Genomic DNA, 288,358 nt, shown 5'->3' with positions numbered 1-288,358 from the left:
GTAGGGTTTTGAGCGTTGGGGAAGTTGATATCTGGGGTGTTGAGGGAAAATGACAGGTTTGCCAGATTTTGAAACTAATCAAGTCCTTCCTGGAATTTCAACAGTTTCTGTTCAAGTTGTGGCACATTCTGGTTAGGAACCCGAATACCCTGGCCATCAATGGCCTCTACCCGTTCAGCTGTGTTCTCCTTCCTGATGTTGTTTAAATCTTCAATTTTATACTTGCCTTTGCTCTTGCCTTTAGAGGGACTAAGAAGAGGAGTGGGTGGAGGGCCCTTGGATCTTTTGAAATAAGATGATGATGCCAGAGTGCACGAACTAACCTTTGGGGAGGGTAATAATAAAAACAAAAATAAAACAAAAGGTAATCAAGTAGTGAGGGTTATAAAAAGTATTGCAACCAAGCGATGTGATCATCCCAGGCCCTTCGCTGAAATTCTTGTTGGTATTCGCCCTTTTGGAGATGTTCCATGAGTCAAAGCTGAAGTAGTAGATTGCAGCCTTCGAAGTGTATCGCTCCTTGTTGACACTTCTCTAAGGCTCGGTATATGTCTGAAATGATCATGGGTACAATGCTGAATGTCTGCCTACCAATCCCCTCCATTAGGGTCTTGGTTACCATAGCTAGCCTAGTATGGATTCTCCCTTTCTTCATTGGAAACACGATCAGACCCAGGAAGCAAAACATGAAAACGAATACCCTATGATGGATATGTCCCAAGGACATGATGGCAAACTCGTCATAGTAGGTATGGTATGATTTGCTGTGACCGTACCTTTCATAGAGGTAGTCAAAAGGAATGTACGATTCCTTTAGGCATACCAATTCTGCATTCTTCTTCAAACCCATCATTTTTAGGAAACCCTTGCATGTGCGGTTCTCAGGCATAAGCAAACCCAGGGTTTCCCACACTAGACCGCCCAATCCTCCTATCTCCTCTAGCAAAGGTGTCATTTCGATGTCCCCAAAGTGGAACACGACCCTTTCACAATCCCAAAATAAAGTAACAACTTATATTATCATGTTATTAGGCTGGATCTCCAAGAGGGATGGTAAATTACCCAGATATTTTCTGACGAGGGTTTTGTCACTAGAATGTAAATCTTCCCACCAACTTAGCAATCTTGGGTGGATATTGGTGACCATGCCGAATCTGGGAACTTCGTGCCTCATATTTCTGCAAGTCAAACAAGGTTAGGCCCTTACCCCCACCAGACTCAACTATTTAACATCAACAATTAGCATGAAGCATTTAGTTCTCCAATTAAATGCATAGAACGTGATGATGTCCGTTTGGGTTTAGGGAAACCCAGTGGACTTTTGGACAAGGCTATCTTAAAGGATCATTATGTGAACAACGTAACTGACCCATCTAGGTTTGACCATGATGCATGCGCAATTTAAACAGAGTAAGGTTTCTATGGGGTTTTAGACTGGTACTCTTGAGCGGACAACTCAAATGGGAATGCACAGAATTGTCGACTGCACCGCTGATCGACTAGTTTTACCGCAAATAAGCCTTTCCGAATTTATGGGGGTAATGAAATAGGAAAGGTGCAACCACTCATCAAGCGTTGCTATAGTATTTGTTTGGCACAAGTGGAGTATGATGTTGAGCATGATTATGCAATAATTAAAAACATGTTGACATGTGTCCGCACGTTTAAAAAGTGATAAGTACAATTGTTTTATAATTTAAAGCAGTTATAAAGGAAGGAAACAAGAAAGATATGTCAGTTTTGCTTTTGAAGAAGAAATTAAACGCTTAAAGGAATTAAACAAATAATTGAACATAGCGGGGGTACAAATTCTAAAAAAAGGTATGAAATGGTAAAAGCCTCTACACACAATACACATAAACAACATGGCTCATACACAATTAAGGTCAAAATTCAGATCCTAAGCATGATATCTAAGTGATAACATCAGAGTCAGATTTATTACATGACTCAAAGAAGAAGTCCTAATCAAGCTTGCCTACTAATTTTAACATGCTGACAGTTAAACATTAATCACAAAGACGGTTTTGGTTTTTATTTTTAAGTTGATTACCTAAGACTTGCCTAAGCGTAAAATAATATTCAGCAATTACCAAAATTATTAAAAACAGTTTGGAAGTTATTTTACCTAAAGCATGTTGTTCTAAATGTTGCAAAGACATGCAGGGGTTGTGACCAGTTTCACTTAAACAGGATAATCAAACATGAGATTATTTTATGTCCTTTTTCATGCATCATTAGTTTAACTAGGTGTGACTGAGCGAGTGTGAACAAGATCCTAAAACAGGGTATCTAACGTACACATAAGAAAATACATAATGATTGCAGAATTCCTAAAACATGATTTCTAAATGCCCAAAGAGTTACAACATGACTTCAAGACGTGCAGGAGCAACAATTTTATGTTAATCCTGTTATTTAGCCTAAAACAGGATTTTTAAGTGGTAAAGTGATGCCAAATGAGATGCTAAAACAGTAAACCTAAGAACATGGTATCTAATGCATGACATGCTTTGAATGGGTTGATCTTACACATGGATTCTAATGCACATATAGGAAATGTAAACCTAAGACATGGTTTCTACCCATTGATGTTGATATAATATATAACTACCCTCCCCTTTTCACTAGCCAGCCCCAATACTTGTTTACAACAGATTATTACAGATCAATACTGAAATGAATTACATAAGTAGAAAATAAAAATAACAAGTTACACTATAGAGAGCCTGAAAACAGGCCCAGATTTTCAGCACCTGACTAGGACTTCCTCCCTGAGTTATGTAATAAATCTAACTCCAACACCTCAAATGCCAAGATTGTTTCATAGCCTTTCTCAAATCCGGGTGTGTCAGAGTTCCCTAAGGACCTCAAGGGATCACGGGAGTGCTCACACCCATATTTCATAGCCAAGATAGAGTAAGAGCAGTGTGGAAAGGCTAGCTTTTGTGTGTCCAAGTTCAGAGGGAGCTCAAGGGTCCAAAGGCAAGGCTCACCCAAAAGGGGTAGAACTTAGTGGTCTAAAAGTAGAGTGAAAGTGCTTGACATAGTTTTGAAGAGATTTAAGCATGAAAATAGTTTTAAAAAAAGACTTGTTTGAAATAGTTTTGTAAAGCAATAGGGGGAGTTGTTCAATAGGACAGTTTTGCAAAGAGAGTAGAGTAACAAGAAACAGTCCAAACACAACACCCAATACTGGTTTACCCATAATCAAGGAACATAGGACCAAGGCATGTTCAGCAGTCACCAATAGGGGTAGTGCGATTTGTGGACACATAGATCACATAAGTAAACACATAGTTACAGGAGTACTTAAGTATAGATCAGCAATTTGCTGAGGAGTTAGAGAACACAGAATCATGTAACTTGAGGATAGCCAACTATTTTTGCACGGAGAGGATCATGCTAGAAATCAAAGCAAACACAAGTAAAGAAGGGCTACATTGTGGTATATTAGGAAGGGGAATAACAATTTTATAAACATGATGAGTCTAAGGGAGGGGAGACATTCAAAAGCATGTTGATGAAGTGATGAAGTAAACATATCAATTACAAGTTGAATCAACAGAACCATAAGTGAAAACATACTAGAAACACGATGAAATGAAGCAGTAAAAGAAACACATTATTTTGAAACTTGAATTTAAATCAGAACATACCAGTAAAGAAGTAAACACAAAGTGAGGGGGCAAGAGAGTAGAGTAATCAACCTTGGCTTCCAGCCGGCTGACTTAGAACAATAGCAAATTACCAGAGAAAGAGAGAGCAGAAGAATGTTTTCTTTTTGTGTGAGAGAGTGTTTTTGAACTACTGTGTTCGTGTTTGTAATAAAAAGAGAAGAAGGTATATATAATAGTTTGAAAGTCAGGTCAATAAGGCAAGAAGCAATTATAGAACTACAGAATCAATTAAGAATCGAAAATCAGCCAAGTTTCCCTTAATTAAGAGAATCAATTCAAATGGTAAGAACATGTAGCAAATAAGGAAAGAAATCAGTATGTAACTGGAGCATAACAGATAGGGAAATAATTCAAACATAGCAGGTACAGAGTAAACAATTAGGGCTAGGTTCATAAGGCTCTAATTAAGGAAATAATATAAGAATCAATTAACAATATAGTCAACCATGTAATAAGGCAAGAAGTAAACTAAAGGTTAGAAATTAGTAAAGAATCTTACCATAGGTAATCAAGTAAAGGGTATCAATCACAGAAAATTAGGGATTCAACTAGAAATAGTCCTGATTAGTGGAAATTACCACAAATTTCTGTCAATAAATAAAGTAAACATAATATAGGCGGGAGAAGCAAAATCAGAAACCCTAATAAGCACAATAGGGTAAAAAATATAGAAATGTAGAACATATGCATGAGAAACAGACATACGCAGAAATTAGACGAGCAAATAAGCAAAGATAGTATCATAACCCAGGATTATAACAAAACAAATTAGGGTTCTTAGCATGATAAATCAGATAAAAGAGAAAAACTTAAATAACCGTTTAAACATAGTAAGAATGATAGAATAATACCAAAAAATCAGAGGAAAAGTCATTTTGAGAAGGGGTTAAGAAACCCTAGTTTGAAGATGAAACGACGTTTTTGAAAAGTCGGAGAGATTCTTAAGAAAACAGTAAAGACAACTTCGAAAACTCTTAGATCTGTTACAGATCTAAGAAGTCAAGAGCTAAAATTAGGGTTTCAGAGAGAGATAACCCAGATATAGAGAGATTCAGGTTTAGAAGCCATAGATCTAGACGGAAAATAGAAAATTTTTATTCAGACAGGCCAAGGTGACCGAAGAACGACATAGAATCCATGGGAGGTGTGTGAAACGTCTTATGGTTCCCTTGAGGGACTCAAGGTAGCAAGAATCTGACATGTGAGGAGCCATGGAGGCTAGGGGTGGTGGTGGAACCACCATTGATACTGGCGAACCAATGGTTGGCGAATAGAAGCCATGGTTATGCAGAGAGCTTGAGAGAGAATGAGAAAGTGTAACGGCGAAGTGAAGAGAGGAAATGAGGGTTTTGGGGGGCAGTCTATTAGGTTAAATTAGGAAGGAATTATCCTGGACCGTTGATAATAAATGATCAACGGCCAGGATTTGGGCGAAACTGGGTCAGCTAGGATTTAGGTTTTGGGCATAGGGTATTGGGCTGGTTTGATTTAGGTTATAATTGAAATAAAAATGGGGCTATTTGTTAAATACCCAATTAAATTGAATAAAATAATTTATAAATTGGCTAATAATTATACAAAAATGAATTTTATGCATAGAAAATAGTTAAAAATGATTACTTAGTATTTAAAATACAAATGATAAATTTTCAGTCAAAAATAGTATAAAATCATAGGATTGGGCTATAATTGCAAAGTTATTGCAATTATAGTCAAAAGGTGCCAATTTGGCTAATTATGAAATAATTTGGTTTAAATAGGACCATAAATAATAAATTAAATCAAGAGATGCTTTTGAAATCATTTTCAATGCCATTTTGTAATTATTTATTGGGAATAAAATTCTAGATAAATTAATAAGAATATTGAAAAAATATAGAAAAATACCAATTGCTATTAATGCATGATTTTGAAGGTATATATGTAATTTCAAAATATTTCGGGGAAAAATTGGGTATCAACAGTAGTCAAAGTTGTCTTGATCTTCTGAAAGCTCGCCTCACAACCATCGGACCAACGGAACAGAGCACCCTTCTGAGTCAATCTAGTCAAAGGTGCTGCAATGGACGAAAAGCCCTGCACAAACCGACGATAATAACCTGCTAATCCCAGGAAACTCGTGATCTCAGTCACCAAAGAAGGACGTGGCCAACTCTGAACTGCCTCAATGTTCTTGGGATCCACTTAATACCCTCTCCTGATACAACATTCCCCAAGAATGCCACAAACTCTAGACAAAACTCACACTTGGAGAACTTAGCATATAGCTTATGTTCTCGCAACGTCTGAAGCACCACTCTCAAATGCTGCTCGTGCTCCCCCATGCTACGTGAGTAAATCAAGATGTCATCAAAGAAGACGATAACAAAAGAATCAATATAAGGCCTGAACACCGGGTTCATCAAATCCATAAACGCCGCTGGGGCATTAGTCAAGCCGAAGGACATCACTAGAAACTCATAATGGCCATATCTAGTACGGAAAGCAGTCTTCAGATCATCTGAGTCCCGAATCTCAACTGATGGTATCCCGATCTCAAGTCGATCTTAGAAAACACCCTAGTACCCTGCAACTGGTCAAACAAATCACCGATACGCAGCAACAAGTACTTGTTCTTGATGGTAACTTTGTTCAACTGGCGGTAATCAATGCACTTCCGCATAGTCCCATCTTTCTTCTTCACAAATAACACTGGTGCACCCCAAGGTGACACACTTGGTCTGATAAACCCTTTGCTAATAACTCCTCAATCTGCTCCTTCAGCTCCTTCAACTCTTTCGGAGCCATACGGTACGACGGGATAGATATAGGCTGGGTACCTATAGCAAAATTAGTACAATAATTAATATCACAATCAGGAGGCATGTCGGGAAGGTTAGAAGGAAAGACATCGGCAAATTCCCCAACTACTGGCACTAAATCAATCGTCGAAGAATCTACGGTAGTGTCCCGAACATATGCTAGATATGCCAAAAAACCCTTCTCGACCAGATGTCGAGCCTTTAGAAAAGAGATAACCTGACTAGATGTACTAATGGAGGAACCCTTCTACTCCAATCTCGGCAACTCTGGCATCACTAAAGTAACAATCTTGGCATGACAATCAAGAATGGCGTGATATGGGGATAACCAATCCATGCCTAGGATGACCTCAAAGTCAATCATATCAAATAACAGGAGGTCTGATCTAGCCTCGTAACCATAGAATATAACCACACATGACTAGTAGATCCAATCCACAACCCTAGAATCGCCCATAGGAGTGGACACATAAACAGGAGTACCCAAAGACTCACGAGTAATATCCAAGAAATGAGCAAACAAAGATGACACATATGAATAGGTAGACCCTGGATCAAATAATACTGAAGCATCCCTACCACATATAGAAATAATACTTGTGATCACAGCATCTGAGGCCATTACATCTGGTCTAGGCGGGAAAACATAGAATCAAGCTGGAGCGCCGGCTGGCTGACCTCCTCCTGCCCAGCCTCTACCTCTAGGACGGCCCCTACCTTCCTGCCCTCCGCCTCTAAGAGGCCGGACGACTGGTGCTGTAATTATAGGATGATGACCCTACTGTACTGCCTTGCCTGAAGTCTGGGACAAAATCTCTTCATGTGACCAGGATCCACACACTCGTAACAACCCCGTGGTGTTATGGAATGTTGTCCCGAAGCCTGACCCTAATGGCCTGAATACCCACTAGAAGGACCTTGGATAGCTAGTGGGCGATATGAACCCTCTTGCATGGCACTGAAATAGGCAGTAGAGGAACCCTGATGAATTGGTGGGCAATAAGAACTCTCCAACATAGCACTAAAATAGGGTCGTGCTGGAGCACCCCGAGGAGGTAGTGAGGTGTTAGATATATTGACCTGCTAGGCTGACCTCTCCCAAACTGACCTCTTCCCGTAGCCGGGGCACCTCTAAACTTTCCAGAGAATCGGGTCCTCTTGTCCTGCTGTATCTGCTCTCTACCTCTTTGGTGGTAGCCCTCAATCCTTCGAGCAATCTCCACCACTAGCTGATAATTTGTACCCATTTCAACCTCTCGGGACATGCTAGCCCGAGTACCGGAGTGCAACCCTGCAAAAAATCTCTGCACTCTCTCTACGTCCATAGGAAGTATCATAATTGCATGGCGAGACAACTCAGAAAATCTAGCCTCATAATCGGTCATAGACATCTGACCCTGCTCAAGCTGCTCAAACTGACACCACAACACTTCCCTCTGAGAGGGTGGAATACACCTGTCCAATAGGAGTCGTGTAAATTAATCCCATGTCATGGGAGGAGAACCCACCGGTCTGCCAAGAAGGTAAGACTACCACCATCTATGAGCCTGCCCTCTAGCTGGAAAGCGGTGAAATCTACTCCATGGGACTCCAATATCCTCATGTTGTGTAGTATGTCCCTACACCGATCAATAAAGTCCTGTGGGTCCTCATGCCACTCACCCCTAAAGATAGGTGGGTATAGCCTAGTCCATCTGTCTGGTATCTTTTGTGGATCGCCTTCTGCAGCTGGTCTAGGCTCAGGTGCCGTTGTGGCAACTATCTAGGCCCCGCCCACAGGTAGTGTACCCGAAGTCTGATATACTATAGCCGCATGCCCAGGAGCCTGAGCAGTAGGGGTATGTGCTTCACCTACTGCCTGAGATGTGGCTGGGTCTGCTGGAAATAAATCAGCCTGAGTTATAGTGTCCATGAACTGTATACGGCCCATGACCTCCTGAAAGCCCGGTCCTGTCATGAAATCTAGCGGGGATGGCTCAGGAATAGGCACCTCTCCCTACTCCTTGATGACGGGATCCTCCACTTGATCCTCTGGTTGTTACATCTCGCCTTTTTTTCCTACGTTAAAGTTTCATCTTCAGTAAATTGACGTAAACTCGGGAATGATATTATCTGGAGGTTAGCATAATTATGCCATTTGTAACAAGCAAAAAATGATGCACGAATTAGAGAAAATGAGTTTCGTTGAAAATGGCCAATTAGGGATAAAATACGGATCAAGTAATAATACATGATAATTATAAACTAGTACCATGCGAGGTACCATATGACCACGATAGTATAATGTATAAAGTATATTAAATATAAGTAGAATTTTAAGTAATTTGTGGTAATTTTTTAATTATGCGGGTAATTGATTAATTACCGGGTAACATAATATTACCCGGTTAACTAATAAATGGATAAAAATTTTACAAAATCACACCCCAAGAAAACGTGGTAGCCCCCCCCCCCCCCCGCTTTTAGTTAAGGTGACTAACTTCTCACCTTTACATGTGTCATAAGAAGGTTAAAGGAACTAAAGTACAAGTCTTAAGACTTGTGTGAAGCATTATCCAAATAAGGTTAGACAACATTCAATTTAGGAGTTGGTCATTCATTCTGCCTTGGATTTTAAAATCCAAGATCTTGGAAATAGAAGTTCTTTCGTCCAAATTCCTTATCCAAATCTCGATTGGAAATTCAAAGATAAACAACAATCTTGTTCAATCCAAGCGTAGGTTCGTTCGTATTTCGCAAGAAGCAGAAAGCTTCATTTTGTTCAAATAATTCCAGGAACAGGTATTTTAAGGCTAAGCTCTTCTTTCATTTGACATGATCTCATCATTACACAAGTTTGATAACGAAGTATAAAGAAATATTCATATCCCAGAATTTACGTATATTGTGCTAGTCTCACAAGTTGCATATATTTTCCTAGCTTTGTAAGTTACAATATTCTCCTTACCGGGACTTCATATTCAATTAAGTATTTTATTATTCCAGTCAAGAGAGCAAAGAATTTATATATACAGTATTTTCATTACCATCGAGTTATAATCGATGGGCAGGCCCCTATTGGGCAACCTCTAATCAGATGGTAAGTTATATACTGAGCATGCTATGGCCGAGCGCCTATGAGCGAGCCCAGTTGGACGAGATACAGAGCCTAGTATGACCGATACTTATGAGCGAGCCTACTACAGCAGAGCAGATATATATGTATACCGAGCCTTATAGAGTCGGACAACTATTTTACTCACTATAGTGATAGAGTTGAGTCATGAGTCAGTATCAGTTGATGAGCATCTCTTCAGATTATCTTTAATCCCTAGTTGCTTTCAGTTATTATATTATCAGTTCAGTTTCAGTTTTAGTATATTGCCTTACATACTCGGTACATTATTTCGTACTGCGTCCCTTCCTGGGGGCGCTGCATTTCATGCGTGCAGGTTCAGATAGACAGACGGGTAGACCTCCTCAGTAGGTGTTGCCCGAGTTCAGCTTTATCGGTAAGCTCCCCTTCTCCGGAGATGCCGGGTCTAGTAGTGTGGTTGATATCTTGTGTATATATGTAGATAGGTTATGGGTAGGTTGGGTCCCTGTTCCGATCACAATACTTCTATCAGTAGACGCTTGTAGATATATCATGTCGGTTAGTGCAGTTTGTTGAGCCTGTAGGCCCTGTATGTATATTTTGTTGGCTTGTCAATTGTAGTAATTATGATGGCCTTGCCGGCCCAGCCTTATGTTGACATTTAGTCAGTGTTAGTTTCTATTTAGTTTTATATTTTGCATCGCACATTATCGTAATGTGGCCCATGTCCAAAGTATGACATTTTATGTTCAGAGACTCTTAGTCGCAAGTAATACGCAAGGATAGTTGAGGCAATGAGTGCCGGTCTCACCCCTAGGCTTGGAGCGTGACAAAAGTGGTGTCAGAGCAGTTCTGTCCTAGGGAGTCTACAAGTCGTGTCTAGTAGGGTCTTGTTTATAGATGTGTGATGCATCGCATTATATAAGCAGGAGACTACATAGGATTTAGGAGTTGGTTACCCTTCTTTCAAATCTAAATCGTGTTATAGCACTGAATTATAGGAAATTTGAGTTAAAATTACATGTTGATGTCTGCATGTATAGATGACGGTAACTAGGAAGACTACGTCTAACCAAAGGAGAGAAACAACAGTAGGTGAGGGGACTCAGGGTACCCTCAACAGATGGGGCCCAATCGGAGTCACAAGGAGAGACCCATACCCAGCGATTACTAACTCCTCCGCCACCTGAGGAGATTCCTAGGGAGGCCGCACATCTAGTTCCTCCTCTGCTTCTAACATATCAGGACTTGAGGAGTGCGGTACATTTGTTGGCACAGTTGGTAGCTACCAAACAACAGGCTAGGGCATCTTCTAGTGTAGGACCTTCTGAGGGATCTAGGAGTTCAAGGGTCCGATAGTATATTACTTTGAATCCCCCAGAGTTCACGGGGACAGATCAGAGGGAGGACCCGCAGTATTTCATAGATTAGTTTCATAGGATTTTTCGAGTTATGCATGCCACGGAGAAAGAGGCAGTTGAATTAGCAGCTTTTCGACTCCGAGATAACCATCCTTTCGTATGAGGGATGGGAAAGGTCCAGGGGACGTGATGCACCTCCTTCTATTTGGGAGAATTTTTCAGATGCCTTCATTGACCAGTACTTACCACAAAAGATCCGACAGGCCCGACTCGATTAGTTTCTAGCCCTCAAGAAGGGCAATATGAGTGTTCAAGAATATAGTCTCCGTTTTGACTCATTGGCCAGATATGCACCATCTATAGTTGCTACTATACGGGATAGAATCCATAGGTTTATAGCAGGGTTGGCCCCAGAGTTGACTGAGGCATGTGCCACCGCTGCATTATAGGGTAGTATGGATATCTCGCAGATTTAGGCATTTGCCCAGAATATAGAGAGGGGCAGGCATCAGCATCAGAGTACGGAGAGGACTGAGTCAGGGCAGCATAAGAGGATGAGATTTGCCAGGTCTTAGGAGCAGTCTCAGAGTAGTTACAGGCCCCAGTACTTTGAACGGACACCTAGACCTTTCGCCACCTCAGTTACAGGGTTACAGATATGATCGCTATACTCATTCAAAACCAGGTGAGAGCTCCCAGACATCAAATTTTCAGCGATAACGAGGTGGTAACCAGAATCATATCTATATGCTAGTAGGTCGACAAGACCAAGAGTCCTCACCAGACGTTGTGACAGGTATGTTGACCATTTGTTATCACGATGTTTATGCCTTGATAGACCCAGGATCTACTTTATCATGTGTTACCCCATTCGTCGCGTGGAAGTTTGGTATAGTGCCTGAAATACTAAGTGATCCTTTTGTGGTATCCACACTGGTCAGAGAATCTATTATCGCCAGATGCATTTATCGAGGTTGTATAGTATCAGTTTGTGGTTTTCAGACCTCAGCCGACCTAGTTGAACTACAGATGTTAGATTTCGATGCTATCATGGGCATGGACTGGTTGGAAGCTTGTTATGCCACAGTTGATTGTCAAGCAAAGACAGCTAGATTTCATTTTTTGGGTGAGCCAGTCCTTGAATGGGTAGGTAATACAGTGACACCCAAAGGTAGGTTTATTTCCTATCTAAAGGATAGGAAAATGATCGCAAAAGGGTGCATTTATCATATAGTGCGAGTTAAAGATGCAGATGTTGATATACCTACATTTCAGTTTATTCCAGTAGTAAAGGAGTATGCGAATGTATTTCCAGATGAACTTCCAGGTATTCCTCCAGAGCGAGAGATTGATTTTGGCATCGATTTGCATCCGGGAACGCAACCAATATCCATCCCTCCATATAGAATGGCACCTGCCGAATTGAAGGAGTTGAAGGAGCAGTTAAAAGATTTACTGGAGAAGGGTTTCATCAGACCCAGTACCTCAACCTGGGGTGCACCGGTACTATTTGTACGGAAGAAAGACGGCTCGCTGAGGATGCGTATCGATTATAGTCAGCTGAACAAGGTAACTATTAAGAATAAATATCCATTTCCAAGGATAGATGACTTGTTTGATCAGTTGCAGGGAGCTAGATGCTTTTCAAAAATAGATTTGAGGTCAGGGTACCACTAGGTCAGAGTTCGGGAGAAAGATATTCCCAAGACAGCCTTCAGGACCCCATATGGCCACTTCGAGTTCCTTGTCATGTCTTTCGGGTTGACGAATGCACCTGCCATATTTATGGACTTGATGAATAGATTATTCTGGCCATATTTGGATCTATTCGTGATAGTCTTTATTGATGATATTCTGGTTTATTCACGTTCAGAGGATGAGCATGTGGATCACCTGCGAGCGGTACTCCAAAACCTCCGTGATAATAAATTGTATGCTAAGTTTTCTAAGTGTGAGTTCTGGTTGAAGTCAGTAGCATTCTTGGGGCACATTATATCCGACGAAGGTATAAAGGTAGACACTCAGAAGATTGAGGCTGTGAAATCCTGGCCTAGACCTACCACTCCGACAGAGATTCGTAGATTTCTAGGCTTAGCAGGATATTACCGGAGGTTCGTAGAGGATTTTTCTTCTCTTTCAGCACCATTAACAAAGCTGACGCAGAAGGTGACTAAGTTTCAATGGACAGAGGCCTATGAGCAGAGTTTCCAAGAGCTTAAGAATAGGTTGACCTAAGCGCCAGTTCTAGCACTTCCAGAATGTCCAGATGGTTATGCAATGTATTGTGATGCCTCAGGTGTCGGGTTAGGATGTGTCCTAATGCAACATGGGAAAGTAATCGTGTATGCTTCATGGCAGTTAAAGAAGCATGAGCAGAATTATCCGACCCACGACCTCGAATTAGTTGCGGTTGTCCATGCACTTAAGATATGGCGACATTATTTATATGGTATTCATGTTGATGTGTTCACAGATCATAAAAGCATGCAATATATCTTCAAGAAAAAAGATTTGAATTTGCAACAAAGGTGATGGCTTGAGTTATTGAAAGATTATGATGTTAACATTCTCTACTATCCAAGTAAAGCTAATGTTGTAGTAGATGCCTTAAGTCGTTGATCTATGGGTAGCTTAGCACATGTAGAGGCCGAGAAACGACAATTAACCAGAGAGATTCATCAATTGGCTTATTTGGGGGTTCGGTTAGTAGACTCTGGTAATGGAGAAGTTGTACTCCAAAATACTGCAAAATCATCTCTCATAGCTGAAGTAAAGGAGAGGCAATACGAGAATCCAAAGTTAGTCAAGTTGAGAGAGCGGGTTTCACAACAGAAGAAGCCATTGTTAAAACTCAAAGGAGATGGGGTTCTCAGATACAGGGGGTGTTTGTGTGTTCCAGATATAGTAGGGCTACGGGATAAGATTATGTCAGAGGCACATAATTCATGGTATTCCATTCACCCTGGGTCGACAAAGATGTATCATAACATTAATGATGTGTATTGGTAGAACGATATGAAAAAGGACATTGCTGAGTATATCACTCAATGCAGTAGTTGCCAATAAGTGAAAATAGAGCACCAAAAGCTCGGAGGGCTAATGCAGACTATAGAAATCCTGACATGGAAATAGGAGATGATAAACATGGACTTTATCATGGGTTTACCTCGTTCTCATCATAAATTCGATTCCATATGGGTGATAGTCGATAGACTCACAAAATTAGCTCATTTCCTACCGGTTAGATCTATATATACAACAGAAGATTGTGCAAAGTTATATATTAAAGAGATAGTGCGACTACACGGAGTGTCAATATCTATAATATCTGATAGTGGTGCCCAGTTTACAGCACATTTTTGGAGGTCTTTTCAGAAAGGTCTAGGGACTCAGGTGAATCTCAACACAGCTTTTCATCCACAAACTGATGTGCAAGCCGAGCGCACAATTTAGACGCTCAAGGATATGTTACGAGCATGTGTGCTGGATTTTAAAAGAAGTTGGGATGAATATCTACCTCTTATCGAGTTTGCATTTAATAACAGTTACCACTCCAGTATCCAGATGGCTCCATATGAGGCTTTGTATTGGCGTAAGTGCAGATCTCTTGTAGGGTGGTTTGATGTTGGAGAATCTGGGTTTCATGGTGCAGACCTAGTTTAGCAGGCCATAGAAAAGGTAAAGCTTATCCAGGAGTGACTGTTGATAGCTCAGAGTCGTCAAAAGTCATATTCTGACGTGCGACAAGGAGATTTAAAGTTCAGGGTTGATGACTGGGTATTCTTAAAGGTATCACCTATGAAAGGTGTAATAAGGTTTGGCAAGAAAGGAAAACTTAACCCACGGTATAACCTTATAGGATCATTCGGAGAGAGGGCCAAGTAGGTTATGAGTTAGAATTTCCCTAGAAATTGGAGTCTGTTCATCCAGCTTTTCACATATCTATGTTACGAAAGTGCATTGGCGATCCTACCCAAGTAGTGCCCACAGATGATGAACAAATTATAGAGGACTTGTCATACGAGGAAATTCTGGTTGCCATCCTAGACTGACAAATTCGCAAGCTACGAAATGAGGAGATAGCATCCGTGAAGGTTTTATGGAGAAGTAAGAAGGTGGAAGAGATGACGTGGGAAGCAGAAGATGAAATCAAATCTAAATACCCCCACTTATTTCAAACTGAAGATATGACTCGAGCGTATAAACTCTTAGGCCAGTAGGTCATCAGGTAAACTATCATTTTTAACTCTCAGAATTTATAATGGACAGTTGTGCGGAGCCAAGTGTGGCTATTTATAGACAGTGGCCATGTGTGGCATGTATAGTAAGTTTTCTGGCTGCGTACAGGTTGGTTTCAGTCAGATGTACGGAAGAGACTCTGGCAAAAGTGTTCCCAAAGTATCTAAGAATGGACATTCGAGGATGAATGTTTCTAAGGGGGGAAGGATGTTACATCTCGCATTTTTTTCGTACGTTAAAGTTTCGTCTTAAGTAAATTGACGTAAACTCGGGGATGATAATATCTGTATGTTATCATAATTATGCTATTTGTAACAAGTGATAAATAAGTATCATGAAGGATAAAGTATGCACGAATTAGAAAAAATGAGTTTCGTTGAAAATGGCCAATTTGGGATAAAATATGGATCAAGTAATAATATTCGATAATTATAAACTAGTACCATGAGAGGTACCATATGACCACGGTATTATAATATATAAAGTATATTAAAAATAAGTATAATTTTAAGTAATTTATGGTAATTTTTAAATTATGTGAGTAATTGAGTAATTACCGAGTAACATAACATCACTCGGTTAACTAATAAGTGGATAAAAATTTTAAAAAATACACCCCAAGAAAACGTGGACCCCCCTCGTTTTAGTTAAGGTGACTAACTACTCACCTTTACATGTGTCATAAGAAGCTTAAAGGAACTAAATTACAAGTCTCAAGACTTGTGTGAAGCATTATCCAAATAAGGTTAGACAGCTTTCAATTTAGGAGTTGGTCATTCATTCTGCCTTGGATTTTAAAATCCAAGAACTTGGAAACAGAAGTACTTTTGTCCAAATTTCTTAGCCAAATCTCGATTGGAAATTCAAAGATAAACAACAATCTTGTTCAATCCAAGCTTAGGTTCGTTCGTATTTCGCAAGAAGCAGAAAGCTTCATTTTGTTCAAATAATTCCAGGAACAGGTATGTTAAGGCTAAGCTCTTCTTTTATTTGGCATGATCTCGTCATTACACAAGTTTGATAACAGAGTATAAAGAAACATACAAATCCCGGAATTTACGTATATTGTGCTAGTTTCGCAAGTTGCGTATATTTTCCTAGTTTTGTAAGTTACAATATTCTCCTTACCGAGACTTCATATTCAATTAAGTATTTTCTTATTCCAGTCAAGAGAGAAAATAATTTATATATACAGTATTTTCATTACCATCGAGCTATAATCGATAGGCAGGCCCCTATTGGGCAACCTCTGATCAGATGGTAAGTTATATAATGAGCATGTTGTGGCCGAGCGCTTATGAGCGAGCCCTGTTGGTTGAGATACAGAGCCTAGTATGGCCGATCGCTTATATGCAAGCCTACTATAGCAGAGCATATATTTGTATACCAAGCCCTATAGGGCCGGACATCTATTTTACTCACTATATTGAGAGAGTTGAGTCATGAGTCAGTATTAGCTGATGAGCATCTCTTCAGATTATCTTTGATCCCTAGTTGCTTTCAGTTATTATATTATCAGTTCAGTTTCAGTTTCAGTATATTGCCTTACATACTCGGTACATTATTTCGTACTGCGTCCCTTTCTGGGGACGCTGCATTTCATGCGTGCAGGTTTAGATAGACAGACGGGTAGACCTCCTCAGTAGGTGTTGCCCAAGTTCAGCTTTATCGGTAATCTCCCCTTCTTTCGGAGTTGCCGGGGCTAGTAGTGTGGTTGATATCTTGTGTATATATGTAGATAGGTTATGGGTAGGTCGGGTCCCTGTTCCGATCACAATACTTCTATCAGTAGACACTTGTAGATATATCCTGTCGGTTAGTGCAGTATGTTGGGCATGTAGACCCTGTATGTATATTTTGTTGGCTTGTCAGTTGTAGTGATTATGACGGCCTTGCCGGCCCAGCCTTATGTTGACATTTAGTCAGCGTTAGTCTCCATTTAGTTTTATATTTTGCATCGCACATTGTCGTAATGTGGCCCATGTCCAAAGTATGACATTTCATGTTCAGAGACTCTTAGTCGCAAGTGATACGCAAGGATAGTTGAGGCACTGAGTGCGGTCTCATCCCTAGGCTTGGGGCGTGACACTGGTGGTGCTACTGGGGCAGCTCTAGGACGCCCTCGTTCCCTACCTGGGGCCGGTGCCCTCCCGTGGCCTCTACCTCAGCCTCTAGCAATGGGGAGCAGCTCCTCCTGGGTCTGGAACGTCCTCCATACGCGTCCTCACCATCTTTGAGAGAATGGAAGAAGGAGATTTAGTATACCATTAACTGCACGATAGGAGATGAATAAAGAGTAGTTTCCTAACCCCTATAGCCTCTCGAAAATAAGTACAGACGTCTCTGTACTGCCCATAACTTGTGAGACCTACGTGAATCTAGTGCTTTGATACCATGTTGTCATGACCCAAATTCCATTATAGGTCGTGGTGGCGCCCAACACCGTTTTTAGGCAAGCTGGCACTGATAAACTAGTGAATTCCCATTTTAAATAATTATTAAGTGATAGCTTCCCCATATTTGATTAAAATTTAGGAGTTCAAAATTTAAACATAAATAAATGGAATCAATAAATACTAATCGTAATCATGTAACTAAACTAAAATCATAAGTCTACTAGTGTGTGTGTGCCAAGACCCGGTGTCAGAAGTATGTGGGCAATCTAGTAGAATATACAAAACCATACTATCCTACCGTATGAAAAGAAATAGATAGGAAAATAAACACATAGGAGAGACTCCAGCTGCTGTAGAACGGCTCAAAGGGGCAGCTCACCGGTAAGTCTTGCTGGGGAGTCAAGTCTATGCGCCAGACTGATGGCGATATGCACCTACCTCAAATGCTCTACAATCAAGTACAGAAGTGTAGCGTGAGTACATAACAATATGTACCCAGTAAGTATCTTGTCTAACCTCGAAGAAGTAGTGACGAGGGGTCGACTCCGACACTTACTAGGGCCAACAATATAATAATATGAAGTTCAAATTGTAAATCATGATGTATGTAGATAACAACAAGCTCAAAACAAGAATAATAACTGGAAAATTATTCCATCATGTTTAAGAAGTCAATGCACTTTCTTCATTGAAAACAAGTGACCTTTCAAGCAACAAAGCATACGAACTATAAAGTGTTCCAGTTCTATTATTATACACAAATTCCATTGAGAACGTTCGACCCGATCTAACATAAAAGAAAACTATGCACTGTCGAGGGTCGAACGACGTGAACCATAGATGCATCTATTAACCTGCCAAGGAGAACGACCCGCTCCAATGAGAGTAGTGGAAATAGTCACCCCGCTCGCGGAATATACTTGCGACGCGGTTAAATATAAATATAACGTAATTTTCCTCAATTCTTTTCAAAATAATAATTTACTTGAAACCTTTGAAACCTTTAGATAATGGTAGCCACAAAGCATGGTGTAATCCTAGAACCACCCGGACTTAACAAGAATAGTAGCTACGTATGAAATCTCGTAACTTCATACGTACGTAGCCCCACAATTAATCATATATTAATTAAGTTCACATATGGGGAAATTTCCCTCTTACAAGGTTATAAAAGAGAATTACTTTGTCTCAAGCCTACTTTCAAATTCGAGAACGTGCCCAAATCTCCAAATTTGACGCCGAACGACTAGAGGCTACTCAAATATTACATAAACTAATCAATCTATGCTCAAAAATTCACAATTCCACCATTTAATTGATTACCCAACCTAAATTGCAAGATTCTTAAAATTTACCCGCGGGCCCACATGCTCGGATTCCGAAAAAATTTAAAGGAACTTGTTATCCATAACCTTAGAAATATAAATATATGATTTCTACTAAATTCCATAATAAATTTCGTGGTTAAATCTCATTTTTAGGAAAACCCTAGGTTTTCACCTTAACCCATGATTTTCACTAATTTACATGTTATAACCTACCCATAAACTATGTATTTAACTCACATTGTGTAGAATTTACTCACCTCAAAATTTTAAGTCGAAATCTCCTTTTTGAGAGCTCCCCAATCGCCTAAATGAGTAAAGAATGAGAGAAAAATGCCTAACTCTTATATTTAATGAAGTGCACTGCCCCGACGATTTTTGCACTTGCGGTGCATTGAACGCACATGCGGTCCCACATTTGCGGACGAGAGTCCGCTTCTGCGGAGTTGGGCTGGGCCGGCAGGAGCTGCACCTGCGGACGGATACCCGCTTCTGTGAAAAGAGAGCCGCCTCTGCGGAACCTGGGCTCCTCTCCTTGGGCCGCATCTGCTAGGCTCCAACTGCACCTGTGAGCTCGCACCTGCGGCTGACCAACCGCAAGTGCGGTTATGACAGCTGTTGGAGCTTTAGCTCTTGCTCAAATTTTCAACTTAGTCTGAGCCTCGTCCGATTGACGCTCAGGGCACCTGGGGCCCCGACCGAACATACCAACAAGTTTGGAATCATAAAACGGACTCGCTCGAAACCTCGGAATGCCCGAAACAACATTAAAACTAAGAATCACACCTTAAATACCAATTGAATCAAACTTATGAACTTCAAGTTCTTCAATCTACTTCCAATGCGCCGAAACGTACTTATACTACTCGGAATAACACGAAATTTTGCGTGCCAGTCTTAAATGATATAACAGAACTATTCCCGATCTCGATATCCCGTTTGGACCTCGATATCATCAAAATCTGCTCTAAACCAAGTTTAAAGAACTTCAAAGTTCTTCAAGAACTCATTTTCACTATTTGGCGCCAAAACGCTCTCGGGTCGTCCAAAACCCAATCCAAATGTACGTCAAAGTCCGAAATCATCATATGAACCTATTGGAACCGTCAAATCTCGATTCTGAGGTCGTTTACTTAAAATGTTGACCGAAGTCAAACTTGGCCTTTTAAGCCAACCGTAAGGAACCAAGTGTTCCGATTTCAACCCAAACTCTTCCAAATCTCGAACCAACCATCCCCGTAAGTCATAAATCAATAAAAGTAAGTACGGAAAGTCTTATTTAGGGGAACGAGGTTGTAAAAAGTAAAACGACTAGTCGGGTCATTATAGGAGTAGCACAAGTCCTAATTAGTTGGGTGCATATATTTTGAATGCCAAAAGCATAAGGAAAAGAAAAATAAAATATGGTTGTTCCAGTTTGAATATTGCATTTAGTTACCATAGGTTTTGGAGAGGACAATATATATGACATGCATATTGCTGGCAAGTAAAACCATTTGCGCTAAAGTTATGGATGAATTTCTAAAGTTGGAGGACATCGACAGTAATAAACTCATTTACTCATAAGAACTGGCCCGGGTGAACAAAATGGTCAGTAAATTTTTCTTGTGGCAGCTTGCTTTCTCCAAATTTTCTCTAGTCTCCCAATTTTGGAGAAAAAGGGATCTAAGGCTTTAATAACCTTCCCGCTAACTAAGACACAAACATTTTGTGTAACAACCCAACCCCTTATTTTATGCGTTTATACTCCATTAGTTGATTTGGGACTTTCTATATATTCATATCATGTATTTGGACTTGTATGCATGTTTGGTTTGAACCTCGAAAGGCTCTGAATGAGTTCGACACCATTGAATATAACTAGTAAGCTTAAGAATTTCATAAGTTGACTTTAACCCTCGATTTGAGTAGTTATGCCGATTCATGTTTCGAGATCTTGGATAAAAAGAAAAATTCGAATTAAGTCCATAATAGGAAGCCCCGTTAATTGGGATGTTCAAAATGGATACACAGATTTTTCCTTGTAACTTGACTCTCTGATTGTAGCCAACATGCTGAAAGAGAAAAGGGCCAACAATTATTAAATGAATAACATCATTGAAAGTACCTCTCAGATGTTAAGAGGAAGTAAATATCAACATATTGCATTGCTATCGAGAGGCAAATCAAGTGACGGACTACCTTGCTAAACTAGCATCCACATCTACTATAGAGTCATACTTCTTTACTTTTCAGCAACTTCCTAAAGGAGCTAAAGGACCTTTTAAGTTGGATAAGATTCAAATGCCTAACGTTAGAACTAAGCTTGATAAGGCCAACTTTTTTGTTAGCTAATTTATTTCTCTGTATGGGGTATGGGATGCACAAGAATTGCTCACCATGCCCCCCTTTTTTTTTTGTGAAGAATAGCCTATTATCCTTTTGGTTGTATTTTGGATTTTTGAGGTCAATGGTATATCCCCTCTTGTATTCCTTTGCTATGATGAAATATATACAACTCCCAATTAATCTGGGAAATTGAATAAAAAGAACGACTAGATGGAGAGATATACATACCTATTTTTCCTGCTTGGATCATGAGAGCCCTTGAATTCCATTAGCAATAAATTCCTAGTGGTCCAAGTTGTGGCTTCTTCATTGAAGTAAGATGTAGTCATCTTACATATTACACGAGATTTAGCCCATGCAAGTCGTTCTCTTGACTTGTCGACTTCAAATATACTTGCAGCAGCTAAGAAATAAGAAACTAAGAGGTACTTTTTGCTTATTCCAAATTGTTGAAAGTTGCACTTTTCAAACCACCTATTCATGTTATGAACGCAAATTAATAAAGAAGATAAAAAAGCTAAATATTTTGATTGTTTATAAAGTTTAGTAGTATATAAGAAAGTTTCAAGTGCATACTGTTGCATAATCAGCCATTCAAATCGATGTAATCTAATTTTGCAGCTTGTAAATAAACATTGTTGCTGACATCGGGCATTCTACATTAGCAAAAGATAAACAAATTTACTGTTAGACAACCGTATACTTTGTGGTCTTTGAACTCTTAGTTTTCACCACTTGATTCATAGATGACATGGTCAAATAATTAAACATAGTATTAAAGAAAGCAAAGATCCTAAATTCAAGTCTTACTGTCACCCGTTATCAAAAAACATTACATGCTTGGTCGTTGGAAAAAAAATCAAGTTTACACGTGAGGTGCCTATTGATTAAAGGAAAATTAAGTAGACAAAATTATTCTCTTTGACGAATTAAACTTTTAGATGAGATAATCAAACACTTCAATAAACATAACCTTTTAGTCTCCATAAAGGAATTGTCATAACATTATTTATTTGTTTGAAGTACCCAAGAAATAAGATTGGTAGGATTAGAATTTTGTAGTTTTAGCAAATTAAATGCTCTTTTAACTTTAATTTTCTTTTAACTACACTTATGTACAGGAAAACCAAATGAAAACTAATATAGGAACAGTTTTATTGACTATAAATATATAATATGCTATATTAATTCCAGAGAAATTAAACTTTGAGAACATATTTAAAGAGCTACCTGTATAATGTCTTGCCAATCCAAATATCATCTGCTCCACCATATTGTTCTATGTATAGCCTAGATTGCACCCGAGGTAAGCTCGCATACCATGGAAATTTTAGTGCATATCGTATCTATGAACAAATGTTGTCCAACATTCTTAGCAAATTGTAACAGGTAGTTGATTTCCCGTATTTTTCAAGTTGCTAATCGCATTTTCTACGGACAATTATACGTAGTTAACTTATAAAATTTATTTTACATTGCAGTATGTAGAAATTAAAATATTTGTTCATTATTTACCTCTCCGGGGATGTCCTTAGCTATGGCCCATTTGTCTAAGCATTGGTTGTTTGCTAGACATTGCTGTAAGAAGTTGTAAGTGAAATTCTTTGCCTCTTCAAGAATCTTTTCTCCTGGGGATAAAGCTTGGGAACATCTATAAAGATTAAACATAGTTGTTGGTGACTTGTTCAGTTCACCTCTTAGGCAAAAGAATTGATCACCATCTTTGAACTTGTTTAGCACATCTGTGACAAATAAGATTTCGGATTAACTGAACAGTTGCAAAATTTTGTGAGCTTTACAAAAAGACTAAGTTTTTACAAACAATGGTTGTAAAGAAGTGGTAGTTAACTACTCAATATTCCTTTATCTTTAACCAGAAGTTTTGGGTCCGAGCTTTGGGCAAGGAGTCATCTTTGTTTTAGGGAGCGGTTTACCTTCCAATGTGGCCTCAATACGGCACCGGACATCGAATGAGAAACCAAAAAAAAGGTACTAACTTTCCATTAACTTGCATTGATTATACTAGATATTGATGATAATAATGTACTGGGATGTGATGATTATAACTCTTATTTCTTCAAGAAGACATGTCACATATTGGGTAATGAGGTTACTGCAGCAGTAATGGTGTTCTTTGAAAGTGCTGAAATGTGCAACGCCATGATGTGCACCACTATTACTTTGATACCTAAAGTCAAGAATCCATCTAACATTAAGGAATTCAGGCCTATTTCTTACTGCACAGAGCTGTACAAGATAATATCAAAAGTCCTAACACCAAGATTACAGGAAGTTATGACAGACCTAATAGATAACTTCCAAACATCCTTTGTGCCAAGTAAAATGATTACTGATAACATAATTATGAGTCATGAATTGGTAAAAGGCTATGGGAGGAAGAACATATCCCCAAGATGCATGGTCAAAATAGATATGCAGAAAGCCTATAATTTTGTAGAATGGGTATGCATTGATCAGGTGATGAAGCTACTGGGATTCTCTGAAAAATTTGTGAAGTGGATAATGGCATGTCTTAGTACAGTTGCCTACTCTATAACAATTAATGGTGAGCCAACTAAACCATTTGAGGCAAGGAAAGGACTCAGGGAGGGGAATCCCGTATCACCAGTATTATTTGTGATGGCCATGAAGTTTCTTAGCAGACTACTAAAGCCATTGAAGGAAAACAAGAAATTTAAATTCCACCCAAAATATGCCAAAGTCAACTTGATGCAATTGGGATTTGCTGATGATCTACTTCTTTCCTGTAGAGGGGACATACAATCAGTCAAGATACTCCATCAACAATTTTAAGTATTTTCTGCATCCTCGGGACTAATTGCAAATCCTAACAAAAGTTGTATTTACTTTGGAGGAATGAACAACATGACTCAGCAGCATATTATGGACATGCTAGGATACACTAAAGATGAACTACCTTTCAGATACCTAGATATCCCATTAAGCACTAAGAGGTTATCAGCTATCCAATGTGAACCTCTAATTGATAGAATTTTAAGCAGGATCCAATGTTGGACAACAAATATTTTGTCATATGCAAGCAGAGCAATACTAATCAAGAGTGTTCTAGCTGCAATTCAAACATTTTGGGCTCAGATTTTCATTATGCCAAAGAAAATCATTCAGTTCATAGAAATAATATGCAGGAGATTCTTATGGTCAGGAACTGCTGAACCTATCAAAAGGCATTGATTGCTTGGGATTAACTGTGTGCTCGAAAGGTAGCAGGAAGACTAAACTTCATCAATGTGGGGCTGTGGAACAAAGAAGCTATTTGCAAACTCTTATGGAATATTTGTACAAAGAAGGAAAAGTTGTGGATGCAGTGGATTCATGCATACTACATAAAGGGGAACACTATATGGAATACAGAACCAAAGAGTGCATCGTGGATCATCCAAAAGATCATATTCAAAGCAAGAAACTACTTTGAGGTTGCTGGATATACAGAAGAGGAGGTAAATATGATGGAGAGATTTTTTGTAAGAACACATATACAAAGCTATGCAAGGGGAGTTTCAGAAGGTACCATGGAGGAAACTAGTATGTAATAATCAAAGACTACCAAATTAAAGTGGATCTTCATACTAAAACTGGCAATACAAGATAGGTTATCTACAAAAGAAAAGCTAGCAAGATGGGGGATTATTGCAGACAAAACATGCTCACTCTGTCAAAGAGAAAATGAGACCTTACAACACTTATTCTTTGACTGTGAAGTATCAGCAACTATACGTCAGTAGCTTCTAAACTGGCAAGACATTTAGAGAACAAAGGGAGATTGGCAGGAAGAGCTGAAGTGGATAGAAAAGGTGGCCAAAGGTAAAAGTGGGGCAGCAGTATGCAGAATGTCATTAGCAGCAACCGTTTATCATATTTGGCAAGAGAGGAACAATGTTATTTTCTAGAAGAAGAAGAGATCTGCTAATTCTATCCTTCGACTAATCATTCAAGAAATACACGTTAGAGCCAAAATATTTCTTAGGTTAGATAGAATCACGAATACACTAAATTGGTATCCTCATATAGTTTAGATAATAAAAGAAATAGGAGAGGGATTGTATCAAGGCTAGATAACTCCCAGCTGGGGCTTCATGTCCAGCAAGAGCTATGATAGAAAACTAGTCTCGATTTGTTAGATTGTATACTTGATTTTAATTACCAAAAAAACTTGCCTGGACTAACATCAAATCCATGTAGCCTTAAAAACCTAGCCATGCATGTATCATCAACATCACAAACGTTTGAATTCCTTCCACCAAAAATTCCAATGTCCTTGTTCCAATATCTGTAGTTCAATAAATTAGACTTGTCACGTGTAAAAATTGCTCAAGTTGGATATTTCATGATATTAATTAGGCGTAATACATACGGAGATACCTAAAGTTGGCACGATCTTTCACTTAAACACTTAAACTAGACCTCTTTGCAATTAGACACGTTTCTGAGGCAATTCTCATACCAATTAGACACATTTTTTGCTGGTGGCATATAGCGTGACTTCAAACCTATTTAGGCCGGTGAAGAATTCCAATAAGTGATTTTTCCTTTCCTAATTAGACACATAATGGTAACATGGATTGTCAATTTTTTTTAAACCCTAATCCCTTTCCCAATTCTTAAAAAACCTATTTGTTTGCTTCTCTTCTTCTCAGATTTCTCCAGTAATTCTCCTTCTATTCTTTTCTTCTCTTCTCTTCTTTATCTCGTTTTTGTTCTCTTCTTGGTATCAATTAATTTATTCTCTTCCCTTCTTGGTATCAATTAATTTATTCTCTTCTCTTCTTCCTCTCATTTCTGTTGTTGTCGTGTTTATTAATGTCGAACTTCTCGGAATCGACGAACTCGTCAATGTCACCTTGCGTTGCTGCTCGAATCTGTAAGTGTGGTGTTTCTCCAAAGTTGAATACTTCTTGGACCCAATTAAACCCAGGTCGTAGGTTTTTTGCTTGCAAAATCGGAAAGGTAAATTGTTTGTTCATAATTTGTAAATTCTGTTTTATGAATTATTTTCTTTTATAAAAGTTTATTAAAAGTATTTTGTGATATTTGTAGAAAAAGGGTGGATGTGATTATTTCTGCTGGTATGACGATGAGATGCCTACTCAAGCGAAGAATATAATTTGGAGTTTACTAAAGAGAGTCAAATCTTTTGAAGAGGAGAAAGTTCGAGCAAAAAGAAGACGGATCTTTTTGACGATTGTTGTTGTATTATTGGTCGTTTTATGGAAACTATATGACTGATGTAGTTTGTTTGTTTCAGGTGTTGTTGATTAATATGTAATGTTGGTGATGTTGCTTTAAACTTCTGTTTTGAAACTGTTGTTGTAATATTCAGATGTTGTATAAATACAACTGAATTTTGTTATAAACTTTTGAATTTTAAATCTGTTGTTGTAATATACAGCTGTTGAATTTTGAAAGTGCTGTAATATACAACTTTTATACAAGGCATAGAACCATAAGATGCAGTTTCAAAATGCAGAACATATAGACTGAAGTTGCTGCTATATAGACTAATTATTCAGAACATAGAATAACTATTCTGCCAAAACAAACAAAATAAGGTTGAAGTTGCTGTTACATAACATATATCCAAAACAGAACAGTAAGATTATACGACTGAATACAACCATTAAAGTTTAGTTCTTTCAAAAACTAGATCCCAAAATATAATAGGTTGCTGCTACATAACATATAGAGAAAATAAGTTCCTAAGATACTACTTCTTGCTGAAGTTTGCCTTCATCTGCTGCAACTGGGAAGTTGTGACAACATCTTGACCCTTCCACCTTAAGCCTCTAGCTTTAAAACCAAGGTCAATTCTTGTTGGAGCTGCAGTCTTATAAGTTGAACCACTTGCCATAACTCGTTGGCTTGATGTTCCAGGCTGCAGTTTGCCAAATAATGAACCACAATCAGTAAGTTATTTCTAAGTCATATTATAGATGAAATATGTATGAATATATTCATTTAGTGTTTGAGTTCCACTTGCAGCTGTGTAGATGCCAAATCCAACATTTTTGGACTTTTTTGTGCTCCTTTTTCAGCATCTTCTTTACTTGCACCCCTTCCTCTCTTTTGGCTGGTAGTTGCTTTACCCTTTGGAGGAAGTTGACTACCTAATCCTCTTCTAGCAGGCCTGCTCGAATCTGCTGAACTTGGTGTTAGTTGGCTTGAGCTTCTAGCTTCATTATCCCTTCTAACCCTTGTTGTATCAAAACACACAGAGTTTGTAGGTTGGCTTGAGCTTCCAACTGCATTAGGTTGGATAGAACCTTGTGAGCTTTGGCTACCTTGCTGTGAAAGCATCCAATTTTCAGCCTACATAACATTGAGCAACAGATTACATAACAGTGATGGAAACAGATTACTAGATTCATATGAACAATAGGAAACATGTGATGGCAACAGGAAATATTTGACAAGAAACATTTACCTTACAATATCTTTTGTTATGTCTTTGTTGATGGCACTTGGAACATGTCATTTTCACTCCACACTTGGACAACTTTCCATATTTCTTTTTTGGTTCATCTTTGCCTTTTCTTCTGTTCCTATGAGGTCTACCAGGCATGGGTTTAGGTTTGGGAGGCTCTATCTTAGGATTTTTGGTTTCAGGCCACATCTTCATATTTGTCATAGGCTGGATGAAATACTTGTATGCTTTTAAGAAGGTATCCCTCTTATACCAATGCTCCACTGCCTGTTCAGGTTGTTCATTTATGTGATAGTATGCAAGAACAACATGTTGACATGGAATACCCCTCAACTTCCAAGCTCTACAAGTGCAAATCTTATTAGTCAGATTAACTACATGCTTATGCAGCCCTTCTCTAATCTCAAATCCAACATCAGCATTCCAAAAGACAGTACATTTTCTATCAAGCTCTTTGCTATCCTCTAACAATAGCCTTGCCATAAGTGATATATCAGATATCCAAGTATCAACAAATTTCAACATATGCACTTGCCTAGTCATTATTTTCCTTCTAATCTCCTCCAACATAGTTATAATTGATTTATGCCTAGAATCTAAAATCCATGAATTAAAGGTCTCACACATATTATTTTCAACAATATCACACTTGGAATGCACTTCAAAATAAGCTCTAACCTATGACTTTTTTGGATAATATAACAAATCCCTACAAATATCCTTACCAAGTTTGTCCATTTTCTCAAGCTCCTCTTTAAACTAAACTTCATAACTAGATTTAGAGCACCTCAAAAACTGTTTTCTCCTTTCCTCTCCTTTCCATTTCTTATGCCAATTAGACCATATATTCCTGGCACACATCCTAAATTCAGCATTAGGTAAAACTTCATTCAAAGCTGCAGCAAATCCCTACACAATAATTAATTCAAATTGCAGTAGCGTATTACTACACATAACAGAATACTTAGCAGCAGCAGAATACTAATGAACAGCTAATTACTACAACAGCTAGTTACTTAACAAAATAACAAAATACTTAATTACTTAACAAAATAACAGAATACTTAAGTACTTAACAATTGAACATATCACATTAATTAACATCAAATACCGAAATTACTTAATAGACTACTTAAGAGACAACAGAACATAATACTTACCTTTTGCATATCTGCCATCACAGTCAATACTTCTCCAGTTCCCAATTGCAAATCATCTTTCAAGTAGTTGATGAAAAAACTCCAGCTATGTTTTGTCTCCTGGTCCAGAACTGCCCATGCTATAGGAAACATTTGCTGATTTCCATTCTTGCCAACAACAACTAGAAGCTCACCTTTACAAGCACCCTTTAAGAAACAACCATCAAAACCTATGATTCTCCTATATCCTTCTAACCAACCTTTCTTCAATGCATCAAAGCACACATAAAAGTAAATAAAGAGATTTTTTCCTAGCTCAGTTTCACTGTCCATCCTTACCCAACATGAGCTACCTGGATTGGTCTATTTTATCATATCAGCATAATCACATAATCTTGCAAACTCCATATTCCAATCACCCATGAACTCTCTAAGAACACGCAGTTTAGCCCTATAACAAATTTTCTTGCCAACATACAATCCTAGTTTGTCCCTACACAACTCCTGTATTTCCCATATCCTTATGTGGGTCTGCTTAGTTATTTCATCTTTGAATTTCTTTGCAACAAACTTTGAAGTGAACAACTTATTCTTGTTTGAAGTATCACATTTGTGTACTGGGTAGTAGTTCTTTACTTTAAAATCACTTGAATCTCTATCAATACAAGCATAACACACCCATTTGCATCTCTTTAATTTGCACTTAGCCCCCACCCTATGTGGTTCATTTGGTCTCAATTTAATCTGCACCTTGTACTCAATTGCATAATTTGCTAATGCTTTCCGAAACTCTAGCATTCTCAAAAATCATCCCAAGTTCAAATATAGCAACTTCACAATCAGGATCATACCTGACTTTTGTACTCCTCCTTCTTGCTGGTATATCAATACCAAGAATAGCTTCAGGATCTAACTCTTCTGTGCTATCTTCACTATCAACCTCTGAACTATCAATAAACTGCTCATCACCACCTAATTTACCTGCATATCTTGAAGTCTTGTTTCTTTCAATATCCTCAAATCCTGTGTCAATACCTGCTTCTCCTAGTGGTATCTCATCTGTTGCAATTGGTTTTTTCCTCTGCTTACCCTGCCTCTTACTCCTCCTTTCAGCCCTTAGAGATCTTAATTCATCATCAACATTTGAATCATCTTCTTCAGGAAGAACATCTTCTTCTGATTCACTACTCTCAACATCTGATTGCACTCCATCTTCATTAACATTATGGTCTGGTGGTTCATCTCCATCAACAACATTTAGAGTTGGTTCAGAAGAATTGTGAGTTGGTTCAGCATCATTCAAAGTTGGTTCAATAGGAGGCTCAATAGGTGGTTCAGCAGCATTGTGAGTTGGTTCAGTAGGCGGCTCAATAGGTTCTTCAGTATTTGTATTACTCCCAGGTGTTGCCCTAGCTTTAAATTGGTCATTACCACCCCTACCTACTTTTGCCCCACATAAAAGACCAACATTTTCTTCAACTACTTCACGCTGACTCACCCCATGACGCAAATAAACATCCAAAATATCACCATGTTTTAAATCTTTCACAAATTCATATAACTGAATATTAGAAAAGACTTTGATAAAATCATCATCTTTTTCCTTTTGACAATAAAACCCTTCGACAACTGCATACCCAAGGTCTTTAGCATAAATAGACAACTCGACAACACTAAAATGGTCTTTATCGATAGCAACAGCAAAAACATCTAATTCCCCTTTGTATATTGGGACAAATTGCTCGATAAATGTACCCCCGTGGTGAAAGCGAGTTAAAAAATAGTCATCCTCCATAATATTCCCTTACATAAGACGACAAGGGACCAGCACAAAGGAAAACCCCAAAAAAACCTTAGCTTTATCAATAACTTACAAATAAAAAGCCCTAGCTGTAGCAATAGAAAATAAGGAGAGATTGGACCTTGAAGCGTTGTAAATACGGTGAGAAATCAGTGGAAATACTAGATTCCAACACCATTGACCAAAAGAAGAAGAAACTTAACAGTGGTAGGACCTTTCTTCGTTTTCATCGATGGTAAAAGGAACACTGGTAATATGTTTAGATCGTTTGTTTAGGGCTAGTTATTTGTATTTTAGTGGAAATAACACTATATAGATGAGGTGGACAGTGAGGTGGACAAAAAAATGATGTGGCACGATTTATAATGGTTACTTTTGCCACGTAGACGGAGATTGCAGAACACGCGCTTGGTTAATTAATAAGCCAGCAAAAAACGTGTCTAATTTATATGAGAATTGCCTAAGAAACGTGTCTAATTGGAAAAAGGTCTAGTTTAAGTGTCTAAGTGAAAGACTGTGCTAACTTTAAGTGTCTCCTTATGTATTACGTGAAGCAAATGAAGAAGATTTATGTTGCTCGTTGTTTACCTGAAAACGTGATTTAAGAGTTCTTTCAACTCTTCCGCAAAATAATAAGAGATTCCAAGGCGCTGTAATCGATCAATCGCCCAAAGTCTTGCTTGCATGTCAACTGGGTAACTATGTGGCACTAAACATATCGCATTTGCAAGATATTATTTGTTTATTTTCTATAGTTAGACTTGCAACTCTCACGACCTTATTACTCTCTGTGTTTTAATTTATGTAGAAAAGTTTGATTGAGCAAGAAAGTTTAAGAAATATTAGAGTTTTAAAACTTGTAATCTTCAATATTCTATAATATTTATGCGACCATAAAACTTGTCATTATAAGGGTAGCAAATGGGCATGTCGAGTCGGGTTGGATATGGCAAAACGAGTAATGTAAAAACAGATCATTTTCCCGACCCGAATCACATTTACTACAGATAGAAAATGAGTTAATCGTCAGATAATGTGGATATTCATATTATCTATAGCTTTTTGAATATGATCACTTTTGGGTGAATTCGTAGTCTCCCAAACTTGAGTTTTTGCAAATATAAAAGTTAAGCCCATTGGTTATCCCTCGGTTATCCATTTTGTAAAAGGATCTATAATATGGATCTTATCTATATTTGACCCATTTTTAAAAAGTTTATTATCCAATCCATTGTTTAGTGGATAATATGGATTGATAACTATTTTTTTTAAATCTATTTTACCACTACTAGTCATTAAGGATAAACGGAAAAGTTTAAGTTAAATTGTTTCTAAATTTAGAAAGTTACCATTCTTTTTAGAGGAAATGTTGTATTCATAAATTGAAACGAAAACAGTACAATTTTTTGAAACGGAAACGGATCAAAAATACCCTCCAAATATTGAAAATGGAGCATATATACCGTCCGTTTGAGTTTGGGTGCAAAATTACCCTCACCGTTACACCCTAGGATCAATAATACCCCTGGCTAACGGAAAAGTAAAAGAAAATTCGGCAAAGGGCTAAATATACCCCTCTACTTTCAAATATTGTTTACCTGTACCCCTCGTTATACTATTGGGTTATCTATACCCCTATTGTCATACTTTAAAACAAAAATACCTCTATTTTGGATGGAGTGACACGTGACAACACCAGATTAAAACGACCCATTTCTTTTTTTTACCCGACCCATTTTTAAAAAAACCCACAACCCGCCCCCTATTTTTATTTTTTTCCAGTTTTTTTAAAAATTTCAGTTTTTAAAAAACGAAAATATTTTGTTAAAAACATTTTTTTTTTCTGTTTTTACAAATTAGTTTTTCTAGTTTTTACAAAACAAAATTCTTTTAAAAAACTGAAAAAATGAAAAAAAAAATATTTTTCAAAAACGAAAATATTTTGTTGAAAATAATTTTTTTAGTCTTTAAAAAACGAAAATATTTTTTTTCTGTTTTTACAAAGAAAATTCAGTTTATACAAATTTTTTTTCAGTTTTTACAAAAAGAAAATCTTTAAAAAACTGAAAAAAATATTTTTCAAAAATTTTACAATTTTTTAAAGTTTTTACAAATATGTTTTTACAGTTTTTACAAAAAAAAAAATATTTTCTTAAAAAACTGATTTTTTTAGTTTTTACAATTTGTTTTGCAAAATCTTTTCAGTATCTACTCAGTTTAAAAAAATAAAAATATTTTGCAATTTTTTTTAAGTTTTACAAAAAGAAAATTCTTTTAAAAAACTGAAAAATATGTTTCGAGTTGTGGGTTTTTTATAAAATGGGTTAGGTAAAAAAAGAAATGAGTCATTTTAATCTGGTGCTGCCATGTGGTACTCCATCCAAAATAGGGGTATTTTTGTTTTAAAGTATGACGGTAGGGGTATGAATAGCAAAAAATATAACGAATGGTACAAGTAAATAACATTTGAAAGTAGAGGCGTATATTTGGCCCTTTGGGAAGAAAATTTAAAGGTTGACTTTTCTTTCTTCTTCCCCTCCCAATTCTCTCTCCATGCCTTTTATTCTGCTCGCGTCTCCTTTTTCTTTTCTATCTTTCTTTTTCTTTTTTTTTGCCCCTTAATTCAAATCAATACAAGAAAAAACCTCTAGAATTCTATTTTTCTTCACACAAAAATCTAACCCATTTTTCTTTATATGCGCACACAAGTTCCATCCACCAGCACCACCTGTTGTATAAAAAAGGTTTTTTTTTTTTTTTTCTCAAAGCAAATATATCAAGAACTTGTAGAATTTTGACATGGACAGGCGAAAATGCTAAACTCAAATTAAGACATCTCATTGACAAGAGCAAATATGTATCGAATCAAAGGATATGTACAAATCTTGAGTACTCTTGTCAAAAAGTCTAAATAATGTACTCCTTAATTCGACCGCCACTGCACAAAGTAGGTGCAAACTCAGTTTGACATATGCACTGCACTAATTGTTCTAGCTGGAAAAATTTTGCTCTTGGTATCACTCATACACGCTAGTTTTTGTTGGTTAACAGTATATGCCCCAACAATCTCCCACTTAGACTCATAACCATGCATCTACAATTTTCTCAGGCATTCTTTTACATGATTATTAAAAGTCTTCACCAAATAAGGTTTTGTTAAAGAATCTTGCCAAGTTATATCTGATGCAATATTTGTCCAGAAGTACTTTGTCGTAATTATCTAGTTTGGTATTAAACTCTTTAGGGATCATGTTACCGAAACTATCCTAAGAATGAACACCGAACTATGATTTTCTTTAGCTTTCTCCCACTACGACGAAGTACTACTAATATTACCTTCGTTACCTCACGACATTGAAATATTAGTGACTTCTTACTATAGTGTTCAATGTTCAGACATCACTCCCACTCGATAAAGGCATATCATATCTATTAATATTCTCCCACTACTTAAATGCAATGGAACGTCAATTCTGATGTATGAGTTTTGATGTTCTTGAACATCTAGTTATTTTTTTGCCCAGTTCCTTTAAAATTGTTTACTTCTCGGAACATGTTTTATTAAACATTCCTTATCTAGAAAAATGCATTTGTTTTAACAATTGCCTTATTTTCTTTAGGACAATAAAATAAAACTTCATTCGTTTTCTTGGATATTCGATAAACATGCACCTATCCATCCTTAGTTCCAACTTACATATCTGTTTTCCCTTTTTGCACATATGCGGGACAATCCTATATCTGAACATGCCACAGACCAAACTTACATTCAGTCCACAGTTCTATAGATGTCCCAGTACTAACTTAGAAGGAACTAAATTCATAATGTAATTTGCAGTTTCCAGGAAATATTCCAAAAACAAATAAGGCAAATATGAATAACACGTCATTAGTCTATCCATATCCAAAAGAGACTTATTTGTTCTTTCTACTACACCACTCTATTATGGAGTTTACGGTGTAGTCAATTGAGATGTAATCCCTTATTCTGATATGTAACTAAAAAACTCTTTAGAGAGGTGCTCGCCACTACAATCAAATTGTAGTAACTTAATATATTTCTTTGGTGCTTCTCTGTTTCAAGTCTTAAAAACCTTGAGTTACTTAATTCATTAAGACTTACAGTGCATCAAATAAAAATATTAATATTTTGAGTGATCATTTATGAACGTCACAAAATACTCAAAATCTATCTCTTACGAGTATGTTCATTTAACCATACAAATCAGAAAGGATTCATTCTAGCTTATCACTAGTTTTATTTCCTTTTAAACGGAAACATCTTTTAGTCAAATTTCCTTCCAAACAGGATCCACAAGTTGGTAGTGCCTCTACTTTCAATAAACCTTATGGTCCATCCTTGACCAACTTGAAATCCTATCCAGATTAATATGACTTAGACAAAAGTGCACAGATAAGTTTTACTCAATTTTGAAGAATATATTCTCTTATGAGGTAGACTAATATTGTTCTGTTCAGGAGAGACATCAATATACAATAACAAAGTCATGCATTCATGTACCACAAGAGAAAATGTTTATTAAGCTCAATAACTCAAGAGTTATTCGAAAAATAAAACAAATATCCATCTCTTATTTTGCCCAGAAACCGGAATTAAATTCCTTCTAACAAAAGTACATATATTGCATCCTTAAAATTAATGCCTTATCACTAAAAGAAAATATTAACAAGTAATACGACCAATTGCATAAAATCATTGTGGAGTTGAGATAAAAACATTAAATAGATCATAATAAGTCAAAACACTGAATAGTAAAATTCAGACTGCATTCAATATTTATATACATACATGCATCTGGAATAATAAATTTCGATGGGAAAAGAATCACTCATGCAAAGTATATTATATAATGCAAGAATTATACAATCCAAAAATAAATAGAACCAAATCAGATGGAGAGCATACTATTATTTTCAGTCAATTGTATATAACTTTTTAATACAAAAATTTTAAACACACTACACATATATGTCATGCATCTTGAATAGCAATTTTGATGGGAAAAGAACTACTCATGCAACATACATATGCAATTCCAGATTATTCACTCCAATAATTAAAACAGACCCAACTCAGATGGAGAGTATACTGTTAATTTAAGTCAAGTGAACATCATTTTTAATAGCTCTAGTTCCATTGATTCAACATGTATACTCAGATGGAGAGTAAGTACAGGATATCAATTACTAGTATTTCACCTAATGAGCTTACAATAAATTTATCCGATATGGAGGAAGACCTAAAGTCAACGCGTAAATTTATTACTCACTTGAAATTAATAGTGAAAGACCATAGAAATATAATTCTATCACCATTTAATCATGATTGTATTTTAGTTATAAAATTGATTCAACCCTTAAACTCAGATAGAGAGATAATACAGGTTATCAATAACTAGTAACTATATCCAGTGAGTTCATAATAAAGTTATCCGATATGGAGGAAGACCTAATGTCAACACGTAAATTTACTATCTCACTATAAATAAAAAAATGAAGATCATAGGGGTTAATTCCTATCACCACTTTATCACAACCACGAACATTTCTCTGAGGATTAAGTTCCATAATTTAAAAGAAATACTCAATACCCCATTTAAACAGTCTTAAAATACTAAAATTATTATTTTACATTGCATAGCAGTGATTATTGTTCACTGGACTGTTTCTGATAAATCTACCAAACTTCATATCAATCGGAGATCGTTAAAATCACAATCTCCAAAAATTGCGACCAAATTTGGAAAATTATCATTTTAAGCATTTTTTAAGAATTTAAAATATGACCTACATTTTTATCATATACCAATTCATGTCAAATCAACATGTGTTATCATGTTCCAGATTAGACATAAATAAATGATAGAAAGAATGACTTTTCGTATGTAAATCGCATTTTAATCCGTCAAACCTCCAAAAAACTCATCTAAACGATCCCAAATCGTCAAAATACGATGTGATTCACTGCATAGCAATGAGTTCTTCTTTAATGATCGTTTCCAATGATCCTATCGAATTTCAGGTCATTCGGAGATCGTGGAATTCATGATCGCCAAAACTAGACCAAATTCGAATAAATTATTTTTGGATAGTTAGGATTAAATCCATGTGATTTGCATTCTTCATATATATCATATCAAGTTAAATCACATGATTCAGATTTAACACAAATATAGCCGATATATAAAGAATAATTTTTCATATTTATAACAAATTAAATTTAATAAACTGCTTGAAAATCTATCTAAACGACCTCAAAATGCCAAAAAACAACATGATTCACTGCATAGCAGTGAGTATTTCTCACTAGATCGTTTTTTATGAACCCACCAAGTTTCAGGTCAATTGGAGTCCGTCAAATTCATGACCACCAGCCTGTAACCAAACTCAGAGAATAACCGTTTTAAGTAGTTTCATGAATTAAAATAAATATGATATTGATTTCCATTCTCCTTATAATTACACTATGAGCTCAAGGCAAATATTATGTTCTTCCTATTTCTAGGATATATAATATATTCTTTTGCAATAAATTATTCTTTTATTAAATACACAAGAACCTGAAATATTATATTTTCTCCCGTTCCGCGAAAAACTTAATATCTCTTCTCATGGTGGAGTTGGTATCACTAGTACCCAAAGATAAAACTCTTTTTCTAGTTAAGAACCTCCACCACTAATGTAGGTTTATCAAGGATAATTTTCACATGGTACATTAAGCAGATTTTAATGACTCAAATAAATAGGCCATTTTGTGGATCCTACTTATTAATCATAATGCTCAATCCATGAATAGACACAATTTCACATGTACAAATTTATTAAGAATTTTTCATTTGTTCATATAAACAAACCACTTCAGTGGTAACTATTTATTACTCATAAAATTCTCAATTTATAAGTGAATATATATGTAGCTCATAAAATTATTTTATGGCAGAATATGGACCACAGCTTAAAAGCCATACCAATAATATAATACTCATACAAAATACCGTCATATTTCACTTAATTAGAACCTCCAATCAGAGAACAAAAAATTCTTCATAGAAAATCCAAAACTAATAATCACGTAGGGCATGAAAACATAAACTTAAATTTGAGAAATTTTTTATGCACAAATATGCCAAACGCTCCAATCATTAGTCATCCAGGATATGAAATAGAGAATTTTACTTTCTTACAAAATAATTATATCATCACACAATATCAATTATACCTTGCAAGACCTAGTCAATAAAATCCTATACCTCTATTATTGAATTTAATACAACAACACGTCTATTTGCCAATAGCCAATGTGTAAACCTATTATATGACTAGTATTTAATCATGGGGACCATGGGGAGTCACCCCACCACCATTGAATTAAAAAGGAATTAAAATTATTAAGAAATAATTTTCAGAAAATAGAAAAACGTCTAAAACACAGTCCAAACGACCTCAAAACGCCGAAAATACCAAGATTCATTGCTAAAGCAGTGCGTTTTTCTCACCACGTCGTTTCCGATGGACCCACCAAATTTCAGCTTAATCGGAGTCCGTCAAGTTCGCTGACCTCCGAAAATACCAGCTACTCGGTCAAAAACAAGTTTTGCGTTTTTCTAGGGTTTACCCCAAAAATTTTAGATAATCTTAATCAAATATCAATAAGAAAACAGATCTCTCATGATTACAAGAATAATCCAAAAATTTTGCACAGTTAATTCATAAAACAGCAGTGCAGTTTTTCAGAAAACCACATATATATGTAATTCAAAAAACGCACATAAATACCATATTCTTGTTTCACGAAAAACTTAGTTATCTAATTAGATGTGAGTGTTCTCTGACACCAATTGATGAATTATAATAAGCAGCGGAAGCAATCCCAGTATCAAAATCACATGTAATCTAGACAACTAGTATATACGGGGTTTCACGGGTTACCTTTTGAAGCGTGAACATATCTCTTCTATCACGTGAACCTTCAGTTCCATAACTTCTCAATGGAATCTCCATTACCCGCACAATCATGATCCTCGAACGTTCCACGGTCTTCTACTGTGTTACCCAAATAATACCGGAAATAGAAATTTCGTGTGGGCGAAATTTCTAGGAAAACTTGGCTGAAAATTTCAGCCACCATGTACTACCCCTTCTTGGTGGACCCACGGTCTTTTTATGTATTTATAGCACAAGTTTTAAGGGTTAAGACCCTTTTTCCAAAACCTGTTGGGTTTTCTTTACCACCAGAAAAATGATTCCTTTATTTCCTATTATTTAGACATAGTAGGGACCACAGAATTTAATTAACAAGGCTTCAATTATGGAATTAATTTCTAATTTTTGAAATTAATATCTACCATAATTAATTACGAATTATTCCACTAAAAATCCATAATTGCACTCCTTATCCAATTTCGAAATTCATCCATTAAATCTTATTTAACTCCACATATTAAGATTCAGATACGAATCAAGTAAATTAAATTACTGACGATTTAATTTATTGATTATTTCCTTTAGATTTTCGCTTAACTTATTTCATGTGTCGGATACAAAATACACCGGCCGGGTTGACACATGAAAACTTATAAGCTTTCATAAAGGTGTATCATCAATCTCTAAACCGAGACATGGATTCCATCAACTAGCTATTACTTCACCAATGTACATTATTATTATCCAATTTACCAGGCATATTGACCCACGAAAGAATCTCGCCTTTTAATAAATCAAAATAATAATAATATACACAACTAATAATAATTATATCAAGATTAAGAGTATAAGTACATTTAATGGCTAGAGAGTTTATTTTATTAAATCAGTATAAAATACTTATCTCTACCTGGTCCGTTCAATACATACAAAATGTATTAGCACAAGAAGTTGGAATTAAACCATTCCCATAATCAAGATAAATTATATTTAATCTTGTGCTACAATCATTCCTGATGGTTTGTCCAATTCCATCATTAGATTGTGAACTCAAACTTTATACTTATAAGAACCGATGATTTAATCTTCCGTATATAAGCTAAACTCTATACACTAAATCATCTACTATATAAGCAAAGGACACGAACTAATATATGATCTATTTAAAACTTTATTAAAACTGAATAAACAATTGTTTCGTAATAAATACTATATCTAAATCAAACTCATGGTTAATAGTATATATCCCAACAGTTGCTTTAATTAGAAGGATTTGGTATTGAATTTTAAGCAACTTGTACGCGGTACAATAAATTTTTTGAAAGGTTGCAATTTATCTTGATGGTTATGTTGCCACTTAGCTTGCTGAAGAATAATACTTAAAGGACATTAAAACTAGACAGCCAAAACCAAAATTCGTTCAGAGTAGCTAGTTCGTTTTGTAATAAGAAATGACTTGTATACAAATTCATTTACTTGACAACCTAATATGTCATCAGCGCACTCCGCAATAGTATACACATTAGTTAATGGCTGGGTTTTTTTGGGATACAACCGGTGGTCGTGGGTGAAACTTGAGTGTAGATAAAGCATAATGGGGTTAATTTTCTGTGAAGAAAGATAGGATTTCTAATCGATTTTTAAAAGTCAACCGTTTCTTATTTTAAAAGTTTTTTGAATCATGTTTTTTCACTTTTCTGTAAGTGAGGGGTATTATTGATCCTATTGTGTGGGGGTGAGGATATTTTTGCACCCAAACTCAAACGGAGGGTATATCTGAAAGTACAAGGGGGACGAATTGTTTATTTTTAAACTTAATTCAATACAACATTTTAGGCTTACAATCACACTAATTTAGGCACGCTCAAAAAGTGTTGCCAAGAGTATATGTAGGAACACTTTTTAGGCGTGACCTTTGAGTAGAGTCTTTGGCCATGGGTTTTAAGTTAACACTTATAAAGCGTTCCGTTTAATTGTAAAGACAACATTTTCTAAGTGTTGCCTAAATATAAAACTTTTGGCCACGCTTTTAAATTATATTGCAACGTTTTTGGACGGTTGCTATATTATCATACTAAATACCACCCTTTACAAGCGTATCCTAAAAATTCCTTATAAAAAAATTCCCAAAAAATTTCCCACCAAAATTACACTTCATATTCCGCCAATTCTCATAAGTCCAATATCAAATAGTACTTGGAAAACCCTATAGGAATACATAGCAAAAATAGTACTTGGAAAACCCTACAAGAATAAGTAGCAAATCAGTTTAAACGCCATCGCTGCTCCAATCCCTCAATTGCTGCTTCTATTTCTATGTTTGCTTCATCCTTGGTTGCTGCTCTTCTATTGATTTTAGAATTGTAAGTTCTCAAGCTTTTAGAAATAGTTATATTATACCAATCTCTATTTTCTTTAATTTTCTAATTCCAAGAAAGAAAGAATTGAACAAGCCTCTACAAAATTAATTTAGATAAAACCCATCTCATTAAAAAGTCTCTAATTTTTATTTATTTTTTAAAATTCCACTAGGCAAAGTGCTTTTGATCCCATTGGGTAAGAGTAATACATATTTCCTATAACCAAATTTGAGTAAGTGATACTCAAACTTAGTCGTACAATTTGATCTAACCAAGTAGTATACGTCGAATGTATTTATGTAGTAATTGTCATGTATTTGAGTTGGTTCCATGCTTTTGTTATTTTTGTTGAGATTCCATCTTCCTGAATGTACTCGATTAGCTTGGTGATAGAGCCTTTGTTGTCCAAAAATAGAGTACAAACAGTTGGCGTCGCACACAAAATTCAGTGTCCTGGCCTGTTGTTTGCTCCTGTAGCCGATTGGATTCCCTTTAAGTTGACAAACCATTGTATGAATCGAATTCTTATTATGTTGAAGTAGTTGGATGTATTTGGATTTCCTTGCTAATAGCATTCACTACTTTTATCAGTTGTTTTCAAACTATAGTACCTTGCCAAATTCCCATCTTAAAGTTTTGGTATTCCAAAAAACAATTCTGCTCCAGAACTTTTGGTTACCCGTCATGTACATGTAATTGCCTATTTGTTTCACTGTACTCGTGATGACCTCTGTATCTGGACATAAACACCAATGAGGGCTGCACAGTCTCGATGTCCATGTTGTAAGTTTGGACTCTCATCCTTCTTGTATTGACAGTGATGTATGGATGACTCCAGTTTTTCTCGCATTGCCGTAACCTCCTCCATGATGTTCTTTCCCGTTCTTTTTAATGGTCTTTCTCCATTGTAATGAAAACTTGGGTGTATAACCAACCATTGGTACAGGAAGTGTATACTGCATAATAGTATATAATTTGCAATTTATAGAAGTTTTCTTATTGAGTTTTAGAGATAATGATTATTAACTCAAGTTGGTTCTCTTGTTTGAGATTTTTTTGAAGACGTTAACAAGAATATTGGCAAAAAGGAATTTGACACTACTATTTGATCACTTCCTGAAATATGAATATTGTTAAATAGGAATTTGATACTAGTGTTTTCTCACTTTCTGTTTTTTTTTTTGATTTCATTGTTCTTATTCTTTTGATACTAGTAGTGGAATTTTTGTGATCTTGATTCTCAAAGAAGTCAATTTAACATGTGAGCTTTGGACTAATAAGTATGTATTCAGTTGAGTAATATCCTGTATCCCTACCAAAAGAATATCTTGTTGATTTATCTTCTTGTTGTGTGGATCCTATTAATTTTACTTTTTTTCTCCCTAAACAAAAGTCAACACTCAGGAAGATTCCCCAACTTAAAACATTAAAGGCACAAAGCAATTCCATATCAAGCTGAATAGTACCACCGACACTATTCACTCCTCACAACTCCGGTGTCCGGCAAGGTAACATCACAAGATTGGTCTCAAAAGAACCCCCTTCTCTTTGCGAACACTCCCCAGTTGGTTTCATCCTTAAAATCATTTCCATTCGTAACAAATCTTGATTTTAAATCTAGCGTTACTGTAGCATCCAGTTTTCCAGATTTACATCGCTTCTTCTGTTTTCTTCGTCTTTTGCCATTTTGATGGAGTGCTGAAGAACCATGGATGCATCGTCCTCTCCCCAGCCTTTGGCTGTGGGAGAGATGAATTCAAATCCTAATCCAAAACAAACTTATGCTGCGCAACTTCAGTCCAAACAATCTTCCACAATTGCGTCAAAGCTGAAATTGTTTCCTGTTAGTGTCGTTCATGGATAACTAGTGATTGAATTCACTATGGATCAAGTTAATGAATTTACAAGGGAAGAAGGACTCCATCAAGCTGTCGTTGTGAAGTTCTCTTATTGAAAGCCTGAATTACAGGAGATTAGAACAAACTTTTCTACGCAATTCGACGTACATGGTCGCTGCAACATTGGACAACTTGAATATCGTCATCTGTTGGTTAGATTCAACCTTTATAATGATTATGTTCAGTTCTTGTCAAAGACAACTGGATATATTAAATCTAAAGGTGATGAATTCTTTTTTAGAACTTTTCCATGGACGTTGGGATTTAATCCGAAGGAGGATAACGTCCATGGCAATCGTGTGGATTTCCTTTCCAGGTTTGCCGCCTAATTTCTTCGCTAAGAGGTCGTAATGTCTATCGCTTCAGCTGTTGGTAAGTCTATTGTTGTAGATAAGGCGACGCAAGAACGAGCACGACCTAGTGCTGCTAGGGTCAAGGTAATTCTTGATTTGCTAGACAAACATCCTAAGAAGGTAAAGCTACAGATTGTGGACAGAATTTCGGGTAAAATAATTGTGCACTATCAGGAGGTGGTGTATGACAACCTTCCTAAATATTTCACATATTGCAAGCATCAAGGACATGATGAAAAGGTGTGTCGAATTAAGAAGGAACAAGCTGGAACAGATGTGTTGACAGAGGAAGTAACGGGGGCAGCAGATCACGATGGTCATGTTTTGGTCGAGGCAGATGGTCCAGTTATGGAAAAACTACAAGGTGATGCAAGAGATTATTTAATTGCTAAAAGAGCTGGATAAATTGGTAATGGTTTATCAGAAAAGGATGGTAAACAAATAGGCGATGCAGCAAAAGAAATCGTGGATGATCAACAGGTTGTGCAAATTGAAGAAGGGAAACAAAGTGGTTATGTGATCAATCAGGATGTGATGAATGGAGCAGTGAATGATTTTTCTGTAGGTGATGTTTCAAATATTGTTGGTCATCAGGTGTTGCAAACACTCGAACCAGTAAATCCAGCTGTGAAATCAAGTGCTAAGTTGCATTCAGCTAATAATGCAACTGTTGCATCAATTGCAGCAGTTTAAATAGGGATGTTGATGCAGCTGGTGAGTCTAGGCAATTTCAATGTAATGATCGAGGAGATATGGGGCAGAGTACAAGTGCTAAGGCTCCACAGATTGTAACTTAAGGTGAGGTCCAAAAACTAGGCACTGAATTAACTGGCTAATTGCAGCACCATTGGTCTGTAATAATAGCGAGACCCAGGACTTTGGAGGAGAAAAGGGAAGACATAAGGGTGAATTATTGAAAGATAAGGCTGGATATGCAAAGAATGATGATAAGGGGAAGGATCAAAACAAAAAAGGAGAAGCTTGGAATGTGGTAACCAGCAAAAAGTCTCCTACAAAAAAGAACTCTCACCAAAACGACAGGTCCAAGGTGTTCGACAAAATGACAATAGCTTGGAGGCCAATCCAAATGTTTTTCACGCACTGGCAGCTATAGAGGATGAGCAAATGGATTCAACATGTCTAAAAGATGATATCATGGCCAAGCAAATAGTTCCATGCCATAGTAATGGAAAAAAAGCTCAAGCCAATGAACATTTGGCTATGGAAATTGGTGTTCGACAGCGAGCTTCAAAGAAAAATGGGCTGGAGGAACCAAGTGTTAAAGCACAAAGCACGAACATCCCTACTTTGCATTTTTCTAGCCCTCATGTTGAACAAATCATCAAAGACGCCCAAAATGCAATGATGATGCATACTAACATGGTTATACAACCAAGGGTCACATTGAACACCTCAGTTTATGAGGTGCCATCACAGTCTTTGGAATCTTGTAGTGAACATGGAGGTGAGTTGATGTTGTCATCTGGAAATAACATTGAAGTTGTAAAGGCAAATTTGAGGGAGATGGCAATCAAATCTAAACTATGGGCAAACCAACGCGAGTATGAGGATGATGAACATTATGATGATGTATATGGTGGGTATTCGAGTGAGGATGGTGATCGAGAGAGTGAAGAGGAAGGCTTACTCTCAGTTGGTTCACCATCCTTCCCAAAAAAAAAGCAGCCCTGCAATGGCAATTTCCAGCAGAACTCTTAATACAAAAGCACCAGTGTTTGTGCCTAAAAATGGACAGCAAAAACGTGGAACAGGTACAGCAGGAGATGCACTAAGAAAAATTGCAGCACATGGTAGGTCCAACCAACAGGAGAATGTTATAATCACACAAGCGGTTACCTGTGTGGAGGAACAAAATACAGGAACCATAACAACTTTAGAACAACAACAACAAACTGCAATCGCAACAAATGCTGTAATTTCCAATGTTGTGCAGCAGCACCAGCGAATAACAACAGCAATGCCAAGTGTTAGTCAGGAACAATCAGCTGCACAGTCAAATGCCAATAACCAGCAACAAAAACTTAATGCTGTTGGTCGACAAGCAACAACAATGCAAAATTCTGGACAGCAACAACATTTTAGTCCAAACACGTTGGGTGCCAGTCTTACTGAAGCAACAACAACATTACAAGCTGGGCAGCAGCAACAACAACCTATTCTGAACACTGTAGCTATAGATAGGTCAGAAGCAGCAGTTGCAGGTACAACTTATGAACAGGAGCAGCAGCAGAATGCACGCATTGTAGGAGCTGCTATAACACCTTCAACTGTGGGACAACAACAATTAGCTATAAGGGCAACTGCAATCACACTGGAGGACCGAAATCTACTTGATGTGATGGAAAATACCAAGCCACATACTCTCTAACTACACCTCAGGTTGCTAGCACTGGAAGGGTAAATAGATCTAGCAATAAAAGGCAAGGCAAGGCAGCATTGGTCAATAAAGAAGATGGAACAACTTTGATGTCTCAAGATCTTCTTCAAGAGATGCCAAATCCTAAAAATTTGGGAAGAGATATTTATGAAGAAGGCGAGGAAGATGCAATGCTACAACAATGCCGGGCAGAGGCAATAAGGAAAGGTGGTTTATCACCTATGCACAGTGGACAAAACAAGAAGCTCACACAAGAAATCACAGTTGGGACGGCAAGGTGAGTGAAAAAGCAATTGTTAGGCGACTTCCAATGAGAGTTGCCAAACAAAAGCAGGCTGCCCCAACTACATCAACGAGGTCCAACCGTTCAAAAAAGAAGTCATGAATTTTGAAGACATTTTGAAGAATTGTGACGATGACGACAAAGAATTACAAATTGAAGAATTTACAAGTTTGGGCATGAAGGGACAACAATTTATTTCCATCTACATTTTATTCTACCATTATGCTAGTATACTCATTTGTAATATCATCACAGAGTATGTTATAAATTCTGTGATGATTATTGAATATTTGGTCTGTTCAAGTTCTTATTTTTTACATGCTTGTTAGTAGGTGAGGTCTTTTCTTTGCCTCAATAGGATTAGTAAGGTAAGGTTTAGCCCGGTTTGTGTTGCCTTGGTCCTATGCCTTTGGAAAAATATCCACACGGCTATAAGATTATATGCCCTCGTGAGAACTTGCCGGCAGCTACACCATGAATCCTCTACATGAGGCTACCATCATAAGGCAATGTGAGGCGCATAGGAGTGATTATATAGCCAAGGCATATGGGTAACAATACCGATGCTATTTTCCCCCTTATTTGTACTTTTCCTAATTGTTGTATTTTTCTTTTCTGTTATTAATAAAAAACTAGCCCTAGGCGCTTGCCTAGCGGATTGCCAAAAAAAAACACTCAGGAAGATCTATATATGAAGTTGGGTTTAGCTTAACATAAGTGTCATGACTAGGTAAGATATTCTTATCATCTTACATTACATATGATTTTGAAAACCTACTCATGACTTTTAGGATTTATTTGTAATGTATATATAATACTTAAATGATTATATATTTGATGGTCCCGTTGTATAAGAATAAAGGCGATATCCAGATCTGTAACAACTATAGAGGTATTAAATTACTAAGCCATACCATGAAAGTCTGGGAGAGAGTGGTAGAAATGAGAGTGCGAAGGACGGTGTCTATTTCAGACAACCAGTTCGGGTTCATGCCGGGGCAATCTACCACAGAAGCTATCCACCTTATTAGGAGGATGGTGGAACAATACAGGGATAAGAAGAAGGATCTCCACATGGTGTTTATCGATCTAGAGAAAGCGTACGACAGGGTTCCTAGGGAGGTCTTATGGAGATGCTTAGAGGCTAAAGGGGTCCCGGTTGCCTACATTAGGGCGATTAAGGACATGTATGATGGAGCTAAGACTCGGGTTAGGACAGCAGGAGGCGATTCAGATTATTTTCCGGTTATTACGGGGTTGCACCAAGGGTCTGCATTCAGCCCTTTCTTATTTGCCCTGGTGATGGATGCTATAACGCATCATATTTAGGGGGAGGTGCCATGGTGCATGCTATTTGCTGATGACATAGTCCTAATCGACGAGACACGACGCGACGTCAGTGAGAGGTTAGAGGTTTGGAGGCATACCCTTGAGTCCAAAGGTTTCAGGTTGAGTAGGATGAAGACGAAATACCTTGAGTGCAAATTTGGGGCAGAGCCGACGGAAGCGGGAGTGTAAGTGAGGCTTGATTCTCAAGTCATCCCTAAGAGGGGTAGTTTCAAGTACCTGGGGTCGTTTATTCAGGGGTTCGGGGAGATCGACGAGGATGTCACACACCGTATAGTGGTGGGGTGGATGAAATGGAGGTTAGCGACGGGAGTCCTGTGTGACAAGAAAGTGCCACTGTTACTGAAAGGTAAATTTTATAGGGCAGTGGTTAGGCCTGCTATATTGTATGGGACCGAGTGTTGGCCGGTGAAGATCTCACACATCCAGAGGATGAAAGTTGCAGAGATGAGGATGTTGAGGTGGATGTGCGGGCATACAAGGAAGGATAAGATTAGAAATGAAGATATTCGAGAGAAGGTGGGGGTGGCCCCCATGGAGGACAAGATGCGGGAAGCAAGACTCAGATGGTTCGGGCACATTCAGAGGAGGAACACTGATGCACCGGTGAGAAGGTGTGAACGACTGGCGGTGGTGGGTACGAGGAGAGGTAGAGGGAGACCTAAGAAATATTGGGGAGAGGTGATCAGGCAGGATATGGCGCGACTTAGTGTTACTGAGGACATGGCCCTAAACAGGGAATTGTGGAGATCGAGCATTAAGGTTGTAGGTTAGGGGAAATTGTGATGTCTTTTTTACAGCGCACTAGAGTGAGACTAGCCAGTTAGAAATTAGTCTTAGAATGCTATTGATCAACTACTGATGATGTGCTTTATCTTCTGTGTATTAATACCTTACATCTTTCTCGTATTTCCTATATCTCTTATATTGCTGTTACTTTATTTTTTATGGTATTTATGTTATGTTATGGTTTTTATGGTATTTTATGTTGTTTTATTATGAGTATATTGATAGTACTAATATAGTGTCTCTTGTTGCCTCTTCGAGCCGAGGGTCTCCTGGAAACAGCCTCTCTGCCCCTCGGGGTAGAGGTAAGGTCTGCGTACATATTACCCTCCCCAGACCCCACTTGTGGGATTACACTAGGTTGTTGTTGTTGGTATTAATATCTCATTTTTAGGGTTTCAAATGTTCCATCCAAGGATTGGATGGATTTACCAAGGTATAGCAAAGAGTATATTGATGGGGTACAATCTTTCTTAGAATTTGCTTACCTTTATGGAGATCCTCAAGGTGAGGAAATTCAATGCCCATGTGCAAAGTGTTGTAATATTTGTTTGACTCAAAAGAATGTAATATATGATCATCTAATATGATATGGATTTGTTCAAGGTTATACAAGATGGATTAATCACGGGGAATGGGAAATTTCTATGAATGTTGATGGTGACATAAGTGATGAAACTAACTCGTATGATGATATTAATGGATTATTGAATGATCAATTTAGAGATATTGCACAATCCGTAGGACTTTATGAAGGTCCAAATGAAGATGCCAAAAAATTTTATAACTTAGTTGATGAGGCAAGCCAAGAACTATATTCTGGTTGTAAAGGATTCTCTAGATTATCATTCACAATTCGTCTATATTTGTTGAAGTGTCTACATGGATGGAGCAATGCGTCATTCACTTCTCTGTTAGAGTTATTGAAAGAGGCGATGTCCGAGTTGAACATTCCTTTATCCTACAATAATGCCAAGTCTATGGTTAAGGATCTTGGTCTTGATTATGAAAAAATCGATGCATCTCCCAATGATTGCATGCTATTTAGGAATGAACATAAGGCTGGTGAATATTGTCATGTTTATGGAGCTTCCAGATATATTAAATATCTTGAAGCAGATAGCGAGGTTGAGTGTTCTAAAAAAGCTCATCGCGTTTCAGCAAAAACTTTGAGACACTTTCCATTAATTCCTAGACTCAAAAGGCTATTCATGTGCTCAAAGACAGCGAATACATTAAGGTGGCATGACGAGGAGCATTCTAAAGATGGAAAGTTAAGGCATCTTGCTGATGCCCAAGCATGGAAAGACTTTGATAGCTTTCATCCGGATTTTGCAAAAAATTCTCGCAATTTGAGACTTGTCTTGGCAAGTGATGGGTTCAATCCATTTCGAACCATGAGCATATCTCATAGCACATGGCCAGTTATCTTAGTGATGTATAATTTGCCTCCTTGGATGTGCATGAAGCCAGAATATTGTATGCTTTCTTTGCTTATACCTGGGCCGCGGTTACCTGAAAATGACATTGACATTTATTTACAACCATTAATAGAAGAGTTAAATGTGTTGTGGGAGTCTGGGGTGGAAACATATGATGCTTCAAGAAATCAAACCTTTCAAATACGAGTAGCTCTTTTGTGGACAATCAGTGACTTCCCTGCATATACTATGTTATTTGGTTGGAGTACAAAAGGGAAATTGGCTTGCCCTTGTTGTAATTATGGCACTAATTCTCGCTATCTTAAACATAGTCAAAAAATGTGTTATATGAATCATCATGTTTTTCTACCAATGGATCATCTATGGAGATCCAACAAAAGGTCTTTCAATGGGAAAACTGAATTTAGGCTTCCTCCGCCTTTGTTAAAGGGAACTGATGTGCTTAATGACTTACAAAATATTAATAATGTCTTTGGGAAAAAGAGGAAAAGAACAAGTGATGGCCCATGGAAGAAAAAGTCAATTTTTTTGAATAACCTTATTGGCAGCACAATTCATTACGTCACAATCTTGACATAATGCACATAGAGAAAAATATAGTTGATAACGTAATTGGAACTCTTTTGGATATTCTTGCCAAGACAAAATATCATGCAAATGCTCGTTATGATCTAAAAGAGATGGGCATTAGAAAGAACCTTCAACCAAAAGATACAAAGGATGGCAAGAGAACAAAGTTTGCAAAAGGCGTGCTTCTCAATGGCTAATAGAGAGAAATCAGTTTTTTGTGGTGTTCTAAAGACAGCAAAGCTACCTGATGGTAGTGCTTCCAATATATCTAGGTGTGTGCAACTAGATGATCAAGTGCCGAATTGGCGAAAAAAATTCAAACTAAGAGAGAAAATCTTGCAAGTAATCACAAGGATAAAGCTGTGAAAGAGCAGGCATCACTTAGATTTAAAAGAAAGAATAATATGCCTACAACAACAGAAAGACAAAGAAGACAGAGGTTAACTCAATCCGATGAGTCGGTTCAAAAGTTAGGAATGAGTAAATTGCCTTTATACAAATCAATGATCCAATCGCCTTTCAGGGAAGATCTGAACACTTCACATAACATTGCAATAAGAGAACAAAGTAAACAGATGTTAGTTCAATTGGAGGAGCAAATTCAAAAGCAAGGAATGAATAAATTACATGTGCACACATCCATGCTCCAGGCATCTTCAAAGAAAGATCTTAACACTTTACGTATGAGCGGAAGAAAATAAGGTGCAGGAGATAAACAACTTGATATTCAGGAGCGACAAAACTCTAAAAAAGTAAAGACAAACTTGGTCCTACCGTCGATGAGTCTAAATCAATTTCTAAAAAAATATGGGATACACGTTGGTGGTGAAAATTCTCCTAATGTCCACCCAATAGATGAAGCCAGATTTATGTCATCCCTTGTTGTTGATGAGAATGAAATAGAAACGGATAATTTTGATGCACAAGCAGGAATTAGTGACAACGCGTTTGTTAGAGATGAGGATGTAAACATTGATAGTGTTGCAGATGGTATGTCTTAAAATTTGTAATTCTTTTACATATCGTAACTTTTTCCTTATGTCATGTTGTTACATTAACCCAGGGATATCAGAGAAGAAAAGAGTTCGAGGGTAAACGACATGTAAGAATATTCATGCAAGACATTTTGAAGAAAGAGATGAGGTGACATTTGACAAAGGACAAGCAGTGGGACCAACTGATAAGAGAGTGTCTGATTTGATCAACTTTATACGAACAATTGCAAGAAATCAAAGATTTATCACCTTGGTGCATACTAGTTGGCATGTTGTGTCACAAGATATTAAGCAACGAATGTGAGAATATGTCAACGTAAGAACAATCAATTTTTTTAAATGTATACCTTTTTGTATATTTTCTACTAAGTGAAGATAAATATACGTTATTTTGCATAGTCCAAATTCATAATTCCAGCGGAAGGAGAGAAGTAGGTAATGACTAGTCTTCATGATGCTTGGAGGCGACACAAGAGAAATATTAAGATGAAATATTTCAATAAGAATGCTATTGATGAAGATATGCTACAAAATTGTCTGAATGAGATATCAGAAGTTCAATTCCGCCAATTGATTGAGTATTGGAATTATTCAGATGTCCAAGTGAGATTAAATTGTGCATTTCTGCACTTAAACATATTGTTGCATTATATCTTTTTTTTTTTTGATTTATTGACTAATGTACTTCTTTTGGTGCTAGGCCATGTGCCAATTAAATTCTGAAAACAGAAAAAAACAAAAGTGGAGGCATCGAATTGGACCTATTAATTTTGGAAGAATACGCGTAACATTGGTAGCATTTACTCGACAATTTATGAAAATTTTGACTTTCATTTTCTTTTTCGGAACACACTAATGTTTATTTTTTACTTTCTTTTGATTTAATTTGTAGCGTGCAACCAAAGAGAACAACGAGGAACCATCAAAGTCCAAAATGTTTATTACAACTCGTACAAAGAAAGGAAAAGAAGTCCATGCAGATAATCAAGTTGCAATAGTAAGTCATGATAAAAGTTAAGATCTCGTTATTATATATCCCCTCTCGTTAACTGAATGTGTGTCTGTTAAAGTTTCAGCTTTTTAATTAAAACCATGTATTTCTAATAAATGCAATTTTTTATATGTGTCTGGTGCTTATATCTTGTACTAATTGAATGACAAATTAGTGAAATTATAGTTTCATTAGGAGATAACTCCATCTTGTATTACTTTTTCGTGTTAGCTTACTTGCAAGTGATATGTGTAAGGTTATTGAGAATTACTTGAAACAAAAGCTCAAAAAAGATACTATTATTAAGAGCTCTTGGATCTTTACTAAAAAATAAGACAAGTTGAAGTTTCTCAAAAGAATTCATAGTTGGGAAAGAAACTTGATTTACCATGACCAAGAAATAATTTTCCAAATTGAAACTAAATCACATTCCTCTTTATAAGTGTTGCTTTTAATAGCTTCCAGTGGAACATTCATTTACAGCAACCCCTGAAAATATTTCATGTCTTTTGTAGGAAAAATAAAAGCTAGTTTAAGTTATTTTAGTATTCAATCTATCTTGACTTGTAAGTGATGTGCAGTAATATTGTTTTTACAGTCTGAACTTCAGAATCGTCAAAGTTCCGGAGAAACAGCAAATGATATATTTAAGGCTGTGTTTGAAAAGGAGCAGGCTGGTCGGGTTAGATGCTATGGTAGATCGGTGACGACAAGCTCTCTGAAAAAAGATGAAGAAATCACCAAGCTTAAACAAAAGCATGCCAATGAAATGACTTCTCTGAAAGAAGAAATGAAGGAAATGTTGAGAGAAAAAATGCGATCTTTTTTTAGTCAAGTGGTGCAAAACAACCATGAACTAAATTTTCATGATATACAAGGGTGTGCTGGATCTAATATTCCTTCATCGGTTGATGCAAGTAGTGCACGAGCTATAAGAGACCAAAATCTATCACATTCTTCTAGCTCAACTCATGCTCGAATCTTGAAAAGGTATTTATATTTCACACTTCCAAAAAACTACCTCAATCTTAACTTATAAAATCATGTTTTACCAAATTATTTACTTTTGATGGTTCTGTTATATGATAATGCTAGTACAAAAAGAATTCTAGCGGCAATAAATATTCGATTTAGCGGCAATAATAATGGCTGCAAAATAAGTTCATTTTCCTCTTATTAAAAGAAAAGGACACGTGATTCTTTGTTAACAAAGCATCAATTGGTGCCAAATTTTACCACACGAAACTATTAGCTCTTTTCAGTAAAACACGATCTAGTTAAGGTATTTGGTTATGGAAAGAATTCAACTTTGGTTAGCGAGCTTCTGTTTGATATCTACCATCAATGTAATTTCTCTTCATTTCCTTCACACACACATACCTCATACTTGCAAAAGCTCTGGAGTTGTACAATTTTGAAACAGAGGTAAAAGAATATGCAGAGATGGAAATATTGCGAGCTTCAAGAATGTGAGTGATGGATATTACACAGGGTAGACTAGTGGGATCTTCTGCACTTTCAATCATGAAATTGATGACCCAGGAGGACAGTCTGATTTTGAGTTTGGTCACAAGACAATAGACCAGAAAAGTGTCTCGTAGTGAGAAGGTTGAAAAAAAGCTAGTATGAGGAAGCAGAGTGGTTGCCACAATGTGGGCTAAGACACAAGTTTCAAAACTAACATCACTAGGGCCTAGCTAGTTTGGAAGGGATTCATATGGACACTCAGCAAAACATCTTTTGGCTTGATCAAAGGAAATTTCAAAATCATCGGGCCAGGAATTTTTAAAGAGCATAGGGAAACTAGAACACTTGCACTGAAAAATCGAATCAAACATGGCACAGTCAAGAACAATACGCTTTTCTATTACTAAGGACTTCAACTTATCAGACCTACTAGAACGAAGATTATCATAGAACATTCTCACTAGGGGTTCATAGACTTTAGGCGGGGGAACATAGAAGAACTTCAACCACCCTTGATAAACGAAAAGGTCCTTTACCTTACAATTTAGGACTTCCATGTCATCAAGGTCGACTATCCTCCCATGAGCAATAGGCTTTTCTTTTAGGGAAAGAAAGAAGTCCCTATTTGGAGAATCCCAAAAATTGAGTTTCGACTCAAGAGAACCGGAAAGGTCGATTTTTGATTTCTTTGGAGTGGAGGAGACAGGGGGTTCTTCCATGGGTCTTTTACCTAGGGCTTTTTATCCTAAGGGTTGAGAATGATCAGAGAAGTCCGCCTAAGAATAGGCAAACCCCTCAGAATGATCGGATCCTAGGTTTACTTGTTCAGGGGGCTGAGAAGGGGCTTTTGCCCTGGAGCGGGTGCTCTTTCTAGTGGAGGCAGAGGGATTTTTGGATTTCTTAGCCACTGAAGGAGGTTGGTGGTTGAGCAATATTTCGGAGAGGGTTTTGAAGGAAATATAGATTATGGAGATTGATAAGAGAGTTTAGCATAAAAAGGGGTTTTCTGACGGTTGAGTATAGAAAAGGAAAAGGCGTTAGTTAATCTGACGCGATGATTAGTTTTCCTTATTTGAACTCTGTGACTGATGTGAAAAGAGAGGAAAAAGGAGGGAAAACAGAGGCGTAATTAATGAGTAAAAAAAGATATGGAATATTTTACATAAAATTAAATAATGGCACATAGGTCCTAATTTTGACTATTAATGCAAATAATGCCAATTAATTTTCTTAGTGAACAAAATCTCTCTTCTAACAAAGGCTTGGTAAAAATATCCGCTAATTGATCAGTTGTTCCAAAAAAAGATATTACTATATTTTCCTTAAGAACATGATCTCTAATGAAGTGATGCTTGATATCTATATGCTTTGCCCTAGAATGATGAACAAGATTTTTAGAGAGACATATAGCACTAGAATTATCATAGAAAATTGGTATAGGTTTAAAAGAAAGTCCATAGTCACCAAGTTAATGGGACATCCACAATAATTATGCACAGCATTGTCCAATAGCGATGTATTCAGCTTCAGTGGTAGATAATGCAACTGATGCTTGTTTTTTACTGTTCCAGGATATCAATGCTTTTCCAAGTAATTGACATGTACCACTTGTGCTTTTTCTATCTTCCTTATCACTTGCAAGATCATCATCTGAAAAACCTTCCAATTTAAAAGAGTTAGATCGAGGATACTATAGTCCATGAGAGACAGTTCCAATAAGATATTGAATGATTCTAGTTATTGCAGTCAGATGTGATTCCTAAGGAGCTGACTGAAACCTAGCACATTTACAGACACTAAACATAATATCCGGTCGACTGACAGTTAGATAAAGAAATAAGCCAATCATTACATGATACTTAGTTTCATCAACAGGGATTCCCTATTCATCTTTGTCGAGACTCGTTTAGGACTCATTGGTGTGCCAATGGCTTTAGCATTGCTCATGCCAAATATTTGAATCAGTTCCTTTATATATTTGGTCTGACATATAAACGTTCCTTCATAAGATTGTTGGATTTGAAGTCCAAGGAAAAATGTTAGCTCTCCCATCATGCTCATTTCGAATTTGCTTTGCATACGATTTGAAAATTCCTTGCACATAAGAGGTTTAGCACTACCAAATATAATATTGTTTACCGCGAAAAAGGTAATAACAATTAAATTTGATTTTGTGGTTCTAAAAATACGTGATCTATTTTTATGCTAGTTGTTAAGCAGTTGATGCTACGTGAAAGACTTAGAAACGAGATAAGAGCTTGAGAGCAAGGTGATAACCAAACTGAATGATTAATAATCAGGACCTCGGGCTTGCCTATTCGAGGGTCTCGGGGTCGAGTCTGGAGCTCGGCTGGGAACTATCGAGGGTAATCGATGGGTGACTAACAGTATGAATAAATCAATAATGGCTCTTTATGGCCAATAATAAGCAATAAAGGATGTACAATAAATAGAACACAATAAATATAAGCAATAAATGAAGCAATGAGATCAAGAGAATATATTAGAGAGTAGAGAGAATATTCTTGTGTATTTAGTATGGAGCAACAAATGCTTACAAACTAACAAGGATCCCCTTTATATATGAGGAGAATCATAACATAGTACAAGTGCATTTATTACAATTGTATATGGGGATGGGACAGCTAGTTGACGCCATGATTCAGATCTGAACTTAGCTCACTATACTTTGTCAGCCCTAGTTGTGCACCTTGGGAGCTCCCCACTTTCTCCTCGTAACCGTCGGTCCGTACTGCTCTGAAGTCGAGCGTCGAGGTCCCTCAAGGGATGAAAGTCGACCGTGGTTTTGAGCTTTCGAGATGTCGTAATGATGGCAAATTGGACCCTCATATTTTACCGTATACAGATAGTCCCTGCGTTTCTTATAGTACAATGATAAGAAATGACCTTGATAATCATTTCTCCGAATTTCCCGCGATGATGCCATACTGATGATGCAAGCCTCCGTAATAATCGATATGTCACATAGTTTCATCTTTCCAGAATCATTCAATGCACTGCCAATTCTTATTTTTCAAAGCAACAATGTCGTTGCCGGTTCAGATCCAGAAAACACATTGATTGCGTCTGCCGGTACGTCTTTCAAAGACATTGAAGGCACCGTCGGTTACGCTACCACTCTTTCTATAAATGGGAGCCTCTTGGAATCAATTCTTCATTCAATTGTTATTCAGTCAGCCTTTCACCCATTCTTCTCTCCATCCTCATCCATTGGCATTTCCCATGTCTGAGGCTCGTGGCCTCAAAGTTGCATGGTGGCGTTCTCGTCAGTTATGCCATGGCCTTTTTCCGGGGCTCATCCTTACCGAGCGAGGTTACACCAACTTCTTCTTCTTGTTGTTGTTGTTGTTACTACTACTATCGTTGTTGGCTCGAGACAAGGAGATAAGGGGGCTGATTTCTTCTGACTTAGGAAAATGTTTGGACTCTACACCGCTGCTCATGAGGGTGTTCAAACTTTACACCGCTGCTTACATCCCCCAACTACCCGGTGCGGTGCCTCACACCTTTTGCTTTCCGTGGAGTGAGGTGGTACTATCTACTAACAATTGCATCCCGCACCGGTGTAATGTCTCAAGAAGTGGATTTACAATAGTATTGCTGGCGAAATCCATACTAGCTAGATTTTTCACCTAGCTACCTCTTCATCCCTTTCTGCTTCTTATGCGTCACTTTCCTCTTCTTCATCTTCGACCTCGGAGATATCATTCTGGAGGACCGAGATGATACCCCCGAGAAGGTGGTGATCGAAGACACTACCGCCGAGGATGTACCCCCAAGAATAGATTAGGCTCTCGGCTTTTACTATATATATACTTTTTCGCTTCTTTGTTTCTGTGTAAGGACCCCTCGTGGGTTTCTGTAATCATATGTAAGGACCCTTTGTGGGCTTTTGTAATCACAAGCTTATGAATAAAAAGATGTTTCTTCAAGATGATTCCTCAATTTGCCTCTGATTTATGTAATATCTCTTTTTATCTGCGTTTGTGGAGAATCTGAATGCACAACTTTGCCGATGGGTGCGAATATTGAGCCCGGGTGCGAGCCTTTCCTTTGTCTTTTGATTGATTAAATTGATTCCTTATAGAACCCTTTGTCGTACCTTAGACCGAACCCGGATTGGTTTGATAAACTTGGGTCGTCGGGATCCCCGACTTCAAGTTGAACGGGAGTAGGGTTTCGAAATTTCGGTACGATATTTAACCTTTTAGACCCCATGATAGTCTTCGATGGGGGAATTCGCTCGAATGCCCAACAATAAAGATAGCGTTCAGGCTTTTGGGAGCAGTCCCCGAATAAGGGTTTGCTCGAGCTCGGGCTACCTGGAAACTTGTTTTGAACTTAGTATAAATAGCCTTAAGGCATTCTACCTGGAGACTTGTTTTCTCCTTGGGAGAAGCCCTCGAGATCGGGTACCATCTCGGGACTTGCAATGATGCCGATGGCTTCCTGGAGCCTGTTTTCTTTTTCATGGTGGTCCTCAAGATCGGGTACAATCTCAGGACTTGTAATGATGCTAATGGGTTCCTGGAGCCTATCTTCTTTTGATTGAGGCCTTCGAGATCAGGTACCATCTCGGGACTTGGTTGATGCGGGGTATTCAACCATGAAATGTCATATGGCGACATCAAGTGTATGATACAGTTACGAAATGACCGAGGCAATTCCGTCAGCGTATTTTTCCAAAGCGATAAAAGCTTTAGCCAATATTTTTAGTCATCCTTTGAGGCAGGCAGGTGGTTGCCCTTTCCCCATATATAAGGTTGACTTCGCCCTCTTGGAGATTCCACTATTCTAAGTGGTTATCCTCTTTCATAGAGTTCTCCTCTCTTGCGCCAATTTTCCTTTAGTTCAAAGCTTTCGCCCAAGTCTTCATTTTCCCTTTCTTTGTTTTACCATAACCATGGCTGCTATGCCCGAATCTGCTTGGCAAGGAGAAGGAAGCCTCATCTCTAGGCACTTTGCTTCGGGAGGGAATCTCCTGTCAGAAAAGACTCCTAATGTTTGAGGTTATCAGGAATATACCTCTAAGTTCATTTCTTTAATAGGAGAGAAGTACCTTGAGTTGGAGAGGAAGGAGTGTGGATGGGGAGAAAAGGTGGCATTGGGAGTACCTTCCTCGGAGGAGAGAATTATGGACCATGCCGAGGGTTTTTTGAATATGTACACATACCTCTTTACGTTGGCCCCCTTGATGGGGTTGTGTTAGACTTCTGTTGAAAATACCGGGTTACCTTGGCACAGATTTCACCTGTCATTTTGGCGGATAGTATTGATGATGAGGTTCTTTGCGGAAGGCACAAGTCTTGAATTCACTCTTAATCACCTTATCAGGCTGTATCGGGCCTTTCATCATCGAGTCCTGCTGACTCTGCGATGTCGATCCACTTCGCCTTTCATTGTTGACGATGAAGAAGATAGGGATCGGGGGTGGATGAGTAGATTCGTCCGGATACGGACTATCGATATTATTCCAGTGGAGTTTCTGCCATTTCCTGAGGAATGAAATTTTACACGTAAGTGGTACACTCATGCCTTCTTAGTTTTGTTTATGGTGAAGGTTGGCTACGTAAATACGCCTTCTTCGTTTTTTCTGCATCGATTTCATAGATGTCGGGCGAGGTTCCCGATCTGCCGGATTGGGTTCGAAAGTTGGCGACCCACTCGACTTACAATGAGCGTAAGTGGCGAGCTTTATCTAAGGATAGGTGGGAGGCAAAACACCACAGTACGTGCTATGTGATCCCCCCCCCCCCCCCTTTGTCTCGGAAGGGCGCTTTTTCTTTCTATGTACTTACTCTATCATCGTAGGCATTGGGGAGTCCCTCAAAGTGGGGTCATGCTCTTTAGGAGTGGGAGAAAGATTTCCAGTTTTCGGGCTAAAGAATGATAACAACAAGCAAGAAATACCATTGTAGGGCGACGGTGCTCAAAGCAAGACTAGCCCAGACCGGGGGCTCGGAGTGGATGTATTCACTGAGCCTGCTTCACCGCAATTTTTGGTTTTTGAAAGGCAGTTTCTCCTCCGTTGCCGTCTTATTTTTCCGTCGAAGGTATTTCGAGGGATACTCAAAACCTAGGATCGTATACACCGAGAGACTGCATCCCAACTGGGGTCGCCTCTTCTGGGGCTAAGGGAGCCATACTAGCAGATGTGCACTCGACCTTCGAGGAAGCTCAGCGTCTTCACTCTGTGGTGATTTTAGGCACATGCCCTTTTTAGTTTTGCGCCTTCCCTTTCTTATTGAGTTTTCTTTTGTAGGCCTTTGACAAGCTTAAGTCTAAGTTGCTTCGACGTGAGGACAGACTGCAGAAGGCTTTGGATGGGGAGAAATACCTTTAGGCTCCTTTGCAGCGAATGGGAAGTCGAGTTAGCACACTTACGGTATGAGGTGAGTCAGAGCTTGAATTATGAGAGCTACCTAAAGGGGCAAGTAGTTTTTGTTCCGAGGGAGTGTGTGTTCCTTCTTCTAGCTCCAGAGTCTCATGTTTCGTTTATTTCAGTTGAAGAAAAAGACGGAGCACCTGGAGCACCTTCAGAATGAAGTTGGCTGAGCCAAGTGCGAGTATGATAAGTTTAAGGCTCGGGCGGACGCTTAGGCTTCGGCGGAGAAGGGTGCTCTGGCTAAATCTTCCTCCCTTGAGTTTCAACTTTGCTTAGCTTGTGATAATATCTTGGTTCGAATAGATATGATTACAAAGATTGAGTTTGAGCTTTTGAAGATAAAGGCCAAGGTTATGGATGCCCGGGATGAAGCTGTAATGAGCCGAACTAAGGCTGACCATAAAGTGGCGATCTATTTGAAGGACGTCGCCGATGCTCAAACTGAGCTAATAAGGACTCTTGACCACGAGGGCGGAGCAAGGAATATGCTCGGTGTAAGTCTCAAAGGGAAACCTTCGATGAGATCCATGCTAGGGTCTTTGACCTCTCAGAAGAGGTGAAATGGGCGAGGGCGGACGAACGTGGTGCTAAGTCACTTCTGTTTGACGCCGAGGATAGAGAGGATGAGGCCGACGGGCCATAATCCCCAAAGTAGATGTAGATTTCCTTTTCCGATTCTGTATGTAGTACTATCGAAGTATGTTGTAAATGGAGCTTGTATTTTTCACATGTATGTATAAAGATGAAACCTCGCGGTTTTGTTTCTCTCGCATTTCTTTTTGCCTTGATTTTAGCTAGATGAACTGGTCTTTGAGTTGAGAGGAATACTTATATTCGCGGTATGGTCCTGGGGCTCATTTGGATGGCCTGTAGGCTCTTACGCGCATGGTCGATATGACTTTTTAGTGTAAGTCGGTATTCGAGCTCTTATGCTTGTGCTTTTAGGCATATTTAGTTAACTATTTTGGGTTCAGTCTCTGAGTCGAGTATCGACTCGAGCTTATTCAACCCTCAAGTTTTTGAATTTGGAGCTGGCTCTTAGGCTCTTACGCATTGGGTCGGTACGACCTTTTGTATGTGCTGGTGATAGTGGCTCTGATGCATTGGGTCGGTACGTCCTTTTGTAGGTGTTGGCGATAGTGGATCTTACGAATTGGGACGATACGACCTTTTGTAGGTGCTGGCGACAGTGGCTCTTACACATTTTCTCTTTGGTATATTTAGTTAGTTGTTTTGGGTTTAGTCTCCGAATCAAGTTTTGACTCGAGCTCATTCGACCCTCAAGTTTTTGAATTGCAAGCTGGCCCTTAGGCTCTTACGTGTTAGGTCGGTGCGGCCTTTTGTGTTGACTGGCAACAATGGCTCTTACACCTTGGGTCGATGTGACCTTTTATGTGGGCTGGCGACAATGGCTCTTACACCTTGGGTTGATGCGACCTTTTATGTTAGCTGGCAATAGTGGCTCTTACGCCTTGGGTTGATGCGACCTCTAATATAGGCTTTATTTTTCCCTCGTTAAGGACTTTTGAAATAATATTTGCCTGACTCTTCGATGATTCAATAAAAAACCTCGATTGTGAGTCGTTATATGGCGATGATCGAGCACCTCAGGAGGTTTGTCTCGGAGGCTGAGTATCTCGAAGCTACTGTTTAGGAGCTGACATGGTAGAAGCTCTTTTGCCTATGTCGAGGGTAGCCTGTTTAACTAGTTCTTTTCGAAGTATATTCGAAGTAATTGAAATCCTGTGATTTTATAGCGATGGTCGGGAGTCCCCGAGTCGCATTAGTTTGGCTGGTACAGCCTTGTGACCGTAGTCATTTGTCTTTGGCCGGAGCCTTTAAGTCCCGAGTGAAGTAGTTTCGACATCTATATCAAGGGTATGCCTTTTTATGGGTCTTACAAGTTCGATATATAGCCTAAACTTTGAGATTGGGTTTATGCCTTTGGTAAGGTCTTACAAGTATTACATGCCTTTGAGGTCTTACAGTTTTGGACACTTGGTACAAATATGGCTCATGACTTGCTTGAGGTCTTACAGATATTGTTGTTGCCTTATATAGGTCTTACAAAATCGAGGATGCCTGCATGTGGTCTTATGGCCTCGGGTTTTGATAAGTCGATAGAGATGACAATTGATGGTAGTCCCCGAGTTGTCGAGGATTTCTCAGCTCAGGAGCCATTACTTGCAAACTTGGTATTGCCTTTTATATATGAAGGGAATCCTAACATAGTACAAGTGCATTTATTACAAAGATATATGGATGGGAAAGCTAGTTGATGCCATGATTCGGATTTGAACTTAGCTCACTAGACATTGTCAGCCCTAGTTGTGTGCCTTGGGAAATTCCCACTTTCTCCCCGTAATCGTCGGTCCGTACTTCTCTGAGGTCGAGCGTCGATGGCTCTCGAGGGATGAAACTCGACCGTGGTTTTGAGCCTTCGAGATGTCGTAATGATGGCAAATTGGACCCTCCAATTTTACCGTATACAAATATCATCAACATAAATCTGAATAATGAGATTACCTTATGATGATCTTTTAATAAATAGATTAGTGTCTACTTTACCTCTTATAAAACCATGATCAATAAGAAATGAACTAAGTCTATCATACCATGCTCGTGGAGCTTGCTTTAGTCCATATAGTGCTTTGGTTAGCTTATATACATGGTAGGGAAACATTGAATCTACAAACCCAAGAGGTTGCTTCAGGTATACTTCTTCCTCAATGAATCCATTCAAGAAAGCACTTTTGATGTCCATTTGAAACATCCTGAATCCCTTAAACGATGCATATGCCAGAAGGATTCGTATAGACTCAAGTCGAGCTACTGGAGCAAATGTTTTGTCATGGTCGATTCCTTCCTGTTGTGAATATCCTTGAGCAACTAATCTGGCTTTGTTCCTTACAACCTTTCCAACCTCATTCAATTTATTTTTGAAAACCCACTTTGTTCCAATTACAGAAATATTTTCAGGTTTGGTTATCAGTTTACATACTTGATTTTTGCCAAATTGATCTAACTCTTCATGCATTGCTTGTATCCAACTTGAGTCTTTTAAAGCTTCCTCTATCTTCTTTGGTTCAACCTGAGAGATTAATGTCGTGCTTGCTTTCTTTTTGAGAGCTCCGCTGGTATTCATTCCTTTATTTGGATCCCCTACGATAAATTTTTTAGGATATTCAGGTTCACTTCCCCATTCATTTGGATGAACTGCATGAATAGTTAACTCCTTCAGATGATCTGGTACACTGTTGCTGATTTAATTAGTTCATTCTATCGTAGCATCAGATTTATCAGTTGACTTTTGAGATTTGCTTGTCTCCTGAATTTCTTGAGCTTGATCTTCATCACCTACAGTAATTTCTTTCTCGGATGAGGGGTTATTTTCATTGAATATAACATGTAGAGATTCTTCCACACATAATGTGCGTTTATTATAGACTCTAAAAGATCTACTATTTAATGAGTAGCCAAGAAAAATACCTTCATCACTTCTTGGATCGAATTTTCCAAGATTGTCCTTACCATTATTCTGAATAAAAGAATTACTTCCAAAGGGATGAAAGTAACTGATATTAGGACGTTTACTTTTCCATGGTTCATAAGGAGTCTTCTTCAGAATGGGCCTTATGAGACATCGGTTGAGAATGTGACATGTTGTACTTACACCTTCTGCCTAAAAATGATTTGGCAGTGAATGATCTAGTAACATGGTTCTTGCCATATCTTGGAGGGTTCTATTTTTCCTTTCAAGAACTCCATTTTGTTGAGGTGATCGTGGTGCAGAGAAGTTATGAGTATATCCCTAGATTCTTGCAATCAGATATCCTTTTTCTCTTTCAACCTTTTTGCAGAAGATCTCAAAATTTTTCAATACTTCATCTTTATGAGATAAGAAAATCACCCAAGTGAAACGTGAATGATTACAATAACAAAAGCATATCTTTTTCCTCCTATACTAGCAGTTCTAGTAGGCCCAAATAAATCCTTGTGAAGCAATTGCAAAGGTTTAGAAATAGATACAATATCTTTATTTTTAAAAGAGTTTCTAGTTTGTTTTCCTATTTGACAGGCATCACAGATATGTGTTCTAGAAAAAATTAGTATGGGTAGACCAATAATCAACTCATGCTTGGAAAAATTTTCTATCAAATGCATGCTTTCATGACCAAGTTTCCTATGCCATAATCATGGATCATCAGACATGGATGTTAAACAAATATATTTTCAAAACCATCAAGAATATAAACATTTTCATACCTTTTACCTGGGAGGATTATTTTACATGTCTCATCTTCAATAGCACAACCTGTTTTCTTAAAGTTTACCCCATATCCTGAGTTGCATAGCTGACTTATACTGAGGAGATTGGAGTTAAGTCCATCGACGAGATAAACTTCAGTAATATCGCAGTTGTTATTGAAAGGAATTGTTCCAGTACCGATTATCTTTCCTTTTGAGTAATCTCCAAACTTAATGCTTCCTCTATCAATTTTTGTAACTTCTTCGAACAGGTTTTTTCACCTGCCATGTGACTGGAACACGCACTGTCTAAATATCATTTTACTTTATGGCTTCTTATGTGGTGTTCCTGCAAGACATAGTGATTACTTTCTTTTAGGTATCCAAGCTTGCTTGGGTCCTGAAGGGTTAGTACTACTAGGTCCAAAATTTTTTTTGGGATTCCAAATCCATCCTGAAATATTTGTTTTACGAAAGCGACAAATAATATTTATTTCCACTTTTATTAAAGAAGTGACATGTAACTCCTGACCAATTTTTAGGTCTTTCATTAGTGTTAGTACTAGTGGACTCTGTTCTAATTGGTCCTTCTCCAGTTGACTTATAAGCTTCCTGGTTTGACCTGATAGAACTATGACCGGTGGATTGCGTATGCCATTGAGTTGCATTTGCAATTCTTCAAACTCTTCTTGAAGTACTTCTTTTTCAGTTTCACATACTTCATATTTGAGCTTCCAGTCTTTTACTTCTTTATTGAGTCTCTTAAGCTCATTCATCATTTTTTGGGACACTTTCAAAGTTAAATCAAGAATATCCTGCAATTCATTGCATCTTTCACAGTTATAAGATCTTACCTCACTTGTTTTACCTCTTGCCATGAAACTGTTCTCATTGTTTTCTTTGCATTTGTCATCTGAAGTGTCCTCGCCTGTCCAGCATCCTAAAGATTTATTCATCTCGTTTTCCAGAATTGTCATGAAGTAAAGATTTGATATCTCTTCGTGTTCTGAACTGTTTTCATCACTCCAACTTCCAAATGATTTATTCTTGTTAAAGCCTCTGGAAATTTTTCTTTTTAGAACTGGGCACTCAGCTTGAACGTGTCCAAATCTTCCACACTCATAGCATTTTTCATCATTCTTGTCCTGTTCGTTGTATTTCCTGGATCGCCTAGCTGGAATCCTTCCTCTTCTCGTATTCCTGAATCTTCTCATTAAACCATCCATGTTTCTTGAAATCATAGCAATTTCTTCTTCAAGAGCTTCAGGATCATCATCGATATCATTTTTAGCTATTTCAGTTGTGTCCTTGAATGCAACTGTTTACTTTTTTTCTTCTTGATTTGTTTTCTTGAAATGTGTCTGTCACACTTCCTTTTTCCCCCCCCCCCCCGAAAGGGATATAAGGGAGTTTTTCCAATTTAAGTGACATTATTCGAAATGAGATTATTTATTTGATTCAGAGTCGCCACTTGGGATAATTTAATTGGTGTCCCAAGTCACCGGTTTATTTTAAATCCCAAATCGAGGAAATTTTGATTTTCCTTTAGAAGTCTGCGAACCAGAAATTCTAGATAAGGAATTCTGTTAACCTGGGAGAAGGTGTTATGCATTCCCGGGTTCCGTGGTTCTAGCACGGTCGCTTAGCAATTTATACTTGGCTTAATTGTTCAATTACTCATTTTTTAAGACCTATGTGCATTTACCTTTTAACCGCTTTTAATCACTTGATTTATTCGTAATTAAATAACTGAGTTACGCGTACGTATACTCTTTTCTTTTTGGCGTGTCAAAAATCATGTCACGCGAACGTGTCCACAATTAATAACGCTTTGTTTATTTTATTAAGAAAATTTGGTTGAAGTTGCGTGAACGCATACCTCGAGTCTTTTAAGAATTTAATTTGCAATTATGTTACGCGAACGTATACATAATTGCAATACTAATCTAAATCGGGCCTAGAGTAAACTACGATTATTCAATTTTTTTTTTTAAAAAAAGCAATATTTGTGAGGGCCATGGAAGTATGGATACATAATTATTGTGAAAGAAGGTTGTAGTTTGGCTATCATTATCATTAAAGCATAATCTATACCTTGAATTTATTCAGACGTTTCAACTTAATATATTGCTAACATTCAATACTTAGATCATTTTGGGAGAATCGATGGTTAACGGGCACACTTACTGCCACAACGCTGATCCAGTAATTCAAACATCAAGATATTAGCCACCTTGTCATATGAAACAAATGTGTGCGTTTCAACTTTTAAGAGAATGTCCTAATAAATTATCTTCACCCTTATTAACCAATCCAATCAAATGGGATGGTTCACTTGCTTTTTCGTCCATGTGAATCATCAATACTAAAGAAATCTCTAAAAAAATCTGAAGTTTATCATTTTACATTCCACAAAAATGACTCATAAAGGAGACGACAAAATATTTTTAAAACAACACATGAACTCATTCAAATCTAGTTACCGGCAATACAGAGGAGCAAACATAACTTGTTGACATTTAATAGCTATACAAATTGACATTTTTACGTGCGGTCGTTCATGTAGAGAAAACAGAACAGCATATTAGGTAACGAAATAGCCACAAATCCATAAAGAGAAGAAAGAAAGTCCTTTGCTACAGATTTATCTAACAATGGCCAAATCTGCCTCCTTTGTAACAGGCTACGATTTATTTTAAAAGGAACTGACCCAAAGAAGCTTGTTCATCTCAAACCAGGTTGTTTCTTTTTAGTTCAAAATATAGGTATATTCATGAAGTTGAAGGTTTATTTATACATATAAAAGAAGAATCAAAGTAAAGGGATAACAAAAGACTAAGATTTGAACAACTCCAATGACTCACGTTGATTAATATGCAACTTGAACTGAAATTCTGAAAAGTTGACCACAAACAGACCTTGCAAAGATTTTCAGCAGTAAATAAACCAAAATGCAACAGCTTTTGCCATGATACTATCATAAAATCTCCATTAAAATACCTCTAAAACAGCCATGGAATCCCTATAAATCCAACATAAAAAAATACCCTCTCAGACCACGAATCACCTCTAAAACTCCAGCAACATTATCCATCTAAAAAGAAATCAAACAACCTTCCAGAACCTCACCATTTTTAGCTCAAAATTCCAGCAATCAATTCTACTACAGCAAAAGCTTAATAGTGCTCAACTTAAATAAACAAATACAATCAAGTACGTCATCCCAAAAGTAAAGAAAAAGGAAAAGATAAGAAATCCAGCATTTGACATTAGAAATGTGTAAAAGTAGGCAGAGTCATGGCATTAAGAATTCAACTTGTCATTTCAAAAAAAAAAAAAAGATAGTTGCAGAGTAAGTTCTACATAACTAATATCAGTATACTAACCAACAAATGACCAAATAAAGCTTCTTAACAACAGCACCACAACAGAGTGAAATCAACACCTCAAAAGCAGCAATGCAACCCAGGATATGCAGCGACAGACCCAGAAACAGCTTAACTGAAACACTGCCGAAATTTGAGCTCCAAAAACAAAGTCGACCACAACTCGAAATTTTAAAATCGAGTTTTCTTGAGAAAACAGAACCTCAAAAGAACTCGAACCAGTGAGTTTTTCCTTTGAAAATTTTGACCCAGCTACTGAAGATTTTTTCTTTCGATCTTTTCTCTATGATTTTTTCCTTTGATTTTCTTTATATTTTCCTTCAAACTTTGAAAAAGAAGACTTACCACCTATATATAATCCTCGAAAATTCTCGAATCTTCTGCTCAACATATCCGAAATCTTTCGATTTTTGAACAATTTTTGGGACAAATGGAAGGCGTGGATCGATTTACATCTATCCACGGCTCCCACTCGTCCAACAATTATCCTTTTGAATCCGAAATCATGCTATTTGGGAGAGAAAATTTGTACTCCCCACTGACAAAAAACCGTTGGGAATCAAATGACGTGGAGGGGAGACCATTTTGAGTGAACTCGGGTGAATTAATGGTGAGTTGAGGGCTAGTTGAGAGTTGGGGAAGATGAACAGTATAAAGGGGCGCCGCATCTCTGACTTTTTAGGTTTAGGGTTCAAATGGGGGAAATTATAAAGGGAATTTTATATTAAGGGCAAACGGGCGGGTTGTTTTGGTGGGTCAGGTCCGATTTTCTTTGGGTTGGGGCTCTAGAGGGAAATGTTTGGGCTGGTGGTTAATTGGTTTTGAGGGGGGGAAGCCATTGGCCGAATTGGGGTGCTTAAATTGGCCCAAAACCAAATAAAAACCCTTGTCTTTAATTAACCTCTTTTATTCTTTTCTTTCTTCTTTCTTCTTTTTTTTTAATTAAAGATCCTAAAATTAAAAGTCCTAAATTATCTAAAATGTGAAATTAAAGTACTTAGATAATTATATTTATAAACAACACTTAATTCTATATTAAGAGTAAAAATCAATAAACAAAAGATTAAAAGACAAAAAATGTAAAAATGAGCTATTTTTTGTGATTTTCGAATTTCTATAAAACAAATAATTAATGATTAATTTTAAAAATATAAAAACAAATCCTAAATGCAATGCATGATATTTTTGTATTTTTTCATGATTAAAATAAAAATTAAACGTGCACAAAAATGCAAACAATTAATAAAAAATCCTACAAAATCTTGATTTAAATAAAAATTAAACAAGCACGGAAAATGTAAACCATTAATAATCCTAAAATGACAAATAATTAAAAACAAAATATATTTTCTTAGATTTTGTAGGAGTATTTCATGTATGGCAAAAATCACGTGCTCACAGCTGCCCCTCTTTGCCCGGAAACACGAAGAGTTTTCGTGCAAAGATAAGTGAGCGGATACGAGCAATTTTTGCCCGTTTGAATACTCCGTGGGAAGCATTTTGGAAAGATTTGAGCGCACCCTGCTTCCGAGGTTGCCTACATATCCTTGGCTAAAAATGAATCAGGTCAGTATAGTTCGAAAATGTCTGGTAGCTGGGACTACCATGAAGCTGTGATTTTACTGCTGCTGCTGCTCACTGAACCCCTTCTTACACCGTGTCAAAAATAAAAGAAGTTAGACTAGACTATGATCTATGCTTTACAAAATCCTATCTTGATCTTCAAACTTGATCTTGTGTTTCTTGTTGCCTTGTTGTCTTGTATTCTCTTGGTAAAATTCCTTTTTTGCCGTCTTGAATTGTAAACTGAGATGCTAACCTTTCTCTAGGCGTATGCCTAACTGCTGAACTTGATATGTATTCCAATGTTATCCAGGCGGGCTCCTGACTTCAAAACGTGACTGTATTCTCATGCTATCCAGGCGGGCTCCTGACTGCTAATCTGAAAGTGTTCCCTGCTTTTCAGGCGGGCTCCTGACTGCTAATTTGAAAGTACTCCCTGCTCTCCAGGCGGGCTCCTGACTTTAACAAAGAATTCGACAGCTAAAATTTAAATTGTACTCCCTTGTTCTCTAGGTGGGCTCCTGATTGTTACGCTTGAAAGTATTCCCTGCTCTCCAGGAGGACTCCTGACTTCAACTTGAAATGTATTCCCTGCTCTCCAGGCGGGCTCCTGACTGCTAATTTGAATGTACTCCCTGCTCTCCAGGCGGGCTCCTGAGTTCAACAAAGAATTCGACAGCTAAAATTTAAATTGTTCTCCCGTGTTCTCCAGGCGGGCTCCTGATTGCTACGCTTGAAAGTATTCCCTTCTCTTCAGACGGGCTCCTAACTGCTAAACTTGAAAGTATTCCCTACTTTCCAGGCGGGCTCCTAACTTCAACATTTTAAAGTATTCCCTACTCTCCAGGCGGGCTCCTGACTTCAAAATAGACAAAATAAAGAAAATTTTCCTGCCCCTGTTTGGTGGCTGGGCACAGATCTGAGTGTAAAACTAAATCATATTACCAAGTATTACTAAGAATTGAAAGCTAGATCCCGTTATTCAGGAGGTCCTAACAACTCTTAACTAAACGACAATTTTTAAAGCCTAAGTTATGTCCTCTACAGGTATGATTTCTGCTAAATCTTGTAATATAAGAGGGTCTTAAACTACTCCCCATTATCCACGAGGGTCCTGAAAATCAAATTATACTTAAGAGTGACAACTTTCATAGCTAAATTATACTACCCTACAGCAGAGTTTACGCTAAACTGTTGTTATCTAATCGAAATCTTAAAGTTATGTCCCATTATTCAGGAGGGTCCTGGAAACTTCTAATTGAATCCTATCTCGAATATGCAAACTTCTAAGCTAACTTATATTCTTTTGGTATACATTTATGCTAGATTATGTTATTTCTGAACTTTAAACTAGGTCCCATTTTCCATAAGGGTCCTGAAAGTTTACGGTCAAACCTGTTTTGATGTTTGCTCTTTCCCCTATGGAGAGTTTCTCCGAAGCAAACGAGTTTTCTGCCTCTGTTTCAATCAAAGAAATTTTTTTCAGTTTAAAGTGGTGGTTAGCTGATGGCATTCTTGCTGAAGATCTTTCCACTGCATTATTTTGTTCTAAATGACTTTCCCGAACTAGCCCTGAACCGCTTTGACTGTCTGACTGACTTTCAAATCCCATGGCCTTTGACGAACCGAGTGTTCTATACCCATGTTGTTGTTTCACACCTTTGACCCTTTTATCTGAACCTTTGCATCTCCCATGACATACCAAATCATTCCACCGGTGAAACTTCTGGTGATTCCCCGTATCCCACCTTACATCATGCTGTCTTTAGTATGCCCTGACCACGTTATGATTTGTAATTTTGGAAGTTGGTAATGAGCTTTGAAATTCTTTCCCACTTATTTGGGACAAGACTGACATTAAAACATCTTAGACAAATAAACCCAAAATAAAATGAAATGCAATGACTTTGCGGGTTAAGGATAAGAAGAATCCGAAACTGGATGACTGCTACAAAGGGAAAAAGAAAAAGAAACTTATCTGAGTGGAACAGCTGGTACCAATGATCATGCCATGCGTTTCGGATTAATCGGCCCAATCTGTCCAACCGATCCACTTTCAGTTGCCGTACTTCGTCACCTCAGCATTTCCATGACCTGATTACTTTACTCAAACCTTGACCTTGTTCATCCTGCGGTGCCTTAAAATAGTTTTCCACCAACAGACCATTCTCACTTGTTGACTTTTCAACTCACTTTCGCCTCAAGGTGCCCGTGAGGGTTTTCACCAATAAGACTCTCTCATTTTAATTTCTCTCAACTTCCGTCGCCTTACGGTGCCTGTGAAGGTTTTCACCAATAAGACTCTCTCATTTTTATTTTTCCTGCTTGAACCAGAGTGTTGCCCTTGACATGAAATTACCTTTACCTGCTCGACTTGACATTTCTCAAAGACTGATCAAAAGGTCTTTTTTTGGACCGTGATGTGGACTTTTGGACAGGGTTAGAAAGAAAAAGCATAAAAGGCTCAAAACGATTCAAATGGGTTAAAATTACAACTTTCGGAATCAGATTTTTCAAAACAACCACGACTTCTTCTCCAGTTTCTTGCTTGGGGCTTTTGGATTTTTGTTTGATGAGACCGAACCGTGAGGCTGCCTACGTATCCTTAAAATAAATCAGGTCGGACGTAGTTCATGTCATAGAAATTACTTTGTTGTTGTGATTTTTCTTTTCTCTTTCTTCTTCTCTTCTTTTTTTTCTCTTTTGCTTTTCTCTTTTTTTCTTTTTATTGTTTTTCTTCTTCTTTTCTCTTTTCCTTTTTCTTTTCCTTCTTTTTTTCTTTTCTTTCTCTCTCCTTTCTTTCTCTTTTTCTTTTCTTCCTTTTCTTATCTTTCACACTTGTGTTTCTGATATTCACTATCGATTTCGAAAGAAGGGTAAGAAAGAAAATAAATAAGGCTCAAAAGGGGTGACGAGGGATCAAGTATTTAGATAGCAGAACAAAACGCCTTCTTCATTTCAATCTTCAAAATATGCCAAATACAAACAAGTACAATCAAACAAAGAAATCATACATAGTATCTTTTGACTGCATCGAAATTGATAGCCATTTCCACAGATTTCCCTTCTACATCTGTCAAATATAACGCGTCATTGGACAACACTCTAATTACGACAAATGGCCCCTGCCAGTTTGGGGCGAACTTTCCTTTTGCTTCAGCCTGATGAAGCAAGATACGTCTCAACACTAACTGACCCACTTCGAACTTTCGTGGACGTACCTTCTTGTTATATGCTCTCGCTATTCTCTGTTGGTACAATTGGCCGTGACATACTGCTGCCAATCTCTTTTCATCAATCAGACTTAATTGCTCCAAGCGGGTTTTGACCCATTCAATGTCATCAATTTCTGCCTTAGTGACAATCCGAAGGGATGGGATTTCAATTTCTGTGGGTATTACAGCCTCCGTGCCATACACCAACAAATAAGGAGTGGCCCCTACTGAAGTGCGAACAGTAGTGCGATAACCCAACAATGCGAAAGGTAACTTCTCATGCCACTGTCTAGAACCTTCCACCATTTTTCGAAGTATTTTCTTTATATTCTTGTTGGCTGCCTCGACTGATCCATTCGCCTTAGGGTAGTATGGGTGGAATTGTGATGTATAATCTTAAACTCCTGACATGTCTCTATCATCAGATAACTGTTGAGATTAGCGCCATTGTCCGTGATGATTACCTTCGGAATCCCAAACCGACAGATGATATTTGAATGCACAAAATCGACCACTGCTTTCTTGATCACAGATTTGAAAGTTTTCGCTTCAACCCACTTGGTAAAATAATCAATGGCTACCAGGATAAACCTATGTCCATTTGATGTTGCTGGCTCGATTGGCCCAATGACATCCATGCCCCAAGAAACAAAGGGCCATGGCGCCGACATGGTATGCAGTTCAGATGGTGGAGAATGAATCAAATCTCCATGCACTTGGCAATGATGACACTTACGCACAAAACTGATGCAATCTCGCTCCATAGTGAGCTAGTAATAACCTGCTCGGAGAATCTTCTTTGCCAGAACGTACCCACTCATATGCGGTCCACAAACTCCGGAGTGTACCTCAGTCTTGATAACTGTGGCCTATCTGGCATCTATGCATCTTAGCAATCTAAGATCTGGAGTTCTTTTGTATAACACCCCTCCACTGAAGAAAAATCTGCTTTCCAATCGTCGAATTGTTCTTTTATGATCGCATGTGGCCTGTACCGGATATACCCCTATCCGGAGGTATTCTTTGATATCGTGGAACCATGGCTCCCCATCAAGTTATTCTTCTACCATATTACAGTAAGCATGCTGATCACGGACCTGAATCTGCAAAGGGTCCACATAAGCCTTATCTGGAATATATAACATTGACGCCAGAGTAGCCAAAGCATCAGGGACTTCATTATGGATCCTTGGGATATGCCTAAATTCTATTGACTGAAACCGTTGACAAAGATCATGCAAACATTGTCTGTATGGTATGAGTTTCAAATCCCGTGTTTCCCATTCTCCCTGAATTTGGTGCACCAGGAGGTCCGAGTCACCCAAGACCAAGACTTCCTGGACACCCATATCCACAGCTAACCTCAAACCCAGAATACATGCCTCGTACTCAGCCATGTTGTTGGTATAGTAAAAACAAAGCTAAGCCGTAACAGGGTAGTGCTGCCCTGTTTCAGAAATAAGTACCGCTCATATCCCCACGCCCTTCATGTTTGCAGCCCCATCAAAGAAAAGTTTCCATCCCGGCTTCTCAACTTGCTCCAACTCATCAATGTACATCACATATTCATCAGGGAAATAAGTTTTCAAAGGTTCATAATCTTTATCAACCGGGTTCTCGGCCAAATGGTCCGCCAAGGCCTGTGCCTTCATTGCAGTTTTAGTCACGTAGACAATGTCAAACTCTGTGAGCAGGATCTGCCACTTGGCAAGCCTCCCTATGGGCATAGGCCTTTGAGAGATATACTTCAATGGATCCAAGCGAGATATGAGGTAAGTAGTATAAGAGGACAAATAATGTTTCAACTTCTGTGCCACCCAAGTTAGGGCGTAACATGTCCTCTCAAGATGAGTATACTTAACCTCGTACGACATGAATTTTTTGTTGAGGTAATAGATGACTTGCTCCTTCATGCCATTGATATCATGTTGACCCAATACACAGCCGAATGAATTGTCCAAAACCATCAAATATAGAATCAAAGGTCGCCCTGGTTCTGGCGGGACCAACACGGGTGGATTTGACAAATACCCCTTTATCTTATCAAACGCCTCCTGACATTTATCTGTCTATTTGACCGCAGCATCTTTCTTTAACAGTTTGAAGATAGGCTCGCAAGTTGTCGTGAGATGAGCGATGAACCTGCTGATATAATTCAATCTCCCCAACAAACTCATCACCTCGGTCTTGTTCCTCGGAGGTGGAAATTCCTGGATGGCCTTGACTTTCGATGGATCCAGTTCAATGCCCCGGCAGCTGACTACGAACCCCAACAACTTTCCAGACAGCACCCCAAAAGCGCACTTTGCAGGATTAAGCTTTAGATTGTACCTGCGAAGCCTTTGGAAGAACTTTCTCAGATCCCTGACATAGTCAGACTGCTTTCTAGACTTCACGATCACATCATCCACGTACACCTCGATTTCCTGGTGTATCATATCATGGAATATTGTTGCCATCGCCCTCATGTAGGTTGCCCCAGCATTATTCAAGCAAAATGGCATTACCCAATAGTAGTACGTTCCTTACGGCGTGATGAATGCCGTCTTTTCTGCATCTTCCTCGTCCATTAAGATCTGATGATAACCCGCGTAACAATCCACAAAAGAACCAATCTCATGTTTGGCGCAATTATCAATCAAGATATGGATGTTAGGAAATGGGAAATTGTCTTTTGGACTCGCCCTGTTGAGATCCCGATAATCAACACACACTCTGGTCTTCCCACCTTCTTCGGTACAGGCACAACATTGGCTAGCCAGGTGGGATACTGAGTAACCCGAATAACTTTGGCATCGAACTGCTTGGTGACCTCTTCTTTGATCTTTACACTCATATCCGTTTTGAACTTTCTCAGCTTCTGTTTGACAGGAAGGAATGCCGGGTCAGTGGGCAACTTGTGAACCACTAAATCAGTGCTTAGACCCGGCATGTCGTCATAGGATCATGAAAAAACATCTTTGTATTCAAAAAGTGCTTTAATTATCTCCTCCCTGAGTTGAGGTTCTAGATGGACACTTATTTTAGTTTCAGGGACATTATATTGGTCCCCTAGATTAACTGCTTCTGTATCGTTAAAATTAGGTTTGGGCTTTTCCTCAAATGACTTAGTTCCTTACTAATTTCTTCATAGGTCTCATCATCATCGAATTCCAACTCGTCATCACACTCAATTTCTTGTATTATTATTTCAGAGTTAGATTGGCTTTTAAAACTGGGTCAAAAATTCCTCATGCATGTCATGTCATTGATATCAGCATAAAACGAACTGTACAAAAAAAGAAAACAAAACAAAATTAGAAGAAATGAAGGAAAAGGAACAATTGCATTTCATTGAATTTAAAGATAACAGGGCTTTAACACATCCAACTGGACGGAACATAATATCTGAATTATAGACCTTGGAATAATCCATACAGCTAAAAGAAAATCAAAACCCACTACCAAGACTCCCTCCGGGTAGGAAGAGGAGTAGCTTCCCAGTTGTTGACTTTTGCACGTGGTCCCACGAATTGCACATCTGCCTTGCTGGACCCTTCCCGAGCCTCAACCATGTTAACCTCGGCGAATAACCTTTCGAATCCCTTCTCCAAGTCCGCATCAGCACCAATCAGCGATCCAGGAACCTTTGACATCAGTTGCTTTCTGCTACCCGGCCTGACGAATGATCTGGACAGACACGAGATTGGCTTTGGCAATGCCCATGCTTTCTATTTCATTTTCCTGGCTCTTCTCACATCCGCAACTATGGGCTTGAACCATAGGCCAAAAGTATCCAGATTCCTTGGAAGAGAAACTGGCTGCATAATACCTTACAAAGATGCACCCAAACCCTTGCCCGGTACGAAACCATTTTTCAACATTTCAACGGCTAACATGACTGATGCAATAGCTACCTTTGGAGTTGGAATGCACTTCCCTTCTGGAATTTTCTCTACCAATACTGTGTCAAAAACTTGATAAACCCATGGCCTCTTGTCGTCTTCAACCTCTATGAGCGGAACAATGGCATCATTGGGCACACACAAATTATCCTCGCCGTGTACGACAATTTCCTGTCGATTCCATTCAAACTTGACAATTTGAGGCAGAGTAGACGGGACCGCTTTGGCAGCATGAATCCAAGGTCGTCCCAATAGCAGATTGTACGAAACAGCCACATCTAGCACCTGAAATTCCATAGTAAATTCAACTGGCCCTATTGTGAGCTCAAGCACTATGTCCCTGACTGAATCTTTCCCTCCACCGTCGAATCCCCGAACGCAAATATTGTTCTTGTGAATTCTTTCATCCTCCACTTGCAGCTTGTTCAATGTGGAGAGAGGACAAATGTTCGCGCTAGACCCATTGTCAACCAGTACCCGAGTAACCACGGAATCTTCGCATTTCACCGTCAGATAGAGGGCTCTATTGTGCTCGATACCCTCCACGGGCAATCATCATCAGAAAAAGTGACTCTGTTTACCTCAAATATCTTATTAGCTATCTTTTCCAAGTGGTTTATTGATATTTTGTTAGGAACGTGAGCCTCGTTCAAGATCTTCATCAAAGCACGACGGTGCTTGTCTGAATGGATCAATAATGACAAGAGCGAAATTTGAGCTGGTGTCTTCCTTAACTGTTCCACAATGGAATAGTCTTACACTTTCATCTTTCTCAGAAATTCTTCTGCTTCTTCCTCAGTCACTGCTTTCTTCACCAACACTGGATTATCTTTTGAGGTCTTAGCTTTTCTCAGCTCTTCGGGGGAAAAGCATCTCCCCGATCGAGTCAAACCATGAGTTTCACACACTTCTTCTTTAACCTCTTTCCCTTTGTAAGTCACGGTCACTCGTTCTTAATTCCATAGGACTGCCTTGCTGTCAACTATCGGTAATTGAGTTACCGGTTTGATAACGACAGGATCTGTGGGGGCGCCCTTCACAATTACCACGGGCTTGTTCATCACTCCCGGCACAACCACTTTTGCTTTTTCATGTTTTCCTGCAACGTCACTTGAGGACCCCCTCTTGACCTCTACAGATGGTTCATTATTTGCCATATTCAACTTGATCACAGACTTCTCACTGGTTGACTTTTCAAATGGCCTAGCTTCACTAGCCCGAATCATCATGATGGTTTGCGAAGTCTTATTAGGCTCCCCTCCCTTATGCACTATCTCAATCATATTTGTTTCATGATGGGCTGGCAAGGGATTCTGATTGATATTGTGCGCCTCCGGAGCTTGGACCTCAATCCGATTGGTGTCAATGAGTTCTTGAATGGTTGTTTTCAATTTCCAGCATTTCTCTGTATCATGTCCCGAGGCCCCTGAACAATACTCACAATTCACCGAGCGGTCAAGATTTCTGGGAGGGGGATTCGGCAATTTAGCCTTGATCGGATTCAACATACCCAACTGTCTTAGTCTGTGGAATAGGCTAGCATACGATTCTCCCAATGGAGTAAAAATCTTTTGCTTCTGCAACCTCTTATTCTTAAAGGCTTGGTTGGGTTGAAAACACGTTCCAGGAGGATTCTGTAGGCTTTTGGGGGTGGATAGTTATTTTGTGGAGCTTGGTATGGGTTTTATGGAGCTGGCGCACGCCATTGTGCATGAGCGGGAGGTTGGGTATAGGTTTGTGCGTGATGGACAGAAAAATGGGGATCTGGTGGTGGGTAATAGTGTCGCGATGGGTTATATAGAGTGTGGGGGTAAGTTTGGGGATAAGGTCGCGACTGGTTGTAGTAATGGGGAAGGTTCCTGGATCCAACCCAAGCTCCCGACTCAATTGTCGCAACATCCTCCTTCTTCTTCTTCCTGAGCACACCCCCAGTACAATTTTGAATAGCCTTAGTGGTCGCTTTGATTGCTGAATAACTCATGATCTTGTTGGACTTGAGTCACTCTTCAACCATGCCTCCCATTTTCACGACTTCATTAAAGGACTTTCCTACTGCTGACACCAAGTGACCGAAATAAGTAGGTTCCAAAGCCTGCAGGAAATAATCAACCATCTCGCTTTCTTTCATCAGAGGATCCACCCTCGCTGCTTGCTCTCTCCAACGGAATCCATATTCCCTAAAACTCTCACCGGGCTTCTTCTCAAGCTTTTTCAACGACAGACGGTCTGGGATAATTTCGAGGTTGTACTGAAAATGGCAAGCAAAGGCTTGGGCCAAATCGTCCAATGTGTACCACCTGTTGTGATCTTGTCTGGTGTACCATTCTAAGGCCGATCCACTTAAACTTTGGCTGAAATATGCCATCAGCAATTCATCTCTTCCACCTACTCCTCTCATTTTGCTACAAAATCCTCTTAAGTGTGCTATTAGGTCACCATGCCCATCGTATAGATCAAACTTGGGCATTTTGAACCCTGCTGGCAACTGAACATCTGGGAACAGACATAAATCCTTATAGGCCATAGTCACTTGACCTCTCAGCCCCCTCATATCTCGGAACGATTGCTCTAAGCTTTTGACCTTTCTGATCATCTCTTCGTGCTCGGGATTTTTGGGCAGTTTCTCGGTCTCTGTCGGGATATCAAGATGAGGGGTGTAAGGATATGAGGAACTTTGAAGGTGGGTTCAGGGGGATAGTACTGGTTGTTATGAGTTTGGAACAGGGGTTCACTGGAAGATCGGTGTAATATAGCAGGTGGAGGTGCCACAAAAATAGGTGTAATTGGTAGGGGAGGGTATGGGACTTGTTTGGGTGGTGGAGCTTGAGAAGTATGGGAAGTGGCGCCATGGCATTGTTGGTAGAGGGGAAAGGCTGGAGATGAGTTTACAGTGGGAGGCTCCGGGGGTTGTGCTGATGGTGGGATATAAGCAGGGTTTGCGGTAGGGCTGTGCACGGATCGGATCGGATCGGATTTAGCATATTTCAGATTGCGAATTTCGAATTTCGGATTATAGAAAATGCAATCCGAATCTGATCCGAATTATATCAGATCGGATCGGATTTTAAAGTTTGGATCGGATCGGATATCGGATCGGATTATTATGCCTCAAAGTTAAACTAATATGTATATTTTCTTTGTAAAAGAGGCAATACATTAAGAAAAATTCATGTTTATGCAATTATGAGAGTACTATGGTGCCAATTTAGCTAAATCTAGCAAATCTAAAGAAAGTACTAATTATCCGAATTAAAGTTTAGAATTTATACATGCCCTAATAATTTTGGATTTCGGATCGGATCGTATTAAAATTATATCAATTCGAATCCGATCCGAAATCCGAAATTTTAATAAACATAATCTGAAATCCGATCCAATCCGAAATTCGAAATTCAAAATTGAATGGATCGGTTCAGATTTCGGATATCCGATCCGAATGAACAGCCCTAGTTGGCGGGATAAACTGGTGGTGGATGCCCCTTCGCCCAGGCTTGGTACATTTCAACCATCTGCTGCTTCAGCTTATACATTTCTTCCCTCATCGCATTAATGTCCACTTCTTCCACCTCTTTTGATGGGTCGACAATACTTGTTTCCGGTTCCTGGTTGACCATATTCAGCCTGTCTTTCGATCGGGTGTTGTAGGAGTGAGTTGCCAGAATGCCAGTCAACTAACCACCTGCCTGGACTTAATACATCAAACAACAACCTTGTTAGCGATTAGGCTTTAACAGATTGGTAACCGCACAATGGTCATGAATGCACCTAAATAGTTAACCGTCCCTATTATGTGTTTGATCGGTTGCATGTGTCATTCCAGCCTTATCTTACTTTCGATTGCAAACCTCCCCCTTTTCTTTCTTTTCCTTTTCATTCCTTTCGTTCTCTCTTTGTTTTTATTCTCTCTTGATTTTTATTTTCTCTCTTTTCTTTCTTGTTTTTCCGCTCTTTCTTTCTCTCTTTTATTTGGTTATGGTCGAATCCTATGGAAATTTTCCTACGTATCATGACCCCACATGAATCAGACCAAGCGTAGTTCTTGGGGATAAGTGTGAAATAAAGTAAAAACATTTTGGGATTTTCAGTTTTCATATATATATATATATATAAAATGTATATATATAAATGCTATTACAAAGACTGAAACTAACAGACTCGAAAGAAGCTAACAAACTCTGATAAAAGAACGAGATACAAACTCAAAAACAAACAACCCACATACTCTGATAACAGAAATACCGACTCCAAAACAACTGGCAGACTTTAACGGAAAGAAAATACAGACTGAAGAAATCACGAATACATCAATGACTCAATTATCCCCGGGACCCGCGGGGCATCATTTGGCCTTACTGCGGGCCGACTCGCCAAATCCCCCTGAAGGTGGTAGAGATCTTCCATTACCCGGCGAACAAAAGTCATCATAGTAGCGAAGAACATAGATCTCGTCATATCCTCACAGCTACTGCACTTCATTGCGATATAGTTGGTGACCTTTTTGACTCGCTCTCTTATGACGCCCTTCTCTTGCAACAAACGCCCAATTTGTTCGGTCCTGGCTTCCAAAGTTTGTTTGGCTACCTGGTTCTGCTCTTGGAGTTGTTGCAAGTCCCTTTCTAGCGGTTCCATAAAGGCGTAACAATGTTCTCTTTCAGCCTTAAATTTCTTGGCTTGTTTAGCCATTTCACCCTCGATGTTGCCAATTGCCTTTTCCCAACCTGGGACCCCTTTTTCATATTTTTCCTTCATCTGTTGAACGAAAGCTACCCTCCCTTCGGCATTTTTAGCCAATCTTGCCCGTGTTTTTTCTAGTTCAGACTCAACTTTCTGCAGGTCATCTTCATAGTCACGTACCTTTTGAGTAAGGTTATAAATGAGCCTTTCATCTTTCTTGCTTCGGCTTGGGTTCTCGGCTTCAAGTTTCAACTGTCGAACCTAAGCTCTGAGGGCTTCATTTTCTCGCACCAATCTTCTCTTTTCACCTTCGCCCTCTTGTGCCTCCAAATCATTGTTGAAGGTGACATTTCTCAATTCTTCTCGTAGACCATGTATGATGGCCTTATATTCCTTTTCCTTCTTCCCCCAAGCTAACCTCTCTTGAATTTTATCATCAAAGGCTTGAACGTGAGGCCTTTTGGCGGGCCTTTCGGGCTCTGGTTCGTTGTTTACATAAGACATTTTCTCAAACCAAGTAGCATAATTTGGATCCACTTCCTCCTTGGTGATGTCTGGTACCTGGGTGCCATTTTTTAGATACCGGCAGCTATTCCAATCCTGCTGAACTACAGACTTAGGCAATGCAGCTTTTGGATGCAACTCTATGACCTGGGTGCTTAGATCTTCATCTTCAGGCACAATCTGATACCTTCCCAATTGCCTCAAGACCCTCTGCGGTGCATATGGCTGAATACTCCTTACGCCCATTATCCTCAGGTATCCTTTGGTAGTAGTCATATAGATGGCCACAGTCTTCGGAAGCCATCTATAGTCCACTCGACCTGTCCTGCGTTAAGAACTTTCAACTGAGAAACTCATGCTTCAAATCCTTCTGGTGTGTTGTAATCTTTTATCCTTCCGCATAACTAATGATGAAGTTATTTGGGCTCGAACCGTAACTCATGAATCTGGGATGATGGCGAAGGTGCTCGATCAGCCACATTTGCAGAATGATGCTGCAACCTTCAAAAAATTGAGCCCCTGCTTTGCATAAAGTCAATGCTCGATAGATATCTGACAGCACCAACGGGGCAAGTGTGTGATCTTCCTTGGTAGTGAGGATTTGTGCAATTCTAGCCATACGAATATCCACCGTCCCTTTCTCATTTGGAAAAACCATGATCCCCAAGAACGCCACAATAAATGTGAACCGGCGATGAACTTGACAAAGGCCCTTGTTATGTTTATTGCTTAGACCCTTTTCATGCGTTTCAAAACCAACAGAATGCCCGAACCTGAAGTATAAGAAATGGAAAGCACAGCACACGTTGCTCACACGTTCCTTATTTGTCTGTTTACTAATATTCAGGAGGTCAAAGAACTTGTGCACCGATGGAGCCCTTGGAAATATAAGTTGTTGCTTCCTCAAATCCCGTCAGAATTCAATGTACCCGGCTATCTCCTCCAAAGTAGGGGTGATCTCAAAATCCGAGAAACGAAAGATATTGTGGACAGGATCCTAGAAATTTACCAAAGCTTTGACCAGATCTTCCTGCGGTTTGATTTCAAAGATGTCTATAAGAGCACCCAAGTGCTTTTTCACCCATTTCTGACCATCTTCGTCTAGATCATTCCACCACATACGCAAGTGTAGCCGAGCCTATTCCCTGACCACTTCTGGCAGTTCCTGAATGGTATTCATTGGTTCATGTGGAAGATTAAGGTTAGGGTTGACTCGAGTTGACCCTTTTGTAAACAGTTTTTTGAAGAAGAAAAGAAAAATAAAAGAGAAAAGAAAAGAAGAAAAGAACCATAATTTCTTCCCCTATATGCCAACTTTAACCAAATGGTTGTTTTTGCAAATGCGGGCCCTTCCCAATTTTGCACGAATTTTGAGACCGGGGGTAATTATTTTATGACCCCTCACAAACTTGTCCATTCTTTTACGGAAATAGCCTTTCAACAACTAAAACAATACTCTGAGGCTATCTTGGCAAGAACGGTTTAAGACATTGCCGAAGCTGGATCGGCTTATTTTGACCAAAAAATCAAGATTGCATTCACTCGACCACCAACTCTCTTTTCTTGTTTTTCTTTTCTTCTCTTTTTTTCAAAAATAAGACCGAAACTTATGTAGGTTGCCTACGTATCCCACATCCGGTGAGAATCAGACCTGCGTAGTTCGGTCAGTTTTGACACATTTGAAAGGACACAATGTTTGGCTCTTTTGAAATAACTTTTTTTTGAAACATTTTGGCAGAGTTTCTGGACGCTTTTCAAATATCGGGATGTTTAGAACCGGGTTTTATTTCCTTTCCTATATCACTCTTGGTTTTCCCCTTTTTCGCTTTATTTTTCCTGGCCGGTCAGCATGCAAGCCAAAATAAATGTTCACATAGCACGTAGAATGCATCAGGATGGTCTGTTATTTCGGGCATATCTGTCCTAGACGGACCCAACCCCTGTGTTGAGTCCCCTAAGTCAAATGCACATGATGCAAACAAACGTTCCTACTAGGGATCCGACATGAGGCTGGGTTTTTCTAGGTTTAAATCTTGGGGTTTTGGTCTAGACTTGAGGTACCCGAGCGGACAACTAGGGCCGAGGAGGGGGCGACGTACCGGGAGCACTGAAGTTTACCCGGCCTTGTCGCTTGCCCAGCCTCGTTCTATTTGGTATAATTTCTACAGAAAAAGCGGGCTACGCGAACGTATGCACCATTTTCAGAAGACTCAGATGGATGGCGTAAGAAGACAGTTATATACAATTCAAATAATATTAAAGTGGTAAACAGATAGCATTTAGCACAAAATATTCACAGAATACAGTAATATTAACAATAAAGCCAAACAAAATCATATTAACAAGCTCAAATTCTTGAACCTTGAACCAAAGATTCTAGCTTTGATCCCCAGCAGAATCGCCAGAACTGTCACACCTCCTTTTCACACCCCCTGAAAGGGATATAAGGGAGTTTTTCCAATTTAAGTGATATTATTCGAAATGGGATTATTTATTTGATTTCAGAGTCGCCACTTGGGATAATTTAATTGGTGTCCCAAGTCACCGGTTTATTTTAAATCTCAAATCGAGGAAATTTCGACTTTCCTTTTGAAGCCTGCGAACCAGAAATTCTAGATAAGGAATTCTGTTAACCCGGGAGAAGGTGTTAGGCATTCCCGGGTTCCGTGGTTCTAGCACGGTCGCTTAGAAATTTATGCTTGGCTTAATTGTTCAACTACTCTTTTTTTAAAACCTTTGTGCATTTACCTTTTAACCGCTTTTAATCACTTGATTTATTCGTAATTAAAGAATTGAGTTACGCGTACGTATACTCTTTTCTTTTTGGCGTGTCAAAAATCATGTCACGTGAACGTGTCTACAATTAATAACGCTTTGTTTATTTTATTAAGAAAATTTGGTTGAAGTTGCGAGAACGCATACCTCGAGTCTTTTAAGAATTTAATTTGCAATTATGTTACGCGAACGTATACATAATTGCAATACTAATCTAAATCGGGCCTAGAGTAAACTACGATTATTCAATTTTTTTTTAAAAAAAAAAATGCAATATTTGTGAGGGCCATGGAAGTATGGATACATAATTATTGTGAAAGAAGGTTGTAGTTTGGCTATCATTATCATTAAAGCATAATCTATACCTTGAATTTATTCAGACGTTTCAACTTAACATAGTGCTAACATTCAATACTTAGATCATTTTGGGAGAATCAATGGTTAAAGGGCACACTTACTGCCACAATGTTGATCTAGTAATTCAAACATCAAGATATTAGCCACCTTGTCATAGGAAACAAATGTATGCGTTTCAACTTTTAAGAGAATGTCCTAATAAATTATCTTCACCCTTATTAACCAATCCAATCACATGGGATGGTTCACTTGCTTTTTCGTCCATGTGAATCATCAATACTAAAGAAATCTCTAAAAAAATCTGAAGTTTATCATTTTACATTCCACAAAAACGACTCATAAAGGAGATGACAAAATATTATTAAAACAACACATGAACTCATTCAAATCTAGTTACCGGCAATACAGAGGAGCAAACATAACTTGTTGACATTTAATAGCTATACAAATTGACATTTTTATGTGCGGTCATTCATGTAGAGAAAACAGAACAACATATTAGGTAACGAAATAGCCACTAATCCATAAAGAGAAGAAAGAAAGTCCTTTGCTACAGATTTATCTAACAGTGGCCAAATCTGCCTCCTTTGTAACAGGCTACGATTTATTTTAAAAGGAACTATCCAAAGAAGCTTGTTCTTCTGAAACCAGGTTGTTTTGTTTTGGTTCAAAATATAGGTATATTCATGAAGTTGAGGTTTTATTTATACATATAAAAGAAGAATCAAAGTAAAGGAATAACAAGTAAAGGGATAACAAAAGACTAAGATTTGAACAACTCCAACGACTCAAGTTGATTAATATGCAACTTGAATTGAAATTGTGAAAAGTTGACCACAAACAGACCTTGCAAAGATTTTCAACAGTAAATAAACCAAAATGCAACAGCATTTTGCCATGATACTACCATAAAATCTCCATTAAAATACCTCTAAAACAGCCATGGAATCCCTATAAATCCAACATAAAAAAAACTCTTTAAAAAAAATCCCCTCTCAGACCACGAATCACCTCTAAAACTCCAGCAACATTATCTATCTAAAAAGAAATCAAACAACCTTCCAGAACCTTACCATTTTTAGCTCAAAATTCCAGCAATCAATTCTACTATAGCAAAAGCTTAATAGTGCTCAACTTAAATAAACAAATACAATCAGGTACGTCATCCCAAAAGTAAAGAAAAAAAAAAAGATAAGAAATCCAGCATTTGACATTAGAAATGTGTAAAAGTAGGCAGAGTCATGGCATTAAGAATTCAACTTGTCATTTAAAAAAAAGAAAAAAAAAGAAGATAGTTGCAAAGTAAGTTCCACATACCTAATATCAGTATAATAACCAACAAATGAGCAAATAAAGCTTCTTAACAGCAGCACCACAACAGAGTGAAATCAACACCTCAAAAGCAGCAATGCAACCCAGGATATGCAGCGACAGACCCAGAAACAGCTTAACTGAAACACTGCCGAAATTTGAGCTCCAAAAACAAAGTCGACCATAACTTGAAATTTTAAAATCGAGTTTTCTTGAGAAAACAGAACCTCAAAAGAACTCGAACCAGTGAGTTTTTCCTTAGAAAATTTTGACCCAGCTACTGAAGATTTTTTCTTTCGATCTTTTCTCTATGATTTTTTCCTTTGATTTTCTTTATATTTTCCTTCAAACTTTGAAAAAGAAGACTTACCACCTATATATAATCCTCGAAAATTCTCGAATCTTCTGCTCAACATATCCGAAATCTTTCGATTTTTGAACAATTTTTGGGACAAATGGAAGGCGTGGATCGATTTACATCTATCCACGGCTCCCACTCGTCCAACAATTATCCTTTTGAATCCGAAATCATGCTATTTGGGAGAGAAAATTCGTACTCCTACCGACAAAAAACCGTTGGGAATCAAATGACGTGGAGGGGGGACCATTTTGAGTGAACTCGGGTGAACTAATGGTGAGTTGAGGACGAGTTGAGAGTTGGGGAAGATGAAAGGGGTGCCGCATCTCTGACTTCTTAGGTTTGGGGTTCAAATGGGGGAAAAATTATAAAGGGAATTTTATATTAAGGGCAAACGGGCGGGTTGTTTTGGTGGGTCAAGTCCGATTTTCTTTGGGCTGGGGCTCTAGAGGGAAATGTTTGGGCTGGTGGTTAATTGGTTTTGAGGGGGGGGGGAAGCCATTGGCCGAATTGGGGTGTTTAAATTGGCCCAAAACCAAATAAAAGCCCTTGTCTTTAATTAACCTCTTTTATTCTTTTCTTTCTTCTTTCTTCTTTTTTTTTTAATTAAAGATCCTAAAATTAAAAGTCCTAAATTATCTAAAATGTGAAATCAAACTACTTAGATAATTATAAAAATTATAAACAACACTTAATTCTATATTAAAAGTAAAAAATCAATAAACAAAAGATTAAAAGACAAAAAATGTAAAAATAAGCTATTTGTTTTGTGATTTTCAAAAAAAATTATAAGCAAATGATTATGATTAATTTTAAAAATGTAAAAACAAATCCTAAACGCAATGCATGATATATATATTAGTATTTATTTTTTTTCTTTTTTTCATGATTTAAATAAAAATTAAACAAGCAAGGAAAATGTAAACCATTAATAATTCCTAAAATGACAGATAATTAAAAAAAAATCTATTTTCTTAGATTTTGTAGGAGTATTTCATGTATGGCAAAAATCACATGCTCACAGTGTCTTTTCAAAGGCTATGAGTTCTCCTCGTAGCTCATCATAGGATAAATTATTTAGATCCTGAGATTCAAGTGTGACTACTTTGGTCTGCCAAGTAGTTGGTAGGCTTCTGAAAATATTTCTAACTTGATCACCACTTGTATATGGTTTGCCAAAGGCTTTTAGATCGCAAATTATTTTGCTGAATCTGGAAAACATCTCTTCAATAGATTCTCCTTCTTTCATTTGGAAGAGTTCGTAATTATGAAAAAACATGTTGATATGTATTTTCTTTACCTTGTTGGTTCCTTCGTATGTAACTTCAAGCTTGTCCCACATCTCTTTGGTTGTGTCACAGCTAGAGATCTCATACTCTTTACCACTTATAGCATTATAAAACAAGTTTCTCGCCTTATTGTTGACTTGTACCACTGACATTTGCTCGTTTGTATATGAATCTATATCTTCAGGATCAGCAAGTGGTTGAGCGGCAGCAGGCAGAGGATAATTTTCCTTTTTGATGACTCTCCAAACTTTAACGTCATATGCCTTTGCATATATCTCCATACGCACTTTCCAGTAGGAGAAATATTATCCATTGAAGTATGGTGGCCTTACTTGCGAAGTTCCTTCCTGGAAGAGTGCTCCTACGATAACTTGATTTGCCATGACCGCGACCAAGATGTATTTGTTTCCACAAGTAATTCATAAAGGGACCCATGAAGTCCATTGAAAGTACAAGAGGGGGGTGAATTGTTTATTTTTAAACTTAATTGTTGTTAGTTGACTAGTTTTTCAATTAGTCGACTAGATGTAATAAGTTAACAGGAGTAACAACAGAATATAAGATACTGAAATTAAATGCAGGAATTAAAGATACCAGAATTTTTATACTAGTTCGGATTCAATGTGAATCATAGTCCAGTCCCCTTGGGTTGCAAGGGAGTTCTTTTCAGTGAATGAATTTCTTCGAGTACAAGGAGAATGGTGTGATAGCTCAGTTCCTATATCACTCGTCTCTTTTGACACAATGTCTCACCAGTGTTGTTCTCTCTTTCTTCTCTAACTTGTTACACAAAGTCTTAGAGAGCTACAATGTTTTGTTTGCAATAGAACAAAGAGAGAGTGTTTGGTTCGATCAAAGTATATGTGCTAAGGTGTGATTACAAGTTTAAATACTTTGAGAGAGGCTTGAATTCTTGAAAGATTTGTCAACCCAAGAGATTTGATCCTTGGAAAGAGATTGATTCTTTCCAAGAATAAAGTTATTCTTTAACGGCTCTTTTGAACAAGAGGCTGTAAAGATTTTCCTTGTGTGTGAGCCCAAAATCTTGATCCTCCATATTGAGACGCTTAATTGAATACTCGGCAAGATCTTTAATATACGTGATTTATTTATTTCCTTTAGTTTAGCCTTGATTGATCCCGTCATAATCATCTGATTTATTTCTTCTTCCTTTAATCGCGTCTCTTTTCCTTGATGCCCTCTGATATATTCCGTCAATCTTGTATATCAATCCATACGTTCCTTGATAATTGCAGATTGATTTCGCCAATCTTGAATGCTATCCAAAAGTTCCTATACAAAGAGCAAATATATTATTATCATCATTAAAATTAGATCTAAAAATATCCGCTCCATTTTCAATAGTAGGAGGGTATTTTTGGCCCTTCGAATTGTATATGTAAGTATGTAACATTATTAGACAGAGGAAGCATTCGATACCTCCTCATTGTCACACCTCCTTTTTGCGCGCCTACCCCAAAGGATAAATGTGCGAGGGAGTTTTTCCAATTTAAGTGACAATGTTCGAAATGAGATTATTTATTTAATTCAGAGTCGCCACTTGGGAAAGGTTTGGCTTTTGGTGTCCCAAGTCACCGGTTTATCTTGAATCCCAAATCGAGGAAATTTTCGACTTTCCAAATGAAGTCTGCGAACCAGAAATTCTAAGTAAGGAATTCTGTTGACCCGAGGGAAGGTGTTAGGCACCCCCGAATCCCGTGGTTCTAGCACGGTCGCTTAAATTGTTATAATGGCTAAATATCTAATTTAAATACATGTTATGACTTATGTGCTTTTATTAAGTTTAAACCGCTTTTATTATTATCATTTATTTTTATAGAATTGCAACGTCGTGAAAATGCATCGCGAACCACGTCGCAATCAATGCACCCGTGGTTGTTAATACATTCCGACTCCGCTGAGATTTGAATTTGGGTCACATAAATGCACACCCGAATTTAAGAAGGTATTTTAAATTAAAATCGCGCCTAAAGAGTCTAACGCGTAATTATCTTTGGGGAAGGCAGTGAAATTCACTAAACAGTCCATCCCAAATTCTAAGTATTTTTATTTTTTGATAAATTATTGAGGGCCCCGCAATTTGCATTTTTTTTTGCGAGGCTCGTCTCATTTTTTGAAAGGATAAACCTACAGCGACTACATTTTTCTATTATGTTTGTCTCTAAAGATGGAAGAAAGAAAATACATGCTAATTAAATTACATGCTTGGCCAGCTCCGGATTCTTATTAATTATCGGATTAATTATTTACGATGCGGGGAATTGTTTCGTGCCTTATTCCATGAGCGAACATTCTTTTAATTTGATAAAGAAAATTGCATACAAGATTAATAAAAATGCTAAATTCACGCTAAACATTCTTCAAGTTGAATTTAAACTAACTCATTTAAACGGGGTTAATGGAATTAATTACTAGAAGATGCTACTAATGGGATTCAAACCTTGTCCTATAAACTGCCTAACGGAGTCCGATAAAGTTAGACCTCAAAAAAATTAAAGCTACGTTGCATTTGGCAAGGTTAAAAGCCACCCGCCCTATATGTACAAAACATGACTGGAGATGAAGTCTAATTATCAATATACTAACTACTTGTACATTCCACGAATTACATGGCTATATCATGTATACTACTAAACAGACTATATATCACAGTATTAAACAAACTAAGTTTCAATTAAGTACAAACTACCTAATGCATTTTCCGTTGACTTATAACCTTAAAGAATCATACAATCTACTAACACTTTACAAGACTTATAGTTACAAAACCAAGCGATTAAAAATTCTTCGCTTCTATCATTTCATATTCATTGTCACTGCTACATCAGTGTGAAATTTGAGTGTGTACCTGGATATTGAAACACAACAAGAAGAAGAAAGTAGAAAAATCAGCAGCAGCAAAAGAATGGCAGCAGCAAAAAATGGTCGCAGCAACAGCAGCAGGTTCAAACCAACAGCAATACCAATTCCAAACCAGAAACAACACTCCAACGAAGCTTGAAATGATTTGTAAACCCAACAGCAAAAATCAACACCCAAAAAGACTCAACTGAACTTTGAATTAAACCAAAACTGGACCAATACATCTCAGAAGAAGTTCCAGCAAATTGAAATCAAACTGGAATGTCAACTTCAACTACTAAACTCGAAACTGAACAGAAAAATTCAATGGAAGAGTCTCTCTGTTGTTTTGGATGTCAACTCTTTTAAAAAAACTCTTTTAAGTCTCATATGATGTCTCTACTCTATCTCCTTTTTTTTCTAATTCTTTATGTTGCTGAAAACTAAAGGGAGATAGATTTTTACGGAGGTTTTTGATGGCTGAAACTCTCTGTTTTCAGGGGTGTCCTCTTTCTTTCTTTTTGATCTTTTTGTCTGCCCTTATCAATGGAAACTTTCTGTTTTTTTATAGCCAGGAATCCCACCTATTTCCAGCCTGTTCGTGTCCCCTTCCCAACTGAACTCCTCCCATGTTCTCTTCTCTGTCTTTCCAACTCACAAATTAAAGAAAGGTAACCCCCCCCCCATGAGATTCCCCTGACAACCCCCTTTTTATTGCTAAAGTGGCATGTCCCTTATTAAATTAACAAGTATGGGCAGCATGAATATGCCCTAACAGCACATGATGTCCATTCTACTCTATTTCATTAACAACTGACAAAACACATGCTGTCCAAGGTCAAAAGTGAGTAAACATGCCACCAAATCAAACTAAATTCTGAAATCTATACTAGACTGCAGCTATAAACCAATCCTTAAATGATTTCTGATTCAAACTGAACAAACTATAAACAACTATACTCAATTCGTAGTTGGATTCAAACAATGCCATAGTGAGAACTAAACAGCACAAGTCAGATTAATTTCCATTCCAAACTGAATCCAATTGACGATATATATCGAATCGACTACGCGAATTACAACACATTCAATCAATACCCAATGAATCAGAATCGAAACAGTATTAACAGGGGGTGCAACTTGTACTGTCAAAACAAAGTTAACCCCGAAACTAATTAATCGACCAAATTTATTTTCAATCGATTTTATAGTTTACACACATACACTCAATCAGTTAATAAAGAAAAACTCGACCAAATAAAAGGTCCGGGCAAGATGGACAGAATAGTCGACACAAAAAATACAAAATAAATCAACTAAACATTTGGACGCATGAACAAACATTTAATCATAACAAGCAACATGAACTGACAAGGAAAAGAAAAAGAAATACCTTAAAGAATTGAAAATCAGACTGCCCTGTCTCGGATTTTGAATCGAACCTCTTTTAGGGGTTGAACGGACTTTAATCGAAGTATTCTCAACTGAGAACACTTCGATTAAGGTCTATTAGATCCCAACCTTCTTGTTTAATTGGACAAAAAACTCAGATTCCGGATTTCTAGGGTTCTTAGGAGGGATTTGGGACTCGGGGTTTTCTGGTTAGATTCGGACCAAACCAAGCTTGGTTTGGTCACGAGGGAGGTCAGGGGGACACCTGGTATGGATTTGGGGGGGGGTTTGGCACAGGTTGTGGTCCGGCTCGAATCTTCAAACGAAGATTCGAGATGGTGGGGGAAGATTCGAGACCCATGGCTTGTGGATCCGTGTTCAGGGGCTCGAGGTGTACTAGGGGTGTTGGCCTGGTGGTCACCGGCATCGTTGCCACCGGGTTTCAGGTGGGGGAATGGGGGCGGCGCTAGGGTTCTTAGGGTTTGGGTTCAGTGAGGGAGACGACTCGAGGGAGGGGGGTCTGGCTTAGGGCGCGGGGTGAGAGGGGCAGACTTATATATGGGGTGAGTGAATGAATCTGAGCCGTTAGATCTAATGAGATCAACGGTTTGGATCACTTTAACTATATGAAACGGGGTCGTTTTGGTCTCTGTGGGGATTGCGTCGTGGATGGTGCTGGGTCGGGTTGGCTGAGATGGGTTAGGGTTTGTGATCTTGGCCGTTGATCATTCTGAGATCAACGGCCCAGATCAAGCATAATCAAGACGACGTCGTTTGGACGTCCCTGAGGCCAACTGATCTGGACCGGGCAAAACAAATGCTTTGGGCCAAATTTTGGGTCCAATTTGAAATGGCCCAATCCCAATTTTATCCAATTCAACTTATTTCTTTTCCTTTCCCATAAAAATCCGAATTTACAAAAGTCTAAAAAATATTATAAGAAATATAAAAAATTAAAATTATATCACAAGACACCAATTGATTTTTAGTAATAATTAACACATAATATCATATATTAATTAAACAAAAATCAAATATTTTTGTGATTTTTTATTCATTCAAAACCAAATATGACTTTAATTAATTCCTAATAGTAGCACAAGATCCCAACTTTATGCGCGACATACATTTTTATATTTTCAATTGATAAAACTAAACAATCACAGATAAAAACTACAAAAAATGCCAAGCAAATTCACAAAAATTTGTACAAAAAACCCATTTGTTTTATTTTTCGATTTTCTTTTGGAATAATTGTCGCGTAAACAAAAATCACGTGCTCACAGCTGCCCCTCTTTGCCCGAAAACATGCGAGGTTTTTGTGCAAAGATAAAGTGAGTGGATATGAACGATTTTTGCCCATTGGACTACTCCGTGTGAAGCACATTTTTGAAAGATTTGACCGAACCTTTGCTTCAAAGATTTCCTACATATCCTGGGCTAAACAGGAATCAGGTCAATGTAGTTCGGGAAACTTTAGTAGCTGGGACTGCCATGGGATTGCAATGCTTGTTGTTACTGATGCTGCTGTTGCCGCCACTGATTTACTGACCTCCTTATTACAACCAAAGGAAATTGAAACTGAACTAACTACTTATGCCTGTCAACCGCTAGTTACAAGATTCCTATCTATAACTCTTTTGCAACTTGATCTTGGGTCTTAGCTGATTCTGCTTGTAGACTTTGATCCGAATCTTGATGCTCGCAAGTTGTAGACGCTTGTTTATTTCTGCAGTATTGAGTGAAACGGGGTTGGCGGAGCTCGGGAATTTGATCAAATTTTGAGTGACCTGCCCTTTGTTTGTTCCAATATTTGGGAACATCTTCTTTTTGTTCTTTTCTTCTTTTCTTTATTCTGGATTAAGACTCATCCCGTAGGTCATCTCGATCCATGCGCCTTGAGGTCAGACCTGCTGAAACAACAAAACACGAACGAACAAAATTTTCTGCCCCAGTTTCACTAGGAAAATTTCGTGAGTTAATTCCCATGAAAATTTACAGAATTGATGAGGGGATTGGAAAACTCTAGTCTACAAAGCGCAACTCAGGGATTGGATCCCTAATGTCGCAAAAGGTAAAAATGCGCAACTCAGGGATTGGAGCCCTAATGCTGGCTTAAAGAAAAATTGCTCAACTCAGGGATTGGAGCCCTAATGCTGGCTAAAGGAAAAACGCTTAACTCAGGGATTGGAGCCCTAATGTCGGTTTAAAAGCGAACTGCTCAACTCAGGGATTGGAGCCCTAATGCTGGCTAAAGGAAAAACGCTCGACTCGGGGATTGGAGCCCTAATGTCGGCTAAAAGTAAATTGCTCAACTCAGGGATTGGAGCCCTAATGTCGGCTAAAGGAAAAACGCTCAACTCAGGGATTGGAGCCCTAATGTCGGCTAAAGGAAAAACGTTCAACTCAGGGATTGGAGCCCTAATGCTGGCTAAAGGAAAAACGCTCAACTCAGGGATTGGAGCCCTAATGTCGGCTAAAAGGAAAAACGCTCAACTCAGGGATTGGAGCCCTAATGCTGGCTAAAGGAAAAACACTCAACTCAGGGATTGGAGCCCTAATGTCGGTTAAAGGAAAACGCTCAACTCAGGGATTGGAACCTTAATGTTGGCTAAAAGGAAAATCGCTCAACTCAGGGATTGGAGCCCTAATGTCGGCTAAAAAGACAATGCTCAACTCAGGGATTGGAGCCCTAATGTTGGCTAAAAAAAAGGGAAATCGCTCAACCTAGGGATTGGAGCCCTAAATTGGGAGGATTGCCAGGTTATGCCGGAAAACTGACCGGGTTATGCCGGGAGAAAAGGAGAATGGGCTCCTAGGTTATGCCAGGGAGGTTCACGGGTTATGCCGTGAAGAAAAGAGGTCTTCAGGTTATGCCGGGGAGGAAAGAAAAAGGGGCCCTGGGTTATGCCAGGGAGGTCCATGGGTCCTGCCGGGAAATCATCGAGTTATGCCGGGGAGATCATCGGGTTATGCCGGAAAAGGTCCATGGGTTATGCCGGAAAAGGTCCACGGGTTATGCCGGGAAGGTCCACGGTTTTTGGCCGGGATTTTGAGAGAAAAAGCTCCGCGGTTGTTTTGGCCGGGAGATCCTCGGTTTTTAGCCGGGACTTGGATAGAAAAAGCTCCTTGAATTATGCCAGGGAGATCCGCGGTTTATACCGGGATAGTTGGATAGAAAAAGCTCCTTAGGTTATGCCAGAGAGATCCGCGGTTTATACCGGGATAGTTGAGGAATGAGGTCCTATGCTACCATGATTTGTTTTTCTTTTGGGATTTTCATTTTTATTTCTTGTCTTCTTTCTTTTCTTTGGTTTTCCTTTTATATTTCCTTTTATTTATCAAAATGCATGAAAGAATTCTGGGGAAACTTCCTTTTTGGTCGTTTTCCTGCTGCAAAGCTGTTTCTTGTACTTTTGCATTTCTTTTCCGTTTGGGCGGCACCTGCTTTTTGCACGGTTGCTTTGGATCGTACCTGTTTCAATTTTCCAAACAAAGAAAAATTGTCAGTTTGAAATGGTGGTTGGTTCGGTGGCCTTGATCGTTCCAATTGCTTGGTCCCGGCTTCATTCCTGTTGAGAAAACTCCGTTATTGATTGGATTCACAGGCGAACCCTTTTTAAACTGATCAGACTCGCATTTCTGGATTTTGTGATGATTCGCCCGTGTAAGGCTTTGGTTCTTTCATTTCATTCTGCTTGGGGATTTTTACCGAGGCAGACTCAGTGGGGATTTTTATTGGGGTAGACTCGTTGGGGATTTTTACAAGGAAAACTTGTTGGGGATTTGCTGGGGCAGACTCTTTGGGGATTTTTACAAGGGGAGACTCTGTGGGGATTTGCCGGATATTTTGTTTTTTTTTTAGTGTCTTTACTTCGAAAGCAGTCAACATCATGATCAGTCGGGATTGGACTGACGTATCACTGAAGCGGGGTATTTTCTTCACTTCTTACTAAACGGAGTTCCGTGAAACCAGTCCTGCCAACTTTTCTTTCCAGCACATTTTGGAATTTAGGGTTAAAACTAAAGGGATTCAAAGAAAGGTAAAACAAAGAGCGGAGAAAACGAATTTGAAAAGAGAAGTGTCCCTTTCGGGACAAGAAAGACTTATCTGAGGCAACATGCTGACTTTAAATTGACATGACATGCTTCTTGGACTGGATGCCCGACCCGCCCAAACTCCAGTTTCTCATGAACCTATTGATCCGTGTTTCCAAACCAGAGAACCTTGCCAGGACTTTTAGTGATGAAGTATCCTCTTTTCGGCCGACAACGCCCTTTGCGGGTTTTCGCTAATCGACCTCTCTCATTTCTCTTCTTACCGCCGCCCGATAGTGCTCTTTACGAGTTTTTACCAAACGGACTCTCTCATTTTTGATTTCTCTACTCTCGTCGCCTCGTGGTGCCTGAAGGTTTTCACCGATAAGACTCTCTCATTTTATTTCTCTCAATTTGACTTGTATCAGATTCCAACAATGACGTTTTCCACTTTCCTGTCTTTGCTAATTGATCAGAAGGACTTGGACGAGGTCTTTGGGGTAAAATGATTTTGGGCGGAACTACAACTTTGGAACCTTTTCGGCGGTCTCATGGCCCAACCATTATATCATCTGCTCCAGTTTCAATCTTTGGAGGAATTAGGATTTTTCTTTTGGTGTGACTGAACCTCAGAGAGAGGCTGCCTACGTATCCTTTCGGAATCAAGTCAAACGTAGTTCAGGCAATAATTTTTGTTTTGTTTTTGTTTCCATTTCATTTTTTTCTTTTTCTTTTCTTTCTTTTCTTTTCCTTTTTGTACTTCCGGGTTCCAAAGAGGGTAATCAAAGAAAGATAATTGGCTCAAAAGGGTTTCCGAAGGATCGATGGTGTTTGGATAGCGGGAATAAAAGCCTTCGTCATCTCAACTGTGCAAAGACATCGCCGGAGCGAATTAGACATAGTACTGCATCTGCATTCATAGCTGTGTCGGGGTCATTTCTTTCGATGTTACCCAGATACAATGCTCCTCTTGGCAATATTTTCCAATGATGTATGGACCCTTCCGATTAGGAGCAAACTTTCCTTTTGCTTCCTGGTGATGAGGAAGAATACGCTTCAACACCAGTTGCCCTACTTCAAAATTTATAGGCGCGGGCCATTCTTTGTTGGTACAATTGCCCGTGACAAACTGCAGTCATCCGTTTCAAATAAGGTCAACATTCCATATGAGTCTAGACCCACTCACTGTCCTCAAATTCTGCTTCAGTGACGGACATTTCCCAAACCCTAAGCCAATTTTCTTTAGTTGTTCCTATTTTTTTCTCTTAATTTTCTTAACTTCTCTATGTTTCAATTTTTGATTCATCACTTCGAAGTCTGACAGAGTTCTTGGGAGCTGGGCACGAAGTCCGCAAGCATGTCATGTTATTTAAAGTTGCATTATTAGAATTGAAGAGAGCTAAAAGAAAACATAGCAAAACTCTGAAAAATAAAGAAAGTGAACGATGAAATATGATTTCATTTCTTGGAATTGGGAAGATAACAGGGTTGACATTCAGGAAATTAAAACAGGAAACTTAAAGAAAACATCTGAGTTATACCCTGGGATAGCTCGCGATGCAGAAAAAGTGGCAGGACAGGTCTACTAAGACTCCCACCCGATCAGGAATGGCGTAGCCTTCCAGTGTTGGCGCTTGGTCCCATGTATGATACCTCAGCGGTGCTAGTGCCCTCTCCTGGCTGGACCATGTGCATTTCGCATAGCATTTTCCTCATTGCCTCGCGTATTCCCTCACTCTCTTCAGCCGTGAACACCTCATCATCTTTCTCTTTACCGTACTTTGGCTTCTCTGGTATGCGTCCAATAACCACTGGCTCATTCAGCCGAGGTGGTTTGATCGTCCCCCATACCATATAGGCCTGCTTGGATACATCAATTTTCTTTGCCGGTTCAGTCTCGGTGATTTTGCCTTTCTCTTGCTTCGGGGTTGCCTTGGGCTTCCTTTCTGCATTAGAAATAGCAATTATGGCCTTAAGCGCCGGATCAAATTCTTTGCCTTCACAAATCATCCCGATTATCGGCCCGTTGTTGTGAGCGGGCAGCGGATTATTGGTCACATTTGGGACATCCTCATCTTTCAACACAATTTTCCCTTGCTCTAACAAGTTCTCTACTGCTTGTTTCAATGTCCAACAGTTGTTTGTATCGTTCCCTTCTACCCCTGAATGGTATGCACACCTGACACCCCGCTGATATGATGGTGATTCCGGGTTTTGCCTGTTTGGGGGTATGGGCTGCAGCAAATTCATCGGGACAAGCTTAGGGAACAGGGTGGAGTAGGGTTCACCGATTGGTGTATAGTTGGGTCTCCTGGGTGGTTCCCGAGGACGGAAGTTATTCTGGGAAGGTCGAGGATTATAGTGGTTTTGGTGAGGAGGCTGGTTTCTTTGGAATGGAGGTTGATTTCTGTTAGCCTGTTGTTGCGGTCGGCTGAAATGTTGAACATTCATAACCGCATAAAGTGGTGGAGCATAGACCATATCTGAATGAGGATAGTAGTGTTGAGGGGTTATTTCAGAGAACACAGGTCTAGGGGCCCGGTATCTTCTTCCCCCTGATGTTGCCATGGTTGTTTCTTCTCTTGTCCTATTCTTTGCCATTCCTCCAGAACCGCCTTGGATGGCTTGGGAGGTTTCTCTGATAGATGCCTGACTCGTTTTCAAACCGTGTTCTACCATGTTACCAATTTTGATGGCCTCTGCAAAAGGTTTTCCCATGGACGACATCATATTCTGAAAGTAATCGGGCTCTTGGGCTTGCAGGAAGACAGTGACCATTTCTATCTCATCCATTGGAGGTTTCACTCTTGAGGCTTGTTCGCGCCACTTAATTGCATACTCTCTGAAATTTTCTGAGGGTTTCTTCTTTAGATTTGTCAGAGAGTTCCTATTTGGAGCAATATCAATGTTGTACTGGAACTGCCTGACGAAATCTCTAGCAAGATCATCCCAACGTACCAGCGAGACATATCCTGGTCCATGTACCACTCAGATGCGATGCCAACCAGACTTTCTCCGAAATAGGCCATGAGTAGTTCTTCCTTTCCACCGGCTCCCCGCAGCTGATTGCAATATCTTTTGAGATGAGCAATAGGATCACCATGCCCATCGTACTTCTCGAATTTTGGGGTTTTGAATCCCAATGGCAGGTGCACATGAGGGAACATGCATAAATCGGCATAGGATACACTTTTCTGTCCGCTCAAGCCTTGTATGCTTTTGAGACTCTGTTCCATACTCCTCATCTTCCTCACAATCTCTTCTCGCTCGTGAGTTTTGGTGGTCTTTTCTTGTCCCGCCGCGAACTCAAATTGCGGTGGTTGAGGATAAGTGCTGGTGGTAAACCGAGTTGGTTCCAGTGAGAAGGATGGTGCTTGAAATGTGAATGAGGACGAGTCAGAATTAGGCCTGTGTGTAGCGGGTTGTGCCATGATTGGACAGGGCAGTACGGTGAATGTGTTTGTAGCTACATCTATCGTTGACATCCGGGGATAAGAATCAGAGGGTGATCCAGCAGAGTGGGCTGAAATGACCGGGTACCCGAACGGGGTAGTTGGATAACTTATGGGGACGTTGGAAGTCCCACTTGTCCTAGAGAACAACTCGGGGAATCCAGGGATTACACTTGGCGACTCTTTTCTGTTGTTCCAGTAGTCCAACATTTCCAACATGCGGAGCCGCAAGATTCTATTTTCCTCAGCAGTTGCTGACTCGGGAGTTGGGATGGCCGAGATTGAACTCTCCTCGGAGGCAGGAATTGTCGGCAAAGGAATTTCTGAAGACATCTCTATACTTCCCTTTGATCTCGTGAAGTAAGTGTGAATACTCCCTCTCGACTTAACGACGGGCAATTGAACACTTCCTTTCGACCTCGTGAAGTACGAATGTGAGGCCAGACCTCCACCAAACAAACCACCTTTTCTAAAAACCTGGACTTAGCCGCAAGCAAACGGTTAGTTTGGAACAAATAACAGACATGTAATCTCACGTTGGGGCGTGATGCACCTATACAGTTAAGTGAATTTCTACATGTTTGCAACGATGACATGCGTCATTCCGGCTTCTCTTTAGGCTTCCCTTTATTTATCATACATTTTTGTGTTTTTTATATATTTTTTATTATTATTATTTTCATTATTTGCAGTTAAAATATGACCGGATCCGATGAGGATTGCCTACGTATCACGATGCCGCGTGAATCAGATCATTGCGTAGTTCAAAACAAACAAGTGAAATAAAGAAACAAGTGTTCGTTTTGCATTGCGCGCATCCTGCACATTTTATTAAGGTGATTTAAGCAAAAATGATTTGACTCAAAAATGATCTGACTATATTTTAAAAAAAAAAAGATCCGATTTTCGAATACGGCCTTTCAACACTTCGGGGATGAAGATTTTAAGGTCGTGAGGGTCAACCTGATCAAAACTCTAAAAGATGAATCGAAAGTGGCCGTTTATGCAAAGTCAGCCTTCCGCCGTCCCTTTCGGGAACATTTGGCTATGTTTGACAAAAACAATCACTTGATTTATTTATGACTTTTTTTATATTTTTTTTAGAATGGTGACCCGACATTGGGAACATGGCCTCGCGAGCCTCGGGGATGAGGATCCTAAGGCCATTGGGCAATTTGTCACAAAAATAAAAATGACCAAAATGGTTGTTTATGCAAAGTCAGTCTTCCGGCGTCTCTTTCGGGAACATTCGGCTATTCTTGACAAAACAGCATCACCCGACTCATTTATGACGAAATTAAAATTCTAACATTTTGGCTTTTTTGAAAAAGGGGAGGTTGAACCTGATGAAGGTTGCCTACGTATCTCACGCCCTGCGAGAATCAAACCGGCGTAGTTCGGGCCGATCAGGAATAGGAAAATAAACTAAACCCCTTTTTGAATACAATCTTTTAAGGAAAAGGAGAAAATATTTTTTCTGGATTTTTATATTTTTGTTTTTTATTTTTTGAAAAAGAGATGAAGACTAAAGAAATATTTTTTGTTTGAACTTTTTTTTTTTACTTTTTTTTTTTGAAATTTCGAAAAATACTTTAAGGAAGTATTTGGATTATTAGTCTGAATTTAATGAAAGAGGTACTACAAAAAGAAAAAATATTTTTTTGAATTTTGTTTTATTTATTTTTAAAAACAAATACTTCTTTTTTTTGGATTTTGGAAGTGATTAAAAATGTTTTTTTTTAATAAATCAAACTAAAAGACGAATTTTGTTTTCATTTCTTTTTTTTTTAAGAAAATTTGGGCAAGGTTTCGACACTACCTGGACATTGGTTTTATTTTTCCAAAATAAGTAATTATTTCCCTACGCTGCTATTTTTTTTTTGATTTCTTTTGAATTTTTTTTAGAAACCGATCAGCATGCAGATCTGAAGCAAATAAATGCGCAAAACAAACGGGATGCAGCAGGATGGTCTTTTCATTTCAGGTTGCCTGTCCTAGACAGACCCAACCCCTGTGTTGAGTCCCCTATGTCAAATGCAACATGATGCAAATAAGTGTTCCTACTAGGGATCCGGCAAGAGGTTTAGTTATTCTAGGTTCAGAACCTGGGTATTTGTTCTAGACCTGGCTTACCCGAGCAGACAGCTCGAGCCGAGGGGGGGGCAGCGTACTGGGAATACAGAAGCTTCACCGGCTTAGCAACTTGTCCGAACCTCGTTCTAAATTTGGATTGACTCTAAACAGAAAAGAAGTCCCACGAAGTGCACCCTTCTTCATGATTTAGAAGACTCAGAGAGGATATGGGTTTCGGTATACAGTTCACAAAATATCAAAGCGGTAAAAGTAGTTAGTTAGCACATTATGCACAGAACATGTAACAAAATGAGATAAAACCAAATATAACAATTTATCTAAGCTCGAATTTCTAACCATGAACTAGTGGTTCTGGGTTATTGTTCCCCAGCAGAGTCGCTAGAGCTGTCACACCTCCTTTTTGCGCGCCTATCCCAAAGGATAAATGTGCGAGGGAGTTTTTCCAATTTAAGTGACAATGTTCGAAATGAGATTATTTATTTCATTCAGAGTCGCCACTTGGGAAAGGTTTGGCTTTTGGTGTCCCAAGTCACCGGTTTATCTTGAATCCCAAATCGAGGAAATTTTCGACTTTCCAAATGAAGTCTGCGAACCAGAAATTCTAAGTAAGGAATTCTGTTGACCCGAGGGAAGGTGTTAGGCAACCCCGAATCCCGTGGTTCTAGCACGGTCGCTTAAATTGTAATAATGGCTAAATATCTGATTTAAATACATGTTATGACTTATGTGCTTTTATTAAGTTTAAACCGCTTTTATTATCATTTTTTTATAGAACTGCAACGTCGTGAAAATGCATCTCGAACCACGTCGCAATCAATGCACCCGTGGTTGTTAATACATTCCGACTCCGCTGAGATTTGAATTTGGGTCACATAAATGCACACCCGAATTTAAGAAGGTATTTTAAATTAAAATCGCGCCTAAAGAGTCTAACGCGTAATTATCTTTGGGGAAGGCAGTGAAATTCACTAAACAGTCCATCCCAAATTCTAAGTATTTTTATTTTTTGACCAATTATTGAGGGCCCCGCAATTTGCATTTTTTATTTTTGGCGAGGCTCGTCTCATTTTTTGAAAGGATAAACCTACAGCGACTATATTTTTCTATTATGTTTGTCTCAAAAAATGGAAGAAAGAAAATACATGCTAATTAAATTACATGCTTGGCCAGCTCCGGATTCTTACTAATTATTTACGATGCGGGGAATTGTTTCGTGCCTTATTCCATGAGCGAACATGCTTTTAATTTGATAAAGAAAATTGCATACAAGATTAATAAAAATGTTAAATTCACGCTAAACATTCTTCAAGTTGAATTTAAACTAACTCATTTAAATGGGGTTAATGGAATTAATTACTAGAAGATGCTACTAATGGGATTCAAACTTTGTCCTATAAACTGCCTAACGGAGTCCGATAAAGTTAGAACTCAAAAAAAAATTAAAGCTACGTTGCATTTGGTAAGGTTAAAAGCCACCCGCCCTATATGTACAAAACATAACTGGAGATGAAGTCTAATTATCAATATACTAACTACTTGTACATTCCACGAATTACATGGCTATATCATGTATACTACTAAACAGACTATATATCACAGTATTAAACAAACTAAGTTTCAATTAAGTACAAACTACCTAATGCATTTTCCGTTGACTTATAACCTTAAAGAATCATACAATCTACTAACACTTTACAAGACTTATAGTTACAAAACCAAGCGATTAAAAATTCTTCGCTTCTATCATTTCATATTCATTGTTACTGCTACATCAGTGTGAAATTTGAGTGTGTACCTGGATATTGAAATACAACAAGAAGAAGAAAGTAGAAAAATCAGCAGCAGCAAAAGAATGGCGCAGCAAAAAATGGCCGCAGCAACAGCAGCAGGTTCAAACCAACAGCAATACCAATTCCAAACCAGAAACAACACTCCAACGAAGCCTGAAATGATTTGTAAACCCAACAGCAAAAATCAACACCCAAAAAGACTCAACTGAACTTTGAATTAAACCAAAACTGGACCAATAGATCTCAGAAGAAGTTCCAGCAAATTGAAATCAAACTGGAATGTCAACTTCAACTACTAAACTCGAAACTGAACAGAAAAATTCAATGGAAGAGTCTCTCTGTTGTTTTGGATGTCAACTCTTTTAAAAAAACTCTTTTAAGTCTCATATGATGTCTCTATTCTATCTCCTTTTTTTCTGATTCTTTATGTTGCTGAAAACTAAAGAGAGATAGATTTTTAGGGAGGTTTTGGGTGTCCTCTTTCTTTCTTTTTGATCTTTTTGTCTGCCCTTATCAATGGAAACTTTCTGTTTTTTATAGCCAGGAATCCCACCTAATTCCAGCCTGTTCGTGTCCCCTTCTTAACTGAACTCCTCCCATGTTCTTTTTTCTGTCTTTCCAACTCACAAATTAAAGAAAGGTAACCCCCCATGAGATTCCCCTGACATCCCCCTTTTTATTGCTAAAGTGGCCTGTCCCTTACTAAATTAACAAGTATGGGCAGCATGAATATGCCTTGACAGCACATGCTGTCCATTCTACTCTAATTCATTAACAACTGATAAAACACATGCTGCCCAAGGTCAAAAGTGAGTAAACATACCACCAAATCAAACTAAATTCTGAAATCTATACTAGACTGCAGCTATAAACCAATCCTTAAATTATTTCTGATTCAAACTGAACAAACTATAAACAGCTATACTCAATTCGTAGTTGGATTCAAACAATGCCATAGTGAGAACTAAACAGCACAAGTCAGATTAATTTCCATTCCAAACTGAAACCAATTGACGACATATATCGAATCGACTACGCGAATTACAACACATTCAATCAATACCCAATGAATCAGAATCGAAACAGTAATAACAGGGGGTGCAACTTGTACTGTCAAAACAAAGTTAACCCCGAAACTAATTAATCGACCAAATTTATTTTCAATCGATTATATAGTTTACACACATACACTCAATCAGTTAATAGAGAAAAACTCAACCAAATAAAAGGTCCGGGCAAGATGGACAGAATAGTCGACAAAAAAAATACAAAATAAATCAACTAAACATTTGGACGCATGAACAAACATTTAATCATAAAAAGCAACATGAACTGACAAGGAAAAGAAAAAGAAATACCTTAAAGAATTGAAAATCAGACTGCCCTGTCTCGAATTTTGAATCGAACCTCTTTTAGGAGTTGAACGGACTTTAATCGAAGTATTCTCAACTGAGAACACTTCGATTAAGGTCTATTAGATCTCAACCTTCTTGTTTAATTGGACAAAAAACTCAGATTCCGGATTTCTAGAGTTCTTAGGAGGGATTTAGGACTCGGGATTTTTTGGTTAGATTCGGACCAAACCAAGCTTGGTTTGGTCACGAGGGAGGTCAGGGGGACACCTGGTATGGATTTGGGGGGGTTTGGCACAGGTTGGGGTCCGGCTCGAATCTTCAAACGAAGATTCGAGACGGTGGGGAAGATTCGAGACCCATGGCTTGTGGATCCGTGTTCAGGGGTTCGAGGTGTACTAGGGGTGTTGGCCTGGTGGTCACCGGCATCGTTGCCGCCGGGTTTCAGGTGGGGGAATGGGGGGCGGCGCTAGGGTTCTAAGGGTTTGGGTTCAGTGAGGGAGACGACTCGAGGGAGGGGGGTCTGGCTTAGGGCGCGGAGTGAGAGGGGCAGGCTTATATACGGGGTGAGTGAATGAATCCGAGCCGTTAGATCTAATGAGATCAACGGTTTGGATCACTTTAACTATATGAAACGGGGTCGTTTTGGTCTCTGTGGGGATTGCGTCGTGGATGGTGCTGGGTCGGGTTGGCTGAGATGGGTTAGGGTTTGTGATCTTGGCCGTTGATCATTCTGAGATCAACGGCCCAGATCAAGCATAATCAAGACGACGTCGTTTGGACGTCCCTGAGGCCAACTGATCTGGACCGGGCAAAACAAATGCTTTGGGCCAAATTTTGGGTCCAATTTGAAATGGCTCAATCCCAATTTTATCCAATTCAACTTATTTCTTTTCCTTTCCCATAAAAATCCGAATTTACAAAATTCTAAAAAATATTATAAGAAATATAAAAAATCAAAATTATATCACAAGACACCAATTGATTTTTAGTAATAATTAACACATAATATCATATATTAATTAAACAAAAATCAACCTTAATGATAAAACGAAAAAATTAACAAGGCAAATATTTTTGTGATTTTTTATTCATTCAAAACCAAATATGACTTTCATTAATTCCTAATAGTAGCACAAGATCCCAACTTTATGCGCGACATACATTTTTGTATTTTCAATTGATAAAACTAAACAATCACAGATAAAAACTACAAAAAAATGCCAAGCAAATTCACAAAAATTTGTACAACAAAACCATTTGTTTTATTTTTCGATTTTCTTTTGGAGTAATTGTCGCATAAACAAAAATCACGTGCTCACACTCATTACACTTTTGGACAACGTTTTGAAGATATGCCAAACACTTTTTATCATTTGTTTCCATGAATACAAATGCAGTGGAAGCAGGGGATGTTAAGAATGAACCATCATTCATTTGAAGCTTCAATAGCCTTTGCCAGTCCAAGTCGTCCCTTAATCCTTCTAATGAAAACAATACTGTTGTCGGAATCGTATGGATAACATCTTTAGGGATTCTGCAAAATAGATCTGTGAAATTTTTATCTTCACTAGCAATTGGTCTTCATGTCTTTGCTTCTATATATCTCAAAATTATCGCAGATTTATTATAATAAATTTTGCTATTTGAAAGTAACTTTATAATTATTCATGAAGGAGTATTACTTTAAATTATAAAAGTAATAAAGTTAATTGATTAATTACTTTTATGGAGGTAAAATATTTAGTTTAATAATATTCTTAAGAAATTATAATTTTTAATTATTATTTGAAAGTTAAGATATTATAGTTGGTTTTTATCATATAACAACATTTAAATTATTGCATTATTTATACTTATAAAGATATGCTAGATATATTTTTTCTATGAGTTTAGTAATATCTTTTTTTTTTAAATCGAACTTTTAATGCAATTTTTATATTTTTATGTTATTATAATAATTTATTAATTTATAAATTAAAAAGTAAAAGATCCCTAGGGTTTATGCTCCATGTCTCGAAATTTACTTCTCATCCCGTATCAAGTAATATACGATACACCTTACGCTCCCGCCTTTTAAAACGCTGCATATAAGCAATTGGTACAATTAGAGGTGTTAAACGGGTTGGGCCAGCCCAATGACAATCTGGTTCAACCTGGTTCAGCCCGGGTAAGCCTGGTCCGCTAAGGGGTGGAATGGGTTGATTAGGGTTAGAGGGTTGTGCCGGACATGGGCGGGCCATTTTTGCTAACCGGTGCCCCGAAAGCTGTCTTGCCCGATAACCCGTTCAAGGATTTTAACCATGTTCCAACCCGGTCTAGCCCGATTTAAGTTGTAATTTAAAAAAAAAAAATTGGTCGTTGCCAACGGTCAAAATAAAAAATGATCGTTGGACAACCGTCATTTTTTGCACTTTTAGCCATTTCGGCCTATCCCTTTACTAAAATAGCCCATCTACCCTAATAATTGATAAATTATATTTTAGCCTTTTAAAAACTATAAATAGGCTCAATCTTCTTCATTTTTTCTCACAATTTACTCTCTTCTTCTACTCTAATTCTCTCTCAATTCCCTCTTGATTATTGAATTGCTTATCACTCTCAAGTTCTCAATTAATTAATATTTCAAGTTTTATCAATTATTCCACTACAAAATTACAACTATCAAGTGAAGTGTGGTTACCATTTTTGTTAGGTTCAAGTTAAATCATGCCTCCGTGCTTCTAGAGTGCACTCACATGTTTGGAAACACTTTGAGGTGTTAGAAGAAAATGAAGAAGCTCGCAAAGTAGAGTGCAAGAAATGTGGTCGAGTCTTTAATGTTCGTCGAAAGTGGGAGGGCACAACTGGTTTAAGTAGTCATATCAAGGGTCGTCTTGAGCATCCTCCAAGAATTTGTATTTAAGTTGATTCGAGACAATTTGTGTTATTTTGAATTTGTTAGACTTATTTAAGCTTAATGTGTTAGTTTATTACAACAACAACAACAACAACAACAACAACAACCCAGTATAATCCCATTTAGTGGGGTCTGGGGAGGGTAGTGTGTAAGCAGACCTTACCCCTACCCTGGGGTAGAGAGGCTGTTTCCAAATAGACCCTCGACATTCTTTCCTCCAAGAACTTCCCACCTTGCTCTTGGGGAGACTCGAACTCACAACCTCTTGGTTATAATGTGTTAGTTTATTAGACAAGTTAATTTGACGTATTATTATGTACTGAAAATATGAAATGAAAGCCTTTGAAGTTTGATCCTTACATATTGGTATTGTTAAATAATTTTATGTAGCCACTTAATTTCAATTTTCAAATTTAAAACTTTAAGCTTTAAATTTAAAAAGTTTTATGTTACGCCTTAAAATACTTATTTTATTATTTAAAAGTTTGCAAACAGCTAAATATCAATTACATTGAACAAGGAAACATAATACACTAAAAAGGTTAAAATAGCATGAGCTAGCTAGTTTTCGGACTGGTCATTGAAAAATAGCCAGCATTTGCAAAATCATTGAAAAATAGCCACTATTTTGCTGCAACAGGGACCGATCCAGCATAATATACTGGAGATTGATGCACCAGTATATGAACTTCCAGCATATTATACTGGACCGGTATATTATACTGGAACTCCAGTATATTATGATGGAGTTACAATATACTTTTGTTGGATCTCCATTATAATATGCTGGAGTTCTAGTATGCTTATGCTTGAACTCCATTATAATATGCTGGAGTTCCAGTATACTTATGTTGGAACTCCAGTGTATTATGCTGGAGTATTTTTTGAATTTTGAACAATATTTTAGTTCAGATTTATCTTTACATAAAAAGTGGCTAAATTTCGATTACTTTTGAAACTGTGGCTATTTTTGAATGACCACTTGTAAAATCTGGCTATTTTTGAATTTCTCCCACTAAAAAGTAAAAAAATCGGCCAGGTCCGGAACCGCTAAGCCCGAATCGGATGGGCCCAATTTAACCCGGAAAATCCCAACCCCTATCAGCCTGGTACCCAACCCGCCCTACAAACCGAATGTGTTATTTTTTTCATGTTTAACACGGACCAGCCCGTCTGGTTAACACCTATATGTACAACAGTGAACAGTGCATAGCCAATCTTTTTAAGTTCATTCCTTCGAATTCAAATTCATAGCACTTTAATTATTAATATGTTTTCCTTATACTTTTATTTTCTGTATTCCTGGTACAAGTCAAGTTGCATATACAACAAAAAAAAAAGAATTCAGGATTAGAAGTCTTTAAATCCATAAATTCAATACGGATTAATGACGAAACCAAACCCTAAATTTGAGACTTTGATGCGGGAAAGACATTTCGATCTTGTGGTGTATTTGTTTGTAGTGAGTAGCAGGAGCGGATTCAGAATTTAAACCCTATGGGTTTAACTTTTAAAATTTTTAGATTGAATTCATTATATTTTTAAACTTACGGGTTCATATCTACTATTTAGTGCAATATTAACGAATTTTTACGTATAAATTTTTACGCTACGTCGAAAGTTATGGATTCAATCGAACTCATCGAATATACCCTACATCCGCCTCTGCTGAGTAGGACCTCTTTCTCGTTGATCAATTCGCCGCGCTCTATTAAAAATTCAAAATTCCTACTGTTTTGTCAACGAATGTATCTCGGGCGGGATATACTACTTTTCATATACTATAGTTTATTGCTTCTTTGCGCATATCTATCTATACAGATAAAGATATTCATACGTTTTTTTCTATGTGACAATTATTCTGACATTCTTTTGTTTAAATTCTTTTTATGATTCTTTATAAATAATAACCAATCATTTTTTTACAGAATATCATCTAGTTAATTAGCTAGGTTCGATCAGGAACCGCGTTTTGATGGATCTTAAAGGTTGCCTAACTCTTTTTCTTTAGGATAACTTGAACCCTACTTAGAATCTCAAAAGTTTCGCTGATCATATACGGAGTTAATATAACATTTTTAGGTGTCCTAGAACGTTAATCAACCTTGTAGAATGCCATCTATTGTGTTCTGTTTTAACCAGTATAAACTTATAGAGTGCAACACCTTCATATATCGTATTTGAGATATTCAAAAAAGTTGACATTAAAATTAAAATAATTTTGAAAGTATCACCTTAACACTCTAAATTTGCATACGCAATAATAAATTTCGGCTTTTACATGTTATAAGGGATGTTTTAAAATGACAATGACACTTAATAAGTATAAGAAATTAAAGAGTGAAAGCACCATGTTATTTCAGAATTATTGTCAGCTACAAACATAAAAATGTTACTGGACTTGCTGAAAAAGCACCTTGGATATGTGAAAGTTGATTATTTCCTCACTAACATGTGCACTGTAATAGAAAGTCTTAACAACTCCAAAAAATGTTTGCTTAATATCTTGGTTGATGTTGCTTGTGGTGTTACCAAATACTAACTTTACAAGAGCTTGCATGTCGAGGTCAATGCTGGTGTTCTTTGAGCTGCCAGTCATCTAACAATTTTTTAGATTTAACTATAGGAATTAGAAAGCTCAAATAAAAAGAATTGTTCAATTTCACATATTTAATCCACCAAAATCATAGAATTAATTTCTTAAATGGAGAAATAACTCAAAATCCTGCTTATATATCACAAAAACTAGAAAAATACAAGAAACTACTAAATTTGGTCCCATAAAAATTAAATAAGCTGCCACTTATGCACGCCTTATAATATCAACGTTACACCATCTAATATTTTTATGAAAACCATTTGCAAGTCTAACTTAAAACCCGTTGACTCACACCATGAGACACATCATGACTTTTATAGAGTGGGTTAAAAAATATTTAATTTTCGATTATTAATTAATTGTAAGTTGTGTATTGATAGATATTATGGTAGGTAAGTTTTTGAAGTTGCAACCTACTTATGTTTTTGGGATCGAATTTGACATAATTTTCTAGCATTTTTTATTTTTGGTCATGCATTGACATAGGGTGTGTTTGGTATGAATAAAAATATTTTCCAACAGAAAATTTTTTATGAAAATAAATCTCTCAAAAAATAAGTGATTTTCTAATTTATGTTTTGATGTTTGGTAAATAAACAAAAACTATTGCCCAAAAATATTTGTTTATAATCTTGAAAAACACTATAAAGGTAGGGGGTAATGGGGCGCCTGGTAGGGTGGAGTGTTCTTGGGGGCAGGGGAGAGAGCATCCCAAAATTAGAGCCGGGAAAGTGTCTATTTTTGCTTAGATTTTGGTGCAAAAGGGTAGTGCCAACTGGATGCCTGTGTTTTTTATTTTTTATTTTTTTTTGGGGGGGGGGGGGGGGGGGGGGGGGGGAGGCAATCAACATAGAGTGCCACTTATCTAACTTGTTTTCGCTACTCGGCATCAGGAAAATATTTTCCTAGAGAAAATACTTTTCAAAATATTTTGAAGAACCAAACATATTCATAACAAACATATCCATAATTGGTTTATATTCCAATTACAAAGAAGACTTTATGACTTTGGTACAATGAACTGAAAATAATTTATTATTCGAGTAATTACTCCAAAATAAAATAATTAAAAGATGATTATTATGGTTTCTAACCTGGCCATTTTGGAGCTCATTAAGCATGCGGCAAACTTTATTGGCAAGGTTGGACAGATTCTTGTAGTCCACATCGAATAGTATCTCATCATGTGTCATATGGCCAGCCGAGAGATTAATTGTGCGCACTAGCAATTCTGCTTCTTCTTGGCATGTATTCTTTTCCTCCCTCAAGAATACCAACCACATTTCCCACTACACTCCGAAAAGTAGCATCATTGATTTGTCTTAAGGTTGAAGTTCTGTTTCAATATGCGAATTTAAAATTTGGAATCAGTAATTTCAGAATGAATCTATGGCTTTATTACACATAAATTCTTTTATTTTCTTAGCAAAGTTCAGTTGAAAACATAACTCATCCTAAATCTATTTGTCTGTTTGAGTTATTTTGGTAATTCAAAGGATAGAGTGAATGATGAATATAATCATTAGCTAGTAATACCGCTGCCTTTTATTTTATAGGTTTAAAGTTTGATTTTGACGAAACCTTTCCTTTCTCCTTCCCTACCTCCAAGTCTCTTTCACCACCCCAAAAACTTGAGAAAGAAAATATGATTGAGAACTAATTGGTAAAGTAAGTACTATTTGTGATTTATCATGTTTTTGTGTCATTTTCTTGTATAATTCTTTACCATAATAGTAAATGTACCATATTAGAGTTTTCCCCTCCTGGATAAAGGGGACCCCAATCATGTGTAAAGTGTTAGAATATACTATAAGTCATGCGTATTGTTATAGTATTCTTTATGAATAATTATTTATTTACTTGTTTAAATTCAATAAAGTTTCATTTTAAATAGATCATGTGTTGGTTTGTGCGTCCATTGCTTACATAGTAGATGATTTAGTGTATAGAGTTTAGCTTATACACGGAAGATTAAATCATCGGTTCTTGTAAGACATAAAAGTTAATGTTCACAATCTAATGATGGAATTGGACAAATCATCGGAATGATTGTAGCACAAGATTAAATATAATTTATCTTGATTATGGGAATGGTTTAATTCCAACTTCTTGTGCTAGTACATTTTGTATGTATTGAACGGATCAAGTAGAGATGAGTATTTTATACTGACTTTATAAAATAATTTCTCTAGTCCATTTAATGTACTTATACTCTTAATCCTGATATAATTATTATTAGCTGTGTATGTCACTTGTTGTTTTGATTTATTAAAAGGCGAGATTCTTTCGCGAGTCAATAAGCCTGGTAAATTGGATAACAATGATATACATTGGCGAAGTAATAATTAGTTGATGGAATCCATGTCTCGATTTTGAGATTGATGATACTCCTTTATGAAAGCTTATAAGTTTTCATGTGTAAACCCGACCGGTGGATTTTGTATCCGACACATGAAATAAGTTAAGTGTAAGTCTAAAGGAAGTAATCAATAAATTAAATAGTCAGTAATTTAATTTGATTGATTAGTATCTGAATCTTAACATGGGGAGTTAAATAAGGTTTTATGGAAGAATTTCGAAATTGAACTAAGGAGTGCAATTACGAATTTTTAGTGGAATAATTCGTAATTTATTATGATGGAAATTAATTTCAGAATTTCGAAATTAATATCATAATAGGAAGCCTTGTTAATTAAATTATGTGGTCCCTACTGTGCCTAAATAATAGAAAATAGTGGAAACGGTTACTTAATGGGAAAGAAAACATGGAAACCGTCCCTTAGTGGAAGAAGGAAACCTAACAGGTTTTGAAAACGGTTTTGACCTAAAAACGCAGCTATATATATGGATATAAGGGCTAGACATTTGAGAGGATGATTCTGACTACGGTTTCTACTAGAATTTTGCCCACCCAAAATTCTCTATTTTCGGTTATTGTTTGGGTAACACAGTAGAAGACTGTGGAAAGCTGCTGGTGTGTAGTATCAACTGAGGAACTGGAGAACGACATAGATTTGTTGTGTTTACGCTTCAAGAGGTAATCCTAAAATCTCCATACGTGCTAGTTGTTTAGATTACACGAGAATAAGATTCTGCTATTGCTTCCGCTGTGGTATATATTCCAATAATTGGTATCAGAGCTTACTCACGTCTAATTAAATAATTAGGATAAACCATAATGATTAATATCATGTTCTATATGCAAGTTTTGAATTACATGCAAAGTTTGTTTTTTCTGAAAACCTGCATTGTTTTTTGGTGTGATTATCTGTTATGGGTTGTGTTGATTATTCTGAAAACTTGATGTATCCTTTTAATATTGGTGATGTTGAGTGAGAATAATCTGAAAGTTAAATTTTATCATGTAAAACGACAAAACAAGTTTTGCCGAATTAGGGCAGAAAATCGGAGGTCAAAAAGTTGACGGACTCCGATTGACCTGAAACTTGGTAGGTCCATGCAAAACGGCCCAGTGAGCAATACTCATGGATTTTATGCGTGACTAAAGTCGTTTTTTGGGCTTTCGGGGTCGTTTAAATGGTGTTTTTGCTGTTTTTCTAAAATTCTAAATTTGTTTTAGTTGTTTTTAATTCCAGTAATTGTGGGGATCAATTCCCTTGGTACCCGGGCTTAAAAAATCAGTAATAAAATATTTTTTACACGTTGACGTAGGTCTTCTTTCATATCGGATAAAAAATATTATGAATAATCACCATGTTATACTAGTCATTGATTATTTATTTACTCTCCATCTGAGTATGCATGTTGGTTCAATGGGACTAATATATGTTGAATGTTGATATTCACTTGGCTTAAATTAACAGTTTACTCTCCATCTGAGTATGACCTGTTTAAGTTTATGGAGTGAAAATCTGTCATTATATATGTATATTGCAAGAATAGCTTCTTTCCCATCGAAATTTGTTGTTCAAGGTGCATAGATTGTATATATATAATGTGTTTTGAATTTTAATGTTCATAAAACAAACTGATTTGATCTATTTAAATATTTAATGTCTCCCAGATTGACAATGATTGCTTTCAATTCCCTTACTGCCATTCTTACCCAAAACAAACTTGAGGGTCCAAATTATGTTGATTGGAAACGAAATTTGGATATTGTTCTAATTGCTGAACAGTACAAATTTTTGCTCGATGAGGTGTGCCCAGAAAAATCTAGAGATGATGTCACAGATGATGAGCAGAAGGCTTACCATAAATGGATTAAGGCTGATGAGATGGCGCGGTGTTACATTTTGGCATCCATGTCGAATGTTCTGCAACATCAGCATCAGTCGATAGAGTCTGTTTATGACATTCTGGAAATCTCAAAGAAATGTTCTGAGATCAGAATCGTGCGGCTAAGCAGACTGCCATGAAAGCCCTTCTGAATACCAAAATGGTTGAAGGTTCATCGGTCAGGGACCATGTTCTGAAGATGATGAGTCTTCTGAATGAACTGGAGGTCCTTGGAGCTAACATTGATAAGGACACGCAGGTTGAAATGATCCTGCAGACTTTGCCTGACAGTTTTCAGCAATTTCGCCTGAATTATAACATGAACAAAATGGATTTGTCCCTTGCGAAATTGTTGAATGAGCTGCAGTCGGCAGAGACTATTATCAAGTCCCAAGCTCCTCCCGTGGCATTGAATTTTGAGGCAGGTTCTTCTTCTAAGCCGAGAGGCGGGCAGAAAAAGAAAAAGGCTCAAAAACCCTCTGTTGGTGGCGCGACTGCTGGTGTGAAAAAGGCTAAGGGCAAGTGTTATCACTGCAAGCAGCCCGGGCATCATAAGAAGCAGTGTCCAACTTATCTGGCCAAGCTGAAAAATAAACCAGGTGATTTACATCTACTTGTCGTTGAAACATTTTTAGCGGCTGTTTCTACCATGTCATGGTGTGTAGATTCGGGAGCCACTAATCATATCTGCACTTATTTGCAGGGGTTTCAGATAACGCGACGACTAAGTAGAGGAGAAATCAATGTTTATCAAGCAGACGGTTTAGCAGCCCCAGCTTTAGCATTAGGAAATATTAGTATTTCGTTTGGTAGTGGTAGAGTTTAAGCTTTAAAAGACACATTATATGTACATTCCGTTAGAAGGAATTTAATTTCGGTTTCTAGCTCTATGAGAGATGATTATGATTTTAATTGTCATGACGTTGATAAATGTATTGTATTATTACTCATAATAAGCGTTATCTCTCTTCGGCTACATTGATTAATGGTCTTTTTGTTGTTGACTTTATTCCTAAACCGTTACCACTTAAAGAACTGAATAATGCTGATTTACCAAGTCAGAGAAAACGTTCTTCTGAATTGAGTGAAACATATTTATGGCACTTGCGTTTTGGTCATATAAATCTAAACAGAATTTCCAGGTTGGTCAAGGATGGACCTTTAAGTTCATTGAAAGTAGAGGCACTACCAACTTGTGAATCTTGTTTAGAAGGAAAAATGACAAAACGAAATTTCCCATTAAAAGGAAATTGGGCAAGTGATAAATTAGAGTTAATTCATTCTGATTTGTGTGGTCCAATGAATGTCCAAGCAAGAGGTGGTTTTGAGTATTTTGTGACTTTCACAGATGATTACTCAAAATATGGATATATTTATTTGTTGCGTCGAAAGTCTGAATGTTTTGAAAAGTTCAAAGAATTCAAGACTGAGACTGAAAAGCGACATAATAAACATATCAAGACACTACGATCTGATCGTGGTGAGGAGTACCTCTCTACGGACTTCATTGGTTATTTATCAGAATGTGGAATTACATCTCAATTATCTGCACCTGGAACTCCACAACAAAATGTGTAGCTGAAAGAAGAAATAGGACTCTTATGGAAATGGTTAGATCAATGATGAGTTATTCCGATTTGCCTTCGTCTTTTTAGGGACATGCCTTAGAAACGGCGAATTATGTTCTGAACTTAGTTCCTTCAAAGTCAGTACCCTTGACCCCTACAGAATTGTGGACTGGTCGCAAGCCTAGTCTGCGACATATTCGAGTTTGGGGTTGTCCGGCACATGTGCTAAAGGGGAAAACGGATAAATTGGAGGCAAGAACGGATGCATGCGTGTTTATAGGTTATCCAAAAAGGACGAAAGGTAGTTTATTCTATTGTCCTAAAGAGAAAAAGGTAATTGTTAGCACAAATGCCAAGTTTCTAGAAGAGGACTATTTGATGAACCATGTTCCTAGAAGTAAACTCGTTTTACAGGAACTTAGCAAAGGAATGGAAACTCAGTCATCTGAAAATCAAAACGACCATATCCAAACCCCAGAAGTGGATTTTGACATACCATTGCACTTTAGTAGTGGGAGAAATGTCAATAGACTTAATGTCCCACAAGAACAAGTGCCCGCAGTCATACTACCACAAATAGTGGGAGTCATGTTGAGCAAACAACACAACAGGAAGAAGTCGTTGATATCCCTGAGGATAACATGGAGACTCAGGTTCCTGATGATGTTGTGGTTCAACCACAAAATCAAAGTGATGTAGTTGCAACTGATGTAGTGCGTAGTCGTAGTGGGAGAGAAATAAGACAGCCAATTCGTTATATGCTCTTGGGAGAATCATATGATAGTATCCCTGAGGAGCCTACCTCCGAACTTGTCAATTACGACCAAGTACTACATGATAAGGATGCCGATAAGTGGGTTGTTGTTATGAAATCAGAGATGGAGTCTATGTACTCTAATTAGGTCTGGGATCTTATAGAACCAACTGATGGGGTTAAACCCATTGGAAGCAAGTGGATCTATAAGAAAAAGAGAGGTGTAGACCGAAAAGTACAAACTTTTAAAGGAAGGCTTGTAGCGAAAGGGTTTACTCAAAGAAGGGATCGACTTTGAGGAAACCTTCCCACCGGTAGCCATGCTTAAGTCTATAAGGATTCTCTTATCCATTGCTGCTCATTATGATTATGAAATTTGGCAAATGGATGTCAAGACAGCTTTCCTTAATGGAAGTCTTGATGAGTGCATCTATATGAGGCAACGAGACGGTTTTATGGAAGGTGGCAAATAGCACATGTTGTGTAAGCTTAAAAGGTCCATTTATGGAATAAAACAGGCATCTAGGGAATGGAACACTTGTTTTGATAAGGCGATTAAAACTTTTGGTTTTGATCAGTGTCTTAACGAATCTTGTGTATACAAAAAGTGGGATGGGGACAAAGTGGCATTTTTGATCTTATATGTAGATGACATACTGCTCATAGGAAATAATGTGGGCATGTTGAATTCAGTTAAGCAGTGGTTGTCCACATATTTTGATATGAAATATTTGGGAGAAGTGGCTCATATCCTTGGGATCAAGCCCTTGCGAGATCGCAAGAAAAAGATATTAGGCTTGTCCCAAGGTCTTTATATTGATACAATACTCTCCAGGTTTAGCATGCATGATTCCAAGAAAGGATTTCTTTCTTTCAGACATGGAATTTCTATATCTAAATATCAGTCTCCTAAGACTGATGAAGAGATAGAAAAGATGAAGGCGGTCCCTTATGCATCAGTTGTGGGGAGCCTCATGTATGCTATGTTATGCACTAGGCCTGATATCTGCTTTGCCGTTGGCGTTGTTAGCAGATTTCAGTCTAATCCTGGGAAAGAGCATTGGACGGCGGTTAAACATATAATCAAGTACCTGAAAAGGACTAGGGATTACATGTTGATCTACCATTCGGATGACCTGGTACCTATTGGGTATACTGATTCGGATTTCCAATCAGACAGAGATTCTAGAAAGTCTACCTCAGGTAATGTGTTTACTCTTGGAGGTGGAGCCATAAGTTGGAGGAGTATCAAGCAAACTTGTGTTGCTGATTCCACCATGGAAGCCGAATATGTGGCAGCCTCTGAGGCAGCCAAAGAGGCAGTTTGGCTCGGTAACTTCCTGAGAGAGTTGGGTATGGTTCCCTCGATTCAAGCGCCAATCACGCTTTACTGTGATAATAGTGGTGCGGTTGCAAATTCAAAGGAGCCACGAAGCCATAAGAGGGCAAAGCACATTAAGCGTAAATATCATTTAATTCGTGATATAGTGCAGAGAGGGGATGTAGTGGTCACCAAGATTGCGTTAGAGAACAACTTGGCAGATCCGTTTACTAAGAGCTTACCACAGAAGACTTTTGATAAGCATGTAGAAGGAATGAGTGTCAAAATTGTAGACGCATGGTTATTAGTCTAAGTGGGAGATTGTTAGAATATACTATAAGCCATGCGTATTGTTATAGTATTCTTTATGAACAATTATTTATTTACTTGTTTAAATTCAATAAAGTTTCATTTTAAATAGATCATGTGTTGGTTTGTGCGTCCATTGCTTACATAGTAGATGATTTAGTATATAGAGTTTAGCTTATACACAGAAGATTAAATCATCGGTTCTTGTAAGACATAAAAGTTAATGTTCACAATCTAATGATGGAATTGGACAAATCATCGGAATGATTGTAGCACAAGATTAAATATAATTTATCTTGATTATGAGAATGGTTTAATTCTAACTTCTTGTGCTAGTACATTTTATATGTATTGAACGGATCAAGTAGAGATGAGTATTTTATACTGACTTTATAAAATAATTTCTCTAGTCCATTTAATGTACTTATACTCTTAATCCTGATATAATTATTATTAGCTGTGTATGTCACTTGTTGTTTTAATTTATTGAAAGGCGAGATTCTTTCGCTAGTCAATAAGCCTGGTAAATTGGATAACAATGATATACATTGGCGAAGTAATAATTAGTTGATGGAATCCATGTCTCGATTTTGAGATTTATGATACTCCTTTATGAAAGCTTATAAGTTTTCATGTGTAAACCCGGCCGGTGAATTTTGTATCCGACACATGAAATAAGTTAAGTGTAAGTCTAAAGGAAGTAATCAATAAATTAAATAGTCAGTAATTTAATTTGATTGATTAGTATCTGAATCATAACATGGAGAGTTAAATAAGGTTTTATGGAAGAATTTCGAAATTAAACTAATGAGTACAATTACGAATTTTTAGTGGAATAATTCGTAATTTATTATGATAGAAATTAATTTCAGAATTTTGAAATTAATATCATAATAGGAAGCCTTGTTAATTAAATTATGTGGTCCCTACTGTGACTAAATAAAAGAAAATAGTGGAAATTATTACTTAGTGGGAAAGAAAGCATGGAAACCGTCCCTTAGTAGGAGAAGGAAACCTAATAGGTTTTGAAAATGGTTTTGACCTAAAAATGCAGCTATATATATGGATATAAGGACTGGACGTTTGAGAGGATGATTCTGACTGCGGTTTCTACTAGAATTTTGCTCACCCAAAATTCTCTATTTTCGGTTATTGTTTGGGTAACACAGTAGAAGACTGTGGAAAGCTGCTGGTGTGTGGTATCAACTGAGGAACTGGAGAACGACATAGATTTGTTGTGTTTACACTTCAAGAGGTAATCCTAAAATCTCCATACCTGCTAGTTGTTTAGATTACACGTGAATAAGATTCTGCTATTGCTTCTGCTGTGTTATATATTCCAACAATTGGTATCAGAGCTTACTCACGTCTAATTAAATAATTAGAATAAACCATAAGGATTAATATCAAATTCTATATGCAAGTTTTGAATTACATGCAAAGTTTGTTTTTTCTGAAAACCTGCACTGTTTTTTGGTGTGATTATCTGCTATGGGTAGTATTGATTATTCTGAAAACTTGATGTATCATTTTAATATTGGTGATGTTGAGTGAGAATAATCTGAAAGTTGAATTTTATCATGTAAAACGACAAAACAGGTTTTGCCGAATTAGGGCAGAAAATCGGAGGTCAAAAATTTGACGGACTCCGATTGACCTGAAACTTGGCAGGTCCATGCGAAACGGCCCAGTGAGCAATACTCATGGATTTTATGCATGACTGAAGTCATTTTTTGGGCTTTCAGGGTCGTTTAGATGGTGTTTTTGCTGTTTTTCTAAAATTCGGAAATTTGTTTTAGTTGTTTTTAATTCCAGTAATTGTGGGGATCAATTCCCTTGGTCCCCGGGCTTAAAATATCAGTGATATAAAATTTTTACATGTTGACGTAGGTCTTCTTTCATATCGGATAAAAAATATTATGAATAATCACCATGTTATACTAGTCATTGATTATTTATTTACTCTCCATCTGAGTATGCATGTTGGTTCAATGGGACTAATATATGTTGAATGTTGATATTCACTTGGCTTAAATTAACAGTTTACTCTCCATCTGAGTATGACCTGTTTAAGTTTATGGAGTGAAAATCTGTCATTATATATGTATATTGCAAGAGTAGCTTCTTTCCCATCGAAATTTGTTGTTCAAGGTGCATATATTGTATATATATAATGTGTTTGGAATTTTAATGTTCATAAAACAAACTGATTTGATCTATTTAAATATTTAATGTCTCCCAGATTGACAATGACTGCTTTCATTCCCCTTACTGCCATTCTTACCCAAAACAAACTTGAGCGTCTAAATTATATTGATTGGAAACGAAATTTGGATATTGTACTAATTGCTAAAGAGTACAAATTTGTGCTCGATGAGGTGTGTCCAGAAAAACCTGGAGATGATGCCACAGATGATGAACAGAAGGCTTACCAGAAATGGATTAAGGCTGATGAGATGGCGCGATGTTACATTTTGGCATCCATATCGAATGTTCTGCAACATCAGCATCAGTCGATAGAGTCTGCTTATGACATTCTGGAAAATCTCAAAGAAATGTTCGAAGATCAGAATCGTGCAGCTAAGTAGACTGCCATGAAAGCCCTTCTGAATACCAAAATAGTTGAAGGTTCATCGGTCATGGGACCATGTTCTGAAGATGATGAGTCTTCTGAATGAACTGGAGGTCCTTGGAGCTAACATTGATAAGGACACGCAGGTTGAAATGATCCTGCAGACTTTGCCTGACAGTTTTCAGCAGTTTCGCCTGAATTGTAACATGAACAAAATGGATTTGTCCCTTGCGAAATTGTTGAATGAGCTGCAGTCGGCAGAGACTATTATCAAGTCCCAAGCTCCTCCCGTGGCATTGAATTTTGAGGCAGGTTCTTCTTCTAAGCCGAGAGGCAGGCAGAAAAAGAAAAAAGCTCAAAAACCCTCTGTTGGTGGCGCGACTGCTGGTGTGAAAAAAGCTAAGGGCAAGTGTTATCATTGTAAGCAGCCCGGGCATCATAAGAAGCAGTGTCCAACTTATCTGGCCAAGCTGAAAAATAAACCAGGTGATTTACATCTACTTGTCGTTGAAACATTTTTAGCGACTGTTTCTACCATGTCATGGTATGTAGATTCGGTAGCCACTAATCATATCGACACTTATTTGCAGGGGTTTCAGATAACGCGGCGGCTAAGTAGAGGAGAAATCAATGTTTATCAAGCAAACGGTTCAGCAGCCCCAACTTTAGCATTAGGAAATATTAGTATTTCGTTTGGTAGTGGTAGAGTTTTAGCTTTAAAAGAAACATTATATGTACCTTCCGTTAGAAGGAATTTAATTTCGGTTTCTAGCACAATGAGAGATGGTTATGATTTTAATTGTCATGACGTTGATAAATGTGTTATTACTCATAATAAGCGTTATCTCTCTTCGGCTACATTGATTAATGGTCTTTTTGTTGTTGACTCTATTCCTAAACCGTTACCACTTAAAGAACTGAATAATGTTGATTTACCAAGTAAGAGAAAACGTTCTTCTGAATTGAGTGAAGCATATTTATGGCACTTGCGTTTGGGTCATATAAATCTAAACATAATTTCCAGGTTGGTCAAAGATGGACCTTTAAGTTCATTGAAAGTAGAGGCACTACCAACTTGTGAATCTTGTTTAGAAGGAAAAATGACAAAACGAAATTTCCCCTCAAAAGAAAATCGGGCAAGTGATAAATTAGAGTTAATTCATTCTGATTTGTGTGGTCGAATGAATGTCCAAGCAAGAGGTGGTTTTGAGTATTTTGTGACTTTCACAGATGAATACTCAAAATATGGATATATTTATTTGTTGCGTCGAAAGTCTGAATGTTTTGAAAAGTTCAAAGAATTCAAGACTGAGACTGAAAAGCGACATAATAAACATATCAAGACACTACGATCTGATCGTGGTGGGGAGTACCTCTCTACGGACTTCATTGGTTATTTATCAGAATGTGGAATTACATCTCAATTATCTGCACCTGGAACTCTACAACAAAATGGTGTAGCTGAAAGAAGAAATAGGACTCTTATGGAAATGGTTAGATAAATGATGAGTTATTCCGATTTGACTTCGTCTTTTTGGGGACATGCCTTAGAAACGGCGAATTATGTTCTGAATTTAGTTCCTTCAAAGTCAGTACCCTTGACCCCTACAGTATTGTGGACTGGTCGCGAGCCTAGTTTGCGGCATATTCGAGTTTGGGGTTGTCCGGCACATGTGCTAAAGGGGAAAACGGATAAATTGGAGGCAAAAACGGATGTATGCGTGTTTATAGGTTATCCAAAAGGGATGAAATGTGGTTTATTCTATTGTCCTAAAAAGAAAAAGGTAATTGTTAGCACAAATGCCAAGTTTCTAGAAGAGGACTATTTGATGAACCATGTTCCTAGAAGTAAACTCGTTTTACAGGAACTTAGCAAAGGAATGGAAACTAAGTCATCTGAAAATCAAAATGACCATATCCAAACCACGGAAGTCGATTTTGACATACCATTGCACTTTAATAGTGGGAGAAATGTCAATAGACTTAATGTCCCACAAGAACAAGTTCCCGCAGTCATACTACCACAAAGTAGTGGGAGTCATGTTGAGCAGACTGCACAATAGGAAGAAGTCGTTGATATCCCTGAGGATAGCATGGAGACTTAGGTTCCTGATAATGTTGTTGTTCAACCACAAAATCAAAGTGATGTAGTTGCAACTGATGTAGTGCATAGTCGTAGTGGGAGAGAAATAAGATAGCCAGTTCGTTATACGCTCTTGGGAGAATCATATGATAGGATCCCTGAGGAGCCTACCTCCGATCCTGTCAATTACGACCAAGCACTACATGATAAGGATGCCGATAAGTGGGTTGTTGCTATGAAATCAGAGATGGAGTCTATGTACTCTAATCAGGTCTGGGATCTTGTAGAACCAACTGATGGGGTTAAACCCATTAGATGCAAGTGGATCTATAAGAAAAAGAGAGGTGTAGAAGGAAAAGTACAAACTTTTAAAGCAAGGCTTGTAGCGAAAGGGTTTACTTAGAAAGAAGGGATCGACTATGAGGAAACCTTCTCGCCGGTAGCCATGCTTAAGTCTATAAGGATTCTCTTATCCATTGCTACTCATTATGATTATGAGATTTGGCAAATGGATGTCAAGACAACTTTCCTTAATGGAAGTCTTGATGAGTGCATCTATATGAGGCAACCAGACGGTTTTATGGAAAGTGGCAAAGAGCACATATTGTGTAAGCTTAAAAGGTCCATTTATGGACTAAAACAGGCATCTAGGGCATGGAACACTTGTTTTGATAAGGCGATTAAAACTTTTGGTTTTGATAAGTATTTTAACGAATCTTGTGTATACAAAAAGTGGGATGGGGACAAAGTGGCGTTTTTGATCTTATATGTAGATGACATACTGCTCATAGGAAATAATGTGGGCATGTTGAATTCAGTTAAGCAGTGGTTGTCTACACATTTTGATATGAAATATTTGGGAGAAGCGGCTCATATCCTTGGGATCAAGACCTTGCGAGATCGCAAGAAAAGGATATTAGGCTTGTCCCAAGGTCTTTACATTGATACAATACTCTCCAAGTTTATCATGCATGATTCCAAGAAAGGATTTCTTCCTTTCAGACATGGAATTTCTCTATCTAAAGATCATTCTCCTAAGACTGATGAAGATATAGAAAAGATGAAGGCGGTCCCATATGCATCAGCTGTGGGGAGCCTCATGTATGCTATGTTATGCACTAGGCCTGATATCTGCATTGCCGTTGGCGTTAGCAGATTTCAGTCTAATCCTGGGAAAGAGCATTAGATGGCGGTTAAACATATAATCAAGTACATGAAAAGGACTAGGGATTACATATTGATCTATCATTCGGATGACCTGGTACCTATTGGGTATACTGATTCGGATTTCCAATCAGTCAGAGATTCTAGAAAGTCTACCTCAGGTAATGTGTTTACTCTTGGAGGTGGAGCCATAAGTTGGAGAAGTATCAAGCAAACTTGTGTTGCTGATTCCACCATGGAAGTCGAATATGTGGCAGCCTCTGAGGCAGCCAAAGAGGCAGTTTGGCTCGGTAACTTCCTGAGAGAGTTGGGTATGGTTCCCTCGATTCAAGCGCCAATTACGCTTTACTGTGATAATAGTGGTGCGGTTGCAAATTCAAAGGAGCCACGAAGCCATAAGAGGGCAAAGCACATTGAGCGTAAATTTCATTTAATTCGTGATATAGTGCAGAGAGGGGATGTAGTGGTCACCATGATTGCGTTAGAGAACAACTTGGAAGATCCGTTTACTAAGAGCTTACCACAGAAGACTTTTGATAAGCATGTAGAAGGAATGAGTGTCAAAATTGACGCATGGTTATTAGTCTACGTGGGAGATTGTTAGAATATACTATAAGTCATGCGTATTGTTATAGTATTCTTTATGAACAATTATTTATTTACTTGTTTAAATTCAATAAAGTTTCATTTTAAATAGATCATGTGTTGGTTTGTGCGTCCATTGCTTACATAGTAGATGATTTAGTGTATAGAGTTTAGCTTATATACGGAAGATTAAATCATCGGTTCTTGTAAGACATAAAAGTTAATGTTCACAATCTAATGATGGAATTGGACAAATCATCGGAATGATTGTAGCACAAGATTAAATATAATTTATCTTGATTATGGGAATGGTTTAATTCCAACTTCTTGTGCTAGTACATTTTGTATGTATTGAACGGATCAAGTAGAGATGCGTATTTTACACTGACTTTATAAAATAATTTTTCTAGTCCATTTAATGTACTTATACTCTTAATCCTGATATAATTATTATTAGATGTGTATGTCACTTGTTGTTTTGATTTATTGAAAGACGAGATTCTTTCGCGAGTCAATAAGCCTGGTAAATTGGATAACAATGATATACATTGGCGAAGTAATAATTAGTTGATGGAATCCATGTCTCGATTTTGAGATTGATGATACTCCTTTATGAAAGCTTATAAGTTTTCATGTGTAAACCCGACCGGTGGATTTTGTATCCGACACATGAAATAAGTTAAGTGTAAGTCTAAAGGAAGTAATCAATAAATTAAATAGTCAGTAATTTAATTTGATTGATTAGTATCTGAATCATAACATGGAGAGTTAAATAAGGTTTTATGGAAGAATTTCGAAATTGAACTAAGAAGTGCAATTACGAATTTTTAGTGGAATAATTCGTAATTTATTATGATGGAAATTGATTTCAGAATTTCGAAATTAATATCATAATAGGAAGCCTTGTTAATTAAATTATGTGGTCCCTACTGTACCTAAATAAAAGAAAATAGTGGAAACTGTTACATAGTGGGAAAGAAAACATGGAAACCGTTCCTTAGTGGGAGAAGGAAACCTAACAGGTTTTGAAAATGGTTTTGACCTAAAAACACAGCTATATATATGGATATAAGGGCTGGACGTTTGAGAGGATGATTCTGAGTGCGGTTTCTACTAGAATTTTGCCCACCTAAAATTCTCTATTTTCGGTTATTGTTTGGGTAACACAGTAGAAGACTGTGGAAATCTGCTGGTGTGTGGTATCAACTGAGGAACTGGAGAATGACATAGATTTGTTATATTTACGCTTCAAGAGGTAATCCTAAAATCTCCATACATGCTAATTGTTTAGATTACACGTGAATAAGATTCTGCTATTGTTTCCGCTTCCGCTGTGGTATATATTCCAACATTCAAAAGTCTCTTTCAAGAGTTGGTGAAAAACTGATGAAGATTGTTGAGAACTATGATCTCTTTTGTTTCATTACTGCAACAGAGGAAAAAAAAGCAAAATAACTTATGTAAATCTAAAAACCGAAGTACCACTTAAATATTTGTTGTGAGAACTGAGAATGTGTGCAACTTGCCATGTATATTTTATAAATTTGTTTCCAATTAATTGTTGCGAGAGATATAGGAATATCTTCATACATAAGCTAACATTTTATATATACTTACCCATTTTTTCTGCTCGGATAATCCTTGAATTCCATCAACAATGAATTCCTAGCGTTCCAAGTTGTGGCTTCTTTATTGTAGTAAGATGTAATCATCTTACATATTATACGAGATTTAGCCCATGCAAGTCGTTCTCTTGACTTCTCGACTTCAAATATTGTTGCAGCAGCTAAGAAATAAGAAACTAAGAGGTACTTTTTACTTATTCCAAATTGTTGAAAGTTGCACTTCTCGAACCACTATTCATGTGTTGAAGCAATATTAAGAAGATAAAAAAAACTTGATGATTTATTGTTTATAGAGATTTAAAAAAAAAAAAAAGAGGTTCAAGTGCATACTCTTGCATAATCAGCCATTCAAATCGATGTTGACTTTGACATCTATTGTAATCCGATTTTGCAGCTTGTAAATAAACATTATTGCTGATATCGGCATTCTGCATGGGCAAAAGATTAACAAATTTCCAATTAGGCAACCACATACTTTGGGCTTTTCGGACTTTATGCTAGCCGTTTGTGAGTGGCAGGGCCAGATCTTTCGATCGATGTAAATATAAATTTTGCGTAGAATGGCGACAAAGAGTAAACATAATCCCATAATTTTAAATATACAAATTGGCACTTAAGACATGATTAAACAAATATTGGCATTGACGGCGTGATTGGAAAATTTTGAGTGTATTATGTCTAATTACATGATTTTTTTTAATGATATGATCATACAATTGAACATAGCATCATAACATGCAAAGATCCTAAATCTGAATCTCACTATCACCTGTTATTGAAGAAAAATTCCACGTGCATGGCCATAAGAAAAATCATGTCCGCTGGTGAGGTGAGTAGTAGTGAATTAATTAGACAAATTACAACAACAACAACAACAACAACGACCCAGTATAATCCCACAAGTGGGGTATGGGGAGGGTAATATGTACGCAGACCTTACCCCTACCCCGAAGGGTAGAGAGGTTGTTTCCAGGAGACCCTCGGCTCAAAAAAGCAACAGGAGCCGCTATATTAGTACCATAAAAATGCATAATAAAATACCAGCAATATAATACAGAAGGGGAGGGTAATATGTACGCAGACCTTACCCCTACCCCGAAGGGTAGAGAGGCTGTTTCCAGGAGACCCTCGGCTCAAAAAAGCAACAGGAGTCGATATATTAGTACCATAAAAATGCATAATAAAATACCAGCAATATAAGAGATATGAAATACAGAATACGAAATACGAAATAGATGGTTGGTATAGTACAACTAGCAGGTAAAGCCCTGCATCAATAGACGACCAATGACATTCTTAGTCTAACTCCTAACTGGCTAGTCTCACTCTATTGTGCTGTAGAAATATTCACAAGTTTCCCCTAACCTACAACCTTAATGCTCGACCTCCATAATTCCCTGTCAAGGGCCATGTCCTCAGTAATCCTAAGTCGCGTCATGTCATGTTTGATCACCTCTCCCCAATACTTCTTAGGTCGCCCTCTACCTCTCCGCGTGCCCACTACAGCCAGTCGCTCACACCTCCTCACCGGTGCATCAATGCTCCTCCTCTGAATGTGCCCGAACCATCTGAGTCTTACTTCCCGCATCTTGTCCTCCATGGGGGCCACGCCCACCTTCTCTCGAATATCTTCATTCCTAATCTTATCCATCCTTGTATGCCCGCACATCCACCTCAACATCCAGAGGTGAATTAATTAGACAAATTAAGTGAATAAATTTGTGGTCACTAGCAAATTGAAATTTTAGATGAGATAATCACACACTCCAACTTAAGTCTTCGAGAGGCTATTATGATAACATTTATTTGTTTAAAGTAGCAAGAGACCAGAGTTGTTTAGACTATAATTTGAGTCTATTACTCAAATGGTCACTCAACTATCCCAAATTATCTCATAGAGTCACTTTTTTTTCGTTTGTAACAACAAAACGACTGAACTATGCATATTGCACTCAGAAAGTCATTCAACTAGATTTTTCAAATTTTGGATTGCCAAATACCTATTTTACCCTCTAAACTATAAACATTTATCTTCTTTTTATTTTATTTTTAACTTTTTAATATTATGATTTTTCCCTTTTAGTTTACATTATGGACTTACCTATAGAATAAATAAATATTATTTATAAATTAAAAAACAAAAAGTATTTAAGCATATATAATGCTGGTATAACAAAATAATGAGCATAATAAAAAAATTAATTAGAATAACTTGTTAGTGATAATAATTTTAGTTTAACAACAAAAATTCAAAAGTTTATTTACACAATTCAGAATGAAAGAAAATAAAGGCTGTAAAATATATATTCCATGCACGTAAATATTTAATTATTTAAATGAAGGTACTTAAATTATGCTTAATTATATTATATATATTCCATGCACGACTTAGCATATCATATTTTACCCTATACAGATAGTCCTCATGCTTTTCGGTGACATAATTTGTGTCGTCGGAAAGTTGGTAGAAACATAATAATATAATTGAGCATAATTTTCAAGAATATATAATGTATATTATAAAAATGCTTTATTTAAATAATTATTTTTATATTACGTGTATGGAATATATATTTTACAATCTTTATTTTCTTTCATTCTGAAACTACTGTGTGCCTATTTTCCGCTTTTCACAGTCAAAGTCAAAGGTTTGTTGGTGGCAAGATCAATAAATTTTTGAAATTTTGTTGTTAATACTAAAAAGTTTTAAAAAATAAAAAAAGACAAATGTTTATAATTTAGAGGGTAAAATAGGTATTTGGCAATCCAAAATTTGGAAAATCTAGTTGAGTGACCTTCTGAGTGCAATTGGCATAGTTCAGTGACTTTGTTGTAACAAACGAAAGAAAAGTGACTTTAGAGATAATTTGGGAAAGTTGAGTGACCATTTGAGTAATTGACTCATTATAATTTTATAGTTTTACCAAGTTATATTCTCTCTTAATTTTAACTTTCTTGTGACTACTTATGTACGGTAAAACCAAATAAAAACTAACATAAAACAGTTTATTGACTAGAAAATAAAAGTGTTACCTGAATAGCGTCTTGCCAATCCAAAGATCATCTGCTCCACCATACTGTTCTATGTAAAGCCTAGCTTCCACCCGAGGTAAGCTAGCATACCATGGAAATTCCAGAGCATACCTTATCTATAAATAAATGTTTTACAACATATTTAGTAAATTATGCAAAGTAAAATTTCTTTTACACTGGTATTTAGAAATTAAAATATTTGTTCATTATTTACCTCTCCGGGGATGTCCTTAGCTTTGACCCATTTGTCTAAGCATTGATTGTTTGCTAGACATTGCTGTAAGAAGTTGTAAGTAAAATTCTTTGCCTCTTCAAGAATTTTTTCTCCGGGGAATAAAACTTGGGAAACATCTATAGAGATTAAACATGTGTTGCTGACCCGTCCACTTCACCTCTTTGGCAAAAGAATTGATCACCATCTTTGAAATTGTTTAGCGCATCTGTGACAGATAATTAAAAATTAGATTAAGCCACCAGCAAATGCTATTGTATGTGGCAGAAGTTCGAATTTCGAGAGTCAGATGAGTTTTTCTTTTACGTGATTTTTTCATATGCTTTTTAGATATTTTGAATTGCGAAATCACTGAGGAACTCATTTGCTCCTTGTTTACCTGAACACATGATTCAAAAGTTCCTTGAACTCTTCCGCAAAATAATAAGAGATTCCAAGGCGTTGTAATCGATCAATCGCCCATAGTCGTGTTACTATGTCAAGTGGGTATTGTCGCACTAAACATATTGCATGTAAGGATGTAAACGTTATTTAAAACTTGTGGTCTTATCATGCCATTTGTATTGCTTAAACGTTATTTATGTTGCTTAAAAGCTTGTAATTAGAGATAAAATAAAAAGTTTTAATCAAATTATTTCCAGATTTAAAAAGCATTTTGAAATAGACTAAAAGGAATGCTTTCACATAAATTGAAACAAAAGAAGTATAATTTTTCGATTCTTCATGTTATGTAACATTATTTGATAAAGGAAGATTCTAGGTACCTCCCCCATTACACTTTTCAACAACGTTCTGAAGATATGCCAAACACTTTTCATCATTTGTTTCCATGAATGCAAAGGCAGTGGAAGCAGGGGATGTTAAGAATGAACCATCAGCCATTTGAAGCTTTAAAAGTCTTTGCCAGTCCAAGTCATCCCTTAATCCTTCTAATGAAAACAATACTGTTGTCGGAATGATATGGATAACATCTTTAGGAATTCTGCAAAATAGAAATGTATGAATAAATTCACAGGAGGAAAGAATCGTTGACCAATGGGTTTAACAACTGAATATTGTTTTATATGAAGTATAAATATATATGTGATAAATTACTATAAGTTCGATAAATATTACATTCTGAATTCATAACGTAAAAAGTACAATGGCTTGATGCTGAAAATGCTATAGATTAAACCGCTAAATTAAAATCTTGGATCTACTTTCGTGTCAACCGAAGATATTGAGAAAATGCTAAAATGACAAAAGAGTAGTCAATTTACCTTGTAATCTTTACTTCTCTCCTTGCATAAATATCCTTTAAGACAGGAGAATCATAGGGAATGTCAATATCTAATTGTTGAGCTTTCTCAAGGAGGGCAGGAAATACAATTTCAAATCCACAAGTCATGTGTTCAACTTCCCTTGTCTCTAGCTTGCTTAAGTTTTCTTTGATAAACGTCACACCTAGGAAACAATAAGGGCCCATTGTAAGCATGCAAGTATTGGATCAAGAATAAAGTATTAACAGGATTAGATAATAAATGCTAAGGAGCTTAAGAAACTAGTAAAATTTTGTAAGTACTCGATATTTATACCAGAATAAATTATTTGATTTGGTGTAAATATCGAGTGCAGATAAGTATTGAAAAGTTATTTAGGTCATTCAATCCTTTACCATTTCTACAAAGTTCTCGACAAATTAATGTTTATCATGAAAAATTCCTCATAAATACTTGAGCGATTTGATTGTGTAAATATGTTGGACAAAATGTGAAATTATATATAAGTTTTAAGTTCACCTTTGTTTCTCTTATGAAGGCATATGTTCCATAGTGTCAATGCAACAACACATGCTAGTGTGTTCAAGAGTCGATCATATATGCAGAATAGAATCTCTTCTCCCCATGAACCATCAGTAAGTTGATTGTCTATAATCCATTGAAGACAAGATGGAAACATAGGTCTCTGATTATTAGTGTCACACCTCCTTTTTCCGCCCCCGCGAGGGGCGCAGGGAGTTTTTCCAATTAAAGGACAGTCGAAACGGGATTTGTTTATTTATTTCAGAGTCGCCACTTGGGAGATTTAAGGTGTCCCAAGTCACCAATTTTAATCCCGAATTGAGGAAAAGAATGACTCTGTATTACAGTCTGCGCACCAGAAATCCGGATAAGGAATTCTGTTAACCCGGGAGAAGGTGTTAGGCATTCTCGAGTTTCGTGGTTCTAGTACAGTCGCTCAACTGCCATATTTGGCATAAATATCTTATACAATTATGAGCTCATGTGCAAATTTTATCTTTTTACCGTTTTTATCATTATATTTTTTTTTTAAAAAATGGGAACATCGTTTAAAAATATGTCTTTGGATTGCGTCACATAAAATGCACCCGCGATCCGGAACGTATTTTTATTCAATGTTTTGGGATTTTAATTTGGGTCGCATAAAATGCACACCCGAATTTAAGAAAGTAAGCTTATTAAAATGCGCGCCTAAAGCAATTAGCGTGTTATTATTTCTGGGTAAGGCCGTGGAATTTTGCTAAACGGCTCATACCAAAGTCTAATTAATTTTAATTAAACGTTTTATGAGGGCCTCACAATCTATACATTTTATTAAGCGAGGCTCGTCTCATTTTATTTTTAAAAGGACAGTCCTAAAATACCTACATTTTTCTATTGAAATCTGTCTCTACAAAATAAAAGAAAAAATATCTTAATTTATTTACATGCTTGAGTTGTTATAGATGAATTTTGAATATGATTCATAAAATCTAAAAATGATGCAAACATGACAGTCCGTTGTCACTGCAGGCCCAGGCCCAACGTGTATGACATAAAACTAAATCTGGGCTGTCTTATTCACATGTTATTACCTAATTACATTATACTAGGCAGGCTATCAGTTTGTCAAATTAAAAAAAACTTAGCAATCTAATTTTAATCCTAGACCATTTACATGCTGAAATTAACCAATATTATTTAACTAAACAATATTTCTACCAGGCCTATTCGTTTGATTTTTACTTGACGGAGTTACTACACCATTTATTTATTTTTTGGCAATATATAGATAGTTCAATCGTTAAGCTATCGTCGGATGTTCTACTATATGTATTAAATAGCTACACGATTCTGATTTTTTGCAAACTAAATAAATTATACATACAAATAAAATTCAGAATATAATTAAAGCTAATTCAGAATTTCAACTCTTCATTTTTCGTATTCATGCTTCATATTCGGATTACAATAACCAGCGTGTCAGATGTGTACCTGATATTGGAAGCAAAAGAAAATGAAGATGAGAATCAGCAAGCAGTAATAACAGTACAACACAGCAACAACAGCCCAGCAACAGTAACAACCCAGTAACAGACCGGTGGAGTAGTAATCCCAAAACAAATGCTTCCAACTTTTATGAAACAACAACAATTAATGCTGATTTCAAACAATGAAAGAAAGCAGAAGATTTTTTAGTTTTTTTTATTTGAAAGTTTGAATATTTTTTCGGAATTTTTCCCTCTCTTAAATATTCAGCCCTTTTTTCTCTCCCTTTGTGTTTTTCTGTTCTGTCTCTTTTTATTCTCTTATTTCAGATTCCTTTTTTCTCTTCTGTCTGTGTGATCAAGACTTCCTATATATAATCCCAACCCTTTAATCAATTAAAATCCATCACTTTCTCCTACCAAACCCATTATCTTCCCACTCACCCCCATTACATTAAATAAATATATCACCTCACTCCATTATATTTTGTCTCTCATGCCTAATATAAACAAATACAAGATTCCCCCACACTAAAATTTGTCTTGTCCCCCCTTTATATTAAACAACCATATCACAACCTACCCCATTACATTTTGTCCCCCATGCTTCACATAAAAAATTACAAAATGTACAATTCCTAAACTACCCCTCCGACCTTATTGAATTACCAAACTACCCCTGAACGTATTGCAAATTACCAAACTACCCCATCAGCTATAACAAATCAATTAATCACACTCAACCAAAATATAGCCAATATGACCAATTTCTACATAAATTCAAACAACAAATCTTATGAACATGATTTCTTAACCAATTCAGCAATAATATCACATGAACACAAATTGAACAACAAAGAACAACTAAAATTTGATTGAACAATATTTTTAGCAACAAACAATCCTATTTCCAGATTCAATCAACAACAACAAACAAGTATATTTAGATTTCTAAATTCAATCATATTGAACTTAAAATTAACTCTAACAACATTACAACCAACAATTCCTATATTAAACTTAAACAAGATTATGAGACAAACTCAAGAAATAATCATAAATGATAAACAAGAAATCAAACTATACAAATTTCGGATTCAAGATCAACCAAACAAAGTATGAACATGAATGAATCTATTTTTAAAACAACAAACATGACGGATTAAATGACTCAAACAACATTAATAATTTCTGGAAAATATATAACAACATGAAACAAATTGAAGAAATAATCAATTAAATTTTAATTTGAATCTAACAAACATCAAACTAACAAATTCTTACCTAAACAATAAAACAAACATTAAATAAACATGAAAAACCACTAATTAACTTTCCATTTGAAATCTGAAAATTAATTCAATCAAAACACATGAACACACTAGAAAATTATTTCAACGATGAACAAAACAAGAATCAAATATTTAACGATTTTAACTTCGAGAAATATAAATACGAAATATGGACAAAAATAAAACTCAAAAACAACTAACCGGAGATGAATCAACGACGAACTCGATTGTAAACAAATCTGTCCGAGCTTCGACTCAACGAAAGACCTTCGAACGAGACGAAGAAGATGAAGCAACGTGAAGCAGGAGCAACTGCTACAACGAGCAGCAGCATCAGTCCGTCGAGTGAGGAAGAAGAAGCAGCATGAAGCAGTAGCAGCTGGAAGGAGGAAGGAAAGCAGTCGCGACGCAACAGGAGAAAGACGATGAAGCAGCGGCGATGGTGGCTTTGGACGGGAAGCAGCGGACGAGGCAGCAGAAGCAGCGATGGAGTTGGGCTTCGATGAAGAAGAAACAACGGCGTCCATGGCGACGTGAAGCTGGTTGACGAAGCAGTGGCGATGCAGCAATGGCAGACGCAGCTGAAGCGAGCTTCGCGTTGGGTTGTTCATGGTTTTTGAGGTCATTCATGGGAGGGCAGCTTGGAGACGACGTGCGTGTGTGTGCTTGCGTTGCTGTGTGTGTGTGTGTGTAAGTATGTGTTTGTTGTGTGTGTTGGAGAAGGAGAAGGAGGGCAGCCATTGATGGAGCTTGGTGAAGCTTGAGGAAGAAGAAGAAGATAGGAGGGGGGAGGGGCGGATGACTTAGCTTGTTTAGGGTTTTCTTCTCCTTTTTTTTTTGTTTTTGTGTTGTTTGTAAGATAATAGGGGTGTTGGGTTATGGACTGGGTCGACCCAGTTCGAAATGGACTGGGTCGTTTGGGAAGATTGGGTGTTTTTTGGGCTTGTAGCTTGAATTTGAAGAAGAGGCCCAATTCCGACTTTCTTTATTTTTTGCTCTCTTTTCTTCTTTTATTTTTATAAAACTAAATTATAAAAATACTTAAACTATTATTAAGAACTAAATTAAGTTAATAAACGCAAATTAACTCCCAATAACAATTAACGCATAATTAAGTAATAATTAAGCATAAAATTGTATATTTGGACATTAAATGCTAAAAATGCAAACGATGCCTATTTTTTGTAATTTTTATTTTTTGTAAAACAAACTTAGTTACTAACAATTGTATAATTAAATCCTACATGCGAAATGCGACATATTTTTGTATTTTTAATAATTTAACAAATAAACATGCACAGACCAATACAAATAATTATTCAAATATCACAAAATATCACAAAATTGCACACCAAGGAAAATTATTTTATTTTTGAATTTTTTGGGAGTAATTCTCATATAGGGCAAAAATCACGTGCTTACAGCTTCCCCTCTTTGCCCGAAGACACGAAGGGTTTTCGTGCAAAGATAAAGCGAGCGATTTTTGCCCATCCGAGTACTCCGTGTGAAGCATTTTTTGAAAAAGATTTGACCGAACCTTTGCTTCAAAGGTTTCCTACATATCCTGGGCTAAACAGGAATCAGGTCAATGTAGTTCGGGAAGTTTTGGTAGTTGGGACTACCGTGGGACTGCAATGTTACTGTTGTTGCATGCTATTACTACTGCTTACCGATCTCCTTGTTATACCGTGCTTAAAAGAAAACAAGAAGCTAGGCTAGACTGCAATTTGTTCTTGTTGCCTTGCTTTCTTGTCTGCTTGCATTTCTTCCGGTGCTTTTCTTCTTTTTGACACATGCACTTGAGTTTGTGCTGGGACCTCTTGTTGCAACCTTCTGCTTCCCGGTGCTGGGGATTTTTATTGTTTCCTGCTGGGGATTCCTATTGTAACCCTCTGTTTTATTGTCCTCTGACTTGATCTTGAAATGTATGCCTCTGTTGTATGGGCGGGCTCCCAACTTCAATACTTGAAAATTAAAGACTGAAATGTATGCCTCTGTTATCTGGGCGGGCTCCCAACTTCAACGCTTGAAATGTAAAGACTAAAATGTATGCCTCTGTTATCTGGCCGGGCTCCCAACTTTAATGCTCGAAATATAAAGACTGAAATGTATGCCTCTGTTATCTGGGCGGGCTCCCAACTTCAATGCTTGACATGTAAAGACTGAAATGTATGCCTCTGTTATCTGGGCGGGCTCCCAACTTCAACGCTTGAAATGTAAAGACTGAAATATGTGCCTCTATTATCTGGGCGGGCTCCCAACTTCAATGCTTGAAATGTAAAGACTGAAATGTATGCCTCTGTTATCTGGGCGGGCTCCCAACTTCAACGCTTGAAATATAAAGACTGAAATGTAAGCCTCTGTTATCTGGGCGGGCTCCCAACTTCAACAACAACTTTAAAAATAAACGTCATTCCTCTCTTCAGGCGGGCTCCTGACTTCAACAACTTCTAAAATAAAATGTCTTTCCTCTCTTCAGGCGGGCTCCTGACTTCAACCAATAAATTGTCATTCTGTTCTTCAGGGGGGGCTCCTGACTTCAACCAACAAATTGCCATTCTGTTCTTCAGGGGGGCTCCTGACTTCAACAACTTTTCAAAAAATGTCATTCCTTTCTTTGGATGGCGAGATTTCAACAACCCCTTTTTTAAAAACGCCTTTCCTTTCTTCAGGCGGGCTCCTGACTTCAAACAATAAATCGCCATTCTGTTCTTCAGGGGGCTCCTGATTTCAACCAATAAATCGCCATTCTATTCTTCAGGGGGCTCCTGATTTCAACCAATAAATCGCCATTCTATTCTTCAGGGGGGCTCCTGATTTCAACCAATACATCGCCATTCTGTTCTTCAGGGAGGCTCCTGACTTCAACCGATAAATCGTCATTCTGTTCTTCAGGGGGCTCCTGACTTCAACAACTTTTCAAAAAATGCCATTCCTTTCTTTGGATGGCGAGATTTCAACAACCCTTTTTTTAAAAACGACTTTCCTTTCTTCAGGAGGGCTCCTGACTTCAAACAATAAATCGCCATTCTATTCTTCAGGGGGGCTCCTGATTTCAACCAATAAATCGCCATTCTATTCTTCAGGGGGCTCCTGATTTCAATTTTAAAAATAAAATGTCATTCCTTTCTTTAGGTTGGCGAGATTTCAACAACTCTTTTTTTTTCAAATTCAAACTTTTTTTTTTAAATTATCCTATTCGAGGGCGGATGAACCCAAAATATCCTATTCGAGGGCGGACGAACCCAAAATATCCTATTCGAGGGCGGACGAACCCAAAATATCCTATTCGAGGGCGGACGAACCCAAAATATCCTATTCGAGGGCGGACGAACCCAAAATATCCTATTCGAGGGCGGACGAACCCAAAATATCCTATTCGAGGGCGGACGAACCCAAAATATCCTATTCGAGGGCGGACGAACCCAAAATATCCTATTCGAGGGCAGACGAACCCAAAATATCCTATTCGAGGGCGGACGAACCCAAAATATCCTATTCGAGGGCGGACGAACCCAAAATATCCTATTCGAGGGCGGACGAACCCAAAATATCCTATTCGAGGGCGGATGGTCCCATTTTCAAAATCTTGGAATTGTCTTACCTCCGACTGTTTTTCTTCGAATCGTGTTGTCTTGATATCTCTTAAAACTTGAATTGATTTCCTCGTTCCTCCGAGAAAATTTTCGACAATGGCAGAAAATCCTCTGCCCCAGTTTTGGTGCTTTTCCTTGTTCTCCAGGTGGACGCCTGACTTCTGATATTTCAACTGTTCTTCCTTGTCCTCTAGGTGGACGCCTGATTGCTAAGGATAATACCACTAAGGGAGTCTCCTTTCTTCCCCTCCTTCAATTTTTTTTTCCTCTCAACACTGCTGAGATAAAAGTGTTATCTTCTTGGGATAACGTTGTTGAGAATAACGTTGCTGGGGAATTTTATCCCTTCAAATCGATGATTCATTCTCCTGGAAGCTGCTGGGGATGATAATGGGTTTTGCTTTTTCTAAACACCAATTTCATCTCTTTGGTTCTATCTGCTGGGGATACAACTCCTTTTATTAAGACTTGTTGTGCTGGGGGTAAAACTGGTTCAAAGACCACTTCCCTTGAGGCTGATGTTATCTTTATTCTTCCTCGAATGGGTACCTGACTTTCAGAAAATTTTTCTAAATGAAAGGAAAATTTTTTGCCCCAGTTTGACAATCTTTATCATGCATTTCCGTTATAAATGCTATTTCTTTTACCTGTTTCAAATCAAACAATATTTTGTTAGTTTAAAACGCGGTGGTTGGTTGTGATACTCCTACTGGGATGGCTTTTCCCTTTCTCCTTCCTTGCTCTGCGTCCCACAACTTGTTGGGGATGATATTATTTGCTGGGGATAATCCTTTTCTGGTGGGGATATCCCTCTTCTTTCGTGGCATGGCTCGGAAACTTGCATTTTCCCGACCTTTTAGTCTCATATAAATTTCCCAAATCATGCTCATTGCTCTCCTTGATTTGTCCACGGGCCTTGGCCTTGAGGTTTTAATAACCTTTGATTTTGGCAAGTATATCCCTCTTGACACTCGTCAATCCTTTTGTTGGGGATATCTTTCTTGTCACTGGCCTCGCGCTTGTTCCTTCCTGACTATACCACTTGGATGTACTAGTCAGATCTTATCTTGGAAAGCTGATGGCCTATTTTGAAGTCATTTCCCTTGGTTCTGAACAAACAGACTCTACTGGGAAATTTTCTATGAAAGGAGAAAGATAAAAAGGAACAGAATAAAAGACAAAGGAAAAAATGACTCTTTAACAAAAGAATTATAAATAAAAACCTATCAAACGCAGACACCAACTCTAATGGTCATGACATGCATATGTGTCCTATCCTCCGTCGTCAATCGTCTTTCAAGATCTTCAATTGACAATTCCCCATCTGATTCCCAATCTTATTCGACTTGTAGTGCCCGAAGGGTTTTCACTATCAAGCCTCTCTCATTTTGGTTTTTCTCTCAGCTTTTATCGCCTTATGGTGTCCGTGAAGATTTTCACCGATAAGACTCGCTCATTTGTATCACTTTCCAGCTGGGGATTTGGAGTGTTGCCGGTATGACTCTCTCTACTGGAGATTAGAGTCCTTTCTGTTGTGGAATAGAGTGTTATGTTCACCGGTAAGACTCTCATTTGTCTGACTTGGCATCTTTTGCAGACTGATCAGAATGTCTTTCTTTGGACCGTAATGTGGGTTTTTGGATAGGCTAGAAAGAAAGGGTATTAAAGGCTCAAAAACAAAATAAATTTGGGGTTTAAAAATTACAACCTTCAGAACCATATTTGTTTACCACAAGCGCAACCCTTGCCCCAGTTTCTTGCTTGGGGATTATTTATTTATAATTAAAATTTTATTTATTTATTTTTTTAATTTTTTTTTATTACACCAGGCACACTGTGACCATTGTGGCCACTATGCACCTTATGACCGACCCGTGAAGCGCCTACGTATCCTCTTTGAGGAATCAGGTCAAACGTAATTCCCAATTCATCTTTTTTCATTTGACTTTCTTTTGTTTTTTGTTATCATTTTTCTTTTCTTTTCCTTTTTTTCGTTTTTTTTGTTGATTTTTGTTCTCTTTACCTTCCAGGCTCGTATTTCCTAGTCGTTGCTATTGATTCCGAACGAGGGGTATGAAAGAAAATAAATAAGGCTCAAAAGGGGTAACGAAGGATAAAGTGTTTAGGTAGCAGAACAAAATGCCTTCGTCATTCCAGTCTTCAAAACATGCCAAGTGCAAACAACACATTTGAACATAGATCTATAGTCTCTTCCGATGGTGCTGGACTTGACAATTATGTTAAACACTTGCTTTTTTCATTTGTCATTTCTAAAGCACTGCTGGGCGACACTCTCACTCTCATGAACGACCCTCATGCCAATTCGGCGAATCTTGCATTTAACGGTTTTCTTTGTGTTTTACTTGCCCCAGTTCCACATGACTCGGGCTTCAAATAATCTCAAACCGTTCTTATTTCCTTTAAATGCTTTGATCACCTTCCCAGGGTTTTATGATTAACTTTTAAGATTAGGCTCAAACTGCGTGCGCATGTCATGTCACTAGAATCGGTGCTGAATAAAAATGATAAAAGGACTAAACAAAAAGGAAACTGGAAATCATAAAAGACCGGCTTTTGTATTAGACTACCGGCGAAATGGTTTGAATAATAAAACAAACAAAACAACCAGAATAAAATCCTAACACAGCCTTTACAAAACTTAAACAAACTGATATGACAAACTGGAAAGATAAGAAGGTTTGACACAAGACAATATTCGGATTACAACCCTAAGAATAATCCGGACAACAGAAATGACAACAAAATAAGCCACCAAAAACTTCTCTCCTACTAACCAAGGAACAGAGCGTCCTCCCATTTTATCAAAACTGGCATCTCAGCCACTGAGCTTCGCATCAGTATTGCCCAGACCATTGCCAACTTCAATATCATCAACTTTAGTCAACAAGTCCCAATAGGATTCGAGTGCTTCTGTTATCAGGCCTGATCCCCGCAAAGTGTGCTTCTGGGTCTTGTATTTCCGGCTTGCCACAAACCAACTACCTTAACTTTTTTTGTGATTCAAAGTGAAACAGGTTAGAATGGACTCCGTCGGTCCCCATTATTAATAACATCTTTCTTTTTTTCTTCTTTTTTCGATTTTTTTTTCATTCATTTTTTTTTCATTTTTTTTCTTCATTCTTTTTCATCATTTTTTTTTGTCGTGGTCGAATATTATGGAGATTGCCTACGTATCATGACCCCGCATGAATCAGACCTTGCGTAGTTCGGACCAATAAAAGATAAACAATACTAATCATTTTTTTTCAATTTTCATATTAAAATAAACTGGGTTTCAAAGGTTTGAAGATGACCTACAAACTCGAAAATCAAACAACCCACATATTCTAATTAAAGATTTATAACCTCGAAACAAACAGGCCAGCTTCCTTTCCCCATTTGACAAATGCAACCAAACGGCTATTTTTGCAAATGTGGCCCCTTCCAAAGCTCACATGAATTTTGAGGTCGGGGAGATTATTTTATGACACTTTACAAACTTGTCCATTCTTTTACGAAAATAGCCTTTCGACAACTGAAAGATACTCTAAGGCTATTTCGGCAAGAATGGTTTAAGACGCGGTCGAAGCTGGCTCGGCTTATTTTGACCAAACATCCAAACGGTATTTACCTGACCGTTGACTCTTTTTTTTTTAAATTGCAATAAAAACTGGGTGTTGCAAACACGGCCCTTCAGCGCCTCGGGGACGAAGATTTTTAAGGTTGTGTGGGTCAACTGGACCAAAAATCCTAAACATGACCCAAAAGGTGGCTGTTTATGCAAAGTCAGCCTTCCGGCGTCTCTTTCGGGAACATTCGGCTATGTCTTGATAAAACAACGTCACCCGACTTCTTTATGACAAAATTAAAATTTGACATATTTTTTTTTGGCTATTTTTTAGCAGAAGGGGAGGTTGGACACCACCCGACTTATTTATGACAAAATTAAAATTTTGGCACGTTTTTTTATTTATATTTATTTGTTTTTGACTATTTTAGCAAAAAGGGGGGTTGGACCCGATGAGGGTTGCCTACGTATCTCACATCCGGTGAGAATCAAACCCGCATAGTTCGGGCCAACTAACCGAACTATTTTAAAACAGGATTTTTTTTCTTTTTCAGCAATAAATAACAAAGCCACTTTCAAAGCACGACTCTTTTCATTTTCATTTTGAATTTTTCAGAAACGAATAAAAAAACTATTTTAAAAGTAAGACTCTTTTTCATTGTCATTTTCGGGGGAAGACAAACTATTTTCCTTTTTATATATTTTTTTTGTTATTTTTTTTTGAAAAATAAGATAGAACAACGTTTTTTTTTCTTTCTATTTTTTCTTTGCTTTTAATAAAACAAACTAATAAAACATTTTTTTTTCATTTTCTCAAAATTTCGGCAGAGTTTTGACAGTATTTGGGCATTTGTTTTTTTTTTCAAAAATAAACAGTCAATTCCCTAACCGCTATTTCTTTTTTTTTTCAATTTTAAAATATTATTCCTGATATTCAAAAGTCAGTCAACACACAAGTCCGAATCAAATAAATGCGCAAGTAGCAGCAAGTAAGATGCATCAGGATGGTCATTTTCATTTTTTGGTACACCTGTCCTAGACAGACCCAACCCCTGTGTTGAGCCTCCAAAGTCAAATGCACGTGATGCAAACAAACGTTCCTACTAGGGATCCGGCATGAAGCTGAGTTATTCTAAGTGAAAAACCTGAGGCATATTGTTCTAGCCCTGGCTTACCCAAGTGGACAGCTTGAGCCGAAGTGGGGGCAACGTACCGGGAGCACGAAAGTCTACCCGGCCTAGTTACTTGTCCCAACTTCATTTTATTTGGTATGACTTCTAACAGAAAGGTGGGCCACGCGCACGTGTACACCATAAATTCAGAAGACTCAGAAAGAAGAAGGGTTTCGTAGCAGTTTTATATACACAATTCAGATAATATTAAAGCGGTAAAAACATCATTTAGCACATTAGGCATATATCATGTAAAAATCAGATAATAAATAAAGCCAACTATAACAGTTATTTTAAGCTCGAATTCTTGAACCCTGAACCAGTGGTTCTGGGTTCCTTATCCACAGCAGAGTCGCCAGAGCTGTCACACCTCCTTTTTCCGCCCCCGCGAGGGGCGTAGGGAGTTTTTCCAATTAAAGGACAGTCGAAACGGGATTTGTTTATTTATTTCAGAGTCGCCACTTGGGAGATTTAAGGTGTCCCAAGTCACCAATTTTAATCCCGAATTGAGGAAAAGAATGACTCTGTATTACAGTCTGCGCACCAGAAATTCGGATAAGGAATTCTGTTAACTCGGGAGAAGGTGTTAGGCATTCCCGAGTTCCGTGGTTCTAGCACGGTCGCTCAACTGTCATATTTGGCTTAAATATCTGAGTTTTATACAATTATGAGCTCATGTGCAAATTTTATCTTTTTACCTCTTTTATCATTATATTTTTTTTAAAAAAAAATGGGAACATCGTTTAAAAATATGTCTTTGGATTGCGTCACATAAAATGCACTCGCGATCCGGAACGTATTTTTATTCAATGTTTTGGGATTTGGATTTGGGTCGCATAAAATGCACACCCGAATTTAAGAAAGTAAGCTTATTAAAATGCGCGCCTAAAGCAATTAGCGTGTTATTATTTCTGGGTAAGGCCGTGGAATTTTGCTAAACGGCTCATCTCAAAGTCTAATTAATTTTAATTAAACATTTTATGAGGGCCCCACAATCTATACATTTTATTAAGCGAGACTCGTCTCATTTTATTTTTAAAAGGACAGTCCTAAAATACCTACATTTTTCTATTGAAATCTGTCTCTACAAAATAAAAGAAAAAATATCTTAATTTACTTACATGCTTGAGTTGTTATAGATGAATTTTGAATATGATTCATAAAATCTGAAAATGATGCAAACATGACAGTCCGTTGTCACTGCAGGCCCAGACCCAACGTGTATGACATAAAACTAAACCTGGGTCGTCTTATTCACATGTTATTACCTAATTACATTATACTAGGCATTCTATCAGTTTGTCAAATTAAAAAAAAAACTTAGCAATCTAATTTTAATCCTAGACCATTTACATGCTGAAATTAACCAATATTATTTAACTAAACAATATTTCTACCAAGTTCCTACTAGATGGCCTATTCGTTTGATTTTTACTTGACGGAGTTACTACACCATTTATTTATTTTTTGGCAATATATAGATAGTTCAATCGTTAAGCTATCGTCGGATGTTCTACTATATGTATTAAATAGCTACACGATTCTGATTTTTTGCAAACTAAATAAATTATACATATAAATAAAATTCAGAATATAATTAAAGCTAATTCAGAATTTCAACTCTTCATTTTTCGTATTCATGCTTCATATTCGGATTACAATAACCAGCGTGTCAGATGTGTACCTGATATTAGAAGCAAAAGAAAATGAAGATGAGAATCAGCAGTAGTAATAACAGTACAACACAGCAACAACAGCCCAGCAACAGTAACAACCCAGTAACAGACCGGTGCAGTAGTAATCCCAAAACAAATGCTTCCAACTTTTATGAAACAACAACAATTAATGCTGATTTCAAACAATGAAAGAAAGCAGAAGATTTTTTAGTTTTTTTTTATTTGAAAGTTTGAATATTTTTTCGGAATTTTTCTCTCTCTTAAATATTCAGCCCTTTTTTCTCTCCCTTTGTGTTTTTCTGTTCTGTCTCTTTTTATTCTCTTATTTCAGATTCCTTTTTTCTCTTCTGTCTGTGTGATCAAGACTTCCTATATATAATCCCAACTCTTTAATCAATTAAAATCCATCACTTTCTCCTACCAAACCCATTATCTTCCCACTCACCCCCATTACATTAAATAAATATATCACCCCCACCCCATTATATTTTGTCCCACATGCCTAATATAAACAGATACAAGATTCCCCCACACTAAAATTTGTCTTGTCCCCCCTTTATATTAAACAACCATATCACAACCCACCCCATTACATTTTGTCCTCCATGCTTCACATAAAAAATTACAAAATGTACAATTCCTAAACTACCCCTCCGGCCTTATTGAAATTACCAAACTACCCCTGAACGTATTGCAAATTACCAAACTACCCCATCAGCTATAACAAATCAATTAATCACACTCAACCAAAATATAGCCAATATGACCAATTTCTACATAAATTCAAACAACAAATCTTATGAACATGATTTCTTAACCCATTCAACAATAATATCACATGAACACAAATTGAACAACAAAGAACAACTAAAATTTGATTGAACAATATTTTTAGCAACAAACAATCCTCTTTTCAGATTCAATCAACAACAACAAACAAGTATATTTAGATTTCTAAATTCAATCATATTGAACTTAAAATTAACTCTAATAACATTACAACCAACAATTCCTATATTAAACTTAAACAAGATTATGAGACAAATTCAAGAAATAATCATAAATGATAAACAAGAAATCAAACTATACAAATTTCGGATTCAAGATCAACCAAACAAAGTATGAACATGAATGAATCTATTTTTTAAAACAACAAACATGACGGATTAAATGACTCAAACAACATTAATAATTTCTGAAAAATATATAATAACATGAAACAAATTGAAGAAATAATCAATTAAATTTCAATTTGAATATAACAAACATCAAACTAACAAATTCTTACCTAAACAATAAAACAAACATGAAATAAACATGAAAAACCACTAATTAACTTTCCATTTGAAATCTGAAAATTAATTCAATCAAAACACATGAACACACTAGAAAATTATTTCAACGATGAACAAAACAAAAATCAAATATTTAACGATTTTAACTTCGAGAAATATAAATATGAAATATGGACAAAAATAAAACTCAAAAACAACTAACCGTATATGAATCAACGACGAACTCGATTGTAAACAAATCTGTCCGAGCTTCGACTCAACGAAAGACCTTCGAACGAGACGAAGAAGATGAAGCAACGTGAAGCAGGAGCAACTGCTGCGATGAGCAGCAACAGCAGTCCGTCGAGTGAGGAAGAAGAAGCAGCATGAAGCAGTAGCAGCTGGAAGGAGGAAGGAAAGCAGCCGCGACGCAGCAGGAGAAAGACGATGAAGCAGCGGCGATGGTGGCTTCGGACGGGAAGCAGCGGACGAGGCAGCAGAAGCAGCGATGGAGTTGGGCTTCGATGAAGAAGAAACAACGGCGTCCATGGCGATGTGAAGCTGGTTGACGAAGCAGTGGCGATGCAGCAATGGCAGACGCAGCTGAAGCGAGCTTCGCGTTGGGTTGTTTATGGTTTTTGAGGTCGTTCATGGGAGGGCAGCTTGGAGACGACGTGCGCGTGTGTGCTTGCGTTGCTGTGTGTGTGTGTAAGTATGTGTTTGCTGTGTGTGTTGGAGAAGGAGAAGGAGGGCAGCCATTGATGGAGCTTGGTGAAACTTGAGGAAGAAGAAGAAGATAGGAGGGGGGATAGGCGGATGACTTAGCTTGTTTATTGTTTTCTTTTCCTTTTTTTTTGTTTTTGTGTTGTTTGTAAGATAATAGGGGTGTTGGGTTATGAACTGGGTCGACCCAGTTCGAAATGGACTGGGTCGTTTGGGAAGATTGAGTATTTTTTGGGCTTGTAGCTTGAATTTGAAGAAGAGGCCCAATTCCGACTTTCTTTATTTTTTGCTCTCTTTTCTTCTTTTATTTTTATAAAACTAAATTATAAAAATACTTAAACTATTATTAAGAACTAAATTAAGTTAAAAAATGCAAATTAACTCCCAATAACAATTAACGCATAATTAAGTAATAATTAAGCATAAAATTGTATATTTGGACATTAAATGCTAAAAATGCAAACGATGCCTATTTTTTGTAATTTTTATTTTTTGTAAAACAAACTTAGTTACTAACAATTGTATAATTAAATCCTACATGCGAAATGCGACATATTTTTGTATTTTTAATAATTTAACAAATAAATATGCACAGACCAATACAAATAATTATTCAAAATATCACAAAATTGCACAAAATTGCACACCAAGGAAAATTATTTTATTTTTTGAATTTTTTGGGAGTAATTATCATATAGGGCAAAAATCACGTGCTTACAATTAGTACTATTCGGAATAAAGGAAACCCAAGCTGTGTCATAGGCTAAGACACTTGACCTTCCATCCTCCATCGAATTCAACATATGTTTGATCTCTTCTGTCAAACTTTTGATCTGTATTGTTCTGCTTACCTATTGAGGCAAACAATCCAGCTACAATTTTATTTAACAAAAAAGAAATATACTAGCCTTGTTTCAATTTATAATTTATGTGGCATAGTTTGACTAGGTACGAAATATAAAAAAAATAAAAATTAAAGACTATTCAAATATACCATAAGATTTATGTGGCTATAGAAATATGTGATTAAGGGTAAATAAAAAGTTTAAAATTATTTTCAAATATAAAAAGGTATCATTGTTTTTATCCAAATAATTTTTTTTAAAATAATATTTTCACCTATCAATCAAACACGGAAAAATATTTTTCAAAAGTATATTTGCCCCTTAAAGTAACAATTTAGTCACAAATTTGAGAGAAGTCAAGCTAAGGCAAATAATTTTCTTTTCACCTGAATATCCTTTTCTTCGGAGTTTTTTGAGCGATTAGATTCTAAGTACTCATTCACATTACCTGCAAAAAGTGTAGCTGATTTATCAAACTTTCTTTGTGGTTGTAAACAATTCCTTATATTAGGCAATTGTTTAATGTATTATATATCTTGCACAGTTGAAATGATCATACCAAGATAACTTGCATCGCTAGGTGCACAATTGAGACGAAGTGGTTTATATAGAAGTGAGCCTTCAGTTTGGAAAAACCAATTTCCTGTAAATATATCAAGACGGCATAGTAATTGTCACACCCCCTTTCTCCCTCCAAAGATATGGGTATGGGTCAAAGAGTTTTTTCAATTAAAGTGACAAAATTTGAATATGGATTATTTTATTTACAGAGTCGCCACTTGGAATTGATTTTTGTCGGTGTTCCAAGTCACCTTTTATTTGAATCCCAATTCAAAGGAAGGTTTGACTCTATTATTATTGGTTCACGAAAACAAAGTCCAGATAAGGAATTCTGTTGACCGGAGAGAAGGTGTAAGGCATTCCCCGAGTCCCGTGGTTCTAGCACGGTCGCTTTATTGACTACATTTGGCTTGAATTAAACTTGGATAAACTGTGATTTATTTTATTTTTATGCTTTTCTTATGTCCGCTTTTACTTATTTGATTATTAAAAAAAATAATAAAATGTCATAATCACACTACGCTAACGAATGTGTAATCTAGACAAAATTTATTGGCTTAGTCATAACAGCACTACGCAAGCGAATCCGCAGTAATGATAAAGAATTATTAACACGTTATTACTTTCAAAAAAATTACTATATTTGTGCATTGAGAAAATTATTTATTAAGAGTTACTATCGCACTACGCAAGCGAATCCGCGAGTTTAGCAAAAGGTTTATTAAATTAGAAACTAATTAAAGCTAGTAGAAATAGTATGAGATTATTGAATTAAAATATTAAGAGTTAATATCATGCTACGCAAGCGAGTCCGTGAAATAATAGTAATAAAAAAGTTAAAACGGGCTTACTAGTTGCCTAGCATTTAAATTAATTAAAGGTACTTAAGTTATTGGATTATTATTACACATCATGAAAATTAACTAATTCTTAATAAGTTTATTCAACTAATCTAGTAAGTATTATTTTGAAGATGGATCATATTATTTATTGAGAAAGTGAGCCAATTTGCTTATTTAGTTATGGCATTAGGCCAACATCTATGAAATAAATGGACAAAATATTTATAGACTTCTTAAAGGCATTGGGCATATTGGACAGAATCTGCCTTGGCCAATTATTGGGCTTCGAAAATGGGCACAAGCTGAAAGCCCAATAGATTTCAAATGCTGGTTTACTAAGACAACCCACCTGGGCTAAATTGCGAGTCTGACCTCTTTTGCTCTAAGCCATTAACCCTTATTTTTAACTAGCAATTTCAAACACCGATTTAGGATCTAGCCACTTTCTACCCAAAAAAAATCTAAAATCCTAGCAGAGATGGTCACATATAAAATCTGTATTTTATCAAAATAAATAAAGATTTCAAGCATGGCTCTTTTGTTATTTTTCATAAACTGGCCAGAACTGCAAAGGGGCAAAAAGAGTTTTTAAGCACATTGCAACCTACTTGGAACATTTCATTTTTATATGCATCAAAACTATAATAGATAGTAAAGACAAATAACACATGAATAAAGAGTGTTTGATCAACTAAGGATTTATTTTACATATGAACTACAACAAGATATATTTAAACAATAAAGAAATTTAGCTAACCACTCATTTATTTAAATGGACATGCTCCCAACAATCAAGATGAGTTCTCTTGTTAATGTGAAAATATCTGCAACATAAGATTAAAGAGTTACCTGAGTCGCAGAATAATAAATACAGCAACGAAGAATGGAAGCTCAGCAACTAAAGCAACATAAAAATAGCAGCACAACAGCAGCAAATCCGTGTTAAAACAACTCGAAAACTCAGAGAAGAAACCCAGAAACAAACTCTAAAGAGGACTTATACTTTTCAAAAAAAGATTTGCACTTTAAGATTTACAATTTCAGCTTACTAAAGGATGCTTCAGTTGCTAATTTTTTTTTTTTGTATGTTCAAAGCAGAAATAATAATGCCCCCCTTCTTCGAAGTGTGATGGAGTCCCCTCTATATATATCAAAACAAACAGCTATTTCAAAAAATTAAAAATCAATCTTTTTGACAGATCTTTCTACAAAATCTGCTCAAAAATTCAAAAAAGCAAGACTTTCTGGTTCAAATCTTGTCAAGTATTTCAAACAAAATCTACTCTCAACTATTCAAAGATAGACTTTTATTCAAACAATGTCCAAATGTCTACATTTTCTTACCAAACAATTTGACTTTTGAGTGTTGTACTCAAAGCGTCTTGAAGTAGTAAACAAACAACCAAACAAGTACCATATACTATTAAGTATTTTTCACTACCTCACGTTTATCAATACAAAACTATTTTACTACTTCAACAAGTGCAAAAACAGAAAATTTAACATTTCAAACTTCAAAAACTAATGCTAAAATAATTAATAATAGACAAAAATAAAATCTGAAATAAAAAATCAGCCACAAAAAATACTAAGATTTTACCATTTTATAATTCAAGTGGCCGAAAAAATGGTGGTATGCCAAAAGAGCGTGTTCGGGGAGGTTGCCGGAATTTGGCCGAATTTTGATCGTCGCATTTTCAGGGTGAAATTGGCATCAATAGCTAGGTCTTGAGGGGCTCTATCCATTGATGTAAGTATTGTGGGGTGGTAGTGGTTGGAGCTTCAAGAATTTGGGCAAAACAATGACGGAAAAATTTCCTAGATCTAAGATTCAAGGAGTTTGAGGGATTTTTGAAGGATTTGGTTTGGAGATATGGAAGAAGTTGTGGAGATTACATGGTGTGAATTTGGAGGTGTTTGGAGGTGGTCCGCCGGCGGCGGCGATTTCCGGCCGGCGGCGGTGGGCGGAGCTGGGGCGACGTAGAGAGAGTGAAGAGAGAGAGAAGAGAGAAGAAGGAGAAAAGAATTATGGGTGAAAATGAGGACAATTTTTCAGATTTTTGAGGCTTTAAATACCTAAGCCAAGAGTGAATGAGATCCATTGGATCAAGATGGAATGGATGGGTATGATTTGATCTTGTTTCATTAGTGAAACGACGTAGTTTTGAGGCAAAACTACGTAGTTTCAGACTCTTTCAATGGCAGCCCTTTATCTTGCACTCTTGGACACTTTTTCTTTCAAATTTGGCCAAATTTCTTCCTTAATCCTACTTATTAAACTAATTTTACACAAATAAATTAATTAAATAACTTATTCTAATGATCAATTAACTAGATTAATTCACCAACTGAACAACTAGTTAATTCTTAAAATGCACAAATGAAGAAAGAACTATTTTTTTAGTATTTTATGATAGGAAATATGCAATTAAAGTCACAAAAATTGAGAAAAATAATTAAAATAATAAAACACTAATAACTTTAGGAGGTGTTAAATAATGCAAAAATTAGGTGTTCACAGCTTCCCCTCTTTGCTCGAGAACATGAAGAGTTTTCGTGCAAAGAAAAGTGAATTCCATAGCTAATTTTTGCTCACATGTCACTCCAATGGAAGCAATTTTTTTTTTGAAAAAAAGGTGACCGAACCTTGCTTCCGAGGCTGCCTACATATCCTTGGCTATAAAGGAATCAGGTCAGTGTAGTTCTGGAAAAATTTGGTCACTGGGACTACCGGACACTAGAGTTAAGACTGTTGCTGCTGTTGCTGTCGCTGTTGCTATTGCTGTTACTCGCTTCTTACATCGAAAAAGAAAAAGAGAAGAGTACTATATATGTCTGCAAACTAAGAGTACAAAATTCTTATCTATACGTCTTCTGGAGTCAAATCTTGATTCTTGACCTGCTCGCTTGCGTTTACCTTAGATTGGATTTTGATACTCTTTGAAGAAACGATTATGGCTCAATTTTAGTTGCTTGTTTTCCTGATCTGAAATTGAGAAGATGAATCTTGAGAAGCTGGGTTACTGACACATTGTCAAAGTTAACTCCAACTATCCTGTGATCGAAAGACTTCTTCCTTCTAATGAAAAACTGAAACTGCAAGCTTTAATCTTCACTTGTGCTATATGGCCGAGCCTGCAAAACCATCAAAGACAAAAAAAACGAACAAAAACATTTTTGCCCCAGTCTGGCACTAGAAATATTTTGTGAGTTATTAGAGAAATCTGTAAATTATCTAATTTATTGAAAAGCCAGACAAAAATAGTAGTATAAACTAGCTAAAAAAGGTAAAATTTGGTAACGAATGATTGTGTAACCAGGGATCGGTATCCCGTACTACTGAAAGGAAATGTAATCAGGGGCTGGTACCTTCTCTTACTAGAAGGAAATAGAATCGGGTCTTAGCACCATGTATTATTGATAAAGTGTTGAATCCCTCTAGGTGAAAAAGGTTATACCTGAGTTAAACTGTATTAAACAACCTGAGCGAAGATTACTTCTAAACGGAACTATGAGTTGGATCCCTCCAGGCGAAACAATTCTACGTGAGTTAGGCTACATAAAACACCCTGAGCGAAGAGTACTTCTACCCGGAACTATGAGCAGGATCCCCCTAGGAAAAACAATTCTACCTGAGTTAAGCTGCATAAAACAAACTGAGCGAAGAGTACTTTTACCTGAAAATATGAGCTGAATCCCCAAGGCGAAAGGATTCTACCTGCGTTAAACTTGCGTAAAACACCCTGAGTGAAGAGTACTTCTACCCGAAAATATGAGCTGGATCCCTCTAGGCAAAACGGTTCTACCTGATTTAAGCTCCGTAAAATACCCTGAGCGAAGAGTACTTCTACCCGGAACTATGAGCTGGATCCCCCTAGGCGAAATGGTTCTTCCTGAGTTAAGCTGCGCAAAACAACCTGAGCGAAGAGTAGTTCTACCCGAAACGATGAGCTGGATCCCCCTAGGCGAAAGGATTCTACCTGAGTTAAGCTACGGAAAACACCCTAAGCGAAGAGTACTTCTACCCGGATATATAAGCTGGATCCCCCTAGGCGAAATAGTTCTGCCTGAGTTAAGCTACGTAAAACTACCTGAGCGAAGAGTACTTCTATCCGGAACTATGAGCTGGATCCCCCTAAGCGAAACAGTTCTACCTGAGTTAAGCTGCGCAAAACAACCTGAGCGAAGAGTACTTCTAACCGGAACTATGAGCTGGATCCCCCTAGGCAAAACGGTTCTACCTAAGTTAAGCTACGTAACTGGGAGGTGTGAACAATAGTGATGCCTGATGAAAAAAAAAGAAAAAAAATAGAGATTTTAAGGAGCTTACGTTTGGTGACGTTCGTTCTTTTAGGATCGACATTCTGCACTACTTTGTTCCTGCTTCAAACAAAGAAATATTTATGAGTTTTCAAAGTGGTGGTTGGTTTGTGGCCTTGATGCCCTGAGTAGTTTGATTCACGACCACTGCTGTCGAAGAAGTGATTTTGTCAGCGTGGTACATAGATGCTCGGCTGCTCTGTATCATTTTTTGGAGACCTTGGCTTTCCAATGTTGCCCCCAACCGTTTCATACCCAGATGTCCATGGTATCTCTACCCTTGTCTCTAAGGCAACACAATTTTTCCTTAAAATCAAACTCAATTGTCTTGCATCCAGTATCGGTTTGTGTCTGTAGTGCTTATCAACTTTTCTCATGAAGCAGGTCTTACTCATGCGACTTTCCAGTTTCTTTGAAACACTTTGTTCGCCTTGTCAAATGATATCTCAGATGGATTCGTGCCTTCGTCAATGCCATATATGCCCTAAACTGTGCTTGATATTACGGGGAAACTGTAGCTAGTTTTGCAGCCATTTCTTTGCTTCGCTTTTGATGCAGGGTTAGACTGAAAGGGACTCAAAGAAAAATATGGGTAAAAACAGAATAATAATTGAAAGTGAAAAAGAACTGTGCTTAAATGAAAGGTGTCCCTTTCGGGGAAAGGAATAGGGATATCTGGAGGTATGTGCCGACTTCAATGAATCATGACACGCATTTTGGACTAGACGCCTGATCCGTCTAAGCTGTCTAATTCTCAAAATCCGCCGCAAATGTTCATCTTGAACTTGTCTTGGTTGTGCTCATGCCGGAGAATCAAATACCCTCATTCGGCTAGTAGCGCCCTTTGCAGGTTTTCGCTAACTAACCTCTCTCATTTCTCTACTAACTGTCACCTTATGGTACCCATCTGGGTTTTCGCCAATAAGACTCTCTCATTTCTCTGCTCACGGTCGCCTTATAGTGCCCGTACGGGTTTTCACCTATAAAATTCTCTCATTTTTTCTTTTTTCTTTTTTTTATTTTTTTTTTCTTTTTTTCTCTCTTTGTTTTTGACTAAGATACTGCATGAGGGAGGTTACCCAACGCCTTTGGCATGGGGACTTCAAACATTCTCAAAAAAACAACGATAAGAAGTTCTTGAAAGGTAAAAAAGGCAAAATGAACCTTGAACTGAATTACAAATTTTGGAACCATTTTTACAGAAAAACCGTGAAATAAAATAAACTTCTGCCCTAGTTTTGGAGTATTGGGAATATGGATTTTTTTAATGGGACCGAACCCAGGGTAAGGCTGCCTACGTATCCTTTCGGAATCAGGTCGGACGTAGTTCAATGACTCAGGGATTTGTTGTTTGGCTTTTCTTTTTCTTTTTATTTACAAGTACACAGGTTCCAGAAATAAATAAGACAAATACATCTCAAAAGAGTTAACAAAAGGGTGACACCTATTCGGAATAGCGAGCAAATGATAGCCTTCGTCATCTCGATCTGAGAAAATCGGTGTGTGAAAATTCTACAGTGGGTACATATCAGACATAATATCTTTTGACTGCATCTGCGTTAATAGTCATGTATAGTACCCGTCCCTCTTCATCTACCAAGTGCAAGGCCCCTTTTGGTAACACTTTCTTGATGATGTAGGGTCCTTGCCAGTTCGGGGAGAACTTTCCTTTAGCTTCTACCTAGTGCGGAAGGATGCGTTTCAAAACCAGCTGGCCTACCTCAAACTGCCTTGGGCGCACTTTCTTATTGTAAGCGCGTGCCATTCTTTGCTAGTATAATTGGCCGAAACACACTGCCGCTAGCCGTTTGTCATCGATCAACATCAGTTGTTCTAATCGGGTCTTGACCCACTCGATGTCTTCAATCTCTGATTCCACAATAATTCGGAGAGAGGGAACTTCGACTTCAGCGGGTATTACAGCTTCGGTTCCATATACAAGCACATACGAAGTTGCACCAACAGATGTGCGAATAGTCGTGCGGTATCCCAAAAGAGCAAAAGGCAACTTTTCATGACATTGCCTGGAACCTTGGATCATCTTCATAAGAATCTTCTTGATGTTCTTGTTCGCCTCTTCAATGGCTCCATTGGCTTTTGGCCGGTAAGGGGTAGAATGGCGATGCATGATTTCAAATTGTTCGCATACCTCCTTCATCAAATGACTATTTAGATTGGCTGCATTGTCAGTGATAATGGTCATTGGGATACCAAAGCGACAGATGATTTCGGAATGAACAAAGTCTACCACTACTTTCTTGGTGACTGCTTTGAAAGTGACGGCCTCCACCCACTTGGTGAAGTAATCAACTGCAACCAAAATGAATCTATGCCTATTTGAATCCTTTGGCTCGATCAGCCCAATGACATCCATTCCCTAAGCAACGAAAGGCCAAGGAGAGGACATGGGATGCAACTCCGAAGGAGGCGAGTGAATCAGGTCACCATGAATCTGGCATTGGTGACACTTGCGAACAAATCTGAAGCAATCTCGCTCCATAGTAAGCCAATAATACCCTGCCCACAGAATCTTCTTCCCCAAAACATATCCATTCATGTGAGGTCCGCATACCCCCGAATGCACTTCACTCATGATCCGCTCTGCTTCTGTAGCATCTATGCATCTCAACAAGTTTAAATCTGGGGTCCTCTTGTACAGAATTTCCCCATTCAGGAAGAAACCACTGGCGAGCCGCCTTATAGTTCTTTTTTGATCTCCTTTAGCATGCTCTGGATATTCTCTTGTTTTTAGGAATCGTTTTATGTCATGATACCATGGTTCACCATCTGGTTCTGTCTCAATTGTATTGCAGTAACTGTGTTGATTCCGAACTTGGATTTCTAGTGGATCAATATGAGTGTTGCCTGGATAAGGGAGCATTGAGGCTAAAGTAGCCAAGGCACGACTAGCTTATTGTGAAACCTGAGAATGTACCTGAACTCGATGGATTTGAATCTTTTGCTCAAGTCTTGAACACATTGTCTGTACGGAATAATCTTGATATGTCGAGTCTCCCATTCGCCTTGGGCTTGCCGGATAAGCAAGTCAGAATCTCCCATAACCAATAGTTCATTCACATCCAGATCGATGGACATTTTCAAACCCATGATACAAGCTTCGTATTCTGTCATATTATTGGTACAGAAGAACCAAAGTTGGACCATTGCGGGGTAATGATGTCCAATAGGTGAGATGAGGATTGCCTCGATCCCAACTCCTCTAATATTGACAGCCCCATCAAAATACATTTTCCGTATAGGGTGATCATCTGGAACCACTTCCTCTATTGAGTTGACCTTTTCGTCTGAAAAGTATGTGCTAAGTGGCATGTACTCATCATCAACTGGATTTTCTGCCAAATGATCTACCAAAGCCTGCGCTTTCATCACGGTGCGAGTGACATAGACGATGTCAAACTCTGTGAGCAGGATTTTCCATTTTGCGAGCCTGCCAGTGGGCATTGGCTTTTGGAAGATGTACTTCAAAGGATCCATTCTGGATATGAGGTAAGTAGTGTAGGCCAAAAGATAATGTCTCAGCTTCTGAGCGACCCAAGTCAAGGCACAACATGTCCTTTCTAAAAGGGTGTACTTAACCTCATAATTGGTGAACTTCTTGCTCAAATAATAGATTGCTTGTTCCTTTTTGCCTGTTGCATCATGTTGCCCCAGAACGCATTCGAAGGAATTATCCATCACCGATAAATATAAAAATAAAGGCATACCAGGTTCAGGTGGGACCAGTACAGGGGGTTTTGACAGATAATCTTTGATTCTGTCAAAAGCTTTTTGGCAATCGTCCGTCCACTTGATAGCGACATCTTTTTTCAGCAACTTAAAGATGGGCTCACACGTGGTTGTGAGATGAGCAATGAACCTACTGATGTAGTTCAACCTCCCGAGCAAACTCATGACTTCCTTTTTGTTCTTCGGGGGTGGCAGATCTCGAATGGACTTTATCTTAGATGGATCCAGTTCAATTCCTCTCCGGCTGACTATAAAACCGAGGAGTTTCCCAGATGGAACCCCAAATGCACACTTGGCTAGATTAAGCTTAAGGTCATACCTTCGAAGCCGTTCGAAGAACTTTTTCAAATCGCACACGTGATCAACCTGTGTCTTTGATTTTATGATGGCATCATCGACATATACTTCAATCTCTTTGTGAATCATGTCGTGAAAAATGGTGGTCATAGCCCTCATGTAAGTTGCCCTTGCATTCTTTAAACCGAAAAACATGACCCTGTAACAATAAGTACCCCATGGAGTGGTGAAAGCGGTCTTTTCTACATCATCCTCATCTATTAGAATTTGGTGGTACCCAACATAGCAATCCACGAATGATTGTATCTCATGCTTTGCGCAATTATCTACAAGAATCTGGATATTTGGTAAAGGAAAATTATCTTTTGGACTTGCTTTGTTCAGGTCCCTGTAGTCAACACAGACTCTGGTCTTTCCATCCTTCTTCGGCATAGGCACAACATTCGCCACCCAAGTGGTGTATCAGACAGCTCTGACCACATTGGTGCTTAGTTGCTTCATTATTTCCTCTTTGATTTTGTCACTCACGTCTGTTTTAAATTTTCGGTGCTTTTGTTGGACTGGTGGAAAATCAGGATACGTAGGAAGCTTATGAACCACTAGATCAGCACTTAAACCCAGCATATTATCGTAAGACCAAGCAAACACGTCTCTGTATCCAAATAAAAGTTGAATCAAGGCATCTCTGGTTTTTTGTTCAGTGTGAATGCTTATCTTCGTTTCTTTGACTTCTTCATGACTTCCGATATTAATCGGCTCAGTTTCATTGAGGTTAGGCTTAGGCTTGTTTTCAAATTGTTCCAACTCTCTTTTTATTTCCTCAACAACCTCATCTTCATCATATTCAACCTCTTGATGCATTATTTCGATATTAGACAGCTTTTAAAGATCTGGGCGTGAATTTCGCATGCATGTCATGTTATTAAAGCTGACATTAACAAAACTGAAATGGAAATAAAATGACAAGAATTAGAAAAAAGAAAAGATACGAAACTTAATAGGAAACTGAACTGCATTTCATTGAATTGGAAAGGATAGAAGGGTTAACATCAAAACAGAACAATCATACTAAGATGTTTGGATTACAACCTTGAAAGTAACCCAAAATACAAAAAAGAAGCTGCAAAGGCAAACTATCAAGACTCCTTCCTTGTGTGGAGAAGAGTTGCTTCCCAGTTGGTGAGCATGGTGTCTGGGTCAATTAGTTGCATATCAGCACGACTAGTGCCTTCACCAGCCTAGATCATATTCACTTTAGAAAACATCTGGCTGAGGCCATGGCAAATTTCATCAATGTTTGCATGCGCCGAGTAATTTTGACCCTCTTGGAGTCGTGGCTTGACAAAAGTGTAGAAAATGTGAGGGATAGGTTGTTGCAAGACCCATCCATGATTTTTGCGGTGTTTGGCTTTGTTTTTTTCTGCTTGTGTTGGCCTGAAGCCTAAGCCAAAAGTACCCTGGTTACTGAATGGAGAAATAGGCTCCGAAATTCCTTGCAATGATGCCCCCAATCCTTTTCCTGGCTCATAACCTTGTCTCAACATAATTGCAGCCACCATTACAGATGTGGTGGAAAGACGAGGATGCAGAATGGGCTTTCCTTCATCAACATGGTCCACAACAACCACTTCAAAAGCTGATAGACAATGGACTCACACCCTTCCTTGGCCTCAATACAGGGGATTAACGGGTCTTTATAAATGGAAGACTCATCTTCCCCATGAACAATAATTTCTTGCCTGTCATGTTCAAATTTGAGCATCTGATGCAAGGTGGATGGCACAACTCGGGCCGTATGGATCCATGGCCTTTCAAGAAAATTATAAGAAGTGGCCATGTCCACTACTTGGAAGACAATCTCAAAGTCAACTGGACCAATCGTCATGGTGAGGTTGATCTCCCCAATGGTATCTCTTGCTGAGCCATCAAAAGCCCGGATGCGAACATTGTTGGGTCGTATTCTGTCTGTATTGATCTTCATGCTTTGCAAGGTAGAGAGAGGGAATACATCTACACTTGAGCCTCCATCAACCATGACTCGCTTTACATAATGCCCCTCACATTTGACCATCAAGTTGCCCTATTGTGCCCCGCTCCCTCCTTGGGAAGTTCATCATCAGTAAAGGAGATTCGGTTCACCTCAAAAAATCTGTTGGCCATCTTCTCTAACTGATTCATTGTGGTCTCCTCTGAGATATGTGCCTCGTTCAGGACCTTGATTAGTACACGGGCATGCTCTTTGGAATGTATGAGCAGAGATAGTAGAGAGATTTGGGCAGGAGTCTTTCTTAGCTGGTCAATGATTGAGTACTCCTGAACTTTCATCTTTTTCAAAAACTCTTCTGCCTCTGCTTCAGTGACTAGTTTCTTTATTGGCAATTGGCCTTCTCTGATTTGTTTGGCCTTCCTCAGCTCTTCTGGAGAGTAACACCTCCCCGATCGAGTCAAACCTCCAGTTTCCCTCACTTCCTCTATGATTTCCTTGCCTTTGTAGGTCATCACGGTTTTGTTGTAGTTCCAAGGAGTGGTTTTTGTGTTAGTCACAAGGGGTTGCATGACAGGTTTGATTATGATCGGCTCTGTTATACCTTTCGTACCTCCCTGCTTCTGCCTTGTGACGGGGTGGCCTCCAAGTACATATAACCTTGGGCTTAGAACACTGGAGTGAACTTCCAACCTTGAGATTTTTGGAACAAATAAAATTGCCTTATTTGAGCTTTGGGCACCTTTCACAATCAATGGCACATCTCGGCTGGGACTTACTTCCAGACCTGTTCCTTCTTGGATTGCACCCACTGTCATTTCTGCTCGACTGATCGGCTTGTATTCTTGATCTTGACCAGTCATTCCCACAAAATGAACATCATTATGTGCTGACGACGGGTTGTTTGTCACATTAGGAGGGTCCTCGCCATTCGTTACTATAATCAATTTTTCAGAAATGAGCCTATCTACGGCTCTTTTCAGAGTCCAACAGTCAGCAGTGCTATGCCCCATGGCGCCTGAATGATATTCACATCTAGCATTCGCTTGAAATCCATGCGAATCAGGATGCATATGGTGGGGAGCTATGGGTCCAATCACGCCCATTTGCTTCAGTTTCTGGAATAGACTAGAGTATGATTCAGCCAATGGAGTGAATTTTTCTGCTGGCCTCTGCTCTCGACCATAATCCTGCCTAGGACGAGCATTGTAGGGTGCCCAAAAATTTTGCTGCTGAGGTCGGGGGCCCTTAGAGTTGGTGCCCGTACTTGCTGATTGTGAGGCCGAGCATATGATTGAGCATTGAACATTGTATATTGTGGTGGGCCCATAGGGTATTGAGGAATAGGAATTGGCGGGGGATAGTAATGTTGAGGGTAGCTGGAGTGCCCCTGCTGAGCTTGCACATAAGGGTGTGATGCCCCTCTTTGAACTTCCCTGGATCCCGAAGTCATCATGGACCCTTCATCTCTCTTCTTTCTATTTGCCAAACTTCCCGACCCATTTTGGATAGCTTGGGTGGTGTCTTTGAGAGCAGCATGACTTACAATTCTGCCAGTCTTGAGGCCATTTTCGACCATCTCCCCTATTTTGATTGCTTCTGCAAAAGGTCTACCCATTGCGGACATCATGTTCTGGAAGTAATCAGGCTCTTGAGCCTCCAGAAAAACAGTGATCAACTCGTGGTTATCCATGGGTGGTTTAACTCTAGCCGCTTGCTCCCTCCACTTGATGGAATACTCCCTAAAATTTTCGGTCGGCTTTTTCTTCATATTGGACAAGGAATTACGATCCGACGCAATATCAATGTTGTACTGAAATTGTTTAACGAAGGCCTGGGCCATGTCATCCCAAACATGCGAGTGAGAGATATCTTGGTCAATGAACCATTCAGAAGCTACCCCCACAAGACTTTCTCCAAAATAAGCCATCAGCAACTCTTTTTTTCCTCCTGCACCCCTCAGCTGGTTGCATTACCTTTTCAAGTGGGTGATAGGGTCGCCGTGTCCATCATATTTCTCAAATTTTGGGGTCTTGATCCCTCGTGGTAAATGGATGTGAGGGAACATGCATAGATCACTGAATGAAACACTTTTGTGACCACCTAGTCCTTGTATATTCTTTATATTCTGTTCAAGACTTTTCATTTTCCTGGCCATCTCATCTGGCTCAACCGTCGTGGCAAGTTTTTCATTTTCCACTGGTGACTCGTACTGAGGAGTCTGATTATATGGGGCCGAGACCTTGAAAGCCATATTTGGAGGGTAGTATTGGCCATCATAAGCATGAGATGTTGGCTCATTTTTTGGCCTCATCACAGGAGGTGGTGGCGGGATTGTATATACCGGTGCGCCAGACACGATGAGAGGGGTGTTCCTGACTGGTGCGATTGGAGGTCGCATGTTAGAGGTACCGGGGGCAGCATGGAGGCTTTAGTTCAGCACATACCCTGGTGGTAGAATATGATCGCTCGTTGCATGGAGAGGTGTTTGAGTAGCCTGAGGTATGGTGGAAGTTCCCTCTGAAGGACCCTGGGGTGAAGGTCGACCGGAAACCCAAGCTTGATATACATATGACAGTTGTTGTCTTAATTTTCTTATCTCCTCCGACTCTTGCTCAACTGACTGACCCTGCGGATTGTCACTAACCAACTCGATTTCATCACTATTATCCATTGCCACTGCTCCCTTAGATCTTGTGAAGTAAAGATGTGTTGCCAGTTTCACCACAAACCAACCACCTTAAGCTTACTAGATAAGAGGTAATAAAGGTGTTAGGGTTAAGAATTTTATAGATAGGAATCACACGTAGATATGCTATGCTCCTAAAATATTACAATCTCTAACATGCTTTTGGAAGACTTCATGTTTCATTCTGGCTTATCAGCTTGTTGCTTATTGACATTGTTATTTCATTCTCTTTTTTTCCGTTTTTTTTTCTTCGCCTTATTTTGATCCCTTACTTTAGAGTCATTAAAAAAATATTTGATCGAACCTTTTGTGGGTTGCCTACGTATCATGTCGCCTTATGAATCAGATCATTACGTAGTTCAGGTACATGTCCTTTTTTTAACCAATATCTTTTTGGTTCATTTTAGAATATTTCTAACCAAAATCTTTTTCATTGATTTTCAATATAAAAATAATAATTTTTTTGATACAAAACTCAAAAAGCAAGAGTTACATAAAGATAAACAAGACCAAACCTGACTTAAACAGACTTTTTAGGATAAAAGGTAAAACAACAAGACTCAAAACACCAAAAGACTCTTACAGACTCAAAAACAACAAAAGCATAATGAAAAAGGTCTGATAACTAAAAGAAGACTTTGATCTCTACAACAGAATCCACCAGCATCACTGTAATCAAGGCTCTTGTTCCCGTGGATACCCGCCAACATTGCGGTATATCATCTCCAAGTCTGCAGATATATGACGAGCAACGTTCAATGATACTTCTGCAAACCGCTCGGGCGTCATTCCCTGGCAACTCCTGCATGATCTTGAGGTATATGTGGCTACCTCGAGGATCTTTCCCTTAATGTATTCCTGAGCCACATGCAACTCTTGATTTTTTCTGACCACATGTCTCAGCTAGATCCAGCGCATCACGCTCACGGTCCAAGGCCATATCTTTCTAGCGCCGAACTTTTAGCGACTCCGCTTTTAACTGATTGATCACCTTTTGGTAGTGGTGTCTTTCTATTTCAAACTCCGCGATCTGGCTCTCCTTACTTGACTCAACTCCCCCTATTTAATCCCTCAGACCTTGGATTAATGGAGCAAAACCTCTACACTCATGATCACGGAATACCCTGAATCGGGCTTCTTTCTCTTCTTGTTGCTGAGCGGTTGTGACTATGTTCTTATTTCGAATTTGGGCTTTGAGTGCTTGCTTCTCTCGTGCCCACTAAGCGTTTTCTCACTCGAAATCAGCCTGTTATATGTCCATGGCTGTCTCCAGAATGCCCTTATCTTCTTGTAAAGTGTCAATACGAGATTGGAACTCTTGTGCCACCTCCCTTCTGGTTTCTCTAAATCTGGCCTTGATTTCCTTCTCCTAATCAAATGCATGCCGTATGGATCTTTCTGGCCTTTGCTCGGGGATATCCTGGTTATGAAACCACTCAAGTTATGCGAGGCTTACCTCCCCCCATTCACGATCAGCTACCATCTCGTCCAAATCAGAAAATCAACTACCAAACCAAACCTTTTGCGCATATGACTCCCTTGGAGGTTCCTCTCCCTTGAATTCCCACACGAACGGGCGCATGTCCTCAATCAGGGGCCTCTTTTGCTCTCTCCCTAGCTGGCGCATGACGCGTAGATATGCATAAGGTTGAAAACCTCTGAAACACATGAGTATGAAGAACGGGCAATACATTAACATATGCATGACTTTAGCAGAAGGGAACTAGTAATAGTTCCAAGTGATTCTATCAGCACTCAATGAACCAAGTAATGTCCGCCAAGCCCTCACCCCCTCTGGAAGATTACAACTCGCAACTCTGTCTAGGTGACATCCAATGTAATTCAACCAATCATCATTGAAATTTACTACTATTGGATGATGATAAAGGTGCTCTATGAACCACATCTGCAACAGAATGTTGCATCTCTCAAAGTAATCTTCACCTTCTTGACAACGGGTCAAAACCCAAAAAATATCTCCCAAAATCATAGGAAGAATGGTATGATCCTTACTACTTTGCAAATACGAGACTACCGCAACCAATCGAATTCTGATGCGCCCACCATGCTCTGGAAAGACCATGATCCCTAGAAATGATATCATGAACGCGAAGATTCTTAACTCCCTCCAAGCGTCGTAACTCAACTGGTTGACGAATTCTGTGCCTGAGAAGTTCTCAAACCCTTTCTCGTCCCCAAATCTATCATAAAAATATTCCGACGAAACCCAACCTTCGTTTAAGCAAACCATTGGAATTCGACGAAGGCATAACTTCTTTAAAAAGTTGTTCACACCAACTTTTCTCGGAGCAACAGGCTTTTTCCCACGAAGGTCTCTTCCCAATCTGGTGAACCCACCTAATTCTTCCAATGTGGGCGTCATTTCACAATCTTTGAACCTGAAGACATTATTCGCGGGGTCCCAAAACCCCACTAGAACCTAGATTAAATCTCTGTTAGGCTTAATTCCCATGATGTTGGTGAGGAACTTGAGGTGCTTAAGTACTCGATTCTGTTCCCATATAGCAAAACTAGCCCACCAATTACAGAGATTACTCGGGGTCTTATCTCTGATCAAGAACATAGGAGGTGTCTCATCCCTTACCTTTTTCTGACTACTTCTTTGTGGAGAACTCATGATGATCCTAAGAATAAGATAAAAAGGGTTAAGACTTACCTTAACCTATATGCAAATCATGATCATTATGTTTTTTTTTCTCTCTTTTTTTTTTGTCAATTTAGGACTTGATCTATTTTTATTTATTTATTATTATTATTATAATCTATATTTTGAAATTACCGGACACAAAAGTTGATATGATAAAAACGGAAAAAATGGCTACTATTACAAAGACGGTCCTTTAATACTTCCATAGAAGGCATAAAGGATGTCTCGGCAAAACAGCCAAACAGAGGAACAAAATGATAAAACATAGACAAAATAATAAATAGTTTTTTAAAAAAAAAAACTATTTTTACGAAAATGACCATTTGCTCCTCCAAGAGGAGTTCAAAAGATGTCTCAGCAAATATAACCGGACAAAACTAGATCAAATGACTACTTTTGCGAAAACAGCCTTTCGGTACTTCCGGAAAGGTTTAAAGCTGCTTTGACAAAATGGCTAGACATGAGGGTAAAATGGTAAAAGGTGACCAAAATAGGCTCTCTTTTTTTTTCGAGAATTTTATGCTCCTTTTTTTTTAAGATTGTGGGCCAAACCCGATGGAGGTTGCCTACGTATTTCACATCCGGTGAGAATCAAACCCGCGTAGTTCGGTAAAACTGGGTACTTTTTCCTTCTTTTTTTTAATGAAAATTAATCTTTACAACTCACACCAGACTACTAATCTTAACAACTCACACTAGACTATTTTTTTTAAAGGTTTATTTGCACTAAACGAGGAGAATTATTCCTTTTTTTTCTTTTTTCATTTTCAATAATTACACTAACTATTTTTTTTTAACCGGTCGACAATGCAAGTAAGCCTTCCAAATAATGTATCAAGTAGCACATACGTGAACATGATGGTCTCAAAGGGGATACCTGTCTTATACGGACCCGGCCCCTGTGCCGAGTTTCGCTAAGTCAAATGCACGTGATGCAAATACAACGAACCTACTAGGGATATCCAGCATGAGGTTTGTTCTTCTAGGTTTAAATCTTATTGGAGAAGGTATCTAGACTGGCTTACTCGAGCGGACAACTCGAGCCGAGGAGGGTCAGTGTACCGGTAGCATTGCTTTTCGGCTTAATTGGTGGTTCTCCCCGCCTAAAACATGTGTGACTAAAATCATTCACCGGGTGACAAGCACCTCGGCTATCTTAAAGAAAGCGGGCTATGTCAAGCAAATGCCCAATTTTTAATTTCAAGAAGACTTAGAGGGGTGCGTGAGAAGACAGTTTATATGTACATTTCAACAATATCGAAGCAGTATAAAGCGAACAGGTAGCACATTAGGCACAAATAAATCACAATATATACAAAATTAATAAAGCCAAATAAAAGTCAAAATGTACAAGCTCGAATTCTGGTTGTTCCCCAGCAGAGTCGTCAGAGCTGTCATACCTATTTTCTCCCTCCAAAGATATGGGTATGGGTCAAAGAGTTTTTCCAATTAAAGTGACAAAATTTGAATAGGGATTATTTTATTTACAGAGTCGCCACTTGGAATTGATTTTTGTCGGTGTTCCAAGTCACCTTTTATTTGAATCCCAATTCAAAGGAAGGTTTGACTCTATTATTATTGGTCCATGAAAACAAAGTCCGGATAAGGAATTCTGTTGATCGGGGAGAAGGTGTAAGGCATTCCCCGAGTCCCGTGGTTCTAGCATGGTCACTTTATTGACTACATTTGGCTTGAATTAAACTTGGATAAACTGTGATTTATTTTATTTTTATGCTTTTCTTATGTCCGCTTTTACTTATTTGATTATTAAAAAAATAATAAAATGTCATAATCACACTACGCTAACGAATGTGTAATCTAGACAGAATTTATTAGCTTAGTCATAACAGCACTACGCAAGCGAATCCACAGTCATGACAAAGAATTATTAACACGTTAGTACTTTCAAAAAAAATTACTATATTTGTGCATTGAGAAAATTATTTATTAAGAGTTACTATCGCACTACGCAAGCGAATCCGCGAGTTTAGCAAAGGGTTTGTTAAATTAGAAACTAATTAAAGCTAGTAGAAATAGTATGAGATTATTGAATTAAAATTTTAAGAGTTAATATCACGCTACACAAGCGAGTCCGTGAAATAATAATAATAAAAAAATTAAAACGGGCTTACTAGTTGCATAGCGTTTAAATTAATTAAAGGTACTTAAGTTATTGGATTATTATTACATACCATGAAAATTAACTAATTCTTAATAAGTTTATTCAACTAATCTAGTAAGTATTATTTTGAAGATGGATCATATTATTTATTGAGAAAGTGAGCCAATTTGCTTATTTAGTTATGGCATTGGGCCAACATCTATGAAATAAATAGACAAAATATTTATAGACTTCTTAAAGGCATTGGGCCTATTGGACAGAATCTGCCTTGGCCAATTATTGGGCTCCGAAAATGGGCACAAGCTGAAAGCCCAATAGATTTCAAATGCTGGTTTACTAAGACAGCCGACCTGGGCTAAATTGTGAGTCTGGCCTCTTTTGCTCTAAGCCATTAACCCTTAGCAATTTCAAACACCTATTTAGGATCTAGCCACTTTCTACCAGAAAATTCTAAAATCCTAGTAGAGATGGTCACAGATAAAATCTATATTTTATCAAAATAATAAAGGTTTTAAGCATGGCTCTTTTGTTATTTTTCATAAACTGCCCAGAACTGCAAAGGTGCAAAAGGAGTCTTTAAGCACATTGCAACTTACTAGGAACATCTCATTTTTATATGCATCAAAACTATAATAGATAGTAAAGACAAATAACACATGAATAAAGAGTGTTTGATCAACCAAGGATTTATTTTACATATGAACTACAACAAGATATATTTAAACAATAAAGAAATTTAGCTAAGCACTCATTTATTTAAATGGACATGCTCCGAACAATCAAGATGAGTTCTCTTGTTAATGTGAAAATATCTGCAACATAAGATTAAAGAGTTACCTGAGTCGCAGAATAATAAATACAGCAACGAAGAATGGAAGCTCAACAACTAAAGCAGCATAAAAATAGCAGCACAACAGCAGCAAACCAGCAGCAAAATCATGTTAAAACAACTCGAAAACTCAGAGAAGAAACCCAGAAACAAACTCTAAAGAGGACTTATACTTTTCAAAAAAAGGTTTGCACTTTAAGATTCACTCTTAAGACTTACAATTTCAGCTTACTAAAGGATGCTTCAACTGCTAATTTTTTTTGTTTTTGTTTTTTGTATGTTCAAAGCAGAAATAATAATGCCCCCTTCTTCGAAGTGTGATGGAGTCCCCTCTATATATCAAAACAAACAGCTATTTCAAAAAATTAAAAATCAATCTTTTTGACAGATTTTTCTACAAAATCTGCTCTTAAATTCAAAAAAGCAAGACTTTCTGGTTCAAATCTTGTCAAGTATTTCAAACAAAATCTACTCTCCACTATTCAAAGATAGACTTTTATTCAAACAATGTCCAAAGGTCTACATTTACTTATCAAACAATTTAACTTTTGAGTATTGTATTCAAAGAGTCTTGAAGTAGTAAACAAACAACCAAACAAGTACCATATACTCTTAAGTATTTTTCACTACATCACTTTTATCAATCCAAAACTATTTTACTACTTCAACAAGTGCAAAAACAGAAAATTTAACATTTCAAACTTCAAAAACTAATGCTAAAATAATTAATAATAAACAAAAATAAAATCTGAAAAAAATAAAAATAAAATAAAAAATCAGCCACGAAAAATAATAGGATTTTTACCATTTTATAATTCAAGTGGCCGAAAAAATGGTGGTATGCCAAAAGAGGGTGTTCGGGGAGGTCGCCGGAATTTGGCCGTATTTTGATCGCCGGATTTTCAGGGTGAAATTGGCATCAATAGTTAGGTCTTTAGGGGCTCTATCCATTGATGTAAGTATTGTGGGGTGGTCGTGGTTGGAGCTTCAAGAATTTGGGCAAAAAAATGACGAGAAAATTTCTTAGATCTAAGATTCAAGGAGTTTGAGGGATTTTTGAAGGATTTGGTTTGGAGATATGGAAGAAGTTGTGGAGATTACATGGTGTGAATTTGGAGGTGTTTGGAGGTGGTCCGCCGGCGGCGGTGGGCGGAACTGGGGCGACGTAGAGAGAGTGAAGAGAGAGAGAAGAGAAAAGAAGGAGAAAAGAATTATGGGTGAAAATGAGGACAATTTTCAGATTTTTGAGGCTTTAAATACCTAAGTCAAGAGTGAATAAGATCCATTGGATCAAGATGGAATGGATGGGTATGATTTGATCTTGTTTCATTAGTGAAACGACGTAGTTTTGAGGCAAAACTATGTAGTTTCAGACCCTTTCAATGGCAGCCCTTTATCTTGCACTCTTGGACACTTTTTCTTTCAAATTTGGCCAAATTTCTTCCTTAATCCTACTTATTAAACTAATTTTACACAAATAAATTAATTAAATAACTTATTCTAATGATCAATTAACTATATTAATTTATCAACTGAACAACTAGTTAATCCTTAAAATGTACAAATGAAGAAAGAACTATTTTTTTTTGTATTTTATGATAGGAAATATGCAATTAAAGTCACAAAAATTGAGAAAAATAATTAAAATAACAAAACACTAATAACTTTAGGAGGTGTTAAAATAGTGCAAAAATTAGGTGTTCACAGTAATTAGTTATACTACTATTGAGATAACAAGGAGTAAGTAACTCACTGTGATATTCCTTCCTAATGCTTATGATTTTACATGTGCTACTGAGAATGCAAGTGAGGATGAATAGATAACTTTGTCACGCAAACACGTACAACAGTTTAGCCCAGATAACTTTGCCTGCGACTAACGTCAATATTTTCACGTCACTCACGATAGTTTTACTATAAGTAGCACCACTTAGTGAAAATCTTGAGTTTTCATATTGTCGACATATATATATATATATATATATAGAATATGATTTGGAGTTTATGAGTGTGACATTATATATTCAGGGGCACATGTAGCGTATAGGTGACGGTTCAATTGTTCATAACTTTCGATGCGGAGCATAAGTTTATGTGTAAAATCTACTAAAATTATAACAAATAGTAGGTTTGAACCCATAGCTTTAAAAATATAATGAGTTCAATGCTAAAAATTTTAAAGGTGCATGACAGGGAAAATAAAAAGGAACAATTTCGACTCAACGTGTACTGGCATTCTACAACAACATATTCAATATTATTCCACATCGTGAATGTTTTGAAATTCTATTACAAAAAAATCAACAATTCCATAGCAGTGGGAAATATGTTTACATCCAAGTTCCAATCTATCCTATGAAATATTTTACTGTGAACCTATTTCTTTTTTGGTCCATTCCAAAAAGAATGATCTCTTTTTATATTGCTCTTTTTTTTTACTTAAACTTCCAATTATACCCTTAATGAGAAGCTTTTATAGCTACACAAATACTCTGACTTGTTTAACACCATAAGTTTCAAAAGATTGTAGTCACACAAATATTATGGCTTGTTTAGGACCACAAGTTTTAAAAATCTTATTTTTTCTTTAAACTCAATGTCCAATCAAATATGTTCACATAAATTGAAACTCATGGAGTGATAATTTTCGTTTAAGGGATCCAAGATAGTGTAAACTCCACTGATTAGGTAAACATTTCTTTGCATATGTTAAATCCTGTATGGAATTAAAAAGTATCTTACCGGGTCCACGTTTTTTAAACTCAGCTTGCTGCGCAGACAGCGATGTAGGACTCTTGAGTTGATGAAGATGGCAGAAAAGTCTGTGACTGGACGTAATTATAACTTGCATTTTCTATTTTAATTTTTATTCTTCTGATGAGAATTGGGGAAGGGAGATAAAGCCAATGAACGTTTGACAGAGGAAAGGGCACCACTGACTTGTGAGGAAATATTGGCAACGGTTTGAGCTGTTGCAATGGCGCAGGCTTATTTATATATTGCATCTTGATGAAGGGAAAATATATTAAATTCTCTTCGACTCTTCAGCCTAATTCTGTGTTGATTGTTCTCGAATCTTTGCATGAAATAAATTGTCAAACGCGCTCTATAACTTTTGTTAGGCTTTGTGAAAGTAGTAAAATTCAGAATGGCCGATTCTAGTATTTTTACTGGAAACGAGTTGCGGCTGTTGTTTCAGCAGCCATTGCATTGTATTTTCTTGCCGACTTCACTTAACTTGCACACTTAAGGCAACGTTTTGTTAATGATCCAGTTATGGATAATCCTAGTATGGATCCCACTGGGAATCCACCCTTAATCACAACTAGTAATGATGTAATCACGGTGTTTAATACGTCTACCGCACCTAGCTCCCTATATATATATATATATATACCTTTTTTTTTGAGATGTAAAGCTATTAATAGATCTGTTACACAAATGCTAATATTATTCTTCAAGTAATATACGTAATTGAAAAATAATCAAGTTTTTTATTTATTTAATTGAGTATATTAAATATAATCTTCTAATAACCTAGAGAGATAAAATCTTTGCCACCAAATAGAAAACTAAAAATATTTTTCACGCTTCGATTCAAATCCATTTGAAATTTTCTTTTCCTTTTTTTAAAAATATTATGCTCAAATTTGTAAAGAAAAGTTAATTCATAAATCCACTATTAGTGACAAGAGGGGTCCTTAAACTTTTGGGACCCAACTTTACTTGCGTTACCCAAGGGATGGCACTGTCACACTTGGGAGTCGTTTGGTAGGGTGCATAAGAATAATGTTGAATAGGATGTATTAGTAATACTGATATTAGTTATGCTGACATATTTCTTATCCATTGTTTAGTTTGATGTATTAAAACATCGCACAATTTCTAAAAGAATTGCTTGTTTACAAAATGCCCTCAAAACTAGTTCACACTCTAATTTTTTAAAAGAAATATATGTTGAGAAATATTTTTATATGAAAAAGTTTACAAAAAATTATTTGATTTGTCTACCTATATTGGAAAATAAAATTAAATATTTATTTATAAAAAAGAAAATATGCTAAGTATTTATTTATTTACTAGGGATATAATTTTATTTTTCACTATTTGGATTCTTTTGAGCTTGCATTAATATACTAACTAGCATATTTTAATCAAACATAAATTTTGAAGGACAATTTTGTCTTTAACTAAGCTAATGCATGCATTAAAGCTCATTGCATTGAAGGACAATTTTGTCTTTAACTAAGCTAATGCATGCATTAAAGCTCATTGCATTGCTACTACTTGTTTTCTATGCATTAGTTATGCATAGGATAATACCAAATAGGATGTATAGCTAATGCTTGCATAACTAATGCGTAAATTCAAAATGTGTACCAAACAATGTATTATTAATACAAAAAGCTAATGCATGCATTATTTTATCTAATGCATCCTACCAAACAACCCCTTACAACCCTTACACGTATACAAATTAACATAGACTTTGTGATTCCCGAAGATACAGGACTTCTCTAGAAACTTCTCATCGTACTATAAAATTAGAGGTCCATCAAACGAACCGTATGTACCATATTATCCGATCAATAACTCATGCGCATAGGAGTTCATAAAACACCTATCATGTTTTTAAGGGGCTCGGGAGCACATTGTGGATATTTCATGAAAGTTGGAACTTTAAGGATTCTTAAGTTGGTTTGAGTTGTTGATCTGATTAATAGCATTTTGTTTCGTGTTTCGAGATTTTACATATGTTCATATAGCATAATTGGAATAGTCTGAATCGTTGGAGGAGTTACGTGGGGTTCGAGATGTTCGTTTGTGGGGGGGGGGGGGGGGGTTAGAATGAATGAAAAGTTCTACCATCGCACCCAAGCCAGGTGTGATGTCGGGCACGACGTACTAGCTATCACCCCTAGTCCAGGTGCGTTAAAGGGTGAGGCGCGATGTAATGATCCGGTCGGTCGTTTTTTCCTATATCTATTTCTACTATTGTGACTTGTCGGGAGGCTTCGTTTTGGTTTTTGGAGTATTCTGTTACACTTAATCCCTAAACGAGAGCTTAAGCCTTAAGATTTAGACAGTAGTCAAAATTGTGTGAAAACGACTCCAGAATGGAGTTCCGTCGATTCCGTTAGCTCGGTTGAGTATTTTGGGCTTAGGGGCGTGTCCGAATTATGTTTTAGAGGCCCGTAGCTCATTTAGGCTTGAAATGGCGAAAGCCGAATTTTTGGAGTTTTGGATCGGTAGTTGAATTTTTGATATCGGGATGAAATTCCGATTTCGGAAGTTGAAGTAGGTCTGTAGTGTTAAATATGACTTGTGTGCAAAATTTGGGGTCAACCGGACGTGGTTTGGTTGGTTTCGGCATCGGTTGGCGAATTTGGAAGTTTCAAGTTCTTTAAGATTGAATTGGAGGGTTAATTGTGATTTTAACGTTGTTTGATGTGATTTGAGGGCCCGACTAAGTTCATATGGTGTTTTAGGATTGGTTGACATATTTGGTTGAGGTTCTGGGGGCCTTGGGTGAGTTTCGGGTGCTTAACGGATGGAAATTGGACTTATGGAATTGTTGAAGCTATTGCACCTGGTGTTTTCGCACCTGCCCACTTTGGGCTGCAGGTGCCGAGCTGCAGAAGCGGCCTTGGAGCCGCAGAAGAAGTTTTGGCCCTGATTAGCTGGGATCACAGGCGCGACGATTGGTCCGCAGAAGTGGATAAGGACCGTAGGAGGGGGCTCGCAAGTACGGCCTAGAGCTCGCAGATGCGGTCCTAGTCCACTTAAGTTGATTTCGCACCTGTGATGGATTTTCCACAGGTGCGGGACCGCAGATGCTGTTGAAGGCTCGCCGAAGCGAAATCTCTGGCAGAAAACGGGGTTTCGAAGGCTTGAATTCATTCTTTATTTTTGGACTTGTGAGCTCAGAAATTGACGATTCTTCGTGGTATTTTCGGAGAGAGCTTTGGGGTAAATATTCCTAACTCATTTTTGGTTGTATTCCATTAATCCATAGATGTTTTTTTCCATTAGATTAAGGAATTTGGGTGAGAAGTTGGGAAAAATGAGGGAAAGTTCTTCAACCGGATTTTTGAGTTTTGATTGGGATTTAGACATCAGATTTGGATAATTTTGGTACGAGTGAACTCGTGAGTGAATGGGTGCTCATAATTTGTGACTTTTACCCGATTCCGAGATATGGGTCCGGGGAGGCTTTTTGGGCGATTTTTCCAATTTCTCGCATTAGCTTTGATTTCACTATCTAGGTTAGTTTCTTGTAGTTACATTTATGTTATGCATTTGATTTTGACTAGATTTGGGCCACTCGAAGCCGGATATTCGTGGAAAAGGCATTGTGACAAATTGATTTGAGCTTGGTTCGAGGTAAGTCGCTTGCCTAACCTTGTGTGGGGGAATTTCCCTTAGGATTTGGTATTGTTTGATATGTGAGCGCCGTGTACGTGCGGTGACGTGTACGTACATGGGCTATTTGTTGTAAAACTCCGTTTTTCCACTAAGTCATAACATGTTTCTCATATTTGAACTACACTAGCATATGTAACTATCATGTTTAGTTTATCATAGCATGCCTACGTGTTTTAACTGCCTATCTGAACTCTGTGCAGCATGTTTAGTGAAATTTCTTGCTTTCCTTGACTTGAACTTAGTCTAAACTGTAAGTTTTTTTTTTGCTATAATTGTTATTTCTGTTGGTTGAGCTGCATATTTACTTTGAGACTACGGAACGGTATTCTAGGAGATTCCCCTGTACTGCATATTTACTTTGGGACTGCAGAATAGTAATCTGGGAGATCCCCCTGCACATTTACATTTGGGACTACGAGACGGTATCTCGGGAGCTCCCCATATTGTTATCTTTGTGTTCTGAGCTGTTGTCTTTCTATGATTCTATTCCTATTAGATTTCCATATTTATTTTTACTGCCATATTTTATTTTGTCTTATTTTATTATATTTATACCAGTAGGGCCCTGACCTGATATCATCACTACTCGACCGAGGTTAGACTTGGCATTTACTAGGTACCACTGTGGTGTACTCATGTCGTTTCCTGCAAATGTTTTTTGTGTGCAGATCTAGGTACTGCTTATCAGTTGCGTTATCAATGAGGCAAGAAAGATGTAGAGACTTTAAGGTATATTTGCTGTGACTGCAAACCTCGGAGTCCCTATCTACTCTTCCCCATGTCAAACACTTCTTGCATTTCCTTTTGTTAGACGTTAGAGTATAGAAATATTGTTTTATTTCTGTAGCTTGTGACTTGCGATATTCCGGGTTTTGTGAGAGTTTATGTTCACTTCGAGAATGGTTATTTTATATGCCGAGCGACATCTTAATATCTTGTTAAAACTTACCTGTTAGTTGTTAGCTTTTATGTTTTCGTTTTATTTTTTGCAAAAGGCATACCTAGTCGTAGAGACTAGGTGCCGTCACGACGATTCACAGAGAGAGAACTTGGATAGTGACAAGTTGGTATCAGAGCTCTAGGTTCATAGGAGTCGTAAGTCACAAGCCGGTTTATTAGAGTCTCGCGGATCGGTACGAAGACGTCTGTACTTATCTTCGGGAGGCTATGGAACTGTTAAGAAAATTCCACTTCATTTGATTCCTTGTCGTGCGAGATTATTGACTTTGAAATTCTAAACTTCTGCCTTCTGTTATCTCACAAATGGTGAGGACACGTATAGCCGGAGATGACCAGGCACCCGAGCCACCTGCTAGAGCCACCCGAGGTTGGGGCCGGGGTAGAGGCCAAGGACACCCACGTGGTGCAACCAGAGCACCCGAGCAAGCTGCTACAGAGGAGCCACCAGTAGCTCCAGTCGGAGCGCAGACACCTGAGGTGCCTACTACTACTACACCAGCTCTTCAGGAGACCATTGCACAGTTCCTGAGCATATTTGGTGCTCTAGCTTAGGTAGGGTTGATTCCCGTGCTCCAGCCATATCTTAGGGCGGGGTTTAGGTTGAGCAGATTCCAGAGGTTATACCGGTACCACCTTTAGCCCCAACTTAGCCCAAGGGTAGGGCAAAAGTTTCAGAGGAGGAGCAGCATAGGCTCGAGAGGTACAAGAAGTACGACCCTCCTACATTTAGTTGTCTAGCATCAGAGGATGCTCAGGGATTTCTGGAGGAGTGCCACCATATCCTCCGTACTATGGGCATAGCAGAGTCGAGTGTGGTTTCTTTCATTGCCTTTCAGCTTTGAGGGGTAGCCTATCAGTGGTAGCGTACTTATGAGTTGGACAGCCTGGCTGAGGCAGCTTCCCTTACATGGACTCAGTTCTCGGACATGTTTTTGAGAGAGTATGTCCCTCATAGCCTCAAGGACTCATGGAGAATGGAGTTTGAGCAGTTGCGCCAGGGTTCAATGACTGTTTCAGAGTATGTAGTCTGTTTCAATGACTTGGCTAGAAATGCACTAGCCTTGGTTTTTACAATTCGAGAGAGGGTGCATCAGTTTATTGAGGGACTCATTCCCAGCATAGCATGGCCTAAGAGCTAGAGATGGATATCTCGTATCAATAAGTGGTGGGTATTGCTAGGAGAGTGGAGGGCATGCTTGCTCGGGATAGGAAGAGAGAGAGGCCAAGAGGTCTTGAGAGTTTGGCCATTATTCTGGTGCCTGTGCCCTAGCTGTAGTTCATCATGGTAGGTGCTATGTGAGTCGCACTGTTCATTAAGCTCTTCCAGCTGCTAGTGGTATTCTAGCTCCTCCAAGGCCTCAGGAGCCTTATTATGCACCTCTAGTATCTAGTGTGCCTCCTGCACAGGGTGTTTTTAGCGGTCAGTTCAGCAGACCTGGCTCGAGTCAGCCCCAGAAGCCACGCCCTCCTAGAGCTTGTTTTGAGTTTGGTGACACTCGCCATATGGTGAGGGATTGCCCCAGATTTAGGAGGGGTGCACCTCTACAGACTTCCCAGCCACAGTGTGCTCCACCAGGTCCCTATGCTATGATTACAGCACCAGCTACCACCCCACCTGCTTAGCCAGCCCGAGGTGGAGGTCGAGGAGGTATAGGTTGCCCTAGAGGGGGATGCCAGGCCAGATACTATGCCCTTCCTCCTCGTATAGAGGACGTTGCTTCCAATTCTATCATTACAGGTATTGTTCCGGTCTGTCATAGAGATGCATTAGTTATATTAAATCCAGGCTCCACTTATTCCTATATATCCTCTTATTTTGCCCCACATTTGGGCATATCTCAGGATTCTTTGAGTTCCCCTATTTATGTGTCTATTCCTGTGGGAGATTACCGCATTTTTCGGTCGTGTTTAATTACTCTTAGTGGTTTTTAGACCAGAACTGATTTATTATTTCTCAGCATGGTGGACTTTGATGTTATTTTGGGCATGGACTGGTTGTTTCCCAATTATGCTATTCTTGATTGTCATTCCAAGACCGTGATGCTTGCTATGCCAGGTTTACCGCGACTAGAGTGGAGAGGTACCTTAGATTACACCCCCAGTAGAGTTATGTAATGAAAAGTTCTACCATCGCACCCAAGTCAAGTGTGACGTTGGGCACGATGTACTAGCTATCACTCCTAGTTCACGTGCATTAAAGGGTGATGTGTCATGTAGCGATCCGGTCGGTCGTTTTGAGAGTTAGAGCCTCGATCCCCTATTAACTGCTTTCCCCATATCTATTTCTGCTATTGTGACTTGTCAGGAGGATTCGTTTTGTTTTTTTGAGTGTTCCGGGACACTTAGTCCCTAAATGGGAGCTTAAGCCTTAGGATTTGGACCGTAGTCAGAACTATGTGAAGATGACTCTGGAATGGAGTTCTGTCGATTTCGTTAGCTCCGTTGGGTGATTTTGGGCTTAGGGGCGTATCCGGATTATGTTTTGGAGGCCCGTAGCTCATTTAGGCTTAAAATGGCGAAAGTCGGATTTTTGGAGTTTTGGACCGGTAGTGGAATTTTTGATATCGGGGTCGGATTTTGATTCCGGAAGTTGGAGTAGGTCTGTAGTGTTGAATATGACTTGTGTGCAAAATTTGGGTCAATCAGACATGGTTTGGTTGGTTTCGGTATCGGTTGTCGGATTTAGAAGTTTCAAGTTCTTTAAGATTGAATTGGGGGGTGAATTATGATTTTAGCATTATTTGATGTGATTTGAGGGCTTGACTAAGTTCTTACGGTGTTTTAGGATTGATTGGTATGTTTGGTTGAGGTTCTGAGGGCCTCGGGTGAGTTTCGAGTGCTTAACGGATGGAAATTGGACTTACCCAATTGATGAATCTGTTGCACCTGGTGTTTTCGCACCTGCACACTTTGGGCCGCAGGTGCAGAGCCATAGAAACGGCCAAGGAGCCGCAGAAGCGATTTTGGACCTGACCAACTAGGATCGTAGGTGCAATTATTGTTCCGCAAAAGCTGTAGTGTACCGCAGGAGCGGGCTCGCAGGTGCGACCCAGTGCTCGCAGGTGCGGTCCCAGCCCACTTAAGTTGCCTTTGCACCTGCGATGGATTTTCCTCAGGTGTGGGATAGCCGATGTGGTTGAAAGCTCGCAGAAGCGAATTCTCTGGCAGAAAAATGGGAAATTTCGAGGATTTGAATTCATTCTTCATTTTTGGACTTGAGAGCTCGGAAATTGGCAATTCTTCGAGGGATTTTCGGAGAGAGCTTTGGGGTAATGGTTCCTAACTCATTTTTGGTTGTATTCCATAATCCATAGTTGTTTTTTTCATCAAATTAAGGAATTTGGGTGAGAAGTTGAGAAAAATAGAGGAAAGTTCTTCAACCGAATTTCTGAGTTTTGATTGGGACTACGGAACGGTATTCTGGGAGATCCCCGTACATATTTACGTTTGGGACTACGAGACGGTATCTCGGGAGCTCCCCTTGTTGTTATCTCTGTGTTCTGAGCTGTTGTCTTTCTATGATTCTATTCATGTTAGATTTTCGTATTTATTTTTACTACGATATTTCATTCTGTCTTATTTCATTATATTTATAGCAGTAGGGCCCTGAACCTATCTCGTTACTACTTGATCGAGGTTAGGTTTGGAACTTACTAAGTACAGTTACAGTGTACTCATGCCCTTCCCTGCACATGATTTTCGTGTGCAGATCCAGGTACCACTTATCAGTCGCATTATTAGTGAGGCGAGATAGATGTAGAGACTTCAAGGTATATCTACCACGATCGCAGACCTCGGAGTCCCTATCTACTCTTCCCCATGTCAAACACTTCTTGTATTTTCTTTTGTTAGACTGTAGAGTATAGAAATACTATTTTGTTTCTGTAGCTTGTGACTTGCGATATTCAGGATTTTGGGAGAGTTTATGTACACTTCGAGAATGGTTATCGTATATACTGAGCGACATTTTAATTTCTTGTTAAAATTTATCTGTTAGCTATTAGCTTTTATGTTTTCGTTTCATGTTCTGCAAATGTTAGGCTTACCTAGTCGTAGAGACTTGGTGCCATCACGACGGTTCACAGAGGGAAAACTTGGCTCGTGACATGGTCCCGTCCCTGATCGATGTGCAATATTTTTTCTTTGTATAAATAGTCCCAAGTTTGTGATTTTGGTTCATTCTCACACATTTTGGAGACTTTGGGAGCTCAGATTGAGGGGTTTTGAGCTAGATCTACAACTATAACATTGAGGTAAGTGATTCTAACTTGAATCGATAAATATATCGTGAATCTATAATCTATTATATCTTAGAAATAATGATTAAAGGCGAAATCAAGATATATTTTTGGAGAAAACCTAGAATCGCCTAAATGATGTGTCTAAATGATCTTAGATTGAGAATCTTAGCATAGATTTAGACTTCGTAAGGTTATGGTCAATGTGATTTGGACTTTATTTTAGGTAACCATGTAGGCCCAAAGTTGATTTTTGTTGACTTTGATCAAGATTAAATCTTTTCTTATGGAATTGAGTCGTATAACTATATGTCAAGCATTTTTTGAGTAGATTATGGACGTTTAGAGGCTTCAGAGCAAGGTAAAGCAGTGTTTGAAGTTAAAGCTTGTCTGGATAGAAGTAAATATCTTTGTTTACTTCGATGGGAGAATTTTTCGTACAAATGATATTGTCACTATGTGCTGCATGAATGAGGATAATATAATGTATATGCGATGTGACGAACATATATATGGATGTAAAGATTAATCCATTCTTGGTGGTAATTTGTTAAGCTTTCTTATGCCTTGTTTGTTACATGCCTTACTTGTTGCATGTTTTGCATGTCGTATGTCTACTTGAGCTACTTATTTATAGTAGTACAATGTTATAAGCATCCTTCAGATACTAGTTTAACAATTTAAATTTTATGTGCCTATTTTATATGGTAGAACTATTTGGTCATATATTGTTTCTTATATACACCATGTTAGCATATGTATCTTGTTCTCACTGCTTAACTTGACACTGTTGGGAGACATTGAGTTGTTAGAGCGTGTGGATTCACGTTCCAGTTGAGGTATTGATAAGGCATATTGTACATACATTTGAAGTGCATATGAATTTACGTTCCTATTGCACATGGGTTTGGATCCATCTCTCTAGAGTCACATGATTATCCATGCTACCTTGGATTTTGTCTGTGCAGGTTTGTGATTTATGATACCAGTTAACGGGTTGAGCATAATGCTTTACTTGTGCATATCATCTATATATGCTGATTGAATACATTCTTAATTATATGCATTGGAAACTTTCTTATTTGATATAGGAGCTATTACATCACTTGCCCTATTGTGCATATCTTATTATGATGTCTCTGTGCGTCTTCTCTATTACAGTTGTGTATAAAACTGCACAAATTTGTAGAGTAAGTAAATTTTTGACAAAACTTTTGCAACTACTTTGTTGAGGTCGATTACGGTTCTTACTATATTTGCAACCTTTGTAATATTATTACATTTTTGTATATATTTGTGCAGATTCTGAGCCTGGTACGATCGAGCAGCACTCAATAGGGTGCTTAGGAGCTATCTGTGACTATCACGATGAGCTGCTTTGTCATGACCCCAATTTTCCTCCGTAGAATGTCGTGACGACACCTACTCTCTAAGACTAGGCAAGCCTAACAAACATGCGGAAGTGAATGAAAACAATAATCTAAATTCTCAAAACTTAACAACATATATTAAAAAGGAAAATCGAACTCTACAGCTAAGTGTATACAATAGCCAAAACCTGGCATAATACAAGTCACAAGCTCTATGGTAATACCAGAAACATTCCTATACAACTGTGTCTAGTATAGAAGGAAAAATATAAAAAGGGATAGAAGGGGACTTTGAGGCCTGTGGATGTGGGCAAGTGTACCTTGAAGTCTCCAAATGAAAATTCGGCTCACTAGTGTTGGAATTGATAAGAAGTACCTGGATTTGCACAAAATGATGTGCATAAACGTAGTATGAGTATACCACAATGGTACATAGTAAGTGCCAAGTTTAACCTTAGAAGGATAGTGACGAGGTTAGGTCAAGGCCTGTCACGACCCGAATTTCCCACCCTCGGGAGTCGTGATGAAGCCTACTAATTCGAGCTAGGCAAGCCAATCAATTGAACAATTTACCTTTATACCCATTTTATATTCATTAACAATTTCGAAATAATAATAGTTAAACAACAGAATTTAACATAAGAGGAAGAAAGAAACAATAAGCTATCTAAACATGAATATCCAATACAACTGTTTGAGTCTCGACTACCCAGAACTGGTGTCACAGTTTCACAGACGTCTAAGAATACTACAAATAAAGGGTCTGAAAGAAAGAAATAAATACAACACTATCTCTAGAAATGCATGAAAGAAATATGAATAGTAGATAGAAGGTGACGCTAAGGCTTGTGGACGCCTGCAGGACTACCTCGGGTCGCCTGATGATCAAGAATCAGCAATCTCTCTACGGTCCGAAGTCCACAACACTGGGGTCTGCACAAAAGAGTGTAGAGTGTAGTATCAGCACAACCGACCTCATGTGCTGGTAAGTGTCTAGCCTAACCTTGGCGAAGTAGTGACGAGGCTAGGACCAGACTACCAAATAAACATGTGCAGTTCAAATATATACAACGGAAAAGAAATATAGAAATAAACAAATAAAGATAGGAGGGGGAAACATGCTTCGGGGAATAACAGGTAAAACAGAATATCAAGAGAATTATAAAGGAATCAAAATCAACCACTAAAAAGAATAAGGAAAACAAAGGCAGATTTCACTTTCTTTTCACATCTTGTTGCAGGCGTGCAACCCGATCCCATTTCCTGTATCTCGTGGCAGGCGTGCCACCCGCTCCCATTTCATGTATCTCGTGGCAGGCGTGCCACCCGCTCCCATTTCATTTATCTCGTGGCAGGCGTGCCACTCGCTCCCATTTCATTTATCTCGTGGCAGGCGTAGCACCCGCTCCCATTTCACTTTTCTCGTGATAGGCGTACCACCTGCTCCCATTTCATTTATCTTGTGGTAGGCGTACCAGCCGCTCCTATTTCATTATATCTTGCGGTAGGTGTACCACCTGCTCCCATTTCATTATATCTTGTGGTAGGTGTACTACCCACTCCTATTTCATTATATCTTGTGGTAGGTGTACCACTCGCTCCCATTTACAAGCCAACAATAATCACAAGGAATCCTGGCAAGGGAACAATGATAATAATAACATGTGAGGCACAATAAACCACAACGGAGTCATAATAATTTATAACACAAGACTCACGGTCATGCTTGACACCGACGTATAGATACTCGTGACCATGCCTATACGTCGGTCTCCACAATTAACACGTAGCAAATAGACACCACTCCTAATCCCTCAAGCTAAGGTTAGACCAAACACTTACCTCGATGCTACAAATACAATTCACATTTCAATTATAGCTTTACTCCTTGATTCCACCACCAATTCGCTCGAATCTAGCCACAAGTTACTTAATTACATCAATAAACGCTAAATGAATCAACCCCAATGCATGAAAATGAGTTTTCCAAAGTTTTACCCAAAACGTCAAAAATCGCCCCCGAGCCCACATGGTCAAAACCTGAAGCTCGAACCAGAACCCGATTACCCATTGCCCCACGAACCCAAATATATGATTTTTTTAAATCGGACCTCAAATCGAGGTCCAAATCCCCAATTTTTGAAAAACCTAGGTTCTACCCAAAACACCCAATTCCCCATGAAAATCATTGATTTTGAGTTGAAATCATGTTAAAAGATGTTAATGATTGAAGAAACTAGTTAAAAATGACTTACAATTGATTTGGAGAAGAAGAAGCCTTTGAAAAATTGCCCTGGTGTGTTTATGTTTTGAGAGGATATGAAAAATGGGTTTAAAATCGTCTAAGTATAAAGTTGCAGGTCACTGGTCTGGGAAATGGGAACAGGGGTTCGCAATTGCGAACCCCGACCTCTGCTAAGCTGGGAAATGCGAGACAGGGCTCGCATTTGCGAACCTTTATAAATGCTGGACTTTCGCATTTGTGAAAATAATGTCACATTTGCGACTTGGGAATTGCGACAACAGCATCGCATTCGCGATCACTGGCCAAATGAGAAACTTCGCATTTGCGAGGATAACCTCACATTTGCGAGAGGGAGCTGGCCTGGGCTTCTTTCGCAATTCCGACAAGCCGCTCGCATTTGCGACATCACATTTGCGAGCTAGGTTTCGCAAATGCAAAGCCTGCAAGCTTGCTATGCATAGCTCGAAAACCTGCAATTTTCTAAGTTCAAAATGCACCCTGTGGCCTATCCAAAACTCACCTCAACCCTTGGGGCTCCAACCCAAATATACACACAACCTCAAAACTATCCTACGGACTTATTCGTGTAATAAAATCACCAAAATAACATCATGAACATCGAATTAAACCTCAAGATCAAGGAAATTTCTCAAAACTTCTTTAAACATCAAATTTTGCATTTAAGATCCGAATCACGTCAAACGGATTCCGTTTCTTACCAAACTTCACCGAATTATCTTAAATCATATAAAGAAATTTAAAGAAATCATTTAAAGAAATTTCTCAAAACTTCTTTAAACATCAAATTTTGCATTTAAGGTTCAAATCAAGTCAAACGGATTCCATTTCTTACCAAACTTCACCGAATTATCTTAAATCATATATAAGACTTGTACCGGGCGCCAAAATCAAAATACGAGCCCGATACCAACAAGTTCTAACCAAAATTCATTTCCAACCTTATGAACAATTTCAAAAAACAATTTTTCTTCAAAAATTCATTTCTCGGGCTTGGGACCTCGGAATTCGATTCCGGGCATACGCCCAAGTCCCATATTTTCCTACAGACCGTCCAATCATGGGTCCGTATCTGTTTACCCAAAACGTTGACCGAAGTCAAATTAATTCATTTTATAGTAAAAAATTTCACAGATTTTCAGATTTAGGCTTTCTGGCTATGTGTCCGGACGGCGCACACAAAACGAGGTGATGCTAAAAGAGGTTTTTAAGGCCTCGAAACGTAGAATTTCATTTTAAAACAAGTAAAATCTCCACCTCTAAAACAATTGTTCATCCTCGAATGAACAGAAGAAGGAAGTACCTGAGTCGGGGAAAAGATGGGGATAACTGCTCTGCATATCGGACTCGTACTCCCAGTCGATGCCTCAGGAGGCTGACCTCTCCACTGAACATGAACAGAAGGAAAACTCTTCGATCTCAACTGACGAACCTGCCGGTCTAGAATAGCCATCGGCTCCTCCTTATAAGACAAGTCCTTGTCCAACTGGATAGTGCTGAAATCTAACACGTGGGATGGATCGCCGTGATATTTCCGAAGCATGGTCACATAAAACACTGGATGCATGACTGATAATCTCGGCGGCAACGCTAGTCTATAAGCCACTTCTCCCATTCGATCAAGAATCTCAAACGGGCCAATGAACCTAGGGCTAAGCTTGCCCTTCTTCCCAAATGTCATCACGCCTTTCATAGGCGACACTCGAAGCAGTACCCGCTTACCGACCATGAATGCCAAATCATGAACCTTGCGGTCTGCATAACTCTTTTGCCTGGACTGAGCTGTACTAAACTATCCTACATATAAAGCCTCATAAGGAGCCATCTAGATACTCGACTGGTAGCTTTTGTTGTAGTCAAACTCTGCTAAAGGCAAAAACTAATCCCACGAACCTCCAAAGTCAATGAGACAAGCTCGGAGCATATCCTCCAAAATCTAAATGGTCCGCTCGGACTGCCTGTCCGTCTGAGGATGAAATGCTGTGCTCAACTCAACCTGCTTGCCCAACTCTCGCTGAACTGCTCTCTAGAAAAGTGAGGTAAATTGTGTACCTTGGTCCGAAATGATAGACTCGGGCACACCATAAAGACGAACAATCTCCCAGATATAGATCTCAGCTAACCTCTCAGAAAAATAGAAGACTGTCATAGGAATGAAATGCGCTGACTTGGTCAGACTATCAACAATAACCCACACTGCATCGAACTTCCTCCGAGTCTGTGGGAGTCCAACAACGAAATCCATAGTGATCTGCTCCCACTTCCACTCTGTAAAGCCCCGGAAAATTTTGCCAAGTTATTTAAGATTTCGTGGTGCCAAGGTAGGCTAATTATTTTATTTTGTGTGCAAATGAGGATTCATGATATAATGGATATCAATTGGATATGTTAATAAGCGTATAAGTCATATTATAAGTGAATTGGGGTCTAAGGAGAGGCCTAAGTCTAAGCCAAGTTAGAGAATTTCATAATAGACTAAAGTTGTAAATGAGTGCGCACAAGACCTCACAATAATATCTCTAGTTATATAAGGATTTGTGTGATGAACAACCTATCAAATTAAATACTTTTGAGTCTAGTTTCCAACGCATCAAACCGTTCGTCATTTAGAGGTGTATACAGAAAGTTACAACCATTTTACTGGGAATGTATCATTAGCATGACCTTAGCGCGGCCATTAGCGCGACCGCGCATATTGCGAAGTATTCTGCCTCGTTAGCGCGGCCTTAGCGTGGGTGCGCTAGTGGAAGACCTCTAAATACACCTAAGGACAGGAAATTAGAGGATTTAAGTTATTTTTCAAGACTAGGGCATCCTCTCCATCCCCAATCCGGCCAAGGCATCCAATTGCACACCTAAGGTGAGTTTTTAAGTGTGTTTTCATGGTGATTTCACTTCTCAATCACTAGTTACAACATGATTTTGATTGGATTTCATAGGATTTCTTCAAAATCTCAAGAACACCCCAAAGTTGTCTTTCAAGATTTGGTCTACAAGAGGTAAACTTTTACCCTTAGACTTACATATATGGAGTTATTATGGAATTATGAGTATGAATCAAGTATTACAACTTATGGTATGGTGATTGGAAGCCATAAATTCCCAATTTAAATACATGACCATGGTAGGGATTTAAAGGTGATTTTTTGATGGAATTTTGCTCCGCATGCCCGTACCGATATTATGCCCTTCATGCCCGTACCGAGGCTGTTGCCTCCGATTCTATCATCACAGGTATTATATTGGTTTGTCACAGAGATGCATCAGTTCTATTCGATCGAGACTCCACTTATTCTTATGTGTCTTCTTATTTTGCTCCGCATTTGGGTATATCTCGGGATTCTTTGAGTTCCACTATTTATGTTTCTACTCCTATGGGATATTCTCTTGTTGTGGACCACATCTATCAGTCGTGTTTGGTTGCTATTAGTGGTTTTGAGACCAGAGATGGTTTATTGTTGCTCAGCATGGTAGAATTTGATATTATCTTGGGCATGGACTGGTTGTCACTCCATTATGCTATTCTTGATTGTCACGCCAAAAGTGTGACGCTGGCTATGCCAGGTGTACCACTTGCTGAGTGGAAGGGTAATTTAGATCACACTCCCAGTAGAGTTATTTCTTTTCTTAAAGCTCAGCGTATGGTTGAGAAGGGGTGTGACGAGTATTTAGCTTATGTGAGAGATGTCAGTATTGATACCCCTTTAGTTGATTCAGTTCCAGTAGTACGGGATTTTCCCGATATGTTTCCAGCTGACCTTCCAGGCATGCTACCTGATAGATATATTGATTTTGGCATTGATCTTTTGTCGGGCACTCAGCCCATTTCTATTCCTTCGTATCGTATGGCTCCTCCTAAGTTGAAGGATCAGTTACAGGAATTGCTTGATAAGGGTTTTATTCGGCCCAGTGTATCACCTTGGGGTGCTCCTGTCTTGTTTGTGAAGAAAAATGATGGTTCTATGCGTCTGTGTATTGATTATCGCCAGTTGAACAACGTTACAGTGAAGAACTGTTATCCTTTGCCTCGTAGTGATGATCTGTTTGACCAGTTTCAGGGCGCACGAGTGTTATCGCAGGTTACCAATTACCATGTCATTGCTAAATTATCTACTGATCAAAGTGGACTGCAGCGTTGTAAGGTTTTCTGCATTCCTGGTGGTTATTCTTTTGGTCTTTCTTATCTGGATATTCAACAGGACTGCTCCATTTCAGGTCATTCTAATTTTGAAAAGTTTTCCTTTTCAGGTTTCTTTAGTAAATGCTAAAGGAGAAAGCATAGCTAAGGAAGCGAAGATTGTAGGTGTTGATCCAGCATATGATCTGGCTGTTCTCAAGGTGTTGAATCAATCTATTACTTGATATGGTTGCCAATGGCCATTGTTTTACTACTTTATTCTCTATGGAGCCTTGGAGCAACGATTAAGTTATCTCCGTGTAACCTATAGGTCACGGGTTCGAGCCGTGGAATCAGCCATTGATGCTTGCATCATGATAGGCTGCCTACATCACACCCCCTTGGGGTGTAGCTCTTTCCCGGACCTTGCGTGATAACGCGGGATGCTTCGTGCACCGGGCTGCACTTTTATTCTCATTACTGGTCAGCTATATACTAACAATTTTAGTTGTCCAAATTTCTCCATCTAAAGATTTTTGATAGATTAACTGGACAAAAATATGACATATATGACATTATCTAGCTCCTCCCATTCTATTTTGTATGACATTATTTGTATACAAGCTCTTACAATTCTAACACCCGTCCCTGTAACTTCTCAACTGTTATCTGTTATTGCTTCTCTCTTTTAGCAAAAAAGCAATTTTATAGGGAGAAGTGAGAACACTTCTCTTAGATTAGATCTAGCGAAAATGAAATGTTAGAAGGAGAATGCATACTAAGCATGAAAAAAATATGTGCAAAATAAAGCTGTCAAACAGCTCTCGATACCTATACAAGCTGATTGGTTGAAAAGTCCCCTCGGTGTAATTAGTTTTTCTCTTATTCAACTGCAGGTTGATGTTGAAGGTGATGAAGTAAAACCAATCTCTGTTGGTGCCTCCCGTGGCTTACGTGTAGGTCAAAGTTGCTTCGCCATTGGAAATCCCTATGGATTTGAAAACACTCTGACAACTGGGGTAATACTTATCTACAGTTTATTCATAGTTCAGAAATATTTCTATGAAGAAACTCATTTTTATGGTTTTATTCCCCGAGGAAAATCCTTCTAGCATTTACTTTTCATGCATTTTTGCTAAACCTACTCAGTATAGAACTTGTAATCTTGATTTCCTCTTAGGATGCAAAATGTTTCCATTTCTATAAAAGGTAAGCTCACTGCTTTTGCTTTATGCAACGTCATCTGATATAAAGAAGGGAAATATTTTGTTCAACTCATAATATTATGTACTATCAACTCTCAAGAATGTCAGTTTACGCCTGGCCAAAAGGGAAGCAAAATCTTGAAACTGATAAATCTTTTAAACTGATTTGCTCGTGTTTCTCCGTGCAAAGGGAAAGGGAAAAAAAGAAAAGAAACTTAATCATGGGGGAAACGGATATTGTTGTAGTTTATCTGATTATTTCGAATATTTACAGGTAGTTAGTGGATTAAGGCAGGGAAATACCTGCACCAAATGGAGCCGCCATTAAAGGAGCTATTCAAACAGATGCTGCTATTAATGCTGGTAACCATTTTTCCTACATAAGACATTTACTGGTCGCGAGAAAAGTTTGGTGAATCACCTCTGCACACTGCACTGTTTGAATAGGACGTAAGACATTGTTTAGAGGGCAAAAAGAGGTCTACTTGAGCATAAGGTCGGGGCAGATTGCTGGGTTGATTTAGCGGATAAAGTTCAATTTCTAACCGCTGAAGATGTCAAAATAGATTACTTTTCCTTGTCTAAAACTCATTGTTCATCAGATTATGCATCTAGGGGAAGCTTTAGTTTTGACCAACTTATGCAGGGAATTCAGGTGGACCGTTGATTGATTCATCTGGTCATGTAATTGGTGTAAATACAGCAACCTTCACCCGCAGAGGTATGAAATTCATTACTTTCATTATTTCTAGTAATATTAGCTACTGAAGAACCCTGAATAAAACCTCCCGAGTCCCTACTCATATTGAGTGAGACTACTGACATTGAAGCCTCGCCCCCACCCCAGCGGAAAAATGTATTGGCTTTGCCCTCTACCCTAAAACTGCTGAACATAGCTTTGGAGAGAACAATTGCAGCAGTTTTTATCCATTGCCTTTAGATACTCATGTCAAACTTTATGTGCAACTAATATTACTGCTTATTATTGGTATTAATATTTTTATTATCCTAGAAGCATGACAGAATTTGTACCTTCGTCGAATACTCTTTCATAGACAAGGGGGGCTCTGATGGTAAGTAACCTCCACTTCCAACCAAGAGGTTGTGAGTTCGAGTCACCCAAGAGCAAGGTAGGGAGTTCTTGGAGGGAAAGATGTCGAGGGTCTATTTGGAAACAGCCTCTCTACCCAGGGTAGGGGTAAGGTCTGCGTACACACTACCCTCCCTAGACCCCACTAGTGAGATTATACTGGGTTGTTGTTGTTGTGTAAAAGAATAATTGACAAAAGGTGTAAAAGATGTACATTCTAGACATTATTCCTTTCTAAGAGTTTAGTCAAGAATAAAGCTGAATTAGGAAAGAGATTGTTAGAAACTTCAAAGCTTACTCGTAGTGACTGCTAGTGATTTCGCTTATCTGGATTTGCCCATTGCTAGGTGATCAAATTTTATAGTCGTAGTTTGGTAGGATTCTAACTCATTTCTTCTTAGATCATATTTGATCAGAAATGTGCCAGATCAAAGTTGGTTTCCCATGGAGGGACTTGGACAAAATTTGCTCCTGAAAAAGATCTTTGTTTATGTAAAATTGATTTTTCTTGCTTTATACTCATTTTCACGTATCATACAAAATTACAAATCATGGTTACAGTGTTTTAATTATAATAAGCAATATATAATATATTCCATGAGAATTTCAGAGAAGTTCAACAATATTTGCCATAGTAAAATCTTGATCAACAACAACAATAACAACCCAGTAAAATTCCACAAGTGGGGTCTGAGGAGGGTAGTATGTACGCAGACCTTAGCCCTACCCCGAAGGAGTAGAGAGGCCGTTTCCGAAAGACTCTCGGCTCAAGATAATAAGAAAAACAAAAGGAGAGAATATTAGTTTCACCATAGAGATCATAGGAAAAATAAGAACATAAAATGCAGAAGAAAAATACAAGGCAGAAATGATGGCTAATAAATAGGTCCTGCACCGAAAAGAGAAAATATCAAGACACGACAATGCCCCTAGCTATTTTAGACAAAAGCCTTACCAGACTAGGCTCACAACGGTACAAAGTAACGGAAGACTCAACTACCTCCTGGCCTACAACCACAATACGCGACCGAGACAACTTCTTATCAAGTGTCATGTCCTCGGAAATCTAAAGCCTCACCATATTCTGCCTGATCACTTCTCCCCAATACTTCTTAGGCTGTCCTCTACCTCTTCTCGTGCCCTCCACAACCAGCCGCCCACACCTCCTTACTGGAGCATCTGGGTTTCTTCTCTGTACATGCCCGAACCATCTGAGTCTCGCTTTCCGTATCTTGTCATCAATGGGAGCCACGTGCACCTTCTCCCGAATATCATCCAGTGTACTAAGCCCCCGCTATGGGCGGAATCCGGAGAAGAGCTAGACCACAAGAATCTATTATACACAGCCTTACCATTGCTTTTTTGCCAGAGGCTGTTTCTACAGCTCGAACCAGTGACCTCTTGGTCACATGACATCAACTTTACCAGTTACACTAGGCTTTCCTTCTCGATCAAAATCTAATAAATTGTAAAATCTTGATCAAAATCGAACTTTTATCAAACAAAGATTAAATCCTAAAGGGATTTGATTATAGCTTGGTTTTTAGCTAGGTTACAAAGTCGGACTAAATTAGACCTAACACAATATGAAGTCCCCTGGTAAAGCGTAATAGCAATGTTAGAGCCTATTACTATAGAAGTCCCCTTTTTAGCTGCTGGCCTTTGATGAAGTATGTGGAATCCTACTTAGTACACATGTCTAGAATATGGTTAGTATATTTTCTATTGAATCTTGATTACACTAGAGGTTACATCATCTTGTGATTTTACTAAAGAACCTTATGTCATATACAGAATACTGCAAAATCGCGTTATCTGAAAGAAATTGTAGTTCAAACTTATTTGATGCTTAGAGTTGGACCGGTGAATCTGTAAAACTGTAACAAATATTTGATCATCTTATAGTCATTTCAGTTAAGGGGAGCCTTGGCGTAACTGGTAAAGTTGCTGCCATGTGATCAGGAGATCACGGGTTCAAGCCGTGGAAACAGTCTCTTGCAAAAATGCAAGGCAAGGCTGTGTACCATAGACCTTGTGGTCCGACCCTTCCTTGAATCCCAGCCATAGCGAGAGCTTAGTGCACCGGACTGCCTTTTATAGTCATTTCAGTTACTTGGTGTTAAACTGAACTGCTACTTTTCTTGCTGCCTCGTTGGAATTTAAGGGCATCTCCAACCTTTATCCCATTTTTTATCCTCATAATGGGGATTTTCCCATTTTGGAGACAACTTACTCCAACCATTCCCTCATTTTTTTCCCCAAAAGAGAATATTCTTTTTTATATTCTTCTCTCTTCTATATTATACTATTATCTTTCATTTCAATTTTATTTTTTAATTTCCATTAAACAAATTCCATCTTTTATTTTCATTAATTTGTAATCCATTAAAACAATTCCATAAAATTTTAAATAATATAATTTGTAAGCAATTATTATAGATTAACTAATAATTCAAATAAAAGTGAAATCATTGCGATACAAAATAATAAATGCACGAAAATTAATTTATCATAATTATATGTCAAAGTTAAGATGTAAAATTAATATTATAAAGATATTACATAAACTTAATTAGGTATATATAAAGAGATAAATTAAAAGAGTTAAATAATAAAATAATAATAAAATATGCATGAATAGTAATGGGGATGAATAGTGTACCCCATATTTGAGGGAACACTATTCATACCCCATTTTGAGGGCAAAAATGGGGGAGAGTTGGAGCTTCATTACCCTAAAAATTGCCCCCATTATGGGAAAATGAGGTAAGGTTGGAGATGGCCTTACCTCTATCCTCATGAATATCTTATATATATGCAGAAACTTAGTGATCAGAAAAAGATGAAATCTGAGTGAATGACTAACTACTTTTCGTTTCCAATGATGATGCAGGCTCGGGTATGTCGTCAGGGGTTAACTTTGCCATACCAATTGACACGGTTGTACGAACAATACCTTACCTGATCGTTTATGGAACAACATACAAAGACAGATATTGAACATAAGTAGTCAGAAAGTTACTTATGCATGATCTGTGATGATATATCTTGTTTTATTGGGAAAAGGGGCAGATTTGCCCCTCTACTCTCAAAAATCGTATACATTTAACTCCGGTTATACTTTCGGACCAAAAACGCCTATGCCATTAGCAAAGTTAGTAAAAAAACCTAACCTTAATGGAGGTCTATGACCCAGCTTTGTTCTCTTTTGCCCCTTCCATCAAAACCATTCCTTAATCTTCAATGGCATGAATCCGGACTTACTCGGTGGCAATTTGAGCCCAAACTCATTTGTCCCGCCCAACCCGTCTAAGGTTGGGCTGGTCATTGACCCCCTCATTTGTTGAACTAAGCACATCTTGATCCAACCATTTCAGCCTATCTAAAATTGGGTTGATTTTTAGGCCAAATTGATCCATGAATAACTTTGGTAAAATATCTTTAAAATAACTTTTTTGTGTTTGTATTTTATATATGACCATAACATAAGAAAAAAAAATCTCATTTGATAACCAAAGAATTCATAAGAAAATTATACACATTAATTAAAGCTTAGTAAAAGTTGGATGGATTGAGATATAACCTAAATTTTAGCCCAACTTGATCCAACTCATCTCATCTCAAGTTACTTTTGAGCGGGTCAAATTGTTGGCAGCAATATGTGGTATAAATTGACAGTAAATTAAAAAGAAGAGGAAGGCGGCAGAAGAAGAGGGAGAGGGGAGAAGAGGGGGAAAATAGCGTAATTGAATTCCTTAATTATGGGGGGGGGGAGTATTCTAATCGAAAATGTATATAAATTATAAACAATACACAGTTATAACGGGTAAATAAATAATTTTAAAGAACTTTGATAAATAAGTTTGAATTATTAAATAGAAACTAAACCTTAGGAAAATGGGGTTTACAATAATGTGGTCATTTGGGCCAATTCCTTCAAAGTTTTGGACATTAGGAACTTTTGAAAGGAATATTCTACCAAAATCATTTTTCTTTATTTTAGGATAAGAAAGTTCTTCAAAGTGGGGACGGGGGGGGGATAAGTTGGCCCTTGTGAATAGCTTGATTCACTATCTCCCTTCACCCCTTTGAGCGAAATGCAGAAAAAGAAAAGGCTGAATACATGCGGAGACACTTAAAGTTGACACGATTTTTCATTTAGACACTTGAACTTAGGGTTGTTCCTAATGAGCACGTACATTACATGAACTTTGTTTCAATCAGACACTCTTTTGACAATTAGTGAAATTTACAAAGTGTGTGCAATACACTCGCTGCTGATGTGGCAAATGTCGAATAAAATGAGGACATATATTTTTTTGAGTTACAAAAGAGAGGAAAAACTATGTTAAATCTATTTAATGTGTGTTCTTGGTGTTCTTCACTATCTTCATGTGTATTCTTGTTCCAACCAAGATTTTAATCCAAACTTTTAAGAGAAACTCTTCCAAATTTGTTATGACTTCAGCTAAAGATTCCCCAAGACGACCCGAAGGCAACCCCAACATTAATTTCACAAACTTTCATCAAATCAATTGACCCATTTTAAACCTTCAAGCTTTTTAAAGAACTCATTAATGGTGAAAAAGAAGGGTTCGGCGATGGGGTTAGAGAGGACGGTGGTGGAGGATTTGGTTTCAGGTGTAAAAGGTTTCAGTTCTAGAAACAACAACATTCAAAAATAAACAACCATAATATTCAAAAGCAATAAATAATAAACTAGTGTGCTACTAATATAAGAATCAACGAACTGATCAAGTAACATATGGTCCAAAACTTAATCATCAAAGTAACACTTAATATAACTGAAATTAACATATGGTTCAGATACTTCAAAACATAACGGAGATAAACAACAGGCTAATCAAACAAACTGAAGCCCGCGTCATCATCCGACTGCTCAGTAGGTCCATCCTTCTCCTCCTCCTTAGCAGCAGCAGGAACAACACCAAAACCAGCAGCTGCTACAGGTGCAGCAGCAACAACAACAAACTTGCTCGGATCCTCCAGGTATTCTTTCACTTTGTCAGCCAGAGGGAAAGAATAATCGGTCTCAACAGCAATGGCCAACACATTCTTATAGGCTAAGCTTAAATTAATTGCTTAAATTAATCGAGAGTTTTGTAACGGAAAGATGATTGAATTTGAGAGCTTAAGCTTAAATTAATTGCTTTAATTTTCAATTGGACATGAGTACTGATAAAGAAGAAGAAGGAAATGGTGAAAGTGGAGGAGGTAATGGTGGAAATGGTGGTGGACATAAATTAAAGAAGAAGAAGAAGAAGAAGGAAATAAAAAAGACCAAAAAAAAAAGAAATCTATTTTTTGGGCTCTTTACGCGCATATATTGGGTGAAATTCACTCTATGTGCCAACTATGTACCAACTCAGCAATAAGTGCCTGATTGGAACAAAGTTCATGTAATGTACGTGCTCATTAGGAACACCCTTAAGTTCAGGTGTCTAAATGAAATATCGTGCCAACTTTAAGTGTCTCCGCATGTATTCAGCCAAAAGAAAAAAAAGACAAATCCATGGACCCGACCGCCATCATCTCCATAGGAACTACGAGATCAACCAAGGACGCCTTTGGTATCCAGGGCTCATGGACTGGCTATAGAATCCTATTTAATAAGTAGAACGCATTAGTTTTCCGCTCTCTGATTGCGCAGTCAGGGTCATGAAAGTAGGCCAATATTTCTGTTGGCAGATATGGGGTTTCCAAGTACATGACCAAGTGGTGGGGTGCGAGCGAGGGGTCGGGTCCAAAGCGGGCGCACGAGAAGGGGAAGGGGAGGGTAGTTGGGGGATTCAGGCAGGTAAGGGGGCCGAGTTCAAAGCAGGAGTAAGGGTCGACTACGAGGAGCTGGGGTAGGGGTGAGAAGATAAGAGTATGGGGGTCAAGTGAGTGAGCGACGAAGCATTAGGGTGAAATCTTAGATCAACATGATTATGGCACGCCGTCCACTTATATATATATATATATATATATATATATATATATATATATATATATATATATATATATATATATATATTTCTTCTTCCCGTTCATGTATAGATGGTATGACTTGTCACAAAAGTTGGACATTGTGGGTGTGGAGTAGAGGACAACATGGGGAGGGGTTTGGAGTTCAAAGCTAGGGATTTTTAGGTTTGGGGATCGTCGGGTTGGGGGGGATGCGAGCGCAATGGAGGGAGGGGCCATTGAGGTTTTGTGGCTGGGAATGTTGGTGAGTTTGGTTGTGAGAGCCTCAGGGTGGGTGTAAATGGTGGTGGTGGGTGCATAGGGTTGAAATTATTAGTTGGATAATTTCAAAATTATTTTTTTTCTTCTTACTAGGGAAGTCATTTTCCTATAATTGGAGAAAAATGAGTTCATTGAAAAATAATTTTTAGATATTTATGCCAACCAAATATGAAAAAAATAAAAAACGATCCCAAAACGTTTGCCTCCATATCAAACACACCCATAACATAAAATTTGTATTTAGTTTTATATTAGATAAATTGGATAAAATTTTATTTTTAATTTTAACATGACCTTCTCAAAGGATTTTGGTAAAGGGCATTTCTATCATTTGATTGTTTTTCCCTAGATTAACTAGATCGGAAATTGTTATCCTATATTGAGTGTGGTGTTAAAATAACATCACAGTTTTGGTAATGAAAATTAGAGTCTGTTTGGCCAAACTGCCAAAAACTACTTATTTTGAAAAGCAATTTTATTCAAAAGTACTTTTGCAAAATAAGTAGTTTGTGTTTGGCCGATTAGTTTGAGTATTGCGTTTTACAAGCTCATCGTGTTTGGCCAATCTTTTAAAAAAGCACTTTTAAATATCAAATTACGAAAAAAGGACAGTAAAGGTTCAATTTGCGATTAGTATTATTTAGAGAAGAAAAATAAATTTAAACATTTATTAGAAAAGAATTCAATTAAAATATAAAACATAAGTAAAAATATAAATTAAAAATACTAATTAATATAAAATATAGTTATTCTAAAGCAATAATATTGAGTGTTTGGTATTACTTATTATTTACATGACAATTTAAATATGTCAAAATACATCATTCAATATAAATTTAAAATCTACTCTTAGGAATAAGAGAAAGAGAATAACAATTTGATTAAAATAAAAAAGAGAATAAATGTATAGCAGGAAAAAAAAGGAAAAGGAAAAGAAAAAGAAAAATTAAATTAATGAGGGATAATTTGAAAAATATAAATTTATTGTAAGGTTATTTTTGTCTTGAATAAATTAACTTTCAACTTCTGCTTCTGCTTTTTGGAAGAAGCTAGAATTTGTAGCTTCTCCCCAGAAGCAGAAAAACTGCTTCTGTTGCTGCTAAGAAGTACTTTTTTTATTTTGGACAAACACCTTAAATTTTTCAAAAAGTACTTTTTGGGCCAACAAAGGTACTTTTGGCCTCCTAGAAGCTTGGCCAAACAGGCTCTTAGTCGAAGATAAATTTTTGTTTTCCTATTATACCCACAATATTTATTACTCATTTTAAATTATTTTCTCAAATCCAATAAAATATCCATCAATTAATATGGGTATCATGGTAAATTATACTGTTTACAATGAAAATGGTAATAACAATTAAATTTAATTTAGTGGTTCTAAAAATACGTGATCTATTTTTATGCTAGTTGTTAGGTAGTTGATGCTATGTGAAAGACTTAGAAACGAAATAAGTGCTTAAGAATGAGGCGTTAATCAAACCGAATCGCTGTCAATCGGGGCCTCAAGCTTGTCTATTCGAGGGCCTCGAGGTCGAGTCTACTTGGCTGGGAGCTATCGAAGGCAGTCGATGGTGAATAACAGTTATAAATAGATCAAAGGCGGCTATTTATGGCCAATACTAAGCAATAATGATGAACAAAATAAACATGAGCAATAAATAAGATAACGAAACCAAGAGAATGTGTTAAAGAGCGGAGAGAATATCCTAGTATATTTCGTATGGAGCAACAGATATTTACAAAATCACAAGGATCCCCTTTATATAAGAGGAAAAATCCCAACATAGTACAAATTCATTAATTAGAAAGATATGGGTTGGTACAACCATTTAATGCCTTGGTTCACTTTTCCGACTTGACCACTAGACTTGGCCAGCTATACGTACGTGCCTTGGGAACTTCACCCTGATCCGCCGAGACCGTTAATTTTATTGGATCGATACCTGTCATTACTTATTCTGTCGAAGTGGAAATGTCGAGAATTCTCGGAGTAGGTTACTAAAAACCCTCGAGATGTCGTGAAATCGAGCTATCGATTTCCACCGTATACAGATAGTCTCCGCGTTTCCTAGAACAAAGTGATAGGAAATGATTGTGAGCTCCTACTCCATAAGCATCATTGTTGTGATGTCAGCCCATCAGAGCATTAAATGCCATACTTCAAAAAGCCACGCAAGGGTCGCCGTCAAATACAACTATCGAGGAGCCCACGAACCACTATTGGCGTGTCCTTTCTGCTGCCCACACGGCTCCTATAAATTCATCAACTATTTGATAATTCATATTTTCTCAACATCTTCAAATTTTCAAGGCCAGACCCATCCCCTTTCGCATCCTTTCTTCTTTCGTTCTTGATCCTCTGCCTACTTCCTTAGAAAACTTTTACCACCATTATGGCTAGGACTTCCAAGACAGTTCCTTGGAAAGATGAGGCTGCCTCTTCATCCCGAACCTCTAAAGGAATACCCAAAGTGATACCCACTGTCGAGCAGTGCACTCCTATTGGGTTTGACACGATAAAGGATTTCACCATCGACAAACCTTCGTCTACACCGGGCCGATGCGAACACATGTCCCGGTATATTAGCGTAGTGGCCGATGTGAAGAAAGTGAATAAAGATTGCCGCTGCGGAAAGGCAGTGCTGGTTGAGATATCCCGTTCTGACGAGAGCATAACGGATCATAAAGATGGTTTCCTTTATGTATATACTTACCCGTTCACTCCGAGTCCGGTCGATTCTTCTAACCCTTCTTCTCAAAGATAGATCCGGTTATTCTCGATTTCTGTGACAACTAACAAGTGACGCTCGATTAAATCTATCCATCTTTTTGGAGGATAGTCTACATGCTCCGCCACTTCTCCAATGGGGTCGAGGACGAGACCTTTACCCTCGACCATATGATCAGATTATATAGAGGTTTGATTAAGCTTCATCACCGATCCAAAAAATCATTTTCTCGAGCATAGATGAGGATAAGGATCGAGGGTGGATGAGTAGGTTCGTCCAAGTGAGGACCTCGGACATCAAGTGTAATACATAGTGTAAGTATTTTTCTTTCGAATATGCTCTGTGATCTTCTTACCTCTCTTCCGAAAAATGATTTCCATTTGGTTTTTGTAGCTACCGCTTGGTACCCTGAAACGGTTTAGGATCTACCGGGATGGATAAAGCGGTTGGATACTTCGTTCCCGTATCTCGTTCGGTCTTGGGCCAATCTAGCCAAAACACGGTGGGTGGACAAGAACCATGGTAAGATCCCTCTTGCTTCTTTCACTATGTTTTTGCACTTCTTTCCCATATCCTTTATGCTGAGAGATTTCGGTCACTATGCTTGTGTAGGCTTTGTCGACGGAGTGCAGATGAGACCGCCTCCTGATGGTGAGGAAAGGGCCCCGAATCCTGACAAAGGCAAGAAGAGGAAGAAAAGTTCGGCCGCTGAGTCCCCGATGGCGAAGAAAACTAAACCCATTAGATCTCGAGCCGAAGCCGAGGTCTGGTCTTCAGCCTCTGGAGTGGGCTCCGATGACGAGCCCCTTTGGTACAAAGGAGAAAGTCGGGCACGGGAGCTCCCCAAATGTCCGAGCCGAAGGGCACTGAGTTGGGGTCGGCTGAATTGACTCGAGCCCGTGCCTCGGAGGGCCTCGAAAAGGGTGCGGGCGCGGCCCCCAAGCTTTCGTCTGGTCATGGTGTAGCCTCCGCCAAAGAGACTATTGCTGAAGGTTTTGAAGGGTCTGGGCACGAAGCTTTTCGGGGGCAGGAGTTTCCCCTTGGCGACATCAATTCCCTGGGTGGCCTTAATTTGGGCCCTCAGTTCTCTTCGGGGGAGTTAAGGGACGCTCAGGACCTGAATGTTGCCGATGGGGGGGTTCCTCTCAAGGGGGGAGGTGCACTTGGAAATATTCTCGATGATATTGACGATGTCAGCGAGGACATCGATCTTGACACCTCCAGCGCCATCAAGGCAGTGGAGAGGTTCCAACGGCATGTGATAGATATTTATGTATATTTCCTTAGTCTTCAAGCATTATTCCTCGTTTGTCTAACTCTTTGTTTTGTCGTAGTCTAAGGAGATATATGACCATGTCATCTCTAGGATCCTAGAGGAGCTTTCATGCCCTGAAAAGGAGCTCGAGAAGCTTACCTCGGGACTGCAGGAGTCGGAGGCCTCTTCTGGCCGAAAGGAGAATGAGCTAGGCGAACTTCGGACGAGCTTGGAGGGAGTGCTCAGAGAAAAGGTTGGCCTTGTGGAGCAGGTAATTCGTTACTCATAAACCCGTTCATTGTTCCTATAATTCAAGGTTTGCTGACTTACGTTTTCTTTTGCATATCGGGCAGAAGAATGGGGAGATTCGAGTTGAGGAAGCGAAACGAGGCAGTGACCTCGGAATTGACATCGACTCAGGGTCTTCTCCAAAATGCTCGAAAAGAGATTGTCGTGCTATCCATGGCCAAGTCCGAGGTCGAAGGAAAAGTTTCCACTTATCTAAAGGATGCATCCACTACGAATCAAATAGCCCGAAATATATTGGAGAAGGCCGAGCAAAAACTTATTCGGGCTGTCGCTCATGCTAGCGCAAAGGCGAGGAGGCAAGCCTTAGAGGAAGCTAGTGCCAAATGTGTCGATCTCTCAACTGAGGTCGAGAAGGCCCGAGAATCGGAGGAAAACTGGGAGCTCTTAGTTGCTTTGGATGAAGGTCCCGAAGATGGTTCGGAGGGTAGTGGCGATGAAGAGTAGGCCTGCGTCGTCTTTGCTTTTCTTCTTTCTTTTTGTGTATGTACTCTGGGGGAAACGAGTCTTATAAAGATGCCCTATGTAAATATATTTTTTGGCAATGCAAGAGAATCCTTCTACTTCAAGTTTTTTCATTTTTTATATTCCATCGTTCTTGTTGAGTTAGCCTTCAAATTTAGATGTTAGCTGTTTGGAGCTCGTGCTCGAAGTAATCGGGGCTCCTGAGATCAGATTCTATCTCGAAATTAGGTCGACAGCTCCTTTGGGGCCGATTCTTATGATAGCAGGAAAACCTTCGAGGTCTCGATACCTCCCGAACTTCGCGCGATAGCAATGTTCATGTGACCTGATAGTGGGACCCCCGGGGTGGTCCTACCAGTACATTTCCCAAAAAAGGCGACGCTGTCATGGCCAGAATTAATTGGTCTTCTGGGTAGGGGAGTAGTCGTTGCCTGCCTTTCTATATTCACTCACTTACTTCTCAAATGGAGATCCTGTTACTCAGAGTAACTTTTTCTTCCACAAAACTTTGTTCTTAGTGCTAGTTCTCTCGCCGTTTCGACTTAAAGACTTGGCCCAAACCTTCATCCTCCTCTTCCTGTTTTACCGTAGCCATGGATGCTACAACGACATCCGCCCATCAAGGAGAGGGGAGTTCTGCCTCTATTCCGTGTTCGATCGGTGGTACACCGCCGGTACCCGGTAAGCGAGCCTCGAGGTGCTTTGTCTCGAGGAGAGACTTTACGTTAGAGAGACCTCCCAACGTTCAAGAGAATCTGGAGCATGTATCGAGGTTCATCTCCTCAATAAGGGAGGAACACCTCGAGATGATTTAGAAAAGATTGTGGATGGGAAGAAGGAGTGGTACTACAGCTACCTTCCCCGGAGGAGAATATCATGACCCATGTTGAGGGTTTTTTGAGCATGTATACGTATCCTTTTACATCGGGTCCCCCCTGACAGGGTCGTGCTTGAGTTCTGTAGGAGATATCAGGTTACCCTGGCACAGGCTCATCCATCCATCTGGAAGATAGTGCTGATGATAAGGTACTTTGCGGATAAGGCAGGGCTTGAATTTACCCTCAGCCATCTCGTTAGGTTATATCGGCCGCTGCATTATCGGGGCCTGTTTACTCTGCGGCATCGATCCACTCGGTCCCTTGCCATTAACAATGAAGAGGACAAGGACCGGGGGTGGATGAGCCGGTTCGTTCGAGCATGGACAATCGATATTATCCCGGGAGAGTTTTTGCCATTTTCTGAGAGATGGGATTTTACACGTAAGTGGCGTACTTGTAATTTTTATCGCTTTGTCCATAGCGGGGGAGGACTCTATAAAGGATTCTTTCTATTTTATTCTTTATAGCGATTCCTTGGTTGCCAAATAAGATCCATGATCTGGCCGAATGGTCCCGCAAGCTAGCAGCTTGTTCGACCTATGATAAGCGCAGATGGCGAGACCTGTCTAAGGGGAGATGAGAGGCAAAACATCACGGTAGGCCTTTAGTGGCCATTTCTTTAGAAAAGGTACCTTTCCTTTTAGCGCACTAACTCTGTCGCCGCAGGTGCTGGAGATTTTTCGGAGATGAGACCGTGCCCCCTGGAAGAGGAGGAGAGACTTCCAACTTCGGGGTCGAGGGTTGATAATAAACGGAAAGAGTCTCCAAGGTGTGAGGATGCTCATGGCGGGGCAAGTTCTTTTCTGATGTTCAAAAGAGTCGATTCTGCCGATCCTCTGGCTTCGGAGGCCTCTGTTTCTGAAAGATCATTTCCCGTTCCCGTCGAAGGTATTTCGAGGAGCGAGGGTCATGCGGCGCCTTCCTTTTTTTTCTACCAAAGGCGCTTCAGGGGATACTATGCCATCAGACATTGGCTCGGCCTTTGGTGAGGCTCAGCGGCTTGGCTTTATGGTAAACTTTGGTAGCCGGTATATGCTTATCTTGGTTTCACGCCCTTCCTTTCTTATTGAATCTTCCTTTGCAAGCCTTTGACAAGCTTAAGTTCGAGCTGCTTCGCCATGAAGCCGGGCTGCGGAGAGCTTTGGATAGGGAGAGATCCCTTAAGCTCCTTTGTGAGAGAAAGGAAAGTTAGCTGGTATACCTGTGGTGTGAGGCGGATAGAAGTCAGAACTGTGAAAACTTCACGAAAGACAAGTAACCTGTATTTTCAGGTTGATGTATGCTCCCCTTTCACTTTCAGAGATTAATGTTTCGATATTTTAGTTGGAGAGAAAAATGGAGGAGCTGGAACATCTTTGGGGCGAAGTTGGTCGGGTCAAATGTGAGCTTAACGAGTTAAAGGCTCGAGTAGATGCCCAAGTTGCATCCAAGGAGGATGCTTTGGCTAAGGCTTCTGTTCTCGAGGTGCAAATTCGGAACGCTCATGCGAATGATTCTGTCTGAGTGAATATGATCACAAGGCTCGAGTCCGTGCTTTTGAAGGTGAAGGCTGAGGTGGTGAATGCCCAGGCTGAGGCCGTAATGAGCCGCACTGGGGCTGACCAAAAACTGGCGGCCTATTTGAAGGGAGCTGCCTATGCTAGATCTGAGCTGAGGGAAGCTCTTGATCGTGAGAACAATAGTAAAGAGTACGTGAAGGGTAAATCTCGGAGGGAGACCCTCGAGGAAATTCATGCCAGGGGCTTCGAACTCTCAGAAGAGATCAAGCAAGCCAAGGCAGAAGAACACGATGCTAAATTCCTTCTGTCCGATGTCGAGGATAGTGAGGATGAGGCCGACGAGCCATAGTCCCAAAGGGGACGTAGATTTCCTTTTCTGATTCTGTACATAGTACTTTCGAAGTATGCTGTAAATGGAGCTTGTATTTTTTTTTTGCATGTATGTAGAAAGAGGAAAACCTCGCGGTTTTGTTTCTCCTGCATTTCGTTTTGTTTTGATTTTAGCCAGTGAACTGGTCTTTGAGTTGAAAGGAATCCTTAGATTCATGGTATGGCCTTGAGGCTCATTGGGCTAGGGAAAATGGCTCTTACGCTTTTGGTCGATGCGACCTTTTAGTGTATGTGGGCTAGTGACAATGGCTCTTAAGCTTTGGTCGATGTGACCTTTTAGTGTATGTGGGCTGGCGACAATGGCTCTTACGCTTTTGGTCAGTGCGACCTTTTAGTGTATGTGGGCTAGCAACTATGGCTCTTACGCTTTTGCCCTTAGGCATATTTAGTTAACTGTTTTGGGTTCAGTCTGCGAATCGGGTTACGACTCAAGCTCATTCAAACCTAAAGTATTTGAATTCCAAGATGGCCCTTAGGCTCTTACGCGTTGGGTCGGTACGACCTTTTATATATGTGGGCTGGCAACAATGGCTCTTATGCCTTGGTTCGATGCGACCTTTTATGTAGGCTTTATTTTTCCCTCGATAAGGATTTCTTGAAATAGTGTTTGCCTAGCTCTTCGACGGTTTAAAAAACCTCGATTGTGAGTTGTTATATGGTGTCACGACCCAAAATCCACTAATGGTGGTGATGGCGCTGGACACCGCTGTCAGGCAAGCCAACCAAAATACTCAATTAAATTCTCGTTTTAAATATTTCCGAAATCACTTCTTTTATACATTTAAACAATACATAGTAAATTCCTCTGAATAAATAATGAAACATTTAACAACTTTTAAAATTTCTGAATAAACCCATAGACATCCCAGAACCCGACGTCACAAGTGCATGAACAATTTCTAAGAAATACCCGGAATACAATATTGGACAGAAAATAAATACAGTAATCTGAAAGAGACTTGTTGGCTGAGGGTCACCTCGGAAATGCAGCTCACCTAAGTCCCCGTATCAACCATGCTGCTACGCCCACTAGGCCACTAGAGATGCATGTGCTTGTGCAACAAAAATGCACAGAAGTGTAGTATGAGTACGAAAAACAATGTGTACCCAATGCGTATCTCGTCTAATATCGAAGAAGTAGAGACGAGAGGTCGACTTCGACACTTACTAGTGGTCCAATAATGTTATATCAGTAATATATTAAATCGTGAATTTTTATAAACATGATTGTAATTCGATAGGTTGAAGCAAGTAAACAATTCTTTCTTTTATAGGAAACTTCCAAATTCCTTTTCCATCATTTATACATATATTATTAAGCCGGGAAGAGGAAATAACAACTTCAATAAGTTCCAAGGCAAGCAATACAAGCATGCGCAAATCATGTCGAGGTCGTACGACCCAATCCAACAGAAATGTAAAATGTGTACTGTCGAGGGTCGAACAGCATGAGCCATAGATGCATCTATTACCCCGCTCGCGAATCATACCTACGATGCGGTCAAATTTAAATAAACAATCACCCTGCTCGCGAATCATACATGCGACGCAGGTACACATAGAAATATATGCTCAAACAGCAAATTAAGAATTTATCGAGGAATATTTATCCAAATAAAAGTCAATTCTCTTTTAATGATTTAAGAAAATGAAGTTTCATTCTTTTTGAAATTCATTTACCAATTCGATAGGATTTAAGCAATTCAACTGCCAACAAGATTACAAATATTCCAATTATAGCTTGCTTTAGGGTCCTAAACTACCCGAACTTACACATATTAGTAGCTACGCACGGACTCTCGTCACCTCGTGCGTACTTAGCCCCCACAAATAGGAGAACATAACTAGTTATTTTACCTATGGGGACAATTCCCTCTTACAAGGTTAGAAAGGAGACTCACCTCGCTCCGAAGATCCATAACCGACCTTCCACGCCCTTCCGAAGACTCAAATTGACAAAACGCTCCAAAACTAGCCAATAATTATGAAAATCCATTAATATATGCTCAATTACTCATTACAATCTAATTTATAACAATTCCTAACCCCAATCGAAAAGTTGACAAATACGCCCTCAGGCCCACGTGCCCGGATTTCGAAATTTTTCGAAGATATACTTTGCCCATAAACTCACGAACTCTCATATATAATTTACTCTCAATTTCATACCCAAAATCATGGTCAAATTCCAAGAATATCAATTTTCTAGGTTTTCCCTCAAACCCCAAGTTTCTACAAATTTCGTGCTCAAATCTGTACATAATCAATGTATTTAACTCAAGATAGGTGGGGATATCTTAGCTTATCGTTGATGATGAAAACCCCCTCTTGAAACCCTCCAAGAATCGCCCAAGCCAAGAGAAAAATGAGAGAAAATGGCCAAATCCCGATTTTTAAAACACTCACTGCCCCCAGTCCATTCGCACCTGCAGTCTATCGACCGCTTCTGCGGTCCCATAGGTACGGACCAATTGTCGCTTCTGCGGTCTTCCCCCAAGCCTTCAACTTCCGCATCTACGCTTCTGCTTCCGCAGGTGCGGTCCCGCATTTGCGGTCCCAGCCTAGCCGTCCATTTCCGCTTCTGCGGCTCCGCATCTACGACCCTAGTTTCGTAGGTGCGGTTACACCAGCAACTTCAGCCTTCTCCAAAACTCCATTTTCGATCCGTTAACCACCCGGAATCCACCGGAGGCCCCCGGGACCCCAACCAATCATACCAACCAGTCCCAAAACACATTACGGACTTGCTCAAGGCTTCAAATCATATCAAACAATGCTAAAACCACGAATCGACCTCCAATCCAAGATTTATGAACTTTAGAATTTCAAACTTCTACTTTCGATGCCGAAACTCGTCAAATCACGCCCGATTAACCTTAAATTTTGTACACAAGTCATATTTGGCATTACGGACCTACTCTAACTTCCGGAATTGGAATCCGGCCCCAATATCTAAAGGTCCACTTTCGGTCAAACTTCTCAAAAATCTTCAAATTTCTATCTTTAGCCAAATGATTTCAAAATGACCTACGGATCTCCGAATTCACTTCTGATCGCGCTCCCAACACCAGAATCACCATAGGAGCTATTCCGATACTCAGAATCCCAAACGGACATCGATAACACTGAAATGCACTTCAACCCAAACTTATGAAATTTCTTCCAAAATGCTAACTTCCACCATAGGCGCCAAAACGCTCCCAGGTCATCCGAAACTTGATCCGGGCATATGCCCAAGTCCAAAATTATCATACGAACCTACTGGAACCGTCAGATCCCGATTCCGAGGTTGTTTACTCTAAAATCAAATCTTAGTTAATTCTTTCAACTTAAAGCTTCCGAAATGAGAATTCTCTTTCCAAATCAACTCCGAACTACAGGAAATGCAATTCCGACTATGCGCACAAGTCATAATACCTGAAGTGATGTTGCTCATGGCCTCAAACCGCTGAACAACGCGCTAGAGCTAAAAACAACCGGTCGAGTCATTACATTCTCTCCCACTTAAACATACGTTCGTCCTCGAACGTGCTAAGAACTACGCTGGAGTTGTCCGAAATCACTGTTTAACACCTTGAGCACCTACCCGTGCTACCACAACTCAGCTGGGCGCCCCAGCTCAGTCAATCTGAAGATATCCCTTTTCACTTAAGCAAATAAGCCTTAGAGCCCAATTCCATCATCCGAAATTCTCTGCCAGGACTGTTTCCAACATAAGATCACCATATCAATCACTACACGCTGAACCCAAACATGACTATATACCTTTGCTGAATTCACACCTTGCACCACTTTACTCATAGGACCACAATAACATTTTCTGATCAAATTAGTCAACATTCCACGAATCTGATGCTCCCATTACACCTCATGGCCTACATAGGTCTTGCTCTAACTCAGACAATACCGCCACGACGGAAGAGATGTGTAGAACTTCATGACCAACTGCCGAATCAACAAATCATTGGGTGTATACTCCTGACAAGAACCGTCACCTCATCCTAAACCAAATAATGATCTTAGCCCCTTAATATACTTCATATAACCAGATTGCACTGATCCTAAATCCAATGATCTCGTCTCACCCAGTACGAACTGCTCAGACAATAAGCCACCTCGGACATGATCAAAAGTCTCATATGATGCCACAATGTGCCAATAGGCTACCAATTCGAACGCGATACAAAAGGAAAACGAACTCTGAAAAGGAAATCCAATTACCCCGCTCGCGAATCATACTTGCGACGCGGTCATCATAATTGAACTGACACCCCGCTCGCGAATCATACATGCGATTCTGGCACACAACTAATATGAGTTTTCTGTAGAGACATAGGAAACAAAACACATAAAAACAAATATAGGGAACTGTACTCAACATCACACTATTGCGGCGGGAAACCCGATCCAAATAACATACCTATGGCGGAGTGCCACCCGATCCACGCATAGAATTCACATAAGGAGATATAGATCGAGCTAAATTGCTCATTGCAATAAGATACCGAATATCAGTCACAAGCACACTAAGTGCATAATACCATCCCTGGGGAGACATATAGCACCATAAGCTACAAAATTCAAGCACAACTGAGGTGCGATATACGATCTGAATCTCAAGAGCTATCATGCTCATATAACATCATCATTACGCGGAACCTCAACACATAAGAAATTCACCAAGCCGTCTCACAACTCGCACGGAGCAATATATCATTACATGAAATAGTTGACGACGAAATAATACCCCGACTACTCTTCCATAAGGGGCGCATTGCTGAAATGAACACATCTGGCCTGATATAGAGCCCATTTTCACGTTTAAATCCATCCACAGACCTTAAGTCGATCTTGATCGTACCAAACTAGGCTAATAACCTTTCAAAGGTCCATACTAACTCCCCTTTTCTTATAACACGCAAGAACAATCATCATAACCGGAGTAATCCTCCACAGTCCACAACCCAATAGACCAAGTGCCCTCCAGGCATTAATTCTCAATTTAACGACATCACCACAATCTTCATGCTTGGCTTAACTCCTAAATCAATCAAGTGACTACATGCCACACTTATACCCCCTCGCCGTGGGGCACGCTCCCACAACCTTCCGTAATAAATAACAGGTCGGTACATCCAAACTACCGGTCGCACTAACGCTGAAAAGCGATCAAGAATCCTTAACCAGAATGCAAAGCCTTTTCCACAAAACACCGATCTCAGGTGACGCTGAAGACAATACCAACTTACTTTAAACATAAAAACTCTTTTCCTGCTTATCCGAGCTCGTGATATCCTTGTCAACACCGAAATGCGACCTTGATCCTCACTTCAAATTCCATACCACTCACTGCACCCAACATGCCAATATACGATAGAACACAATTTTCATCGTAACTCCGGAACCACTAACAGGTTAACACTTCATCCTATAAAAACTTTTTACTTAACTCACTTCAGGGGAACCATAGCAACACATAGGTGAATTCTCATAACCGTAGAATATGCAAATCTCTAAGTAGTGGTCTAATCCACCATAGCCCTTTCGGGATCCACCTACACATAACATGGCATAACAGTAGAATACTTCTGAATAACATCAATTACGGCGGCTGATAAGCTTCACAAGTACCGTCACAGATCACTTGCATAATTTGATCACGCTGAAGGAACCGATCACTACCACCAATATTCCAATTCAACTATGGCTAACCAATCTATCTTCTTCCAATCTATCCTTGATTGCCTTAGAAATAATAATAACTCCATTCAATATATAACACACTCCATCCGCACTCATCCCAAGTGACCTTGAATCACGAGACCATGCTGTCTCAAATCCCACGAACCATTTTATACCTCCCAAATGCTACAGTGCAAGTCAAAATATCATAGAACATTCTGGGCCCCGTCTCATAAGCTGCTACAAAGCTTGATTCTTAACCGTACCTATAGGCTCGAAATCATCAGGCACCACACTTTACCCCTTTGAATCCACTAGGACCGTTGTTAAGAGCCACCCGCTCTGACTTGGCCCCGAATATAATCAACTCCATGAATCTTCTAGCACATGAACACCCTCTCGACGAAGCACCTGGCAGAATTACTTCCCTTGGAACCTGCATCTATACAAGGCACAAATCCTGAATCCTTTCCCAAGTCTGAACATGAGCCAACAAGACCAACCATAGCACACCTTTAACAATTTCTTTGCTCAGATTACCACTTATGTTCTTTTCCCAGAGCTAAAATAACCCATCAACATGCTAATAACCGAAAACCTCGCAAGTAGTTAACCATGCAACCCAATCATAGGCGGTGGGACTCCCCCACTTAGCTTGAAGCCACTATTATACAACTCTGGAATTCACCAGGATTCTTTATCTCTTATTGACATAACCTTGCGTAATCAACTGCCAAAATTCTTGAAATCTTTCTGTAAAACCCTTTTTTATACTTTGAATCATCAACCACATTCGCACGACCGATCTCTTTGCTGTATAACCCATAGAATTATTCGCAGAAGCTTCGCCAACCATGCGACCGCCGATCTACTCACTGGAGATAACTCACCTGTGGAATTTACGTGCCGACATCTACCAACGCTGCTGTACGGGGTACAATCACTACAACATCAATAACCCATGCTTCGAATTAAATTAGTAGACCCCCAATCACCAATCACTAAAATTCCCAAATCATTCTAAACTCTCCTTAAGGTGCGTAGTCATCCTACCACAAAGCCCATATGCAACTCCACCGCTCTCTCACTTTGGCGGAACCCACCCCTTTAAGCTACTCGACCTTCGCTTCTTATACTTGACCTTTTAGAAATCTTAACCACTGCCTGAAACTCCCCACATGTCCTTCCTCATCCGTTACTGCTCGGTTATTGCCTTAAATAAAATCTATCTTCGCAACACTTGAACCTACAAATCGCTACTAACTTTAAACCTTTTCGGAGGTCGTTTTTCTCGAACCGTCGACATTAGAAACATCGATTCAATCCTGAACCACCGCACCCCGCGATATCCAGCCGTCGTTTCTCCAATATTATTTCACAATATCCTACCCAAAGGGCGAATTGCAGAAGACCATAACACCGGCAAACTTAACACACACAATTGAGGACGACGACACTACATTGCAGATGAATTAGCCCGATTGCCTTTCCTCTGTCGGGAATAAAATACCGAATCTCTAGATCATGCCCTAAGTAAACCTCCCTTCAAGTCATTCACTACCCCAATACGTAGGCAAACATCATACCATCATATCAATACTGCGGAACAATCGTTCATAAGCATCATGGAAACTTGTGCCTAGCCTCAAAGCTCTCAGAAGTACTGCTACTGAGCTAAAACAATAGAATATCCTTCCACAAGGTGACGATAATAGCTCAAACAACCCCGCAGGGAGAAACACCTCGCACCACATTCGTAGTACCATTACAATCCTTAAATTCTCGATTTATAACCAGCGGTTCGCGTCGCGTAAGATTGAGTAGGAATGAAACAAGGGCATAAGCCTCAAGGAATCAAATCGCACGATGAGGAATCAAGAAGGGAAGTACTTCTAACAACCCTGTAGCCTCCTGAAGATAAGTACAGACGTCTCTGTACCGATCCGCGAGACTCTACTAGACTTGCTTATGACTATATCGAGGGTATGCCTTTTTAGGGGTCATACAAGTTTGATATATAGCCGAAACTTTGAGATCGGGTTTATGCCTTTAGTAAGGTCTTACAAGTTTTTCATGCCTTTGAGGTCTTACAGTTTTGGATACTTGGTACAAGTATTGTTCATGCCTTGCTTGAGGTCTTACAGATGTTGTTGTTGCCATATGTAGGTCTTACGAGATCGAGGTTGCCCGCATGTGGCCTTACGACCTCGGGTTTCGATAAGTCGATGGAGATGGCGATTGACGACAGTCCCCGAGTCATCGAGGGTTTCTTGGCTCGAGAGCCATTGCTTGTAGACTCGGTATTACCTCATTGAGGTCTTACGATTTCGGAGTTCCCGACCCGGAGGTCATGTGGTCTTGAGTATTTGACGCCAGTCCCTGAGTGTTCGGGACGTTTTTGGCTCTAGAGCCACTTTGTGATCGTGATGTTGCATCATTGAGGGCTTATGAGTTAGGAGCCCTGACCCGGAGGTCGCATTGGTTTAAGTAGTTGACGCCAGTCCCCGAGTATTCGGGGAGCCTTCCGGCTTTGGGGTCGTTTTTTTTTTTTGCAAAAATGTCGAGCTTCCTTGAAATGCAAAATTCTTTTGGGAAGTATTCTTTGATTACGTATACATGTTTTTGCTGTTGTGGGCTTGTTGTTCTATGCTGACATGGTTTGTTTGACTGTTTGGCCCGGTACATTACTTTCCTGTTGAGCCCCCGTTTGGCGTATCTTGGCTTCTCCGAGTAGGTGACCTTCCGAGGGTATGGCCCCCAGTATTTGAGGTTGGATGCGAAAGAAGCCTTGAATACTTGTTAGATTTTCCTTAGGTAGCATATAAATGTTGTCTTGTTAAAAACCTTGCTGGTAAAACCTTTTTGGGATAAAAACTCGGTCCAAGGAAAAGAGTGCAACGGATGCTTTAAAACCTTAAGGTCTTCGAGCTGGGTTAGCGCTCATGTTGTCTTAATCGGTCACCTATATAAAGGTGGGTACGAGATGTAACACGAAAAAGGAGATGGTTGTACCTTAGTGGCGATGACGTTTTGAACCTTGGTAGAACTTCATCTATCTACTCGAAGGGCGCGGTGCAACCCTTTATTTGTTCATTCGGAAATAGCCGAGAATATGCCTTGTGAACGCCGTGTTGAATTCGTTGAGGGTTCGGGGGGCGGGCATAGTTTGGTGAAGCAGTCCAAGCTGCTTTGTTGCATTTGACCTGATAATATTGGTCGAGCTACCTGGACCCACAAGCACAGGTTTAATTTGAAATGTATCCATAAGAAAAGAAGTTACTAGTGCGTTGTTACGATGATGAGATAGAGCCTCGAGTTTGCCTCTTCCTGGTGAGGGATGTTTTCGTTCTCCTGATTGTGGGTTCCTGCAGGGCATCGACACTTTAAAAGATCGTATGTGTGACCTGTTGTTTCAGCTGGTTTAAAGCCACCGAGCTTCGTTCATTCAGAGCTTGAGTGAAGGACTGCACTGCCCAGTCGTCGGAGACCGGTGGTAGTTCCATTCGTTCCATATGAAAGCGAGATACGAACTCTCGCAACATCTCATTCTCCCACTTTTTGATCTTGAAGACGTCGGATTTTCTGGTTGCTTCCTTGATGGCACCAGCATGTGCCTTTATGAAAGAGTCTGCCAGCATGGCAAATGAATCTATAGAGTTAGGAACTAGGTTGTGATACCACATCATGGCTCCCTTCGAGAGTGTTTCCCCGAACTTCTTTAGTAAGACAGACTCAATCTCGTCGTCCTTCAGATCTTTGCCCTTCACTACGCAAGTGTAAGCAGTAACGTGATCATTGGGGTCTGATGTCCTATTGTATTTTGGAAGGTCTGGCATTCTGAACTTCTTTGGAATAGGTTTTGGAGCCGCTTCCTCTGGGAATGGCCTTTGTATGAACTTCTTCGGATCCATACCTTTCAGGATCGGGGGTGCGCCCCGAATCTGGTCTACCCTGGAGTTATAGGTCTCGACCTTTTTGTCGTTGGCTTCTATCCTCTTCTCGCCCGATTTGATCCTCTTTGTGAGGTCCTCGGGCATCTTTACGATGGCGGGGTCGGCTACTGACCCGTTGTTGCTTGACCTCTCCAGTACCTGCTCGGCCGGGGTAGCCGTCCCGGCGCAACCATGCTGGGAGTGTTCTTGTGACTTTGCAGCTAGGCAATCACTAGCTGTTGTGCCTGCAACATTTCAAAAATAACGTGAAGGCTAACCTCCCGTTCTTCCCTAGCTGGGGTTTCCTGAGCTTCTTGTCGGTCTCCTTGGTGCACACTCTTGTTAGTGTGGGAGCTTACATCGACGTGTTGAGCATCACGTGAGATCGTGTCCACATGAATCAGTTTTGGTACGTTCTTAGGGTTTTGTGGCGGTACACCAGCACCTGGACATCTACACCATTTTCTCCGTGGTTCTCAAGGTTGTTGTTCACCGAGTCAGACATCTTGACCTGAAATCAAAGACCTTGGGCGAGGAAAAGTGTGAAAGATAACTTGCGTTATGTAGTTAAACCAGCAAGAAAATAATCACTATTATTTTTAGCCCCATGGTGGGCGCCAAAATGTTTACCGTGAAAATTGTAATAACAATTAAATTTGATTTATTGGTTCTAAAAATACGTGATCTATTTTTATGCTAGTTGTTAGGCAGTTGATGTTATGTGAAAGACTTAGAAACGAAATAAGAGCTTAAAACGAGGCGTTAATCAAACCGAATCATTGTCAATCGGGGCCTCGAGCTTGCCTATTCGAGGGCCTCGGGGTCGAGTCTGGAGCTTGGCTGGGAGCTACGAAGGCGGTCGATGGTGAATAGCAGTTATAAATAGATCAAAGGCGACTCTTTATGGCCAATAATAAGCAATAAATGATGAACAATAAATAGAACACAATAAATATGAGCAATAAATAAAATAACGAAACCAAGAGAATGTGTTAAAGAGCGGAGAGAATGTTCTAGTATATTTAGTATGGTCAACGGATATTTACAAAATGACAAGGATCCCCTTTATATAAGAGAGGAAATCCCAACATAGTACAAATACATTAATTACAAAGATGTGGGTTGGTACAACCATTTAATGCCTTGATTCGCTTTTCCGACTTGACCACTAGACCTGTCCAGCTATAAGTACGTGCCTTGGGAACTTCACCCTGATCCGCCGAGACCGTTAATTTCATTGCCTCGAGACCTGTCATTACTTATATTGTCGAAGTGGAACTGTCGAGAATTCTCAATGTCGGTTATTGTAACCCCTCGAGATGCCGTGAAATCGAGCTGTCGATTTCCACCTTATACATATGCACTTCATTTTTTTATTTTTAAGGGTCGTGAAAAGTCAAAACGTACCAAGTAAAAGTGAACAGAGGGAGTACTATTTTAGTATTATTGCGTCATGATTAATACTGAGGTGTTTGTTCGTAAGATATTTTTTACAAAGTCTTTTGAATGAGTATTCTTTATCTACAAACAAAAGTACAAATAGGTAAGCTTCTTTATTTGTTCTCCCATCTTTGGATGCTAGAAGAAAAAACGCTCGCAATTAAAAAAATTTCTTTTACAAATTTAGATGAACTATACTATTGGAAAGGACTCCCCCTTTTAACCATATTGGACCGTTTCAGTTTACTAACAAAATAAGATTTTATTTGGGAAAAGATCCCAAAAGAAAAGGTAAAGGGAAATTTTTGTGTCACAAGTCACATTTCGCACTTATTAGTGTATTATATTTAGGAATTGGGAATTGGGTAAATGTATACTAATATATATTTCATATGTGACAATAGAAAAAATCATTACCCATAACGTTTCATTACATATTCAGTCGTCATTCGTCAAGGTAGATGGGAAGGGAGAAGTAAAGGGTGAGTAATGCGGAGAAATTTGGAAATGGTTGCACGGCCAGAGCGAGCCATATAGCAAAAGAGAAGGGGATGTTATGACTAAAGGAACAGGGATACTCCATGAAATAAATCTGCGCATTTTGGACGAGTGCTTGTGGAAAATGGATAACGATAGGTTATTTATAGAGAGGTTTTGGAGAAATAAAAAAGAGGAGTGCAAAGAGTGGAATTTAACAGAGAAATTCAGTTTTTAAAAGTTCGTGGTAGGAACTGAATGGAAAATTTGCGTGATGGATTTTTTTTGGTTATATCTGGAGCTTATGAGTACAAATGTAGTGTGGCCTCTTTCTGTTAGTTTGAACAGAAGCTAAGTTCTGTTATTTTTTTCTCTCGATACTGAACTAGCAGTGAGTTTATCTATTTCATAATCAACATGCTGATGGTGATTTTCTTATTAGCTGCATCAGCTCTTGTACGTAGTGATAAGTACATTTTCTTTGTCCAGTATGCCTTCTCAGTTAGTCGTCATTCGACCTCCAAATAAATCATATAGGCAAGTTAAATTGACATGGTTGTGATACTTTTTCATACTAGTCTTAGCGTACGCGCGTGTTCCTCGTGTTAAATAAAATTACATTTTATAAATAAAACAAATGTTATTCAAAAGTATGTTTGTGTTATAATATAAAAATAATAAAATTTTACAAGCTCCAAAATAATAAATATTAATCATATTTAGGGGTTTGATCTAGTCTATTAGTTCTTCCTTCAGTTGTTTCTCTTGCTTGTTTTATTATAAAAAAGTCATCAGAGTAGCGTTTGATTGAAAGGTAAAAAAATCGTTCAACTTTACTTGAGAACTTGGGTCCGTGCATTGCATGTATATTTCATGTTACTTATTATAAAATTTATGTAAGCTGGTTTACCGATAATTTATTTTTTAACTTTACTTATTTTATGGCACTGTAAAAGCTGTAACCTTGTTCTATTGATAACTTAGTAATCACATAGGTATCCAAACTCGATTATTATTAACACTTTTTATAATTCTTTTGCTCGATTATTATCTTATTTTAACTATAATTTCTTTCTAAAGTACTTTTTTCACCCGCGACCAATCATATATATATATATATATATATATATATCCATTTTCTATTCCTATTTATGTGTACAAAATATATATTGATCAACTTATTTTACCATTTAAAATAATGTCACATTTAAAAAAGATTATCTTTTGATTATTTCTTAATATTTAGACACTAAAAATGAACAGATATTGTAAGTATACTTCAAAATTCTACGTCCTTATTTTTAAAAGAAAATAGAACGTCCCAATTGCTTTTTAAAGTCTAAATTCATGCCACCTCATTAATGTTTTCATTTTTTTAAGTCAAAACTATGACTTACGTGCCTTTTAAACCGGATCAATTAGTTACTTTAATTTTACTTAAAACACACGTTAATTTGCTATTTTTTTTCCCAAGAATATATGCCCATGAAAGTAACATGTAAGAATTACAATTTTGTAACATATATAATTTAAATAAGGAAAAGATTTAACTTAGGTAAGAATTTAATTGACTTTAAAGTCCTAAATTTTAGGATTTCCTATCTAGTTCAAATAGAAAACAATTTAATAATAAAAATTTTAGTCGATTTCAAACTATTAAATATTATGAGCATAATTAAATGACTATTTTGTTTAGTGTGAACAATATTTTTAAAGGGTAAAAAAGGCAAACGACATTTCGCTCAAGGGCCTTCGTGTTTTTAATATAGTATAGGTATAGATATAGATATAGATTATATGCAATGTCAGTGGGATATTACTTTTCCAGGTATATTTTCTTATTCTTAGCTCGGTGGTACTATCTTCGTGGTTATGTTGTTGTTATTATTCTATTGTCGCCTTTTATTCTTCTTGTGTCGAGGGTCTATCGAAAATAGCCTCTCTATCCCAGGGTAAAGGTAAGATCTGCGTGCATACTATCCTCTTCAGACCCCACTTGTGAGATTATACTGGGTTGTTGTTATTGTTATATTCAGTCGTCAAGTAAACAAGGGAGTCATATTCAGTTATCAAGAAAGCCTAAAGAAAAGAGAAGATGGTGATCAAGGAAACCTAAAAATGATGCATGGGTAGACACACCATGTTATTGGTACTGGTTTCTATGGAAGCTTTTGCATACTTTGCTTCACCAATAAGGGATTCATCTTACTTTTGTTATCCCACATTTACAGCTTTTAAATCTTCTGAATTTCAACACATATCTTCATTAAGAAACGAAGGGAAAATCTTGCAAGAACTTAGGGTTGTCCTTATATTCTTCATTGCTTTGGTGAGGATAAAACCTTGAAAATACCAAAAGAACCTACAATCTTCTACTCGAATTTGCACTAGGGGAAACACTAAGAGATTTAATGAATTCAGAGGGAAAGAAGATAATTACACTTTCCAAATCTTTGATTGATAGCTATTCGATCTTTACGTTCACAATAAAGGGTATATTCGTTGTGATACCTGTTGGAATTTGGACTTACGTTAATTGGTTATAGCCTGAAAGGATAGTGACGTAGACCAAGTGATAGATAAATAAAAGGCTTAATATTTAATATTATGTGTGTGGATAAGTGAGGCCCAATAACTATTGGCCTGTGATGGGTAGACACTCTTTATAAATAGAGGCCAACCTCCCTTTCCCTAGCTATTAGAAAATCCTAGCGTATTCTGCCTCTTGAATACGTGGTAACGGTAGACGTCCCATCAGTAAAGTTCTCCGGGCTGTGAGAGGGCGTAGCTAGTGGATTGTGGAAGTTGGTCTCAGGCTTAATCGCCATTTGCTATCACCGCTTAATCCATGGAGTTTAATGGTACGCTTCCTTAAACTCTAACTCTAGATTGATTGTATAATTGTGTCTTAATCTCTGCTATGGCTACGAATTAATTATCTTACAGTTGGTATCAAAGCCACCATAGTTAGGGATTAAGATCAAGAATTAATCTTGAGTTTAAAAGTAAAATTCCGACTATGGCTCGAGATTGTCTTTCTCCGATGTTGTTCCAACTATTTTGAGTGCATTAGAAGCGGCGATGAAACAAAAAACAAAAAATAAAAAACAAGGAAAATAGATGAAGTGTTCTTCTTTGTTTAAACTAGTTATGCTATTAGATGATTAAAATAATTAAATCACACAAGTTTTAGCCATTGAAAGCCGAAATCAACGAAAAGCAGTGTGGTGTTTTCTTTTGTCTTCCCAAACTTTTTATCTTTGGCATGTTCTTCTTTATTATTATGATATTTTGATTTGAAGCTTGATAATTACAAGCACTATTTTATTAGTTCTCTCTCTGAGAATGACTGATCCTTAATCAAATATCTCATTAGCCTGCCAAGTCTGACTTTTCAGTTTGGTCATAGAACAATTACCTTTTCAATAGAATTTTGTATTGATGTTTACATGTTGCATAATAGTTATTCCTTAAATTTTGCCGATCAGTTATTCCTTTTAAGTCAAAGGATGGAATTAAAAGCAGTATAACACTAAACGCATTTTATTGTGTAGGCCCTATTTTAATTTCACATATATATAATATTATTTGAATAAGAATTTATGATTAATAAAATAGTTTCCACCAAAGTGGTCTATTTATTTGGAGTCATTGAAAATACTTAAAATTATATACATGTAAAATAATATTATTGATCACGCCCAACTATGCCTTATAAAAAGGACTAAGAGGTCGTTGCAAATATAATCCGGTTTACAAGTCCGGAGTCGAATCCCACAGAGAACTAACCTATCAATCATAGGTATTGGACTCACAAAAATTCACGTATTCAATCTTCGGAGATATTCAAATAACAGATTGGAAGTTTACTTCCTAAATATTACGAAACGAAAATGCAGTAATTAAGAGCTAACTATGAACGGTTTGTAAACAAGAATTAGAATGATCTAAGGTTGTGATTTCCCCTGTTGTCGGAATCATTTCCGCTATGTTTTCTATAAATTTACCTAAGTCTTCTCTATCGATCATGAGCACTCTGACTGTTGTAATCCTCTTCCGAGTAATTACAATAATATACTAGACATATTCTCCCGAATTACCTAGCTAGCTTTTAAGTACAGCTCACTCCAATCGCACCCAAGGTTTTGTTATCCCTAATCCCACCTTTAAACCATTCGTATTGATCCCTCATATACGTTAGGAGTGATGATGTTCAACAACTACCTAAATATGAACTCTCTCCCGAGTAATCCACACTAAATAGGAACAGTTAATTGAGGGCCCTTTAATCAATAGCAATAAGCATGTAGTTGAACAAATAGAGATAATACTATGGTAAATTTATATTAACATAACGAGAAAATCATCCTTCAACAGGTTCCATCAAAACCCTAGATTAGGAATTTAGCTACTCATACTCATAGTAACTGTCATGACCCTAAATTTGAACCCGATTGTGATGGAGCCTATTGTGAAACAAAGCCAGCTGACACAAACCCCCAATCCATTTAAACAGTTATAATAATTCAATTTAAGTCATTAATAAGTGACAAACCCCAAAATACAGTAAATAGAACAAGTGCGAAAATAAACACAGCCCGACATCGGGGTGTCACCAGTTATGAGCATCTAAACATCTGTCTAAGAGTAGGAAGAGACTGTATAGTCTACTACAAATCCAGTACAAATGATAATAAAGATAAGAAGGAGAAGCACTGGGCTGCGAACGTCGAGCAGCTACCTAGTGAACTCCGAACAGTCTGTTGGAAACAATCAATCCTCGCTAGTAGGACCAGAGGCTCCTAATCTGCACACAGGATGTATGGAGTAATGTGAGTACGCCAACTCAGTGAGTAAGAAAAGTAAAGGCAATTGAGAAATAAGAAAACACGTAAAACACAGCAAAATGCTACAAAGAGGCAGTGTAAAAACAATACAAAGAGTGAAAACTTGTAAAAACACCTTCGTTCAGTATAAGCTTCTTTAAAACACCTTTTAACAGATAAAAGAGTGAATGAAAAATAGTTAGAAAATATAAACACATAAAATCAGCCCATCGGGCAAAGTACCAACAGAATCAGCCCCTCGAACTATCTCACAATCACTCGTATCAGCCCCTCAGGCAATAGAATGGAACAACATCAGCCCCTCAGGCTATATCACAAATCACACTGGGTACCCGCGCTCACTGGGGGTGTACATACTCCGGGAGGTGCCCCTTACGGCCCAAGCGCTATATCAAGCCATCTCGTGGCATAATCAAACAAGCTTTCGACCTTATATCAAGCCACCTTGTGGCGTACAACTCAGGCTCTCGGCCTCAAAATCATGAATCAGCACAATACCGCTGTGCCACGCAGCCCGATCCCATAAAAACCTCACAACATAGGCCCTCGACCCTACTAAGTCAAAAATCTCTAAAAGCCACTCGGGTAGAGTAAAACATGATGTTCAGCCCAAAATATCATTTAAGATGTCAAAACAGAGTAAACATAGCTGAGTTATGAAAACAATATAATATAGCATGACTGAGTACAAATATAAGGTCAAAACAGTGAGGCATAGTAGTAAAAATCCCCTAAGGGTCAAAAACAATTGGCACGAGGCCCAAATATGGCATTCCGTCCAAAACATGATGATAGCAAACAGTTTTCAATCAAATACGGAGTCAACAGTCGTACGGGATGGACTAAGTCACGATCCCCAATGGTGCACAACCCCACGCTCGTCATCTGGCATGTGCGTTACCTCAAAATAGCATATCGATGTGAAATCCGGGGTTTCGTACCCTCAGGACAACATTTACAATCATTACTCATCTGTACCCGATCCAAACTCTAGCCCACGATGCCTTTGCCTCTCGAATCGGCCTTCGGATGCTCCAAATCTAACCAAAATCAGTACTTAACCATCAAAATATGCTAAGGGAATAAAGCCCACTCAAAAGTAATCAAATTACAACACAAATCCCGAAATTAACCAAACCCGCCCCCCGGGCCCACGTCTCGGAATTTGATAAAAATTACATCAATAAACTCCTTATCCTCCCACGAGTTCATCCATATCAAAAGTACCAAAATCCGACCATAAATGACCCCTCAAATCCTTAATCAAAGGTCTCAAATCTCAAGCCCTAGTTTCTTCAATATTTATCCACAAATTTCCATAAATTCCAAGCCTAATCAATGAAATAACACTATAGGAACGTGTTTTATGTTCAAAAATCTTACCTCAATGAAGTTCCCTTGGATTCCCTCTTCAAAATCCCCCCAAAAGCTCCAAAATCGCTTTAAAAATGGTGAAGAAAGGCTGAAAATTGAGAAGGAGGGTTTATATACTTTCTGGCCCAGCAAAACCGCACCTGCGGTTAAATGGTCGCACCTGTGGTCCCAGGTATGCACCTGCGAAATTGACTTAAATCCCCAGGACCGCACCTGCGGTCACTCCCTCGCACCTGCGCCATTGCAGATGCGCCCAGATGTCCGCTTCTGCGGCTCTGCCTGATCTTCCTCTTGGACGCATCTGCGGCCTGCCTTCCGCTTCTACGGGCATTGCACCTGCAGCCTCCCAACTGCAGGTGCGGTTATGACAGCAACAAAAATGCTTCAGCTACCAAACTCAACTCTAAACTTTCCGTCATCCATCCGAAATCACCCCCGAGGCCCCCGAGACATCAACCAAAAGCACAACCAAGTCATATACCACTATCCAAACTTATATCAATCTTCAAAACACCTCAAACAACATCGAATCAACCAAAACACATAAGGTTCCAAAAATCTTCCGAATTCCGCTTTTGATCAAAAAGTCTATCAAACCACGTCCGAATGACCTGAAAGTTTGCACACACATCCCAAATGGCACAACGGACCGACTGCAACTCCCGGAATTCCATTCCGACCCCTATATCAAAATCTCACCTATCCATCGAAAAACGCCAAAGTTCCAAATTTCGCCAATTCAAGCGTAAACCTACTACGGGCCTCCAAAACACGTTCCGATCACACTCCCAAGTCCCAAATCACCTCCCGAGGCTATCCGAACTGTCGGAACTCACATCCGAGCCCTTTACCACATAAGTCAACATCCGGTTGACTTTTCCAACTTAAGCTTACTCAAAGAGCCAAAGTGTCTCAAACCTTACCAAAAACTTTCCAAAACCCGAGGCAACCAACCCAATAACACATAATACCGCTGAATAAGACAATAAGAACCACAAATGGGGAAAACGGAGTGGTAACACATGAAATGACCGGCCGGGTCGTTACATCCTCCCGCTCTTAAACAAACGTTCGTCCTCGAACGGGTCAAGAAACATACTTGAAGCCTCACACCGGTGTGGATATTTGCTCCGCATCTCCCACTTGGTCTCCCAGGTAGCCTCCTCCACGGGCCGACCTCTCTACTGCACTTTCACTGAAGCTATATCCTTTGACCTCAACTTTCAAACCTGATGCTCCAAAATAGCCACTAGCTCTACATCATAAGTCAAATCACTATCTAATTGAACAGTGTTGAAGTCCAAAACATGATATGGATCGCCAATATACTTCCAAAGCATAGAAACATGAAATATCGGATGCACACTCGACAAGCTGGGTGGCAAAGCAAGCTCATAAGCCACCTCCCCAATCCTCCGAAGTACCTCAAAAGGCCCAATGAACCGAGGACTCAATTTACCTTTCCTTCCAAATCTCACAACACCCTTTATGGGTGAAACCTTCAATAGAACCTTCTCACCAACCATGTAGGACACATTCCGAACCTTCCTGTCAGCATAACTCTTTTGTCTCGACTGCGTTATACGAAGCCTCTCCCAAATCACCTTCACCTTGTCTAAAGCATCTTGCACCAAGTCCGTACCCAATAGTCTAGCCTCACTCGGCTCAAACCAACCAACTAGGGATCTACATCGCCTCCCATACAAAGCCTCATATGGAGCCATCTGAATACTCGACTGGTAACTATTGTTATAAACAAACTCTACGAGCGATAGAAACTGATCCCATGACCCTCCGAAATCAATGACACAAGCACGTAACATGTCCTCCAATATCTAAATAGTGCGCTCGGACTGCCCGTCCGTTTGAGGGTGAAAAGTTGTGCTCAACTCAACCTGAGTACCCAACTCTCGCTGCATATACCTCCAAAACTATGAAGTAAACTGAGTGCCCCTATCTGAAATGATGGAAACTGGGACACCATGCAACCGAACAATCTTCCGGATATAGGTCTCTGATGCGATCAAATAAGGAAAACCGAGAAATCACACAAGCTAACACCCGACTAGGCTCCGAAATATCTAACCTCATGAACCGATTAGCCAAGGCCTGAACATCAACTACAAGAGGTCTCTCCCCAACTAGAATATATGCAAGACTCCTCATACTCCCCGCCTTCCTACTCAAGGCATCGGCCACCACATTGGCCTTCCCCGGATGGTACAAAATAGTGATATCATAATCCTTTAGAAACTCCAACCATCTACGCTGCCTCAAATTGAGATCCTTCTACTTGAACAAGTGTTGGAGGCTTCGATGATCAGCAAACACCTCACAAGACACATCATAGAAATAATGCCTCAAAATCTTCAATGCGTGAACAATGACAGCCAACTCCAAATCATGAACAGGGTAGGTCTTCTCATAGGGCTTCAACTGACGAGAAGCATAAGCAATAACTCTACCCTCTTGCATCAATACACACCCAATATCAACTCTCGAAGCATCACAATACACGATATATGAACCTGAAGTTGATGACAAGACTAACACTGGAGCTGTGGTCAAGGCAGTCTTGAGCTTCTGAAAGCTCTCCTCACACCCATCCGACCACCTGAATGGAGCACCTTTTAGAGTCAACTTGGTAAAGGGCGATGCAATAGATGAAAATCCCTGAACAAACTGACGGTAATAACCCGTCAAACCAAGGAAGTTGTGAATCTCTGTGGCTAAGGATGGTCTGGTCCAACTCTGAACCACCTCTATCTTCTTCGGATCAACCTGAATATCCTCATCGGACACCACGTGCCCCAAGAAAGCCACTGAACTAAGCCAAAACTCACACTTGGAGAACTTTGCATAAAGCTTCTCCTCCCTCAATCTCTATAACACAACTCTCAAATGCTCTGCGTGCCCCTCCTAACTACATGAATATACCAGAATATCATCAATGAAGAATATGACAAACGATTCGAAATAAGGCCGAAACACGCGGTTCATCAAATACATGAATGTTGCTGGGGCATTAGTCAACCCAAAAGACATCACCAAGAACTCATAATGACAATATCGAGTCCTGAAAGCTGTCTTAAGAATATCCGAGTCCCTGATCTTCAACTGTTGATAACCTGAACGAAGATTAATCTTGGAGAACACTCTCTCTCCCTGAATCTGGTCAAACAAATCATCGATACGAGGCAAATGATAATTGTTCTTGATTGTTACTTTGTTGAACTGCCTATAATCAATGCACATCCTCATCGTGCCATCCTTCTTCTTCAGTAATAGAACAGGCGTACCCCAAGGTGACACACTAGGCCGAATAAACCCCTTATCAAGGAGTTCCTGAAGATGCTCCTTCAATTCCGTTGGTGCCATACGATAGGGTGGAATAGAAATGGGCTAAGATCCTGGCACCAGGTCCATACCAAAATAAATATCCCTATCCGATGACATGCCCGACAGGTCTGCAAGAAACATATTGGGAAAATCCCTCACAACAGGAACATAATCAATACTAGGAGTCTCTACACCGACATCCCTCACAAAGGCTAGATATGAAAGATAACCTTTCCCAACCATATGGTGGGCCTTCACGAATGAAATTACCCTAATGGGAACATAATCAGTCGAACCTCGCCACTCAATCCGTGGCACACCCGGCATAACCAATGTCACTGTCTTAGCATGACTGTCCAAAATAGCGCGACATGAAGATAGACAATCCATGACCAATATAATATCGAAGTCTACCATACATAACAACAAAAGATCCACTCGGGTCTCCAGACCCCCAATTGTCACCACACATGACCGGTACACATGGTCTACAACAGCATTATCGCCCACCGGAGTAGATACACAAACAGATGAAATAAGAGACTCATAGGGTATATACAAATAATGAGCAAAGTATGATGACACATAAGAATAAGTGGAACCAGGATCAAATAATATAGAGGCATCTCTATGGCAGACTAAGACAATACCTGTGATCACAGCGTCTGAAGCAATAGCATCAAGTCTAGTTGGGAAAGCATAGAAACGGGCCTGACCGCCACCTGATCGACCTCCCCCTCTAGGGCGACCCCTAACTGACTGACCTCCACCTCTAGCTGGGTGGGTGGGTGGTGGTGAAATAGCTGGCACTGAAGCCAATGGCTAACCCCTCTACTGAGATGAACCCCCAAGACGACGAGGACACTGCCTCTACATATGACCCAACTCTCCACACTCATAACAACTTTCGGGTGCTGGAGACGGGGACTGAAGGAAACCTCAAGTACCAGAATGACTAGCAGATGCATCTGGCATAGAAGAGCCCTGAACTGATGGAGCACGGGACGAACTCTGGGATGGAAGGGCACTGAGTGATGACTGGCCCTAATAAGAACTGTGAGAATCATGACCCGATGACGCCCCACGATAACCTGGGCAAGATGACTGAGCATGTCTGAATGGACGGCCTCTGTCGTGCTGAAACTGACCCCTCGAAGGAGCACCACCATAACTACCAGATCCCCGAGACCTTTTGGCCTCCCTCTCATCTCACTCCTAGCGACGAACTGACTCAATCTCGCGAGCAATGTCAATAACCTCCTCAAAAGTAGCACCAGACACCTTCTCCCTAGTCATGAGAATACAAAGCTGATAGGTGAGGCCATCAACGAACCTCATAATCCTCTCCCTCTCCGTAGGAACCAACAAAATAGCATGACAATCTAACTTCGAGAACCTCATCTCATACTGCATCACAGTCATCTCTCCCTGATGCAACCACTCGAACTACCTGCGCAGCTCCACTCTGCGAGACTATGGCACATGTTTCTCCAAAAAGAGAACGGAGAACGCTGCTAAGTAAAGGGTGTTGCACCAATAGGACTACGCCTCTCATAAGCCTCCCACCAAGTGAAGGCAGCTCCAAAAAACTGAAAAGTAGTAAATGCGACCCCACTTGTCTCCAGAATACCCGCTATACGAAGAATCCTCTGACACTTGTCCAAGAAACCTTGGGCATCTTTGCCCTCTGCACCACTGAAGGTCGGAGGCTAAAGTCTACCAAACCTCTCCAACCTGTGCTGCTCGTCCTCTGGCATAGCAAGAGCTACATAGTCCTGAACAGCTGCAACTGGCTGGGCTGGAGGTGCCTCCCGTGTCTGAAGTCCCTGCACGACCTGCTTAGGTGTGCGAGCGGCGGGAGTTTGAGTGCCTCCCCCGGCCTGAGAAGTAGCTGTGGCTGTAGTAACTGAGACCGCCTGAGTTAGGCCAGTGCATACTGATAGAATCTGAGTCAGGGCCTCCTAAAGGCCCGGAATCACAATTGGCACAACTGGTGCCTAAGCTGGTGCTGCTGGAGTGTCCACATCTGGAACCTGATGATGAACTGGGGCGGCTGGTGGACTTACAGGTGCTGCCCTAGCTGCTGTGCAGGATACACCCCTACCCCTACCACGGCCTCAACCGAATCCTCGGACTCTAGTGGTCACAACTAATGGTACTGGTGGTCGTCCATCCTGACCGATCGCTCGTGTCCTCACCATCTGTGAGAGAATAGAATAACATAAGTTTAGTACTCGAATCAACAGATTCACACGACAAGAATTTCAAGAATATGAAGTTTTCGTAAAGGTTCTATAGCCTCCCGAGGATAAATACAAACGTCTCTGTACAGATCCGCGAGACTATACTAAACCTGCTCATGACTCGTAAGACCTATGTAACTTAGGCTCTGATACCAACTTGTCACGACCCTAAATTCGGAACCGGTTGTGATGGCGCCTATCGTGAAACAAGGCCAGCCGACACAAACCTCCAATCCATTTTAACAGTTATAATAATTCAATTTAAGTCATTAATAAGTGATAAACCCCAAAATACAGTGAAATAGAACAAGTGCGAAAATAAACACAGCCCGTCATCAGGGTGTCACCAGTCATGAGCATCTAAACATCCATCTAAGAGTAGAAAGAGACTACATGGACTACTACAAATCCAGTACAAATGATAATAAATATAAGAAGGAGAAGCATTGGGTTGCGAACGCCGAGCAGCTGCCTAGTGAACTCTGAACAGTCTGCTGGAAGCAATCAACCCTCGCTAGTAGGACTCGAGGCTCCTGGATCTACACACAAGGTGCAGGAGGTAATGTGAGTACGCCAACTCAGTGAGTAATAAAAGTAAAGGCAGCTGAGCGATAAGAAAACACATAAAACACAACAAAATGCTACAAAGAGGCAGTGTAAAACCAATACAATGCAATAAAATAGTGAAAACTTATAAAATACTTTAGTTCAGTATAAGCTTCTTTAAAACATCTTTTAACAGATAAACGAGTGAATGAAAAATAGTGAGAAAAGATAAATACATAAAATCAGCCCTTCGGGCTATCTCACAATCACTCGTATCAGCCTATCGGGCAATAGCATGGAACAACATCAGCCCCTCGGGTTATGTCACAAATCACATTGGGTACCCGCACTCACTAGGAGTGTACAAACTCCGGGAGGGGCCCCTTAGACCCAAACGCAATATCAAGCCATCTTGTGGCATAATCAAACAGGCCCTCGGCCTTATATCAAGCCACCTTGTGGCGTACAACTCAGGCTCTCGGCCTCAAAATTATGAATCAACATAATACCGCTGCGGCGCGCAGCCCGATCCCATAAAAACCTCACAACACAGGCCCTCGGCCCTACTAAATCAGAAATCTCTAAAAGCCACTCGGGCAGAGTAAAACATGATGTTTAGCCAAAAATATCATTTAAGATGTCAAAACAGAGTAAACATGGTTGAGTTATGAAAACAATATAATATAGCTTGACTGAGTACAAATATATGGTCAAAACAGTGAGGAATAGTAGTAAAAGTCCCCTAAGGGTCAAAAACAGTTGGCACAAGGCCCAAATATGGCATTCCGCCCAAAACATGATGATAGCAGACGATTTTCAATCAAATACGGAGTTAACAGTCATACGGGATGAACTAAGTCACGATCCCCAATGGTGCACAACCCCCAAGCTCGTCATCTAGCATGTGCGTCACCTCAAAATAGCTCATCAATGTGAAATCCGGGGTTTCATACCCTCGGGACAACATTTACAATCCTTACTCACCTCTATCCGGTCGAAACTCTAGCCCACGATGACTATGCCTCTCGAATCGGCCTCCGGATGCTCCAAATCTAATCAAAATCAGTATGTAACCATCAAAATATGCTAAGGAAACAAAGTCCACTCGAAAGTAATCAAGCTACAACACAAAATCGCTTTAAAAAAATGGTGAAGAAAGGCTGAAAATCGCGAAGGAGGGTTTGTCTACTTTCTGGCCCAGCAAAACCGCACCTGCGGTTAAATGGTCGCACCTACGGACTTGCACCTGCAGTCCCAGATTTGCACATGCGAAATTGACTTAAATCCCCAGGACAACACCTGTGGTCACTCCCTTGCACCTGCGCCATCGCAAATGTTCCCAGATGTCTGCTTCTGCGGCTCTACCTGATCTTCCTCTTGTCTGCATTTGCTGCTTTCCTTCCGCTTCTGGGGCATTGCACCTGCGGCCTCCCAACCGCAGGTGCGGTTATGACAGCAACAAAAATGCTTCAGCTGCCAAACGCAACTCCAAACTTTCCGTCAACCATCTGAAATCACCCCCGAGGCCCACGGGACCTCAACCAAAGCACAACCAAGTCATATACCACTATCCAAACTTATACCAATCTTCAAAACACCTCAAACAACATCGAATCAACCAAAACACATCAGATTCAAGCCTAAGGTTCCAAAAATCTTCCAAATTTTGCTTTTGATCAAAAAGTCTATCAAACCACGTCCGAATGACCTGAAATTTCTCTCACACATCCCAAATTGCACAACGAACCTATTGCAACTCCCGTAATTCCATTCCGACCCCTATATCAAAATCTCACCTATCCACCGGAAAACGTCGAAGTTCCAAATTTCGCCAATTCAAGCCTAAACCTACTACAGACCTCCAACCGATCACACTTCCAAGTCCAGAATCACCTCCTGAAGATATCCGAACCGTCGAAACTCACATCCGAGCCCTTTATCACATAAGTCAACATACGGTTGACATTTGCAATTTAAGGTTACTCAGAAGACACTAAATGTCTCAAATCTTACCAAAACCTTTCCGAACCCGAGGCAACCAACCCGATAATACATAATACAGCTGAATAAGACAATAAGAAGCAGAAATAGGGAAAACGGAGCGGTAACACATGAAACGATTGACCGAGTCGTCACAGTAACAATTTCCCAAATAATTTACATAATAAAATTATAAATCAAAGATGAAGGAATGAAGAATTCGATGTCAATCTCCTCCGTAAATTTCTCTAAACGTTTTCTCCCTTCAGAAATAGTCTCTCTAGGTCTAAAATATGTCAAAAGTCCTCAAAATAGCATTTTTATATGTATTTATACCAAGTAGGATCGAACCGAGACGAAACACCCTTTCCTGCGCGAAATAGGACTTGGCTCAGTAAAAAATGTACAGCTGCGCCGCACCATGCGACGCGTTAGTGGATTTTATCAGCAACTTCTCACTTTCTTGTCAGGCCAACTTTTGTAATGATGCACCGCGCCTTGCGGCGCCCCATGCGGCGCGGAAGTGTAATTTCCTCAGAGTGAAATTATTTCATCCTCTTTTAACATCCAAACTTGGTACACAACCTCCGAACACAATTCCGGCTTAATATATTGGGCTTTTACTCAGATTTCAAAGCTCCAGATTGATCGATTTAGCTCCAAATTAATTTTTGAGCTCAGGGTCACCTCTTTCAAGGCATAAAACACGTACTAAGTGATATTCACTAGTATTTGAGCTCAAACACACGTAAAAATGCAGTAATTGAAATGTAATACTACGACTAAAACATGAGTTTCTAGCCTAACATCAACACTCTATTGATACCCAATTTTTTCATATATATTTTTAATATGTAAATATACTTTCAAAATAGCATATATGCATATATAAGCATACATAAGCATTTTTATAATTTTTCTATAATTTTAAAGATTTTAAATTAATTTATTTCCTCCCGTTTTACTCATAAAATCCCCAATATTATCCCTCAAATTATTGTTGTGATAATTTAATCATCTAAATCCTATATTTATGCCAAAATGTTATTTAAATATTTTTGTGCGTTTTTTATAATTGCATTTATGTTTTTAAAACTGATTTGCATATAATTGCAATATTAGCCTATTAATGTATAATTACACTTATATGCATAAAATTGATCTTCTATATTTTTAAAATGTTAAATATCTATTTTAAATTATTTTAGTACATGAAGTTATTTTTTTAGAAATTATAAATTTTTTATTATAAATTATACAGGGATAAATTGGCTATTTAAAATCTAGCCAAATTGCATTTCAATATTAGCCTCAATTAAACCCAATACCCAGCGCAATTTAGGATTAAATAACCCACCCAGGCCCTAAATGCACCTACCCGACCCAAGACCTATCAAATCCTGGCCGTTGATCTAAAAGATCAACGACCCTCGTTTAGTCTTTCCTTTTTTATTCCAAATGACCCCTCAACCCTAACCACTTTCCCACATCCGCCGCCCTAAGATCCTCTCCTCTCTCAAAACATTCTCAACCTAACCCTAGCCCTTCAAACACCGACATCTCTTCTCCGGTCATCTCCGGTGACCTCTCATCGTCTCCTAAGCCTCCAATGGCTTCTCGAATGCCATGTCTGCCTTCTCTATAGTCTTCAAGGGCCCAGGGCCATGCCGAAATGTATCTAAGGTTCGTCACTTGTCTGTTCTTGGCTAATCCAGTGTGATTTCGAGCAAAATCATGTTGTATTTGTTACAATCCTTAGGATTCTAGACAGGTTCTTTCATCTCTATATGGGTTTCTTTTGAAACCCTAATTTTCTTCCTATATCTCCTAGATCTGTGCAGATCTAGGATGATTTCAGTTTGTTTCTTTAATGTTTTATACTATCCTCAGAACTCTTTACAAGAATCGTTGATTTTAAGTGTTTTTCACCTGCTTCTAAAAAATAGGGTTTCAGAACTTCTTTTTAAAACCTTGTTTAACTGATTCTTTGTGTTTGAACTTCTATTTCTTGCATTATTTTAACTGATTCTATGAGTTTATCACATCTTTAACTCATCTATGTTGAAAGCCCTAATTTTCTAGGTTTCTTCGCTTGGTTCTATGACTGACCGGTTCTTGTTTGAGTTTTTGTGATATCTTGCCTCGAATATGTTTCTATTGAGTTTCTTAGCCTAACTTACATCAACTCTATGTGCTTGTGTTCATCTTGACTGTTCAAGACTTGTCTCTTTCTATCAGTGTTGTTTAACCTTCATGTTTGCTATGTCTGGTTATTCTTATCTCACTCTATTTATATGCTAGAGCATTGACTCATGACTTTCTCTTTGATTGATTATGGATTCCCTATTTCATGGTTTTATTGGAAGACCTTCCTTTAAACCTTCGATTCCTACCCTTTCTATTCAAATTGATTGATTTGCCTACCTTGTCTGCATTGGTACTTTATTCTTACCGACTAAATCCTTAATTAGAGTTTTCTGAACTTAGCCCTAATTATTTACCCTATACTTACTGTATTTGAAATTTTTCCTTATTGGTCGTACATTGATTTCTTTCCTTATTTGTTACTTGTCCTTACCGCTTGAACTGATTCCCTTAAATTAAAGGAGTACTCGTATTGATTTTGCTCTAATTGGTTCTGAGTTCCATAATTACTATACTATTGTGATTCTTGCCTTATTTTACCTAGTTTTGAACTACCATATATACATACTCTCTCATTAACACACACGAGCACATTGGTTCAAAAAGATCTCTCACACTCAAAAACTTTCTACTATCTCTTTGGTTACTTGCTATTATTCTGAGTTAGTCGACTGCAAGCCAAGGCTAGCTATTGTGCTTTCCTATTCCTCACTTTGTGTTTACCATCCCTCTACTGGTATGTTCTGATATTCAAGTCTCAAAACCAATATGTTTCTTTTAGTACTTGAGTTTATCATGTTTCTCATTTGTTTCTATTTATGGTTCTGTTGTTCAACATGCAATAGACATGTTTACATTACTACTTCATCTATCATGCTAGTCTAACCTTCTTAGGGTTTTTTCAGAACATGTTCTACCCCCTCCCCTAGTAGTCTGTCTCAATATGACTCTACCTTACTTTGACTACTTGTCTACTTGTTATCCAGTTTTGATATGCAAGCTGATATGTAACTTTAAATGACTGATTCTATGATTGTTTCTGAAACTCCTACTGTATTGGTACCAATAGCTATCCCTTAAAATCTTTTGAACCCCTTTCAAGGCTTCTTTGATTCTATACCTATGTGCATCTGTGCTTACTATGTGCTCTATACTTGTCACACCTCCATTTTTCTACCTACACCCCGCAAAGGGTGTAAAGGAGTTTCTCCATTTAAAGGACAATCGGAACGGGATTTAATTATTAATCTTTTAGAGTCTCCACTTGGGAGATTAATGGTGTCCCAAGTCACCGGTTGGATCCCGAACCGAGGAAATTTATGACTCTGTTAACAGTCCGCGAACCAGAAATCCGAGTAAGGAATTCTGTTAACCCGGGAGAAGGTGTTAAGTATTCCCGGGATTCCGTGGTTCTAGCACGGTCGCTTAACTGTTGTATTTGATTTTATCTGATTTTAATACATGTTAACTTATGTGCTTTTTATTTGTAAACCGCTTCTATTGTTATTTATTTTAGCAGAATTGCGACGTTGTGAAAACGTATTTCAAGCTACGTCGCAATCAATGCACCCGTAGTTATCAACACGTTTCGACTTCGCCGAGATTTGGATTTGAGTCGCATCAATGCGCACCCGAATTTTAAGAGGGTTATTTAATTAAATCGTACCTAAAGATACTAACATAGAGTTACTTTGGGGAAAACCCGTGAAGTTCGCTAAACGGCCATCCCAATTCTAATTATGTCGATAATTACTTGCTAAGGGCCCCACATCTATTTATTTTGTGTGGCAAGGTCTGTCTCAATTTGGTAAACCTTTTTCTGCCATTATTTATTTTATAGGAATTACGATGTCGCGAAAATGCATTTCGAACCACGTCACAATCAATGCACCCGCAGTTATCGAAACATTTCGGCTTCATCGAGATTTGGATTTGGGTCGCATCAATGCGCACCCGAGTTCAAGAAAGTTTATTCAATTAAATTGAACCCAAAGATTATAACGTAATATGATTTTAAAGAGGACCATGGAATTTGCTAAATGGCCCTCCTAATTTCTAAACACTTTAGTAGCCCATTGTTGACAATCCGCGCATGTGACTTATTCCGGCAAGGCGAGTAGCAATTCTGAAATAGCTACGATCTGCTACTTATTTGTACGCCTCTAAAAGACTAGTTAGTTTTGGAAAAGGGATTGCAATGGAATAAATAAAGGCCAAATTTTAAAAGAAAACTGGGCCTGCCCGTGGCCTCAGCGTGATCCAAACGGCCCAATGAGGATGGGTTTAATTCTAATGTAGCAATGAATCCTTATACTAAAAATGTGAATGCTCAGAATCCCTAATTGATTTATCCTACACATTGCCTATCGCGATCTGCTGTTTTCAATGAATTAAGTCAATCATGCATGAGTTTGCTTCATAATGTCCAACTGATTTCTATACCAATTGCTTCATAAGATCTTCCAAACGATTTCAGCACCTTAAAAACAAAAGCAAACCTTCTATTATACTATGATGATAAAATACCAACGACTAAGCTAAATGTCATCAAACTTGCTCATGGGTTTTCATGTCATGCACACAAGTTTAATTGCTTCTGGTGACCAATGGAACTCACATGAATTTTCATATTAGCCCAGGCCCATGCTCAAAGCTTATTCAAATGTCCAATTAAACAGTTCTAAACCATGTATCATTCAACGCGTAATCTACCCTAATGAACAAGTTTAATTATACACATTCTGCCAATTACATAACAGGTGAGTACACTACTACTATCATCAAAGACACAGGCTACTTTCAGTTGAATAACAGTCCTTGGAACACTTCATTTCAACTTCAACAAACATACATCATTGAGATTCAGGGAAATGTACCTGGAAATTGGAATATGAAATAGAGAAAAGGTGAGGATTCAGGTATTTTGAACAACAGCAGCAACCACCCAGCAATATGATACCACAGAAACACAGACAGATTACTTCGAAAATCAGAAATGCAAGCCAATTTTCACAGATCAATCTAACATACCCCTGTCCCTCACAGCTGAAACCCAACACTAATAATGAAACTCTAAAACTGTTTCAGATTTCCATATTTTGATGTTTTATTTTTTTGAATAACTCAGAATTGAAATGCCAGCTAAAATAAAGAAAGAATGAATGCTCAAATTAAGACTTAAGGCTCAAGGCAGAAAATCTGAGAGCCAACCCCTTTTTCAAGGCATCTCATGCCCTTTTATAGGCAACCCCAAAGAGAATAAACTAAGTTCTGATTTTCTAATTAGTCCCTCTCTATTTTCACTTTGGTCCCTCTATTCTTATCTTGCTAAACAAGTAACTGCAGTGTACTTACTAAGATTTACACTTGAAACCCATTCTAGAAGGTCCTCAAGCATTCCCCTACCCATACAATACCCATACTGCCCTTCTTTATACCTTGATATTACTATTCCTATCAGAACTACCCTTTTCCCTACCCAGATTACCCCTGAAAGCCTCTCAGAATCACTAACCCTACCCTTGTCCTTAATAACTAAACCCAATACCCTAACCTAGTCTGAAACTAACTAAATCAATTAACTAACAATCAGAAACCAACTAAAATTAATCACTTAACGATCAGAAACCAACTAATCAGACTGACTAACCCAATTATGTTCAACTAACCAACTCCAATAAGCTAAACGAAAACAAACTGTGCTTAAGCTACCATGATTAACATTAAAAGAACTTAAACTAATTATTAATCCAAGAAATTATAATCATTTAACCAACTAACAAACTCAGAATCAACAAAAATTAACAGAACCTAAACTAACACAGTTAAACCAAAAATTAACATGACAATAATGAAACAATGACTGCAAGTAATATTTTAATCATGCGAGTAAAAGAAGCAGTAAAAGAAAGAACAGAAAAGCTCACAAATGCAGAAAAGGGGGTCCGGCCAGTCATAACATCTGAATCCTTTCAGATTTTTGACGCGTAACACCCCTAACCATGTGTTCTTGCACAAGAACACATGGTTAAGGGTACTACGGTTCGAAATCAAAAGGATTGGTTTTTAGGGTTTGGTCCGCAATTCTTAGATCTAAGATTTGGGTCATTTCAAGTTGATTTGAAAGGAAACAACCACAGATTGGTGTTGAGGAAGGGCTGGGGGTTGTAGGGTGTGAATTTGGGCCGAGTTGGACAAACTATCAACTGGCCGGAAAACTTCAAATCAAGATTCGAAGAGTTCCGGCCTTATACGAGGCAAACCATCGGGTGTAGTAGCAAGAGGAGGGTGAGGGGAACCCATGGTGTTAATTTCAGGGTGAACGGTGTAGTTCACGTTCACCGCCGGCAAGGGTTTTTTAGGGCGGCGCGGATTAGGGTTAGGGGAGAAGGGGTAGGGTGAAGAAGACGATGGAAATGGGGGGGTGGGGGTCTGGTTTGGACACTTAAATACTTGAAACCTCGTTAGTTCCGGACCGTTGGATTGATGGGATCCAACGGTCCTGATCCAAGGTCCCTGAAACGACACCGTTTCATTTTAAAGGGGGGCGGACCGGGTATGGACTTGGGCTGGACTTACTTTTCAAAGCAAACGTGTTTGGGCCGGGAGTACTTTGTGTGTTTGGTCCAAATTTCCGGATTTCACACAAGTTCAACTCCATTATATATATTTTATTTCACTTTTTGTTTTCTTTTTCCCATTTTTTACAATTTTTCTAATTTTTATAAAGATGTAAAACTAACATGAAATCCTAATTATTTCAAAACAAAGATTAATCAATTCCTAAAAATTGTTTTAAATAATAAAAAAAATTATTTCATGACAAATGCAAAAGTGAACTAATTTTATGATTTTCATGTTGTGTTCTAAACAACTTAAACCCTAATGGATACTAAAAATATAAAACTAAAGCCTAAATGCCAAAATGCATATTTTTGTATTTTATAAAAATTAACATGCGCATAAAATGCAACAATTATCAGAAAATGACACCAAGATGCACAAAAATTGTAAAAATCAAGACACATTATTTTGTTTGGGATTTTGGGAATTATTCATATATAGGGAAAAAATCACGTGCTCACAGCTGCCCCTTTTTGCTCGGAAACGCGAAAGGTTTCCGGGTAAAGACAAGTGAGCAAATACGAGCGATTTTTGCCCGTTTGCAAATTCCGTGTGAAGCATTTTAAAAAGCTCGACCGTATCCTGCTTCGGAGGTTGCCTACATATCCTGGGCTAAACAGGAATCAGGTCAGTGTAGTTCGGGAGTGTTTGGTAGCTGGGACTACCAGGAACTGTGATTGCGCTGTACTTGTTGCTGTTACTGCTGCTGACCTCCCTTATTACATCGTGCCACAGATAAAAGAAGCTATACTAACTATGCTCTATGAATTATAAAAATCCTATCTAAATTCTTCACACTTGCTCTTGCACTTCCTTGTTGCTTTGTTCTTTCTCGATAAAATCCATGTTGTTATTCCCTCGTTGGCTGAGATGTTATTCCCTTTCTCCCTACTGCTGAATTTAAATAAACTCGATCTTGAATGTATTCCTATGTTCTTCAAGCGGACTCCTGATTGCTAAAATTAAAATGTATGTCTCTGTTTTCCAGGCGGACTTCTGATTGCTAAAATTAAAATGTATGTCTTTGTTTTCCAGGCGGACTCCTGATTACCAAACTTGAAAAATATGTCTCTATTCTCCAGGCGGACATCCTGATTTTAAACTTGAAAAGTATGTCTCTGTTCTCCGGGCGGACTCCTGACTTCGAACTTGAAAAGTATGTCTCTGTTCTCCAGGCGGACTCCTGATTGCCAAAATTTAACAGGCATGTCTCTATTTTCCAGGCGGACTCCTGATTTCAAACTTGAAAAGTACGTCTCTGTTCTCCAGGCGGACTCCTGACTCCTAAACTTAACAAAATGCATGTCTCTGTTCTCCAGGCGGACTCCTGACTGCTAAAAATTAAAAAATGCATGTCTCTGTTTTCCAGGCGGACTCTTGACTTTCGGGTATCTGAGCTACATACTATTATCCAGGAAGGTCCTGACAACTTACACTTGTTTTAATCATGCCAACTTTGTGATCCAATTCGATTCCCCTTATGCACTTCAAGATTATCTTGTATTCAATCAAACCGCACTTTGCCACTCCCTTTTTCAATGACTAACTTTCTGCCCCTGTTACAATCAAAGAAAATTTCGTTAGTTTAAAATGGTGGTTAGTTGATGGCATTTTTGCTGAGAAATCCTTCCCCTGCAATGCTTTGTGTTGACTGACTTCCCCATGCTGTTTCTGAACCGCTTGACTTTCTGACCAACTTTTAAATTTCCCGACATCCAGCGACCTAAGTGTTTTACACCCCTGCTGTTGTTTTACTTTTCTGACCTTTTGTTTGAGCTTTGCCTTTCCCACGATACTTCCCAATCATTTCCCCGATAAGACATCCGTTAATTCCCCGATTTCTGACCACCTGAATGCCTTTATACCCATACTGTTGTCTCATCTTTTCGACCCTTTTGCCTGAACCTTCACATTTCCCATAACATTTCCCAAATATTCTGCCAATGCAACTTCCGGCGCCTTCCCCTATTCCATTTACATCATGTTGTTTTTGGCATGCTCTGACCACGTTGTGCTTTACAATTCCAGAAGATGGTAGTGAGCTTTGAAGTCCCTTCTGCCCGCTTTGGCCAAACTAGTACTGGAGTATCTCTGCTAAATGAAGACCCTTAATAGAAAATGAAATGCAACGATTTTTGAATTAAGGATAAGAAGAATCCAAAACCAGATGACTGTTTTTAGGAAGAGAAGGAAAAGAAACTTATCTGAGCGAGACAACTGGTACCCATGGTCATGACATGCATTTTGGATTAATCGGCCCAATCTGTCCAAATAACCAACTTTCAATTGCCATACTTTGTTGCCCAGAACTTCCATCAATTATTTAAATTACCCAGACCCTTCCCTAGTTTTCTTGTGGTACCTCGAAACATTCTTCCAACCACAAACCTTTTGCCTTTTAACTATCTTCCAACTCATTTTCGCCTCAAGGTGCCCGCGAGGGTTTTCACCCATAAGACTCTCTCGTTTATTTTTCTCTCAGCTCCCGTCGCCTTACGGTGCCCGTGAGGGTTTTCACCGATAAGACTCTCTCATTTTGCTTTCTTTCTTTCTAGCTTGAACCAGAGTGTGGCCGTTGCCACGAATTACCGCTACCTGCTCGATTTGGCATTTATCAAAAATTGATCAGAAGGTCTTTCTTTGGACCGAATGTAGGCTTTTGGATTGGGTTAGAAAGAAAGGTATGAAAGGCTCAAAACAATTCAACTGGGTTCAAATTACAACTTTCGGAATCCAACTTTCATAACAATCACAATTTCTGCCCCAGTTTCTTGCTTGGGGATTTTTGGATTTTTGTTTGATATGACTGAACCTCGGAGTAAGGCTGCCTACGTACCCTTTCGGGATCAAGTCAAACGTAGTTCACTGTATTCAACCTGGTCGTTGCGATTTTCTTTCTTTCCTTTTCTTTCGCTTTTCTTTCTTTCTTTTCCTTTTCTTCTTTTCTTTTCTTCTTTTTCTTATTTTTTCTTTTTTTTTCGTTCTTCTTCTTCTTCTTTTTTTATCTTTTTTTTCTTCTTTTCCTTCTTTTCTCTCCTTTCTTTTCTTTTCTTTATTTTCCTTTTGTTTTTCTCTTCTTTCCTTTATGTTTGACACCTGTGTTCTCTGATAGTGCCGCTGATTCCGAAAGAGGGGTATGAAAAAAAAAATAAGTAAGGCTCGAAGGGGGATAACAAGGGATAAGAGTTTTTGGATAGCAGGACAAAATGCCTTCATCATTTCAATCTTTAAGATATGCCAAATACAGACAGACACATTTAGAAAAATAAAGAAATCATACATAATATCTTTTGACCGTGTCGGAATTGATGGCCATTTCTACACATTTTCCTTCCACATCGGTCAAATACAATGCTCCGTTAGACAACACTCTGGTTACTACAAATGGTCCCTGCCAGTTTGGGGCAAATTTTCCTTTTGCCTCAGCCCAATGAGGCAAGATCCGCCTCAGTACTAATTGCCCGACTTCGAATTTCCTTGGACGTACCTTCTTGTTGTATGCTCTCGCCATTCTTCGTTGGTACAGTTGGCCATGACACACTGATGCCAATCTTTTCTCGTCGATCAAACTCAACTGCTCCAGACGGCTTTTCGCCCATTCATCATCATCGATCTCTGCCTCTGCAATGATTCGCAGAGATGGGATTTCTACTTCTGCGGGTATTACTGCCTCAATACCGTATACCAATGAGTAAGGAGTCGCCCCTACTGAAGTACGCACGGTGGTGCGATATCCTAACAATGCAAAAGGCAATTTCTCGTGCCATTGTCTGGATCCTTCAACCATCTTCCGGAGTATTTTCTTTATATTCTTATTGGCCGCTTCAACCGCACCATTTGCCTTGGGACGGTACGGAGTAGAATGTCTGTGAGTAATCTTAAACTGCTTGCATGTCTCTTTCATCAGATGACTATTAAGATTAGCCCCATTATCTGTGATGATTACCTTTGGGATCCCAAACCGACAGATGATATTTGCATGCACAAAGTCAACCACAACCTTCTTGGTCACAGACTTGAATGTCTTAGCTTCCACCCATTTGGTAAAATAATCTAGAGCTACCAAGATGAACCTGTGCCCATTTGACGCTGCTGGATCAATTAGCCCAATGACATCCATGCCCCATGCAAAAAAAGGCCATGGTGCGGACATCGTATGTAATTCTGATGGCGGAGAATGAATCAAATCTCCATGTACTTGGCATTGATGACACTTACGCACAAAACTGATACAGTCCCGCTCCATCGTGAGCCAATAATAACCTGCTCGGAGAATCTTCTTTGCTAGAACATACCCACTCATATGCGGTCCACAAACTCCGGAATGCACTTCAGTCATAATATTTGTGGCTTGCCATGCATCTATACATCTCAACAACCCGAGATTTGGCGTTCTTTTGTACAGTACCCCTCCATTAATGAAAAACCCACTTGCCAACCGTCGAATTGTTCTTTTCTGATCACCGGTGGCCTGCGTTGGATATATTCCCACTTTGATGTACTCTTTGATGTCATGGAACCACGGCTCTCCATCGATTTCCTCTTCTATCACATTACAGTAAGCATGCTGATCGCGGACCTGAATCTGCAACGGATCAACGTAAGCCTTATCTGGATGGTGCAACATTGACGCCAAAGTAGCCAAAGCGTCAGCAACCTCATTATGAATCCTTGGGATATGCCTGAATTCTATGGCCTGAAAGCGCTGGCAAAGCTCATGCAGACACTGCCGATACGGTATAAGCTTTAAGTCCCGTGTTTCCCACTCCCCTTGAATCTGGTGTATCAGTAGGCCCGAGTCACCCATGACCAAGACTTCCCGTACACCCATATCCACAGCTAATCTCAATCCCAATATACACGCCTCATATTCTACCATGTTGTTTGTACAGTAGAAACGAAGCCGAGCTGTAACGGGGTAATGCTGACCTGTTTCCGAAATAAGTACTGCTCCTATTCCCACGCCCTTCATATTTGCAGCCCCATCAAAGAAAAGTTTCCATCCCGACTTCTCAGCTTGTTCCAATTCGTCAATGTGCATCACCTCTTCATCAGGGAAATAAGTTTTCAAAGGCTCATAATCTTCATCGATGGGGTTCTCCGCCAAATGATCGGATAATGCCTGTGTTTTCATGGCAGTCCGTGTCACATAGACAATGTCGAACTCTGTAAGTAAGATCTGCCACTTGGCAAGCCATCCTGTGGGCATGGGTTTCTGAAAAATATACTTCAGCGGGTCCAGGCGAGATATAAGGTAAGTGGTGTAGGATGACAAGTAATGTTTCAATTTCTGTGCTATCCAAGTCAGGGCACAACATGTCCTTTCCAGATGAGTATACTTGACCTCGTAAGATGTGAACTTCTTACTGAGATAGTAGATAGCCTGCTCCTTTCTACCCGTAACATCATGCTGCCCCAGTACACAGCCGAATGAACTGTCCACAACTGTCAGATATAAAATCAAAGGTCTCCCTAGTTCTGGCGGAACCAACACAGGTGTTTTTGACAAATACTCCTTTATCTTATCAAAAGCCTCCTGACATTCATCAGTCCAATTGACCGCGGCATCTTTCTTCATTAACTTGAAAATTGGTTCACAAGTTGTCGTGAGTTGAGCAATGAACCTACTGATATAGTTCAATCGTCCCAACAAACTCATCACCTCGGTTTTGTTTCTTGGAGGTGGCAACTCCTGAATAGCTTTGATCTTTGACGGGTCTAATTCAATACCCCTCCGGCTGACTATAAATCCCAACAACTTCCCAGATGGCACCCCGAAAGCACATTTCGCAGGATTGAGCTTAAGATTGTACCTGCGAAGCCTTTGAAAGAATTTTCTCAAATCTCTGACATGGTCGGATTGATGTCTAGACTTCACGATCACATCATCCACGTATACCTCGATTTCCTTACGTATCATATCATAAAAGATGGTTGTCATGGCCCTCATATAAGTTGCCCCAGCGTTTTTCAAACCAAAGGGCATGACTCGATAACAATATGTTCCCCACGGCGTGATGAATGCTATCTTTTCTGCATCTTCCTTGTCCATTAGAATCTGATGATAACCCGCATAACAATCCACAAAAGAACCAATATCATGTTTGGCACAATTGTCGATCAGTATATGGATGTTGGGCAATGGGAAATTATCTTTTGGACTTGCCTTGTTAAGGTCTCGATAATCGACGCACACCCTGGTCTTGCCATCTTTCTTTGGCACAGGCACGACATTAGCTAACCAGGTGGGGTACCGTGTCACCTGAATGACTTTTGCCTCAAACTGCTTGGTAATCTCTTCTTTGATCTTCACACTTATGTCCGTTTTGAACTTTCTCAACTTCTGCTTGATAGGGAGGAGTGCTGGATCAGTGGGCAACTTATGAACCACCAAATCAGTGCTTAGACCCGGCATATCATCATATGACCATGTAAAAATATCTTTGTACTCATGCAACACTTTAATTATATCCTCCTTGAGTTGTGGCTCCAAGTGAATACTTATTTTAGTTTCCCGTACATTGTCTTGGTCCCCTAGATTAACCGCTTCTGTGTCATTTAGGTTAGGTTTGGGGTTTTCTTCAAAATGACTTAATTCTTTACTAATTTCCTCGTAAGCTTCATCATTGTTACAATCCACCCCATCATCATACTCAATCTCTTGTATTATTACTTCTGAACTAGATTGGCTTTTAAAACTGGGCCGAAGATTCCTCATGCATGTCATGTCATTGATATCAGCATAAAAAGAACTGTACAAAGAAAGAAAAGAAAAGAAAATGGAAAGAGAATTAGGGACGAAGAAAATTGCATTTCATTAAACATAAAGACAACAAGGTTTTAACTCATCCAAATGGACGGAACATAGCAAATGGATTACAAACCCTGGAATAATCCAGGTGACAAAAAGGAAAACAAAACCCACTACCACGACTCCCTCCGAATTGGAAGAGGAGTAGCTTCCCAATTGTTGATGTTAGCACGTGGTCCGATGTACTGTATGTCTGCTCTGCTTGACCCTTCCCCGGCCTCAACCATGTTTACTTCAGCAAAGACTTTCTCGAACACCTTATCCAAATTCCCCTCCGCCTCGATTAACGAACCTGATATTTTTGCCAATGACTGTTTCTTGATACCCGGCCTGACGAAGGACCTGGACAATCGAGGAATTGGTTTAGGGAGCACCAAAGCTTTCTTCTTAAACTTACGGGCCTTATTGACATCTGCCGTTGTTGGTCTGAACCCTAACCCGAAGGTGTCCAGATTTTTAGGCAAAGACACCGGTTGAGTAATGCCCTGCAGTTCAACTCCCAAACCCTTCCCGGGCACGAACCCGTTATTCAGCATTTCTGACACTACCATGACGGTCGCAGATGACACCCTGGGACATGGCACGCTTTTACCTTCAGGCACCTTGCTCACCGGAACTGTGTCGAGGATCTGATACACCCATGGAACCTTATCATCTTCGGTCTCTATAAAGGGTACAATGGAATCATTCATGGCGCATGTGGGATCTTCCCCATGTAAAACAATTTCTTGTCTGTCCCACTCAAATTTGATCATTTGGTGCAGTGTGGAGGGCACAACTTTTGCTGCATGAATCCATGGTCGACCCAGCAACAGATTATATGATACTGCAGCATCCAACACCTAAAATTCCATCATGAATTCGACTGGACCAATAGTCAATTCGAGTACAATATCCCCTACCGTGTTTGTTCCTCCCCCGTCGAACCCCCGAACACAAATGCTATTTTTGCGGATTCTATCCTCATCAATCTTTAACTTGTTCAATGTGGATAACGTGCAAATATTAGCGCTCGACCCGTTATCGACTAGTGCCCGAGTAACCATTGAACCTTCACATTTGACCGTCAAATACAGAGCCTTGTTGTGTTCTGTGCCTTCCATAGGCAATTCATCATCAGAAAATGCTACCCTGTTCACTTCAAAGATCTTGTTAGCAATTGTCTCTAAATGGTTCACTAAAATTTTGTCAGGCACATGAGCCTGAGGTGGAGTGACAGAGTATTGAGGGTTCTGAGGTGAATAATACTTGTCACACCTCCTTTTTGCGCGCCCCGCCCCGAGGGGTAAGATGCGCGGGTGGAGTTTTTCCAATTTAAGTGACAATATTCGAAATGGGATTATTTATTTAATTCAGAGTCGCCACTTGGGAAAGGTTTGGCTTTTGGTGTCCCAAGTCACCGGTTTATCTTGAATCCCAAATCGAGGAAATTTTCGACTTTTCCAAATGAAGTATGCGAACCAGAAATTCTAAGTAAGGAATTCTATTGACCCGAGGGAAGGTGTTAGGCACCCTCGAATCCCGTGGTTCTAGCACGGTCGCTTAAATTGTTATAATGGCTAAATATCTGATTTAAATACATGTTGTGACTTATGTGCTTTTATTAAGTTTAAACCGCTTTTATCATTATCATTTATTTTTATAGAATTGCAACGTCGTGAAAATGCGTCTCGAACCATGTCACAATCAATGCACCCGTGATCGTCGACACATTTGAACTTCATTGAGATTCAGATTTGGGTCACATCAATGTGCACCCGAATTTAAGAATATGATTTAATTAAGCCGCGCCTAAAGAGTCTAACGCGTTATTATTTTGTAGAAGGCCATGAAATTTATTAAATGGCCTATCCTGAATTCTAGATAATTATCATGGTTATTTATTGAGGGCCCCGCAATTTTGCATCTTTATTCGGCGAGGCTCATCTCTATTTTAGAGAGGACGTCCTAAAGTGGCTACATTTCTAATGCATTTGTCTCTAAACTAGAAGAAAAGATACATGCTAATTTAACTATATACTTTTGCCTAATCCGGATCCTTACCAATACCTGATTAACTATTTACAAAGTAGAGAAAACACTACTTTTCAATGGAAAATTGCTTTAGTTTGACAGAGAAAAATCCGCTTATTCTGATGAAATACGACACTTAATCCGAACAAATATCTCTAGGTCAAAAATTAGATTAACTTGCTTAAACAGGGTTAATAGGATTCCTTATTGAAGAATACTGCCGATAAAAACTAATCTTGTAAAGGCCTAAAGAAATCGAAGACCGGGCAGTTCAAAACCACATTATTTTAATAGCCATTTGCCCTTACTTATTCAATACATGCTGAAGGAGTGAATTTTAATTTTTAACAATCACATTAAATAATTTCACATTCCAAGAGTTCCATTCACATTCTGTATGCCAATAAACGAATCGAACACCACAGTTCAAATCAACAAGTACAAACTTAATAATGTATTCTCTATCAGGTATAAACTACAATTTACATAAACTTAACAACATTTATGAAAAGGCAGTCAGTAAACGGGTGATTATAACTCCTTCAAATCTTTCTATTCATGCTTTTTCAATGTTACATTCAGCTACACCAATGTGAGACTTGAGATGTGTACCTGGAAACAAACTGAAAATGCCAAAGAGAAGAGGAAGAAGATAGGGAAATCAGCAACAGCAGGAAGCAGAATAGCAGTAGCAGCAGGACAGAAATGCAGCAACAATAGTGAGCAAAATAGCAGCAGCAAGAACAGGCTCGAGTGCAGAAATGCAGCTATGGCCAATAGAAAGCAATAGCCAAATAACAGCAACACCCAGTGGAGTAGAATCAGAACTCCAGACAGACCAAACCAGTAGTAAACCAATGAAAACACTCGACTAAAGGACACAACTGGAATTTCATAAGGATCAGAATTTGATCTGAACCAGTTGAACAACTGAAAACCAATAATGATAGGATGAAAAAGTTTCTGATTGTTGGTTGTATAGCTTCTATCCCTTAACCTCTCTCTATCTGTGTTTTTGTTTTTCCTTTTCAGCTCTTAAGGTTCCCAATCCCCTCACTGTGTGTGTATATTTTCTTTTTCAGGTCTGATCCTCCCTCTCCTCTGATTCTATACCCTTTTTTATGTCTATCTCCTAATGCCCCCCTTCTCCTGCCCAATTCTGTCTCCTTTTATAAGCCTCAACACCATCTCTTTTAACAGTCTGTTTTCCAAATGTCACAGTACCCCTCCCATGTGTCTTTTACCTTTTCAGATCCCAATTAGTTATTTAAGTATATAACCTCCATCAACATTCCCTGACAGACTTACTTTTAAAAGGTTTAATACTTTTTTAAACTTAAAGCAAGGTATGGGCAGTAGAATATGTCTGACAGCATATGCTGTCAAATTGTTTAAAACTTAAAAGCCTTCTTAAGCAGAAAAACAGGCTGTGCACAAGGCACATGAGGTGCACCAATGCACATGCTGTGCACGAGTGCACATGCCTTCCAATTCAGAATTTAAACATAAACAATCCTTTTTACATTAACTGATCAATTCAAACAATCTATAAGTAAGCAAAAACTGGTTCTTAATTGGCTCAAGGCAAATGTTCATCAGAAGCAAATCGATTTACTTTGTTCAGACAGTTGAAAACTAATTGACGACACATGTCGACTCGACTATATTAGCATTAACATACACAATCGTAGCCAAAAATCAGACATTTAAACATGGTTCGAATTATACTGACTAAGCAGAAATACACTCGAGGAGTCATTAGTCAGTCCAAACTTGAAAATCCGCTACTTGCACAACATTTATATACATTATCAGAGCAAATGGAAAGACTTATTCAAACAAACAGAAGTTCAGGCAAATGGACGGGGCACAGTTGACAAAATTCAAAGACACAAAATCAAAGCATGAACAGACTTTAACACAATCAAATGGGCCAAAACAAATAAAGAAGAGAAAGAAACTCACCTTAAATCTTGAAAAATCAAAACCTCAAACTCGGACTCGGACAACTTTCTTAAGGCTGAACGGGCTTTAATCGAAGTGTTTCTCAAATGAGAAACACTTTGATTAAAGTCCATCAGACCTTAACCTCTTTGGTTTGAACCGGTTTGAACCAGTGACGAGGGACCTTATGGTTTCAAAACTCAGATCTAATATTCGTGCTTCCCTGGTTAGATTCGGACCAAACCAAGTATGGTTTGGTCACGAGGAAGGTCCGGGGAGTGTCTGGTATGAAGCTGGGGTTGTTTGGTGTAGATCGAGTTTTGACTCGAATCTTCAAATGAAGATTCGAGGACCTGGGGGGTGATTCGAACCAAACGGTTAACAGGTCTATGTTCAGGGTGGTGAGGGGGTTCTATGGTGTTCATGGCGAGGTCACCGGCGTTCATGCCGCCGGTTTTCATGGTGGGGGATACAAGGGCGGCTCTAGGGTTTGAAGGGGATGAGGTTGAAGACGAAGGCTGGGGTTCGGATAGGGGGGCAGGGTAGGATTATGGCCTTATATAGTTAATGGGTGGATTGATCTCGACCGTTAGATCAATCTAGATCTACGGTCTGGATCTGATAGCTTAAGTGGAACGGTGTTGTTTCAAGGGTAAAGGGTTGGGGTCGGTCCGGGTAAGATGGGTCGGGTTTATTGATGGGTTATGGGGAATTGATCTTGGCCGTTGATCACTCTAAGATCAACGGCCCAGATCAGGCACGACTCAAACGACGTCGTTTGGACGTCCTGGGCATCAGGTGGCCTGGACCGGGCAGGCCTGGGTCTTGGGCTGTTTGTTTGGGCCAATTTTGTTAAAATTGGCCCAAGTCCGGAAGGGAAGGGGTCTTTTCTTTATTTTTTTTTATTATTTTTTTTATTTATTTCCTTTTTCTTATTTATTTTAAAACAAAACTAAGCCAAAAAATCAAATTAAAATTAAATACACACTCAATACAATTATTTGCACACACACTAAAATATTTCAAAACAGGTAAAGTCAAACCAAATAAAATCACGGACGAAAATGCCTATTCATGATTTTCTATTTAACGACCGGATTACGGTTTGAATTATGCAGGACACATATATTTTTGAATTTTATTTTAATAAAGTAAATAAATAAAAATGGGCCAAAGTCACAAATAAATCAACAAGGTGTCGCACAGAAAATCCGAAATTGTACAGCAGGGCCAATTATATATTTTTTTTATTTCTTTTTGGAGCGATTGTCGTGCGAAAACAAAAATCACGTGCTCACAGCTGCCCCTCTTTGTTCGGAAACACGAAGGGTTTTCGTGCAAAGATAAAGTGAGCGTGTATGAGCGATTTTTGCCTATAGACCACTCCGTATGAAGCATTTTTGAAAGATCTGACCGAATCTTGCTTCAAAGATTTCCTACATATCCTGGGCTAAACAGGAATCAGGTCAATGTAGTTCGGGAGGTTTTGGTAGCTGGGACTACCATGGGATTGCAATGCTTGCTGCTACTGCTGCTGCTGTTGTCACTGCTACGTTACTGACTGCCTTATTACAACCAAATGGAAATTGGAAATTGAGCTAACTACTTGTGTGTATGTCAACTACTAGTTACAAGATTCCTATCTATGATTCTTTTACGACTTGATCTTGGGTCTTAGCTGATTCTGCTTGCAGACTCCGATCTGAATCTTGATGCTTGCGAGTTGTGGTGACCTGTTTAATCTCTGGGATACTGAGTGAGGCGCGACTGGCAGGGTTCAGGACCTTAATTAAATGCTGGAGTCAATCCGCCTTCCATTTAATCCGAATCTTGGGACACCTCTTTTTCTTCTTTGATTTTGAGTTGAGACTCATCTCGTGGGTCATTTCGATCCGTGTGGCTCGAGGTTAGACCTGCGGGAAAAAACAAACAAACGAACGAAATTTCTGCCCCAGTTTCACTAGGAAAATTTCGTTAATTATTCACCAGGAAGTTCATAAAATTGATGAAAGAGGATATGCATGCTCAGTTCAGGGCTGGAGCCCTAACACCGGCTAGCTGGGGAGAGATTCGGTTTGGGGTTTAAAACCCTAACACCGAACAAAGGAAGAATTCAGTTTAAGGTTTAAAACCCTAATGCTGATTGCATGGGAAAGCTCAGTTTAGAGTTTAAAACTCTAATGCTGGCTAAAAAGGAAAAAGTTCAGTTTAGGGTTTAAACCCTAATGCTGACTAAAAGGAGAATTCTGTTTAGGGTTTAAAACCCTAATGCTGATTGCATGGAAAATCTCAGTTTAGAGTTTAAAACTCTAATGCTGGCTGGAAGGAAAAGTTCAGTTTAGGGTTTAAAACCCTAATGCTGACTAAGAGGAGAATTCAGTTTAGGGTTTGAAACCCTAATGCTGATTGCATGGAAGAGCTCAGTTTAGAGTTTAAAACTCTAATGCTGGCTTGAAAGGAAAAAGTTCAGTTTAGGGTTTAAAACCCTAATGCTGACTAAAAGGAGAATTCAGTTTAGGGTTTAGAACCCTAATGCTGATTGCATGGAAAAGCTCAGTTTAGAGTTTAAAACTCTAATGCTGGCTGAAAGGAAAAAGTTCAGTTTAGGGTTTAAAACCCTAATGCTGACTAAAAGGAAAATTCAGTTTAGGGTTTAAAACCCTAATGCTGATTGCATGGAAGAGCTCAGTTTAGAGTTTAAAACTCTAATGCTGGCTTGAAAGGAAAAAGTTCAGTTTAGGGTTTAAAACCCTAATGCTGACTAAAAGGAAAATTCAGTTTAGGGTTTAAAACCCTAATGCTGATTGCATGGAAGAGCTCAGTTTAGAGTTTAAAACTCTAATGCTGGCTTGAAAGGAAAAAGTTCAGTTTAGGGTTTAAAACCCTAATGCTGACTAAAAGGAAAATTCAGTTTAGGGTTTAAAACCCTAATGCTGATTGCATGGAAGAGCTCAGTTTAGAGTTTAAAACTCTAATGCTGGCTGAAAGGAAAAAGTTCAGTTTAGGGTTTAAAACCCTAATGCTGACTAAAAGGAAAATTCAGTTTAGGGTTTAAAACCCTAATGCTGATTGCATGGAAGAGCTCAGTTTAGAGTTTAAAACTCTAATGCTGGCTTGAAAGGAAAAAGTTCAGTTTAGGGTTTAAAACCCTAATGCTGACTAAAAGGAAAATTCAGTTTAGGGTTTAAAACCCTAATGCTGATTGCATGGAAGAGCTCAGTTTAGAGTTTAAAACTCTAATGTTGGCTTGAAAGGAAAAAGTTCAGTTTAGGGTTTAAAACCCTAATGCTGACTAAAAGGAAAATTCAGTTTAGGGTTTAAAACCCTAATGCTGATTGCATGGAAGAGCTCAGTTTAGAGTTTAAAACTCTAATGCTGGCTTGAAAGGAAAAAGTTCAGTTTAGGGTTTAAAACCCTAATGCTGACTAAAAGGAAAATTTAGTTTAGGGTTTAAAACCCTAATGCTGATTGCATGGAAGAGCTCAGTTTAGAGTTTAAAACTCTAATGCTGGCTTGAAAGGAAAAAGTTCAGTTTAGGGTTTAAAACCCTAATGCTGACTAAAAGGAAAATTCAGTTTAGGGTTTAAAACCCTAATGCTGATTGCATGGAAGAGCTCAGTTTAGAGTTTAAAACTCTAATGCTGGCTTGAAAGGAAAAAGTTCAGTTTAGGGTTTAAAATCCTAATGCTGACTAAAAGGAGAATTCAGTTTAGGGTTTAGAACCCTAATGCTGATTGCATGGAAAAGCTCAGTTTAGAGTTTAAAACTCTAATGTTGGCTGAAAGGAAAAAGTTCAGTTTAGCGTTTAAAACCCTAATGCTGACTAAAAGGAAAATTCAGTTTAGGGTTTAAAACCCTAATGCTGATTGCATGGAAGAGCTCAGTTTAGAGTTTAAAACTCTAATGCTGGCTTGAAAGGAAAAAGTTCAGTTTAGGGTTTAAAACCCTAATGCTGACTAAAAGGAAAATTCAGTTTAGGGTTTAAAACCCTAATGCTGATTGCATGGAAGAGCTCAGTTTAGAGTTTAAAACTCTAATGTTGGCTTGAAAGGAAAAAGTTCAGTTTAGGGTTTAAAACCCTAATGCTGACTAAAAGGAAAATTCAGTTTAGAGTTTAAAACCCTAATGCTGATTGCATGGAAGAGCTCAGTTTAGAGTTTAAAACTCTAATGCTGGCTTGAAAGGAAAAAGTTCAGTTTAGGGTTTAAAACCCTAATGCTGACTAAAAGGAAAATTTAGTTTAGGGTTTAAAACCCTAATGTTGATTGCATGGAAGAGCTCAGTTTAGAGTTTAAAACTCTAATGCTGGCTTGAAAGGAAAAAGTTCAGTTTAGGGTTTAAAACCCTAATGCTGACTAAAAGGAAAATTCAGTTTAGGGTTTAAAACCCTAATGCTGATTGCATGGAAGCGCTCAGTTTAGAGTTTAAAACTCTAATGCTGGCTTGAAAGGAAAAAGTTCAGTTTAGGGTTTAAAATCCTAATGCTGACTAAAAGGAGAATTCAGTTTAGGGTTTAGAACCCTAATGCTGATTGCATGGAAAAGCTCAGTTTAGAGTTTAAAACTCTAATGTTGGCTGAAAGGAAAAAGTTCAGTTTAGGGTTTAAAACCCTAATGCTGACTAAAAGGAAAATTCAGTTTAGGGTTTAAAACCCTAATGCTGATTGCATGGAAGAGCTCAGTTTAGAGTTTAAAACTCTAATGCTGGCTTGAAAGGAAAAAGTTCAGTTTAGGGTTTAAAACCCTAATGCTGACTAAAAGGAAAATTCAGTTTAGGGTTTAAAACCCTAATGCTGATTGCATGGAAGAGCTCAGTTTAGAGTTTAAAACTCTAATGCTGGCTTGAAAGGAAAAAGTTCAGTTTAGGGTTTAAAACCCTAATGCTGACTAAAAGGAAAATTCAGTTTAGGGTTTAAAACCCTAATGCTGATTGCATGGAAGAGCTCAGTTTAGAGTTTAAAACTCTAATGCTGGCTTGAAAGGAAAAAGTTCAGTTTAGGGTTTAAAACCCTAATGCTGACTAAAAGGAAAATTTAGTTTAGGGTTTAAAACCCTAATGCTGATTGCATGGAAGAGCTCAGTTTAGAGTTTAAAACTCTAATGCTGGCTTGAAAGGAAAAAGTTCAGTTTAGGGTTTAAAACCCTAATGCTGACTAAAAGGAAAATTCAGTTTAGGGTTTAAAACCCTAATGCTGATTGCATGGAAGAGCTCAGTTTAGAGTTTAAAACTCTAATGCTGGCTTGAAAGGAAAAAGTTCAGTTTAGGGTTTAAAATCCTAATGCTGACTAAAAGGAGAATTCAGTTTAGGGTTTAGAACCCTAATGCTGATTGCATGGAAAAGCTCAGTTTAGAGTTTAAAACTCTAATGTTGGCTGAAAGGAAAAAGTTCAGTTTAGGGTTTAAAACCCTAATGCTGACTAAAAGGAAAATTCAGTTTAGGGTTTAAAACCCTAATGCTGATTGCATGGAAGAGCTCAGTTTAGAGTTTAAAACTCTAATGCTGGCTTGAAAGGAAAAAGTTCAGTTTAGGGTTTAAAACCCTAATGCTGACTAAAAGGAAAATTCAGTTTAGGGTTTAAAACCCTAATGCTGATTGCATGGAAGAGCTCAGTTTAGAGTTTAAAACTCTAATGCTGGCTTGAAAGGAAAAAGTTCAGTTTAGGGTTTAAAACCCTAATGCTGACTAAAAGGAAAATTCAGTTTAGGGTTTAAAACCCTAATGCTGATTGCATGGAAGAGCTCAGTTTAGAGTTTAAAACTCTAATGCTGGCTGAAAGGAAAAAGTTCAGTTTAGGGTTCAAAACCGTAATGCTGACTAGAAGGAAAATTCAGTTTAGGGTTTAAAACCCTAATGTTGATTGCATGGAAAAGCTCAGTTTAGAGTTTAAAACTCTAATGTTGGCTGAAAGGAAAAAGTTCAGTTTAGGGTTCAAAACCCTAATGCTGACTAAAAGGAAAATTCAGTTTAGAGTTTAAAACCCTAATGCTGATTGCATGGAAAAGCTCAGTTTAGAGTTTAAAACTCTAATGCTGGCTGAAAGGAAAAAGTTCAGTTTAGGGTTTTAAAACCCTAATGCTGACTAAAAGGAAAATTCAGTTTAGGGTTTAAAACCCTAATGCTGATTGCATGAAAAAGCTCAGTTTAGGGTTTAAAACCCTAATGCTGGCTGAAAGGAAAATTCAGTTTAGGGTTTAAAACCCTAATGCTGATTAAAAGGAAAATTCAGTTCGAGAATACTACACGATCTATTTTTTTTGAGTTTTCTTATTTTAATAGAAGATACAAGGGAGTTTTGCAGGAACTTACCTTTTGAGTGAATTCCTTATTGCCAAAATGTTTCTTGTACCCGTGTACCTACTTCTTTGGGCGACACCTGCTTCTTGCACGGTTGTCTTGGATTAACATCTGTTTCAATTTCTCAGACAAAGAACAATTGTTAGTTCGAAAATGACGGTCGGTTTGGTGACCTTGATCGTTCCCAATTGCTTCGTTGCGTCTTTACTTCTGTTGCGAAGTCCCGCCATTGATTCGAATTGAATGGCGAAACCTTTAGACTGCTCAGGCTTGTATTTCCGGATTCTGTGATGATTTGCCTCGTAAGGCCCTTTTTTCTTTTTGTCCCGTTTTGATTGAAGGTTCTCAACGGGGATTTTATTGGAGGTGTTCTGTGGGAACTTGTACAAGAGGAAGCTATGTGGGGCAAATATTTACAAAGCGGATTCTTTGTGCGGATTCTGTACAATGGGGTATGCTGGGTTTTAGTTTCAAAACGGGTTTCCCAGGGTTTGTTGGGGTAAGCTTGTTGGGGAATATTTACAAAAGAACTCGCTGGGGATGTGCTGAATGAAATTCCAACAGGGATTTTTTTTTTTTTTAATGCTTGGTGTACTTTGTGGGAGATTGTACAAAAAGAGAGACTCTGTGGGGTTTTGTACAGGGGGAGACTCTGTGGGGATCTGTCCGAAGGTGGACTTGCTGGGGAAGATTTCAAGATTTCTCTCTTTTTCCTTTACTCCGGAACACCATCAAACGTCATGATTCATCATGTTTGGGTAATCATATCAACGAGATGAGGTGCTTTCCTTCATGAGACGGGATTCCGTGCAAACAAACCTGCCACCTGTCCTTTCCGGTGTGTCCTGAACTCGGGGTTAAAATGCGAAAGGGATTCGAAAGGAAAACGAAGAAAGGGAAAAACAAATCAGAAAAGGAATAACCTTTTCGGGATGAGAAAGACTTATCTGAGGAAGATAAAGCTGGCTTTAAATGACATGACATGCTTTTTGGACTGGACGTTTGACCTTCTAAAAGTTTGCGTTTTCCTGAACCAGAACAGATCTGTGATTCCAAACTGGTGGCACTCTGCCGAAACTTTCTTGGGATGGAGTCATTCTCTGCGGCCAACAGTGCCCTTTTGCGGGTTTTCGCTGGCTGACCTCTCTCATTTCTCTTCCTGTCATCGCTTGATAGCACTCTTTGCGAGTTTTTACTAAACAAGCTCTCTCATTTTGGTTTCTCTACTCCCGTTGCCTCGTGGTGCCCGAAGGTTTTCACCGCCGAGACTCTCTCATTTTATCTCTCTCAATTCAGAGTGTGATGGTCTTCGTTTGTGACGCTTATTGATTCCCCACCATATTTGGCAATTGATTTGAAGGCTTGTGTTTGGTAAAGAGAGGTAGTGATACTAACTTCTCAACTGCTCGACGTGCCCCGGTTTTCAATTTCAGGGTGGATGGGATTTTATTGTTGGTGTGACTGAACCTCAGGGAGAGGCTGCCTACGTATCGATTCGGAATCAAGTCAAACGTAGTTCAGGCCTCAATCAATGTTCTGTTTTTGCTTCTTTTTTTTTTTTTTGTAAACGGCTCAGAAGTTGGTAGGGAGAATTGGGTAGTGTTTGGGGAGTAGTGGGGAATAAAACCTTCGCCATTTTCAATCGTGTCAGGGCCACTTGGAGTATGATCTAGACGTAGTATCTCTTGACTGCATCTGCATTTACTGCTGTGTCGGGGTCATTTCCTTCGATATCACCCAAATACAATGCTCCTCTCGGCAATATCTTCCTTACGATGTATGGGCCTCTCCAATTTGGGGCAAACTTTCCTTTTGCTTCTTCATGATGCGGCAAAATACGCCTTAGTACCAGCTGACCTACTTCGAAATTCCGGGGTCGGACTTTCTTGTTGTAAGCACGGGCCATCCTTCGTTGGTATAACTGTCCGTGACAAACTGCGGCCATCCGCTTTTCATCAATCAACGTCAATTGCTCCAGTCGAGCCTTGACCCACTCGCTGTCTTCGATTTCTGCTTCGACAATGATTCGAAGCGAAGGAATCTCTACCTCTGCCGGTATTACAGCCTCGGTCCCATAAACCAAAAGATAAGGAGTCGCTCCCACAGATGTGCGTACCGTAGTGCGGTACCCCAATAATGCAAAAGGTAACTGCTCATGCCACTGTCGGGAACTTTGTATTGTTTTCCTCAAAATCTTCTTGATGTTTTTATTTGCAGCTTCCACAGCACCATTGGCTTTCGGCCGATAAGGAGTGGAATTTCTGTGCGTTATCTTGAATTGCTCGCATATATCTCCCATCAAGTGACTGTTCAAGTTCGCTGCGTTATCTGTAATGATAGTTGCAGGAATACCGAAGCGACAGATAAGATTTGAGTGTACAAAATCCACCACAGCTTTCTTGGTGACCGACTTGAGAGTGACAGCTTCTACCCATTTTGTGAAATAATCGATGGCAACCAGTATAAACCTGTGTCCATTCGAAGCCTTTGGTTCAATTGGTCCAATGACGTCCATGCCCCAAGCGACAAATGGCCAAGGTGCGGACATGGGATGCAGTTCCGTGGGAGGTGCATGAATCAAATTACCGTGCACTTGACACTGATGACACTTCCGGACAAAACTAAAGCAATCCTTTTCCATGGTCATCCAGTAATAACCCGCTCTAAGGATCTTCTTCGCTAAGACATACCCGTTCATGTGAGGTCCGCACACACCTGCGTGTACTTCGTGCATGATCTTTCTCGCTTCCTCGATATCGACACATCTTAAGAGATTGAGGTCCGGAGTTCTCTTATATAACAATTCACCGCTCAGGAAGAAATCACTTGCATGTCGCCTAATGGTCCTCTTTTGATCTCCAGTAGCATGCTCTGGGTATTCTTGCATCTTCAAGAACCTCTTGATGTCATGGTACCAAGGCTGCGTATTTGATCCCGCCTCGATTACACTGCAGTAACCGTGTCTTTCCTTGATTTGGATTTCCAAAGGATCGACGTGGGCGTTGCCCGGGTAGGGTAGCATAGAAGCCAGAGTAGCAAGTGCATCTGCCAATTCATTGTGACACCTCGGAATATACCTGAACTCTATTGAGGTAAAGCGCCTGCTGAGGTCCTCCACATGTTGTCGGTATGGGATAAGTTTGACATCCCGAGTTTCCCATTCTCCTTGGACTTGCCGGATGATCAGGTCAGAATCTCCCATAATCAGTAAGTCTTCAACATCCTGATCGATTGCCATATGCATGCCCATAATGCAGGCTTCATATTCAGCTGTATTATTTGTGCAGAAGAAACGAAGTCTAGCTGTGGCGGGATAATGCTGACCGGTAGGTGAGATCAAAATTGCCCCAATCCCTATACCCTTGGCGTTCACGGCTCCGTCAAAGAACATCTTCCAAACATGAGCTTCCTCCGAGATCACTTCTACGGTGTTTACCTCTTCATCTGGAAAGTAGGTATCCAATGGCTGGTATTCCTCATCGACCGGGTTTTCGGCCAAATGATCTGCTAATGCCTGGGCTTTCATGGCCGTGCGAGTGACATAAACTATGTCGAATTCCGTAAGCAAGATTTGCCATTTAGCCAGTCTCCCAGTAGGCATTGGTTTCTGAAATATATATTTCAAGGGATCCAACCTGCTTATGAGGAATGTAGTGTGGGCCTGGAGATAATGTCTCAGCTTTTGTGCAACCCATGTGAGAGCGCAGCATGTCCTTTCCAGCAGAGTGTATTTGGCCTCGTAGCCGGTGAATTTCTTGCTCAAGTAGTAGATTGCTTGCTCCTTCTTTCCGGTTACGTCGTGTTGCCCGAGGACGCAGCCGAAAGAGTTCTCCAAGACTGTCAGATACAAGAAAAGTGGCTTTCCTGGTTCTGGAGGTACCAAGACTGGGGGATTCGAAAGGTATTCTTTGACTTTATCAAAGGCTTCTTGACATTCAGTTGTCCATTTGATCGCCGCATCTTTCCTTAACAGCTTGAATATGGGTTCACACGTGCTTGTCAGCTGGGCAATAAACCGACTGATGTAGTTCAACCTGCCCAACAGACTCATTACGTCTTTCTTTGTTCTTGGAGGAGGCAAATCTCTGATGGATTTTATCTTAGTTGGATCTAGCTCGATACCTCTCCTGCTTACGATGAAACCCAAAAGTTTGCCCGACGGAACTCCGAAAGCGCATTTGGCTGGATTTAGCTTCAAGTCATACTTCCTTAGCCTCTCGAAGAATTTCCTCAAGTCTTGGATGTGGTTATCCTGCGTCCTGGACTTGACTATCACATCGTCCACGTACACCTCTATTTCCTGATGCATCATGTCATGGAAAATGGCGGTCATGGCCCTCATGTAAGTAGCCCCAGCATTCTTTAGACCAAATGGCATGACCCGATAACAGTAGGTGCCCCAAGGTGTGGTGAAAGCGGTTTTCTCGGCGTCCTCTTCATCCATCAGCACCTGATGATATCCAGCGTAACAATCTATGAAAGACTGTATCTCGTGTTTGGCGCAATTATCAACGAGGATGTGGATGTTAGGCAGCGGGAAATTATCTTTAGGACTTGTTCTGTTCAGATCTCGGTAATCTACACATACCCGAGTTTTCCCGTCCTTTTTCGGTACTGGAACCACATTCGCCAGCCATGTTGTATATTGGACTACCCGGATCACTCCCGTTTTCAGCTGCTTGGTGATCTCCTCTTTAATCTTGTCACTGACCTCAGTTTTGAACTTTCGTTGCTTTTGTTGAACTGGAGGACAATCAGGATGAATCGGCAATTTGTGAACCACTAGATCAACACCTAGTCCCGGCATGTCATCATATGACCAAGCGAACACGTCTTTGAATTCAAGAAGAAGTTGAATTATCGCCTCTCGCGTTTTCTTGTCCGTGTGAATGCTTATCTTGGTCTCCCGGACTTCTTCCGGGGTTCCTAAGTTTACCGGTTCAGTGTCGTTCAGATTTGGCTTAGGTTTATTCTCAAAATATTCCAACTCTCGGTTTATCTCTCTAAAAGCCTCTTCCGCATCATATTCTGGTTCTGGGTTCATTAATTCGCAATTAAATAGCTCATTGTGGTCTGGGCGTGAAGTCCGCAAGCATGTCATATTCAAAGCCGCATTATTAGGACTGAAAAGGAAGATAAAAGGAAAACTAATAAAAAATCAAAGCAAAAGAAAGAATAGGAAAGCAATGATGATTTTTTTTTGTATATTTTCTTTGGAAAGTTGGAAGACAACAATGTTTACAACTGGGAATTCAAAACAACAATTGAAAAGAAGAAAACGTTCAAGTTATGTCCCGGAGATGACTTGTGATACAGGAAAGGTGGCAGTGCAGATCTACCCGGACTTCCGTCTAGTCGGGAATGGCGTGGCTTCCCAGTTTTGAAGTTGGGCGTTCGGTCCCATGTACAGCATCTCAGCAGTGCTTGTGCCTTCACCTGGTTGAACCATGTGGACCTCGTAGAGCATTTCTCTCATCGCCCCACATATTTCCTCGATTTCCTCAGCTGTGAAGACCTCATCATCTTCTTCTTCAACGTACCTTGGCCTGACGAAAGTCGCATATAAATCTGGCAGTGGTTAAGGCAACTTCCAGCCCTCATTTCTCCTTTTCTTTGCCCATTTTTCGTCTGTTGGAGTAGGTTTGAAACCTAGTCCAAAAGGTTTCTTGATGACTGGCAAAGTAACGGGCTCTGTTATTCCCTGAAGGGTTCGTCCAAGTCCCTTCCCTGGCCTAAATCCGTGTCGGATCATCTCTTTGGCCACCATGACCGAGGCGTTAGACAAGAAAGGCTGGGGGCAAGGTACTCCCTCTTCGTGCTGCTCTGCCAATACCACCTCGAAAGCTTGATAGACCGTATGCTCGCTCCCTTCTCTTGGTTCAAGATACGGGATGGATGGGTCCCGATAAATGGCATGTTCGTCTTCCCCATGGACCACGATCTCTTGGTCTTCATACTCGAACTTCACCATCTGGTGAAGAGTGGAAGGCACGGCTCCTGCCGCATGGATCCAAGGCCTGCCGAGGAGGAAATTGTAAGATGTGTCCATGTCGATCACTTGGAAAGTGACTTGAAATTCGACTGGTCCTATGACCAGCAGCATGTCTATTTCTCCCATGGTGTCTCTCTTGATACCATCGAAAGCTCTTACGCAGACATTGTTGGGTCGGATTCTTCCGGTCCCAATTTCCATTCGCTGTAGCGTGGAGAGCGGGCAAATGTCAACGCCTGAACCTCCATCCAACATTACCCGCTTGACATAGTAGTCCTCGCATTTGACTGTTAAATGCAAAGCCTTGTTGTGTGCTGCTCCTTCCGGGGGTAGATCTTTCTTGCTGAAGGAGATTTGGTTGACGGCGAAGAATCTTTCTGTCATCCGCTCTAATTGTTCAAACGAGGTTTCAACCGGCACATATGCCTCATTCAGGGTCTTTAGTAAGATTTTTTGATGCTCGGCCGACCTTGTCAATAATGATAGCATGGACACCTGCTCAGGGTGCTTGCGCAGCTGATCTATCACTTCGTAATCCGGCATCTTCATTTGTTGGAAGAACACTTCCGCCTCTTCAACACTCACAGGCTTCTTTGGAGGAAAGCGCCTTTGTGTGGCGTGGTTCAGTTCTTGGGTATTTGAGTACCCTCTAATGAAAGTATTTTCTGGAAGTTCTCCCACGACCTCTTTTCCTTTGTACATCACCAAGGTCTTTTGATAATTCCACGGCACTGTGGTCGGGTTGGTCATTGGCTTTTGTGGCACGCGTCCGATAACCACTGGCTCATTCAGCCGAGGTGGTTGAATCGTCCCCCGGACCACATAGGCCCCTTTTGGCACGTACATAGGTTTTGTCTTTTTGATCCCGGATCTCTGCGTCTTCTCAGCTTGACCTCGCGGTACGTAAAGAACTCCGCCCTTTGCTGGTACCACTTTCTTTTCCACCTTCTTTTCAGACTTGCTCTCTGCGACCTTGGCCTCCTCCCCTTTTTCTGATTTTTGGTCTATTTCAGGCCTCTTCCCCGTGTCGACAATGGCAATTATGGCTTTCAAAGCAGGGTCGAACTCTTTGTCTTCACAAATCATGCCGATCAACGACCCATTATTGTGAGCGGGCAATGGATTGTTTGTTACATTCGGGATCTCCTCGTCCCTTAGCACTATTTTCCCCTGCTCTATCAAATTTTCGACCACTCTTTTCAATGACCAGCAGTCGTTTGTATCATGTCCCTCGGCCCCTGAATGATAGGCGCATCTGACTCCGGCTTTGTAAGAAGGAGATGTCGGGTTTTGCCTTGTTTGAGGGATGGGTTGCAAGAAACCCAACTGGACCAACTTTGGGAACAAAGTTGAGTATGGCTCACCGATGGGCGTGAAAGTCCGCCGTCGAGGTGGCTCTTGGGGGCGGTAGTTATTCTGCGGGAGTTGTGGGTTATAGTGGTTGCGGTAGTGAGGCTGATTTCTGGGAGGTGGAGCTGGGCCTCGGTTGGCTTGTTGTGGTGGATGGTTATAAGGTTGGGCATTCATGACCATATAAGGTTGATGAGCATATGCCGAATTTGAATGGGGGTAATTGTGTTGTGGGGCTCTTTCCGGAAAATGGGGCCTGGGATGACGATACTCCCTTGCTTCAGAGGCTGCCATAGTCGTTTCTTCTTTCTTCTTCCCCCTTGTTGTTCCTCCAGACCCGCTTTGGACGGCCTGGGAGGTTGCCCTTATGGCTGCTTGACTCAAAATCCTTCCCGTTTTCAAACCATTTTCCACCATCTCTCCAATCTTGATCGCTTCCGCGAATGGCTTACCCATGGCCGACATCATGTTCTGGAAATAGTCAGACTCTTGAGCCTGGAGAAAGGTAGTGACCATTTCCACTTCATCCATGGGAGGCTTCATTCTTTGGCCCAGTTATGCCGAATTTCTTTTCAACGATGGGATTTTCATCTAGGCTCACGTCAAGCCTAGCTGCTTATTTCGTTGGTCATGTAGTAACTGGCAGGTTGGCCTTTGGGCCTCTAATCAGTCTGGGCCTTTTCGTAATCAAACATGGATCGTCTATTACTAGTTTGTTGATATTTAAATTTTAGCTTAAACATTAGCACAAAAAAAGTAAAAATCCTCTTACGTCTTTTAATCAACTAGTCATGCTCATTAATCAGTTGAGGTGTTCCACATTTAAAATAAATAGTTATGGCTCTCCCAATTAAATATAGAAGTTAGAACAAATCGAGATATGTTGTGCCAAAAAAAATTACAAATGCATGGCCCTCTACTAATTTCTTATGATTTAGATACAACAAATAACCAATTATCATAATTTGCTTTAGGCACGTTTAATAGATTATCATAGTCGTGGACACGTTCGCGTGACAAGATTATGATCTTAAAAACAACACGAGGAATGCGTTCGCGCAACTTCAACCAATTTTTCTTAAATAAATAAACGAAGCATTATCAATTGGGGACATGTTCGCGTGACATGATTTTTGACGCGCCAAACAAATAGGTACATGTACGCGTGACCCGTTTCAAGATAATTTGCTTAACTTAAAAAGCGGTGAAAGTTAATTTCACATAGGCTCTATAAATCAGTAATTAAATAATTTTAACAAGCCAATTATGATCAAAGTGACCGTGCTAGAACCACGGAACTCGGGAGTGCCTAACACCTTCTCCCGGGTTAACAGAATTCCTTACCCGGATTTCTGCATTCGCAAATCGTAAATAGAGTCAATTTTCCTCGATTCGGGATTTGAAATCGGTGACTTGGGACACCATTAAAATATCCCAAGTGGCGACTCTGAAATAAATAAAATAATCTCATTTCGAATAATATCACTTAAATTGGAAAAACTCCCTTGTATTTATACCCTTTATGGGGTATAGTAAAAAGGAGGTGTGACAATGAGCACTAGAGGCCAAGTGGCCTGCTTCAGCAGATACTTATATCTAAGTGTAAATGGGAGTGCATTACTATGGACTTCGTAGTTGGGTTGCCGCGGACCTTGCGGAAGTTTTATGCAGTTTGGGTCATTGTCGACAGGTTGACCAAATCGGCACACTTCATTCCGGTTGTGACTACCTATACTTTAGAGAGGTTGGACCCGATTTATATTCGGGAGATAGTCCGGTTGCACAGTGTGCTTGTTTCCGTCATATCATATAGAGGCCCTCAGTTCACTTCCCATTTCTGGAGAGCCGTATAGAGTGAGTTGGGAACCCTCATAGAGCTCAGCACAGTATTTTATCCACAGACTGACGGGCAGTTGGAACGGACAGTTCAGATATTAGAGGATATGCTTAGGGCATGTGTGATTGATTTTGGAGGTCAGTGGGATCAGTTCTTGCCTTTAGCCAAGTTTGCTTATAACAATAGTTATCAGTCCAGCATTGAGATGGCTCCATTTGAGGCTTTATATGGTCGACCATATCGTTTTTTAGCCTGGAAAGGCTAAGTTATACGGTACTGATTTGGTAAAAGATGCCTTGGAAAAGGTAAATTTGATTCAGGAGAGACTTCGCATAGCACAGTCCAAACAGAAGTGTTACGCGGATCAAAAGGCGCGTAATGTATCATTTATGGTCGGTGAGAAGGTTCTCTTGAAAGTCTCATCGATGAAAGGTATTATGAGATTCGGGAAGAAGGGCAAGTTGAGCCCGAGGTTTATAGGTCCATTCGAGGTGTTGAGGCGAGTTGGGGACGTTGTTTATGAGCTTGCTTTACCTCCCAGCCTATCAGGGGTTCATCCAATTTTTCACGTATACATGCTCCGGAGGTACAACGTCGACTTGTCTTACGTGTTAGACTTTTGCACTATCCATCTAGATGAGAGTTTGGGGTATGAGGAGGATCCAATTGCTCTTGTTGATAGACAGGATCGCCAGTTGAGATCCAAGAGGATTTTTGCGGTAAAGGTTCAGTGGAGGGGCCAACCAGTCGAGGAGGCGACCTGGGAGTCCGAGAAGGACATGCGGAGCAGATATCCACACTTATTCAGCACTTCAGGTATGAATCCAAACCTGTTCGAGGATGAACGTTTGTTAAAGAGGTGGAGAATATAACGACCCGACCAGTCATTTTGCTTTCTAGAACCTCGTTCCCCTGAATAAGACTTTCCGTACTTTCTTTTACTAATTTATGACTTGCGGGGATGGTTGGTTCGGGATTTGGAAGTGTCTAGGTTGAAATCGGAACACTTGGTTCCTTAAGGTTGGCTTAAAATGTCAAGTTTGACTTTGGTCAATATTTTGAGTAAACTACCTCGGAATTGGAATTTGATGGTTCCAACAGGTTCGTATGATGATTTCGGACTTGGGCGTATGTCTGGATCGAGTTTTGGATGACCCGGAAGCATTTTGGTGCCTAATAGTGAAAGTTAGTCTTTAAGGATTTTGAAGTTCTTTAAATTTGGTTTGGAATGGATTTTGATGATATCGAGGTCCGAATTGAATTTCAAGATCGGAAATAGTTCTGTAATGTCATTTAAGACTTGCACGCAAAATTTGGTGTCATTCTGAGTAGTATAAGTACATTTCGGCGCAAGTAAATGGAAGAACTTGAAGTTCATAAGTTTGATTCAATTGGTTTTAGGGTGTGATTCTTAGTTTTAATGTTGTTTCGGGCGTTCCGAGGGTTTGAGCGAGTCTGTTTTATGATTCCAAACTTATCGGTATGTTCGGGCAGGGCCCCGGGGGCCCTGAGCGTCAATCGGACGAGGCTCGAACTAAGTTGAAAATTTGAGAAGGAGTTGAAGCTCCAGTTGCGGTTATAATCACACCTACGGTTGGCCAGCCGCAGGTGCGTACCCGCAGATGTGGCTGAAGCATCACAGATGCGGCCTAAGGGGAGGAGCCCAAGTTCCGCAGATGCGGCTCCTCTTCCGCAGAAGCGAAATCGTAGGAGCGGTCACCCTTCCACAGATGCGGCCCCAGTTGGCCCGACCCATTTCCGTAGAAGTGGACAATCGTCCGCAGAAACGGTCAACGCACCACAGGTGCGGAAATTTCTGAAGGCAATGGCCTTCATTTAATACGGGAATTTGTTATTTTGACTCATTTTACTCCGTTCTTGGGCGATTTGGGAGCTTCAAAAGGGGAGATCTCAACCTAGCTTTGTAAGGTAAGTAATTTCTACTTAATATGAGTTTAATACATAGTTTATGGGTGGATTACAACATGTAAATTAGGGAAAATTATGGGTTTATAGTAAAACCTAGGGTTTTGATATAAATGAGATTTAACCACGAAATTTGTTATGGAATCTATTAAAAATTATATATTCTTGATCCTAAGGTTATGGGTAATGACTTTCTTCGAAATTTTTCGAAATTCGGGCACGTGGGCTTGGGGGTGAATTTTAGGAATCTTGTAATTTGGGTTGGGTAATCACTCTAATAGTAGAAGTAACTTTAGAGCCTATATCGATTAGATTTTACCCTACTTGAATAGTTTTGAATTATCCGGCTCCGGTTTGAGCGGATTCTTGAGCTCGGAAGTAAGCTTTGGGCAAGGTAAGTCTCCTTTCTAACCCTCTAAGAGGGAATTATCCCCATAGGCGAAATAATTGAATATGTGCTTCTAATTGTGGGGGCTATATACGCACAAGGTGATGAGAGTCCGTGCATAGCTACTATTATGCTTAGGTCTGGGTAACCTAAGACCCAAAAGCATGCTTTACTTGTTGTACTAACTTCATTGTCAATTTAAATTGCTTAAATCATATCGACCTTGGCAAATGAACTCCTAAAAAATTTAAACATCATTTTCTTGACCGTTAAAGGGAAGTTGACATTTCTTTGGGTAATTGTTTCCCTGATGAATTCTTGATTGATTGTTTGATGTGTTTATGTATATTTGACTGTGTCGTATGTATGATTTGCGAGCGGAGTAATAGATGCATCTATGGTTTGCGTCGTTCGACCCTCTGGTAGTGCATATTTTATTATTATGTTGGATCAGGTCATACGACCTCAACATTATTTGCGCATGCTATTTGCTTGGTACTTTCTGTGATTTGACTGCTTAAAATGCCTTGAAATATAAATTTGTTAACTGAAATGGCGGAAACTAAAATTATATTCATGAAAGAACTTGTCACTTCCTGTTATTAACTGTTATTTATTCATGACATCCATACTTAGCATCACAGTTAAATTAAATTGTTTTGGCCCTAGTAAGTGTCAAGTCGACCCCTCGTCACTACTTCTTCGAGGTTATACTGGATACTTAATGGGTACATATTTTTTATGTACTCATACTACACTTTTTTACTTAATTGTACAGGATCTGAGGCAAGTGTATCTAGCTACCCATCCGGTGCGCGTTCTTGATACTTGACCGAGATTCCACTGTGAGCTGCCCCTTCTAAGCCGTTCAGAAGCCTGCCGGGGTCTCCCTTTTGTTTATTACTATCTATTCTATTTTAGGCAGTAGGATAGTTATATTTTTGTACATTCTACTAGTTGTCCGCACACTTGTGACACTGGATCCTGGCACACGCATTAGTAGACTATTATTTTTGGGTTGTACTCCTATAATTATGATTTCCTTTAGTCATCTTCGTTTCAGTTGCTTTATAAATTCGTTATTTATCGACTGTTTTAAATTTAAGTTAAGTAAATATTGGGATTGTTTAGTAAAATAAATGAGAACTCACTAGTCGATCAGGGTTGGCTTGCTCAGCAACAGTGTTGGGCGCCATCACGACCTATAATGGAATTTGGGTTGTGACAACATGGTATCAGAGTACTAGGTTCACGTAGGTCTCACAAGTGATGGGCAGGTCTAATAGAGTCTTGTGGATCGGTACGGAGACGTCTGTACTAATCTTTGAGAGGCTATAGGTTGTTAGGAAAACTACTCTTTATTCACCTTCTATCATGCAACAATGTTGGGCGCCATCACGACCTATAATGGAATTTGGATCGTAACAGTTGGGATTGGGAATGATTTCCTAATAAAATGAGTTGTAAGAAAGTATCAAAGACGATTGACGGCAAAGTTGTTGGTTAATCACCCCTTCATACAAAATTTTTTGACGCTTCCAATTACTGGATTCACTACAAGAAAGTGAGGATACTATGATATTTATTTAGTAATATTTGAAACAAATGTCGGGGAAAAAAGTATTTAATGACATTAATGTCATAAAAATAACGACATTTGATACAAAATATCGTAAAAACAATGACATTTGATACAAAATGTCGTAATAATAATGTCGCTTGATATAAAATATCGTAAAAATAATGACATTTGATACAAAATATCAAAAGAATAATGACTGTTATTTTAAATGTTATATTATTAGTCGATAACTACCAATATTACATATAATGTTGGAAATTTTATTAATTCTTTTAATTGTTAAATCATTCTTTATCGAAGAAAATAAGTCATTCTATAAATTTAATTAGTGATAGTAAATGTCGACAAAAAAGTGGTTTAAAATATTACTCCTCATTTAACGATGATGACAGATTAGTGTAAAAAACAATAACGACAGACTTTTGATTTTAAATCACAATAAAGAAGAATTTAGTGACGTTTAGAACTAAAAATGGAAATTTTACCGTATTTGTAGCTTAAGCTTGATAGACGGATATTAAGGAAATTTTAAGACTATTACCGAAAAACAAATCAGGAACTCTTAATAAAGACCTCACTTTAATTCTTTTCTCTCAAAACCCTAACCTCCTCTTGCCTTTCCTCAATCTTTCTCTCTGCAAAGTCAAAAAAATATGGAAATGGGAAAGGACATCAACAAGGTATTATGAATTTTAGGATTACTGTCAACTTCTAAGCTATCCTTTTTTCTCAAGAGAGGAGTATTATTTATCTTTTCATTCGTCTATGTTTAACCAGTTACAAGTTCAACAGGTTTGGATTTATAGATTAGTGACATAAGTTGCGGAACCTGGGTGACGATCTGTTTCAATGAAGGCCTCTTCTAGCCGATCAATCTGGAGAAATTGGGCCCTTTTGATATTACGCTTTTCCGGTGAATATGATGGGAAGTTCAATTATTATGGAAGATGTGGTTTCAGAAATATTCTCCAACACTATCTCTAGAGATGGACATGGGCAAGATTGAAAATGCTTGAAACCAAGTTTGAAGAAAGATCCTGACCCTGACTGTTGATTATTATTTCCCTTAGATTAAAGACGATCTTAACTTGTTTTAGAAATGTGTAAAGAAAATTTATATTTGTTTGAGAACAATTATGTATTGTTACGTTCCTTACAATCTTTTGATACTCATAGTTTGTAGTTCTGTACAAAAAGATATGCAAATGTGGCTACTTGTTTCATTTTTGTGGTGTGTGATGTTCTGAAGTATCAAATAGTTATTTCATCACGTGAAATTTTAAAATTTATCATAGTGTTTTAATATAAAAAACCAAAAATAAAAAAACGACTGACAAGACATATTTTCCTAACATTTATGTTTTATGTCGCAAGCAAGATGAGTCGAGAGTACATGTTTGACATTTGATAAAATGTGGTAAAGCAAATGTCATTAATTATTCGCCGACACTAATTTAAATGTCGAAAATTTCCGACATTTATTTTAAATGTAAAATAAATGTCGTTTAACGATTTTGTGACATTTATGCGATCAATAGCGATATTTATAAAATATCGTCATAGCCTTGTTTTCTTGTATTGATTGCAAAGGACTTGTTCACTGCGCACGGCACTCGCAATCTCAATGTTGGTTTCATACCCTTAATATGAATCTCTGGAGGTGAAGGAAAGTACATAGTACTACCATAAGAACCACTATCCAACCACTTTCGTTGGTTGTCTCAACGGTAAAACTACTAAACTTTCTTTGACCCCAAGAGTTAGATGCCCAAAAATATTATCATTATTATATATAACTAGTAAACATATGTACTATAAGATAAAAATTGAAGTATATGACCAGTTAGTATTTCACGAATCCAAGTTAGTTATTTGTGTCAATGCACTACTTTGGTTCTTGTTGTCAAAAACCTTATTGATAAATATGAAAATTTGAGTAGTTTAATTCAAAGTTCTAAAATATTATACAAATTTCTATCACTCAAAACTTGAAAATTGAAATAATAACTTAAAATTTTGGAAAGGAGATTTATTACAATCCTAATATCATGACCACATAAGGAAATAATGAAATTTTTTAATTAATTGAAGAGGCCAAATAATAAAAAAATTAAAAAAATTAATTATAAGATAGTCCTGAGTAGAATGGAAGGGATTAAGAGGACTCATATAGCTTATGTCTTATACTGGGACTGTGAGACATGTTACTGACACCAAGAAAAGATGAGATGAACAAACCTTTTTCAAAAAAAAAAAATGAGATGAATAAAGCACAAAACGTTTTTTATAAGTCATTTTATTTCAATAAAAAAAATCAATGAATGGGTTAAAAACTAAGACAGTTCATCACATATTAAAAGCACGGCAAAGTAAAAAACACTCGAGATGTAAAAACAGCCAATACTAAGTTGAATCGTTCACGTGTATTATTTGGAAAAATGATATTGTATAATCGCAGTAAAAATAATAGTCGAAAAAAATGTATAAAATTTATATATATTTTTGTATATATATACGTTATGTGTGTTATATACAAAAATTATACAAATTTTATACACTTTTTGGGCTATCAAATATAAATAATTTCTAACGCGGGCTAAAAGTGATAATACCCCACGTATTTTGCTATCCTAGCGGACGTCCTTCAACCTCTCGTACTAGGTTGTTCAATTGGTGGGATAAGGGATAACAATCCCGAGATAAAATGTGGAATTATCTTATTTCTCAACATTGGTTAAATTTTTTAATCACAGCAATCTTGAGATTATTTAATCCCAAGACAAATACTAAAATAACAGAAATGCCCTTCTATAAGTCTCTTCTTCCAAAGTCTATTAAACAATTTAAGGTTAAAATTAGAAATAAAAGTTCAAGTAGAAATAAAAATTTATTCCAACTTATCTAGTGTAAATCAAATACACGTTTTATATTACAACTTGTATATCTTATTTATAGTCTAATGAACCAAACATCTATATCCACTAAATAATCCCATCATTATTTCATCTCTATATTGTAATCATGTCAATATAATCCCAGGATAATTTGTTCCCAACCAAACGATCCAAAGATTGTCTTTTGCTATGACACAAAATCATGTCAATACTGATGCTAAGCCACAATTACGAAATCCAGATTATAACATAACATGAACACAAACACAACACAAGTCACAACATGAACCAACCAATCCTTTGCAACCCCAATAAGGGAGAGAACAAAACAGCATCTTTCTAGCTGAGAACAAAAACACATGATAATATAACATCAGCAAAGTTAATACTTGAAAACTACATAATGAATTGTCAGATTAAATCAAACGGGGAAGATATTCATCATTGGATCAACTTTTATAAAGTTTATCGCCACAACTAATTATGAAATTTGCTCCCCAAGCGACATTAGGGACAGCTGTTCGTCAATAGAACAATCCACATGACATGTTTTCCGACATGAGGAAGGGATTAAAATGAGACCAAGAAGTCGTTGTTCCATCGGGGAAGGAGCAGATCTTCGGGTGCTCCGGTACTCAACTGCATCTTGAAGAATTATGTTTCCTTGCTTATCAATACAATAAAACGTACCAAGAAAGAACCTCCCATCACTTATACCAACCAGCATTCGTCGATGTAGTAGCTTCTTGACATGAGAAACGTAACTTGAATTGTTAGTCTCTAACTGATTTGAGCTTCCAACTTCAGGTAGGTATACCTCTGATTCCTTGTTGTTCATTTTAGTCCAATTAAGGAAACTCGAAGAATTAATGTTTTGAGTTGTGTAACTGCAGCTACTGCATATGTTAAGACAGACGGGAAATTAATCAACTAACTGGAAAAAAGCTTGGGCCATATTTTCGTCTTTGACTATTGAAAACCAATGAAGATACAATAACAGGGGAGAACTCAAATTAATCTCTACCACAGTAGATGTTTCGTCATTCTCTCCTCCCCTTCACTCACCACAATAAAATTAAAATTGCAATTGCAGTCAAGAAGCCAGTACATCTGAAAATCAAGAAATTTACAATATCAAGAAGACGCTGCGACTTTTCACTTTTCATTCTTTACTCTTCCCTTTTCGTTTCCTTCTTTTTTCTTTCTTTTGTGGGGGTAGCAGTGCGAAAAGAGGAAATAGGCATGAAATTGTTTTCCCTTATCACTGGTACTTAGGGAAACAAAATCGATCGTGGAATAAAAATGGATAACGAAGGGCAATGTGGTGGGGAGCCATTACACACAAACCAGTCAAGCTACGACCCAAAGAAGTCCACTTTGGATCGAGAACATCCCACTGTGGTTATATATTGAACTTACAAGGAAGCAATGAGTAGCCGCTGAGAAGATACCAATATATCTTAGTTTTAGACAAGAGCAAGTGAGCAACAGCCTAAAACAGAATCATCCTCTTCAAACTAATTGATGATATATTTCAATTCCGTGAATCTAACTCCTTGATAGTACATCACTTTATCAAAGTAGACTACATCAATTGCAAACGTAAAACTAACATTTTGATACAAGTCTCCCTTTCATGTTTATCCAGTTTTGACTTCTGAGAGTGTAATCAGTTTAAGTAAGAATAACGGCCCCACTCAAATGCAGCTGAATGTAATATATACAACTAGAATTCCCAAGCAGGAAAAAGTGATGCATTGAAAGATCTTTTTATCTAATCCTTTACATGATTAGTAAAAGCCATTCCCTACAGGGCTACTACGGACAACACCCCACCTATATTTCAAATGGAACTGATAGAGAAAAGATAAGAATTCCTTTTTGAATGAATTCTACATGAAAATAATGAAACATTATAAACTTCTTAAAATATATTTGAATTTGACATGAAACATAATAATCTCTTTAAGATGCTACTCCTACTAAATTCTACATGAAAATAATGAAACATTATAAACTTCTTAAAATATATTTGAATTCGACATGAAACATAATAATCTCTTTAAGATGCTACTCCTACTAAATTCTACATGAACGGGATTTCCAGAAATAACCTATCCACTCTATCAATAACACAGACGGAGGTGTATCATATTAAGAGAAGAGAAGAAAAGAAAAGAAAAAGCTCAGCTACTTGAATACAACTAAAGATGCTAATGAAGAGAGAGAAGTCATGGGACAACTTGAACTAAGAACCTCATAGCTAAATGTATTCTCTGACCCATTCCGACTTGATATGGATTGCAATCTCGAGAGAGGAAGCAACAATTGACCTTGGACAATAGGTAGATGGGGTGGGCTACGATGGGCAGAGGTGGATCTAGAATTTTAATTCTATGGGTTCAACATTTAAAGTTTTTAGCATTCAACCCATTATATTTTAAATTTATGGGTTCATAACTATTATTTATTACAATATTAGTGATTTTTACATATAAATTTATGTTCCGCGTCAAAGTACTAGGTTCAGTTGAACCCGGTAACTCTATGCTGCATCCGCCCCTTACGATGGGTACAGTGAAATCAATCATTATTCTGCACTCTCACCGGTCCGACACATATATAAACCATGAATTCTTCAAAGCAGGCCGGCCATATAGTGCCCAACAACTATGCTCAATCCCAAGCTAGTCAGGAACGGCCATATGAATCCTCGTTATCAATGTCGCACCACTATGGCTTGTCTCAATCCAATATTCAATAATTTAGGTTCTCCAACGTTACAAATTCTCTGCAGTTTCTACTTGGTCTATAAATCTCTAACAAGAATAAAAGACTCTTCGCCAAGATTGGACCAAATGCAATGTACTCACTAATAATAACAAATCATGGTTAGAGTGATTTTTATCAATTATTAACTTACTCTCTAGCAGACCAACTTTAATTGAATGGCCAGAGAGAGAGAAATGATTTTAGATTTAATGGGCATGTTAAATAAATTGATATCAAATACGGAGGGATAAGAAATAAAAGTTTGTGCCTTATTCTTTTTCTCATTTTCAATCAAGAAAAATGTTCATAAATTTGGACTACCAGTACAGTAATACTCAAAGGTATATTAGCACATTATTGCCATAATTAAAAAAAATTAAAGAGGCAATTAGGGTTTCGAAGGAATGGCGAAGGATAGACAGAGGGGGAACTTACAGCTGATTACGTTCTCTGTTGTTTGAAGATGGAGGCAGGCAAAACCTTACCGAAAATGGGGGCCAATCCTTCAAATGACCCTAAAATATACTTCAGAATTCCGGTCTAGCTATGGCAATAAAGGTACTTTAAACTTCTATGGGGGCGAAGTACACAAACAGTCTTTTTTAGGACCCCGATTTAAGAAATATACCAAGTTTATAAAAAATTTAAAGTTTAGCTCTCTTAGAATCGAGGGAAAAATATCAGAAATAACCAGATTTATAACTGTTAACTAAAAAGGGCAAAGGGTCTGATATATCCCTCTACTATTAACAATTGTTTAAAAATGTTCTTCGTTATACTATCGGGTCGAAAAACTCCTTACCGTTATACTATTAAACAAAAATGCCCCTAAACAGACGGAATAGACACGTGTCACTCTCAGATTTGGTTCACCCATCCCCAATTTAAAATACCCAATACCTTTATTATCCGACCCGTTATCCGACCCTCAACCCCCTCCCCTAAAATAACCCCACCAGACACGGCCCTCTTCTCTTCTCTCACCTCACACCAAAACTACCGGAAAACATGGTAGCTCACCAAAAATTCCTCCTGTAGTACTAACATCCACTGTCCTGCACCCCCCCCCCCCCCTTCGTCTCTCTTCTTCTCTTCTTGTTTTTCTTCGTGTTTCATCGTCCAAACAACAAACTCATTCCACCAAATAAGCGAATGGAACCGGTGAAACTCGCCGGAAATATTACAAAGCCAACACCACTGCAAATCTTTTTCAAAATACCACTGCATTACTTTTGTTATCTTTTTCAAAACAAAAAAAAATACACCGCCTTACCCCTTTCCTTCATTTTCTTCTACTTATTTTCTTTATCTTCTTTCCAATTTGTTGGATCTAAAAAAATTAGAGGTTTTGCCTTTTTGAACTTTGCCGGAAAATAGAACCTAGCCAGGTCCCCACTGAAATTCTCGGGTCTGCTAGTTGGTTTTTATTGTTTCTGTTACCTTTAGATAGCTGCTCATATTGATAAAAAAAATTGATGACCTTAATTAGAAATCTGCTCGTATTAATATAGTTACTAGAATTACACTAAAAATTATTTTAATAATTGCTAGATACAACGCCGGAAATCTGCTCGAAATTACACTAAAAAGATGCCCTTCTTTCCATGACCATCACACATATGAATTTTGAGGTAAATTTCCCTAGATTATCCCTCTTAAAGATTAATTTTTACAATGTGGGTTTATATGAATGAGTATCTTATTGTTTTCGGATTTGTTGTGAAAAAGGTGAAAATGGTGAGCTGGTTAAACCTAGATTTGGATTTGGATGTCAAAATTTTGATGTCAAGTATGAGGGTTGGAGCGGATTCGGTCCAATTTGGGTTATTAAAAAGAACCAGATGGCCTTGAGCCTTAAATCCACGCCATGTGTCTATTCCGTCTATTTAGGGGCATTTGTGTTTGATAGTGTAATGGTAAGGAATTTTTTGACCCGATAGTATAACGAAGGACATTTTTAAACAATTGTTAATAGTAGAGGGACATATCATACCCTTTACCGAACTAAAAATTAGCCATAAGTTTAAAATTAATCAAAATTTAACTATTTTTTATGTGAAAATAAAATATGAACAAAACACCCTTAAAAATTCGAAAAATTTCCAACATAATATGTTGGAGTTCAAATTTTTACATATGAAATTAGCATAATGTGTTAGAATTTATGATGTGCTAGAGTTGCAACATAACATGCTAGAAGTTTATATGCAGGAGTTTCATAATCCTGTATATTATGCTAGAACCTTTCATGTTTCGGTTAGGATACTTTTGGCCACAATTTATCTCAGTATTAAATAGTGGCTACTTTTCAATAACTTTGCAAACACTAACTATTTTTCAATAGGGATTTTTACCTACCTATACCATATACCAAACCTTATTACCAAAAATGTTCATATTTGTTATTTACCCGTGTTGTTCACACTTTTACTACAAACTATATACCAATCCAAAAATAGGTAGATTTTACCATTAAAAACGCGCTAAAATGAAGGCACCAAATCTGCGTGTGATTCTGTCAACAGTAAATACGAAATTTGAAACGGAAAGAGATCTCAAAGTTGAAAAAATTTGTTCTTCCATATATTTTCCACCATTGATAGCCATTAAAAAGCTTGAAAGCTTTGAATTCAAATTTGAGTTTTCAAAAATCATTATTTGTTTGGATTGAGTGATGTTGTAAATAATTCGGAATATGTTTTAGGAGTTTATATCTCAATTTTGAGGGGTTTTGGTGAAGATTAGACTTGGTTTTGACTGAATTTCACATTGAAACTCGTCGAAGAAGAAGAAGAAGAAGAAGACATATTTCCAGAAATTGTAGATAAGTTGTAGATAAATTGTAGATAATTTGTAGATAAATCGTAGATTGGGAAGACTAAAACTTCTACAAGTCTTCTACAATTATGTCGAAAATGCCAATTATGCTACAATTGAAATGAGAATTGGGATATTAAAATTCAATGTATTCAGTTTGTAGATATCTTGTAGATAAAATTTCTACAAATAAACTACAAATCAGTTTAAGTATTGTATAAAGTTGTATTGTTTTTAAGAGTATCTACAAAATTACTACATTTATACTACAATTAAACTACAATCTTGTGTCAAAAAAAAATGTTGACAACAAAATTTGCTTTTCATCTACAAAATTTCTACATAAAAACTACAAATAAACTACAATTGCATCCACAATGTCAAATTTATTGTCTTCCACGAGAAAATCATTTCCTTTACAATTGCACAACCCAACTACTCCTTTATCACGAGAAAATCATTTCCTATTGATGGCAAAAGCAGTGATACCAAATGATGGATCCACATTTCCATTCCCTACAGTGATACCTATGGCAAAAGCAGTGATACCAAGCAGTGATACCTATTAAGCATCAACTATCTCCATTCCCTACAGTTACCACACTTCCAACAATCTTCTCCAGGCTCCTCTTCATTCCAAGGTGAACAATGTCTGTGGATCCACATTTCACATGTATTACATGTATACGAAAATGGGGAAAAAAACTGAAGGTAAATCGTGGGTGGGAGAGGGGTGGATTAACTGAAGGTAAATCGTGGGGGTGTGGGGGGTGGGAGGAGAGAGAGGGAGATAAACTAAAATTGGAGAATATATGCTCCTAAAATCACGCCTAAAATAAATGAAGCAATAATTATACCCTTAATTTGAATTATGATATATAAATGGTAATTTGGTATGCTTAAATGTAATTAACACAATCCTTAAACAATGAAGGTAATAAGGTTTGGCATATGGTAGAGGTATGTAAAAATCCCTTTTCAATAACCACCCGTAAAAATGGCTATGTCGTGCCATTTTGATCATAATCAAACTTCACACTAATGGGCCCACCTAATCCGAACCCAGACCTGTTAACTCTTGGCCCTTGTGTCTTTAATCGGGCCAATTTGATTCTTTCTTATATGGATTGGTTCGGGTCCAACCCGTTAACTAAAATCTCTTGACCCGGCCATGCCCCTCAACTCGGACCCTAATGGGTAGAATCAAATTATAAAAATAAATCTAATACCTTAAATTATGTGTTATAATTAAGTAAAATCCTTAAAACGTAAAAATTAGTTGGACAAAACTATAACAATCAATGAAATACTTACTTTTACTAATTTTTCAGGTTTGAATTCTATAATTTTTAAGAAAAATGTACATTTTATTTCTAACAAATTGAATTTGAAATTAAATAACTTAAAATTTTAAAATACATAAGAAGAAAATAAAACAAATACAAGATCTGTTAGTTTTTTTTTTTTTTTTTGTGAACATAAAGATACTTATTTATTACCATCAAGGATATATGATAACCCATGCATGGCATGCGATTACCCATAGAAGCTAGAGTTCTACAACACTTAACAGAAATTATTTTTTCACAAACTTCACCACACTTGTCTGCCAGCATCCTGGCCAAGACAAAAGGTGGTGGATATAACTAAAATGCTAATTTATTTGAGATTAAGCTGGTCATTCCATGCTTTGCCAATTTGTGAGCTACTTCATTCCCCTGCCGGAAGAGGTGATGCATTTCCACGGTGCTCATTTGTGTTAGAAGTAACCAGCAATAATTTATAATAGATTCATAAGTTTTGCATCCATCACGAATAAAAGTGATTACATGTGTAGCATCAGTCTCTATTTCCAACGGATAGAATTTCCTGTTATTTGCAATATAAAGTCCTTCATAGAGAGCCATGAGTTCCGCTTGAACTGAATTTTTTACACTTATCTTTGAAGCAAAACCAATTAGTCAGTCCCCTTTCTCATTCCTTATTTGCAATACAAAGATCTATTAGTTAACAAAGGATAAAATACTTCATATTTTATACACGTACGAACTTGAAAGTAATACATAATCTCATGAAGTCAATTAGAATAAAAATGGAAAAAACATACTTTATTAACACTAAATTTTCAGAAACATATGGAATTAAACTATTTTTATATCTAGTAGTAGAATACATAAGAAAAATGAGAAGGGAGAGAGGGGGTTTAGGAATTGGATTTAGCATAAATCTACTATTGGGAAATGAGAAATGGAGGTTGAATGGATTTAATTTCTTCTTCTTCTTTTTTTCCTAAATAGGTCTTTATTATTTTTTAAATAATATCTTATCTGGTCGCACCGATTGACCTACGGGTTAGCTATCGGGCTAGGCTGGTTGACCTGCGGATTAGCTATCGTTCGGGGGCGATTCGGTTCAATGGGTCAAAATATTTCAACCTGCTCCAAGCTCCTTAAATTAATAGGTTGGTCCAGTTACAGATTAGTAGGTCATAGGCCGGATGAGGGGTCTATTGATCACGCCCAACTATGCCTTATAAAAAGGACTAGCGGTCGTTGCAAATATAATCCGGTTTACAAGTCTGGAGTCGAATCCCATAGAGAACTAAGGCTTAGCTACAGTTGTTCAATATCGCTATGAAACACAAGTCCAAACAATATCCTAATTATAAAGATTATAATATTTATTTTTATCTAAATAACTAACAAATACTAGAAAGCAGTAAAAATCAATTAACAAGGATAAGGATAGGAGACATGATTAAGGAGGTCTAGAGTTATGATTTCCCCTATTGTCGAAATCCTTTCCGCTACGTTTTCTATAAATTTGCCTAAGTCTTCTCTACCGATCATGAGCGCTCTAAGTATCGTAGTTCTCTCCCCAGTAACTACCACAATTTACTAGATATATTCTCCCAAATTACGCTAGCTGACATTAAGTACGGCTCACTCGGATCGCACCAAGGTTTAGTTATCCCTAATCCCACATTTAAACCCTTCGTATTGATCCCTCATATACGTTAGGAGTGATGTTGTTCAACAACTACCTAAATATGCATTCTCTCCCGAGTAATACACACTAAATAGGCACAGTCGATCGAGAGCTCTTCAACCAACCACAATATAAACGTAGTTGAACAAATAGAGACAAAGCTACGGCAATTCTATATTAACGTAACAGGAAAATCATCCTCCAATAGGTTCCATTAAAACCCTAGATAATAAATTAGCTATTCATAATAGTATGCATAACTACAATATTATCATTCATAACCAATAATGAAAATAGGAAGAAGGAAGTAAAAAACTCGTAGAAGAATTCTCTGCCTTGCTCCTAGTGTGTTCTTGCCTCCTTAGGTCGAATCTCCGATCTCCTTAGGTCTAAAGTGTGTCAAAAGTATGTCCTCCCTCCTCAAAATAGCATTTTTACATGTATTTATACCAAGTAGGGTCGGGCCCAGACGAAAATACCTTCTCCCGCGCGAATAGGACAATCACTCTGTAAAATTTGCACTACCACACCGCATGGGGTGACAAACCATGCGGGGCGGCAGACTGTGGGAAAGTTCAGATTGCTAATTTTGACAGGCTGCAGGAAATTTCCACAAGCATGGCGCACCTCGCGCCGCGGTAGTGGGAATTCGCGAAAATGCAAAACACAAAAGTTGTAGCCTTTCAAATAGCTTTCCAACGATATATTGTGGAGCCCAAACGGAGTTCTGAGCGAAATATTATGTGTATTTTACTAGACAATGCGCCGTATGCCCGCTCGATTCTTTGTTTCGTTCTTAACTATCATCCGTTAATCCCAGAACACGATCCCGACTTAATTTCTTGAGCTTTTACTAAGACTTCAAAGCTCTAAATCACTTGAATTCATTTCATAATATCTACATAGCTCGAAATCACTCCTACAAGGCATAAAATACACAATTTAGTGCAAAATACTAGCGATTAAAGCTCAAATTCAAGTAAAGTGCAGTAAATTAGAGTGTAATAAGCGACTAAAATACGCAATTATAGCCTATCATCAACACCCCACACTTAAACTATTGCTTGTACTCAGGCAATCAAACTATACTTTATATAGACACGACCTTTTAAACAACTCTCCTAACTCATTACACTAAGAATATTTAAAATAGACTAAGCACATGTCACGACCCCAAAACCAACCCGGTCGTGATGGCGCCCATCATGGAACTAGGCTAGCCGACACAAACTCAAAACCAATCAATATCTTTATTCTTAGGATAAAATCAAAGGTATTTAACAATAAGCCTTTAAAAGCGTTTAGAACAAATCAACAGTGCGGGAAAAAAAAAGCCCGACATCGGGGTGTCATTAGTCATGAGCATCTACTACAACTGTCTGACAACACCAAGACCAACGCAGCCGGAAAAATTACTGAATACACTAAAGAAGAATAAGGAGGGAGAAAAGTAGGGTTGCTATCGCCAGGCAGCTACCTTGTTAACTCTGAGGAACCTACCACTGAGTAATCAACACCTGCCATCGGGTTCAGAAATACCTGAATCTGCACACAAGGTACAGGGAGTAATGTAAGTACGCCAACTCAGTAAGTAATAAGAGTAAATAAAGACTGAGCAGTAAGAAAATACATAATCCACATCATAACACCACAACAAGTACAGTGTGCTTCCAAAGTAGCATATAAATCAAACCCTTTCGTAAAAAATTCAGTTTTTTTTTTGTGGAAATCATTTGAAGATGTGTAAAAATCTATTTAAGATATCTTTCAGCAGTTTTCAAAACAAGTGATGAAATAGTGATTAAAATGATAAAAACATAGTTGGGCCCTCGGGCAAAACTCACTCGTATAGCCCCTCGGGCAATATAAATCATAAATAGCCCCTCGGGCAACATAAGTCATAAAAATCCCCTCGGGTAATCATCACTATCCCTCATATATATCTCATAACATAAAAATCTCAGTGGAAATAACAAAGCCAAATCAGTAATTAAATTACGAATATCACATAAAAATTTCAGTTTCAATGAAAGTTGTTCAAAATATTTGTTCAACATTTTCAATAGAGGCTCAGTATAAAGAGGAGTGAAAACAGTAATTTCATAAAAACAAGCCCCTCGGGAAAAGTATCACTCATATGTATATATCTAGCCCCTCGGGTAAGCCTCTCAGTCATTCGTGACTCAACTCTCATCAATTAGCGCTCACACTCAGCACTCACGCTCAATAGGTACCTTATAATAACCGATGTGGCGTATAGGCCGATCCATAAATATATAGTCGACTGCACTCACTGGGGGTGTGCAGACTCCAGAGGAGCTCCTACAACCCAAACGCTATATCGCTGCGGTGTGCAGCCCGATCCAACATATCGCTGCATCGTGCTGCCCGATCCATATATCGTTGCGGCGTGCAGCCCGATCCATATACATATATATACATCGCTGCGGCGTGCAGCCTGATCCATAAATATATAAAATCCTCAAAATCAGGCCTTCGGCCTCTCTCAGTCATCAATATAACAATCATGCCCTCGGCTTCTCTCAGTCATTAACCTCACAAGCCACTCGGGCTATCAGCAATACAGGGTGCTCAGCCCAAAATATTATTTTTATGCATCAAGGAATAATAAATACTGAGTTATAAAATCAATAAAAACATAACATGACTGAGTACATATCTTAAGTCAAAACAGTGAGGAAATAATAAGGAAAAGCCCTCCAGGGTCCAACAACTTGGCACGAAGCCTAAATATGTCATTCAGCCCAAAACATAGTAATATTTTCCAAAACACAAGAATCAAATAATTTTCAGTCAAATACGCAACTTAAGAGTCGCTACGGGACGGACCAAGTCACAATCCCCAACGGTGCATGCCCCCACGCTCGTCATCTAGCGTGTGCATCACCTCAATATAGTGAAACAAAGTGAAATTCGGGGTTTCATACCCTCAGGACAAGATTTACAATCATTACTTACCTCAATCCGAGCAAAATCCTACTTCGAAATGCCTTTGCCCTCGAATCGGCCTCCAATCGACCCGAATCTAGTCACAGTTAATTCAATTTAGTCAATACTAATTATAGGAATTAATTCCATATGAAATTCTACATTTTCCATTGAAAATTTGAAATTGCACTAAAATTTCTCCCGTGGGGCCCACGTCTCGGAACCCGACAAAAATTACGGAATATGAACCCCTATCCAACCACGAGTCCAACCATACAAATTTTACTCAAATCCGACTCCGGATCGATGTTCAAATCTCGAAAATTCATCTTTATGGAATTTTTGAAAATTCCTCTATTTCCCTTCAAATATCAATAATCTAACGCCAAATATGAAGATTTATTCATGGAATATAATCACAAGGGAACCAAAAACACTTACCCCAAGTTTTGTGGTGAACTTTGTCTCTGAAAATCGTCCAAACCGAGTTTGGAAGTCCAAAAATGGAGAAAACTCGGACTGCTCGTTATGCACTATCCAGAATTTTTCGCGGTATTGTTCACGCGTGTTACTGTACGCGGCTATTGTTCACTGCTACTGTACACGGCTACTGTTCAAGGCTATTGTTCATGCTGCTGTGAAAAAAATGCAACAGCTTTTCTTCAAGTCTAAATCGATCCGTTAACCTTTCGAAATCCACCTGAGGCCCTCGGGACCTCAACAAAAAACATCAACCAGTCCTAAAATATCATACGAACTTAGTCAAAACCTCAAATCACATCAAATAACGCTAAAATCGTGAATCACAACCCAATTCAAGCCTAATGAAACTAGGAATGTCCAACTTCTATATTCGATGCAAAAACCTATCAAATCAAGTCCGATTGACTTCAAATTTTGCACACAAGTCATAAATGATATAACGAAGCTATAAAAAATTTCATAACTAGATTCCGACTCCGATATCAAAAAGTCAACTCTAGGTCAAACTTTCCAAAAATCTTCTATTTTTCAACTTTTGCCAAAATGCGCCAAATTATCCTACAGACTTCCAAATCCAAATCCGAACATGCGCCTATGTCCGAAATCACCATACAAAGCTATTGGAATCATCAAAATTCCAATCCGGGATCGTTTGCTCAAAAGTCAAATCTCCGATCAAACTTAAGAAATCTTTAGCCTTAGATTTCTAGATTCCGTTAAATGGCGATAATTTGAGTTAGGGGCCTCCGAATTCGATTTCGGGCATATGAACAAGTCCAAATCATGATACAGAACTACCAGAATGGTCAAAACTCAGATCCGGGTCTGTTTGCTCAAAATATTGACCGAAGTCAACTCAGTTTAGTTTTAAAGCTCTAATTTACAATTTAATGCATTTTTCACATAAAACCCTTCCGAAAAATTATACGGACTGTGCACGCAAGTCCAGGAATTGTTGATAGCGCTTTCAAGGTCTTAAAACATTGAGATGATTATTTAATTTAAAGATGACATTTTTGGTCATCATAGCACAATAGTGTAATATCTTCACCTCAAGATTTGACTCACAAGTACCATGTATTATTCACAACTTACTTACTTACTCTAACATAGAGGTCCACAATATTGTCTTTCCTTCATGAATCAAGTGCCCTCACACAATAAAAAAGAGTAGTTCCACACACCATAAAAGTTAAGAACAATTTAGGAACTCAAGATAGAAAGAATCCACTCACTCTCAGAAATAACTTTCATATGCCACAAAAGATGCACCATAGGCTTGCACGTAGTGTACTACTCTACTAATCGAGCTCATTCAGTCTAGGATCAAGTAGTACTTTATTTGGTTGTAATGTAGGCTGAGGGACGGGTATGATACATTTAGATATAAGAGTGACTATCCTAAACACTTTAATACATACATTTTAACAATTAGAACCCCACTTATGTCAAACCAAAACTCCACCTTCACATCAATGTATATTACCCCATACTTCTTTAAGCACAATTACATCAAGAACCACCACTTATTAAGGAATATTTTTTGCAAAAATACAACTATTTTTTTCTTTCTTTTCTTTTTCTTTTCCAATTCAAGTGGCTCTTACTTTTTCAAAATAGTGCACATTTCTCCTTATCTCATTAGTTCCACTCAAAAGCCAAACCAATCATCTCATACTTTAACTTTTACAAAGTTCATAACAATTCAAGTGCTCATGAGAGGTGAAAAGGTTCGAATAGATGATTAATTCAAACAAAGGGGTAAGGCTTGTAATGTGGTTGCCAAAGAAACAGGATTACATGCTCAAAGGGGTTAACTACGTTACATAACAATTAGGCGGGTAAATTATATATCTGGCTCAGCAAAGAAATGCCTATATCACTCCAAGACTAAACAAAACTACTATTTCGCTTTGCAAACACACGGGGCAAGTTCTAGACATCAAATGCAATGCACAGAATACAACAAACCTCACACACACATGGCACATAACTCACTCAAGATTGGACTCATCAAGACACTCTAGTCAAAGCAGTTAAGCAAATTTAAGATCATACGATTTAAGGTACTTATACTAGAGTCAAAAACTAAGTCTAAGCATCACAACCAAAATACTCATTATTCTCAAGGCATAACAAAGTCAAGAGATATTGCTTCAGTTCAATTCATATCACCATGGCTCCTACTCCTAAAAAAACTTACTACACCCGGTTCAAACAAAACTCTTGGAAAAGAATCGCGGCACAAAGAAAAATCAAGAGGGAATTACTACACTACCTACAAAGAAATCTTTTTTTTTTAGACTTAAATCCCTCAAGAAAATTGTCTTATAGATCCATCGTCGGGAACAGTCCAATCTTTTTTTTTCTAAAAAAAATATTATTCAATTAAACTAACATAGGTAAAATAGCATAGAAAGTCACCCACACAATCTCTTCACTTTGTAAAATTTGCACTACCGTGCCGCATGGGACAAGGCATCATGCGGGGTGGCAGTGGGAAAGTTCAGATTGCTAATTTTGACAGGCTACAGGAAATTTCCACAGGCGCGGCGCATCACGCGCTGCTCTACGCACCGCGGTAATGGGAATTCGTGAAAATTCAAAACACGAAAGTTGTAGCCCTTTCAAATAACTTTCCAACGATATATTGTGGAGCCCAACGGAGTTCTGAACGAACAGTTATGTGCATTTTACTAGACAATACGTCGTATGCCCGCTCGATTCTTTGTTTCGTTCTTAACTATCATCTGTTGATCCCAGAACACGATCCCGGCTTAATTCCTTGAGCTTTTACTTAGACTTCAAAACTCCAAATCACTTGAATTCATTCCATAATATCTATATAGCTCGAAATCACTCCTAGAAGGCATAAAATACACAATTAAGTGCAAAACATTAGCAATTAAAGCTCAAACTCAACTAAAGTGCAGTAAATTAGAGTGTAATAAGCGACTAAAATATGCAATTATAGCCTATCATCAAATATTTTAATAGGTTACGTGGGTTGGATCGTAGACTCGACCCATTTGACAGGTCTAATCGGGCCTGAAGTTTTAATTGTACGGGTCTGAGGTTTGTCTTGGACAGTTTAAAAACATCTTAGTTTAAACTTCCTTGTTCTTTATAAGTATTTCGCTCTTAACTATCAAATATATTTCTTAATAAATACCTACATCACTGAATGGAACAAAATTTGGACCTAAAAATATTCCCGAACCTTCATGCAACTGAAAAAATCAGAAATAGCTTAATTTACAATTGTTAATTGAAAATCACCGACAATTTCAAAAGTAAACAAAATTTAGTCATTTTTTCAAGTAAAGATAAAATTTGAACGAAAGTTCCAATATAATATACTGGAAATAGGGGTGTACATGGACCGAGTTGGTTAGGTATTTATTAAAACCAAACCAACTATATCGGGTTGGATTGGTTCAGTTTTGTCGAGTTTTTCGAATTTTTTTGTTACGTGAATATTATTTCAATCTTACTTTGTTAAACTTTTTATAAGTAAATATATGTTTAGTAAAAATTGAAAAAAATGACAAACATATGATCTATTAAAATATTTTTATGGTAGAATTTTGTTAATAACACATGATAGTTATTTTTTTAGTCGTCTGACAATAATTTTTCGTTGATGTATACTTTCAAGGTTAAACGAATTTAATAATTAAACATAAAAATTAATATGATACCTAATTAATGATAAGTTCTATTTAATTTTAGATTATCGAAATATCACTTCAAATTCGAAAAAGATATAAGAATTTAATAAATCTTGACATATGAACATGGAAGAACAAACAAATTAACGCATTTCAGTAATACTTGATAAGAAAGTGATCATATAACCCATTATTTAAGGCTAATAAAAATGGAGCACTTCATATTTTATTAAATATTATATTCCATAAGAGAATCCTAAATATTTCTAAAAATTTTGTAAAGAAAATTCTATATAAAGTCTTAAAAGTATATATAAAAATTATATATTTATATGTCGGTTTTGTTCGAATTTTTTACTCACTACCAAACCAAATCAAACCAAACCTAGTCGGATTTTTTAATCGGTTTGGTTTGATGCAGTTTTCCGGTTCAGTTTATACACCCCTAGCTGGAAGTTTATACGCAAGAACTCCATAATTCAGCATATTGTGCTGGAACTTTTTGTGCTTCAGCTACGATATTTTTGCCCAGATTTTATGTTATTTTTGTTCAGATTTTATCTCCGCATAAAATAGCTATTTTTTAATAACTTTACAAACGTTGGCTATTTTCAATTACTAGACAGAAAACTAACTAGCCCATGCTATTTTCGCTGTAAGGTTCTCCCGTGTTATTTAACTGCAATAGCATTTGTAATGGACTACAAGATAAAACTCCGTTGAACTGAAACAAACCAATCTCGAGAAATTAATTCACCCACACAATATCGAACCATGCTCCATTATATTACAAATTCAAGCCTTATCGACGGTGTTAATGGGGAAAAATACGGCTTCACCTTAATCTTATTGATTAATAACGCTCATCTTTCCCAAAATGTAAACGTATCCAGTCATCTGCATAAATATGCAGGAACAGGCATAACCTTAAGTAAGAAATATTTTAGCCAAACCCCACTTCATACTTTAGCAGATACCACAATGCAAAATGGATACTTACAAATCTTGCACCCTCAATGCGTACACTAGCTTTTACATTCGTATGATTCTTCAAACTAGCAAACATATAATTACTTAATGGAACATTTCAGCTCAAAAGTAAATTTGACAGCAAAATGAATATGCTATCATTTTATCTAATATCTTCAACTATTTTGCTTTTCATTACTTTCACCGTAGAAAAAAAGAAGGAAAACAAAAAGAGCAAGACGGCAGCTGATTTTTAGAGGTATAACAAAGGAGGATGTTGTCCAAAGTTTCCCTTGTCAAACATTCAGTCATACAAAACCAAATATATTAATTTTTCAACTAGAAAATATAGAGGAGCATTGTACAACAAATATATGACTGAACAAACGATAGGACGCATAGTCCAAAGAGCTTTGCATTTGAAGTGCAAAACACACTGAAGAGATGGTCCAAACAGCCAAAAGAATCATAGAGATAAATGACATTTTCATCAAGCAGCTCTTAGATTTAAAACACAATTTGCAAGAGCCAACCTCTAGCGCATCAACGACATAAACAAAATAAATCAGATTTTACGGAAAATAGTCGAAGACATGCCATACTCATACCATTTTGTATCAAAAAGTTGAATTGAATAAATACATAATACCAAGCCTTGCTTACCACAAATAAATAAATAGATAAATGTGCATAAAAAGTAGTAAATGCAAGAAAAGAGACCACTCCCAAGTCATAACCTACTTGTCAAATCTTGAGACAAAGACCAGTGTTTGCTTGGTAAGTGTCTCAAACCAGATATGTACAAATTACAATCACTAATCTTATCACAAAATGGCTTATGAAAAGGTGTCTCAATCCACAAAGTTACCTAAAATTACATACTTCAAGAACTAAATTCGCCCGGACACCTGGGGCAGACCTCTGCTAGAATGAGATAAAAACTACACGAGGTCAGGACAAACTTCATACAAATGGAGATTTATATCCCTAGCAATATCATCTCACTAGAAGTTCGATATCATCTCTATCACCTGACCGAAAACTAGAGTTGGAAGCCAGAGCTCTTCTCTACTACTCAGACGTCTTCTAATTGCTAACCTAGAGACCTGAGGTCCAAACAGGATAATACGAAATTTGGAGAACCGAGCACAACAAGCTTCATAGTGAAAACAGAAATTGATTCCTAGTACTGAAATGAGAAAGCAATGTCCTAGACTGGTACAAAGTGCTGAAAGCCAGAGCCCTTATCTACTACTCATAGTGTCATCCTTGGTGTGAACCTAGAGACCTTCACTCCAAGGACTGATGACTCAAAAAAAAAGGAGTTGAACTGAATCCTGACAAGCATCATAACAGAAACAAGAAATTGATTCCTAGTACTGAAATGAGAAAGCAATGTCCTAGACTGTTACAAAGTGTTGAAAGCCAGAGATCTTGTCTACTACTCATATTGTCATCCTTAGTGTGAACCTAGAGACCTTCACTCCAAGGACTGATGACTCAAAAAAAAAGGAGTTGAACTGAATACTGACAAGCATCATAACAGAAACAAGAAATTGATTCCTAGTACTCAATCTATCAAGAAGAAAGAGTTCAAACACAAGGATAATCCTTTACACAAACAGAAGCACTAATTATGTCCAAAAACAAACTAGCTTAAGAGAACAGGAAGGGGATGAGAAGGACAACAAGGAAGCCGAAGAGTCTAGAAGATAACTGAACACAACACCAATGGGTCACTGATTTGGCAGAAAGAACAGAGACACAGCAACACAAAGCAAAAACTAACTTTAGAATTCGATTTCATTGGGGCTACCTATGAAAGATAACAAGAAATGAAAAGATGTATGGTGACAAATGTTTTCTAAGTTTTGACAATCAAGAGAAAAATATTACAAATCTTCATACATTCATGACAGTGAGAAACCTTAGCTGCATTTGTAGAATTATATCTGTCGAAGTAAAGGATGCCATGAAGAATATGAGGTTAGAAAAAATATGCAGTCTAGACGGTATATTCAAGCAGAGCCTTGGAAATCGTAAAAGTAGTTTGGCCAACCCAGCCATTCAATGTCGCATCAAGGAGCAAGAAGCATGTTAAATGAGTGGAGAGGGTACATTGTTTGACATATAGTAACAAAGGAGATATTAAAAATTGTATGAACTAGTGGTATTACACTTATGAGTCCTCTATGAACCATTAGAAAATGGTAATATAGTAGACCTAGGGACATTAGAGAGTGATGGAGAACCGGTTTGAAATTGTGCTTGGTTGATCTACAACAGAGTTTATATTTTTCTACTTAAAGATTGATAGAAACTTATAAGGAGCAGAAAAATAATCTCCAGGTGATCTTTAGTGACCAAGAGAAACATAGAATAGAATATCAACAGAAATATTGTACTGGCTACTTGAAAAGATAAATTCAGTTATGTACCAGGAACGGTCAGCTGGTCAGAACTACGAGAAACACGAGAGAAAGTAGGTTTCAATTAAAAATCACCTTGAAATTGGTTTTTGCTTCCCCTAGTGATGGAACAGTAAACTAATTGGCAATAGTATACTAGATAATGTTCCATTGTACATGATACTTGAACGTTACTACATTAGTTCACCGGACTTGGAAGGAATCAACCAAAAGCTGAAACTATAGAAAAGCACTCCAGAGAGTAGAGAATTTAGGATAAGACAAACTATATGCGTTGGAGCATAAGTTTAGTGTTGGGGTCCATGAAGCAGAAGTGGACGTGAAGCTGGATACACAAGTCATCCCCAGGAGAGATAGTTTCAAATATCATGGGTCTGTGATACAGGGTAACGGGGAGATCGACGAGGATATCGCATATCGTATTGGAGCGGGATGGATGAAACGGAGGCTCGCTTCTGGTGTTTTGTGTGACATGAATGTGCCACCTAGACTTAAGGACAAGCTCTATAAAGCGGTAGTTAGACAGGCCATGTTATATGGAGCCGAGTGTTGGCAAGTCAAAAAATCTCATGTCCAGAAGTTGAAAGTAGCGGAAATAAGGATGTTGAGACGGATGTGTGGGCATACTAAGAAAGATAAGATTAGGTACGAGTATATTATCGACAAGGTGGGCGTGGCTCCTGTAGAAGATAAGTTGCGGGAATCGAGGCTAAGATGGTTCGGAGATGTGAAGAGGAGAGATCATGATGCTCCGTTTAGGAGGCGTGAGAGGTTGACCATGGCGGGTCAGAGGAGGGGTAGAGGGAGGCCTAAGAAGTACCGGTGAGGTGATTAGGCAGAACATGGCGCTACTTCAGCTTACCGAGGACATGACACTCGATAAGAGGGTGTTGAGGTCGAGGATTAGGGTTGTGGGTTAACAGGCAATCTAGAGTTTCGTCTAGTCTTCGCAGTAGTATTAATAATAGTCTTGTATTTTCCTATTCTTAGCCCCATGGTGTCATTATTTCCAGCAAGATTGACTCTATTATTGTAGTGTTATATTCTTAGATCTTTGTTATTGTACGTATCTCCATTTGCGCCCATGTCTAATTACCTTGTTGCTACTGTCTGTTTATTGTTTCATTTTCACTTCTCTTGAGCCGAGGGTCTTTCGAAAACAACCTCTCTACCGTAATAAGGTAAGGGTAAGGTTTGCGTACACTTTACCCTCCCCAGACCCCACTTGTGCGATTTTACTAGGTTTGTTGTTGTTGTAAGACAAACTATATGCACGGTAAGCTCAACACTCATAGAAGAATGAGGGAGAAGTGAATTGGATGATTGATGCCTAAATGCAAATACGTCGAATA

At 38.5% G+C, this 288,358-nt stretch overlaps 1 protein-coding gene, 1 long non-coding RNA gene and 2 pseudogenes across 2 annotated transcripts; 1 reads left to right on the top strand and 3 right to left on the bottom strand.

The window, feature by feature from the left end:
* Positions 1–20,874: 20,874 nt before the first annotated feature.
* On the bottom strand, positions 20,875–25,702 carry LOC142180729 (copal-8-ol diphosphate hydratase, chloroplastic-like; annotated as a pseudogene).
* Positions 25,703–80,019: 54,317 nt separating this feature from the next.
* Positions 80,020–86,492, bottom strand: LOC142181120 (uncharacterized). The gene is made up of 2 exons (XR_012709441.1): positions 85,770–86,492; positions 80,020–82,485 (listed from the first exon to the last, which is right to left on the bottom strand). It is a non-coding gene; the product is annotated as an uncharacterized LOC142181120 (long non-coding RNA).
* A 23,189-nt stretch (positions 86,493–109,681) lies between these two features.
* LOC107808541 (copal-8-ol diphosphate hydratase, chloroplastic-like) lies at positions 109,682–169,772 on the bottom strand (annotated as a pseudogene).
* A 332-nt stretch (positions 169,773–170,104) lies between these two features.
* Positions 170,105–191,497, top strand: LOC107794043 (protease Do-like 5, chloroplastic). Its single transcript, XM_075252794.1, has 7 exons — positions 170,105–170,164; positions 186,138–186,227; positions 186,334–186,423; positions 187,099–187,237; positions 187,699–187,770; positions 188,054–188,128; positions 191,391–191,497. Exons 1-7 carry the CDS (start codon positions 170,105–170,107, stop codon positions 191,495–191,497), a joined length of 633 nt encoding a protein of 210 aa, XP_075108895.1.
* Positions 191,498–288,358: the final 96,861 nt, after the last annotated feature.

The sequence above is a fragment of the Nicotiana tabacum genome, chromosome 5 (genome assembly GCF_000715075.1).
Source record: "Nicotiana tabacum cultivar K326 chromosome 5, ASM71507v2, whole genome shotgun sequence".
NCBI lineage: Eukaryota > Viridiplantae > Streptophyta > Magnoliopsida > Solanales > Solanaceae > Nicotiana > Nicotiana tabacum.
Note: the sequence above shows the minus strand (reverse complement) of the source record. Positions and strands in the feature narration are given on the sequence as shown.

Bases quoted from the DNA above. Each gene is read 5' to 3' on its own strand.
- LOC107794043 (XM_075252794.1), top strand. From the start codon at position 170,105: ATGGATAATCCTAGTATGGATCCCACTGGGAATCCACCCTTAATCACA. The intron at 170,165-186,137 runs GTAATCACGGTG...CTGTTTGACCAG, and splicing joins TAATCACAACTAGTAATGAT to TTTCAGGGCGCACGAGTGTT. The intron at 187,771-188,053 runs GTAACCATTTTT...CAACTTATGCAG, and splicing joins AGATGCTGCTATTAATGCTG to GGAATTCAGGTGGACCGTTG.